Below are 205,989 nucleotides of genomic sequence, written 5' to 3'. Positions count from 1 at the left end.
ACAAAAAAAAGTTGGAAGAGAAAATAATGGAAAAAATAAATGTCTCGAGTTACAACAATATGTACAAGGATATACTAACAGAGAATGGAAATCAAGAATATTGGAGTGACTTAGAAGTAAAAAGTGTGGACAGAGACATGGGCGAAAGTGAGATGCGGAAATATAACACGTGCAGGAAAAAAAGGGATAAGCGATTGGAGTTGCAGGGTATGTAAAGAACAGGATGAAAGTATAGAGCATATCATGATGTGTGATGAAGTAAATAAAAGGTTAAGTAAAGAATGTAAAGGGCTGATGAATGAGTGGAATGTATACAAAGGCAATGAAAGCATTGTGAGAATAAAAATAATGGAGAAATTAAAAGGGAAAATTTGTAAAAATTTATGTAAATTAATAAAAGAAATAGAAAAAATACAAAGAGAGTGCGAGAAGGATAAGTGAAAAAAAAGTAGTGATAATAATGTTGTGAATTTAATTCAAGTAAAATAGCACGCATGCGTCTGAATGAGTATGATAAAGTATGAAAAATGAGAAGTGAATAAATAATTAAAAATAGTCTAAGTAAAAGCAATAGAAGTGAGAATAGAAAGTTAAGTGTATATTGGTAGCACAAATAAAACATAATTTAATTAATTATAGTCAACTACAATGTAAAGTAGTAATAGTGCAAACCAAAAATAAAATAAGAGAAAGAAATAGAATATAGAGAGTAAAATATTATTTATAAAAGATATATGTAAAAATATATATATAACTTTGTAAAACACAATAATTGTGATACAAATAAAACTTATTATTATTATAAATTAAAAACTTAAATATGAAAATTTAATGAAGTTCTGAAAGTTTTAGCTTCTATTAATAATTTATTTACTATAACTATCATTAATAAATTATGGAATAAACTATTCACTATAAAATAGTTCGCATCAAAAGGAAAGAAGCTTAGAAAGTCTAAACAACATATAAATTACTATATGTGTAAAAAACGTGAAAAAAAATAAAATAAATTGTTCCCTTCTCACTTTCGTGAAAAGTCGAGATGAAGATACGGAAATTCACATGTATATATTCTTAAAATTTTTCAAGTACTTTGATATACGAGAGCAAGCTGGCGATAGTGTATTATCTGTAGAATCAGAGTTACTTATTTTAGAATAATAAAAAATGATATACTTTCACACTGTATATTTTCATTTATCTTACTAAAAATCTTAAAATAGTTTCTGGAGCAAGAAGTACAAAGCTTTGATTTAAGATAATTATAATCTATATAACTTAATGCGGTAAAAATATAAAACTTCATTAACACTGCAACTGTGCGGTAAAATTTTAAGTATGCTGGGTAATAAAATATAGCAATATCTGTAGCTAAAATATTTTTATGTAGATGATTAATGATACTCCTTTACATTAAAAAGGAGAAATATTGCTGAACTAAGAAAATTATTTTAAACATTTTTATCGACTTGAATCATACAGCAAAAATCTTTAATTAAGTATTTTTCTTGGTTAGAAAAAAAAAAGAGATTTTCAAAACCGCTGTTAGTTATGAAAAACTACATAAATTTTGAGATACACTTGAGTTATTTTTTGAGCAAGAAGAAATTTTCTCGGTTCGAGAAAATTTTGATTTCATTCAAGAAATTGTTAATCTTTCTTAATTCTTTCTTGAGCCAAGGAAATTTATCCTCAAGTCAAGGATTTTTAACTTCCCGCTAAGAAAATTGAAAATTTTCAAAAATCGGGAAGTTATTGGTTTCACCCCGTTCTTCGAAAATCAAGTTTTCAACGGATGTTGACGTTTTGAGGTCCTATGAAGCTTCCCCGAATGTTTCCGCGATGATGTCCGTACGTCTGTATGTATGTATGTATGTGTGTGTGTGTGTGTGTGTGTGTGTGTGTGTGTGTGTGTGTGTGTGTGTGTGTGTGTGTGTGTGTGTGTGTGTGTGTGTGTGTGTGTGTGTGTGTGTGTGTACGGCCGTATGTAAACCTCTCATACCTTTTGAATGGCTTGACCGATTTCATCGCGGTTGGAACCATTCGAAAGGGCTTGACTAAACTTAGATTTTAACCATAATTGGGACCGATTCGAACCAGTAGATTTTGAGAAATCTCAAAAAAACTGCAAAAAAAAATTTTTTCAAATGTGGTTTTTTTGTAATAACTTTCAAATGGCTTAACCGATCGATTCCAAAAACTAATCAGCTCTTAAAATAAAAAAACACGTCGATTGCCGCCAGCCCGGTCCGAATAGGTTAATTCGTTCGTGAGTTATCGTTAACGAAAAAAATCGAAAAAATTGTTTTTTGGGAATTACTTTGAAATTTCTTGTTCGATCAATTTAAACTTAAAAGTTCTTTATGAGGCTTTAAAAACTGCGTTGAATGCCACCAACCACGTAAAAATCGGTTCATTCATTCAAAAGTTATTGCAGTTTAAAAATTCGAAAAATAGTGTTTTATTCAACTTCTAGCAGATTTTTGAGTTCGGAGAGCTCAAAATGATACGAAAATTATTTTTTTGAGCTCGAAGAGCTCAAAAACGTTATAAATGCAGTTTTGTGCGCTTAAGTATGAAATGAGCGGGAAGTTGCAGGGATGGCCTTTAGGGTCAACCGTTTTCCTAATTTTTAACTTCCCGCTAAGAAAATTGAAAATTTTCAAAAATCAGGAACTTATTGTTTTCACCCCGTTTTTCGAAAATCGAGTTTTCATCAGATCTCGACGTTTTGCGGTCCTAGAAAGCTTCCCTGACTATTCCCGCGATAGTGTCTGTATGTCTGTACGCGTGTGTGTGTGTGTGTGTGTGTGTGTGTGTGTGTGTGTATGTATACATGCATACATACGTATGTGACTCTCTTATAACTTTTGAACGGCTTGACCGATTTAATCGCGGTTGGTGCCATTCGAAAGGACTTGACCAAACTTAGATTTTGAATACTATTTGGACCGATTCGAACTAGTAGATTTTGAAAAATCTCAAAAAAACTGCAAAAAAAATTTTTTTGAAATGAGGTTTTTTTTGAATTACTTTTAAATGGCTTCACCGATCAATTTCAAAATCTAATCAGCTCTTAAGATCAAAAAATCACGTCGACCACCGCAAGCTCGGTCAAAATCAGTTGATTCGTTCGTGAGTTATCGTTGTCGAAAGAAAACCGAAAAAAGTGTTTTTTCGGAATTACTTCGAAATTCATTCCTCGATCGATTTAAACTTAAAAATTCTTTATGGGGATTCAAAAACTGCGTCGAATGCCGCCAACCGCGTGAAGATCGGTTCATTCATTCAAAAGTTATTGCCGTTTGAAAATTCAAAAAATTGTGTTTTATTAAACTGCTATTAGAGTTTTGAGCTCGAAGATTTGAGCGCTTAAGTACAAAATGAGCGGGAAGTTGCAGGGATGGCCTTTAGGGTCAACCGTCATCCTAATTTTTTTTTACTAAAATTCTGGAAGGATTTGTATAAAATAATTCTCAGTTTTAATTTGTCAAAACGATAAAATTGATATCCAAGCTCTATAACCAGCTACTACCTTTCAAGCGGGTTTAGCGTCGTTAGCATCGAAACATTATTCAGTGATAATATTTAGTTTCCTCTGTAACATTTATCATGTTATTTATAACTGTAAGTAATGATGCAAAAAAATGAATAAGTAAAACACAAAGTATACAAAACTGAATTAGTTTACATTATATAATTAGTACTGTACTTTACTTTTGATTAAAATTATTGTAATATTATTAGTAACCCTATCATTGTCGTGTGGGTATTGTTGGGTCTATGTATAAATAAATAAATAATAATGCTTTAACGGAAAAGCAAACTCGTCTAAATATTTTAAACAATATATACCATTTTCAAAAATTTTTTCTGTATTAGAAGCTATCACGGAAAAAAGAAAACTCGAAAAATTTAAGTATAAAATGTAAAATCGGTCCCGTCGTAATCAAAATTAGAAAAATAACATTTTTCTAAATTCAATTTTTCAGTTTAATATTCAGAGCTTTCAATGTAAATATTACATTCTATAATGTAATTCTTACAAAATCTGTAATAATTACAATCTGAAACTGTAATTTTTCCAGTTTTCATCACGAAGCGCCACGTTGCATTATATACTGTAATTTTTCGAGTTTTCTTTTTTCCGTGTAGTCTATGATAAAAATAGAAAAAAAAATAAGTTTAATGTTTCACTATATTAACTTCTATCTAGCGAATGTTCAATTGTTAAAAATGAAAAAGTTGAGTCAAATTTTCAACCCCGTACAATTTTATAGAATTTTTTCCTCACTGTATATCCCATTGCATTAGTCTTGTGAATCTTAAATAAAATATAAGCATAAATTCAGAAATATTATAAGTATATATAATCAATTTTCAACTCTAGAGCTCTACCCTTCGCAAGAATTGCTCTCCCTTTAACATTGAGCTTTAAGAAAACCATACCAGTGATTATATTCGAGCATGAATATACATCGACTAGTAGATGCATATGCAAAATAGAAGAAGGTGGGACATATTTTTTATGCTTTACACTAGAATAGGAAAGTACGCACGCGTACTGAAATCAAGTAATTTATTGATTTAACAAACAAGTTGTAATATTCTCCGCTAAAGAACAAGGTATATTGTTACCGAGTATTATATATTATATATATGTATATATAATATATACGCTAATCTGTATACTGTAAAACTTTATATTCAAAACTGCTAGTTTTCTTCATACATTGCTTTCTCCTGCGCTTACATTATGAAGGCGTGGTATATTACGTAGGCGTTATTCGCGTTTCATTTGAAATACAAGCTATCCTATTGGCCAGGTGTTCCCAGAGGTGGAGCTTTTATGTTACTTTAGCTATGCATGATTCAAACGAACTACGCAATCATCACACAATTCCAATTATTTTTATAAATAGCCACCGCTATATATTGCATATATTAGAATACGCTTTAGACTAATCCGTAACGATGTCAAAAATTGATAAGTCTTTACACCGTTAGAAATTAGAATTATGCTTTCTAATTCTAACTTAAGAGACCCATATGGAATATTTAATGAGTCAAGTAACAATAATTTTTTTAACCTAATTATAATCCCATTTCAATTGTGATAATGGTCATAAGAATTTTGTTTTGATTACATAAATTTTATCCTGTCATTATTATAACATATTAATTATTTACTTGGAGAGAATTTTGTGGTAGCGTCAACGATCTTTGTATTATCATTTTCACGATTTTTAATTATGGTAACTCTCACAATAATTTGATGATAAGACTTACCATTTTGATGATGATATTTACCATCTCATTATTCTAATAAGACCATCTAACATATACTGAGTCAAAATTTGAAATTAAAAAATTTTTACCAATGTATAGCCATAAAAAATATATTGTAGCAAAAAAATTCAAAGATTAAATTGTAAAGTAAGATACGATTTGGTTTCAATATTTTATACATACGTTATTCTATTGAAATTGCATAAATTTATACGATATTGTTAATGACAGAATATCGCAAAAATCATATGCATATAAACTTTTTATTTGTGAAAAGTAAAGTAAGCTTTTTAATTAATTTAGTAAGAAAAACATTAGAGCAATATAATTTAATTATTGAAATTGAATGACAATTAATTTAGAATAAGATTTGTTTAATAAGTGGGAGGAATTTTTATACTTTGGAAAAGTTTCAAAATTCTAACCATTAGAAACAATCAACGAAGTTCGTATACGAACTATAGTTAACTATTAATTTAAAAAAAATGCTTGAAGCAAGAACTATAAAAAACTCTTGCTTATAAATGTTATTCGAACCAATATTTGACTAATATGCACAATTCTATAAAATTTACACTGACTAAATTGTGCATAATTTAGAAATTTTATTCATTTTATTATCATTTTATTAAACTTTATTATCATTTTAAACTCATACATGATGTATCTGCATATATGCTAACAAGTATTTAACAGATCAATATGCAATAAGTAGTGAAATTCATCGAATTGAAAAGTAAATACAACATATGGATTTGAACTTTTGAATAGAACTAATTTCTCCATTCGCCGTTTTTCAATCAAAAACTTCAAGCTTTTTCTCGCCATCTATATCAACTGTTATGAAACTAGTTATTATAAATGCATCTACAAGATATAAAAAATGCTACGTTATTATTTTTTTTTACTCATGAGTATAAAATACAAAAATTTTACAATTTACGAAAGTAATGTACTATGACCAAGAATAAACATCCTGATATTTAATTTTGTTCGAGAAAAATCGTTATTAATATATAAATATAGTACTCATCGAACAAAAATCTTAGAACATCGAAAATATTTTTTTTAAAGTATGCTTACGTTGGTAATATTTTTTTATAACGTTTATATGACTTACAATTTTTATTTCTGAAATTATGCGTACACGGAAAATTTCTTGGCTCTGAAATAAATTTTGTTGACCCAAGAAGATATTTAAAGTAGAAAAATTAATCGTGGTGAAGATTTCTTGAACTAAAAAAAAAAATTTATTGTCTCAAGAAAATTTCATTTTGCTTCAAAACAACTTCCGTCTTTCTTATAGTTTTCTTGGTCCAAGTAAACTTCTTTTTCTGTGGAGTGAATTAAAATTTCTCAAAAATTTTGTTTATGAAAAAATAAATTTTTCTGCACAAATATTTACTTGAACTACTAGAAGTGGAAAACTCTAGGAGAAATAAGGTTGAAAAGTCAGACATATTCCCATCCCTGCTCATCAACTACATTGTAAATTTTTTCAATGATAATTTTTGTTTGTGTTAGTTATTATGTGATTATTAGTCATTAAAGTTATAATTATTTAATAGGAAACGATTAAAGAATCCTGTTCAGTGTAAATCTCAGGATACGGAAGAGTCACACGGAAGCAAAGATAACTGTTTTAAATAATTAATTTTTTTGGATCAAGTTTCCGGGTTTATTTGCTGATTGAGTGGATACAGGAAGATTGCCAATAACCGAACATGCACAATATAATAAAAAAAATAAAAATTGAAAAGTATAAGTAAACGGACATAAGTCGAAGGAAGTGAAAGACTGACTATTCGGAGCAACAGTATTTGAGAATATAAGTAACTTATGTATCATATGAAAATAAGGCAAAGCCGGAAAAGGGCGTTTGAAGTGCGTATGCGACGATCGACACGCAATATAACTGCTCTAATTTTAGATCTTGTCACTCTGACGCCAGTTGGTGCTCCTCCCCAACCATTATGTACGTTTACACACGTATTTATACGCACGATGAGACAGTCGTACTGTGGGTAGCCTCGCATTCACGACGAATACAATAACAACCAAAATATAATAGCTATTGGCAAGTTAAATTATTGTTGGTAAACGTAAAAAGCACACCCAACTACTATTATTACTCATAAAAAATTAATTTCTATATAATGCATATCCAGATCATATAACATACATTTGTATATAAAAATAATTTATTTATAAAAAAAATTTTTTTTAATTGTGTCTCCTACAATGATGAACTTTTAATTGATTTTGATCTTCAAATTTTACTTAGTTTATATAATTCACTTACAGATAATAATATTCATACCGTATTATTTTATGATAACATTGATATTGTAGTAAATGATATACATATCTTAAATTTAACATAAAAAATTATGCGGGATTTTTATGAGCTGTTTCGCATATTAAATGAACAGTTTGTTCAACATGTAGATCCGAATCTTTCACTCTTCCAGAATATATAAACTTTTTAATTGGGTAGTTGAGAAATCTAAGCGATGTGACTTGTTATTTTATGAAAAAGAAGCGGCGATACAGTACGTTGAACCAGAATATAACTATTTTACTTACTCTATGCAAATGTGCAAAGGAAGCCAGAGCAAAATGGCGATTCTAAGGAAATATTATTTAATTCTTACTTACTTACTTGTTCGATGGCTTTCTCATTATTTGCTTAACCGGAGAAAAAAAATATTTTCTTGGAATTGTATTTTTATTTTGTACGACCGATCTATTTGATTAAGATTAATTTACTATTCACTTAAATTTTAATTACATCGAAAAAAAAAATTTACTTGAATCTTGTAAATAATTTGAGGAATTTTATCGTCTTGAGTTAAATAGAAAAATTCTTAAACTGAAAGATTTTTTTTTATTTTAAGTAAATTTTACTTAAATCAACAATTTTTCGACTTGATTGAAAACAATGAAACTTTTTAAAATTATTTTCGTGGTTCAAGTTAATTTTTATTTCAATATAAGTTGGTCAGAAAAATTAATGTCGATTTCAGCTTTTTCTAAACTGAAAAAATATTTGATTAAAATAAAATATTTTCTTTAAAATTTAATTTTTTTAGGATATTCAGGTTTTTTTTCATGGCTCAAGAAATTAACTCACGAATCAATTAATAAAACTCTTGGATGAGAAGAAAGTTCTCCATTCAAACTTTTAGGGTATATCTTGTATCATTTAAACAGTCAGTCGTTATATAAATATTGTCATATTGTTCGCCCAACAACGAACATGTCTGTGATGGTGATGCAATGGGCAATGGGCCATCAAATATTCAATTTGCAAACATTGTATGGATAAATTTATATAGGGCACATACGAATAAAGAGCCTATTATTTTGGTGAAATTGCATGAAACCAATGTTTTCAAAGATTGTTATAATGTTTGAAATTTACTCCGTTTGCGTGTGTTATGATGACAGTGAATTCTTATGAAAATAAAAAAAAAGGAAGGGTTTGAATTATATTAAAAAGTTTAAACTGAATTGCACTTCGATATTTATAAAATAAAAGTATTCTAAGGAAAAGAGTATTGAGAAACAAGTTTTCTGAGCATGAATTACTAAAAGTGAAACACGTCATGTAAACCGCAATAATGCAGTTGGAGCTATACCTCTCATGTATCATCATCGGCATGCCTGTTGATTGTAAAAATACTCTATAACGTGATGATATTATTGTAAACTAGATTGACAAGATATTTTTAGAAAAATACTCTACTTTGTATGGTAATCGTAAACTGTTTATTTAAGTTGACTATGCGTTACTATATCCCTGGTCGATTAAAAGTTAGTATATAAGTACACAGAAAAAATAACTTGGTTCAAGAAAATATTTATCTTTAAAGTATCAGTTTTGTTTTAAAATATTTACATCACTTAATTAAAGAAAATGTTACACTTGAATAAATAAATTGTCAATCTTAAATGCTCAGAAAAAAATAAATACAGTTGCTGCAATGGGAAGCAATCCTGTAGAAGCAACAGGACAACATGTTGCAATCCCGCTTGGAAAAGGTTTATATGTTCCAAAATATATGATTAAATATATTAATATTATAATGTTATATATGGAACGATATATAAAATCATATCTATAATTTTGCCACAATAATATAAAAAAATATATTGTAAATAAATATATCATTCTCATGTATAAATCATATATTCATCAATATATTTGCTTCATGTATGCACGATCCATATGTGTATCGGTACAACTTTTTATATATTGATACCTTATACTTAAAATAATGTATCGATAAATATATGGTATCACATATATTCTTCATATACAGTACATGATATATTATATATGATTTTTATGTATTCGGTAATATAGCAGATGATATATACTAAGCGATGTATGGATCACCATATAATAATGAATATATTATTTAAAATACATGGTTCCATATATAGAATAAAATTATACTTTTCAATATAGACAATTTTGCCGCCATATATTCATCACTCATTTGCAATATATTGTATAATATATTTTGAACGATATATAGTATTTTCATGCGGGATGCTATGACAGCCTTGCAACAGACAGATAAGTTATCATTATTATTATTATGGATTAAAACACTTTTATCATCAATTAGTGATTAAATTGTTAGTATAACCTGAAACTCAAGTTTCATTATCTTTTCAAATTTTATTTTAATTTGAATGAGTGATTTTCTTAAATAGAAAATTGGATTTATTCAAATGGTCAATAAAAATCCATGTTTAACACGAAAAAAAATTTTTTTATTCAATGTTGTTTCTAGCGAATTGCAAGTACGTTTTCTATAACTATCGTAACAATAATAAAATAAATAAATTGTAGAACTTTCGTAATAAAACTACGTTAATACATAGAATATTACTTTACAGATGCCGTAAGGGCATATACCGGTAAAAGATGCAATTTAAAAGTCATAATTACGTATGAAAAAAAATTTTTTTAGGAATCGATATAATTTTTTATAAAAGAGCTTTTAAAACTTCCGACGGAGGGCGCATGCTCGTTAAATTATCTCTTTGCAAGAGTGTTAAGCTTGACGTGTTTTCTAAAATACAAATCACTTTTTTTTTTTTTTTTTTTACTAAATTTAATAATTCTAATTAGATTCTTTACACACTGTAAAAAAAAACCGGTGTGAGAACATGCGATGTACGGTGTTAAAAATTGCGGTGTTAAATTCAACACCGAAATCGGTGTAGCAGTAACACCGGTCGCGTTATTTTTATAATTTATTGTAACACAATTTTTATAATTAAACTTTTTATGTTAATCAAAAAAAGTTAATATTTAATTTAGAAAGTTTAAAATAATAAAATATTAAGTAGATAAAAATTTTTGATTAAAATAAATACACTGTAAAAAATTTCGATGTAAAAATGAATTCAGAGCACTTTACACGGCCGTGGAGTGTGAAATTCTTTCGGTGTAAATTTTAGATCCGTGTTACTTTAACACCATTATTAAAGGAAAATTTTAGGACATCATATAGATAATCGGAAACTCTAAAGTAGTGGATTTTAGTAATTATTTCATAACTTTTAAGAATTTTTTTTAAGATTTTCGGAATACTTCCAAGATAATTTTAGAATCAATGCAATTTATTTGTAGCAATTTAGTTGAAATTTTGTCCTTAAATCTTATGTGGAACCTTTTTTGAATAATCTTAAAACATTTTTTTAACTATTTGAGAACAAATTTTGAATACATTTGAGACATTTTTCGGATATTTTTGAGAAAATTTTGGAACACTTCTTGGACAGTTTTAGAGTGTTTTTACAACAAATTTGAAAGATCTTTAGAACAATTTTACGACAATTTTGAACGTTTTTTAAATGATTTTCATAGAGATACTTTATTTTTGCACAGCTGCAGATTTGTCATGTTTAAAACATCCATTATATTATGAGAAACATCATGGTTACGATAAAAATAATTATTATATTGTTCCTAACCATTTAATATTGTAAATATTATTTAACTTGTTGTATAACATTTATTAAATCGATTTCTACGTAATTTTATAAATTGAAAATTCTTAAATAAATATTACTTGTCTCATTTTGATAAATATTGAATATTAATTGTGTTTTATGGATAATGTAATATTCATACTCCGATACAGTGTAAATTTATTCTATTGTTACACTGGTATTACACTGGTTACACCAATATTACATCGGCTTAACACCACAAAAGAGCACCACTACACCGGTGTTAATACACAGGTGTTACATACACTGAGAAAACGGTTTGTTTGACTCAAATGCACAGATTTATTTGAAATGAATCAAAAATATTTATTTAATGTTAAAAAATTTCTTCTATTTAAATATATATTACTTTGAATCAAATACTACTTCGTTTTGGTTTATTTAATTGAATCGACTCATTCATTTCATTCAAATAAAGATTTGTTAACTATTAACAAATCTCGCTTCAAGTAAATTACGCTTGGTGTCGCTATTTTTGAATGTAAGAGTATTGTTTACATTTGACTTTTTTTGTGACCAACCACTATTTCTTTTATATTTATTTTATTATAATATTAATTTACCTATTGATCTTAAAAAAATTTTATTTTTTCCGGTTGTGACTTACTATTTTTTTTTTTTCATTAAAATGTTTTTTTATATTTCATGCAGTTATTGGAACGAAAAAAAAATTTCTTAACCTAAAATCCGTGTCGTTTAGTAATAATTTTTTTACAGAAAATTTTCAAATGTGTTATTAAATATAAAATTTGTATATTTTATAATAATATTACTTTATTTTCGTAAAAAAATATAGGGTAGAAGTACCGTTTGTGGCCACTGTACCATTTATTGTTCAAATAAACGATAAAAATGAATTAATATTAATAAACCATTAAAAACTCAATTTGTTTTAATATAATTTTTTGCTCGACGGGCCGAAAGCGTCAACTTTCGGCCCGCTGCGCTAAACGAAAGTGCCGCTTCCTGCCTTCGTCGAGCAAAAAAATAGTATACACTCAACGGGAAGTAAAGTAAGAAATGTCTCAGATCACATGTTTATTGACCTCGGCTTCGCCTCGGACAACAATTACATGTGATCTGAGACATTTCTTATTTTACTGCCCTAGATGTGTAATATACTATTGTTTTAATATAATTTTTTTTTGCTCGACGGGCAGAAAGCGTCAACTTTCGGCCCGCTGCGCTAAACGAAAGTGCCGCTTCCTGCCTTCGTCGAGCAAAAAAATAGTATACACTCAACGGGAAGTAAAGTAAGAAATGTCTCAGATCACATGTTTGTCAACCTCGGCTTCGCCTCGGCCGACAATTACATGTGATCTGAGACATTTCTTACTTTACTTCCCTTGGTGTGTAATATACTATTAAAACTCGACAAAAATATGGTTATAATATTATAATTTTTTATAAATTAATTCAAATGTTAACTGGCCAAAAACGGTACTTCTACCCTATTACTATTACTTATAATACTAATAAAAATACTATGATTACTATGATACTGAAGTTTAGCCGTCAGCTGTCAATTTTAAAAATTTTAATAACAATCAATTACAATAAAAAAATGCTTCTAAAAATTTTCACTTATAATTTTTATTAATTTTGACATGTGAAATTTTTTAATTAAAATTTTTTCATAATTTTATTGTTATAAAAGTCGAAAAAATTTACAGATGTTTGTTAATTTATAATAATAAAGTTAGCCGACATTTTTTATTTTTTTATTTTGCTTAATGTGTTAAATTAGAACTAAATAATATTTTTTTAATTTCACTTACAGTTTTTCGAATTTTTTACAAATGAAATTAAAAAAAAAATTTTTTTGTAAAATTTTTTTCAATAAAAAAAATTCTAAAAATTTTTAGATGTCGGCTAACTTTATTGTCATTGTTAATTTCAGTATAATTAATAATTCCAAAAGAAGTGCCCATTTTACCCCAAACGTTCGATATGACCACTTAAATATACCACTTAGATATGACCACTTAAAAATAATAAAAACTACTATTATATCTCCAAACAATATATATATGTAATATAAACAAAGTACTCTAAAAATAAAAAACCTTTTTTACTCTCCTTAGAAAAAGCTTGTCTATACAGAAAAAAAAATTTACTTGAATCAAGTAAATAATTTTGAAGAATTTTATCTTCTTGATTTGAGTAGAAAAATTATTTAACTCAGAAATTTTTCTTGGTTTAAGTAAATTTTACTTAATTAAAGAATTATTCGTCTTGATTCAAGACAATGAAACTTTTCAAAATTATTTTCTTGGTTCAAGAATTTTTCTCTTGAATAAAGTTAATTTTTTTTTCAGTGTAATATTAGTTTTTAGTTTAATTTTTATTAACTAATAAACCAATTTTTGATTAATACGACAATTAGATTGATGTACATATTTACAAAAACAATAAAAAATAAAAAAATTATAATGACTTATTTTTTATTCTTATATATTAGTCTGATTTGGCCATATATGATCAGATTGGGTAATATGAGATAATTTTTTCATATGAAGACTGCTTTGTGAGAGCAAAATTAACTAAACAACTTTGTTATAGCAGATATTTCTTATATTTTAATTTTATTAAATTATGTAGATGCATTGTTATAAAAAGTTGACATCTGTGGAAACTTTGAGCATATAATATAGAACATCATTAGTCGCAAGAAAAATATGGTTTAAATAAATGTGTGAATGGTTGACTAAAATAAAAAAAATAATTTTTTTACTTGGAACTCTGAGTTTCCTTCCAAATTCCTTTTATATTCCTCTTATAACATAAGAGCTAACTTTTTTCAATAGAATGTAAAATAAAACGTATAAAACTTTAAATAATTACGACTTATGAACGCAGCATTAATTACATCGCCTGAAAGGTCAATGTCAATTGCAATTATACTCAGAGGTTACCTTTTATCAAGCACATAACTATATAAACATGACAAAGTGATTTTAATAGAGTTAGAAATATTTAATGACAAACAACAAATGCATTGCGTGTTCTTAAATAAGAAGGCATTCATTTAATTATGTATCTGGAGAGAGAACCAATGGATACTGCTTTTTTAATAACAATTCGAAGTTTGTATTTTAATTATCTTACAATAAGGTCAAGATCGAACATCAGTAATTTAATTTAATAGTATGACTATGTATCAGAAAATATTCTTCAATGACTTGAAAATACAGAGTAAATAATTATTATTTATGAATTTTGATCCACTATACAAATTGGTAAAGTTAACATTATATATAGTTTTACTAATTCAACATTGCGACTTGGCGCCTTGTTAAAAAAAATTTGTAATGGTTTATCAGTTTTATTAAAAAAAAATTACCATAAAACATATTCTTTGAAAACCTCTTAAAATGACGACTGGCCCTAAAAGCCTAATTTTACCTATAGGTTAATATGTATTTATCGGAAGCAGAAGTCAGAAAAGCTTTTAAAAGAAATGAAAATTATATATGTTTTTACCATCTCCCAGTCAAACAAAGTCAGCCCTTACGTTCTCATAATTATTATGTACATGCATACTACCTTTGAACTTAATCTATCTCCAAATCTAGATTAAGATAGGTCACTATTGACCAGTATAACATCAGGTGTAGAACCTTGCATTAGCCGTCTATACATATTTAACGTAGGTAAACTGAAGGTTATCAATCCCTTTGAAACTTTGAGCAGTATAATATAACCGAAACTACCATTTAGGATTTCTAAACAATATCAAAAGTCAGCATCTAATCCTTCAATCTATTCCTTCAGTCTCAACGTAGTATACTATTCTTACGATCTTGTTAAGTTTAACAATCATACCAATTAACAACATATAATACAGAAAAAAAGGCTTACTTGAACCAAGTAAGTTTTTCGGAAGACCTCAAATCATTTTGGAACAAAAAGGAATTCTGTTGAGACAAGAAAATTTTCTTGACTTAATAAAATTTGATTTTAGCGATGAAAATTTTTGTTTTTCTAATTCAAGAGAAAAAAAATTTTGGAAAACGGTTGACCCTGCAGGCCATCGGTAGAACTTCCCACTATTATGTACGAGTTCAAAACGCTCGAGAAATTATCTACCCCGAAATTTTGAGTTCAAAAACACAACTTTCATTCTTTTTTGAGCTTTTCAAGCTTAAAAATTTAGTGGTTGTTGAAAGCATACTTTTTTTAAAATTTTGAATTGCAATATCTTCCGATTGGATCTATCGCTTTTGATAGAGTTTGCAGCATTTGACGCAGCAGTTTTTCAAACACAAAAAAATTATTTATTACCTGCCAAACGATTAGACGTACAATTTTGAAGTTGTGTTGAAAAAACACTTTTTTGGAATTGTTAAAAATTAAAAATCTCACGAACGAATTGACTGATTCTGCACTGAAAAAAAAGTTTAATGCTCCGCACGATACGAGATCGCTACTGTCACGATCTACACTTTACTATCTAGAGGAGAGTGAGGTTAGAAAAACTGTATACTACACAGTAAAAAATTTTGCGTCAATGCGTCAAAAAATGTTGTGTTAAAAATTTTTATGTTAAATATTAAACACTTTTTTGTGTTCATTTAACACTTTTCTGTGTTAATTTAACACAATAAATGTTAAATTTACACATAAAAGTGTTAAATATTTAACACAAAAATTTTTAATATAAAAGTTTTTGACGCAATGACACAAAATTTTTTACTGTGTACGATAGCAATACGTTTCGTAAATGGCACCGAATAGATCGTAACGGTCACGATTCAGACTGCTACTCGTAGCTGTACGGATTGTACCCGTAACGATACACTCGTTACCATACAGTAGATGGCGTCAAGCAGAAAACTTTTTTTTCAGTGTGATGAGACTGGCAGCATTCGACGCAGTTTTTTGAAACACTCATAGTTACTTTATTACATCAAAAATGATTCGAAAAAAAATTTCGAAGTTATCTAAAAAAGACACTTAGGAGAGAGTAGCCTAAAGCGGGTAGGTCGCCTAAAGCGGGTATACAGGCATTCGTATCCCACCGCATTGCGCGCTAGCGCCTATTTCTAACTATGCCGTGATTACCCGAATACTCACGAGTTTCAATCAGTCCCAGCGGAGCAGCGATAAAGCGACATGGTTTAAGAAGGGTTTACATTTTTTCTCTCTCTCGCCCTCTATTGGACAAACGAAAGTATCTCTGTCATACTTGTACACGAAATGGAATCTTAAAACGCATTTTATGCATAAATAAATGAAAATTTTCCAAAAAAGCGCTTCGCTCTTCGATAGATAATTTAATTATCTATCGAAGAGCGAAGCGTTTTTTTTCTAAATTTTATCACATACATGAGAAAAACACGTTTGAAAATCAACTATCAACCGCTCTTAACCAAGCATAACATAAAAAAATTAATAAGTTTATCAAAAAAACTCAAGGTATGTAACTTGTGGCTAGTCTGAAGCCGGCTTATTTTTTTTATTGTCAATATTATTACATTATTTTAACACTATTCACCTGTGAACTACGATGTTTAATACGAGTTTTTTTATTTTTTTTTTATTTAAGGTTATATAATTCTTCTAGTAAAAAATGTGTTTTTGGGCACATTTTTGTTCTAACTTTTCTGTATTTTTTTATAGATGATGAATAAATAAAAGAGAAAAACAGAACATGCGGCCGGATAGCTTAACCGGTAGAGCTTCAGCGCGTAACCGAATGGTCCGGGTTCGAGTCCCGGTCTTGGCTGTCCGAATTATTTTTCGATTACCGTAAAATTCCCACTGAGTGATGCCCCCCCCCCCCTTTCTCTTCATCCTTTCTTTCCCCAATTTCTAAATTTGTCTGTAATGGCAAATTTAGCTATGAATCATGGCTCTTTCATTACTTTATGTTCATCAACTACACTGAAAAAAAATTTAACTTGAATCAAGACGAAAATTCTTGAACCAAGAAAATAATTTTAAAGAATTTCATTGTCTTGAATCAAGTAAAATTTCTTATAATCAAGTATTATCTTAAAACGAGAAAAATTTTTTGGTTTAAAAAATTGTCTGCTTGATTTAAGACAATAATACTAAAAAGTTTTTCTCTTAAATTTTTGTTTTAAATTCATTTTATTTTAACTAATAAAATTTTCTTCTTTAAGTAAATTTAACTCAACTCAATATTTTTTCTACTCGATATTCGATTTTTCCATTTTTTCTTCAAATCACTTAATTTTTCCACCAGCGTATGCATACCTATAAGAAAAACAAAACTCCTCCAGACGTTTTTAATTACCTTGCATAAAATTTAAATGGTCATATGCACCTACTCAATCTTAATAAATAAGATTCATTATATAAAATAAAATAAAACAAATAAATACGTAATATTATGTACAAGAAGATTGAAAGGATAATAGAGGAATAAAAGATTTGCGTATATACGTCAGCTCGTTCATTAAACGAGCGTGGCGGTAAGAAAAAATGACTAACGAAAAAAAGGTTATAAAAAATGAGCAGCATGAAAAATAAGAAATGATGCACGCGTGAGTGGTTCTTGTGGTCGATCATACTTACCCAAGTCAGGGTGAATTTCGATTAGCCGTCTAGATGATCACGTATTTTCAGTAGGCGTCCACGAGGCCGTTCAATTGGCCGATCAGTTGATAATGGTTGGTGGGCGGGATAGATGCGCGATGAAAGTGCGCAACTTGATCATTATATTCTTCAGTTACTATACCAATCCATACACATATCCATGTATAGACACACACACATACGTAAATCTGTAATTTCCCTCTATCCACCTCGTTGGCACATTAACAATCCAGCAAACGGGGTACCCTTATTCCCTTCATCTCCTTGATTCCCTCTTCCCTCTTGACCGGTTCTTTCCGTCCACCTATCCACCTATACGGTATACGGTATTAAAGCTACTCCTCTTACCTCTTAACTGACGGAACAAGCTGAAGCTAAAGTCTGTAGGGTAATGTCATGTGCGACTCTGAGGTGCCTTAAATCTTGATCTCACCTCAACCGTAGGTGGGGATAAGGTAGAAGGTAGAAGGTAGTCTGGGCAAGCTTCGAGCCGCTGAACGGAAGCCAATCTGCTTGAATCCGGCAGAGTGCGAGCAGCCACAGTATACAGTCTAAGATATCGACCCGACTGCCTTAACGTGTCTCTTAATATAACAAACAGCTATACTTTCCTAAGAGGGGAATAATCTAAAGACAGACTAAGACTCACCAACTCTACTGTTGTTTAATTACCAAGGTGTAATATAATCCATTCATTTATTTAAATTATTTTTGTTAAATTTTTAGATTTTTTCGTTGCTTTTATCGGTAGAATTTCAACATTTATGCTATGAGTAAATATTTATTTTTTGTGCGGGCGTGACAGTGACTATGGAAGCGCGCCAAATGTGCTGTTTAACAGAAATTTATTACTGCGATTTTTTTTATTGCAAAAAACTTATTCAGTAGGTTTATAATTGTGGTAAATAAAAAATTATTTTATGATAATTTTTGATTGAAATTTGGAGCGAATTTATTTTAAAAAGAGTGGCTTAAATCGGTGATGATGATAGGCGGTAATGTTTCAACACCGCCGGGTACTACCAAACCGGTAACAGCTTCTGTTAATGAAATAATTATTGTTGATAATATAAGTAGTGCTGGTGGTGCTCACAGTGGTAGTGGAAGTGGCAGTGGGAGTCCAGTAACTACCGCGGTAACGCGAACAAACGATGATAGCGGAAGTTTTAATAATAATAATAATAATAATAATAATAATAATAATAATAATAATAATAATAACAATAGTATTCGGAGTAATAATAACAATAATAATGAAGATACTGTGACGGAAAATAATATTAGCAATGGCAATAGTAAATATTGCTGCCAGATTAATGAAACAACACCGGCTGATGTCGGTACGACTGTTACAAGGCCCTGGGAGCCGCCGTCACCGACTTTAGATCAATCCCGGTCACGATTGTTTCAAATTCATCAGAGTCATCATCATCATGCCAGTCATCACCATTCAGGGGTTTCAACAGTCTCAACTGCGCCGATTGTTGAGAGTAAATAATATTTATTTTCTTTTATTTTTATATTAGATGTTTAATATTGTTGATTATATATAAATTTCATTTTTTTTTGTTTGTTAGAATATTTTTTAGACGACTTAATTTTGTAATTAGAATTGTAATGCTTTAACTTGAGCGTGATTTATTTTTGAGAGTCATGTAAACAAAGTAATTGGATGGATACTTTAATATATTTAAGAGGACACCTGGAAGGTTGAGAAGCAGAGAATGCGTAACGTAATATTTTTTGGTCTTTATAATGTTGCTAAGTAATTGACTGGAATTCGAAGTGGAATTTGATTTTTTTTTTAATATTTTATACTGTTGTTTTTAGAAAAATTTGATTTTAATATTATGTGTTTTATAAAGCAAAATGAAAAGTTAGACAAAATGATATTTCTAATATATATTTCGTCCACTGAAAAAAAATTCTTGACTATAGTGTAAATTTTCTTGGGTTAAAAAAAATATTAAGGAAGGTTGAAAATTTCTTCAATGAAGTCAAAGTTTCTTGAGCCAAGAAAATTTTTTCTTGCTCCAAAATAACTTTCGTTTTCTTTAAAATTTTCTTGGCGCAAGAAATTTGTTTTGTGTGTGTTATATAACCAGAGTCGAAAAAATAAACTTAGATGAGCTTTAATCAATTGTTTTAGTATAGCAGTTAAGTTTATTTAAGTTAATTTTTTCAACTCAGAAACATTCACTGTCAAAAAATTTTTTTAAAAATGTTAGATCAGACGTTGAAGCTTTGATGTTATCATTTACTAAGAAAATTTTAGTCTTGATGAAAGAAATTTATATTCATAATAAAGCAGATTTGTCGTTTATTAAAACTATAAATATGAAGAAAATTTTTTATCAAAATCGGGAATTTATCTAAGATGTATAAATAAATTATAAAGACCGATTTATAAAAGTTGATGGGAAAATTTCCATATGTGAGCTTGTTTTGAGCGAAAACTGAATTTATTCAATTTAATAACATATGCATCTTTGAACCTATTCAAATTGAAGTGTTTTAAAATATAACGCATGCGTGAACAAATAGAAAAGTAATCTTGATTTAACGACAAAAATTTTGAATCCTCGATTCAAGATAAAATCAAATTCTTCACAATATTTTTTTTGTTTCAAGATTTTTTCTCTTAAATCAAGTTATTTTGACCAGTCTAAAATTTAAAAAGCAAAAAAGATTTAGTTCAGAGATATTTTTGGATAAAATAAATACTTGCTTCATGTAAAGTTCAAAAATTAAGTACAAAAAATTGAACAAAACTTCACCGAGAATGATATTTATCCAAAAAAAGTTATGATAAAAAGTATTCTAGTAAATTTATCAATTAATAAAATTGTCTTAGTTTTTTATAATTCAAGAAAACGAAACACATTAAATGAAAAATGATCGAAGATAATCATTTATGAATAAAAACGGTTATATTAATTGTGTAATTATGGCTTAATCTGTAAAATATATATGATAATGATATTAATTTCTTATTTTGGGAAAGAAGAAGATAATCAAATAAAGTGCATTGAATATATTAAAAGATAAATTAATTTGTAAAAGGAGTTTCATGATCGCCGATAAGATTATCTTAATCAAGAAAATATTCGCATGAATACATTGCCGGAGAAGGCAGGTATATAAATAAATATGTATGTATATACATGTTTTTAAGGGATAAAGACATAAAACACCAATATATATTTATAATATATTACAAATTTAACGTGACAGTAACAACGTAATTTTAATTACCGCATACAAAATGTTAATGGTTTATTTATACGTACATAAACGCATTATTTATTAAATTCAATCAAATGGATATTTATTGACACTTGCGATTAATAGTGTTTTATGATTCTAATAAAAATGTTTTGCGAATTAACATTTAATAATGCTCAATACTATAGATATTAATTGTTACAATGTATTAATTATTCTGATATCCTATTATACTAAAAAATTATTGAAGCATAAAAATTTATAATATTTCTATGCATAAATTTTTTTCTTTGTATGATTTTTTCTTATAAAAAAAAATTTGTTCAAACATAATTTGAAATTTCACTGTTTGATAATTTATGCAGCTATAAAATTGTTTTTATTATAATTCAATCCTGTGTACTGAACACTATCAAATGTATAAGATTTTATGTTCTTTCATTTGCTGTGCTTGCGTTTGAAGCGATGTTAAATTTTCTCAAAGATTTATTTATCTTCAGGAGCATAAAAATCACGCTAATAATGGAGTAATAAAAACAACAGTTTTGGATGGGCAGGATGCAGCCGTTCTGTCCTCAATAATACTTTGTAACTGATTCATGTTGAACATCACAATTTAAATTTCGAAAAAAGTAACTCGATTCCTGATCGTTTTAGCGAGAGAATGTTTACTTTTTTTTAGTCTACAATAAACATTTTAGTTAATCGTGTAATTTGAATCTATTCAAAATTTAATAAGATACATCATATACCTGTACACATAAGCAGAAAATTAACATTTTTATCGTGTATATAGTTGTTCCTGTGAAAGTGAATGTTCTTGGGACCTCGATTCCCGATTCTTATACATACGTCTCACGAGGTACCAAGACCAAACGCTTTCACGGAAGCATCTTCGATAAAATATTTTTAGCTCAAAATAAAACTGACCTGAGCGAATATTAGCTGATGGGTATCTTCTAACACCTTTAACTGGTTTTTATAGTAGATCTTTAAATTATTTTACATAGTCTCTCGATGATCATTTAACAGTAACCAATTTGACTAAATTAATCATTTACAGAAAAATAAATAACTTAGTTCAGAAAATATTTTTCATCACATCTCTTAATTAAAGAAAATTTTAAATGTTGGATAGAGATCCAAAAAATTTCCATTCAAGAATTTTATTTTTCGATTAAGTTTTTTATTATTTTCAAACGAGGTACATATATATTTGACCCAAGTATTTTTTTCTTTTGGTTTGAAGCCGATGAAATTGATTTAAGATAACGCTGACTTTTTTTGAGAATACATTTTTTCTATCAGGTTATTATTTTACTTGGTTCAAAAATATATTGAAATTTTTGTTGGTTATTAACTTATAAATTTATACAACACTTGTATGAGATTTTAATTATAAAATTCGATAGATATTTTTATTTATAAAAATTTTTATTTACAAATATTAGAAATTGTATGTAGTTACATTTCTACCACTGTTGTTTACTTTTCTTTCACAAAAATATATTTTTCATGATCATATTAGGATCATTTTTGTTTAATGAACAATTTTTCAATTGAAAGAAACTATTTATTGTTCGATATTTTCAATGTTTTATGATTAAATTATCAGCGATAGACACTAGGGGTTATCTAGTAAATTGTATTCTTTAATTACATACGTTCATTAGATGAATCTCTACACTGAGTAGTTATTAATTATATTGGATTTTGTTTCGATAAAAATTATATTTATTTAAACATTACCACAATAATTAAAAGTAAAGACGCTTTTCTGACGTAAAAAATGAAAATTCACAACTAAATAGTAAAAAATTATCAATTTCATCAGTAATACAGCTGTATAATTGTTTATTGACGCATCATCTGATAAATTCTTGAAATAAGAAATTTTTCTTGGTTCAAGTACATTTTACTTGATTCAAGAATTTTTCATAGTTCATACCCGTACTGAAAAAAAATATATGCCGCATATACGGGGACAAAAAAAAGTATGTGGCGTATATATTTTATATGTGCGACGTATATGTATTTTTGTCAGCATATATGCGCATATATATTTTTTCAGTGTGGGATAGCTTAGCATAAAGAAGAAATATAGAGAATTTGAACCAGTCAAGGCTATTTTTGGTCTTCTGTAAATAATCAATTCTTTCTATGACTTTCTTTTGGTAACAGATTAATTTCATCATGATATTGCGTTTTTATTCATTTAGATTTCACCGTTATAATATTGAATTAGCAAAACATTATAAATGATAAAACCTAACCATTCAACTATAGTCAAGAAAAAATTGATATTATGTCATTCCATTATGCACGCTGAAGACATTATTTTTAAGATAATTCAATGTGCATTATCAAGTAACTGAAGTAGGGTAAAGCTACCGGTTTTTGACCCGTCAAGTTGAATTTTAAACACTTGAATAACTTCAGTGAAGTAAAACTTTCTTCAGTGCGAAACAACCTATTGGATGTTTTCATGGAATTTAAGTGTCTGAATTTCTCTAACAAGAATAAAATGGAAAATCAAAATAAAATCTTTAAAACGCAGTTAAATAATTATTTGCAACAATTACTTATTTATAGAGTAGATTAGCCCAAAGTTGATAATAAAAAAAAAATTGATTAGTCGCTGAAAAAATTACTAAAGAAAGCATCTTCTGATAAGTCGAAAACTAGTACAACTATCGTATTGTTGTAACTAAAACAAGGTTAAAGAACCGGCGGTACTTTTTATATTTTCGAGCTTATAATTCATAAACTAAAAAACGAGCTTTTGAGAAAAATGGATAGATTTCCTCTCGTTCGAGGCGGTTTTATACTTATTTTTTATTATAATTTTAGAATAATAAATAATCATAAGAGAAAAACGGAACATACGTCCTAGAATAAGACTATAACACAAATCGCATGAGTAGGAAATCTCTCTTATTGTTAAAGACTAATTGAATGAGTTGGGAGTATTATTTTAATCAGTATAATTTAGGGATTATTTTTTTATGATATTTACATGGTAGTTTCGTCGTTAAAAATTTTATCGACTTCGATTCATGCCAAAAAAATTAAGTCTCTATTAAGAAAACAAAATATTTTGCTTCAAAAAATTCTGAAAAATATTTAATGATAACATTGATGAATTTTCTTCAATTTTCATAAAGCTACCAATATTTTTATTCACGTCCTTAGTGTTCTATATCGTTAATATCAATATTTGAAACGTAGCTATAGATATTATTTTGTATGTATACTACCAGAGTTTTTAACGAGTAAAAAAACTACAATGCAGACAGTTTGGACAACTATCAAAACATTGGAACATTAATAAATAATTCTAAAAAATGTGGATCAGATTAGATAATTGATTACGTATGAATCTTAATATTTAACGCGAAAAAAAATGTTACAACTTTTATAAACATAAAAATAAATCTTATTTGCTATAGTTGTTCGATTAATTTTTTAGGTCGTTTATTTATTTAAGTTGAGAACAATTAGCCAATTATTTAAAAACAAAGTAAAAAGTAGTAGTTCATACAGATGTGGCATACGTAATAATTGAAGAAAAAGAAGAAGAGGAAGGAGAATAAGAAGTAAAAGACAAAGAAGACGAAGAAGAAGAATATATAATAAACAATACCATAATGATCGATGAATTATTATTCTATTTTGGTTCTTGTTATTATTAAATAACAATAACAAAAAACGAGAACCGGCGAGATAGAAAACGGAGTCGCGACGTGACTATTTTAATTTAAAAAATGTATGGCTAAGGCGATACTCTATTGAATGGGTATACAAGGCGTGGCGACAAAATCGCTCAATGCCACTCGTAATTTTACTCAACGCATACCGAGAAACTGTAAGAATACATTCTCTTAAATTCGTTAGCATACATGAATTCTTGAACAAATAATGTGTTACTTATGCGTCTACCACATACAATGACAACAGGACAGGAAGAGTGACAATCATTTCAAGACATCCGTTGATTTTGTTTCGAAGACTCGACTAAAATACGCCTCAAGTAGTTTTAATGAGCATCCATTCATGTAACTCGCTAATATTTACCAACAATGCTACTGATTTTTTAAAACTGCGTCAATTCCAATACATCAATGCATCAATGATCTTTAATTATTTTCAACATTTTTATCATTTGTTTTATTGTTAAGTATGTAAAAGAAACAATGCTTTAATGGTTTATTGAACAATTATTTAAAGGTGTGAGCCTTCCCAATTGCGCCACTGGGGCATTCCCTGGTAACAGCAGTACAATCAGTGGAGCAACACGTCAACGACTTCTTGAATTGTCGCACGGGCTGGGTGCTCTTAGACATTACAACGATCTGGCAAACCATGTGTTGTCGTTGAATCAACAAGGAGCTGTTGTTACAAAACTTCTTGGTAAGTTATCTCTTTTACAGTCAACGCTCTCTGTATTTGACTCGCCCGTACAGGACCATTCTCTGTATTTGATTCGTCCTTGTCCATAAGAGCTTTGTAAAATCGTCAAATACAGAGGAAGAATGTGGTCAAATACAGAGAGGTCCAATACAAAGAGCGTCGACTGTAATACGAAAGAAAATTAATGCTTGTCATTTGAATATAAATGTAAAAGTCACTGGCAAGAAATAGAAATGAAAAATATGTACTCTAGTAATTTTTACATTGAAGATGATTTTGAACTTTAAATCAAAAATTCTTACTTTTTCGAAAGTCTTACTTAAAGATTTTCTTTTTTAAAAAACATTTAAAAAAAAAAATAGATATTTCGTATGGAGAACAGTTTTAAGGAATTAATTAAAATGATTTGGATATAATATAATAATTTTGATTAACACTTAAGAAAATTATTTTCTTCTGGTAAATTTATTGATTTGATATCGAAATTCTGGTGTTATTGTTGTCTTAAGAATTTAAAAAATTACTTTATAAAATAATACAGATGCTTATCAAGAAACACAATTTGGTTCCACTTTAGGCATAATATTAAAATTACCTTACTTTTATTGGCACGAATTAATTTATATAACGTTTGAATGAATTATCAACGATAAAATGAAACTTTTTAACTTTTGTAAAGTTGCCGGACATATAATTATATTGAATACTTTGACTAAATAACAAAAAATACATACTATTTACATTCTTTTACTTATCTTTAAAATAAGTATGTAAGTTGGTCATTAGTCGTTGCAAATATTTTTGTTCATTTTCGGGGAAAATTTTAACTAACAATACCTCTGTAAATTCACACGTCACTCTTGTACAGCGTATTTTAAATAAAATGTATTGCTTCAGAAATTTAGTACTTAGGCGACCTAATTGGATGCTTTAAAAGTTGAAAAAATGTTATTTTTGTGGTTTAAGACAAATTGAGTCCGAAGAGAGTTACATGTCAATTTGGGTAATAATATGTCCGTAGTATAATTTTACAACGAAAATGTTAGAATTACGTATACATGCTGAGAATTAGTTGATAATAATTATGGGGTATTGAAAACTGTTCAAAAATAATTAATAAATGACAAGAGCTTCGACCAAAAATAAGCCATTAAATTCCGCTGTAACTTCAAATGATATATTCTTGTCAATACCTTTTGACTCTCTTATCGATACATTTAAAGTAAAATAGACTGATAAATTAGATTCAAGATAAAAAATCTAGAATCGAGAACATAATTTTGAAGAGTTCGAGCAATTAAGAAGAAAAATTCTTGAATTAAGAAATTATTTTAATTCAAGTAAATTTTCCTCGATTCAAGAATTTTTCTCTTAATTCAAGATGATCAAACTCTTAAAAATCAAAGTCTTAATTTAAGATTTTTTTTTTCGAATCAAAATAATTAAATTATACACAAAAACTGACCAATAGTTCAAATCTAAATTAATGATCAGAAATATTTAACTTTAGTTTCTGCTGTAAATTTGTATATTCTAATATTTCGTTATTAATAGTGTCCTCAGTGACTAAAATAGTTAATCTACAAAATTTTAAGATTTCTAATATTTCTGAATAATTTATACATATTGATGTGTATACTTTTTGTCACTTAGTATACAAAAGAATTCTAATAATTATGTGAAGCATACATCTTTTGGGTTTTAAAGAATTACTTGGAATTTTTTTGTATTTCCGTTTCATTTTAGTCATTGTTCATAATTTTTTGTTAATAACTCGAGAATAACTCACATTTAATAAATTATTACAGTCTTATATTTTTAGAAATTGACGTTACAAGAGATGCGTTTTTAAAATTTTTAAAAATTTGTGTATGATGAAATATTAAAAATTTATTCACCCTGGAAGATCCAATTTACGGTAAAATATCGTAACTGCAGCAATTTATTAAGATAAAATACATCGATATAGGTCAAATTACCGCGAAATCGCGGTGATTTTACCATATAAGTCACTCCATTATGGTATTCCACCGTGAGCGCGATTTGGATCTGCTAGGGTAGTTTCGGTAATTTTTTTCTCAGTTCGCGACGTCAAATGCATAATTCATCAACTCCTTAATTGTTAGCTAAGTTTAATTATATTTCAGTCATTTCACCTATACCGAAGTTAACGCATATACGGTTACTTACTTAGCAAATCACTTACCGATTTTTCCTCTACCAAAGATAATTGCATGCAATTTATTTGCTTGCGTTAGAAAATGATTTTGTTATCTTACTTTGTTATCAAAATCACCCTTGTATAATTATAGCATAGACAATTACTTTCATACATTACTGCGTAATTAGAAATTTTTAACAAGCTGTATTAGCAAGTATTATCGATTTCAAGTGTGTATATAGCATTCATAATAGTATTTGATAAAAATAAATATTTTTATATAAGTCTCTAGTCAATAAAAAATATCAATGAAAGTAATCATATATTGAATTGAATCAGATTTTAAATACCTTTATTCAGAATTTTAAAAACGAAGTTAGTAAATATCATGAATGAGACATTAATAATAAGATATTTGGCTTCGAGGCCAGTACAAATTGAATGTATGATACGTATTAAGGTGGTGCTGGTGCTCAAAAATATTTTCACTGTAAATTTACAAAGGCCTACTAATACTCAGTTATATATGCACTTGGTATAATCGTTTGGTAATTAATGTACTTTCATGAAGGTAACATGGATCTTTTCCGAGTGAAAATTCTTAATTCATATCTTTTATTCAGATACTTTACAAACGGGTTATAAGATTATGTTGTTTGTAGAAAGTTATGAAATTGCTATTTTTATGCTAAATTATTGAAACTTCAACTATGATGTAACTAAAAGCTCAACATTGGTATTTGAAGAATGCAGTTTCGATCATTACTCTAGTAAAACATTAACTTGATTCTAGAAAAACGAAATTTTGGACCAAAAACATTTTGAAGAATTTGAATATCTTTAAAGAGAGTCTAGCGGCAGCAATATAGTATAATATAGGGAAACAACATGTAAAGTACAATTAAATTTAAAGTTAAAAAATTATGTAAAACTTTTAATAGTTATTATTATCTGTAAAAGTTTCCAGTGTTGTTTTCGGAGTTATTTTTATCAAATATTGATTTATTATATTGTCTATTTAGTAACATGTATAACTAAGCCAGTCCCATGGCTAAGTGGTACAACGCTTGTCATGCTTGCTTGGGACTGGTGAGGCGTGGGTTCGAATCCCGGTGTGAGCTGAAATTTAATTTTCAGTGAACATCGGTGCTCGTAACTCACGCCGGGCTTGTACAGGTTTGGGTTTTTCGATGGTTTCTCCAAGCCCTGTGCTACCGGTGGGGCACAGGCAAATGCGTGCAGTTTCCCCAAAGTCGGCCTATCGCCGCATTACTCTCCAGGCTGAAAAAGTATGTAATACCGCCAAACTTAATGTACCGATCAGCCTGGAGTCCCCCTCCGGTCTCGGCTGGGCCCCCATCGAGATGGAAGTCTGAAAAGCGGGGTTAAAAAAAAAAAAAAAACATGTTAAACTAACCTTTTTGTCTTTTCAAATTTAAAATTTAACGGAAATTGTTAGGAATAAGTTTAGCTTTTTTTTCTGAAACTTCATGAAATTGTTTAAGCTGTAATATTTTTATGACTATGTAAATTGTTACGTTAATGACAAGTTCACTAGAATTTTCTTAATTGAGATATTAGTCTACTTTACACGCTTAGAAAAAAAAACGCCATTTAAGCAGAGAACATCTTAATCTAAAAGATTTTTCCTAGTTTCACTAAACTTTACTTGGTTCAAGACAATAAAATTCTTCAAAATACACGGAAAAAAAAATATTGCTCTCAGAGCCATACTGTAATGCTACTATAGCTATCTCCACTTTACTAACTGTTAGATTCTTACTAGAGCCATCTAGTAGATCGCTCTGACAGGTATACGTTAGTTAGCTAAAATAGCTAAACCGTATTGCTGGGAGAGCCAAACGAGATTGCTGAGAGCAGTAAACGCCTTGTTGTAGTCCAGATTTCGCGCGCAGTCTTGTGTGTTGACATATTTCATAACCTCAAAAATATTTGTTAATCGTGAATTCACTGATGAATACCAAATAAAATATTATTTATGGATTGATGTAAATTTATTTATTATATCGAGTAATAAATTAATTTTATAGTAATGCATAACTAATAAATTAGTGCATAAATAGCTTATGTTTTTTTTTTTATTTTTAAACAAATTTAAACAGTTAAAATAAAAAAATTATACTGAAAGTTTTTTTTTCTAATTTTTAGACATTTTTTTTTAATTGTTATTTTCGTATATTTATTTATTATTTTTTTAAAATTGTCAAACTTCTGATTATAATTTTATTTAATGACGTTAAAGTTAACAGTCACTTGATAATTTTTTTAATTTTATTTAACAAATAAATTTTTTCTGAAAAATTATTTTTAAAAAATTACATTTATGATTTTTTAAAATTTCTACATGTCAATTTTTTTTTTTCATTTTTTTTACCATAATTATTTATTTAAAAAATTCTAAAAATTATTAAATATCTGCTAAATTAATTTTCAATTATATTTATTAGTGATAAATAATATGGAACCATGTTTTTATTTAAATTATAATTTATTATGATAATTATCAAAATTTTTTATTGACCTTTTTTATGTCTTTTAATTTAATTTTTTTATTCAATCAAAATTAAATAAATAATTTAAAATTCATCAATTAATAAATATAATTTTTGAAATTATTATTTATAAATATTATTATGTATTGAAATCATTATTTATAAATATTGTTATTCAGTTAATAGATATTGGTTCGTGTGTATGTGGTTATGTTAGACGGCGCCGTTGAAAATTGTAGTTAGCGATTCTAGCTAACTAAAGTATTCCTACCAGAGCCATACAGTATTGCTACTGTAGGAAAACGTTTTGCTGTCGTAGCGTTCTATGAGTAGCTCTCTAGTAGATGGCTCCAGTAGCAATATTTTTTTTTCCGTGTAAATTTTTTAATACAAAACGTTTTCTCTTAAATTAAATTAATCCTTCTATGAGTGTTCTATTTAATAAAATATGGATTTTTAAGAGGTAATGATGATGGCACACCCAGAAATGATGATTCAAAAAATTATCATACAACTTTGTAATGCAAATCAGGTGGGGAATCCCTGATAACTTTGACTCATCATAATTACATTTGTCAATTGTTTACAAAATCCAAAAATATCTTTAAAAAATTATTAATTACATAAACTTTTTTTTAATAAAACTTGTTTAATTTATAAAATCAATAAATAAATAAATTTTTAAGAAAATACATGCGTAGAGAATTTTAAAATGAATATAAATTTATACTAATACAACAATTTTGTTTTATTGTAAAAAAATGTATACAGTTTAGTTTTATTTCGTTCCGCTCCCTTATTTCATATCTATGTTATGTTATGTTAACTATTTTTTCCTTCAAGTTTTTTTGTCTGCATACATATTGTACTACCTACTAGATGAATGAAACACTTGCCCTCTAATCAGATAGTTCAGGTCTACTCCAAACTCCAGGGTACTATTACAGTTTAAGGCATAGAATTCTCTTTGTATAACCACACGAATCCTTAGCAAGATTTCATTGAGTGATGTGTGATGTGTGGTGTGTTTTTCAACAGAATTAGAATCAATTACAGCCAGGTACAAATAAGAATAACTTAAAAGTTAATTGCTTTAAAAAAAGCAATAATCAAATTAGTCTTAAAATAATAAGGCAAATATATTGAAATGACAGATTTGCTGTCATTAAATAATTACGAAAGGTGATTTATGCAGTTGCTCGAACATAAGTGTCAATAAGCAATTTATTAAACTCACAATGTGCTTTTATCAGTATCATTAATCTATCTGACATTCAAAAAACAAAAGTATAAACACACATAGGTATATAAATATATAAATATATATACATATATATATATAAGTTAAGTAAACTTGGTTTATAATATAAAAAAACAAGAGACAAAAATGAGTGCTGTGGCAAAGGAATTTGCTCGAGGCGTAGATACCTATTAGGTAGGTAACATCGTTTATACCTCAGCACGCACTTCTCCCGTGGGAGCGCACGCGATATATACCAACGCTTTATTTCTTTTTCACCATTATTATTATTGTTATTAATAATAACACGTAATGACCGATAATTGCTCAAGCCTGTCTGCGTCGCGGCTTCCATTAGCTTTTCAGAGTAGCATATCCATACAATATATAAAATAAGAGAATAAGCTCAGTATAGCCCCGAACATATATCCATGCCCATGCATGATGTGATGGTTCCATGATATGATGCGAATAAGAGTACAAGTACCAATTCTTACTTATTACTTAGCTTCGGGTATTCTGCTTCTGTTCGTGTCTCTACATACATGCATGCCTTCCGTTCAATTTTACTTGTGTCCCTCTATATCCAAGTTAATTTATTGAAACGTCGAAAATGTCCTTGTCAGACACTACGTCACATCAACAATGATGTGCGTGTTTCATCCAATCATCTGGCAACTGATACCTACCTATCTATCTGCCTACCTACCTACCTACCTACCTACCTAACTTCTCGAGAACGTTTCTGCACAAATGTATGCAAAAATAACCTTGACAATATTAATATGCCGTAGTACTTTAACCCGGACATATCTAATTAGATCTCAACATTCAAGGTGATTTTTATTGAAACAACATCAACATCATATTCAATGGACTTAACTCTCGTTTGCTTCATTAATTTTTTGTTTTTTAATCTATTTTACTACACTGATAGAAGGATTTAGTACGGAGTACTAAACTGATTTAGTAACAAAATTTTTATTCATTTATTTGGGAGAAACAAATATTTTGTACCCATCAATATTATTTGTTACAGTTTAATAAATGATTTCTTCATATGAACAAAGCCTTATTTATTTATTACAAGGAAATAAATATTTAGTTCCACCAAATAATATTTAGTAACAGGTACTAAACATTTCTTTGGCAAGTATTGTCGGTATATGGCTATGCTTTAATTCCAATGTTTGTGTGATACATAACTTATTCACTGACTTAGATTATTTTATTCAGCTTGATTTTGAGAGATTTATTAAACCTTTAAAAACACACATACTCCCAATAAATGTCTTCTATTTATGTCTTTTTTCAGTGGAGTTTAGTTTACATTTTTTAATTTGTCTGTTATTGATATGTCAAAAACTTGTTTTATTTTAAATTTTATAAATGTCTCAAATACAAAAATATAATTTAATGAAATTCTTTTCTTTATAATACCTCATATTTTTACTTAAAATTATTTATTTTAATTATTTTGATTTATTTTAAGTTAAAAAGTTAGGTTACACGCTAAAATTAGTTCAAAAATTAATTTCTTTGATACCAATAAACGATTTATTGAGTACCATGATTTATTGCAATAAATCACTTGTTAAATACTACTAAATATTTATTTGGTGGAACTAAATGGGCTTTAATAAATGATTTAGTACCTATTACTAAATATTTGGTAATGAAAGGTTTGTTACTAAATCATTTAGTATCTGTTACTAAATCTTATTGAATAGAACTAAATCCTTCTATCAGTGTAGTAATCTGTTAATACACTGATAGAGAAATTATTTTTATTTAAGGAAATCATCGTTGAACCAAGAAAATAATTTGATAATCTTGAATTGAGTAGAAGAATTCTTAAATAAAAGAATTTTTCTTGTTACAAATATGCCTCAAGAATTCTGCTTAATTCAAGGCAATTGAATTTGTTTAGATTTCTTCTCTGTCGATGATAAAATTCGATCCGGCCAAAATAACATTTTCGGTATGCAGTTTTTTAAGCGACGAAACTAAAATAATTGTATAGGTGTAAAGTGACTAGGCATCCGCTGTCCAAATATTTGCTTTTATTAACGTATGTTGACGATTGATTCATATCGAAAATATATATTGAAACAAGTTTAAAGATTCAAGGATTTTAAATCTATTTACCTTTTACAACTTACAACCATCTACTTCTTGTCGACAGTATTATTATTACTTTATTTGTTTCATAACAGTTGATCAATGTGCTCACAGGTTGTAATGCGACCATATTTCTTGGTTATCGATTCTCAGTGACATGAAGTGTATCTGATAATAATTGAAACTAGATTTACCATTACAGAAGTATTGAATTGATATAAGCTATGGTGGGATTTTTTCAAAGAAATCTTATTTTTTTATGATTATCGATTAATATTTTAATTGGAAATATAAATGGTAATATATTAACATATCTAATTCATATTATAATTTTAACGTAAACAAGAAATACTTTGTAGAATACAACAATGTATTTTTTAGTAATATTCATAAGCTTGTTATCAATGATTATTAGTTACATTTAACCTAAGAGCTCCGTTCAAAAGAATCAAGATTACAAATTTAAACATAAAATTTTTGTTCTGAAATAAACGAATAACTAATAAATTTTAATATTAATAAACAATATGAGTAAAGAAAATAATCCAGAGCTTATTTTTTGTACTCAGGAACTCTTCGACCCCCTGGCTTAATTGGCGGTAGTAAACCCAAAGTTGCTACTCCGGCAGTTGTTGCTAAAATTGAACAGTACAAACGAGAAAATCCGACAATCTTTGCCTGGGAAATAAGAGAACGATTGATTTCTGAAGGTAGGTTGAAAAAAAGATATTTTTTAAAATAATTTATCTCACATTTCTTCAAATGTTGATCACAAAAGACACTTTTTTTTTTTTTTTTAATTTATTGAATTGTAATGACTATAATATACATTGTCCTAAAAGAAGAATACAGATAACAAAAGTACAGTCTATTAGAGTCTAATCTGATTTTATATATAAGCAGCTATGTACAATTGAATATCGATCAATCATTTTAAATGTTATGATAATTGTTTTTATTAATTATTATCTTATTTTTTTTCTGTAATATTTTAATAGTGCACTAACAAAAAAAAATACGACTCAAGCAAAATATTTTTGAGCTACATTTAATACATTTTCGATCAAGAGTATATTATTTTCGTGAGATGCAATCAAATTCGTTATCGGAAAACGCTATTCTCGAAAACTGACAATAATTTCACTTTCCTTTAAAATTTTTATATTCTCAGTAAAAAAATAAGTTTCTTCATGTAAAATAGAAAAGTGAACTTAAAAAAAAAAGAAAGAGATTCTTATGAAATTTTGAAAAGCATGTTTTTCTTGAACCAAGTAGTTTTTTTTAGTGTGTAAGGTAAAAGACCCCATTAGTGGCACCTTCAACCCCTATCAGTGGCACTTTTTCTTTCAATGAAAAAATGTTTTACATGGAATAAAAATTAAAAATTTTTTTATGTAAAAGTCTTAAAGATTAGAAATAATATATTCATTATTGAAATTAATGATTTCATTAATTGAATAAATATACCAAAATCAAAGAAAGTGTCAGTAATGGGGTCCCCGCCACTAATGGGGTCTTTTACCCTACTTCGAAATTAAATATTTCTTTCAAATGGTAAATAAATGATTAATATATTACTTGAGATTAATATTATTAAACTTTTTGTAAAGAGCAAAAGTGTTTTATTTATTAAAAATCAAAAATAAAAACTGGAAAAGTATACTTCCTTGAATAAAAAAATTCGATTTAATTGTTGATAAAGTATATTCTGAGCCATTAATTTTAATCTACTTATCCTCTCGGATAAACGCTAATTGGCTTCTATTAGTAACAACTACACGGAAAAAAGTAAGCTGTAATATTCACTCGGATTCCGGTTAATTTTTATAGTTTCAAACAGTAAAGCGGACATCGGGGTAGCCAAAATATAAATATTACAGAACTTAATGTAGAAAGTATAAAAGCCACAATTTATAATTTAATATCCAAAATAAGTGATTAGTAGCTGTCACTATAGTAAATAACGACTCTTTCATCTTTAAAAATTACAATTTCAAACAGTAAAAATTGCCATTTCAATATATGGTCGATATTATGAGGAGAAGGGGAACTCAGATGAAAGAGAAGGGGGTCTCACTTTGGGAGAATTTAACGTTTGAAACAGTAAAAATTATACTTTTAAAATATACATTTTATCAGTCTGAACAAGTCAATAATTACAGTTTGATTTTTTGCGTTGCGTTTAAAATTTACCGTTTTACTTTGTAAATATTGACGTTGCTTGTATTAGAAATTTACTAACTTTATTTTATACTTTTTACATATCATAAGATCATTTTTTAGGTACGAAATGATAAATATCAAAGTCTGAATTCTTAATTATTATACTTTAACATTTTAGACATTCACATAGCGAATATTACTGTTTGAAATAGTATTTTCTTCCATGTAAAGAGTAAATTGTAACGTTTAAATGGTAAATATTATAAAGTGAATAGTAAAATCACGATTTTACTGTTTGAAATGGTAATTTTTAGCAGTTGATCATTACTTATTATAAATCGACTGTTATTTATTACAGTTTACTTTTTTCCGTGTAGGGATCTATAATATGCAATTCACTATATTTTATCATAGAGCTTTATATTTTAATTGAAAGAAACTTGATGCAATGAATACTTATAGAATAAAATCATGTAGACAATTATAATTTATTAATTATTTATAATTGTCAATTAATTGGTAAAAAAAGGTAGTAGTTAAGAACAAAACGAAACTTGTTGCAGGAGTATGCAGCAACGCAACAGCCCCGTCAGTAAGTAGCATAAACAGAATCTTAAGAAACCGGGCGGCAGAAAGAGCAGCAGCTGAATTTGCACGAGCCACTGGATACGGATTGTACGCTGCTGGACCTCATCCGTATTTCAATTCCGCTCACCATCATCCCACAACTCCTCATCACCTTCCGGCGACTTGGCCAGCACCTGGAGCTCCAGGACATCCGTGGATGATGCCACAATTAGCTACTGGAATAACTGGAGCCGCTTCATCGCTTCTTCTTCCAACATCTTTAAGTCCCGGAGCGACATCCGCTTCAGCGGCTGCTGCCAATTCAGAACATGCACTTCGTGCTGCTGATGTTATTGCACGAGGTTATATGCAAGGTTCGCATATTTTTATTATTATTGTCGTTACTACTAGTACTACTATTATCATTAATCAGTAACTATAAGTAACAGTTCGACTATACTCATAATATTGCTTACACAATACTTTTTAATAACAATCATTAAAAAAGCAGATGTTATATTTTTGTTTAAGCCATATATTGCTTAAAGATACTGAACAATCACGAATTACATGTTCTATTGAATGTGAAAAAATAAGCTTATTTATAATTTTTCTAAAAATGCAAAAATCGATTTAGTCATTTTGGTTTTTCAATGCAATCATTAAAAGTAACAAGTTTTGTAAAATTATATAAAATAAGCACACTATTCTAGAAAAAAGTTATTACCGAAATACATTGAAAAGAAATTATGGTTTGAAAAATTAAAAAATACGGTTTAATAGCCAACTAAACCACAAAGTATAAAATAATTTTGAATGATTTTCAATAAGCTTAAAATAAGAATCTAGTGATTGACGAAAAATTCTTTGCATTGTAAACAAATCGTGGGGTAAAGCTAAAAAAAGCGTGTTAATAAAAATAATTTGACTTATGAAAAAAAAAATTTGAACAAAGAAGATTATTTAGAAAAACATAAGTGTCATGAATCAACCATCAGTTAAGTTATTGAGCCATGTAAAATTTATTTTATCTAAGAAGAATTCCTTCAAGAACTTTTCTGCATTCAATATAATTTTTTATTCTTCAAAATGATCGTTTTGATTCAAAAATTTAGCTTTTGAATTTTTTTATCAATGTACACAGTAAAAAATTTTGCGTCATTGCGTCAAAAAATTTTGTGTTAAAAATTTTTGTGCTAAATATTTAACACTTTTATATGTAAATTTAACATTTATTGTGTTAAATTAACACAAAAAAGTGTTAAATTGACACAAAAAAGTGTTAAATATTTAACACCAAAATTTTTAACACAAAATTTTTTGACGCATTGACGCAAAATTTTTTACTGTGTAGAATTTTTTGTTAAGTAAATTTTACGGGAAATTTTTGACGTAATTAATTTTTGTAGACTGGCATAGTATCCCTACAGCTTAATTTAAGTAGCTAAATTTTACTTGTTACTGAAAATATAAATAAAACTGAAAAAAGTCTATAGTTTTGATTTATCGACTATACTAATTAATTGTATACGCTGAAAGTTCTGAAAAATGACAGTGGTAGTATACAGATTCTAGAATTATTCTTGAAAATGAAATTTCGTGAGTTAAAACGCGGATTCTTTATCCAAAAACAAAATTTGGAAATTAAAAAAAAAGCATACATCGTAAATATTATTATTTGTCATATTAAAAAGTTCTATCAAACCTAAATCAACTGATTGATATTGAGATTACAGTAATTCGAAAAAAAACTTACACCAAAAATTAATAAAAAACGTTGCTAAATATTTGGTATAGCTAAAATTAGCAGATATCAAATACACCATCCTAAAATAATATTTTTATCAAAAAGTTACAAACTTCTCGGAAAAACGAATTTATTTTTTCATAGCCTCCATTACATGCGATATATGTTCGTAGATTTTAATCCCAAGATTACCAAAGTAACCCGCAAAATTGTGTACCCGTAAAAAAAAAATATAATTACAAAACAGTGCTAGTTTTATAACGAAACGTATTTGTATGGATGATGAATTTTTTTTTATCACGAATACGATGATTATGCAAATCATCAGCGTACATGTACGTCTGTTATATGTAATTATACTTGTATATCTTTAAAAAGATAATTATTTATTGTGGCGTGTAAAGATTGCTTATGTACTGAGTCATTTAGGAATCGATCTTTTATATTGAATAATATAATGGATTGCGAGTATAGTCTCGTAAAACGAAACGAATTACAATAAGCTTTAATACGAAAAAGTACCGTGAAAATAAAAGGTTAGAATAATTTATTCAAGATCCGTACACTAATTTAAGATTTTTTAATTACTGTCTAATATTTATATTGAAAAATAATGTGAGTACTTGGAGTACAAAATGGCTGAACAATAAGAGAGCTCCGGTTTGAGGTGTGCACTTATATAATTAGTCGGTACAGTCAACGCTCTCTGTATTTGACTCGCCCGTACAGGACCATTCTCTGTATTTGACTCGTCCTTATCTATAAGAGCTGTGTAAAATCGTCAAATACAGAGGAAGAATGTGGTCAAATACAGAGAGCGGTCAAATACAGAGAGGTCCAATACAGAGAGCGTCGACTGTAAATGCTGAAGAGTACCGTTTGAAAAAACAGTTGTAGTATTAAAAAAATTAACGATATTTATAATTACAACGCCAAAAGAATTAAGACTCTTAATGAATTCTTTTGTGCTAAAATCTATTGTGCTTTTTTCCGTATTTTAAAGAAATTTATAAATTCATTACCTCGATTTTAGCATAAAAACTATATCGTTGATTGTAATGTATTAGAGTGGTTTATTGTTCTGAATTAAATTAAGGTTTTAACTTGTAACGGCAAATATTTTAAATTCGTGTCCATGCGAGGCACAATGCACCTCACTTGAATTGGGCATTGTATAACGGGTTACCATTTGTGCAGCTGTTAGTTGACAATAGATTACATTTAAATGTGAGTAATACCGGAAGTTGGTGTGATTATTTACTGCTACCAAATTGTGATAAACCATTTACAAATGTATTCATTGGCATTCAATAATGCAACAAATACTTATATTAATAATAATATCTGATCAAACATTACCAACCTCGAATTCCATCGTCAGTATGTAAACTGTGGAAGAGTTAACCAAAATTAGGACACGTGATAATTCATAGTACAACAATGCGTGTTATCTTCACTAATATTTACTTGGTTAGAGTTTCCACTCACTAAAGTTGAACGTAGCTCAATATAATTTTTATTTTGTTTACCTAACTGTTGCTTTTTAACTACACTGAACATACAATATAATTCTCTTTAGTGCTGCTGTTGTTATTCATATCTTTAGTTCAACGTTGTTAAATAATGAACTTGAATCACCTTCATAATATAAATTATTAGATATTCCGTTGTCTTTGTTCAAATACTCGAGTTTCATTTAGTCAGAAAAATAATAAAAATTGTCATTACTGACAATGGCTCGAAAATAAAATTTTTTTTATGGCATAAAAAAATTATTTAAGGTGAATCGGACATGACATATAGCTTGTGCTATTGCTCTCCTTTTTATTCGCTACGCTGAAAAAAAAACTAACTTGAATCAAGATAAAAATTCTTGAATCAAGTAAAATTCACTTAAACCAAAAAAAACTTCTTAGCTTAAAAATTTTTCTACTCAAATCAAGAAGATAAAATTCTTCAAAGTTATTTACTTGATTCAAGTAAATTTTCTTTTCTGTGTAGTTGCTGCCTTCTTTGCGGACTATCGCTAGCTCACTTTGATTTGTGATTATTTTGTGAATGAAAAGGTCTTTTATTAAAATATTAATATAATATTAACCTTGCGCCAGAATATTTTATTTTAATTTTATAATAATCTACAAAAAGTGATTTATATAAATAAAAGTTTTTCGTTTTCTTCTCTTTAGTAAGTTCGGTGAGATGTTATAAAATAAATGTTATTAGTTAACATTGACTATATACAGTGCATGTTATACACTGTAAAAAAAGCGGTGTTAAAATGGACTCATTTTAACACCGCTATGAAACACCTGTGTATTAACACCGGTGTAGCGGTGCTCTTTTTCGGTGTTAAAAATCCGGTGTTAAACCGGTGTAATATTGGTGTAACCGGTGTAATACCGGTGTAACAGTAGAATAAATTTACACCGTATCGGAGTATGAATATTAAATGATCCATAAAACACAATTAATATTCAATATTTATCAAAATGAGACAAGTAAAATTTATTTAAGAATTTTCGATTTATAAAATTACGCAGAAATCGATTTAATGAATGTTATACAACAAGTTAAATAATATTTACAATATTAAATGTTTGGGAACAATATAATAATTATTTTTATCGTAACCATGATGTTTCTCATAATATAATGGATGTTTTCAACATGATAAATTAATAATTTGATAACTTTGCTTTTTTTTTTCAGATATTTCATTTGTATATAAACTCATATTGTAACACATAATCTCCCATAGCTTACACAACAGCATTATATTATCATTATAAAAGAAAATTCTTTGAATTTCACCGTAAATGGGTAATTCGTAAATTCTTAAATTGTCCTAAAAACTTCCTGAAATTGTACAAAAAATTTTTCATCCATTGATTTCGGGACAAATATACAACTGTGCAAAAATAAATTATTTCTATGAAAATCATTTAAAAAACGTTCAAAATTGTCGTAAAATTGTTCTAAAAATTTTTCAAATTTGTTGTAAAAACACTCTATAACTGTCCAAGAAATGTTCCAAAATTATCTCAAAAATATCCGAAAAATGTCTCAAAAGTATTCAAAATTTGATCTCAAATAGTTAAGAAAATGTTTTAAGATTATTCAAAATAGGTTTCATATAAGATTTATGGAAAAATTTCAACTTTGAATTGCTTCAAATAAATTGCATTGATTCTAAAATTATCTTAGAAGTATTCCGAAAATCTTAAAAAAAATACTTAAAAGTTATGAAATAATTACTAAAATGCACTATTTTGGAGTTTACGATTATTTATATGATGTTCTAAAATTGTCCTTTAATAATGGTGTTAAAGTAACACGGATCGAAAATTTACATCGAGAGAATTTTACACCATTATTTCATTATTTATCGACTGAATATTTTATTATTTTAAACTTTCTAAATTAAATATTAATTTTTTTTGATTATTTATTTTTAATTATTAAACATAAAAATTTTAATTATAAAAATTGTGTTAGTTAAAATATTATCAACACCGGAAAATTTATAACACCGATTTAACACCGAAAAAAAATGTTTACACCGCGAACGGTGTTACTGCTACACCGATTTCGGTGTTGAATTTAACACCGGAATTTTTAACACCGTACACCGCATAGACTCACACCGGTTTTTTTTTTCTATAGTGTAAGGCTGATTATTATATTTTTATATTAAATATCGATTAACAACATATGAAGCATGTAAGTTTTCATCTACACATTGACTTTATGTCCGATCCAGCTTAAAAAAATAATTAAAATTCATTTGATGTAAAAAAAATTTTAAAGCACAACTTCAATCGCTTTCGCATTCTAAAGGGTGAAATACAAAAATAAGTATTTTTTTGTGTATAGTCGTACTTTAAAACTCACAATTTCAATGAAAAAATATTGAACTTCAAATCTTTCATATTTATATTAGTTATAAATATCCTTGAAACTTAAAGTTTAAAGTGTTTTGTACAATTAAGAGTTTGCAAAAAAATTATTTAAAAATGTAAAGGTTTGACAATTCAGTTCAAAGTTTTTGCATAATTTTATCTGTTATAAAATTTCGAATTCAGCGCATCAGAAATTATGTATATTATGTTTAAAAATATCGAAAAATTATTAAGCCAAAGTTCTTTTTATTTATAATTCATAATGGTCGGCAGTCACATATTGCTACATTGATAATAAAATTAATTTGATTCAAGAGAAAAAAATCTTGAACCAAGAATTTAATTTTGAAAAGTTTAATCATCTTGAATCCTAGAAATCTAGGAATTCAAGAATTTTTATACTTAAAAATTATGTTTTTGATTCCAAGTTTTTCCTCTTGAATCAAGTTAATTTTTTTTATTAGTATAGTAATTAATAAATACTTAGTAGCATTACTAAATATCGTTTTGTATGTATGATTGTCACAGATAATGACGATGACGGAAGCTTGGACGGTTCAGAGCAACCAAAATTCCGGCGGAACCGAACAACCTTCAGCCCGGAGCAGCTCGAGGAACTGGAGAAGGAATTTGAGAGATCGCATTATCCATGCGTGTCAACCCGAGAGAGATTGGCCTCGAAGACATCTTTATCAGAAGCACGAGTTCAGGTAAGCAAATCCACTTCCCTTAGAAGGGACACAACTATCCTCATTCACAGAAATGAATTCAACTGTCTTTTCTAATTGGTAAGTCACGAGCTTTCTAACGACTTAACTCGTGACTCTTAGGTTTGGTTTTCTAACAGACGGGCAAAATGGCGACGTCATCAGCGAATGAACCTCCTGAAACGTTCACCACCGCCGCCAACCCAGCCTCCGTCGGTATCGCAAACACCAACATCAGGATCTCCAGGTTCGCACGCGGTCTCTGGACCCGGATTGGATTCCTCCCACACAACAACTTCAATCGCTGGGATGGGTGGCAGGAACAGTGCATTTCACGCTGTTGTGACAACATCCTCGCCTATAATCGGAGACCGTGGCGACATTATCAATCCTCATTCCGTCCGGAAACCCAGCGCCTTCAGGATGATCAGTCAGCTCGTCGGCGAAGATTTGCCTTCGCGTAACTCAAACTCCAAAATAGAATCAAGGTCTAGGCACCATGAAACTGGTTCCGAGTCGGTTGACCTCAAGTCATCGAACGAAGATGAAGATGAAGAGATCGATGTGCAGGACTCTGATCAAGAATTCACATCGTCCTCACCAATTGTCTGGAAAGATCAGTGGATCGACCAGCAACCTCTCGAACTTACGAAGCATGGTCGTTAATGCTTATGCCCACATTTTATTATTATAATTTTTTTTTTATATTTTTAATTTATTTAAGTGATCTTGTATATATTTAGATAAATATAAATATAAATATGTGTTTGTTTTTTATATTAAATATATAAAAAAAAATATATTTTTAATTTATTTAAATTCATTTGTACAATAATAATTTCTACTCAAATATTTGACTGAATAAGATATGTAGTTAAATTTATTTTCAATTTTTATTATTATTATAATTATTGTATTAAATTTATTTATTATGTTCAAATTGATTATGAAGGGAAAGGGAAAAGGAAACATTTCAAATGATGTTACGTGTTCAGTCACAATAAATTTTTAAAAATATTTTCTTATTAGATTACATTAGTGTATTTTGGTTTAATATTAGTATTAATATTGAAATAAATGTTTAGTTAAAATGATCGCCGTGATAAATTTATGTGATAAAAGTCCGGGGCATAATAAACAATGAATTTTTAAATTGTTAAATCTAATTACTTGTTTGATAATTACAATAAATTATGGTTATCGTATAACGATCGAAAATGCAATAAAAATATTGGTTAATGTTTTTTATTTTTGCAGTATCTTTTTTTTTATTTCACCTGAAATTTTATTTTACAGGATAAGTGTTATTAGGCTAGAATTTTAATTTTACAAATATTGTCAGAAATTAAGAAAATTCTTAGTATATAATTTTTTATACAGAATTTTAGTAAAAAAATTTCATTAAAAAAAAAATTCTATCATTAAAAATATTTACAATTATTTTTTTGGAATAATATTTTTTTTGTATAAAAAAATTTATTTAGATTACAAAACTTTTAAATAAGATACATTAGCTTAATTATCCCATAAACCACTTAATCCAGTCCATTTATGACAAGTATAATGTTGTCGAATGTTTGTCGAAAACCGGTCTATATGTTGGAATCAAACCGTGAAAGTCTTATCAAAGTCCTGAAAAAGTTTCAACACGAAAAAAATTACCTGAATAATAACTCAAACTAGTGTCTCATAAAACATGCTAAATGTTTTTTTGTCGCCGGTTTGGCTGAACTTGTTGGTCTAATCTAAACATTCGACTCTCGAACAGAGATTCGCATATAAATAACACAGGTGAGAAAATAATTTAAGTCCTTAAAAAAATTTTTATTGATTTATTTAATCGGGTAAAAATCGTATCGTTGGACAAAAAAATTTTTGTTAACCAATTAAAAATATTAATGAGCAAAAACACTAAAAATAATTAACTAAAGATTTTAACGCTTATCTGATTTATAAAGTCTATCCGGTTGTTAAAGATGATTCGATTGGAGACAGTAAGTAATTTATTACTCAAAAAATTTGATCGGAAATAGTAGTTGTTATTTGGAAAAAAATCTTAAAATTAAGTTAAAAATCGGGTATTTTTTAGTGTGTTGCATAAATTCCTATCGGTGTTTGGTGTTCGGTGTAGTCAGTGGTGGATAGCAATAACCCGCGGATTGTGAATTAGTAACGTACTGACGGAGGGAGAAAAGGAGTGCCCGATGATTTCTCACCCAATTAGACTCGACCGGGCTATAAACTTTTCAGCGGATAAGATAGGACTATCCCAAGTCTTGTTTCTTATTTCAGTGTTGGTCTCTAGGTCGATGCAGTAGTGACTTTCCTGTATACCACTGCCAGCTTCAGCTTCAGCTTCTTATTATTTCTCTCCTCTTCTCTTAGATCTACAGAAGCCGAGTAAGCATATAACGACCACATCGAATATGGCAGCACCTTCTCGCAATAAAAACCCTCAATTCGTTGGTCAATGGAGATACCTGAGCATTCGGAGCCGGCTAATTGGCTCATCCACTGACCATCGACCTTTTTAACGATTTAATCCTTTTGATTGTACATTCGAAGGAACTGATTGCCACGAATATGTATATGTTCTTCGGACCGGACCACAACGATCAATTAACCGGAAAAAAGTCATGAGATAGCGTGACTATCACACTCTTCCTCTTATTTATCTCTCTTTTGACTGGACTTGACAACTCTAACTTTTCCTTTTTTATTTATACATATTCATTTTAGTATGTATGGTGTATGGGTGTTTCTATATTTATACATTTTATATTACTTGATTATATTATTTTTGTCACTTTATTTTGTCCTTCATGAAAACGAGATTCACATTTCCACGAGTCAACCAACTAATAATCCAAATTGCCTTAATTTTATGGCGATCTTTAGTTTCATTTTACGCACTTTGTTTCTGATAAATTTCAAATAAAATAAATTACGCTTTTAGATGACTTTCATTAAACATCAACCTTTTATTTTTGCTTTAAAGTTTTGTTTTAAAAAAAGATTGATATTTATTTTATTTTCTTCAGTTACTGATAAAATTATTAGCTTGTGATTTTGAATTGTTTTAGGAACTTATAGCATCAATTACTTATTTTAATTTGCATTTTTTCATTCAATGTAATTAAAAGAAATAATTTGTAAAATTAATTTCTTTTTAATTCAAACATTTCTACTGTAAAAAAATTAAAAAGGTGAAAAAATTAGTTTTTTTTGTTCACTTTTATTTAATAATATCATTAAAAAATTTTCTTTCAGTTTAAGAATATTGAAACTTGTAAATTATAAATTTTTTTAACAACATTTTATCTTTTTACTGATTCAAAAAATTTCTAATTTTTTAAGGAGGTCCTTTCGCCGCCAATGTAAAATAAAAAATATTAGATTATGAGTAAATTTAATTTTTTTCTAATAGTTAAGGTCCTTATTTATCTTATAGTGAGGTTTAAATTATACTTTACCGGACAAATTTTTGAAAAAATAAAATTTTTAAATGTTAGTATTTGTTCAGAGTCTTACGAGAAAATCAGACGTTTGCAGTATTTCTCGAATTATACTATCAGTCATGGATTAGATGAAGAAAAAAAAACTAAAAATCAGATTTTCGAAATATTCAGGTTTCTTTTTTTGCAATAAAATATATCAGTTACCGAGATATTTATTGAGAAATTAATATTTAAAAATCACAAAAAATTCTCAAGTTACCTACAATAAAATGGAGTCAAAAGATTTGGCAACGTTGCGTAACGCGCGAGCTTCAGACCATTCAATAAATTCAAACTAAACTTTAACGCGCTTATGTTTTCCATGCATACTTATTAGTTAATTTATTGTTAACAAATTTTCATAATTCATAATTGAAAAATAAAACAATAATTAAAAAATACTAGCATTCCTGCGTGAGACATTAGAATATTATGGTTTTGTGACTAAACATTTTTAATTAATTTATTTATTTACACTGACTGCAAAAAGTTAAACACGGTTAAAGTTATATTGTGCAAATAAAAATGTAAACAACCGAAATAAAGCGTTGCCAAATCACGGACAGGTTACTAACAGCGGATTTACAACAGTCAAATTAATTTTTGTATTTAACTATTTTTTTTTTAATTTTCAAAATTTCAACGATTAATGCCTCATATACTATTTATTTTTTAATTTTAGGAATTTTTATGGGTTTTGTATTTTAATTTATTGAAAGTTTACTACTACAGTTGTTATGACTCAACTGGAGCGAAAGGACTTCCTTAAATTTTTTAATAGTTTAAAAAAAAATTTCATTCCAAAATTCTATATTACGGCATTTGAAAGAAAAAAAACAGTTGATCTGAAAAACAGTAATCAAAATTATCTTTAATGAAAAAAAAAAAACTTTTTTGTTGTTATTTGAGTTTTTTCTAAATACAAAATATATATGTTAGTTGATAGTTAAATAAACCGCGGCAATTTTTTTCAATTCCGCATTCAAGAATTAAAAATCTTTCTGTGTTCAGTATATTTAATCGTATTTAATTAATTGTCACAGAATTAATGATCAATAGAACTCAAGTAATAAACTCATTTAGTACGTGACAGGTTACAGCTTGCATACTTAACACTTTTGAAAATTGCTTAAAAGTAATTTTTATCATCAACTTTGAGCGGAAGAGTTCCTTTTTACATGTGTAAAATTTAAAAAAAAAGTCGAATTTATTTATAATTATCTCCATGCATCTAAGCTATAGCTCAAATTAAAAACTTAAAAATGAATACAAAAATAATATTTTTATTCTTTCAATTTTTTGGAGCATTCATTCTAAATAAATTCAATACAACAATTTTTTGATGAAATTACGATGGTAAAATATTAAACTCTTTTGTAAACAGTCAATTTTTGTATAAAATATTGGAAAATTACCAGTAGTACAAATACAGTTATAAATTTATTTTTTCAGAGTATAAACCAATTAATTGATTTACGGCAATATTTTTTAATTATTTTTCTCAGTAAATCAATTTTTGGTGACACAATATCTATAAATTTTGTTTTTTTTGTTACTTTATTTCTGTCTTTTCACATATTAGAATACTGTCACTTTAGCAATAATAAAAATAATTTTATATTTTTTGAAAGTAAATTACAATCTCATTTAAGTATGCAGAATACTCTAAAGGTAGTGATTTATAGTAAAAAAATTCATTAATTTTTTAAAAATATTAGAGAATCCGTAGAATTAAAAACCTAAAATTATGATGTGTTTACTTAAAATAGGAATGATTAATAAAATTAGTTAAAGAATAATAAAGAAATAAAAAATAAAAAAATGATGATTAGTGAAAAGAACATGGTCACTAATGGGGACAACTACCTCGTGGATACAGATATAGAGACATAAGAAGCGAGAATTGATTTCGTGTGAAATAATAGTGTTTGAGCAGCTTTTATATGGTGCACTGAGTTGGCTGGTGGAAACAGTTCGACTAGAATGGCGTCGAAGTGATGTACAGCGACAGGGTCGATAACGTTACAAGAGCTACTAACCCGTCTCTTTTGCTTCTCCGCATGCCTTCGTCCTCGCACCCTTTTTCTTCTCACCTCTCAGTCTCAGTTTATACGGTACGTTCTTCTCACTTGTCGCGTTTCTTCTCTTACCTTCCTTGGATGCAACGATGTGTAAAACACGCTCAATCCAGCCCTACTCTTTCTTACTCACTCCTCCGACAAACTTTTTGTTGTTATTTTTTATTTTTCCTTTTATTTGTATTTCATTTTATCTTTCTTTTGTATATGTATTCCTTCTTTTCAGAGTGGCTTGTATGTATATTCACACGCCACCTTAATTCTCTACAAAGGAAAAAGCTATCGAACCACTAACTTATTATCACGAACCGCCATTAGCATGTTTATAGGAGTGACGGGTACATGCATGATCAACTAAGCGACCTCTTATGAAGTGATCACCATTCCAATATTTACGATTCATTTATATTATATTAAATATTTATCAATAATTCTATCAATAGTTTACACCATTTATCCTTTTATTTTCTTTCCTTTCCGTTACCTACCGTATCTATATTTGTACTCGGGTATTCAAAAGTCCAGTTTAATTAATTAATCCGCTTCATTTCGCAGATGCTCAATTCAATTAGTGTATCTGTGTATATGGAGAAAGTTTGTGTGTATTAATTAAAAATTGAGAATGATAATTAATTAAATATTTATGGGAGTAATTATAATATTAATACTATGTTTTATGGTAAGTATTTTTCATTATTCATTATCCCATGAAACTTTCCATTTTACAAATTTTTATCTATTAATTTTATAAACACAATTTTCTTGAAGCTATTCACGTAATAATTACCGTAACTCCTATTCTTTCCCGCTTCACAGCATTATTTATATTTGTAAAAATGCTTACCGTAAGATGGACGGTGTGGCTTAATGTATATAGAATAAGCGAAGGGAAATTTAGTCTAGACCGGATAGCTCAAATGGTAGAGTAGCCGACATGTCTTCGGAAGGTTCTGGGTTCGAATCCCAGTCCGAGCTATCTAATAATTTTTCTCGTATATTCTATAAACTCACATTAAGATGATCCTCTCCACATTCCTTTCTCAATCCTTTCCTACCTATATCCTGTTACATGAATGTGGAACGCTTCACGTAATAATTACCGTAACTCCTATTTTTTCCCGCTTCACAGCATTATTTATATTCGTACGTTTATTATCTATTACAATAGCAAAATATTTGCGATATTAAAAGCTGATAAATATTCTTTTGACAAAAAATTAATAAACTCAAAATTTTTATATTAATAAATTCTTGAACCAAGAAATTTTTTTTTAGACAGATATTTTTCTATCTCTCAGTAGGAAACGAATTTTCAGAACAAATAATATGAAATAAATGATTTTTTATCAAGTAAATTTATATTTACTTATAATTGTCATTTAGTGATGGAAATAACTCTTCACTCCCTATGACAGAGGAATTTTTTTTCAATCATGAAAATTTAAATAATTTTTTTACAGCAATATTTTTTATAATTGCAATAAAATAATAATGCAGAGAAATACATTTTTGAACAGACAATCATAAAATTATAAACATTTCAGTCACCGACACTAGTTGAGCTTCTGAATTTTCATGTGCGAAATGCACGAGAAAACGAAGAAACAATATCAGTCCTCTTTTTCGTACGAAATCAAAAAGAAGCACCCAATTTACTCTCAAAAAATTTTCTCCCGAAAAACCAGCTTCATTTTGGTTAAAAAAACAACTTTAATTTTAATTAAAAAAGATTCATTGATGAAAGGTCAAATAATGTATATTCTATATCCAATGAATTAAAATTTCTTCAATACTTCATTATTTTTTTAATATTTAATTTTTTTATCGAATTTTTACTAATGCTGTACAATATTTCCTTTAAAGTATTTTTCAATCAAAATACGACCGTTCTCACGTATCGGTTAAATAAAAAAAAAATGTCAATAATTTTTTAATAAAAATAAATTAATGAGTAAATTATATACATTTTTTTAAGGAAAAGTACCGGCGGAAGTATCGATAAACGCTACAAGCATTACATGTCGATTCCGTCAACAACCTAAACGTCCAGGAAACACTTATTTCCGGAGTCGGACCCAATCATTATCATACAACATCCTAATTATTTTCTTTAACTCATCTCGATCCCTATGATTAATTATTAATTCGAAATTTCCGAATCATTATTGAATTTACACTTCACATGTCGTTTATCGATCATTAATAACGGGACATTTCTTAAATTAAAGTGATAATGCATAATTTAAAAATAAATCGCGTGATTTATTTGATTAAAAAAAAAGGACGTAAATTTTGTTGATAAGAAAGTGAGAAAAAAAAATAAATCAAAAAAATATCGGCGATGATCGTTAAAGGATTAACGGGTCTGACTGATTCAGTTCAATTTTTTTAGAGTCAATTATTTTATATTTTATTTTGGCAGAGATTTCAGTTCTGTTCGAGTATCGATGATATGAATGAGATGGACCACCCCCGCTGTGTTCTTAATAAACCTACGTGCGGTTAAGATAATGGGTTACTATGACTTTGCAAGTATTTACCGCGAGTCTTTCTTGTATACCGTCATTATTCTCGCCCTTCCTCACGGCTCCGAACACGGTTTCTTTTACGCTCCGCACTACCATCTTACGCTTGTCAGAGGCTTCAAAGATTATCAATGTCTCCTGCTGATTTCGTGGTGAGCTTGAATCATGCCGCCTTTATTAATTAACTGTTGATAATAATAAATGCTGATTTTCATTTTACTACCAATAACTGTTGTAAATTTACGCTAGAAGAATTATTCCCAATAACAACGTTATATATCTAACAGTTTTTTTTTTCTTATCATTTACAATTAAATAATTAATTCCAATATTTACTGATCATAAGCAATATTTGTCAATTCATACACAGTAAAAAATTTTGCGTCATTGCGTTAAAAAATTTTATGTTAAAAATTTTTGTGTTAAATATTTAACACTTTTTTGTGTAAATTTAACATTTATTGTGTTAAATTAACACAGAAAAATGTTAAATTAACTCAAAAAAGTGTTAAATATTTAACATAAAAATTTTGAACACAAAATTTTTTGACGCAATGACGCAAAATTTTTTACTGTGATAATTTTTTTTAAACCAACAATTGTCAAATCGGAAATTCTTAGTATTATACACTATTTATGTACATAAAAAAAATGTCACAGTTTAATTTTTGTAAAAGCATTATCTAAATATTTTCACAATGTCCGATAGATGGCGGGAGGTAATTCAGAGTTCTCATACGCAAAACGGTAGATCGATTATTTAAATCTGATGTACAAGAACATTAACATCTCCAATATAACCACTTGTATTTGTATTAATTTACTTATTGAAATTTAAAATATTTAATTACACTAATTTTACTTACGTGACTAGATATTGAGTACTTTATCCTAATTTCATTTCATGCCATTTCCAATTCAAATAATAATCTTTTACATTCCACATGTACAAGAATAAATAATAAATGCGAGTCTTATTGAAAGTGAAGAGCGAGAATCCAAGTAATCTTGTCTGGTCAGTTACAAATATATCCATAGGAGTAATAATATTTTATACAACGAAACACAGGATCGTGCTTCTGAATTAACATATAATGAATAAATATTGTTTATACGAATCAAAATTAATATCATGCATCCCAAGATGTGTTATATGCTAAAATGTAGATAGTATATGTGCACAGTATATATATTTGTGACTAATCACGCAATATGTGCGATTCCGCTATTTCCTATATGTATTTATTTTAAAATAAATTCAGAATGGTTAATAATTGACGGCGGTTGCGGTATCATATGCATCCAATAAAAAAATACTAGTAGTAGTCACTTTGCGTGCAACAAATTACTTGGTAATAAGAATTGGCTCACGCAAACATTTACGAAGATGAAGGAAGCTGTCCGTTGGTTTCGACTTGCTTTTGGCTCTTGTTTTATTTATTTATCTTATTTTATTTATATATATTATATTATTATTTTTGTATTTTTACTCTCTATAGCATAGCCTCAGCTACTCTGTCTTGTCAAACTCAACATCATACCATCCACATGCAATGTGCATCTACTGATGTTGTTTGTGAATTGTCACCTGAAATTACTCCTCAAAATCGTTAATGTTGTGTCGATGTGAACAAATACGTAAATTAAGAAAACATTTATTTTCATTATTATTGTTATTATTAAAAAAATATATATTTTCTGTACTTTTTTTGCCACTCCTTCACATTGTTGGTGACCATCTACCGAACACGGCCGATTATTAAAACTGTCCTTCTCTTCGCTACCTTTCATGGATATTTGAATGCTTGAACGATTACAGTTTGCAAGTGAGAAAGGACCAATTCGAAGAAATAAAGGCCCTCAAGATTTAATACTTACACTCGAGAGACAAATTTAATATTTATAAAATTTATTACTATTTAATAAAACTGCCATGGAATTTGTCTTCAAATAAAAATTCGTTAATTATAAAAAAAGTTTGATTAAATATTAATAAAATTTTTTTCGATGTTTTTTTGTAAGCATAAATGTTTATTTAAATTTTTCTATTCGTGGGAAGTAAATTCAGCTTTCAACGTATGGTAGCGCTTATTTCTTTTTATAAACTTTATAAATAATTTTTATATACGATTGCTATGAGAACAAAATTATAGTAATTTACGGGTGTGTAATTTTCTTAATAAATTAAAACTGTCTGTGGTCCATTCAAACTCGTGAATATGATTCCTTTTATTTTCGGTTAGTAAATTTACAAAAGAAATTCAAACCGCAGAATTGTAGAACTAGTTTCAGATAATGAATTTTATTTTTTCATTACAAAAAAAAAATTACATCTGCAACGTAGAGATGTTTATTTACAAAAAATTTTTAATTATATATTACACTGAGAAAAAAAAATAGTTTTATTAAAAAAATTTTCTTAATACAAGAATTTATGTTCTTGAAAATTTTCAAGAATATATATTCTTAGCTCAAGAACTTGTTAAATTGATTGAAATAATTTTTACTTAATGTAAATAAAGCTATTCTCTTGTTTATTTATCATTCAAAGATAAATATTGATGCTCTTGTCTTCAGAAATTAATAATTTATAATAATAGAATATTTGATCGTTATCGAATTTTTTGAACCAAGAAATTGTTAATTGAGTAATAGTATTTTTTTTCTCAGTGTATAGTTTAAAAAATAAATTTTATTATAACACTTCCCAAATTTTAAAGAATTTACATCTTTTAGCAAGAAAAATAAAATAGAAGAAAAAAAACTACTTTATAATATGAAGAGCTACTTAAAAATATTTGTTATGGTCATCAGCCGTGATTATTGACACGGAGTATAACATTGCATAGTTGGTGATATATGCAAAATTGAAAAAATAAAAAATATTAGAACTAGACATCTGAGAAATATCACTATTCACCGACATCTTTCGAAGCAAATCTCCTGCTGTGTAAGTTATTTACCACTATCCAGTTTCATAGTTTTTACTCTAATTTGTAGTGACAGGGTTAAAAAGTTTGCGAGCCGTGTTACGCTTCACCTTTCTCTCTTATTCTTTCTATTCTTTCTGTCTCATTGTATCTGTTTTCTTATTCTCAAGCTTTTTTGTGTTTCGAAACTTATGTGTATTCATATATGGAGTTATAGGCCCATGAAATGAGACACTCGAACATTTTCAGGCTACTAGAAACAGAATATCTAGATCTGATAAGTTCAAAACTTTGTATTTTTGATCGGAAGAAAAACTGTCTTACACCATCATCAAAATTGTAAATTTTTATTTATCGATGAATATCGTCTGATTCTAAAAAATTGTAGCTCACATTCAAATAATTTTTGTTTTTATCAGTTACCTGAAAATTTCAACTATTGACAAAATCTCGTTTCAAAGAATTCTTAAATTATTAACAGTGGAGAATTATGAAAATAAATTACCTGAATTAGAGGATAAGAAATTATAATTGAGTGAATATAAATAAATTTAAAGCCACTTTATTTTTAATTGAGCTTGACAAGCCGAAAATAAGTTGCTGATTAAATGGAAGGACGACATTAGCGTTAAGATTATTTAATATTAATTCACTTTATCTTCAATACCATACACATACAGGGTAATTATTTAAATAAATTCATTTATTGCGATTAAATTATTATTTTCAGATTCTTAAATAATATCCCGTTTTACTTAAGACAAAATTATTAACAATCATTTACTTAAGCAACCTGTAGTCACTCTATGTGACTGCTGAGAATTACGAAATTCGTATGAATTATAAATGAAAAATTTTAAAAATAACATTGCTATGACAGAATTAATTACCAATAATTTATTTCATAGAAAACGTTAAAAATATATAAAATCATGAAAAGGTACAAATTCACATTAAAACCTTTTAGATGATACTAAATTTAAGTATAAAAATTTTCTTTTAAAGTTATCATATGCCCGTCACAAATTTTTCTTTTTTCTTATGATTATGTACATTAATGCTTGAAGTATATAATTATTTAGAAATTTACAAAATAAAATAAATAAATAAATGAGGCCTAGGATCAGATCTATTTATAATTACTCCAAAAACTATATACACCGTATAAATAATTTTTCCACATATTAAAAAAAAATTAAATTACAAAAGTTATGAATGAAAAAAATTTTGTACTCAAATAATTGGTTTTATCAATAAATACAGAAGATGAATTAAAAATATCTACCAAAAGATTGTGCAACATCAGGGGCCTTAAAGAAGGGTACAATAATAGGTTATCTTGTCGCCGACCTCAACCAATGTAGTAGCGAGTATATGATACATGATATATGATGAATTCATTAGTACGTTTAGTGTTGACTTATCCGCATGTAAAGTGACAATCATGAATCTTTGTAGTACTAATATTTACTTATTATTCACCTTTACTTTATTCATCAGATGTGCCGATTCTCTGTCTATTATAAAAGATAATACATTATACTCAAATGAACATCGATACACGCGTTCTATTGGTTTTCATGGTTATTACTACAATACTACTGATGAATCATTCTCGCTTGACAATTTATCGGGTCCGAAAGAAGAAGCTGCTATTATTGTAGTACCGAGTCGATATTCAAGGTGCAAGGCTGGACAACTTTTAGATAGACGAGGAAAATGTCGAACTCCATGGTGACTTTTAATAATAACAAATTCAAAAATTACAAGTGAGTATTTTTATAAAAACTTCTATATATTTAAGCTTATAATCTGTAATTTAACTTTAATTTAATGAATTTTCAATGGTGTATATATTAGAGTGTATCAAAAAAAGCACACTATTTTTTTTTTTTCGAAGTACATTGATAATTCTTCAGAGTATCCCTAATCAAAGACATTGTGAAAATCTCAGCCCTTAATCTTAATGTATAGAGGTGGCTGTAATTAATTTTTTATTTCCATTTAAATAACATAGAAAAAAATTTTTTTTAATTTTGAATTTTGCTAGTCAACAACGAAACATTTTATAGTTAGGATCGATACATATTCTTGTAGGAAATTTAACGATCTACACAAATTTTTTGAATGAAAATATGCGTACGGAGAACCATTTCGGAGTTATCAGGCCTCAAACATCGAACTGTTTAAAAAAGTGATAATATTTATTTATAAATACGAAAAATCAACTTAAATCACTTCCGTGTAAAAAAAATTTGTCCTAAAATTGTCATAAACTTAGGATCCTAAACGTGACACAATTTAGGACATTTTATGACAAATTTATGACACCAATCCGAAATGAAATTTAGATTTCAGTAAAATATTGTGGATATTACTCAGAAAAAAAATATTGTTAAAAATTACTTTTATGACAATTTTAGGATACTTTCCTGAAAATTTTAGGACACTATTATGAATTTTAGTATGATTTTATGACAATGTTAGGATACTCTTATGACATTTTTATAACAATTTTATGATCTTTTATGAAAATTTTATAAAAATTTTAGGATCCTTTTATGACAATTTTAGGACACTTTTAAGACAACTCTTTATGACAATTATAAAATTGACATGAAAGTGTTCTAAAATTGTCATAAAAGTATCCTAAAGTTGTCTTTAAGTTGTCATAAAATTGTCATGAAAGTGTCCTAAAATAGGCATAAAAGTATCGTAAATTGTCTTAAAAGTATCCTAAAATTTTCATTAAAGTATCCTAAAATTGATAAAATTGTCCTTAAATTGTCATAAAAGTATCCCAAAATTGTCATAAAAGTATCCTTAAATTCATAAAAGTGTCCCAAAAGTGTCAGAAAATTGTCATCAAAGTATACTAAAATTCATAAAAGTGTCCTAAAATTGTCAAAAAAGTTTCCCAAAATTGTCATAGAAGGGTCCTAAAATTTTTATAAAATTTTCATAAAAGATCATAAAATTGTTATAAAAATGTCATAAGAGTATCCTAACATTGTCATAAATCTGTCGTAAAATTCATAATAGTGTCCTAAAATTTTCAGGAAAGCATCCTAAAATTGTCATAAAAGTAATTTTTAACAATATTTTTTTTCTGAGTAATATCCACAATATTTTACTGAAATTTAAATTTTATTTCGGATTGGTGTCATAAATTTGTCATAAAATGTCCTAAATTGTGTCACGTTTAGGATCCTATGTTTATGACAATTTTAGGACAAATTTTTTTTACACGGAAGTGATTTAAATTGATTTTTCGTATTTATAAATAAATATTATCACTTTTTTAAACAGTTCGATGTTTGAGGCCTGATAACTCCGAAATGGTTCTCCGTACGCATATTTTTATTCAGACAATTTGTGTAGATCGTTAAATTTACTACAAGAATATGTATCGATCATAGCTATAAAATGTTTCGTTGTTGACTAGCAAAATTCAAAATTAAAAAAAAATTTTTTTCTATGTTATTTAAATGGAAATAAAAAATTAATTACAGCCACCTCTATACATTAATATTAAGGGCTGAGATTTTCACAATGTCTTTGATTAGGGATACTCTGAAGAATTATCAATATACTTCGAAAAAAAAAAAATAGTGTGTTTTTTTGAAACACTCTAGTATACATACATCTAATACAAAAAATTAGGAAAACGGTTGACCCTGAAGGCCATCCCTGCAACTTCCCGCTAATTCCATACTTAGGCGCTTAAAATTGCACCAATGACGTTTTTGAGCTCTTCGAGCTCAAAAATACAATTTATGGGTTATTTTGAGCTCTCCGAGCTCAAAGAGATTGCTTTCCTATGCTTTAAAGCTCTTCGAGCTCAAAAGTCTGATAGAGATTTGATAAGACACTATTTCTTGAATTTTTAAACCGCAATAACTTTTGAATGAATAAACCGATTTTTACGCGGTTAGAAGCATTCGACGCAGTTTTTCAAGCCTCGCAAAGAATCTTAAATTTTGAATTGATCACGCTAGGAATTTTGGAGTTATTCCGAAAAAGCACTTTTTTTGGTTTTCTTTCGTTCACGATATCTCTCGAACGAATCAACCGATTTTGACCGGACTGGTGGCGATCGACGTGGTTTTTTGAGGTTAAACACTGATTAGTTTTTGGAATTGAACCTTTAAGCCGTTTAAAAGTTATTCCAAAAAAATCACATTTAAAAAAAATTTTTTTTTCAGTTTTTTTAAGATTTCTCAAAATCTATTGATCTGAATCGGTCCAAATAGTTTTCAAAATCTAAGTTTGGTCAAGCCCTTTCGAATGGCACCAACCGCGATGAAATCGGTCAAGCCATTCAAAAGTTATAAGCGGTTCACATACTTTCACACACACACACACACACACACACACACACACACACACACACACACACACACACACACACACACACACACACACACACACACACACACACACACACATACACACACACACACACACATACAGACACCGTGACAACCTCGCGGGGATAGTCAGGGAAGCTTCCTGTGACCTTCAAACGTCGAGATCTGATGAAAACTCGGTTTTTGCAAAACGGGGTGAAAACAATAACTTCCCGATTTTTGAAAATCTTCGATTTTCGTAGCGGGAAGTTAAAAAAATGTTGTTTTCTTCTGATACAATTATTGGCAAAGAATACAAATGTAAATTTGTATTTTCAGAGTAGTAAAAATTGTTTAATGTTAATTTATATAATTAAGAGAATAAGGAAAATTTTGTCGCCGGTATTTTTTTAGGATAAACTGTTTTTTTTTTTTTTTTTATTTAGTATCTTTGGAAAGTTCTTCATCTGAAATAGAGCATTTTATATGGTTTTACTAGATTTAATGTACGCGCGCATGAATATAAGTATAGAATTATATATATTTTTATGCTGATGATATATTTGACCAATTACATTACGAATAAATTATTTTAATTTATTTATTTCTAAATTCATTTATTTTGGGAGTGAATGCGGAGTGAATTTTATTATTAATAAAAATTAACTCCTTCTCGGAGTAAATATCACTCTTGCTGGGAGTGAATCAATTAAAAATCATTCACCCTTCATTCACTCCGTGTTCACTCCGTGTTCACTCCGCAAATTTTTTACAGTGTAAGGTACACTGATAATAAAATTGACTTGACTCAAGAGCCAAACTCATGAACCAAGAATACCATTTTAAAGAAAATGATATTCTTGAGTCAAAAGAATAAATTCTTAAGCTAAGAAATTATTCTTGATCTAAGAAAGTTTTCTTGAGTCAAGAATTTATACTCTTTACTCAAGAAAATATTTTTCTTCAAAATGGAATTCTTGGTTCAAGAGTTTGGCTCTTGAGTCAAATAATTTTTTTTACCAGTGTAGTAATATATGGTTTTCAATGAGAATTAGAATCGAAAAGTTATTATGATAAAATAATATACTTATTGGCAGTGTTATTGGAAAAAATATTCAAGTTAATTAAAAAAATTCTAGATATAAATAATTTTAATGATTCGGGTAATGCTATCTCAATTAAGATAAGGCAAAAAAAAACCAGTTCGTGTTGCAACTTTTAAATGAAGCATCAATGTTAAAGACAGTCGGAAAGTGGTAGGTATATGTATATATGAGTATAAAGTTCATGAAAGAGTCTATATATAGACAAAAGACAGAATATAACCATGAGTAGAGCTCATAGAAGCCCAGACGATTCGATGCAAGATAATCGATTGTGGATATGAAGCTACAATGAAGATAAAAATAGTAGACATATGGCAGCTTTCAAAAACTATAAATTAAACATCAGTAAATTCAGTTTTAATTTAAAGTTTTATAAATAATTGCACTTCATTCTATTGAATAATTCATATGTGGTAAAAAAATGACCTCTTTCTATGTTTTGAAGGTTATAAAATCAAAACATTGCATTTATGGAACGTATAAATAAAGTCAAGAAGACGAAGTTTTGATATTCTTACGGATACATATATAATTTAACTTTAACTGTTACATATCTAAATGAAATTTTTCCTTTAATCTGAATGTCAATTGAGCTTTACTTAAAAAATTTTTAATCTATTATTCATTAAAATTTTTTATATTTTAAATTTAAAAAAAAATAAATAAGGAATGAAAATTTCTGTTTTTTGTCTTAAATGATTATAACATAGAGTAAGCCTATAAATTGAGATTTGGTCTTTACAATGACGATGGTATTGAGAAGATGGTTCCCATAAAAAATGTATGAAACAAATGCAAAAAATCTATATCAAAAATAGATTCAAAATGTGTTAATAATATTTGAAATAATATGAAATATTTTAATTTTCAATTTATTTCCCGGTAAAAAAACACTATAAAATTGTGTCCCATAAGGTTGAAAATTTCAACTGTGCATGAAACTGGCTACAAACAATAGTAATTTACATAAAAAATAATAAATGATGTTATATAAAAATAAAATAAAATAAGATAAATATAACAATCATATATAAGATAATAAGATTAACATTGAAGTTCATTAAAATTGCATCGTATTAAGAACAATATGTATAAAAATCATTTTTAATATAATTAAATTTATATTCGAAATATTGTAGTTTAAAAAAATAAATTTTCATATGTTTTTGATATAATTTTTAATATTTCAATATATATTTTGATAAAAATTCTTTTTATGAAGGAGAATTACGCGTAGAATAATTTTTATAATATACTTATACATTTTTTTAACATTAAAAAATTTTTATCCTCCACTATATTATTATTTAATTTATAATTATATATGTGATAAAAATTTTTATGAAAAAATAAAAATAATCTTATGAGGCCTGTAATCTTTATTTGAATTTTCCCAACGCTTTTTCAGAATCGATTTCAACAGCAACTTGTTCTAACAAATGAAAATGAAAAACGGATTATATTTTTGGATCTGAATTTTATTATTACATTAAAGAATCAAATTATTTTATTATCATTTATTTCAAATTGATAAATAAAATTATCTATTGATTCAACTAATTTACAGCAAATGAAAAACATTAGTTTATTGAGATCAAAATAAATTCTAAAGTGATGAGCTAAGATGACTTAGTTATATAACTAAAAAAAGGGGGATATTTTTCAACATAGATTCTTAATGGATCACTCATCTTACTATCATAATCATACAGTTTTCATTACTCGAAGATAAAAGTTCTCTCATTTGCTCTTTAATCTACGAACTTTATTTTACATAACCCGCAAAATGGCATTGTTTCGGCGATCACAACTAATAATTTTACTATGTTTTTTGTATGTTTGTCATATCAATGTGAAGGCTAGCGACTCGTCAGTTTCAAATGAAGAGTTATCATCATCATCATCACCAAAAACAACAGAATCTTCCGATAACTCTGGCAGTTCGGAGTCTTCAGAATCTGGCGAAACAGGTGTTAAAAATATTTCAAATAATACGAAAGTCGATTCATTGGATCTTAGTAATATTCCAGAAGAAGGACGAGAAGTCATTGGCTTGCCACGTCGTATGAAACACAGACAAGGATGCCCATCTGGAGAAGTTATGGATGAACACGGGCAGTGTCGAGAACTGATATGGTATATTGAACTAAATTTTTATCAAAAATCAATTCAAAAAAATATTAGAACTTTTTTTTTATTTTAATTTTCCGAAGTGAAAAAACAGTTAATTTTTTTTCAGATACGCCTAAGTAATTGTTTGAAGGATGTCAAGTTAGTAATGAAATGGATGGATATAGAGTCAGTTAAATCTTGCAAACTTTAAATTGTGACATTTAAACAATAAATAAAAATCAATGATTGCTACAGTAGTAATTTTGAATTATCATATTAAAAATGAATGTTGATTGGTGTAACGATTATTATGTTGTACCTATATCTGCAAATGGTCGTTGGTCATAAATTAATATCCGATACATTTACTCTTTCATTTATTTTTAAAATACTCAACAAGTTTATAAAGTAAACGTGAAGACATACGAGGGTATAAGTAATAAAAATATACTCCTTAGAGAATTTTTTTTTTTTTAATGAGTAACTTTTTTTTTGAGCTGAAAATTAATTTAAGTTGGAAAAATTTTGTTAATTTAACATTATTAGTTGATGTTTCCTTAATTTTTTTGTCGATTTTTTTATAGTTGAACTATATTTATTCTAAGTGATAATTTTTATAGTACACTGTCAAAAAATATCCATAAAAAAATATTGATTAAGACGTTATTGCTTGTTACTGTACATTCACTATAAATTCACTTATTAACAACTCTTATAATTATATCGAATTAGCCGGAGTAACAGTACTTGATCCAAGAACTACTTTTTTATCATATAATAAGACTTCTCAATAAATATAATTTCAAAATTGAAGGTATGTCTTAACTAAACTTAAAACTAAAATTTATTCGTTAATGATTTTACATTGTAAAATGGGTAATTTACACACTTTAGTATAAAAATTACAAAGTTATTCAAACGAATTAGTAAATCTCCTCTATTTAAAGCTGCTATAATCAGAAATGATAAAGCTCATCGAAAAAGTGACATATATGTAAATATTAATATAGAAGGGTCGTAAATGAAACATGATGGTAATGAATTGAATCCAATTTGTATGATAAAATTATTACTTCCTTCAAACCATTATTGAATAAATCTCTGGAGAATTTTTCAATTACACTATAAAAAATTATTCTTAACACCAGAATAAAGTACATTTTTGAATAAAATAACACGAAACACTGAAAAATAATTTTTTTTTCATAAAACCATTCACATATTCATTGATACTCTCATCATCTATTTGTACCTCGACAAAAATACGAATAATTCTCGTATCTACCTCAATGATAAAATCGCTCTGCTAGTGTATTGAAGTATATATATGCGCATTGCGACAAAAGATACCTAATGGAGGGGAACGACCGTATATGTGTTGACCAACTCTTTTCTTTAATTCAGTCAAGTGAATATAAGTCTCTTAGAATGTGTCACAGAATGCAAATAAATCATATTTTTATTTTTACTTTGTTATTATTTTTACTATCATTGGCAATGACTGATACGAATAATAACAATAATAATAGTTCTAATAATTCTAAAACTGAATTAGAGTTACCAACTGAAGTGTTGACTAAAAAATTTATACCTTTTAATGAACATATAGAGACTGTTGAAAGTACAATCATCAATGTGCCCGTTCGCTGTCCCCCTAGTATGGTAAAAGTTGGAAAACGGTGTCGAACTATTTTCTAAATAAGGTATGAATTAATCAAATTTATTGCAATGTTTTTTTATATGCTTATTTATGGGTCCTCGGTTGTTCAAAATTATTCATGCTCTTACAAGCATCTCAACAAAATAATAAACTATTATTTAAATCATAATTATAACTTTACAAAATTAACATAATGTTAACTGACATGAGTGGATTTTTTTATCAGATAATTTTTCATAGATTGAGAAATATTAATGTTACAATAATTAGGAAACTGTTTAAACATTATTAAAATAATTATATGTGTATTTTTGATTATTTTTTGTTTGGAATATGTAAATATTTCTTATGAAAACTGAAAAATTGCTCGATTTTTTGCTATTGCTAGGTTCTTAGACAAATAAGGAAGAAAAATAAAAATATTACTTTTTTCAAGTTTCATTGATGCGTTAAATAAATAGTTGTACGACAATCAATAGGTGGCGAGAGGTAGTGCAAAGTTTTCGTTTGTTAAACGGTATAGAAATTGATTAAGTATTATTTAAAAATTCATTGTGATATCGCTCCATTAAATGAAAAAAAAAAAGTGATTTTAATTTTATATAAGGTGATGTTAATTTCTGCTCAGTAGTAAAGTAAGAGTTGTGTATGATAAGTGTATGGGATGTAATACATTAGATACAAATAAACTTACAATGATTTTTTTCTCTGCGTATTGGTCAAATTTCCTCGGGTATAACTAATAATATTTGCAATAATTAGCTAATAATATTTGCAATATTCTTAAAGTAAACGATAACTTTTACAATTATCAAAGATATTTTTTTTTTTAAGTTACAGGCAAAATGAAGTGAAAAAATTTATATTCATGTTGATAAATGTATTTTTTATTCTCAGTGAAATTTAGAATAGAGCACGGTTCCAACTAATATTAATAATGGAAAGTAATTTCTCTAATTTTTCATTCTCTTGTAAACATTTTACAAGTCCTTGCATATTTTGCAAAATTTTGACATAGGGTAGAAGCACCGTTTGTGGACAGTATACCGTTTTTTAATATTTGATGTCCAATTTATTGTATAAATAATTCATAAACATAATAGCATCATAAATTCTGTTTATGTGAATGTAAGCGTTTAAAACTTCTATGAAAATTTTTTTTTAAGATTACAATTTTCTGCACAATCATTGAATTTCCAAGTGTCCAAAACTAGCACTAAGGTATCCAAAAACGGTGGTTCTACCCTATTTGACCTACTACAAAGATAGTTTTACATGCTTTCGTGAAAGTTTGTATAAATTATTTATTTTTTACATATGATGTATCATATCAAATTTTTAGATTCATTTTTTTCGATATGATATTCAGTTTTAACCGATTTCTAATTTATTTCAAGGAAGTCTAATAATTAATTCTACATAAAAAAAAAATAATTTTTCGATTTTCAACATTTATTCTTTCCTCACTCTCCCATTTTTATGATGAATAAAAAAATTCTATCTCTAGCATAATTTCATAAGGCATATTTAGATTTTTCGATATATGAAAGGATTTAATACAAAATTCAAGAAAAATTCAATCAAATTGTAACTTACCATTTCATGTACTAAAACTTAGTACATAATAAATTATAAATAAATAATTAAGTAAAATTGTAAGTCAAATGTCATTGAAGATAATAATTTTTCTTATTTATCAATAAAAATCAATATCAACATTTAACTTCCCTCATGATTGCACAAGTAAGAGCAACAGTATTTAATAAAAACATTAACATTAATTACAGCAAATATTGCTACTTGGTGATAAAATATGATACAAAAATTTTTAGATTCTTGGTTGTTATCAGCAGTGTCCTTTATGAGAGATAACACTCGTTCTAAGATAAACGATCAGACAGTACATCAAACAGTACGTGCGTGGAATCGATTTACTAATACACTGATATGTTATTATCATGCAGTACAGTCTGGATGATTTATATTTAAGATAAAATAAGTTAAGAATGCTACCATCGATGAATTGCATCACTTTTTTATGATAATCTCTTAAAAAATGCGATATTTATTAATATATTTTATTTACATTCAAAGATATTCCATAGTACACCATACTATACGGTTTGTCGCGTCAAAAGACAAATTTGAAATGCGTGATAATAAAGGAAAACCATGATGTAATGATACAAATGAGGGTAATTTTTCAAATTTTAAACTTGAAACCTATTTTTTTTTTAATTTTATACAGGTGAAAAACTTCAATGAATGCGTTAAATTTAATAGAATGCTTCAGCGGTTTTACATGCATGGATAATTTAAATTACTATTGACTTTTAACATGAATGGAAAGTATCTATTAACAAATGATACGATGTTGGTACTTGATTATCTACAGATGAGCTGATACTCAGCGACTGAGGCGGTGTTGAATATTCCATGTGGATAACAGTGATTTCTTTGTCGGCTATCGGTATTAATCTATAATTCCGATCTCATGATAATCTCGCAATTTATTTAATTTTTGTTAAAAAATAGTTAAAAAACAAATATTCGACAATAGAATTTTAATAAAATATTTTAGGAGAGTGCGATAAATGATAAAATTGATGATTAAATTTTACTATCGGTCATATCATTGATTGAGCACTGAGATTAGTGTTATTACCGGATGGCCATAAATCGGGAAATCCCAAGTCATTAAGTATTATTAAAGAGTTTTGAATAAAGAATTTAAATTTTTTGGCTATCAAATTTACCCTTAACAACTCCAAAATTAAAAATTTCGTTACTCTATAGATGATTGTTTGAAAAGTGTGTTTTTCTTAAAAAACAATTATTCATTTTTAAAAAATGTTATGATAGATTTTTATGAAAATTTTTCGTATTTAGAAAATTTTTATGTCTATTGTTGATTGAAAGTTACTTTCATATTATTTGAATTATTCGCCAAATAACATAAATAAATTTTAGGTAAATTTAACTAAATGAAGAGTTTCAATGGTATTCAAATTACGAGTGGTTATCACGGATCATTTATTCCGTTTCACCACTAAATTACACAGTAGAAATAAAAAGTTTTTGTCAAATAAACTTATTTGTCAGAGCAAAATATATGAGTTAATACTGATAATATTATTATTTTACTAAAGTAAATTATAATTAGGATAAAACCTCAAAGCTGAATTTTTTTTCTCAAAATTTAATGACCTGTAAGTATGCGAATTATTGAGTTTCGAAGTTACACGCCATCAACTTTTTTTAAGGAAATTTAATGCTCTATAAAAATATGCTAATAAAAACTTTATATCTTAAACGGTTTTAAAGTTATTGAAGTTTAAATAAAAAAAAAAAAATTTTTACATGTTATTTAAATGGGAAATTTTAAATGGCTAGCAACACCTTTTAAAATTGAGCTAAAATTTTTTCCAAGTGGAAACATTTTTTTCTATGTATATAGGTCCTTTCCAAGCCATAAATTCTATAAGTTATTTTTTTTGGCTCATCCCATTATGTAGTTGTGAAAGTAAAAACTTTTTTTTTGCCTATTTGTATGTCAGTGAAATTCAGATAACATTTCATTAATAATATCAAGCATCTTCTAGTAACTTTACTCGTCTTTTTTATGATTTCATGTCTTATTTGTAGTAAGTTAAATTTTCCAGTTAAATAGTAGTAATATATAGTTATAAAGAAAAAAACTTGTCTTGATGAAATGTTATCTATTTATCAAGATAAAATTATGAAAGATCTTGAAAATACTATTTAATATACATTTGGGGAAAAAAGGACAAAATGGATTACCCCGAAAATTTTGTAAAAAAATATTTGTGTTATAAGCTTCTTAATATATACGAACAATTGACAATTAAAAACTATCAATATTTATTCTGAAGATAATTTAAAAAAAAAATAGATTCATCGCATTTGACCTCCCAAAAATTTAGTATTTCCTTCAGTACCCCGATTCACCCCTCTTTCCTCTATATATAACGATTGTTGGTTATTATAATTACTTTGTTTGTGTTAAAAATATTTCAGTCTACGGTTTTGTTATTAATAAAGATATAACAATTAATTTAGAAAACTTTACGGATATTAAGCTTCTCATATGGAGCGAAATAATTTTTAGTATATACTAAGCACGAACTAATGCTCATTAAGTAATTTTCTCACCTGAAAAAAGATATTCTGGTTCGCTCTAACATTGGTGCTTAAAAAATTACTAAATTCATTATAAATCAAATATTCATTTTGATATTAATGAATTTTTTAATAAAATACACCTTCCAAGTTATTAAGTTTATAAATTACTTCATTTTATTAAATAAAATCTACTTCTATTTTCCTCTATAAAGATAAAAGAAGAATTTTTGAGTGGAAATAAATGTTTTGGGTTCAAGAGAAAAATTTTTGATATAGCAGCGGAACACATTGACGTTTTTTTTTGTATTATGAAAGTTTCTTAAATTTTGAATGTTGAGTCAAAAAATTTTCTTTCAAGTCAACATATTTTTGATATTCTTGAATTCATATAATATTCATTTGTAGTAAGATTGAAGTTTTTATTAAAAGTTGGTTTATTCAAAAAATCTGCTTGAATATTTAATCAGTTATAATAAAGTTTTATGAAAAAGTAGGTTTAAAAATTTTCTGATACGGCCGCCGGACATTAAAAAATCAAAAAATTTGATATGACCATATGTACACTCCAAAACCAAGTGTGTTATTTTAACACACATCAAGTGTGAATTATGCTTTGACGGCATAAGCAAACTATAGAATTTTAACACACCATAAAACGTGTAAAAAGTGACTACAAAAAAGTATAGTTCGTTTACGGCGTTAAATATGGAACACACATCATGTGTGTTAAAACAACATACTTAGGTTTTCCCATATAGGAAAGAACAACAGGCCCAGGCTTGGCCCAACTCTGTTAAACTCTGGCCCAAGCTTGTAAGCCAGAGTTGGCCCAGCATTGGTGGAAGTCTGGAATGATAACATGGGGCCACCGGTTGGTTTCCATGACTGGGCCGAGCTTGGTTGCCATGGCTGGGTCAAGCATAGTTGCCAGGGCTGAGCCATAGTTAATTTTCAAAAACTTTTAAAATTTTATTTCTGATGTAGAGCTAACGAAAATTCAGACCGCTTAAATATTAATAATTTAAACCTAATTTTCGCAAATTGTAGAAATAAAGTGAAATTCGCATCTGTCCTAACCAAGATTCGAACCCGAGCCGCGCGCTTGCTAGACCGATAACTAACCCCTACACAGTACGACCGATATGTTGAAATACATCTCATTATTCTCATAAACTAAATCTATAAGTTGACGAAGTGTGAAGGTTTATTATTTATGTAATTTATGATATTTAATATTGTGTTTTGATGAAAATTAACTATTTTTTACAAATGTTTATTAGGTAAAAAAATGCAAGAGTCAAGTTCTTATATTACTTTAGACTTTGTAAATCATTCTGTACATTTTTAATATCTTATTATTTATTATAAATTTTAATGTTTAAAATTATCAATATTAAACATTCAACCGTAAATTATTATATTTTAATTTTTTAAGACTATATCAATTTTGACGATATGCAATTATTTTGAATAAATAATAAGTTTTCAATTTTTTAGCGTTTGCTAACAAATATTCGTTAAACAAAAAATATTTACTGTTAAAAATTATATTACTTAATGATTATTTAACTTTGGATTTTCCATTGAATGGCTAAGACTACGTTACCCATCCTTTGCCCAAGTCTGGCGCACCATCAAATGGCCAGAGCTAGGTGAGCCAGTCTTGGCCCAAGCCTGGCGTGCCATTGGACGGCCGAGGCTAGTTAACCCAGCCTTGGCCCAAGTCTGGGACGCCAGGCCTGGCGTCCCAGTGTTGGCGCAAGCTTGGTCCCGTCGTTCAACTCTGGGGACTTCTACATGGGTTGCTGTGTAATTTTTCGACTAAAGATAGTATTGAAAATCTCTGACAGAGGGCGCATCGCATAGTTGGTAAGTCGTTTTTTGATAAGAAAGTTAAGCTTGAAAAAATAAAAAATTGAAAAATTATAATTAATTATTATTTTATTTGCATATATAGTCTAATATAGCTATAAATAATTAAACCAGGCTGTATATGGCCATATAAAAAATTTTTTTATAATACCAACCTCATGAAGTTGTCAATATTGAGAGATAAATATACAAACTGTATACAATAAAAATTTCAAGTCTATTGATCGCACCGTTTCTGAGTAATTAATTTTTGAAATCGCTTCTTATACACGTCGAGGTGTAAAGAGCCGATAAGGTTAGTATGATTTCTATTTTATCGTGCAAGCACTTCGAACGATTTCATACAACTTTATCGGCTTCCCATACTTCGACGTGTATAAAATGCAATCTCAAAAATTAATTACTTAAAAAGAGTACTAAATTAATTTGATATGTTGTTTTAAATCAAGAAAAATTTATTAGTTTAAGAATTTTTCTACTCAAATCAAGAAGAAGTTCTTTAAAATTATTTACTTGATTCAAGTTAATTTTTTTTTAAGTTAAAAAAAAGAATTATATAGCTTAATAAGTTTCTTCAGGAAACGACTATGGAACCTTTTTAAAATTTTTAAGTACTGATGTTAATTAGTTTAGTTGCAACAATTATTAACATGTATGATATATATATATTGAATAACTTTACAACAATAAAATTATTTCCGTGCAGCGTTATTGGATAAATAAGATCTTGGAAACTAGTACGTAGAACTATGCTCATTAAGTTTGAAATGTAATTGAATAATTTAGAACCGAGAAGCTATATATATATATATATATATATATATATACTGGTTGTTGAAGATATATATATACTGGTTGTTGAAGCTATATATATACTGGTTGTCTACTGCTTTACTTTGTTCCTTTGAATGTTCATATAGAGTAATGGTTTTGATATGCGATGAAGGTGAAATGTATTGATGTAGAAACTTTGATCTGTGACATCAATTTCTAATTAATCTCACGTCTCGACATTAATATGTGTTGAATATTATTGAAATACCATACTAGACCGAGATAAATTCTCTGTATTTGTCTACCTCTTTTGACTTGTTCTAAAAGCATTTACTCATTAATTAATGAGTGTTTAGTATTTGCACGCTATTTTAAATGGATTCTCGAAATTTCGAAGTATATTAACGTCAAGAATTATGAAAAAAATTCATTAAAACAAAAATCAACTAAAAGTTCGAAATCTCGAAATTAATTTTTGTAAAAATGTTTTTTTTACAATTCTTGCAATCTCGGTAAGAAATAACTCAATCCAAGTTAATTAAATTTCGTAGAGCCTGAGTGCGAGTGCCGACGTTGGATTCTATTTTTACAAGATTTAATTGGAGCGATACATGCATAAATTTCTCACATCTACAAGATTTCTGTAAGTTAACTAGTTTAACGCAATATTAAAGCGCGTAATTTTGATGATTGTGATGGAAAAATTAACTCTATTTTTCATTTCTATGAAATTAGTTATCTCATATGCTCATTTTTATCAGTTTAAAACATTTATAAATTCAATTTTTTTTGTGATTGCATTCGATTGTCAAAACACACTTTTGTGAATTCTTCCTAGTGTAATTACAACCAAATACATATAAATGAACATCATTGTAATCTAAATGTCGGCGTAAAAAGTATTATACCAAGTGAACATCCAATTTAATGAGTTTCTATTTTATGTGTTGAATAAAATAAAAATTATGGTATTATCCAACAGTAATTAGCTGAATATATTCATTGCTGGCGATAAGTCTCCTGAAGTAATCAATAGTTTACGTATTACTCCAGCAATTAGTTAATAGATTCCCATCCCTTATAATTTTTTTATTCTTTCGACAATTAAAGTCGAAAATAACTGATGAAATTATTTTCTAAATGCAGCGCATAGACTGAGCGAATGTCAAATCTCGTGTTTATTTAATCACCAGAACATTCAACACTTATGATACTCATTACTTTTTTAAATGTGAAAGAGGCGTCTATTTTTCCATCCGATTAAAATTTCATATTGACTATCGTATGGTGAATGCGAACCTTCCATTAAATATATTTAATATTTCACCCCGTCCGGGATACTTTGAATAATTAATGACAATAAATTTGACAGTGGAATCTACGAGAATAATTAAATTAAAAGATTATCTTTTGGAATGGTGTTAAGTGCTTTTCCTGCATTGCAATAGAATGATGCTTTTTCAGATAAACTGATAAATTATTCATCAGAGCTTATTTGGGTATGCAACAGTCTTAGACGGTAAAGATAACAGGATCCTAGGAATATTACACTTATAGACTTCTTGTCTGCTGTTGTAAAGCAAATTATTTCTTCTAACCGCATAAGCTGCTTTTGTGAACAATAAGTTTCATTAAATGCAATCAATTATTACAAGAGTCTCCAAATAGCACCAGTTTTACGTAATTGACTTTATTTTCAATTTATTGACGTTGACGTTACGATGACAACGGCTCTGAATATAGTTGATGACATTTAAAATCATTGACTTATCGGCTATTACACTTTGGAAGTGATCAATAAATGCTACTTATTAATGACAGAAGGCATGAAGAAAACTTCGTTCTTAAAAAAATAAAAGAAAGAATATTAATTATTTCATTTCCTTAAGATGTTTAATAAAACTAATAAATAATGCCGATCTTTTAAAGAAATAAGAATTTTAATTTAACACCTGAGAAAACGATTTTTTAAAAATATTTTTTTCCCCAAGCTACATTTCAGAACAAAAATAATATTTATTAATTTTGAATTATAAATTTTTAAAGTACATTATACAACCAATTTTTTTGAAATTAAAAAAAAATATTTCTATTCACTTAAATTCTCAAAAATTAGCAGAAAATATTTTACTTAATTTGATTAAAATTAAAATAAAGCTTCCTCTAAACTATTCTTGTATAAGATCGATTATATATTTCATAAAATATAAAAGATTGATCAGAATTTATAAGACTAACAACAATATTAATTTCTAACCAAAGATAATAAATAGACTATTAGTAATAATTGATATAATCTAATTTTTGAAGAAAAAATTTTTGGAAAAAAATTAAGATTCAAAAGAAAAAGTCTAGAACCAAAAAAAATATTTTGAAAAATTTTATCGTCTCGAATCAAGACGAAAAATTTTTGAAGCAAATAAAATTCACTCAAACTAAAAAAAAATTCTTTGCTTAAAAATGTTTTTGCTTAATTCAAGATTATTAAACTCTTCAGAATAATTTTCTTGGTTCATGAGTTTTTCTCTTGAATCAAGAAAAAGTTTTTTTTTAGTTTGCGATAAAAAGAAAGTCCAAAAATTTCTATGTAATGCAAATATATTTATTTATCTTTGCAGAATGAAAACAAAGAAGTTAATTTTCAACGTGAACATTGACCTCCAATAACATTGAATACTTTATTCAGTATAAAATTTCAATTGAAATGTAAAAACAGATCAACAAGTTCAAATCCAATCCGATCAGACGAAAAACATAAAATTTTTTCACCCGAAAATCGATCCGGAAATTACCGATATCTCTCTATCTATTCATAGCATCGAATCCGACGTACAGGAATATTATAAAAGTTTATTTCGTACTAGTGGCATACTTTAATTTAAGGCTTTTTATTCAGTAGCTTCCGAGATTATTAGATAACTTTTGTGGACAGATAAAACAATATTTTTATCATAATTTTTTCGTGCTAACGGATTTAAACCGCAGACATTATGTAAATCTGCTCAAGTTTACTTTAGTTCTGAAATATTTATTTTGTGGGTAACGGGTCTATAAAATTATAATTTTCATTACCAAACTGGTACTTTACGAGGAGTCTCATAACTCATAGCTCAATATATATTTACCAGACGGTTTTTTTCCCTCAACGATATTGAACTATAAAAAAAATTGCCTACAATTTAACGATTTTTTTTTCTTGATGCAATTAATGTTCGAACTTAGTGAATGAAAATGATTATTGAATTATTCTTTAATTTCTAAAATGTTTCTTAAGCCTCGGAAAAAGTGTAATTTTTTTTCTTTTTTTGTAAAAGCGAATTTGTCGAAAGATTTAGTGGGAAAATTCGTGAGAACTTTTTAAGCAAAGGTATTACGGTAAAAAATTTGCCGAGCGAATCGAAGAGGGTGAAAATGTTTAACTGGATAGGTTGGCATGAAATATCCCATACTACCATAGTAACAAAACTTCCCACTTTTCCGAGTCAATATCGCTTTAACAACAGATGCGTTTTTTCATCAGTTCATCACATATAAATACTGTTTTTTCCATAATACTGGTATTTATAGTACACGGGTTTAAAGCACAGTTTGATATCATATTCAATGGAATATTATTGCGTATGTCATCTGTCAAACCGATGGTTTCATAACAGTTTTATTCATTAAAAAAATCAGTTTATTGAAAAAGAAAAATACTAAACCAAAAAATTAATTTTGAAGAAATTGATCTTGAATCAAGAAGAACAGTTCTTGAATTAAGAAATTTTTCTTAGTCTAATAAAATTTTACTCGATTTAAAAATTTTTCTACTTGATTCAAGATGATCAAGCTCTTTGAAATGATCTTCTTGGTTCAATTTAAATATATTTTCCTTGAATTAAGTCAATTTTTTCATCAGATTTGTAAAAAAAAAAATACAAAACTTCTATTTCCTTAAACGAGTCAACTCGTAAAAAAACTTTCTGGAATGGTATTGTATGTCTTTATATGGTTACATAAGAAAATTCGATAAAAACATAAAACACCTAACCAAAATAGTCAGAAAAAAAACCTGTGAAGTATATAATCTGAAACTTTAAAAACCTGATATCGCAGAAAAATTCATTAATTATATCAATTTTTTTTTTTTTTTAATCTGTTTCGTTGATACACTGTAAAAAATCCGGAGTGAATCGGAAGTGAATTTCACTTCCATCACTCGGAGTTCCGGAGTGAAGTAATTAATCACTCCGCGTAGGAAGTGAATCGAGAGTTTTTATTTGCGGAGTGATTTCAGAGTGATTTCGAATTTCACTCCGAAAAACATCCGCGTTCGGAGTTTTTAAAATAAATAAAATAAGGATGAATTTTCGTTCTACAAAAAAAATCTCAAAATTAATCTTTATATATATATTTCTTCTGTGCGTGTGTTTGTCACTGAACTCCTCCTAAACGGCTGGACCGATTTTAATGAAATTTTTTGTGTGTCTTCCGGTGAATTCCAGAATGGTTTAGATTCACAACTCAGTCCACGAGAAAATGTTTATTTAATAGATTTTTTATTTATAAATTGTTGTTGACCTTGACTACCCACATGCACTTTTCATATTTTTTATAAATATCATATATATAAGATATATGAAAAAATTCATGTGGGTACTCAAATGAAAGGTCTCGATGAGTATAAAATCATAATGGACTTATATTTATGAAAATGTTCATAATTAACGAATGATAATGTATTTTGTTAACTAATGATGTTTTTAACGATATAAGCTCATTCCGATGTTACACTCATCAAGAGCTTTCATTTGAGTACCCACATGCATTTTTGATATATTTTTCATATATATATATAAACTATATGAAAAATTGATGTGGGTACTCAAATGAAAGGTCTTGATGAGTATAACATCGGGATGAGCTTATATCTTTAAAAATATCATTAGTTGACAAGATACAATGTCATTTCTTAATTATTGAAGTTTTGAAAGATATAAGTTCATACCGATGTTATACTCATCGAGTTCTTTCATTTGAGTACCTACATAACATTTTATATATATATGGTATTTGTGAAATATATAAATATATAAAATATATCAAAAATGCATGTGGGTACTCAAATGAAAGCTCTTGATGATTATAAAATCAGAATGGGCTTATATTTACGAAAATGTTAATTATTGAAGAATGCCCATTGCATATTGTTAACTAATGATGTTTTTAACTATACAAGCTCATTCCTAAAATTTCTAAATTTAAGACGTGTGTACATGACGTCTATCGGGTCCGCTAGTATATATATATCTACATATTTTTTTTTGACAATTTTTAATTATAGTTAATTTATAAAAAAAAATAAATAAAAACATTATAATAAGAATTAAAATGAAATATTATTAAAAATAATAAATTAAATTTTTAATAATTAAATATAAAAAAGGTTTATAAAAATATTTTCTTTACAAAAATTTATTTATTTCTAAATTCATTTATTTTGGGAGTGAATGCGGAGTGAATTTTATTATTAATAAAAATTAACTCCTTCTCGGAGTAAATATCACTCCCGCTGGGAGTGAATCAATTAAAAATCATTCACTCTTCATTCACTCCGCGTTCACTCCGCAAATTTTTTACAATGTAGAGTGAAGTCTTTTGAAAATGTCTAGTATAATTTAATGTCGTTCAATTATAACTAAAAAAAATTAGGAAAACGGTTGACCCTGAAGGCCATCCCTGCAACTTCCCGCCAATTCTATACCTAAACGATTGAAATTGCACTTATGACGTTTTTGAGCTCTTCGAGTTCATAAATACAATTTGTGTGTTGTTTTGAGCTCTCCGAGCTCAAAAAGATAGCTTTTCTATGCTTTTGAGCTCTTCGAGCTCAAAAGTTTGATAAAACACTATTTTTTGAATTTTCAAATCGCAATAACTTTTGAATGAATGAACCGATTTTCACGCGGTTGGTGGCATTCGACGCAGTTTTTTAAGCTTCATGAAGAATCTTCAAATCAAAATTGATAGAACGAAAAATTTCGGAGTAATTCTAAAAAAACACCCTTTTCGGTTTTCTTTCGTCAACGATAATTCACGAACGAATCAACCGATTTTGACAGACTGGCGGCGATGGACGTGGTTTTTTAATGTTAAGAGCTAATTAGTTTTTGGAATTGATCGGTGAAGCCGTTTAAAAGTTATTCCAAGAAAACCCCATTTGAAAAATTTTTTTTTGCGATTTCTCAAAATCTACCGGTTCGAATCGTTCCAAAGTATATTCAAAATCTAAGTTCAGTCAAGCCCTTTCGAATGGCACCAACCGCGATCAAATCGGTCAAGCCGTTCAAAAGTTATGAGAGGTTTACATACATCCACACACACACACACACACACACACACACACACACACACACACACACACACACACACACACACACACACACACACACACACACGCACACGCACGCACACACACACACATACATACATACATACATACATACATACATACATACATACATACATACATACATACATACATACATACATACACCATCGCGGGAACAGTCAGGAAAGCTTCCTAGGACCTCGAAACGTCGAGATTCGATGAAATTTCGATTTTCGTAAAACGGGGTGAAAACAAAAACTCCCCGATTTTTGAAAATCGTCGATTTTCTTAGCGGGAAGTTAAAAAAGTGTTATTCGGCAGCCGAAATGGAAGTAGATTTTCTACTTAAATAAAATCACAACACTAATAATACAAATACTTCAATTTTATTGATGGAATCCCTTCTTCTTAAGTTGAAACGAATCGACAGTCTAATTAGCAATTTTTCTAACTCCTTATTTTTTAGAGGGTGATTTTTTAACATTTTGATGTATTCATAATCGAATTATAAATTATTTAAATGATTCAAACCTAAATATTATATATCTATTAGATAATAATGATATTAAATGGTTTTTTAAAGTGATAGTAAATTTTGAACTAATTGTTTTTTTCGTACAAATAGAAGATTCTCTAAAATGGAGTAAGACAATTTGCTAATTAGAACGTCGGAATGCAATAGTAAGATTTCTATGAAATCTCCTTAAAAGGTCATTATTTTCGTTTGGATACTTATTTTGAAAACCATCAACGAGATTTTATAATAGAATAAGAAGTTATTATAAAGCTATGTATTGTAAAGTTTTCTTTTGTACTTTTATTCATCATCGTATCATCTTTATTTTAACCAATAATTTTAATTGCTTTTTTTATACTTAAATACGTAGCTCCAATATGAAAACAATTAGTCCCACTTGAGGGTTAACAGTTCCGTTTAATATTTCAGTTTGAGAAATAATTCTTGTAATAAATACGATATCGATAGTATTAAATGAAACAAATGAATCATAAGAACTCTCTGAAATACGTATAACTTTCCTAATCAATCGATAAAAACATTTTAAATGATAGCACACTTCTTGATTACAAAAAATAAAATAATAATAATATATTGAATTACACAATCCGATTGTAGCTGTAGTGAAGATTGAATTTATTATTAAACTTTGAATAAATTTTATTTAATCCTTAAAGTACTAACTAGCAATAGGAAACCACTGTCAAACCTTTCAATTTCTTGAAACATTGTTGGAGAATTCCTAACCACCCAGAAGCCATGTTTAGGCAGCTCTAGATATGCAGATTTTTGGGGTCGAAGTGACTTTAACTGGCAGGATAAATACCTCGAGCTATTCTAGATATTTTCCGATCCTCCTGACCCGAACGAATGTTGAAATGCCCGATTTAATAGCTGAAACACTGGAGGCTGTTTTTATACATGTATAAATAGATCAACGATCAAAAATCGCGGTTGTAAGAGACATTTTCATAAGAAAGGAAAAATTTCTAAGAAACATTTAATTGATCATACGAAAAATCTTTCAAAATTTTGCTTCTAAAATATTTTTTATGAACTCCCGTGACAAAATTTTCTGATATGGCCATATCAGATTATTTATTAGAAAAATTAAATAATTTTTCAATTTTTCTAAAAATGTGTTCGACAGTTAATATTTCGTACTAAACATAAATTGATTTTGTAATAGATTAAACTAATAGCCAATGTCAGGTATGCTATTTAGGGAAGTAACGAAGATTTTTATTTAAAAACTTAACATCTCAAATTTAACTCTCTGGTAAAGAAACAATCAGTGATCACGCGCCCTCCGTCGGAGATTTTTAACACTACCTTTGCACGAAAAATTATTTATAGATTTGTCAAGTCATATTGAAACATATTAAGTTTGATATGTCCATACATGAGCAGTTATACCAGGAAATATCAAATATTATGTATGGACATATCAGGCTATATATGAAGACATCAAAAAAATTTTTAATGGGATAATTATTTTTTCTGTGTTGACGGCTATTTTTTGCAACTTTAACACCCACGAATATTTTATGCCACGGCCATTATACCCGCGGATATTTTTTCCGGTTATTTTGTTACGGAAGTTGTTTTGAATCGCTTAAAATCAATAAAAAAACACATTTACGTTAAATTTACAATATCTCTGAATTATCAACTAAAACAACTTCGATAACGATCTAAAGTGTCAGAATACATTACGATTTATCAAATATCCAAAACTGACATCTGAAAAGTCACATAAGTGCTCCATGAAACTAATGGCGATAAAAAAGACATGAAATTAAAAAATTACAACTTTTTCCCGGTAAATATACAATGAATAATAAAGCCTATTTTTTCGGCTTTAAGTCTCTTATCGAGTGTACAGAGCAATAATAATAGTAACGACAACGACTAATGGGTTTTTTCATCGATTGTCAATTCAAACATAGAAGTAGCTTCAAAAGCACATATTGCATCATCATCATCATGATTATCATCATCCAGGATACGAAATCTAAATCGCTTGAAATAGTTCCGTAAATAAAACTGAAGCATTGACTGGCTTTATAAAGGTCTAAATGTTGATGTTCAGAAAAAGCAGACACTGTTCGCTATAAATTTCTGAAAATTTTTTTCAACAAAAAAAAGTACTTTACATATCTAGTGATACAAATACTTGACAAAATGTATTATTCAATGCATACTTTTTAAGAGCTCAGAGAGCTCTATAAATTTTTTAATCAGAATAAAATGCATAAATCCCATTTGTTATCCAGTCTAATGAAAAAGTCGCGTTTTTTTTTTTTTTTTTTTTTTTTTTTTAATTTAAGAGATACTTTTTAACTGTATTAATATCAAAGCCGAAATTTAATGCACTAAAAATTTGTCCTTTATTATTTTTGTTTCATTTTTTTTTCTTTTGATTGCAAAACATTCCATGACAGTATCTCAGTGATACAATAGTCGACAAAACGAGCTTTTTCCCATGAATCGACAGATGAGACAAAACGAACAAGTTTTACTTTGTCGTCACAGAATTATATACGATCTCATATTTCGAACAATTATAAGCTTGAACAAAAAATCTGATACTCTACAAACGAATTTTGCTCAAAAAATTACTCCATCAGTACAGACATAAATCATTATTATTATAATGATAAAATGAGAGCTATGAGCATACAGTCGAGAAGAAAGGACACAGTACAAAGGAAGAATTTCCCGATTCCATTTAATTTAATGATCTGCATCAGTATTAGCATATATAAGGTAAAATAAACTCAAGACCCTTAAAAATAAGCCGATTGGATTGATTGGAAGCTAAAAGTCGTTGAATGCGATCCTAATCAACGCATTTGCAAATTGAAATTAAATCATCATGCAAAATGTAAGTGAAAAAAAAAGTAAACAGAGATTAGATAGAGCTGTGAGATAAAATTCTATTGACGTTGGTTGTAGCGGCGTCGACGAACTGGAGCGCATTTAGGTAGAATGCTGCTTTGAAAATCGATAGTAGCGCGTACGCGTACGGCCAATCGCTACGACCTTTCGCCACGTCCACCTACGAACCCTGGACCTCATACAGGTGCGAATCTCCAGACCATTTCCTAGCAGTAATCTGTCTATCTTTTAATCTCCTTTTTGCAACCAAACGCTTTCCGTATTTTGTTCCAGTCGCTTATGGATTATTCTCCCTTTGATAAGTTGCGAACATGAATTAATGGTTTAGTTTGCATTATAAACATTGAATTTGAAATCGGATTAAAGTTTGCTAGAAGCATCCTCAATAATACGCCGGTGGATGATGGTAAAAATATTTAAAAGCAAAGCCAACTAATGAATGAATTTTTTTTTTTTTTAACAATACAGAATTCTGATTGGGATTGGAATTTATATTTATATTTATATTTATATTTATATGTATATTTGTATTAGCTGAAGGATAAAACGCAAGCGCAGATGACATACGCGCGAAAGAATCTCTTGAAAGTAGAATCCTGATCTCATCCTCCTTATACTCTCTACAAATACAGACGTACTGTATACATATATGTATGTATGTATGTATATATAGTTATAAAGAAAAGTTGTCGATGTCGGGGGTGCTTTTTGCGAGAGTAAAGTTAAAGAGAGGAATATAAGGATAAGGATAAGGATAAAAATAAGGATAGAGCGACCACACGGGGTAGGAAAATGCTGGGAAGAAAGAGAGGATTGACACACCAGTAACTGCAATAGGTATAGTAGCATCCAGGTGAAGAAATGACGAGGATAGCAGTGGATAAACCTGGAACAGCGACAGAGAAAAAAGAAATATAGAGAGAGCACTCCAGCCGAGCACGCGCAGATCCAGCGGGATCCCGAATAGACTTTACTCATAGAGCAGTCGCTCCTTTGCTGCACCTTCGTGTTTCATCTACCCAAATTATTTTATTGCCAAGTCAAAGGGCACTGTGCACTCGACACTGTAACAATTTATTTAGTGAATGCAGTACACAGTTGATTGGGTTTCTTAAATTTAAGTTCGGTGGTGAGCTTGTTTGTTGAATAACAAACGCTTAATAAACATTCCTCGGTGGCTCAGTTGTGCTTTTCGGCGTTCATCGTCGCCGTGTTAGGTCAGTACGATTTAAAACAAAAATCTATAGGTCGAACAACCCTTTTGCTGCTGAGGTGTCGCTACTTTGTGTTGCTAAAATATCCGGATAATTGTTGTATGCTTTTCGTTTTGTTTTATTAAACGCATGTTTTGTGATTTTTGTTTAGATTTTTTTTTAATGTAATTTATTTTTTATTTACTCGATTAATTTTGTTATTGCAGTATAAATAGTTGATGTTTTGCTGGTTAATTTTATTTACTTTTTATTTTATTTTGTTTTCCTTCCACTTGAATTACTGTATAAGCCTCTCGAGTTTATTGCCACTTATTGATTTCCTCAGGTTACGCATTTCTAACGAAAATTTTCACCTGTTTACCGAGCTCATCGATTTTTTTTTACCGAAACTTTTTTACTATCCTAATAATGTAATCATGTAACATTTAAACAAAAATTTTTTTGAAGTAAGCTAATTTATTTGTATAAATAATAATGAAATGTTGTCACTGTTATATTATGAAAAACGAAAATCAATTTCTTTATTGGCAAAAAGTATAAATCAGTATCGTTCGGATGAGATTGTTACAAAGTAGCTGCGCCCAGAGATTCATTTTCTTTATCCCTCTGTTTCATCTCCTTTTTTCTTATCAGCTTTCTTTATCTTACTTACTTACCTAGTCCTCACACTTACCTCTATGTACGTGGATGGTATTCTCCAGTCATTGTCCCACCAATTGAGTGCCCTCACTACACTATATACACATATACAGGCATAATAATGTATATCTACTGAATTGTGAAAGCGTAACTTGAGGGATCAAATCGATCGATCGACATAAGCCTCCTTGAGTTTTCCTAACCTAAGAATACATTGGCTCAAGTATCCATAGATATAGATGAGATGAGAGCTCAGTATCTTTATAGGTATAGACACACACACATATATATGCTTTGCCGAGTAGATAAAAGCAACCTACCACCTTGTAATTCTAATATATCTAACCTCCTTTCTGACCATCATCTTCTTTCCACACTCTACTATCTTCTCTCAATAAAATAATAAACACTATTATTCACATAACACTATAAAAATTCTTGAACCAAGAATATAATTTTGAAGAGGGTAATTGTCTCGAATCAAGACGAAAAATTCTTAAATCAAGTAAAATTTCCTTAAATCAAGAAAAATTTCCTTATATCCAGAATTTTTCTACTCAAATCAAGAATATTATGTTCTTCAAAATTATATACTTGATTCAAGAACATTTTTTTTTCTGTGTAATTCAATATTGATTGAATTATAAAGAACCAGGATCACGATTTTATTCATGTTTATGGGTTACTTATATTAATATCTGGAATCTGTCGTTAAAAATTCTTAATAAGCTAATGTATATATTTTTTTTTCTCTAAAATTTGGAGTTTTTAAAAATATTAATAGTATTTGTATTTTTTTTTTTTTTTTAAGTTAACATTAAATTAATAAATACTTAATAGGAATAAAATTTAAATTATTTAGAACTTTTTAGATAGTTTTGTTGATTATTCATGATATTTATGAAAGTAGAATCAATTTTCACTTAGTAGGTATTTGAAAAAAAAATATTTTGCATGAGAAGCTTGTTTCATCGTAAAATTCAATTAATTTATCAATTAAAATTAATGAAGAGCTTGAATTTAAAAGAGAGCATTTACATACTGTAGAATACGATGTTAAAAGATAAATTATTGTTGATAGAACGTAATCTATTAAAATTTTTAAAAGTAAATATTATTTATTTTTTAACTAGCAACAAAAATATACAATCAGTTTCTTGAAGTCTTTTAAAAGAAAAAATTTTGATGATTTATGAAGTTTTCTTTTGATTCAAAGCTTTTCAAATGTCAGTGAGGTGACAAATTTGTGAGATCTTTGTCCTCAAAAATAGATTTCTAAGTCATCTACTTCTCGTTCAGCGAGCTTTTTTTTTCAAATGATTGGTTTAAAGTCAATTTATCTTCGACACCCTTACAGTAAGTTAAATTTCATTTTATCCTTCTGTATCAAAGCTGCAACAACAATTAAAAGAAGTTGAAAGTCGGAATTGATGTGTAGATCTTGTTTTCTTTGGATTCTTAGATTCTGAGACTTAGAATTAAACTTTTAAATCTTGAAATATATATTTATTTAATATTAATTGAATTAAACTCATAAATTTAAAAACTTATAATCTAAATTTTACGACTAAAGTTGAAAAAAAAATATTTTGATAATAATTTTTCAAGTTAATATACACTATCATATACAAAACTATAATCCTTAATTTTTATACAATATATTTTCTGTAGACTGGTTTTTATAATACTATAAATCTGAATTTTTTTATTGGCTGTCCAGTCTATTGCACGAATTTTTTTAACTAAATATTTATCTAATAATTTATAATATCGTTCGCCCGTATTCCCTACAGGCATAAACGATTTTAAAATTCGTATATAAATTTGTCATTAAAGGTAAATTTGACTGAAAAAATAATTCGGACGGCCCAGACCAGAAATCAAACCTGGATCTTTTGGTTATAAATATAAATATAAATATAAATAATGCTGTGAAGCGGGAAAGAATAGGAGTTACGGTAATTATTACGTGAAGCGTTCCACATTCACGTAACAGGATATTGGTAGGAAAGGATTGAGAAAGGAATGTGGAGAGGATCATCTTAATGTGAGTTTATAGAATATGCGAGAAAAAAATTATTAGATAGCTCGGACTGGGATTCGAACCCAGAACCTTCCGAAGACATGTCGGCTACTCTACCATTTGAGCTATCCGGTTTATACTAAACTTCCTTCCGCTTATTCTATATACATTAATCCACACCGTCCATCTTACGGCAAGCATTTTTTACAAATATAAATAATGCTGTGAAGCGGGAAAGAATAGGAGTTACGGTAATTTACCTTTAATGACAAATTTATATACGAATTTTAAAATCGTTTATGCCTGTAGGGAATACAGGCGAACGATATTATAAATTATTAGATAAATAATTAGTTAAAAAAATTCGTGCAATAGACTGGACAGCCAATAAAAAAATTCAGATTTATAATCCTTAATATTTCATCCCTTTTTTTTTTGTAAAAATTTGATGATTACAATTTGAAACTGAATCGAATAATTTAAAGCTATTAAATTGTCAGATTTGATCTCTATTGACTCACCTCATTTGAAAATTGATTCTGTTGTAAATATGCAGAGTGGCTAAATATACAGTGTAAAACATTTTGAAATGAAAATTCTTCTGTGATATTTTACACAAACTGCCAAAGATTGATTAGACTATTTAAAATATAGAACAAATAAAATTTTTAAAAAAGTCAAATACACAGTAAAAATTTTCTGTTATTGCATAAAAAAAATCTGGGTACAATAAATTAAACATTTTATTAAAAAATCGACTTTTTTATGAATTTTTTCTTTAAAGCGTAAGTTAAAAAAAAAAAGACAATTTCATAAATTAATATATGCACACAATCATGTCAAATTGAACTATCAACTAAAAGCTTTATAAGGATCCTTGAACATAAAAAATAAAGAATGTGTAACATAATTCAATTTTAATGTCTCTATACAACAAAGGATTTTTTATTCGCCGTCGCGTCTATTAATACCAACCATTATTAAAGACAATATTATCTCTCATAACTTGATTAATGCTCAATATTTTCTCTTAGCAAACTAATTGGGCTTTTACTCTCAATAATACCCGATAATTGATTTATTCTGAAAAGAGATAATGGAGTACAAACACTCGGCACTCGAGGAATAAGATTATGAGTTCTTGAAAAAACGTTATTAGTTTTATTATCTCTTTCACAATATGTCGATCGATAATTTAATTGCATGCATTGTAGCATATAGTCTATCCATTATTCACCTTAATTAGCTCTAAACTGATGAACTGAACATTATAGTTGTAATTATAATTAGAATAGTAATTATTGTGTCGGCAGAGAAAAGCATCTTCGCGAGACAAGTAGTTAATTTAACTGACCTCGTAAGGTCACGCTTGAAACTTGACACTTGTATGTTCTTTAAGCTCTTTGAAAGAGTTATGAAGTAAAAAGTCATTTTTATAAATGCACTTTGATCTTTAACTCGTCACGTACATACGAACTGAACTGCCAGGTTAAATATTCATAATTTGTTTATTTTAGTTAGTGAGCTTTAACTGCACGAGATTTTGATTACGTTGAACTATGAAATAAAATTTTATGTAATTTGTATGAATATTTACGTTAAACGTTAAACATTACAAATGGATATAATTATAAAGTTTAACTATTTGGTTTTTTATATTTTAATCACAGGAGAACCAGAAATCATGTTTAATTAATAAAATTATCACTCGGGATGGCCCCCTACAGCTCCGTGTACTTGGGCATCTGGGGAGTTTTTATATTTGTTCTGATAAAAGGTGAGTTTCATGTTTAAATATTGTTTATTCAGTATTATTCTCATTATTTCTTTTACCTTTTTCTCCTTATCTTTATTCATGACGCTCAGGTAATTGACCATATATAATCACAGCTATAAATAATATTGTTACGTTCAATGAGTTGTTTTATAGAAAATTATTTATAAAACGACAAAAATACTTTATAATACCAGAGAGAAATATACACTGAAAAATAATGTAACTTGATTCAAGAAAAATTTTGTCTTCAAAATTTCACTTTTGTTTTGAGAAATAAACTCTTGAATCAAGGAAATAAAATTTTTTGAAACAAAAAAAAAGTTCTTTGCTTAATAAATCTTTTCTAGTGGATTAAAATAGACAATAACGTTGATTCAAAATTTTACCGACTTTTTTGAGGATTACCAAAAATGCTCAGATTTCTTTTACTTCTCATCCCATATAAAATACGGTACAGAATAGGTTCAAACTAATTTTTTTTTTTTAACTTTTTTTTAATGAAGAAATTTTTTCTTGAACTCAGAATATAAAATTCTTAAAGGGAAACGGAATTATTCTTCGTTGCAGGAAATTGGATTTCTTGAAGATGAATATCATCTTGATTAAAGATGTAATATTTTTTTTGTTAAAAAAACCGGTTTTAAGGCAAGAAATCTTCAAAATAAGACGTAAGGTTCCGTGCAAAACAACTTTCTTGGATCAAGAATATTTCTCTTGAATTAAGTAGATTTTTTTTTTTTCAGTACAGAAATTTTCATTGAAAAATACGAATCAGCATTAGTGTTATCAGAATATATATTTGTCTCAATAATATATCTCATTTGGCTCGTCCGTATAAAAACCTACACTGAGAAAACGGTTTGTTTGACTCAAATGCACAGATTTATTTGAAATGAATCAAAAATATTTATTTAATGTTAAAAAATTTCTTTTATTTAAATATATATTACTTTGAATCAAATTAACTATTAACAAATCTCGCTTCAAGTAAATTACGCTTGGTGTCGCTATTTTTGAATGTAAGAGTATTGTTTACATTTGACTTTTTTTGTGACCAACCACTATTTCTTTTATATTTATTTTAATATAATATTAATTTACCTATTGATCTTAAAAAAATTTTATTTTTTCCGGTTGTGACTTACTATTTTTTTTTTTCATTAAAATGTTTTTTTATATTTCATGCAGTTATTGGAAGTACCGTTATTGGAAGTACCGTAGTAATTGGTAGAAGTACCGTTTGTGGCCACTGTATCATTTATTGTTCAAATAAACGATAAAAATGAATTAATATTAATAAACCATTACAAACTCAATTTGTTTTAATATAATTTTTTTTTTGCTCGACGGGCAGAAAGCGTCAACTTTCGGCCCGCTGCGCTAAACGAAAGTGCCGCTTCCTGCCTTCGTCGAGCAAAACAATAGTATACACTCCACGGGAAGTAAAGTAAGAAATGTCTCAGATCACATGTTTGTCAACCTCGGCTTCGCTGTATTACATGTTATCTGAGACAATTCTTACTTTACTTCCCTAGGTGTGTAATATACTATTAAAACTCAACAAAAATATGGTTATAATATTATAATTTTTTATAAATTAATTCAAATGTTAACTGGCCAAAAACGGTGCTAAGGTGGCCAAAAACGGTACTTCTACCCTACTACTATTTACTTATAATACTAATAAAAATACTATGATTACTATGATACTGAAGTTTAGCCGTCAGCTGTCAATTTTAAAAATTTTAATAACAATCAATTACAATAAAAAAATGCTTTTAAAAATTTTCACTCACAATTTTTATTAATTTTAACATGTGAAATTTTTTAATTAAAATTTTTTCATAATAATTTTATTGCTATAAAAGTCGAAAAAATTTACAGATGTCTGTTAATTTATAATAATAAAGTTAGCCGACATTTTTTATTTTTTTATTTTGCTTAATGTGTTAAATTAGAACTAAATAATATTTTTTTTTAATTGCACTTACAGTTTTTCGAATTTTTTACAAATGAAATTAAAAAAAAAATTTTTTTGTAAAATTTTTTTCAATAAAATTAATTCTAAAAATTTTTAGATGTCGGATAACTTTATTGTCATTGTTAATTTCAGTATAATTAATAATTCCAAAAGAAGTGCCCATTTTACCCCAAACGTTCGATATGACCACTTTTACAACTTTCCTAACCTAAAACTAAAAATCATTGCTTTGAGTATATTCAAACATACCATTTATTTATAGTTAACAAATCTGATTTGGTTGAAATATACGATTGTTAGCACCAAAGAAATATTTGTTAACTATAAACAAATCCGGATTTCATTCAAATATACTATAACTTTGTCTCAGATAAATAAATTTATTTGTATCAAACAAATATTTCTGGTGATATTTAAATAAGAAATTTATTTATAGTTAACGAGCCTCATTTCATTTAAATGAATTGTTTTCATCCGATACGTACTTCATCCGATTGTGAATGCTTCATAAACTTAAGCTCGTACCTCAAATTCAAGCGCACCAAAATCTCTCACATTACTCACAACGTATCGAACAAAAATTTTTTTAATTTCAACTACGAAAGTATAACTTGAGAAAAGTAACAGTTTTTTTTACAGTGTAGATTTTGGCGTCCCTTAGGAAGAAATGTCAAAAACTTATTATTTTAGTATTTTAAAGATCTGTGTAAAAAATGTAGAGAGGGAACATAGAAAATAGAAAGAAAAAAGACTATTTAGGTACTTTTGCAGGAAAAGTATTCAAAGTATTATTTGTCAAAAAAAAAGTAAAGCCAGACTTCCGTGGTTGGAATGACAAAAATAAATTTGTATTAAAGATTAGGATAAAGCAATAGTGTTAACTTAAATATAAATTATAACAAAGGTTAAAGCGTGTTTGAATTAAACTAAAAGTTTTTATTTAATATTTTCAAAATAATAGGTTTGTTATTCACTTTATCATTTATAGTAGGGAAATTATTCAACGAATGACCATATTTTTTTTTCATTTTTTGGAAATAAAAAATTATTAGTTATTGATCATACAAATCAACAAACATTGAACAATTTAGTGTTTCTTGGAATAACTTTATTATTGATTATAAATTTTAGATGGATTAAACCAATTTGCTTCTTCTCTCATTGTTATAAATTCATAAATACTTAAGGCTAATTTATCATGTTATCTTAGAATAATTTTATGCGGAGAAGAAATAAGAAATCATGAGCATTATACTCTTCTAAAGTTAAGGATATTCTCTTCTTCAGTCTTAACGGTATTAAAATTGATTACTTTAGATTATAGGATCTACTACGATAATATTCAAGGGTAATTCCTGCGCTTATAGGATCAAGTTGAAAAATACATATGGGAAATTTCTTGTGGATTTCTCTTATATTTATTAAGCTTCATACATTTTCAGAGCTTTACCCACATATAAATAGACTTTTGCGCAATTTATGAAAATTATTATTAGTAAATATTTACTATTAAAAACGTTATTTTAACGTCATATTTTTCATAAATCTTTTCCTCTCTACAGAAAAAGGTGATCATATTAAAAACGATTCATTTCCATAATATTGCAAAAATCAAATTAAAAATATTGCAGTGAGTGAGAATATTTGAATATAAATTTAAATAATAAAAGGTAAAAAACAAATTATTTCTTCCCTTATTATTTCAACATACCGGTACATTGAATCACATTAAGCTTTGATTTTACGGTGAAAATAAAATTATAACGCGCTTAAATGTGTCTTAATAAACTATTCATTTTTATTCGGTGTCTTACGGTAAAAATTTTTTTCCAAAAAGCTATGAATATCTTTAACAGTATTGCACCAATTCTCAAGATCTTGTTGAAGCTATTACTATGTTAAATAGCAACTGTTTCTATTCCACAGTATTACAGAAGCCATTTCAATATTGCTAAGGCACAGCATCCATAATCCATATATAATAACGAAAGTAACAAGAATAAGTATAAATATTGTTATTGATGAGCATTTTGAGGATATTTTTTCTATGCATTACGGGGATTTCCATAAAATTTTGTTTCTGTATTTTTTGTCGACTAAAACATTTCAGTTCGTAATAAAATTTTTCCGTGATTTCGTTGAATAAAATATTCAATTAAAAGTTTTCTCTTTAATATTCAATATTCTCGCCTATGTGCATACTTATCAATAAAACATCGTCTAAAAAAAGTATTTCAATGTGTTGATTTGAATCTCACCAGTAAAAATAATTCAAAGCATTAACTTCTTTTTCTATTAATTGAAAAGAGAATTATTCAAAGACTTAAACACCATTAAGAATAATAAAAAAATCTAAGTACCTACAAAGTTATATTAATTAGAAATTAACCGTCTTGAGGTTTTAATTTCAGTATTTAATTTAACTGGTAACTGCTACTGTTGATTTTTTATTTCTGAGAATTATAGCTCTCGTAATTATTGTAATAATAGTAATAAAAAACAAAAAATAATAATAACAATTTTTTATAAAAGAATAATTAGAACTATGATCAAACCTTACTCGTAGTAAATATGTTTTTACAACGATTTTCGATGTTTATTGAAGTAATATTCTACAGTAAAAAATTTCTTGAATAATCCGACTGCTAATAATCGTATTTGAAAGGAGGATTTACTTGAAAAAAATGGTAACAAAAATCTCGAATCGGCTTATTTAATAAAAAAAGCAGCATGTTCTTTATTTTTTTTATGAATTTCAATATTTCATGCATAAATCGATGAATCCAAATGTTTTTCTAAGTCATTTAATATCTCTGACTTACACAGAATGTTCTCTGGTGTCTCATCGATTTATATTAAGAACCTGATCGTGATCGGAAAATGTTACAGGTGATGCCAATAACACTTTTTAAAAGCTCCAGTTTCTATCTTTACATCGGAAAAGTCAATGTAGTAAATATATTTTCAATAAAACTTAAATCGTTGGAAAGCATATCTTCCATGAAATAAAATATACTACAAACTAATGTACGTCCGGAAATCTTTGATATCTATTTAATGGTTTTCCCGTTCAACTTCATGTTTTATTAATATTCAAAGATATAAAACTTAAATTTGAATGTCAGTAGTCTACTTGATTCACTTTTTTAAATATTAAAGAGTAAAGTGAAGGGTAAAAGATAATGTTCAAAAAGCCATGTAAGATGAGTTTATTTTTTCTTCATTTTTGTTTGAGGGCAATAAAACTTAGTTTCCCTGGACGAAGGAAAAGTTTTTCTCAAAAAAATTTTTAAGCTTTTTTTTTAAGTAAAGATAAAATTTTTGTAAAAAATTATTCATGATTAAAATAAAATTTTGTTTAAAAAAAGATCACAAAAAAAATTTTTTTTATTGATGATAGTGATACTAAACTAGGCTATTTTTTAATTCTTCAACTACATGCAAAAATAATTTATAACTGGTGTTCAGTTCTACTAATCGATATTAGATGAGGCTAAGAAAAGAATAATATAAAATTAATATAGAATATTTATATATTTTAAATAATAAATCTTTTTTAAATTATGAAATTAATTATAATACTCGCTGCTATATTTACAATTGTGATATTTTCGTGTTCTCAAAATAAATACCAGGAAGAAAAGGTCCATGATTAAATATTTCAGTACAAAAATACAATAATGAAATTCTAATTTAAGGATCTTGCAATAAATAAGAAACGTGCTGTACGTTATTTTAAAAGTTTCGATCGACCGCAAAATTAATTTTTTTATCGAGTGTCTGGAGAAATATTATGATTTTAAAAAATTACAATAATTTTAGTCAAAACTTATAAACTTAAAATTTGTATTCGTCTTGAAAGTTCAAGACACTTTTTAATCTTTCTTTTCAACAACTATAACTGTATCAATGACCAAAAAGTTTCTCTAATTGCCTGCACTAATTAGAGGAATTACTACACAAAAATAAAATTATTCTATAAGATTCAGCGAGATTAAGAAGTGGTTTTAATAGAAAGAACCAGGATGCAAACTCTCTAATATATACAAAAGTTTATTTTCAAAATTAGATAAAAACGATGTTTTTTCTTCTTACAATGTAAAATGATTTATTCATAATATTACATTCTACGTAATATTATAATTAAATAATTAGACGTGACGTATAATTATATAGTTTATCATTAATATTTAAGAGAATGAAATGAAAAATAATCTACAGAGTAAAAAATTTTTCGTCAAAATCACCATTGTACATGTTCATAGAAATTTATTGAAAAACGGATCGATTGAACAACACAAACGCTTGTGTTAAATTAACTCACTAAAATGTTAAATATTCGACACTCAAATTTTTAAACTTTCACGAAAAAATAGTTTTATTTTTTAATGCAGCCGCTATTGGCTGGGTTATCTCCTCTATTGGTCGAGTCATTGTATAAAAAAAACTACAATAATAAGAAAAAAATAAAGATATATTTAAAAATTTTCATAATAATAATTATTTTAGTGTATCGCGCTTTTTGACGTTAACCCTTTGATGGAGTCTATTCAAGTGCAGAGATTTCTCAAAATTGAAAAATAAACATAAAAAAACAACATAAAAATATTTTAGATAAGCATTTTCAAACTAAGTTCACTACGAAGTAAAAAATTTTACATATTACTGAATTTCTAACAAATATTTTTGAATTAATTTTTTTTAATTATTAAGTTGAATATATGAAGTTTATGACTGTACCACTAATTTATTTATAAATTGGTTACTTTTATTAAAAATACTCTAGATAAAAAAAACTCTTAACTGACCGATATAGAGGGTGAATTACGTGATGAGAACGAATATATTATTATAACTTTCCAATATTACTTTTCTATAAAAAATGTATATATTAATTAGTATTACATGTTAAAAAAAAAAAAAACGAAGAAAAAAACCGATTTAGTAGTGGATTAAACTAAAAACCGATGCTAGATATATTTCTTATAAGGTCAGAAAAATGAGTAATATTTTGAAACTTAACTTTCTTGTAAAAAGACTATCAGACCTAGAGAAGCATATCAAATTATATTAGGACTTCCCGGGAAAAAATGATCAGACCTGATCATGCCTGTTCATGTATGATCAGACCTGAAATTAGACCTGATCATACCTGTTCATGTATGATCAGGCCTGAAATTAGACATGGTCATGCCTGTCCATGCATGTTCATGCCTGCTCATGTCTGAAGCGTCATATACGCTTAGGCCTGAACAGGCCTGTTCATGTCTGAAGGGTTAAATACGCTCATGCCTGTTCATGTCTGATCAGACCTGTCCATGCCTGTTCATGTTTGAAGCATTAAATATGCTCAGGCCTGTTCATGCCTGTCCATGCCTAGAAAAGTTAATTAAATTTACCCTACGGTAGGTTTTTAATGATAATCAAAATACTTTTATTTATTGAATAATAAAATATACCATTTATTGATAATTTACAAATTTATTAATCGAAATTAATGTACATACACTGAACATACCCGGGAAAAAATGATCAAACCTGATCAGACATGAACAGGCATGATCAGGTCTAATTTCAGGCCTGATCATTTTTTCTCGGGTATTCAAAAATTTTTTCTTAGCATATTTGGTCCTTAGCATGAATAGGCATGGACAGGTATGATCGGACCTGAGCGTATTTAACGCTTGAGACATGAGCAGACATGGACAGTATGATCAGGCCTGAGCGTAATTAACACTTCAGACATGAACAAGCATGGACAGGCATGACCATGTATAATTTCAGGCCTGATCATACATGAACAGACATGAGCAGGTCTAATTTCAGGCCTGATCATACATGAACAGGCATGGTTAGGACTGATCATTTTTTCCGGGTAGATCTGATCAGACTTGCATAGTCAGAGATGTGATAAAAATTTTTTCTTTGATGAAAAAAATTTTTTTCGTCATCACAAAATGTGCAAAATTATTTTTATCATTACGTTTAAATAATTTTGAAATAAAAAATTTGTTACATTTCCTATGGGATGTTTTGGTCTGCTCTGCTCCTGCCTAATATTAAAATCATTACTTATTTTATTATTTAAATAAATGTAATGTTATAATGAGATTCGGTTAAATAAATAAATCAGGACTATCAAAATATATTATAAAATCAATTTTTATATTATATTTATGATAAACTTATTCGATACGTTATGTACTTCATAGAATTGTTGTCACATAAGATAGCAGCACAGCAGGCGGGAACTTCAAGTATAGATTTTATGTGATGTTTTTTTTATGATTCTAATTTTTTCATCACTTACACAAAAAATGATATTAACTAATCAAAATTAGCAATAATACAAATAGAATCAATAGTAATCATAATAAAAATAGTAAATAGCCGTAAGTAGATCCAAGCGCGGAGCCAAACAGCCATAAGTAAAAGAATAAAAAGGTGTGTTTTTAAGTTATATTTACAACCTAAAAAAAATGTATATATGTATATATTAATGTATCTTCCTTTGTCGCAAATAAACTTCTTTTAAAAAAAAAAAAAAGCGGGAACTTCAAGGCGCACGGATATCACCAAAATTAAACAGCATTGAGCGTGGTTAGTAGTTGGATGGGTGATTGCTGGTGTTACAGCCGTACAATTATATGTTATCATTTTTTTTTTTATTTTAATCCATTATAGAGAATTGCGTATGACTCTATCAAGTACTATATCCATAAAATTAAGCAAAATAATTAATTAAAAGTAACAATGGGCTTTCAGACCTGACCATGTCTGATCAGGCCTGATCAGGTCAATTCATGCCTGATCAGGCATGGTCATTTTTCATGTCTGATGACTCATGCCTGTTCATGTCTGATCAGGTCTGATCATTTTTCCCGGGTTATTAAAAATTATTTATAGAAATATCAGACTATATATGTCCATTTATAGGCACGTCCTAGAAATAAAAAAATCAAAAAGATTTTTGGATATTTAAAAAAAAAATGAAATATGTAAAGTATGAAAATATAAATTAACGTTTAGCGAATCGACCTACTGGTTATAAAATACCTAATCGAATATTCATATAATATAAGTAACTAAAATAACGGACCAAACTATGCATAAAACAGGGTTTTTCGGATATTTTAACACAGACATAGATTTTGTCACGAATATTATGCTCGCGGATTAAATCTACGACTGATATTCTCACTCAATTGATAGGTTTAAATTATTAACACCATCACTGGTTGCTAATCGAAGGTAATTAGCCAGCAAACATTAACTAATAACTATCCGGTTCTAGTTTGAAAAATCCACTTGAAATAAATTCAGTTTCAATCCGAGTGTCGTTAATTAAAATGTTATTTTTTTTTAATCAACAAAGTATGATGTTTATTAACTTACAAAGCGCATTGCTTTTGTAATCAATAAATGTTTTAAGTACTTACTTTCATTTAAAATTTAATTAAATATCTCTCTTTAACCGTGCATCCATATTTAACCTGTCATTAATAATTTAATTGAAATTCTCTACAAATCGTTGGGCCGCTACTATGCATTATTATTGAGTGAATTAAACATAAATTCGGAAAATTGAAGGCATATAGTGGCTTCGGTTTTATTAGTATTGATATCATATGTATGGGCGTACTCAAATAAATTAAATAATGAATTAATTAATTAAAATTTTTGAGGTTTCCTTTTCAGATTTACTTTGTCGAATTAATACTTTATTCCAGGCTAATAAAATCCTTTGTTATCTTATGAAAATCGAAAAATTGGTTCGTCATTTCTATATTACCTCAGATTGACACTAAAAATATATTTGAAAATGGCGTTTTTTATGTTAAAAAGTCAGAAATTTTATTCATGTTGACGAAATTTTTTTACTATATTAACAATGAATTTTTCGAGTAGCAAGATAAGAATAATTGAAAATAAATAAGTTCTTGTGTAAAGTAAAATTTATTCAAATTAATAAAAATTGTTAATTGTTCAAATGTTGAGCTCTATACTTGCTTTCGGCTATAAAAAAATTGAAAAATTGAGTAATCGAAGAATTTTCTTTTATATCATTTTATTGTTCTTCATGATGGATTTATGAATCATTTATTAAAAGTTCTATGTATCTTTTTTGTTTCGCAGTTTGAGGATAAAAAAAAATTACTATAGCTATGCCTAAAAATGTTTTCCATAATTTTTTATTTAAAATTAATTATATTCATAAATTTTCCGAAATGAAAACAAAAATTTAATAGAAAAAGAGATAATTGCCTGCAGATACGATAACAATTGACATCATTAATCCATTACTGTTGTTATTTTATATTTCAGAATCAAGACCAGTCAGTTGGGAAGAATGGTGGACGTATGATGGAATTTCCGGTGAGTTGAATAGTTAGTAATTTAAATAAAAAGATAATTAAAAGTAAATTAATCGATTGAATGAGTGACTGGAATAAAATGTAAATATAAAATAATTGAATTACTAAATAATGACTTTTAACTTTTTTTGTTATATTCAGGGCCGGCGTTTTGGGGTTTAATTAACCCAGAATGGTCACTTTGTAATAAAGGACGTAGACAATCTCCGGTAGATCTCGAACCTAAGAGACTACTTTTCGATCGCAATCTTCAACCGCTTCATTTAGACAAACACGCGATACGAGGAATTCTCGCAAATACTGGCCACGGAGTAGTTTTCTCCGTAGACAATGGTACACAACATCCCGTCAATATATCAGGCGGGCCGCTGAGCTATCGCTATCAGTTTCATGAAATTCACTTGCATTACGGGATGAGTGATCATCTGGGAAGCGAACATACTGTAGATGGCTATGCATTTCCCGCTGAGGTATACTTTAGTGTCTATTATAATAACTCTTTATCTCTAATTAATATCACTATTGTTTCCATTCTATCCGAATTATATCATAATATATACATCGATTTAAATACATTTTACAAAAGGATTTTAATTAATAATTTGAATATTTTACTGCTTAACCATAAAATTTTATCAATTCTATCACTTTAAAAGTTTTCAATCTTTCGTTTATGTATCGACGATATTTTATCAATTATTTTCATACTTCTATCACACTAATTGATGACTAAAATGTACATTTTAGGGTGAAAATATAAGACAATAGCAAATGTTATTTAAATAAATTGCAGGATTATTCGAAATGTATCGTTTGGCACCAAAAGCTATCGTTTTCTTTCGAGTAACTGATACCTCATAAAAGGGATGAGAAATATTTCAAATGTTCTTCAGCTGTAGTCTTGCGTCTGTATTAATAACAAGGTCCCTATTGTGTGCCCGAATTTACTGATTTTCAGAGACCCTGCGTGAAAAATATTTTTTTTGGAATCGGAGTAATTATGTTTGAAAAATACAATATTCCTAAAAAATGTATTTCTTAAGAATTAAAATTTTTTTTTAAAGTTTTAAAAATTCGAATTTTTTTTATACTGATGAAAAAATAAAATTGGCTAAGTAAAGTTGTTTCCGCTAATTAAAAATTAATTTTAATCTGAAAACTCCGTACTTGGATGTACTTTGGTTTTAAACTTACATTCGCTCCACAATCACTTGGCATAAAAAATAACTCCAGAATCACTTTATACACGGAGTATTTCATTTCTTAACTCCGGTCCACCAAACGATGAGTATGAAAATTCACTCCGGATTCACTTTCGATACTTTTTACAGTGGATGTATTCATTTAAATCCATCCGTCTGATTAAAGATTGAGTAATTTGTACTTTTTAGTTACATGCGAATTTTTTCCATAAAACATCGAAATTTCTTCTATAATATATCATAAGTAGTTTTTCCGGTGTTAACACTGGGATTTTCTTTATGGCAACATGGAAACAACTCCAGTATTAACACAGAACAAAACTATTTCTTTTGTATAAGAAAAATTCTATGTTGACATAGTAAAAATACTTATATAATTATAAAAACTTTAACTAAGTTAACATAGAAATTTTTCCTATGTTACCATAACATAAGAAAATTTTTTTTATAAACATAGAAGAAATACCTATAATATATAGGCAAAATTTCTATTAATTAAAGGTATTTTCACTATTTTGTCACACAAAAAAAAAATTTACTTGAATTAAGTAAATAATTTTTAAAAATTTCATCTTGATTTGAGTAGAAAAATTCTTAAACTAAGAAATTTTTCTTGGTTTAAGAAAATTTTACTTAATTCAAGAATTTTTCTTGATTGAAGTTATTTTTTTTTTCAATGCATGACAATTAACATCTCAACATAGAAATTTTTCCTATGCAAAAACGGAAAAAACTCATTTTTTCTTCCTACAGGAAGACCTAACGGGTGTAATTATTACACTCGCTTCTACGTATACTACATTCACATGAGTGCTCGTGTAAATAACAGTACTTGCCTCACAGCTCGTGTATTATTCACACTCGTACTCATGTAAACGCGCCGTAAGCTATTAGCTTATGCAGCAGCTACATTCATACCGTCATCTAATCTATAATAACAATAATTACTGTTATAAATGATAAATGAAATGAAATTCCTGTAAAAATTTCATTCAAATTAAATCTCTAATTTAACTGCTCATTTTTTTATCTATCATAAAAAATTGGAAATAAGCGAGGCAATAAAATCCGAAAATTTTCAAAGTAAAACTAAATGTAATTTAAGAAGTAATTGTACACTATGAACGCAGGTTTTTCAACACTAAAAGTATTTTTATTTTCTTCTTTGCAATAATGTCTCATTTTATCCAGAATTCTGATAAATTTTATGGCATCTTATGTTCCTCGGGTTTCTCCAGTATAAATTTTCCGGAAGAAACTTTTCAAACGATAACTCTAATAAATTTAATTTACGGTAGAAAAGATGGCATTACTACGTTTCTACTTGAAATTTTATTTCCGGAAAACAAAACTACTTGAACGTACAATCTGTGATTCTGATATTTACAAAAAAATTTCTTACTTCAATTATTTTTTATAGTTAAAAATTTTGCGTTACTGTGTAATAAAATTATAAAATAAACTGAGTTAAGAGTTCATGTTTTTATTAAAAGTTGAGTTACTAAGAAGTATAACGTTATATTGCCAATTTTAATAAATTATCAAAGTACTTGGCCAATCAAAATTAAAATGTTTATTAATTTAAGATTTTGCAAATAATTATAGCTATAGTTAGTTATATCTGAGATCAATATTTTATTTCATTTTGCTATATTGAACTTAAATCGTCGGATGTAAAAGCACAACGAGGTCATATTTATTTGATATAATATAAATAGCCAAAAATTGAACTTCTCAAATATTTTAAACTAAAATCCGTTGACCTTAAATAAAGCTAATTAAAATTATACAATTTATCAATTATTGAAGAATAATTATAATTTTTTTTTCTCTTTTTTTTTTTTAATAAAAAAAGTTATCGAGTGTAATATTAAAGTTCGTATTCGAAATGTGTACTCCATTTATAAATGATATGTTTTTTTTTTTTGTAAAAAAGTAATATAGAATAAAGACTCGAAGTTATAGTTCAAATAAAATAAATGCCGCGAATTCGGTGATATAGAAAAATGATGGATTTTGTTTCGCAAACATACATATTGTTCGATGTCAATAAGTTCGTGGAATTTAATTTATTTCTACTTCACTTTCAATTTGTCTTCACAACGTGATATCACTTTTTTGTCATAAAAAATAAACGTTTGTAAATAAAATTCAGGTTGCACTCAAACAAAATAAAAATTATTTTTTAATAATTAACTAAACAAAAACAGTAATTTCTCTTAATTACTTTTTCATGTAAATTTAGGATTGATTTCAATCGGGCACACACACGCATACTTGACATTGTATCGCACATTCTCAGAATAGTTTCCTCGGAACTGAGAATGTCGACATCTAATAAAATCTAGTTTGTAAAATCAGATTGTCAATAATAACTTGATCATTTTTAAAGAGTATTCAATTTTATTGGTGAAGAAGAAAATTGTAAAAATAAATTAAATCAGAGCAGCTGAAAAGCGGCGCTTAACAATAGAGTAAAAAATAAATAAAAATAAATGTAACGTCACTCCAATTTTAATTTTGCTTTACAAGCCGAAAATAAGTCGCTGATTAAATGGAGTTGTGATTGAGTGACTATAACATTTATATTATTTAACAATAAATCCCTTTATTCACATTTTATAATAAGGCACTGATGAAATTATTTTACAGATTCAAATATTTGGATTTAATTCTCAACTCTACAGTAATTTTTCCGATGCTCTTCATCGGCCTCAAGGAATTGTTGCAGTTTCGTTGTTACTTCAGGTAAGAAGATTCATTTACTTAAAAAATCAACCGGGAAATTATTAATCATAGTAATAAAATTTACTTAAAAAAAATAATAATAACGATAATAAATCATTAAATTTATCGTAAATAGTTTAGAAATATTTTTTAATTTTTTTCTTTAAACAAAATCTAAAATCTTTTTTTCGCTTATCAAAAATCCTAAACGAAACTATTCTTAGTAAAATAAAATACTACTACTTTAGAACAAAAATATTTTTTGAATTCTAAAGCAGTATTTCGTTTTACCCAGGGTTCACATGTATTTTAAACTTTCAATTAATTCTATGAATATTTGAAATAATTTATTTTAGCTGGGAGACCTCTCGAATCCCGAGCTAAGACAGTTCACAGATAAATTGAACGAAATTAAATTTGGAGGTGAGTTATTATTCAAATTAACATTAAAAATGAACAGCTGGGAATGTTTGATCGATTTTTTTTTAGATATTACAATGTATGTATGTATATATAGATACTTATATATATATATATGTAATATGATATGGATGAATGCATGTAAATTAGCAAGGAAAGTTTAAATTATAACGTTATCGATCAATACAAAAATTACACAGGAGAGGTCACGGAAATTACTCGCTTCGCTGTACGAGATCTTTTACCGGACACGAATCACTACATGACGTACGAGGGCTCCATTACTATGCCAGCCTGTCATGAAACCACAACATGGATTATTCTCAATAAACCAATATATATTACTAAGCAGCAGGTGAGAATTACAATCAACTACTTTGTTATTATTCTTGCGGCATAAGCGATAAATTTTGTTCATAAAACACTTTTCCGTTCAAAAATATTGATAATGAGGGTTACGTTTTTCAATACCATAAATTTTGAGGTAGAAATAATTTAATTTTAGTTAGAGAAAACATAGATTTTTAATTAATATTCCAACTTTACACTAATGTGGAGTATTTACAGAGAGTGAAGTTTAATTAAATTAAATTTTAATATTTTACAACCACCAAAGTTTTATATTTGATTTTATCAAACTTATATACAACATAAAAATAAATAGCAAAAGGTTTCCTTTGTAACTTTGAAATGTAATTTATCAAATTAAATGTAAATAATTTATTCAAGTTATTTAAATGGAAGTTTCCTAAATAATTCTTTTAAATTGTAATACGGAAGGAGGAGGAGGGTGAAATGTAGATGCCAGAGAAATAATGAACTTTGTAAACTTAAATACATTGAATCGTTATTCTACCTTTATTTGAAATAACGAATGGAAACAAATTTTCTATTGCCATGAAAAAAAGTACATTATTTACCTGAATAACTAGACTTTTTGACATCAAAGGTAAAAATACTCATGAACTCGTGATCAACGTAAATTATTTAACTATTTAAATAATTTACATTTCAGTATTTATATTATTACTAATAGAGATCTACGAATCTTGTTCAAATCGAATCACATCGAACAGTCAGATTCGATTCAATAGTTGAATCAAATATCAAATAATTCAAAAGGTTTGAAGGTTCGAACTATTCGATTTTTTCGAATATTCAATACGATTTTCGAATTGAGTTATTCGCACACCTCTACCCTGTGAAAAATTTCGGTGTAAAAATGGACCCGGAGCACTTTACACGGCCGAGTAGTGTGAAATAACGGTGTAAAATTCTCTCGGTGTAAATTTTCCATCTATATAATTTTAAGACGGTGTAATCTATTTTTTTTTTTTTTTTTTTACAATATTGCGTATTATTCGATATATTTTTGTTCAATGAGCTACAATTGATCATTGAATATTTTCAAGTACTTAATTTTTATCCTGAATTAATAACTACATCAATATTATCTATAAATAGAGTTTGTGAAACGCTTTAATATTTTTACAATTATTTATCTCGATTATACATCACTGTAAGTAATTTAACAATATACACGCTGAGAAGTTTAGGGTAACGATTACCATCATTCATTTTTAGTGATTACAATTCCCGATGATAAAGATAGCTTTTATCTTTGAAAATGTCAATAATTAACTAACATTGTATCTCGTCCACTAATGATATTTTTATCTAAGATATAAGATATAAGCTCATCTCGATGTTACACTCATTGAGACCTTTTATTTGAGTACTCACATAAATTTTTTATGTATCGACACTGCCATTCTAATACGTCGTATCCCACATTTAGAAAATTTTACAGCAGACGGTAAAAATGGTTCATTTTTAACATAGATTAAATGGGATTCAACGAATTAAAATATTTATTTAAAAATAGTTATTAAATTAATTGACCTTTAAATTTTAAATATGGTTTGCAAAATATTGTTATGATTTTATTTTTCAAAAAAAATTAATTTATCAAATTTTGTGGGACACGAAGTATTAGAATGGCAGTATCGATATTTTATATATTTCACAAATATTATATATATATTTATGACTAACGTATTTACGTATCAATAAAATAAAAAAAAATTTATTTTAATAATTTCGCGCGTTTTAATTATTTCTTCTTAAGAACCGCAAAAAAGTGAAGCACATTATTGCAAATACAATGGCTTCGCCCATACAATTTGACAATTGGAGATTACCATACATTTTTTAGCGTAGAGTCAATATTTAATTTCTGAACGAAAAATTATCGTGAATTGTACTTTTCAAGGGTTGACGGTGTAATGATATTAAATTCATATCCCTTAAATTTAACACAGTATTTGGTGTAATTTTCACATGAAAATTTTTACACCAACTCATTTACACTACACCGGGTCCAAAAAATTTTTTACAAGATAATATTGCTCTAGGCAGCATGGAATATTATTTTTAGGTGCCTCATACGTTAAAAAAATTCACAAAAAATAATAAAGACCTGTATAGATACATCGTTCAATCATTCATTGGTCTATCGTTTCATTCTCTTCTCTTCGATTGCATACTAGAACATTTGCTACACCTCCTTAATCAATTGAGTACTACAGTCTCTATAACCATTAATGGTAAAGAAGTATGTATTTTACTAAGAAAAAAGGCAAGTCCATATCAATTATTTTTGTAAAGAAAATGATTTACGTAGTAGCGTATGAATAATAATTATCACGCATACTTATTTTTTATTGAAAAATGTACAATTTTTATCTGAACACTATATAAATTTGACACCGTCATTTTATACTAACACGGTTGTGTAAAGTTCTCGAAGACTATTTTTACATCCAAATTTTTTACAGTATATTGCTGAATTTATCTATACAGGGTAAAATTTAAACGAAAAGTTTCACAATGATGTTAATTAACAAATAACTATACCTCGTACCCGTTTAGTTATTTTTATGTTTCTTCATTTGCTTCTATAAATATTTATTTTGCGCTGATGGAAACGAATGATATGGTCTTTTTTTTTTTTATCGAAGAAGCACAGTAATATTGAATTGTTTGATTTCATTCAATCAAGATATTTGATTGACTAAAAGTCAATAGTATAAATGTAGAACATGAAAAGGTGAATTTTTGTTAAAATAAAATTCACAGTAAAAATAAAAAAAAAACCATGCCATCGAATACTATAACTCTAACAGTGTTATAATATTAATGATATAATACAAGTACGAGATTAATCTAGTAAATATAATAATAACATCATAGATATTTTTTATTCTTTTTTAAAACGACGTTGAAATAATTAAATTTTTGTAAAGGTGCTAGAAGACCTTTTTAGAAAAAATGTAATTAGCTACTGAATTTTATATGTAAATACAGATGTTAATCAAATAAATTAGCATTAGTTTACTTAAAACTCTTATTTTTTACAAAACTGAAATTCTAGCGTGAAATAAAAAAAATTTATGCCCAGCAAAAAAATTAAATGTATTTTTAGTTTTGACTAATTTAAAATTCTCTGTGACTTTGAGTAATCTGTCATAGATGAAAATATTTCACAACTAACTTCGTTAAATCTCTCAAATAGACTAACAGTTTTACTTTATAACAGGTTTAAACTCAAGAGAACTTATCTTTCTATCCTTTAAAAACAGTTGAGTACGAAAATCTGCTGTCAATTTATAATAAGCGTCTCAGAGTCTCATTGTACCAGAATAATATGATAATTTTCTTAAAATATTCTCAATGCATAGATGAACATATATAATATCAAAACTAAAATATGTGAGCTTGATGTAAATCAAGAAAATTTTCTTGGTTTGAAAACTATTTCAAAATGTTTTGCAAAATGATCTTGGTAGAAGATTTTTTTTCTTTTGATTTGAAATAGTTTTTTTATAATACTGAAAGGGTTGCAATTAAACAGTAAATTGATTAATTCTAATACGCCATAATCATGAATTTTGCTTAATTTGATTTTTCATTAATAAATTTAAGATCTGTAAAGCAACATGTCTTATAAACTTTATAAATTCTGTACAAACATTTTTCATGAATTTTTAGGATGAGGATTTTCCGTAAATTGTTTCATCAAGCCAAATTGCTTAATATAAATTTATAACTTGATGGAAGATTAGTACATAACTCAACACAAATAGTTTTAGAAAATTTAATAGCAATCAACATTAAATTATATTCAAATCCGGTGGTAATAGACTTATTACATTTGTCCTCGGTGTATCCTCCGACTAGTTGATAAAACTTTTAAATGACAGACATCCATGAAGAAATTAGGTGAAATAATTTATGAGTATCTATCAGGCCATGACATTTATTATACAGCCCTGTTAAATTTCATAAAACAATTCCTGCAAAACTATCATCGACTGAGCATAAATTTATATTAAACACTATGAATATATTGACCTATATAAAAGTTTTCAAAGACCTGCGTCAAATTTCTGGAGCGATTCGCAGAAACTTTTTATCCGCGGATTTATTATAACGCCCAGTCGTAGCCCATAATTTACTTCCAGCTTACATATTGTAAAGTTATTTGAATTTTTCACGTTTATCATAAACATTTTAATTATTTATACTATGAAGAATAATTGACGCTGTCTACGAATTTGCTTTTTATTACTATTATATTTTTATTGTTGTACTTGGGCGGAAATAAAACTTGAAGGATTGAGGATCTTTAACTTCCTGCTAAGAAAAATTGAAAATTTTAAAAAATTCGGAAAGTTATTGGTTTTACTTGCTGGAATAAACGGCGTTTCAAAGAGTTCAATTGTCATTAAATTTCCTGAGAATTTAAACCAATTCGGTTCGCTAGATTTTGAGAAATCTCAAAAAAAAAATTTTCGAAAAATCGTTTTTTTGGAATAACTTCTAAATGGCTTTATCGATCAATCCCAAAAACTAATCAGCTCTTAACCTTGAAAAACCACGTCGATTGCCGCCAGACCGGTCAAAATCGGTTGATTCATTATACTCAAATATAAAAATATGACTATTTGCTTCTATTAGATTATAAATAAAATTTTATTTCAGCTCATCGCTCTAAGAACTCTGATGCAAGGTGAGAAGCGACACTCAAAAGCACCATTGGGGAATAATTTCAGACCACCACAAGTACTGCACCATCGTCCTGTACGAACGAATATCGATTTTAGTGTGCAGGTAACGTAAAAAATGATTTTATTTATTTCTGTAGAGCTTACTAAAATTTTCTAATTCAATACTAATTTTTTTCTTAAAATTTTAGGGAGTAAAAAATTGCCCGACTATGTATCGAGATATATATTACAAAGGTAAAAAATTTTTATCAATCATTATATATTGACTTTTATTTTAATTTTCTGACGTTATAATTGAAGACGTGATTTACTGAAAGATTTACGACGTGAAATTGAAATTTTATAAAACTTTCAATGAAATTTGAAGTTTTTAGTTAAAATTTTTTAAATTACGAAAACTAATAAAAAAATTAATTTCCTGTGTTTTTAAAAATTTTAATTGATGAAAAGTTCAAAAATTGTTGTTCAGTTGAAATAATCTTCTCTTAGTTTTTTGTAAATTCATACTTAGAAACTTCGAAATAAGTACAATAAATTTCTAATGAAGATATAACATTAAAAAAAAAGCGCATTTTAAATAAAAATTCTCCAAGATTTTTCTACGACTATTTATTCGAAAGTCTTTACGAAAAATTTTCTGAGAATTAAAAAGCTCTAACTTTTAAACTCATCAAAAACTATAATTTTTTAAACAGTTTTTAATTATGATATAAAAGTTCTACTCAGATCCATATTTACACCAAATATGTAACATAACTCTATCAATTCATGTCTTCAATTACTTTAACTTTCACAACTAGCTTAATTAATGAGTATTCCCTAATGAAATGTATTTATTTTCCAGCAAATAGTTGGGAACTATCCGACTAAATGAGATATTATTAAATGAAGTGCTGCTGTACATGCTTTTTCAAGAGTTATAAACTTTATTGTATAAAAAAAATTCAACATATCAATGCGCGTAAAACCACGTGGCACGATTTTGTGCATATACTATATATGAGTAAGTCAACAAAATGAAGAAATAAAGAAGATATTAATTGAACGATAACTGCGCCAATATAACATCAAAAATGCTTTGTTGCAATACTTATTAGACCTCATTTGCCAATTATGTTTTGAGTGAACAAAAATAAAATAAACACGATACAATAATCTAAATAGATGATTAGAACAGTAAAAGTAACGTAAAAAATATAAATATATGAAATATATATATATATATATATATATATATATATATATATATATATATATATATATATATATATATATATATATATACATATATAAGTAATTACATATAAATCCATCAACGCATGTATTTACTTATATAAATGTGCATATATAATATCTGAAAACGATGAAAGCTATAATTATTGTGGCCTGCGTGAATGTAACTATAATGTAACTATATGCAAAAACAGAATCATACACTTTACATCTTATATATACATTTACATATACATATGAATTATACATATCACACATACAAACATCTTGACACTCATACATTCATTATTTATATGCGCGTATCTATGTGTATGAATGATTATTGATTGCAGATTTATACTATATTCTTGTAATAAAAATGTGAAAAAAAAGAAATTTAAAAATGTTATTATACTGTCATCTTCCGAAACAAAATGATCTAACCAATTTATTAAGCGACAAATATAATTAAGCAAATTTAAAAATATTGTATTTTTTATCTTTTTTAGACGATACTGTATTAATTTTTAAATATCGATTATTTATTTAAGTTATTACTGTTATTAATTATATATTTTTACTTCTATTATTGTATTTATTTAATTTTTTATTATTATTATTTATTTGTTTGTATGTTTGACTATTTAAGCTGTTAGCAATATTAAATATTCTTTGAAGAAAATGGAAAATATTAATTTTGTTTATTTACACTTGAGTTAATAAAAAAAATAGTGTCTTCAAGAGAAACGTCATTATTTTTTCAAATTAGTAATTTTAAAATTATACAATGAAATAAAAAGCATAAGACTATTTTTAAACTCACAAGCGGCTAAAAATTAGTGCTTCATTCAGAATTTTCAATTGTTATTACATGAGATTCACTCTGAAACAACAACAGACGATTTTAAATTCAAATCTTATTAAGTATTTATGTTGAACTGACCTACTCACTAATTCCTTAAGTTTTATTAGGATGAAATAATAGTCACCGCCCACAGAATAAAATGCGGGTTCTATTTTTTCACGACAAGTACTCTATTTAATTGATAAGATCGTGATCTTTTACGGCGGTCATATATAGAGTTTAAAGTGATCAATACAAGTGCGTCAAACGTTTCTTATATATGAATGTAAGTTATATTTGTTTTGCTCTTACAGAAATTAAAAATTTAATATTTAAGAAAATAGACAAATATTTTCGAGAAATACCAGAAAATTTTAAAATGCTAATTAGTTATTCTAGAAGATACTAATTTTGAGGCAAAATATTTCTTCATTTTAAAAAATTGTTATTGACGGTTTTTTTTCATTTTTTTTTTAATCTTTTGCATGCAAAATAAAATACCTATAAATTATTGAAATAATTTTTTATTCTAAAATTACACAGTAAAAAATTTTTCGTAATTGTAAAAATTTAACAGACAGGTCTTAAAATTAGTTTAAACATTTAAATTATGAAAAATTTTCCATGTGGATTGAAGAATAATCCAAAAATAAAGCTATTGATAAACTTCAAAGAAAACATTTTCGAACTTAGTAAATCGAAATTAGGAAATTCGACTTAGGAAATCATATTAGGTTCAAAAACTCATTTCAATAGTTATTTAATAAATATTTAGTGTATATTTATTTCATAAATTCTTAATTTATTTCTTCTTTCGACATTTAAAAATTTCTTGTCTTCATGAATAGCTTCTAATAATTATTTATCAAATCTTAATTTATTTTTTATCTACCCGAATTACCTGCAAAAAATTAATCGTCAAATATTTATAAAAGAATTTTCAAAAACAGTTTTCTAAATGTGCGAAATAATATTTTAAATTTTATTGGCTGCCAGTATCACTGCATTGATTAACATTTATTCGGCTAATTTGGAGAACAGAAAATAATTAAAAACTTGTGGATCTGAAAAAAAAAGTATGTTTTCTAATTTTTAAACGCAAATCAAAAACTTAAAAAAATTATACACTTTAAAATTTTAAAGTTGCAATTTTTCTTTCTAAAAATTATTTTTCATTGCAATGAAACCTCTTTTCTCTTATTTAATAAAGTTAAATACATTGAAGAACTTAAAATATATTTATCAACAATAACAATAGTAATTTGAAACCCAAATATTTACTCATAAAAATAATATATTTACCTCAATAATATATAATAAACAATAATAGTTTAAACTAACAATAATGACAGTAGTTTAAATAATAAAACAATTTTTAATTATTTATTTAACTTGGACAAATAGTGTAGACAATAACATCAATATTAATTTTATTATCTGGAGTAATCTGATTAAATCCCTTTGTTCTGGAATAGTGACAGGGATGATTTGCGACAGAACAAACTCGAGGTGGTAATTCCGTGCCCTGTACATACACCGAGGGTTTAGTAATCAATTACTCAACCTATATACACTGTATACTCTAAACTATCGCCAGCAGCAACGTCTGATTAATAAATTCTTTATCACTTGATACCATATACAATCCATTTGCTAATCTCTTCAATTACTCGGATTAATAATTACAATTACAATCGTAATTTCATGACCATTTAAAAATTAATTTCTAGCTAAAATCCTCAAATAAAAATTCATCATTTAAAAGTCAATTTTATTTAAAAATAAATGATTTTTTTTAATAAAACTAATTTCGAAGTGCAGTAAAAAATAATAGCAAGAATAACAGTTGAAAAAAAGATGAAAGAAAATTTTTAACGGCATTCCAGCAATAAAATACCAACAAAAACGATTACAGTGTAAGTATTAAGTGCCTTTGACGTATGCAAAAAAAGTTGAATGTTTGTAGATGCATAAAGGGTTGATGAGGGTAAAATGTACAATGCAACTTTCGCGTGTACAATCGTAGCGGTGTAACCATCCTAATAGTGGTATTAGTAGTAGTATGTATCAATATGCACGGAAACAAGCGACTCGGCACTAAGTATATAGATACAGCTTTCATTGAACGAAGCAAAGCTCTGGAATTTACCAGTGCTGCCACTGTGGCGGTATATCGCCAAGAGAGAGGTAGTTAGAAGTAAACGAACATAGAACCCTGAAGACACAAGAGGAGGAGAGGGTAAATCACCAATCTGTGGTTGTATCTTCGCTGCGGCAAATCTGCGTATTGCACTGTCACGTTGAACTCGAGCAACAAATAAAATTATAATATATTCGTAGATTTGGTAGCAGTTGACTCGCTTTTCATCTCATTAATATATATATATATACATTCCTCTATATATATAAATACAATAATGTGAGATCTAAGTTTATAAAAGAGCACTCGACGACATGGAACACTGCACCCGGCCTGGATTAGGGTGTCAGTCGCGTCCTCCGATCAATCGGGCTTGTATGTTTCACTATCTACACACATTTAAAACTCACCAGTGAAAGTGTAAGTGGAATTTTGATAAATTATCATAATTAATATTTACATTTACATTTATATTAATATTTTAACTGAAGAATATATATTATAGTAATTTAGAATTTTATGTACATTGTAAATTTTACATGCAGGTATTTTTATACGAGATTATGTTTCTCAACATCAGAGTGACCAACTACAGCCATAATTGATTAAACCTCAAAGTGAGTTTATAAATATAAATTTTTTATTGTTATTTGTAGATTTATTATTTTTTATATTTAATTTGAAAACATAAAATTTTAGTTATGGAAAAATTAATGTTAATTGTAGACAAGCTTGATGAAAGAGAGGAAAAAAATAAAATAATGATAGTGACATTTTAAAACTTAAACTAAAATCAGTTTAATTTAAAAGTTATGGACAATAAATACAATGAAGCTTTGTTAGAGCTATAAAGTAGACTATTATGTATTCAACACTTGTTGAAAGACAGGAAAAGAAGTTTTGCCTTTTGTCTATTCGTAGATGAATTTAAAAAAAGCTCCGACAAAACTTCAACTTCCAACAGATAAACTTTAATTTTTGTTAATAAAAAAAAAATTAAATATAATTATTTTAATTAAAAAAAAATTTATTCAGGTTTGAGGTCTTGGATAAAATGAAATTTGAATAGCTTCCAGTGGAATGATTATGAAGTAATTGATAAAAGCTCGTATCGGTAATCGAGGTTAAGATATAAGGTATAAAGTATAATATGAAAGAGGAAACATGAGAGTTATAAAAAAGGTCGAGTGTAATGGTGGTGTCGAGTTGTAACATTAAAAAAAAATCGATATATAACCAATGGGTATTAATTCATTGGGTATGATTATGTACAAAAAATAAAGTTCCGCGCATCCGAAAGCTCGATCGCACGCTGCCACTGATATTGTGCTCATGATCAATGCACGGTATACAATATAACTCTTGAGAGGGATAGAGATAGTCGGTGTACCACTGCGCATTATGAATGAGGCACGTTGAAGGAGAAGAAGAACTAAACAGAAAAAAGAAAGAGGAAAATGAGAATGAGATGGAGAGGAAAAAAAGTGTTACGTCGAATCGTATAGTTTAGACATTTAAATTCGTGTCAACAAGCCTCTTGTAATGTCCTCCATGTACCACTTAATAGGACGTAGCACCCTTTTATATTATATATTATCCACGCTTCAATCACTTCCCTGTATTCTTATCCGTGGACATGCGCGTCTATCAGGCCAACTACCACGACACATTCTAACTGAGTCATCACATTTTGCCTTTCTTCAGATTCTATCAAATATTTATTGCCTCGAAACTCCGAATTCATTTATGCTTATTATACTTTTTCCTGCTTCGAGTATCAACAATCTGCTTCATTTTATGTTTGTTAATATTTTATTTCTTCCTTTTTTTTTTCGTTATTTTAGTCGGAAATTGCATTTCAAATATTTAATATTCAACTCAGAAATTAATTTATTAATATTCATAATTAGACTAATTAGAAACCATCTGGGTAAAGTCGTAAACGAAATACTTGAAATGGAGATAAATGGAGTACCTAAAAATATTTTCTTTTTTTTTTATTTATGAATTTATCATTTAGATTTTTTAATAAGTTTTGTGAGGAGCTAAAATTACTTTCGCAGAGTTTCGAGGGTCATTTTTTTCACAATTTTAATATTTCATTATTATAAATTTTAATTCTTTTATATTCCTTAAAATTTTTTATAACGTCACTTTAAAATATTTAATTTTAATTTGTGGTGCAAAATTATATAAATTTTTTAATTTTCTTTTTATACATGTATAAATTCATTTAAAAATTCATTCACAATTTTTCACAGTCATCATTTATTTATTAAATTATATTAATCATTTTTCATTGAAATTACACGAACAAAATAATAATTACAAAAAAACATCATCATTACGATTAATCTATGACTCACTAAACTGTTTAGAATTGTTATTATTCAAAATCAATTAATTAACGGTTCAAAACTTTAATACTATCTGAAGCCTACAATCGAGTAAATTAATTTGTAAGCACGATGATATTTGATATTTCCGACTGATTTGAACTTGTTAGTAGCTCTGAAGGGTTTCCTTTCAATACTTTAATAAAATTTTTAACAATGCATGACTGCAAAGACAATTCTAGAGCCAATAACCTTATTACGGCAAATAATACTGTTAAGTATTATTATTAATAAACAATGATTATATATTCTTACTCTTTAAAATTAATCAATAAATATCCGCTATTTTATCACAATAAATAATTTTGGCAGTATACTTATCATTTCAAACAAGCGAATTATCAAGTAATAGATCATTGATTCAATTTTGAAGATTATATTATTTTACTGCTTGTACTAAGTATTATTTTATAGTTTCATAATACTATCCGACGATATTATTATTGTATACATGCATGTCTATTGGTTTGTAAAACTATTGGAACTTTCAAAGTTTAAACAACTTAATCGATTGAAGTATCTTTGTAGTAAGATATGATATTGAGTTGATAATTTATCGCATTCGTCTCATCACTGACCAATAATGATAATAATATATTATGTAATATTATCTTCAAAGTTCTAATAATTATGTTGCATTTTTATAAGTATCTAAAAATTATATTTCATTGTATTCATATAACTTTGAAAAAAAAATTAGGAAAACGGTTGACCCTGAAGGCCATCCCTGCAACTTCCCGCTAATTCCATACCTGGGCGCTTAAAATTGCATTTACGACGTTTTTGAGCTCGTCGAGCTCAAAAATACAATTTATATGTTGTTTTAAGCTCTTCGAGCTCAAAAAGATAACTTTTCTATGCTTTTGAGCTTTTCAAGCTCAAAAGTTTGATAGAAGGTTGATAAAACACTATTTTTTGAGTTTTTAAACCGCAATAACTTTTGAATGAATCAACCGATTTTCACGCGGTTGGCGGCATTCGACGTAGTTTTTTAAGCCTTATGAAAAATTTTTAAGTTTATATTGATCAAACTAGAAATTTCGGAGTAATTCCGAAAAATCACTTTTTTGGGTTTTCTTTCCTGCACGATACCTCCGATTTTGACCGGATTAGCGGCGATTGACGTGGTTTTTCAAGGTTAAAAGCTGATTAGTTTTTGGAGTTGATCGATAAAGCCGTTCGAAAGTTATTCCAAAAAAACCACTTTTGAAAAAATTTTTTTTTTTCAGTTTTTTTTAGATTTTTCGAAATCTATCGGTCCGAATCGATCCAAATTGTATCCAAAATCTAAGTTTGGACAAGCCCTTTTGAATGGCGCCAACCGCGATCGAATCGGTGGAGCCATTCAATAGTTATGAGAGGTTTACATACTTACATACATACATACACACACACACACACAGACACAGACATAGTGACACCCTCACGGGGATAGTCAGGGAAGCTTCCTGTGACCCTCAAACGTCGAGATCTGATGAAACTCGATTTTTGTAAAACGGGGTAAAACCAATAACTTCCCGATTTTTGAAAATCTGAGATTTTCTTAGCGGGAAGTTAAAAATCTCTTGTCAAGTTTTTCTTTGAGGAATCATTTTTTTTTAATCAAATCTTCGATTTCTTTGAAAGGTCGCATAAAAACGGAGAAAATTGGCTCTTTTATATAGAAATTAATTAATGGAACATAAAATCTTTAACACTTATTATTGGTTTTTATTAAATTAATATCGAAAATTAAAAAAAAAAAGAATATTAATTTTTTAAAACTAATAATTATATCAAATTTTTTACAAAAGTAAAGTATTTCCAGAGAAAAAAAAACATTAATAGGTCAAGCTGTGAAAAAATATAATAAGTAGATTTATACGTGGAAAGCGGCGAATCGAAAAGATTTTATGGTATCATTGATATATCTGTTTTGTTGAATATATATTTTATAATATAAAAAAAATGTTCTCTCTTGAATTTAATATCGTTCATCTATGTACACGATCTATAGTTTTTATAATTTTTCTTATCTGAGCGTTTCTGATAAAACAAGAAAAATTTTATTTTTAAATTTTATATTCCGTATGAAGATGAGCAAGAATAATTTTAAAGTATAGATGACATTAAAATAATGAAGAACTAATATTTTTATAATTTACATAAATACAGATGGACTTGTTTTTGGTAAATTAAACACGTATTATTGGAAGTTGAAAAAAAATCAATTGAACGAATTTTTTATCGAATGTTGATGCTTAAATTGAAAATATTCGGTTCGTTTAACATCAAATATGCTTTATATTTGCATTCTTACACATTTTATATACAAGTTTAATATCTAAGATACTTTATTGAAGTAATATCACCGTAGAATTTTTCTTGCTTACATAATAAAATACGTCAAAGGTCTTTTGATGACTGGCATCTCTATTGTTGGGCCGAATTCCATAAATTTTTGTTATTTCTTCATATTCCATAATTAAATTTATATTACATTACTCGTAAAATCTTTTTGTAATATACTAGTAGTTTTTTATTACTCTTATTTTTTAAAATTATTTTTCACGTTTTTTTAATACGCAAAACACACCACTATTAAAATATAAGGTTAACCGGGTATTCAAATCTTAAATCTCTACCGGTTGAGTACTGCATTGACATGTATATCCCAGAAAGAATATTTATAATATTGAATTTCTTAAATATTAACAAAAAAATTTTATTTTTAAACTATTGTGCTTACTATCATGTGGAAAAATCCAATAAATAATCTTGTTGTTGATATCAGTTAACTGAAGCTTAAATAAAGACATGATATTTCACGGAAGACTCAATGAATTGACCTGATTCTTTCTAAATCATTTTTCAATGAATGGAAAATGAAACATTATTAATTATTTCTTTTTCTTCTATCCTTCTCATTTTCTTGTAATAAATTTATGTCGAAAAAAGGAAATAACTTTGTATAAAAATGAACAGCTTAACATTAGATGTGTTTAGCAGAATATTTAAGTACTCGGTAAACTTAATTCTACTTTCTATGATGTCATTGACATATTTCCATGCAAAATGAACTTTGGAAAGAAGTTAACTTTTAAAATTTGAACTTTGGTTATAGAAGCTATGATAAAAAAAACTACACTCTTCCTTATTATCTTCTTAATTTTTCGCGAAAAAAATTTAAGTTTTTTTTTTTAATTGGGAAATTATTGATATTTTAAAAATTAAAGAGCCCAATAACTCACAAATGGGTATCAAATCGCTTGAGATTAGTGGAAATTTAATCATTTTTCAGACTATTAACGATAACGATTATAAAAGAGAATAAAATAGCGAAATCTAATATTTTTATATAAAATATCTAATTTCATAAAAAATTTTCACCTTGAATTTTTGATAGCTTAGTAAAAATAAAAGTTTTTCAATTATTTTCCATTCTTTTTTTTTTATTTTTCATGACCACTGAAAGCATTTATTAAAAAAATTTTTTAACTTTTTTATGAGTGAATCTAACTCTACATTTAAATGTATGACTTTTTTATCTTCTAGTGATAATAAGTAATGTCATTAAAGTAATTTTATATAATTTATTACTTGTCGAAGGAACATGACAAGACCAATTAACTACTAAGTGCATTATTATTATTATGCGAATACAAATAAATAGTGACAAAATGAAAGAAGGAACATCCCAGGTTGTTATAACTATATAATTTTTGCAATTAAAAAAATCATTCATCAGGAAATATTATCTATTTTATCACTGAAATTATCGATTAAAGAACTCAATAAATTATACAAAACTTTTTCATCTCAAAGTTTATATTGCTTTCAAATTTATGGTTTTTTTTCAAGCTCTTAATACCTTGAAAATAATTTTAAAGTTCAATGACGGAGATTTTTTCATCAAAGTTGAGTCAAGTATATGAATATTTTATATGAAAATTAAGATTTCAAACTAACAATATTTTTTTTATTCTTTATAATATTCTTTTATGAAAAAAACTATTTTTTTAACACAAGTAGCGCCATTTTCTAGTCTATTTACATCAACGGTACATTATTTTCGTCACTGTTCCAAACTTAAAATAATATAGAACGTAATTGACTGTCTAGTAAAATAATTAAATTGATTTAAAAGAAAAAATCTTAAATCATTTTTAATCAAACAGAAAAATTCTTAAACAAATAAATTGTTCTTGGTTAAAGTGAATTTAATTTTATTCAAGATTTTTTTTTGCTTGATTCAAGATGATCAAACTCTTCAAAATAATATTCTTAAATCAAATTAATTTATTATTACTGCTCAAAAAACGAAATTTTTTTAATATTTCATTAATTAATTCAAAAAAAAATTTTTTACGATTTTACTAATCATTTTTCTTCAACAATAAGTTAAATTATCCTTACTTCTTCTAATAGAGCTTTTTACAGTACAAATACTGAAGAAAAACTTTTCTTTTTTGCATTATAGCATGGATACTTAAACTTGAGTAAGTTTTAACGGCATTATTGATTTCAGATTTGAAGACATGCTGAATCGCGAAGTATGGAATGAGGAAAAAGTTGAGATCAAACAATATGTCGAAGGTTCTTGAATAATGAAGTCAATCCAGTGGAGGAAATAAAAAAATGAACTATTATATGCTTGTCACCGATATGATGATTGCATTTATTAGTAAGCGATGGAAAATAGCTCCAGTACTGCAAACACTATTAATAAAGGAATACGAAACAATCGAGTAAGTTAATTCATTATAAAATAATAATTGAAAATTTTTTAACACCTCAAGCTATTTATTGTAACCCCTTGTCGTTACATGCAGGTTACTTTTGTTCCAATTAACAACGTACACACACTAATTGAATATTTTATTAAAGTTCACCTAGATCGTATCTGTCACAATTTTTTTTTATTTTTATCAATTCAGTATTTTTCTTTGTCAACGTGCGATCGTAAATCATTTTAATGCAATTTGTTATTTCACAACGTTCAGTCATGCATTTCACGTAATAGGGCTTATAACATTTATTTCTCTATTGTACACAATATAAAAAATAGAAATAATAATTGCGCCCTGAATATTTTATAAAAAAAAAATTTTAACAAAAAACACTTTTTTAACCCTTCGTAGGTAGCGTGTCTTTTCCGAACTAAGTCGGTCGCATGGTGAGCGCTCCGCCGCCGTGTTAAAACGTACGCGCTGTTGCCAAATGTAAACTAATACTATTTCCTTGTGAGATAAAGTATTTTTTCAATGTTTTATGATTAAATATAATTTTACTTTTATATTTTATCATAAATTTAATTGAATAACAAAATTTTTTTTTTTATTTTTATCACATGTGATTAAATTTAACATCTAAGACCAGATTATAAAATTATAATATGACATTAAATCTAGCTGTCACTTAAAAATTTTTTAATTTTTTTTAACAAACAAATTTTTTCAAAAAAATTATTTTTAACAAATTGCATCTTTAATTTTTTAAAACGTCTGAATGTCAATTTTTTTTATAATTATTTTTTGTCATAATTTATTTGCTACAAAAATTCTTAAAATTATCAAATATCCGCTAAATTAATTATCATTAAGACTAGCCGACACAATCTTTGTAGAGGGGTGTGCTATTCCTTAAAGTAGCACTGTAAAATACCTTGGGGTGACTATAGATAGTACTCTCTCATGGGAGAATCAAGTAACAAATGTGTGCAATCGCGCTATGAGTATTCTAGCACAACTAAAAATAAACAATGAAATATTTAGTGAAAGTTTACGTATTAAGCTAGTATCTACTTTAATAATTCCTCTCTTTGATTATTGTTGTGCGGCGTATACGAATATGTCAAACAAATTATTATTAAAGATGCAGCGTGAATTGAATTCATGTGTTAGATTTATCTATAAAGTACCAAAATATGAACATGTTACTCCATATTTCAAAAAGTTAGGTTGGCTAAAGCTTGCAGCGAGAAGAGATTATTTCATTGCTTGTCTGTTTTATAAGGAAATTCGACTAAATTATCGGCAGCTATTCGGCTCAAAACTAGACTTTTTGCCTGTAGCACTGCGTAGAGGTGATGTCCGACAAGACTATCTTCGTATACCGCAGGCTAATTGTGTCATGTATGATAATTCATTCTTAATTCATGGCATACGTATCTGGAATGCAGTGCCAGCTGAGACTGTGGCTGTAGATAATTTGGTTGAATTTAAAATGCTTGCTTCAATCACTTTTTTGAACATGACAATTAACAATTGCAATCTTTATTTTGGATCTTATTTAAATATTTTTTCTTGTAGAATTATTATGACTTTAAATTAAGTTATTTGTTTGTATTAAATAATCTATTTGGATTTTATAACATTTGAAATTAAATCTAATTGCAAACCTTTAATTAGTTAAGTAATCTTGTAACCTATGTAAACCAATGTAATTTAAATATTGATGGCTTTGAGGGAGCTTAGGTTCCAGAGCCAAATAAATTTTTTATCTATCTATCTATCTATCTATCATAATTAGAATTAAATTCAATCAAAAAAAATAATTTGAAAAATTGGCATCCATTGTTATTTTTTTTTTTTTTTAATTCGTTCACCTGAAATTTTTTTGTTTTTTCATTATTTAAATAATTAGTAATATATAAAGCCAGACATCTGTTAATTTTAGTATGATGTATTATAAAATAATTTATTTACCAATTGTATTATTATTACTATTTTTATATAAATAATATTTAATATGAGTGTAATTATTACAGTATTTTGAACAAATCACAAGTTATAGTGTAAACAGTAAAATTAACCTCAAACATTACTTTATTTTTGTACCTCACATGCGGTAAAACAGATTGAAATAGTGGCGGTAACGACATTTGGCAACAGCGCAGTTAGAAAATCTCCCGGAGGCTCACTCGCACCGGGCGGCATAGCGCCGCCCGGTTCCGAAAATTGATTTTTTAAGTTACTTCGTAAATATTTTTATGCTTTTTGATAACGTCACAATTTTTAGAAAGGTTAAAAGAATGCACTTAATTTTTTTCAAAATTATCAATGAACTCAATTTCGAGAAAAAAAAAAAAATGCCGAAAAGGCGGCGCCGCGCTCATTATGCGACCTACGAAGGGTTAATTACTCACTCATAATATGAATTTTAATAAATTAGGAAAACGGTTGACCCTGAAGGCCATCCCTGCAACTTCCCGCCAATTCCATACCTAAACGCTTGAAATTGCACTTATGACGTTTCTGAGCTCTTCGAGTTCAAAAATACAATTTGTGTGTTATTTTGAGCTCTCCGAGCTCAAATAAATAGCTTTTGTATGCTTTTGAACTCTTCGAGCCCAAAAGTCTGATAGAAGTTAGATAAAACACTATTTTTAAAATTTTCAAACCGCAATAACTTTTAAATGAATGAACCAATTTTTACGTGGTGTGCAGAATTCGACGCAGTTTTTCAAGCCTCACAAAGAATCTTCAAGTTTCAATTGATCGAGCGAGGAATTTCCGAGTTATTCCGAAAAAACTCTTTTTTCGGTTTTTTTTCGTTCATGATATCTCTCGAACGAATCAACCGATTTTGACCGGACTGGTAGTGATCGACGTGGTTTTTTGAGGTTAAGAGCTGATAAGTTTTTGGAGTTAATCCATCGAGCCGTTTTAAAGTTATTCCAAAAAAAACCACATTTGAAAAAAAAATTTTTTTTAGTTTTTTGAAGATTTCTCAAAATCTATCGATTTGAATCGGTCCAAATAGTTTTCGAAATCTAAGTTTGGTCAAGCCCTTTCGAATGGCACCAACCGCGATGAAATCGATCAAGCCGTTCAAAAGTTATAAGCGGTTCACATACTTTCACACACACACACACACACACACACACACACACACACACACACACACACACACACACACACACACACACACACACACACACACACACACACACACACACACACACACACACACACACACACACACACACACACACACACACACAGATAGACAGACAGACAGACAGACTTACATACAGACATAGTGACAACCTCGCGGGGATAGTCAGGGAAGCTTCCTATGACCTTCAAACGTCGAGATCTGATGAAAACTCGTTTTTTGCAAAACGGGGTAAAACTAATATCTTCCCAATTTTTGAAAATCTTCGATTTTCTTAGCGGAAAGTTAAAATATTTTTCAAGCCTAGATTCAAAATATTTTTTCCACTCTGAGTTTATTAAAGATAATCATATTAAATGTCATAATTTAATAAATTAAGCTAGTAGATCGGAACGTTAAATTTCAGTAATTACATTTTTTTACTTTTGAAATAATTTTGTTTCATAATTGATGAAAGAAAATTTTTATAAAAGTATATAGATCAATTATTAATTAAAAGCTTTTGACCTATATAAATGTATGGAAATTCTGAAACATGAATTTATTGATTTAAGTCAATCAAAAACACTTAAAGGCTTATTTTTGAAAAGAAAAGATTTTATTACACACTTTTTAATCATATATCAGTTATCTAATTACTTTGTATTTATGTTGCAGATTTCAAAATTAAAATCATTAAAAATCATTACTGATAAAAAAGAATTAATTGAACGATGCCTTATGAAATAGTAAAGTAATTAAAGTTTATAAATGGGAATCATAAAAAAGTACGAAAGAAAATGGAAGAACCGCTGTAAATGAAACGTTACAAAACAGTGTTATGTTAGAAACAGTAAAGCACCCTCTTCGAGGGCGTACAATTTTATCACTTTTGATAATAAACAGTACATACGTACTGTTACTCCACGCAGCGGCATTTCCCGATTGGACAGACTGTCCGGTTGTTTGCAGTTGCAAATGGACATCAGGAAAAAAGTCTGCATTTTGTCAGAATGCCGGATTGAGTTCTCTGCCAGCGTCACTGGATCAAGAGATGCAGGTACTTGATTTGTCGGGTAACAACATACCAGAATTGCAAGATCAAATTTTCAAACGAAACGGGCTTGTTAATTTGCAAAAAGTATTTCTCCGGAATGCCGGAATCCACGAAATCCACGCGGATGCCTTCAAAGACATGGGGATACTAATCGAAGTAGACTTGTCCGACAATCACGTGGCGAGTTTAGAGATAAATACCTTCAACGGGAATGAAAGGCTTAGAGTGTTAATTCTAACAGGTAATCCGCTGGTGACTCTTGTAAGCCATCAATTCCCGACACTTAAACACCTCAAGACTCTTGAGCTTCAAAGATGCGGGTTAACTAAAGTACACAGTCTGACATTTGCCAATTTGCCTAATCTAGAATCATTGAAACTCGATAATAACCAATTAACTTACTTAGATGCTACGACAATCTCGTCATTACCAAACTTGAAAACACTTACCCTGGAGGCCAACAAGTGGTCTTGTGACTGCCGATTGAAGAGTTTTCGTAATTGGCTGATACCTGACACACCCAAAAAAATCTACTCAGTACCGCAAATATGCAACGGACCATCAAGACTCGAGGGCCGTCGTTGGGAGGACGTAAAGCCCTCAGATTTCGCTTGTGCTCCGCAAGTAAAAGTCTACGCCAGCCCGATGCAAGAAGAAGTAAACGGGAACTTGAGTTTGTCTTGCCTGATTTCAGGGGATCCAGTGCCCGAATTTTGGTGGCAGCTTAACGGGGGATTTCTAAACCTAAGTCGCAGCACAGAATCAAGCCCCTATGCGCCATTAGTTTCATACATCGTGACTTTCACATCATCTGCAGAGTTTAATCACTACCATGCTGATGGTAAACTTCCAGAGAGGTGGAACAATATAACTATTTACAATGCTAGTGATAGTGATGCCGGTGAATACACATGTCAGGCAAGAAATATTGCCGGTGCTGCTAAGGACACCATTAACATTGTGGTACCACGTGTTTTTACAGCACCAACTTTGTCACAAACAGACAATTGGCTGCTCTGGGTGACGCTCGCTGGTGGTGGAACCGCAGCATTGTTTGCCTCGATATCTGCTGTACTGATGGTCCTGTGTCTTTGTGGAGGATCCCGGAGGCGCACCAGACACGAAAAAGTAAAACTTCAAGGCAGCACGAGTTTTGGCGATCAAGAGAAAAAACTTTTGGATTTATCAGTAACAACAACTGGTACCAGCGGATGCAATACTAATGAACGTATTAGTGGCCAGGGTAGCTTAGCAGATACATGTAGTCCTGGTGATTTGGAGCTTGCTGAACGTGCTTCCATTTGCGACGCCACAACAGTAACTGTCGAGAGACTTAGACCCGATTGTGGTGGGACTAATTCAACGGGGTTACGTAATAATAATATTACAGCGTGTTCAACAACTGGATTTCCTCCACCGCCACCAGAATTCACCGGTGGTGTTTTACCCTCTGGTATATACGGAAATATATTTATTTCAGTAGCATTACCACAAGATGTTGAACGTTGTTATCCAGATTTACTTGATATTCCAGTTCATGCACCAACGATAACTGATAAAAGTAATTTTCCAACTCCTTTACCAGCAACGTCAATGATATCCAGTTTTGCAACCCTGCCTCGCAGACCACTACGCACTGATCTTGGGTCACAGTACGACAACATGGGGCCTCGTGTTACTGCCACTGGAAGCTCGACATTTTCATTAACTGATGATCTACGGCTTTCACCACCTCCTCCTCCGGTTATTAAACCGCCGATTGAGTTTGTTTCCCTATGAAATGAATTATAAATTTTAATTAATAATTTATTAATATTATAAATTAACTATAATATAATGATAAAAATTATTTATAAGATAGTATTAAAGTATCTGATCTTGTATGTTTCGTTGTTTGTCTGTCTGTCCACTAGTCGTATGAAAAAAAAAAAAATAATGGTTGAGTATCACTTTAGTATACTACTGTCTGATTGTAAAAATGTTATGAGTGTTATCAATGTGCATTTGGAAATGATATGTTTATTATTATGATAATAGATGCTAAAATATATATATATATATATATATATATATATATATATATATATATGATATATAATTAATGTTACGATGATAAATTCATAATGTAAATACATATTTCATGGTATATAATACTTTCTTATTTCAACTATCATGTAAGTTATCATAACTAATTTATTAAAATATATTAAAAATAATAATAATAATAATAAATAAAATGAATAAAAGACGAAATATAAAACATAAAATATATGAATGATTTTAGATACCGGATCAATTACTTTTAAAAATCGTTTATCTAATGAAGAACAAGGGTTCTGTATCACTAGTATGTTAATTCCACCTGTGTATATATTTGTTACGTCATCTAACCCATAAATAATTATTATTAGTACTCAAACAATCCTGCGTGCCGCTAAGTACGTTTATTATTAATAAATAAATAAATTAATAATAATAATAATGATAATAATTATATCGTCAACATCGATATTAATTATAAACGCTTTGTCAATTAATAAAATGACTAAATTTAAATTATTATTACTATTATCAATGTTTTTGTACATTTATTTACTCTCCACATATTGAAGAATATTATTAACTTGCGGAAGAAATAAAAATAATTCATAAGTGTATTATTTATTTAACACTCGAGCTTCAGTTAGAACAGTACACATATAGATAAACTTTAAAATACATAATTTTTCATTTAATATACATTGCTATGAATAACAATAATAGTTTAACTTATAAAAATTGATTAAAATACATTGTCAATTTATATTTTCTCTGATCTGATGTAATTAAATTAGTTGCCAATTATTTTCAGCTTTGAGGTTTATTTGCGCAGAATTGTGAAGAATTGAAATTAATCAATGGAAGCTTTGGATTTAGTTTATTTTTATAAATTTATCTTCCATTGGGAAATCAAAATGCGTATTCTTTAAGATTTAAGGATATCCGATCAAGCATGATTCATTTCTCTCGTGATTTTCGATCCATCTTGAGAAGATTGTTGCTGCGGCTCTGAATCTGAAAAATCTAAAGCAATAACAAAAGATCAGATATCTGGAAATAATTTATTCATAAACATTACTTTGTGTGTCAATAAATTTATATAAACCTTGCAGTTGAACTGGCAAGGCAATCCAGTTTTCATCAGTGTCACCCTCGCTGCGGTACAATCTCAAATGTTTTTGTTCTGTTCTTGTTTCACGTCTTGGTTTAATGCCGGCCCATAGAACACCTTTTGTTAAAATGTCGATTGGTTTCCATGTTTTTTCATCGCTGTCGAGACGTTCTAAAAAGTAATGAAACTAACAAATTACCCAAAAAACAAATATTTTTCATTATTAATTTGAAGTTTAAAAAGTGACAATTCAGTTTATTAAAAAAATTATGAATTAGATTAGATAAAATTATGATTTTTACACTGAAAAAAAAGTATTCTTTTCAAAATTTTCCCTCTTATTTCGAGATATTCAGAACTCTTAATTGCATTGATTAAAAAAGCGAATTAAATAGTATTGGGAATAACGAAATTTTAATTCTTTTCAATACTTTTGAATTTCTTCTCTTATGGAAGATTAACATTGTTGCTTATTTTTAATTCTTTTTTTTTAGTCAGGGTGAAGACATTCGCTCTTGAAGCAAGAACATAAAACTCTTGAATGACAATCAGATATAATATATTTTACTTAAAAATTTCTTTCTTTTAAATTAAGATAAGTGGTAATCATTGATTCAAAATATTATCGACTTGTTTGAAGAATACCAAAAATTCTCACACTTCTCTTATTTTCTATACTTTTAAAAATAATTTTCCACCGTTTGAGAATAAGTTCAAATAAAATATTTTTTTTGTTCTTATTTGTTAAGTATTTTTTAATATTTTGAATGAAGAAAATTTTTCTTATAAACGAAATATTTAAGGAAAATGAAATTATTCTTAGTTGAAGAGAAAGTGTTTTTTGATAAATAATTTTACTATATCTCACAAATATAATATATTTTTTATCAGATTCGTAAAATTTTTCTTTGCTAAGAAAGCGAGTTTTATGATAAGAAATTCTTGAATCAAGACGTAAAGTTTTCTTCAAAATAATTTTTCTTGGATCAACAATACGGGTGCCTAATTTCAAAACACATTAACTGACAATTTTAAGACTTTTAAAAATTTTTTTTATTAAAAAAAAGTTTGCGCGCCAAGTTGATTAAAAACTTGATTTATGAATAGAAAATACTTGAATATAAATATTTCTAATAAAAAATATTGAAATTAAGGTTTAAAAGTTATAAGAAATGCAGCAATACACGGAAAAAAGTAAACTGTAATAATCACTCGGATTCCGGTTAATTTTTATAGTTTCAAACAATAAAGCGGACATCGGGGTGGCAAAAATATAAATATTACAGAACTTAATGTAGAAAGTATAAAAGCCACAGTTTATAATTTAATATCCAAAATAAGTGATTAGTAGCTGTCACTATAGTAAATAACGACTCTTTCATCTTAAAAAATTACAGTTTCAAACAGTAAAAATTGCCATTTCAATATATAGTCCATATTATGAGGAGAAAGGGAACTCAGATGAAAGAGAAGGGGGTCACACTCTAGGAGAATTTAACATTTGAAACAGTAAAAATTATACTTTTAAAATATACATTTTACCAGCCCAAGCAAGTCAATAATTACAGTTTGATTTTTAGCGTTGCGTTTAAAATTTACCATTTTACTTTGTAAATATTGACGTTGCTTATATTAGAAATTTACTAACTTTATTTTATACTTTTTACATATCATAAGATCATTTTTTAGGTACGAAATGATAAATATCAAAGTCTGAATTCTTAATTATTATACTTTAATATTTTAGACATTTACATAGCGAATATTACTGTTTGAAATAGTATTTTTTTCCATGTAAAGAGTAAATTGAAACGTTTAAATGGTAAATATTATAAAGTGAATAGTTAAATCACGATTTTACTGTTTGAAATGGTAATTTTTACCAGTTGATCATTACTTATTATAAATCGACTGTTATTTATTACAGTTTACTTTTTTCCGTGTACTAAAAAAAATCAGGTATAAAAATTTTGCAGTTACTGTGTTTTTAAATTGGGCAGCCGAATGATATCAATTAGTTTTTTATTTTAGAATATTTTACAGACATTTTAAATTCAAAAATGACCTACCTTGATAATCGAGATCCATTGAAACATCAGAATTGAAGTTATGAGATTGTTCTCGTGGATCAAGGTTCAATTTAATAGGATTTACTTGATTCAAGTTGATATAAGAGGAAGAGTGACCTGATCGGCCAACTCGAGGATATGAAACCAAACCTGCAGGACCATCAGACCTAATAAGACTTGTTCCTCCCATCGTTCTTCCCACTCTTGGTTGTGCCAAAATACCTGCTGCTCTTCGTTCATTGAACTTTGTTATCATATTACTTATTCTTTCGCCACCTACAAAATAAATTAACGACTTAATTAAATTCAAAAGCTCAAAAATTAATTTTTAATATTTAAATTATAAAGTTATTTAATAAAATTAAAATTTTGAATTCTGAAATAATAACTATGAACTTTTACATAAATAGTGAGTATAATTTTAAAATACCGTTTGTTACTTATTACGCCCACACAAAAACATTTTAGACAAATAAAAATGAGAATGACTCGGAATTAGAAAAGACTAATTAAGAGTTATATGTCTGACATTAATAATTAAAGGCCGAGCGCACTGATATATAACTCCAGTAATTATTAAAAGAATAATTTTTGATCACTATAGAGATGTTATACTAATGACGAGTGATTCAATTAAAAAATATAAATTATTAAAGTTATTACTTTTACCATGGAATTTTCTTGCTAAAGCCGAGTGTAGAAGATACGTTCGCGAAATACCTCTGATTTCTTCAGCTGCTAATATTTAAATTATTTTTATTGAATATTATTCAAAGTTCAGAAGAATTTATTTATGGACACATAAGAAATTAAATAAGCGATTTTTTGATACTGATTTATCAAAGCATGATAATAAACAAAACAAAGAAGCGACTACAATGTTATTTTGTTACATGCTAAAATTGTGGTTTTAGTTTATAAACCCACCCCACTGACTAAAGTTATAATTATAATTAAAATTCATCTTTTATGGTGATATTGCACTAACCAGGACATTATTATCATTAATATTAAATAATGTCCCTACACTGTAAAAATTTTGAAAAAGTAATGAATTAAAGATCATCGTACATGAGGGCATTATTTTTTAAGGGTTTTTTAAAATTACGAAAATTCGTAATGACAAAATGACAAAATTACTCGATCAATAAAGCTGAGGTAAAAAATTAAGTGATATTTTTTTTTCTAATGATTCTCTTCGTAATTATAGTTAATATTTCTAGGAAATTTTTTAAAACAAAAGTTAAATGTAACAGATATCTAAACTAATAGTTATAAAATTTATTAATTTGTTTCAAATGAACTAACAGGAATCGTACTCATACTTGATTAATCAAATAATTAATTGGATATTTGAGTTATTTAGTTTTTCGCGTATTTGTTTGTCTTTATAAGAGTTAAAGCTTATGTAATTGATACTCTAAGCTATAACATACTCGTTAGTTGAATGTTAAAATCGACACAACTTTATTATTTATCACAAGTAAATCAGTTATTCAAAGTTATTGAAATATTCAAATATTTTCACCACATAAATTTGAAAAATGAAAATATTTGATTTTTTCTTATCCCATTCTTTTTTTCGGGTAATTTATGTGGGAAGAAATAAAATTTAGCCGTGTCTAGCGAGTTTTTTGACCATAATGTGCAAAAAAACTCTTCATTATAGTATTATTTGCGAATTTATTATTATTTTTTAAAGAACTTTAGAAAGAAAATTGCTTATTTCTTCATTCTATTTTCTGTAAAAATTATTTGAAAAAAATTTAACATGTCTGTTTCTCAATTTTGTATAGTTAAAAGTTGAATGAACTCTTTTATATAATTACCATGTTTTTATGCAAAGTGTCAGAGTTATATTAATTAAAATTTTTGAATAGAACAACTAGAAATATAATTGCAATGTTCCAAAATAGAACAAAGTAAGAGATCGAAGATATTATTTTTTATCAAGTATTTCAGTATTAAATTTGCTCAGAAAATTAAAAAATATAAGAATTTTTAATTAGATTTATTTTAATCGAAAGCTATTAATGTTTATAAGTTTAAAAATTTTGATAAATAAATGAATAAATAAAATATTCTATTATATACATTGATTAAAAATATTAAAAATAAAAAAAGCATGTTAAAAAAAAATATTAAATTTCATTTTTTGACTTATAATATGAAATTCATTCATTCATTTGTATGAATATGTTCATTTATATGACATCCATGCGGCAGTTGGATTAAAATGGCCACTAAATAGTTAAGGTTTAAAATTAAACAACATATTACTAATTATAATACTCAAAAACACCGAGCAATCAATCGGATAAATATCTAGATAGGAAGTAATTAATCATCGGTCATGAAATAGCACAGCAGGCAATTAAATGTAAGCTAATTATACTATTAGCAATTGTGATGCTTGTATAAATTATGCAAGCAATTAATACCTCTGCTGTAAAACATTTTCGACAATTATAAAATCTTTTTCTAAAATATAAAAAAATATTTCTATGCTTTTATTTTGAAACTTGAAAATAATTTTTTATATACTTCTTACTTTCGATCTACCTTTGTATTATCCAATAATTTATTGCAATCCAAAAAAAATTGCTTCTCTAAAATTTTATTCGAAAAATCAAAATAAAAGTGTAAAATTTTTAATAATTTAAAAACAAATTATATTTTTTTCAATACATAAAACTCAAAAAATTGTTCACCACAAATGAAAAACAAAATTTTTTTAACAAATTAATTTGGTATTTTGTTTTAATGGAGCCCGATAAAAATTGTACATTTACCACTTAAATAAAAGTACTGCTTACAAATAAAACAAAATTATTTTACAACACTTACTGATAACAGATGATGTATAAACTATTGAGAATAACACAATTAAAATAGAGTGAATTTTCATTTCAAATTTATAAATTTACAAGGATAACTATTAATATATTTAGAAATGAAATTTAAAATATACGACAGTAGCTTAGAAAAACTTATTTGATTCACTGTATAACTTTAATCAGTAGTGATGACTGTGATACTGGATACCAAAAGCTTACCGCCAACTGATTTTATACCTGGGAAGGATGCTGAAGATTGCGCACCCTCCTTTGGCCATCTCTCTTTTCTAATTTTCCCCTTTCTCTTATGTTTTTAGTTCTATTTTCTGTACACAGGATATAGCATATTTTATCTACTTTTCACTCTAAGAAAATCATATATTTTTATGGATGTATACCTCTTGATATTTTACTGCTTCACTTGATTAAATAACAAAAAATTGAATATGAAGATTCGATCCAGTCTTCATAAAATTAGTATCGTCAATTTTCGTACTTATTATTTATACATTTACATACTAAACACTGCGTCACTGTATTTATTTTTTTGTAAATTAATATTTTATCAAATTTTTCTAAGTTCAAGAAAAATTTTTTAAAAAGGTAGAATTGAAGAATTTTTTGTTGAAAAAAAAAACAATGGCGAAAATTTTTTTATTTAAATTTATCGTGTTTTATTATTTTTAGAACCATTCAAAGTAAATTCCTTACCAGTAAAAATATCTCAATTTCAAATCAAAATATTGATTAAAGAACAATATTATTTTTAATAAACAATGAAGAATAATTGTTAAACTTTCATTAAATAAATTAAATTTTCATCTTTATAGTAAAAATTTATTAAAAATAACTGGAAAATTAAACACAATAACGAAACTGGTTTTAATGAAAATAAAAATTAAAAAAAATATTTCAAAAATTCAAAAAAAGTAGTAATTGTGAAAATTTTTTGATTGATCCAATCTTTAAAGTTTCTTAGACTGATAGAAAAAATTTCTAATAAAAAAAATAAGCAATTTTGTAATAAGAAATTAATTTGTTGAAAATTTTTAACAAATTAATTTCTTGTCACAATGCCCATTTTTTTTTTTTAATTTTTCTCTAAGTGTAGAAGATCAAAGTTTTAAAAATGTTCCAAGTTGAATTTATTAAAAAAAAAAAAAAAAAAACAATAAATTTATTCTGAAAGTTAAATGTTCTTTATAAAAAATATTTTATTACTATGTAGACATAAACATGTATGATTTAATAATAATCAAGGCCAATTACACGAATGGTTTATGTGATTAGAACTTTTGAACTACGTGTCATATTCATAAATTAATTAGTTATATAAATAAGCACTAATATCTTGTAATTCTATGAATTGAGTCATTGGAATGAATTATATACATAAGTATCGTTCAATTTACTTAATGTGAATTTTGGCATGTAAGTTTTATTGTAATACAAAATTTACTTCGCAGCGTAGTATCGTGAAGATAATAAAAATTCGCTCATTTTTTCATTTTTCGCTCGATTTTTGTTTGCAAAAATTAATTTAGATAGATTTTTATTGCATTAATTAAAATTAAAGTACATCTAATTTAACAAAGAAGTTTGTTTTATGATATAAATATTATAATAAAAAAGCAAAAAATAAAAAAAGCATAAATTCATTTCTTAATTTAAATTATTTTTAGTTTTATAAATTTCTCTTAGCTTACAAAGTTGCTCAATATAAAATAATATTTTGTTTAATTGACTTGGTCTGTGTATTTTACATATTTCCACCACTTTTAGCTCATACATCGGTATATTTAGATTATTTGCAAATTTAACCCTTTCTTCATAATATAAGACGCATTCAGTTATGAAATGCTCCAAATTGTCATTTGTTCCTTCTTGGTATGTAGGGCAAGGTCCAAAAAAGTTAAATTTGTTTCTCACCTCCGGGCGGAAAGCGTCAATTTTCCTCCCGCTGCGCTAAACGAAAATGCCGCTTTCCGCCTCCGTCGAGGAGAAAAATAGTATACACACCACGGGCAGTAAATAAGAAAGCCTCAGATCACATATTTATTGACCTCGGCTTCGCCTCGGACAACAATTACATGTGATCTGAGACATTTCTTATTTTACTGCCCTATATGTGTAATATACTATATTTTGTTATTTTCATAGCAAAAAAATAATTTAATAATGTATAGTGTAGCAAAATAAAAAAATTGACTCTTGAAAAAATAATTAAAATATTGTAATTAGTGATTGAATATGCCAAAGAAAGTAAATCAATTAGTTCATCACACAATCACGTGGTTTTGCAATATTTAATCTAAAGATGAAAGCTAAATTTATAATCCACCATCAAATATCTCTATTTTAGTTATATTTGCACGCCTATCATAATTACTCAAACAAAGTTACGTATATCCCATAATATAAATACAAGCTCCAGTCAGAACTTTCAATATTGCTTTTAGAATAACAACTCACTAAAATTATGTTTTATTGTCTGAAAAAATATTGCTTTTTCAACTGTTTATTTGATTTAAGGTAATAGAAAATGAAAATGAAGTTATCGCGAAGTTAAACTGCCGGGTAAAAGTTAGTCGTGAGAATTTTAGTGGTGGAAATATTGATGTTGATAAAAATATATATATTTATTAATTTATTATTTAATTAACTCAAATGAGTTATTGAAAAAAGCGAAACTTTAGTCTCAATAAAATTTTACTGACCAAAATCGATGAAATCCTTACGTCTACGGTGACACAACAAAATTTCTGGTGACAGAAGAATCATTTTTCCGAGAAAAAAGATAAATTGTGTCTATTATTTCATAATCAATTTCTTTTTAATATTAAAGGAAGGATTATTTTCTATTGATATTTTTTGTCGAAGGAATTTAAACATTTTACACACGAAAAAATTATCATCATTATGATAATAATTTATAATTTTAACAAGACTTTTATTTATCAAGAAAAATAATTAATGACAATGCAACTCAGAAACTACTGTAAGACTCTTGATAGATTTTAAAAATAACATTCATTAATTCTATAAAGCTATATAGTGAAAGGGACGTTATTATCACGTTACGCAGCTTAATTTAACTGAATTGAAGTAATTTGCATACATCTTTAACGCCTAAAGACTGTTTATTTGAATATAAAATACATGTGAAACACAAGTAAGCCCTATAAATAAAAAAAAAAAAAAAAAAAAAAACTACTATCTACTAAAATCTCATTACAACACTATTTTTTAACTATAATTTATATGCAGCGGACATTATTTGTTCGATGACACTACTTTATTTTGGATCGCTTAATTATCCGGTCTATACTAAATTTCCTTTCGCTTATTCTATATACATTAAGCCACACCGTCCATCTTACGGCAAGCATTTTTACAAATATAAATAATGCTGTGAAGCGGGAAAGAATAGGAGTTACGGTAATTATTACGTGAAGCCTTTATTTTGGATCGTATTTAAATATTTTTTCTTGTAGAATTATTATGACTTTAAATTAAGTTATTTGTTTGTATTAAATAATCTATTTGGATTTTATAACATTTGAAATTAAATCTAATTGTAAACCTTTAATTAGTTAAGTATTCTTGTAACCTGTGTAAACCAATGTAATTTAAATATTGATGGCTTTGAGGGAGCTTAGGTTCCAGAGCCAAATAAATTTTTTATCTATCTGTCTATCTACTTTTTTAATATTACATGTAGAGTTAAAAAAATTATACTAAAATCCCAGTACGTAAGTATACTAGGTTCAATTTTTAATAATTTACTTATTTATACTTACTGCAGTAAGTTATGTGAAAACCAACAAGTTTTCATATGAAACTATAAAAATAATTGAGATTCATTCACAACGTTTAAATTTTGTTATAACTTCTCAGCACTTTGAACGAGATCATGAGTGGAAAAATATATTCTTCGATTCTTTGTTTAGATCAAGATCGTTGTTTTTTTTTTTTTTTTTTTTTTTTAAATTTAAAATAAACAATAAATATTTATAAATACTCAAAATAAACGAAATCAATATAACTAACAAAAGAACAGATAGGACAATATTTTTTCCAAGTAATCAAGCTTTAAAATTATAAAACTTCCAGTTCTGTAAATTTTGATCTACTGATAAAAAATGCAAAAATTAAAAAATTAGTTGTTACCTAAATTTTTAATTTAAAATATTTTTAATTTACACTTACAACAATTCTGATGAAAGTTTGCTTTCACTTTCTAAGTATAGATCATAAAATATATTTTTAAAAATCACTTACCTGTTATTAATTTAAAATTTCTATGAGATAACTCGAAATTGAAAAATTCTGTAAAACTCAAATAAATATTTCATGAAACAAAAAATTAATCCACCCTCAAACCAACTAATAACTTATTTAGAATAAATGAGTCATTGGAATCTCCCCTTGCACAATTATGATTTAAATGTTGCGGAGTACACCAGTTTTGGAGTTTCTAATTATTTCGATGAAATAAATCATCTCATACTACGCAAGTGAAATATGACATTTATATAATTTCATTTTGATGTAATAATCCAATTAAAAGATTCTCAAACAGTTGATTATTTATTATTAACAAATGATAAAAAAAAAACCTTTTGTATTTTAATATTTTTTTAATAATATTATTTTTTTGTTTAATTAATTATATTCTTAATAGATAATTTTATCACAATTATCTAAAATTATAAAATAAGATGACATTGATGAGAATAAATATTTCACAATACATTTAAAATAACTCACAAGATAATGAATTTAAATTTAAATTGAGAAAACTTACCTGAGCATTTCGTCCCAACCGTAATTAGATAATCTCAGGTTCGATTTATCAAATAAGACCTTACATAATGTATATTTATAAAATCTTATAAATAAATAAACTAACAAAATTTTCCTTTACATCTAATGTAAAAAACTTATTACTACTCCATTAGTCTATTAGTCTGTGCAATAATTTTTTATCTTTATATTTTTTTTCTAAGTTCATGCATAAAAATGATGCTATCTAATCATCTAATTATTTAATCTTGCAAAAACTTTATATATATGTAGCCGATCGGCGTTTATTCTATAAGGTAACGGCGGGTAATAAGGCCTAGCTAAGAAAGATTTTGAAAAAAATCGAAAATATTGCATTTAATTATTGAAATGTAACATTAATTTTTATATTAATATATTAGCCATAAAATATAATGGAATAATGGTAATTTTCACCATAAACAAACACAAAATTAAATTTTTTCAAAAACCTTGCGAATAGGCCTTATTTTACTACGGTAGGGTAATAAAGCCTGCGGGTTAAACATACTGGAAATAATTATACTATACTTAATAAAATTGGTATTAGAAGTCAATCATCACTTAAATTTAGCAACAATACTTTTTAAGATGTTGATAAAAATTAGAACAATGATGTTAAATTATTAAATATAAAATTATAAAATATCTATACTAATAAATGGAGAGTCGGTTTTTTTGTCCGGTTATACTGCGAAAACTACTGAACCGATCGGAATAATACTTATGCCATAAGATGCAGCGTGTTTCGGAGAAGGTTTTAGTATATGATATGGTGATAATTACTTATCCGGAACCTATACTTGTTTGACTTAGAAATAATTAATTTTTATTGTAACTAAATTTATTCTATTCGATTGTCATTTGTTTAAAATAAATTTTTTAATTCTATTGGTTATGATAATACACTAAACAGATTTCTTCACTTATGAAACCTGCAATTTCTTTAACTGAAACTTTCAATGCTCATTACAATTTTTTTTTTTTCATATCAATTATTATTAATTTTTGTAAGAAAGATACGGGAATGTTATAATAATTGCACATTGAAAGTTACAATTAATATTAACTAGAATAATCACATGGATAAAAGGTCCATGCCAATTCGATAGAATTGGGAATCTGTACAAGTCAAAACAATACTCTAATTAAATTTCAAGTCTAGATCTAAAAATGAAATTCTATAAAGCGCCCAGCAGAGCGGGCGAATAACAGCTAGTGCTTACTATTTGCTCAAACCGTTTTTTAGGAATTCTTCTGTGCTACTGTAGCATATGACGGATGATAAAATATAAAAGACAGGGAACATTGTATTGGGACTCTATAAGCTTGTCGCGACATTTCTATGCTAGATGCTTCTACTAGAGAAGTCATTAGCGGAAGCGGTTATTTTAAATATCATTTCTATCACTTAGAAATGATAAATAAATAAAAAAAAAAAAAAAAAAAAATGAAAGACAATAAAATTTTAAATAATTATTTATTTAATTCGACAACCCATTAGTTTTTGGAGACATTAAATTTTTAACCAAATTGTTGTACAAATCAGCGTTGATTTTGATTAATCGTTTGTTCTCAGAAATAGATTCCATCAATTTAGTCTTAGCGTCGTCATCCCTATCAACAGATTTATTACTTTTTAGGTAACACTCAGGATTCAGAAGTTCAGACCCAGAAAATTCAGTTAAAATTTCTAAAACGCTATCACCCTTATGACTGCCAGTCGTATTTTGGAATGAACGTACAAGTATTCTAGGTTTCAATTTATCAACATGAAAATTAGGATACGCTGGAGTAAGCATCGCAGTAACGACTGGTCCCTTCAAAGTAAATGTCCTCGTGATTTGTTGGCTCGGTATATCCCACAAATTGACATTTCCATCAGCACTTGCAGACACAAGTGTAATACAATTAGCAGAAACCGATAGTTTTGTCACACTTCCAGTGTGTCCTTTGAACACAATGCCATTTTTCTGCTCCGACACATGGTACTCTAAATTCCTAGGTGGGTTGCGCATTTCAAACTGTCGAATATTTCCATCAACGCATCCGACAAATAAATTACACTCAATTACATTCATGCAAACTGAAGTGAGTGGAGCGTCAAAAATTAGTGTTAGCAGCAGAGTTCCAACACAGGTGTCGTAAATTCTTGCCGTCCTGTCTAAGGACACTGTTACGAGACGTGCTCGCTGTCCAAAATTTCCCAGATAAAGGTCCTTGACTGGACCCGTATGATGTGTAAATTTATGAATATGAGTAGCATGTTTTTTATCATCCATCACACTCGTCAGTCCCCATAGGAACACCAGACTGTCTTCACCACCACTGCAGAAACGCGAGCTGTCAGAGCTAAAAGTCAAACAAGTTACTGCTTGGTAATGACTCGAAAATGTTCTCAGTAATTTTCCAGTTGACGTTTGCCAAACGTGTATATTTTCGTTAGTCGCTGCGATGACATAATGTCCGTTTGGAGCACAAGCCAGCGCTGAAACTTTACCTGGTGTCGATGATGATAGACTGGAAATAGGAATCTGGCTGTTTAATGCCCAAAAATACAAACGTGATTTTTCGACATCTGCTGCTAACATATAACTCTCGCCGAGAATATCAACGCAATGATGTTTTATCACAGAAGGATTCCTGTATGTCATCAACAGCGAACCGGTTGACGGGTCCCAAACTGATGCGCTCCATACATCACCGGAATTGTCACTTGTCACTAATACTTCTCTAGATGTTCGGATCATGTTTTATGATTTTCTGATGTATTGCTGTAATAAAGTTATGGGGATAAATATTTATTTGAAATTATAGGTTATGGTTGGTGGAATCCACGTGCAATCAACTCCAACTTACCTTAAATTTTATAGTTGGGTATAGCAATATTTACTTTGTCATTTATGAACTTAATTATAATAAAAATAAATTTTTACAAAAATAAAAAATGTATTTATTATTTAATATATAAATGAGTGTTGATTTAATTGATGATTTGTTTATCAACAAGTAAACACTTTGGTATTTGTGAGCATGCGTGAAATATCTATGAATAATAAAGGCGCAAAATTATAAATGTGAAGTTAGCTGACATTAGATAATTAAAAATAATTTTTAGAATCGATAACTTTTAGAAAATATCGATTATCGCAGCTGTCAAAGTGATAGTGGCGCGAATTTGAATTATTTTGATGAACGTTTTCTCAAATATTTATTTCTTAAGCTATAATTTTTTGAATAAAATTTCATTTGAAAACATTAGAATTATATATCAAAACAAATTCAATTCTGGTACTAGGTATTACATTGCTCGCTTAATTTTCACGAGTATTTTTTTTTATTTCACTCCAAAAATTATTATGTTCCTCGTTAAGTTATAAAAACCGAAAAAACGTCTCCAATAGAAAAAAAATGTTCTATTTTAATTAATAAGATTCAACAAGAACATTTTTTTATGTTAATTTTGTAAATTTAAAATATAAATAATAATTTTTATGATAATAAAATCAGCAGGCCTCTGACAATTTTTGAAATTTTTATAACAAATCAATTATAAAAAAAAAAAAATATTTTTGAAAATTCGCACTTATAATTTTTTTTAATTTCTACAAGTGGAACTTTTTTGCTAAATTTTTTTATTGCAATTTAATTGTTATAAATATCTAAAAAATTAGATGTTTGTTAAATTCAGTATCATAAATAATAATTTATTTTTATTTGACAAATTTAGATTTTCATGTGTAAGCATGCAAATATACAATTATTAAAAAAAAAAACACATGGCTTTTGTGTCTTTTTTGAAAATTTAAACGAGCATTGTGATAAAAACTAAACTTTTGTAAAAAACAAAAAATTGAAAATTATATTAAGGTAGTTGTAGCGTGATAGGCATTTCAACAGAAAATTATGAAATTTTTTTTATTGAAAGATAAATATATTAATAATTCACTACCAAAATTTCAGATCAATTGACCGCACCGTTTTTGAGTAATTAATTTTTGAAATTGCATCTTTTACACGTAGCGGTATAGAGAGATGATAAAGTTAGTATGAAATCTTCCGTACCACTCGAGTGGGCCAAAGATTTCATACTAACTTTATCATCTCTCTATACCGCTACGTGTAAAAGATGCAATTTCAAAAATTAATTACTCAAAAACGGTGCGGTCAATTGATCTGAAATTTTGGTAGTGAATTATTAATATATTTATCTTTCAATAAAAAAAATTTCATAATTTTCTGTTGAAAAGCCTATCACGCTACAACTACCTTAAGCAGTTAAAAGAATTTTTGCTCCAAAAAGTATTTCTTAAATTTAATAATTTTTCATTAAATAAATAAAATACTTTTTCAATTGTTGTAATATTCAAATAGACAACTATAGTGTTACACAAATTTTTTCATCACTATTGATAAACAGTTCTTTTTAATGAAAATTACATAATTCTTTGCTAATCAAAGAATATTTTTACTATTTGAATAAACGGCGACAAAACAAGTTCGAGAAGCGGCTATCAAGGTGGCGTGTTAAGTCTTCAAACCGCCAACATGGCGAATGCAAGCTCATATTTTTTAATGGCGGATGATAGTTGAGTATGTGTAAAGTGATATATAAGTTAACTAAAAATTTTCATTTGTTAATCTTAATATAATGGTATAATTCTGTTACTACAATGTAAGAATCTATTTTGTTTACATATTATATTTATAACTGCTAAAAAAACATAATACTACATTATTTGACACAAATAATCGGAGTACTTAAGAAATTTTTAGCGTCAGTTATCCAATGGACGCACTAGCGTCACTCGATACTCAATTAAAACCGCACTTTTGTTGCCAAGTAATCTTGTTAAACTAATTTTAAATACTTTCTACTCTAATTATATTTAATTATTCACTCACAATTTTTTTTCAGTGATTTCAATATTGTACTGAATAATTTTGTAAAATTATCGGTGTTCACACATGAGTACCGGTACGAGTACATAAAATTATTCGAATTATTACAGACTTTATTTTTCACATATTTTTCAATATGAAATTTCAAATATCGTGAACATAAAAATTTGTGTAACCATCTTTTTTATTTTTTCGATTATTAATGTGTAGAAAAATTAATGAGTAAGTTATTCAACTTAACCCCACCCTTTTTGATTTAATGAGTGATTTTACTGAAACAAATATTAATTACTTAACGTTCTTAACTCAAAATAAAATTAGTATTTATTCATTAATTTATTAATTTATTCTCTTTATAATATTCAACAATCTTCTACAGTTTATGTTTATTAATACTCTAACTTAACATTTGAACTCCAAGTCAAAGAATAATTTTTTTTTAGTGAAATGTAAATGTAATTAATGATTAATTAATCTTATCAAATGAAATATATTTCAATTTCTAGTCAACTGCAGAGCAATCTGTGAAAACATAGTTAATCATGGCATTACCTGCCAATTACAAACAAGTAGCTCTGTCTACACCCCCTATGGTTACTCCAAACCGTAAGTATTCAATTAAATTATTATTTTTATTGCTTTACTATTTGTACATTAAACTTTGTTTATTTTCGCAGAACGTTTGAGAGCTTCTGGTGGGGGTGGCGGTGGATCTGGTTCAAATGTAAGTACTGTGTCACAAAAACTCAATCAATTTTTATTTATATGCTTATAATTGTTTTACATACTTATAGAAAGATTCATCAAGTCCTTTTATTCAAACTCCACATGGACATCCAGGGTTCACTCCACAGAAAGTTGGAAAAAATACTCCAGTGAGTTTTATTATTTTGAATTGATGGTTTGTTAGAAATAAAAATTTTAATTTGCGTTATATGAATTTTAGGCTGATTCGCGTTTACCAAAACCACCGAAACCACCAGAGAAACCGCTGATGCCATACATGAGGTACAGCCGAAAAGTATGGGACCAAGTGAAAGCACAAAACCCTGAGTTAAAATTGTGGGAAATTGGAAAAATAATTGGGCAGATGTGGAGAGATTTGCCAGAAGAAGAAAAGACAGAATTTATAGAAGAATATGAAACTGAAAAAGTAAGTAATTTATATTATCAATTATCAATTGATTTAAGATGAAAGATATAATATTAAATTAATATTTTTTTTATAGGTCGAGTATGAAAAAAGTTTGAAAACGTATCATAATTCTCCTGCATACTTAGCGTATATTGCTGCTAAAAATCGTGGGAAATCCGGTAAGTTAATAAATTTAATGTTAATACTAATAACCAAAATTTAATTTATTTATTTTTCAAATCTACGTGTTTAGTGAATGTGATTATTCGTTTGAAAATGGTTGTTAGTTTTTAAACTAGATTGTAACGTTATGGACTTGTATTTTTTATATCAGCATTATGTGTAGCACAACAAAGCAGTGATGATCGTGAGACTCATGAACGTTCCTCCAGTGGTGGTAAAGGTCAAGCAGCACAGGACAGACGAATAGACATTCTTCCCGCCGAAGATGAAGACGGTATTTTATTTTAATTGATTATATTTATATCGCTTAGTACAAAGAGTGACAATTAAAATAAATTATTTATATTATTTTAAGATCAAGATGATGGTTATTCTGTAAAACACGTTGCTTATTCACGTTACACTCGCAATCATCGTTTGATAAATGAAATATTTAGTGACACTGTTGTTCCTGATGTTCGTTCTGTCGTAACAACTCAACGGATGCAAGTACTGAGACGTCAAGTTCAATCGCTTACTATGCATCAGGTAGTGATGAATTTTATTTTTATTATGATTAATGGGGTATGGCTATGTTACTAAAATTTCGTTTATTTTTGTAGAAAAAACTAGAAGCTGAGTTACAACAGATAGAAGAAAAATTTGACGCTAAAAAACGTAAATTCATTGAAACAAGCGAAATATTTCAAGAAGAATTGAAAAAGGTTATTATTTTATCCGTTGTAAATAAAAATTGCTATTTAATTTAAAAATTAACTTTTGATTCGTCAATTATTTTTTAGCATTGTAAACCAGCAGTTGATGAGGATACATTTAACAAGATGGTAGAACGGCAATACGAGATATTACGTCGTGAAAGAATCAGAGGCAGTGATGAAACTCGTTCTGATGGACCGGCATCTAGTGACTCAACACCCACCTCTACTCCTACACCAACACCAGCAACCATGAATGAAGATAATGCTACGGAGGTAAATTAATCAATTTTATCACATTTACAATTTAAGCCATTACTTAATTAAAATCTAATTTATTTTATTTAATTCCATTTAGGCTGAGAATGACAGTTCTGAGAAAAAATTCCAGGAATCCGAGAAAGTGATGGATATAAAAAAAGGCAGTCCATCTCCTCCGTTTATGGAAGGAAAATTAGACTCTCCTGTGCAAGTGAATGCCAATGCTGTAACTCCAGGCAATACAATGAGTTATCCAGGACCTGTTAGTCCAGCTCATCATCAACCACTTTCACAGCAACAACAACATCAACAGCCACCTACTTTGATTCCACAACAACCGCAATCACAGCAAATACCACAACAGTCTCAAGTGTCACAACCGCCTCACCTTGCACCTCAACATCCGACAATTATTCCACCCCAACATCAACAACAACAACCACAACCACAGCAGCAGCCACAGCAACAACAACCAACACCACCACCACCAGCTGCAGCTGCAGCTGCTCAGCATCAACAGCCGCAACCTCCGAACCACTCTCAGCCTCCTTCTCTACAGCCTCAAGCACCGGCTCCACAGCATCAACAACCACCTGCGTCTCAACACCAGCCACTTCAACCTACTTTGCAACATCAGGCGCCTCCACCGTCACCACACCAACACTCTCCTCCAGCTCCTCATCAACAGCCGCCAGCTTCACACCATCTTCCTACACCTCAACACCAAGGAATGTCTCCACAGCATCAAGCTCCGTCTACTCAACATCAAGGTCCACCTTCTCAACATCAAGGGCCACCTTTACAACATCAAGGACCTCCTCCTTCTCAACATCAAGGACCTCCGTCTCAACACCAAGGTCCTCCGTCTCAACACCAAGGTCCTCTGTCTCAGCATCAAGGACCCCAACCTCAGCATCAAGGACCACCATCTCAACATCAAGGACCTCAACCTCAGCATCAAGGGCCTCCATCTCAACATCAAGGGCCTCCATCTCAACACCAAGGGCCTCCGTCTCAACATCAAGGACCTCCATCTCAACACCCAGGACCTAATGCTCAACACCAAGGACCTCCACCCCAACACCAAGGGCCTCCTCAACATCAGAGTTTGGCTTCTCAACATCAAGGACCTAATCCTAATGCTCAACATCAAGGACCGCCGTCGCAGCATCAAGGACCGCCGTCGCAGCATCAAGGTCCGCCCTCGCAACACCAACAACCTATGCCCCATCAACCTCCACCTATGCAGCATCAACAATCACCACCGCCACCACCTCAACATCAACAACAACCGGCTCCCCACCATCAGCCACCACCACCGCAAGCACCTCCACATCAGCAACAATCTCAACTTCCCGCTGCCTCAACACCGGGAATGCCAAATCCACCATCAACACCTCCATCATCGTCTCCAGTTCCACCTTTGCAACATAATCCTCATCAGCCACCAAATATGATGCCTAATCATTCAATGCCATCACAAGTAATGACTCCTCAGGGCCCGGGTAATCCTCATGGTCCTCCTCCCATGATTCCGCCTGGACAAGGTTACTCTCAACAATATCAACCACCTAGTGGACAACCACAAGCACAAAATGTTCCGCTCGCACCAAGACCACCGCATCCATCGTACGGTTACGGCCAACAACCTTACCACCAACCTTACCCCCAGTATACTCATTCTTACTACCATCAACCATACTCTCAATATTCTCCGCATCCGATGGGAAGACCTCATCCCCATGGACCTCATAGTCCACACAGCCCTCACAGCCCTTACCATCCACAGTCACCTCATACTGTCGGAGATACTAATCCAAGTGGTAATGCTGTAGCTGGACCGGGTGCTGGCCCCAATGCTGAAGGAGGTAATTCTTCATACTCACCTGCTCCTAATCACGGTGAACCGGAACGACAAGGTCCACCGGATAATCAAGGTGATGGACAAGGAGATGCTAAATAAGCATCTATATAATAATAACTTATCATATTAATAATTATAATAATAATATAATAATTTTTAATTGTAAAAATAATAATTTGATAATTGTTAGTTGACATTTTTTTTATTGATTTAATGTCTTTTTTTTTTTTTTTGACAAATGTACTTTTTACTGTTTCTGATTTATTAAATTCGATACTATCTTATAATAAAAAAAAATTAGCTTTTAAATATACATCATTATTACGGGCTTTGAAAATGCAAATATATTGTTTTTATCCACATTAAAAATTTAGTTTAGTTTAAATGCAATTAAAAAATTTATTCTGTATTTCTAGTAGGTAAAATATCTATATAAAGTAAAAAAAGTTGTATGATATAAAGTTGATGATTTCATTTATACAAATAAAAAATTACAACCAATATTCAATGGCAATAATTAATGACAAGGTTGTCCAATTTTTCACATTAATCGTGATATAAATTAGTGTATAAATAAGACCTTAATTATCTTTTTTTTTTTATTACTTGACGGGTTTCATCTGCCACAAACCATCGTTTAGATAATGACAATTTTCAACACCAACACCTTTGTTTATTTTCGCTCTGAAAAAAATTTCAAAAATTTAATTGCTTATATAATAGTTACTTATTCAAAGTTATTATAACTTACATGTCTTCAGTTGATAGTGTAGTCACACCTACGGCTAAAGCATGTTGCTTTCCTTCCGCCATAACAGCCTTCATTTATTTATTAAGAAAAATAGTATTTTATTAAATAAAAAATATATTTTATAAAAGTTATCAGATAAAAAAGGATACAACAACAGTTCCCTTTGACACTTGAGTCATTTTTGCTCCCTTTGATGTCAGACCAGGACACATAATATTAGCTCCACTGAGAACAAATTTTATTGCGCCTTTGTCAACTTGCTCTACTGGCAAGAAAAATGGATCTAGAAATTGAAAAATATTATTTACAAATTAAAAATAAAAAATTTTTTTGATATTATATCATTTATATTGAAAAAATCAAAAAACTAATTGTACAATACTTATTTTTGGAGTATAATTTAAAATACTTGCATTTGTGAAGAAGTTTTAATGTAGGCATCCACGGTCCTTCTCGTTGGCGAAAAAATAACAGTTCCCCAGAACCATTTACCATAATTTCAATATGATCGTGACTAAAATTATAAAAAAAAAAAAAAAAAAAAAAAAAACAAGAATGAAATAACACCATTATCATAACAATTATTGATAACTGATAAAAAAAAATCACGTGTTACCATTTGACGAGCCGGAAAGAATCTTTTTTTGGTATTATTTGATCAATATGACTTTCAAGATGCGGATATAATTCTAATAATTTAGACCGGATACTTTTCTGGACCGAAGATTTCAATTGTTGGACCCCAGAAACACTATCTTTCTCATCAAATCTGTAAATAATAGTTATGATTGGTTATACATTTACATACTCCATAACTCTATTTTAATAAATGTAAGTACAACAAATAAATAATAATTAACAATATTAATTACTCTTACTTTTTGAACATCTTATCTTATTTATTCTTACGCCTTCTTTATAAATTCAATAAATTTATAAATTTAAACTACACGTACACAGCAAATAAACAAAAAATAATAAACCACATGAATTTATTATTTTAAATATGGCACCACTGTCACCATGTCAGTCTTTTTAAAAAGTTGGTACATTTGAAACGCGATCTACGCAGTCACCAGAAAGTAAAGCACGCAAAAAGCAATTCCTTCGTAAAAATAAACATTCTTATAAACTTTACTTGTTTTTCAATATTGGTAAATTAAAATTAACAAAATTCTTCAGTCAAACAGCAAGATAAATTTTTAAAAAAATTCCTCACTGAATCAATTAATTATTTTTCTTGAGTGATGAGAATAAAAAAAAAAAGTCATGAGAGGTGTATCTAGTTGCATTAACATTATCTTAGGTCAGTCTACAAGTACATTTGGTATAGTATAACGCATTCACAGATATAAGTTTTATATGTAATACGTATTTTGTAAGTAGAGCCATTTTGCGAGTCGTATAAAGCAGCTGTGTGGTATTTTCACGTCCTTTACATTTAGAAATGTCAAATAATAATAATAATAATAATAATATTAATTTTTGATTGACAAAATAAATAGTTAATAACGTGTTGAGAGAGTATTCCCTCGTAATACATTTATTATATCACGTATGTACCAATAAATGAATTATTTAAATTAATGATATAAGAATACAATAATATTTTACGGAACAAAGAACAATCTCTTAATAACTTCATTAACCTTGGTGTCATCGTCATACTACTTACCAACTTGTGTATTTCACCCTCATAAGTATTTTGTAGTTAAAAATAGTCATTTTTTTTATAAATGTCTCTGTGCAAGGCTAAATTTTACTTCCATTTAACAATCATACTTCCTTTCTTTCACTCCATTTGTGCTTGTCATTGCCCTAAATTAATAAAAACGTTTTTTGTCTTAATTTTTTTATCAATTAATCTACTTTTATAGACTAATGCCAAATTTATTTATTGTCTAGATTATTTATTTCCTTTTACCTTATTTTTTGTTTTCACACAAACATCTAAGCTTGTAGTTATTTTTAAATTATTCATTGTGTTACATTAGTTTACAATTTTTTGTGAATAAATGTAGTGTCTTGATAATTTGATGAATAAAAAAAAAAAAACAGACATTTAAAAATTTTAAACAAACAAACTTAGTATCAATAAACAAATTTTTATGTTTATATCTTTCAATATGTAACTTTTTTGTAATAATATAAAAATTGTCTTATGTATGCTATTTTTATTATCGCTAGATAAAGATAAACTATTCAATACATAAGTACAGTACTATGCTACTGTAAATTCAACTGATTTCAACATTGTATACGTGATAATTATTGATTATAAATAAATTTTTTTTAAAATTATACATAAATTAATTAATTGAAAACATTATTTTAATATTTTTAGTTATTATGGTCCATATGTTGGATTGAAAAATTTTATCGATGTGAAATTTTTAGTTAACAGCAAATTTCTTTTAATTTCTAGATTATTTTTATTTATTAAATAACAGGTATTAAATAATCGACTGATTAATTGACAAAAGATGCAATCGTTGATAAAAAATAATCCCTGTGATTTAATAAATAAAATTTTTTAAAGCAATTATGATAACAGCTATTTATTTATTTTTTTATTAATTACTAATAATTGTTATTTGAATTTCCAGTTGAAGCCTTCGTGGCTGCAGTAAATCATCAAAAATGAGTAACGACAATGCATCACTACCGGTAAATGAAAACGAAGATATGGATGACGTTGAACTTTCACCAGTTTTACCAGTATTTCGTAACTCGAATAGACCATGTGTAAACGTATGGATGGACAAAATGTCAAAAGGAATATTAACATCAACACACTTCAAAGAGCACTGGCGAATTTGGGTTCCTAAAATTTACAGTCCGGAATTAAATGGGAATTGCCTGACATGGAGCTTCAATGAAAGCTCAGCACAAAACATGTTATACAACACACTAGAAGAGTTCATCTGCAACGGAGACCCACGTGAGGTGTTAGACCAGCTTCGTAAGATGGACAAACCACCGTCAGTGTGCGGTAAATTTTTTAAAGTTGGTGAGCCAACTTATATTTGCCGTGAGTGCGGAATGGATTCTACTTGCGTTCTTTGTGTCGCGTGTTTCAAAGAATCAGCCCATCAGAATCATAAATATAAAATAGGTACGTCTCATGGTGGCGGATGCTGCGATTGCGGTGATACGGAAGCCTGGAAAAAAGATCCGTTTTGTAACATACATCTCGCTGGTTTGAAATACAAAGAATCATCCGAGAACAAATTACCTGAAGATATTGTCGAAAGAGCGACAGCGACATTTGAAGCTGTACTGAAATATTGTTACGAATTACTGTCACTGGATCATAATCCAAATTTACCAGCCGATTTAAGTGTAAAAGAAACTGACGAAGATCCGCTCTCTTTACTCAACACCAATGGTAATTACTGTACGGTGTTATTTAATGACGAAACGCACACATTCGAGCAGGTAATAAGTACTCTCGTTCGAGTTTTAAAATGTTCACAAAAAGAGGCCATAGAATTCGTAACAAATATCGACAGAAATGGACGCGCAGTGGTTAAGTGCTCTGATTTTCAACATTGCAGCGAATTAAAATCTGAAATTGAACGATTCACATTAAGACTCAACAGCCAACCATTAAAAGTTCACGTTGTTCATGCACACGTTATTGCCCATCAGATATTCGCAATGAAACTGCTCGATTGGCTGCAACAGTTTATGAACCACTGTGAAGGTTTCAGAATTATTTTCAGCGACGTAGCATTAAATACAAAATTACCAGACGTATCTATTGTCCAGGGAATATTAAACCGCGATTCACAACTATGGAAAGCCGCAAGAACTGCCTGGCATCGTCTATTTATTTCTGGAATGTTAATGGAATACGAAAGTAAAAAAGCACTTGCTATAATATTTACTAAAAATTATGGTGATGTTTTGAAAGAATTTATTCGCGATGATCATGATCATTCGTTTTCAATTTCATCAATGTCTGTACAATTATTTACAGTACCGACTTTAGCTCATCTGCTTATTGCACATCATGACGCGCTTTTCATCCTCATAAATACATTTATGTCAGAAAGTTCACGGCGCTGTAATCCTGCTGGTAAACTTGAATTTGAAAGAAATGTACCAAACACATCATTTAAAAGAGCAATATTCATTTTAGCTGATCTTTTATATCTATTGAGCTCAAAACCAGACACGTGGACTGATGAATTACGTAAAGGTTTCATTCACGGTGTATCCTTTTTACTAAAGTTATTGTGGAGTATGCAGCTTATGAATCCTGTATTGAGACAAGTAAGCCAACACATGGAGTACGAACCAGAATGGGAATCAGCGTTCAATCTTCAAGTTAAACTCTCACCTGTGATAAGTCTTACTCTTGATTGGTGTGGATCTGACAGGACGGTATTGATAAAAACTTTCCGACAAGTTCTAAAAAAGCTGGCCGAGCGATCTGAAAATGAAACATCGCCACCAAGAATTATACGTGAGCTAGCTGAACATTCGGCCTCGTGTATACAATACGACGTATCATCAGAATCAGTGTCAATTCACTTGCCTATATCACGATTTCTCGCAGGCCTTTTCCTTTATTTAGAAAAATATGATTTAAATTTCAATAGTAGCGAAATAACAATTCCGAATCGTCTAACAATGGAACAAATAATAGAGCCCGTATTGAGGACTCAAGCGATGATTGCACAAGTACATGCTGGAATGTGGCGTAGGAATGGTTATAGTTTATTAAACCAATTATACTTTTATCACAATGTACGTTGTCGCTCTGAAATGTTGGAGCGTGACATTAATCTGCTACAAGTAGCGGCATCATTAATTGATAGCGATGAATTTTTAATTCATATTATCAACAAATTTAACCTTATAAATTGGGCAGATCCAGACTTTGAAACAAATACGTTAAAAAATCCTGAAGAAGATAGTATAAGACAAACGATAAATCTCGTTGAAGAGCTCCTTGGGTTATTAATAATAATAATAGGTGAACGACATGTGCCAGGTGTAGGTCGTGTAACCGCTGATGATCGATTGAAGAAAGAAATAATACAACAGCTTTGTATTAAACCAATGTCACATTCAGAGTTGAGTAAAACATTACCCGAAGGTGCTCTGTATGAATCAGGTTTGGAACGAGTTATCAATGACGTAGCAGACTTCAACAAACCAGCACAAAATTCAGCTGGTAAGAGATTGTATGAATTAAAATCTCATTTATATTCTGAGTACAATGTATTCTTTTATCACTACACGAAAGAAGAATTGAGCAAGTCTGAGGAAGCACAGCGTAAACGTAGAAAGGCAATGGGTGAATTGGAGTGTTGTCCGCCACCACAATTACCGAGACTCACTGAATCCTTCAGTTTGGTTGCTAATTTACTGCAGTGTGATGTGATGCTTCACATAATGCAGACAGTTCTTGAACGAGCGCGGAATTTACGAGCTCGAAGTTTCTCAGAGCCGCAAATCCACAAAATAATCCACCTGATTGGTTATGCCCTGCAAGAACAAATGACTGGCTATTATCCGTTCCTTAATTTTACAGAACGTGCTGCTAAAAAGAATATTTTCAATTTACTTGAAGAACTTTTAACCAGCCCACGTATCGATGCGCATAAAGACTTATTAACCTGGGCACTTGAAAAGTATCGCGAAGCAACGGGTAGTACGATTCCTCAATCCGAAATATCTGCCGACAGTAGTCAAGCTTCCAACCCATCAGCGTCTGATAAGGATCCAGCCAAAAATAGTAAAGAATGGAGAACTCAAATGGCTGCCCAAAAACGTACCAAAGTAATGGCTCTGATGGCAGCAATGCAGAAAAATTTCATGAAAAAGAACGCTAAATTATTTGAAAATACCGTTTTAGACGTTAACAACAAAAGTAATGAGCACGGATCCTCAATGGACTTGTCTGAATCTCTCGAGCAGTCTCCCGTGGCTATGGGACCCAAACAAACTCCCAGACTTGCCGAAGAAAAAACTTACACATGTATTCTGTGCCAGGAAGATCAAACTGTGAGTATCACCGGCGACGCGATGGTTCTCGCGGCTTTCGTTCAGCAATCTACAGTACTGTGTCAAGATCGTGACGACATTAACGAAACAAACCCCTTGTATTTGTCATCAAAACTCGGCGCTTCGCCACACACAAGTACTTGCGGTCATGTAATGCATGCGTACTGTTGGCAAACATACTTCGACAACGTTTTAGCAAAGGAAAATCGACGACCGTATCGACTACGACAGCCAGCAAGCTTCGACGTCGAGAAACAAGAGTATCTCTGTCCACTTTGCGAGTGTCTTAGCAATACTGTACTACCGTTATTACCGTCCTTAGCAACTCTACACCCGACAAAGGCCAATAGGATAAATATCGACTTTGAAACTTGGCTAGATGCATTGAGAGTGACCCTTAATTGTCGGGAAAAAACAAACATCACCGAAATAACAGACCTGGCGATGGAAAATAATCACGAGTCGATTTGTCGTTACTGTAAAAATTCAAACTTCCAGCATTCAACAGACGACAGTTCATCGAAAGTAGACACTATTGCTTGTCCTATCCGTAAAATATACAAAGAAATGGGCAAAGAAGTCGCAGCGGCGTTTGAGTTAAAAAGCCCTGAACCAGAGATCCGCTTATCTGATCATTTAATATCAATGATCCACTTATTCGCTCAAACTACTTACACTAAAGGACTAGGCGTTGAACCTCATGAAGAAGATTCACGTGTACCCCTACTCGCTTTCAAATCTACTGCATACACGGTCCACGCGATTGAATTTATGCTACGAGACTCAGAGAAACCACTGTTAGGTTCATTGCCGTCAAGACTAAGAGACAGTCTCGATTGTCTTGCCCGGACATCTGCCATCCTCGGACACACGTGGTCACCCTACGGCGACTATGCAAGACGAAGGGATTTCGGTACTCACGCTCTTACTCTGCTCTCATTGCTGATAGAAAATTCACACAATGACAGTTGTTTCACCGAGTGGGATCCCTTTGGTATTCTCGTGCCGCTGTTGGTAACATTTCCCAGTCTCTTTGCCATAAATCCCGACCGATCGCCTCCGATAATAACTGGTGATAATCACGAGTCACATTTATTGAAGCTAGTTTTCTTGGCACTTGTTACAAAAATAATTGCGACAAGTGATTTTGAGAGTAACGAAGCAATGGATGTTGATTTTTCAGAGGAAACTATTGAAGAAAACAATGATGATGAAAATTGTGATGCTTTGCTGGCATTAATGGATGCTATTAATATAAAAACAGGCAGTTGGACTTTAAATCAAATTTGGAAGAAAATAAAGGAAGCAAGTTTACCATTTTTACGATGCTGTACGCTCTACATTCATTATATAACAGATGTACCTGCTCCTCTAGAGCTTACAAATAAAGGCGGTGATAATTATGAGAATATTTGCGCTTACCTCGGCTTACCAACGACTTGTGATGGGTTATTGAATTCAGAAAGTGTACGTACACTTGCTAAAAAATGGATGGAACATCCACGAGCTAGACTACCAGTTAAAGTTAAGGAACCACTAAAAGTAAATAGTCTTGTTGAATTACCTGAGGATTACAGTGAGCTTATTAATTTGGTATCACTATTTACATGCCCAACTAGTGATCGCGAAGACTCACGTAATCCAACAATGTGTCTTGTTTGCGGTGAAATGCTCTGCTCACAAAGTTACTGCTGTCAGTCGGAATTAAATAAAACAACTGTGGGGGCATGTAATTATCATTCGAGCGTTTGCGGAGCTGGAATTGGTATATTTTTACGTGTACGGGAATGTGAGATACTATTTTTACGTAGCCCCAGTAGAGGTGCATTCACATGCCCACCTTATATTGATGAGTACGGTGAAACTGATCAAGGACTTAAACGTTGTAATCCACTTAGTTTGTGCAAGAAGAAATACAAACAATTAAATCAAATGTGGCTGGGTCACGGGCTTCATGAAGCTATTGCTAGATCACTTGAATCTTCAAGTAATCTTATATCTAATCAATGGCAACATTTATAACCATTTAAGAATTATTAATTATTATATATTATAAATAATCGTCGATTGTTTAAAAATAACCCTGATTAATTAAAAGAAAAAAAAAATAAAAATTAACGGAGTGTGAATGAAAATTTGCATGAAAACAACAATAAAATGTTACACATGCAAGTAGTCTGATTATATTAGTTAATCATGCTAAATCGTAAAGTAGTATGAAGAAAAAAATTATTATGTTAATATAAGGTATTTTTATTTAAAATTTTTTGTGTTTTATTTTACATTTTAAAGGTTTTCAAAACGTTTAGATATTTATTATATTTTCTGTCATCCGTTTGATCTCTCTGTAATAAATTTATATAATTATTATATAATAAATTTACCGATTTAAACGTTACATCGTTAATTAATATAAAAATAACATATAGAGATCGTTTGGATTAAAGATAATTTAAGTAATCTAGACCGATTTGTAAATGATTAAATATTATATACGTTTTAATTAACCCCTTGAATCATTAATTTATTTTCCATTATTGATTTACTAAAATTTTTTTAGTAATTTTTATTTTTATTTCTTTATTATACTTATATTTATACGTATAGTTTTGTTAAAAAAATATTAAGAAAAGTTTTTATATGAATACAAATAATTGATCATGATAATCAGAACACACAAAAAAATTTTTGAAATTATTTATATTTTGAAAATATAAAAAACCAGCTATCAATGAGTCAAAGGGTTAAGTAAAACTTAATTATATTAATATAATTGTATTTAATAAACAAAAAATAATAATCTCGATATTATATCTTACATAATTATTATTATTTTTTAACTTATTCTAATTTGATAAATTTGCAATACTTGTCAACGGCAAAATCAATTATAGAAAATTACTTATTAAAGTAAATGAATAAACAATTCACTAATAAAATTAATGTAGTTTTTTATCTTCTGTTTTAAGGAATAAATATTTTTTAATTAGTAAAAATATTACACAATAACAACAATAAAATAAACAAAAGATATTTTTGTTGAATTCAAATTATAAGCTCATTAAAATTTATTTTATTAGATTTGTCTTAAAAAATTAAGCCTATGGGGGCTTTCTATAATACATATTAATAGAAACAATCAATTATTGTTGCGTTATAAAATTGTCAAAATTGTTTTATAGAATAGGTAAGATTAATATAATTATATTATATTGATTAATTAATTAAATAAATTTGATTGAATTCTCATTAATAGTAACATACTTAGAATGATATATAAATTGAAATTACAATAATTAACAAATAAAATTAGCTTGTTTTTACTTTATCTGTGATTCTTCGCTATATAACATCTCGTTTACCCAGACATTAACTTTATAACATACAAATAAATTTAATAACAAGCGTACAACTAACGAATTTTTATTTCATTTTCGTATTAACAATTAATATTATTTTCATTGATAATAACTTGGAGGTTTTTAAAATAATAATTGAACTATCTGTTAAATTATATTAATTTTTGTGTTGTAAATTTCTTCAATAAAAAGCATAAAAAAAATTAGTCTCTAATTATTTTATTTTGTTTTATAGATTTATTATTCTTTATATCAGTTAAAAACTTGTCAAAGTTGATTGTGAAAATTTATTATGTTAAATTTAGTAAAAATTGTAACAAATAAAATTGAAATATTTATTTCATTCATTCCAGCAGAAAAAAAAAATTGTTTTCATAATTATATAAAAATATAAACTTGAAACAACAATAAATTCAATTTATTAAAAAAAAAATTTAACATTGAAATTAATTTTCAATTTATTGATTTTTTTTTGCTCAAATAAATTATAAAAAAATTGTACATATAAATTAAAAAATTTTTCATCAGTGCATTTTTTTTTTTTTTTGAAGAATTCACTCAAAAAAAAAAAATTACCAGATGTCTCGTTCCTATTTTCAGTGTCATGAAACCGTTTGAATGAACTGATAAAATAGTGATATGCGATAGCATTCAAAGTTGGCGCTACCGGATAATTCAGTGTGTGATATAAAATATGGTGGTTGAAAAGTGTTGATTTAGATCTTTCCCCTTACGTCTTTCGCGTCTGACGTCGTGGTCTTTTGGAACCGCCACCTCGCCAAAAAAATGCTGCTGCTCCATCCTGCGTCTTCCTTCTATATGTATACCATCCGTATCATCCATCCGTATTGTGGGTACCTTTAGTTTCATTTGGAAGGTTATAGATTCATGCTCTTATTTGGGGTGTGGCATCTTATTTCGATAAATAATAATTAATAAATTTATGTTGTCTAAATTAACCATCACGTGACTTGTGATTTTATTTATTAACACCGTACACAGTCTCACATGATCTATTGTATCAAAGTTTCATTGTCCAAATTTCAAGGTTTAAGTGTTGTCATCAGTGTTGACTATATATCTATGTACATTTGCTAATTATTTTATTGTTATTAATATAATAATTATCACCATAATCTGAGTGGTAGAAAAAATTAAATCCAGCACAATTTAACAAGCTAATTATCAAAACCTGTAAAAGTATATTGTTGATAATAATTACAAGTGATATCACCAAGTGTTATAGGTTAAATATAATTTGCATTCATCAAGTACTACTAAAATGATTCATATAAATAAATCAGTTTCTATTGTGAGGAGTCTGCAGCAACACCATCAGCTATTGTCGGGCTCATATTTAAAGATTTTAAATTAAAAGTTCATGAAACCGCGAGTTATATTTAAGCTGTGGGATGTTGAATACCGTCTGTTCCCCACAGCCTCCAGAATACACCGAGATGTCTCGGTTAGCAGATTATTTTGTGGTCGTTGGTTACGATCACGGTAAAGAAAGTAAGTTTAACATAACAATAACACCTTGTTGTTTTTATAAATAATTAATAATTATTTATTTTATATCAAAGGAGCTGGAACAAGCAATGGGATTATTGTCCAAAGATTTCCTGAAAAAGACTGGCCCGATACTCCATTTATTGAAGGTATCGAGTGGGTAAGTAATTTTTAAGAAGTATATTTACCAAATTTAATGTCAATAAATCATATAATTTATTTATTTATTTACTAGTTTTGCCAGCCACAAGGATGGGCACTTTCAACAGAAAGACAGGAGCCACGTTTTTTCGTTTCAATCCTCACAGATATAGATGCAAACCGTCATTACTGTGCGTGTATGTGTTTCAATGAAACTGTATCAATCGTTCCGAGTAAACCGGTTGATGAAGAGGAAGAACCTGTTGATGGAGTTAATCGTACATTAGTTAGAGCTATTCCAGCAATTACACATCATAGTATTATGTATGCGCCAAAATGCCTGGTATTAGTTTCAAGATTGGATTACATCGAAACCTTTCGGGTACTGATTAGCTTACTTTTATTTTTAGCTCTGATAAAAGACCCAGTTATTGACACTGGCCTAGTTGTTTGACACTTGCAATTTTATTCTAATTAAAAAAATTAAATGTTCTCAAAAAACCAATTTTCTTAAAATTTATGATTCATAAATTATATTTATTAATTTGTTTTTTTTTTAATTAAAATAAAATTGCAAGTGTCAATAACTGAGTCTTTTACCTTAGATAAATCATTTTATAATTGCGAATAAATTTATTGCTAAACTAGATTCCAAATATTTACAAATTTTTTTTTTTAGAACTGTTTGGGTATTATTTACACGGTGTACGTTGAAAATCATGAAATTCCGCTGGAAACATTGGTTGGAAATATACTGGGATGTATCCAAGTACCGCCAGCAGGTGGTCCGCAAGTTCGTTTTAGTATAGGTGCTGGTGATCGGCAGGCTTTACAGCCCCCGATAAGCCCATCTCTTCCAATTACTCATACTAGTGTTAATTTATTATTCCAACAATTAGGTAAGTAATTTTTTTATTTAATATGATATAGCAATTTAATAGACATTTTTTTTTAATTAATCGTTATTACTTTCAGGAATCCGCAATGTATTAGTATTATTTTGTGCGGTAATGACCGAACACAAAATTTTGTTTCATTCTGCTAGTTATTCTAGACTTACCGAAAGTTGTCGAGCGCTTACTGCATTAATGTATCCATTTCGATATACTCACGTATACATTCCATTATTACCTGCTGCTCTTGTTGAAATTCTCAGCACGCCAACACCGTTTATTATGGGTGTACATAGTTCTTTAAAGCACGAGACAGCTGAACTTGTAAGTAATATTATAAACTACTATATTATGTATTGAATAATATAGATAAAAATAATTGATACAATATTTGTATGTTAATTTCAGATGGACGTCATAGTAGCTGACTTAGATGGTGGTTCAATTATGGTACCCGATGGATTATCTCTAGCTCTTCTTCCTGAGCCACTGTTATCACAGACACAAGACGCTTTATCACTTGTTCTTCAGCCACAGCTCACTTCCGCGGATCACGCATTTCCTCCTGCGGTTGTCACAGCTACAGATCCCCCAATGTTAGATAAAGAATTAAGAGCGGTATTTATGAGAACTTTTGCACAATTATTACAAGGATATCGTAGTTGTCTTACATTGATTCGAATTCATCCTAAACCAGTTATTACATTTCACAAGGTTTGTTTTTTATTTCAATATTTTAACCGATTAATAATATAAATAAAAAAATAATAATTATTATTTTTTGTTACTTAGGCGGCATTTGTTGGTGAACGAGGTCTTACTGATTGTGATTTCACTATTAGAGTATTAGATTGCATGTTCTTTACTTCTTTCATCGCTGAACGTGGTCCACCATGGCGACCTTGTGATATTTGGGACGAATTGTATAGTAATATTAGTGATCAGCTCAAACAAGAATCTCAGGATCATGGTAAGTTTTTTAACAAATTAATTATTTATTATTTAATTTATTTAACTTGTTATATCAATAATAATATCAATAATAATTATTTAAATTAATTTAGGATTGGTATTGACCCATATACAAGAATTAGCTAAACAATTAGACAAAAATGAAAATCCCAATCCACAAATGTATGTACAAAAAATCTTAAAGCCACCAGAAGGTGCTTTTGCAAGAATACATCAGCCACAGTTTCCACATATTAATTCGGAGCAAGTTCAAGCAATTATTGACGAAGGTTTAACGAAAAATAATTTAAAAGTACGTTTATCAACACTTCAACCGAGAATTGTGCCATCAGGTCCTCACATATCGATGGTCCATGACACTCGACATTTAGTTAGTAACTCAGCCCGTAGATTAGAAGTACTTCGTAGTTGTGTTAATTGTATTTTTGAAAATAAAATATCAGATGCTCGTAAAACATTTCCAGCAGTATTACGCGCATTAAAGAGCAAAACTGCTCGTTTAGCGTTATGTATGGAACTATCTCAACATGTTATCGGCAATAAAGCAATGCTCGAACATCAGCAATTTGATTTGGTTGTGCGTTTAATGAATTGCGCGTTACAAGATGACTCAGCTATGGATGAACATGGTGTAACTGCAGCTTTACTCCCCCTAGCAACGGCATTTTGCCGGAAATTGTGCACCGGAGTGATACAATTTGCATATACCTGCATTCAGGAGCATGCTGTATGGCAAAATCAACAATTCTGGGAAGATGCTTTTTATCAAGACGTACAGAAAGACATCAAACGTTTGTATTTACCGGCTGATAACTTAATGAGGCTGGGAAACGAGGGACTGATTAGTCCAATCAGCCCAAGAGAATATAAAGAATTTTCATTACGTGATCGTACTTCAATGTACCGGAGTCAGGAGCCATCAGCGTTAGAAATAGCCGCTGAACAAATGAGAATATGGCATACTATTGATCCGGATAAACAAAAAGAGCTTGTTGCAAGTGAAGAAAGCACGATGTACAGTCAAGCTATTCATTATGCTAATAGAATGGTCTATTTACTGGTCCCACCAGACATCAGTGCTAAAACACATCGACAAGATCACGTTTATGATGATGAAAGAACAAGTAATAGCGTCACTAATAGGTAAATTATTATCATTTTATTGTGATTATTTCAATGTTTTAAATTAAATATCATTTTACATATATCAGTTTTGATATTTATATATTGAATTATAATTTTAAAATAGCGTACCAAGCGATAGTGGCGATGCGGAATCAGGTTTCGAGGAAACTGATCCCGGCGAGACAGGCATCGCTGTGATAAGAATGGTATCACGATTCGTCGATCGTGTTTGCACAGAAGGTGGTGTCAGTGCTGATCATGTTCGATGCCTTCATCAAATGGTTCCGGGTGTCGTTCACATGCACATTGAGACTCTTGAAGCGGTTTACCGTGAGAGTAAAACATTACCACCAATTCAAAAGGTATTTGAATGTCAACAATTATTATTTGCATAACTTAATCATGGGAATTTGGACAATAAATTAAGATATTAAATTATAAGAATTGCAATGTTTCGCTGATTTATTTCAGCTTTATCAAGCAAACTAAAAATCAAAAAATAATTTTTAGTTAATACAAACATTTGACATATAAAACAAAAATAAATGATGCTGAAGTAAATTAGCAAAACGTTGCAACTCTTATCATTTAATATCTTGATTTATTGTCCAAATTCCCAAGAATAAGTTATTTAAATATTTTAAATATGGACGAGAACTTAAATATTATTATTTGCATTAATAATAAATTAAATTAAATTTATTTTTATATTATTATTATTATTATTATTATTATTATTATTATTATTATTATTATTATTATTATTATTATTATTATTATTATAGCCGAAAATACTCACACCGAACATGTTACCTGGTGAGGAAGTTATAATGGATGGTTTGAGAGTTTATCTTCTTCCGGATGGACGAGAAGAAAGCGTAGTAGGTCTTCCTAGAACACCACCACTCTTACCTGCCGAAGGTGCTATATTCCTCACTAATTATCGGATAGTATTTAAGGGTACACCTTGTGATCCATTTGGTAAGTTAAAATTTTTTTGATCTAATAAAGACAGTTATATTTAGTTCAGTAAAATTAATTTTAATAAATTATTTAATTTAATAGCTTGTGAGCAAATGGTTGTACGAGCTTTTCCAGTTACCTCTTTGACAAAAGAAAAGCGCTGTGCAGTTCAACATCTAGTTCATCTGGATCAATGCCTTCAAGAAGGTTTACAATTACGCTCATGCACTTTCCAACTTATTAAATTAGCCTTTGATGAGGAAGTTACGCCAGAAAATATTGACACGCTAAGAAAACTTGTTAATAAAGCACGGTATCCACCTCATATATTCCATCATTTTGCATTTAATGGGCAAGTTCTTGTTGCGCCAACATCGCATCAAAAAGGAAAAGAAAAAAATGCAACATTAAAGTTAGTTCCGTAATTAATTAACTACATTAATTATTTAAAATATTCACTTATTTGTGTAAAAAAAAAAACATTTATAAAAAAAATGCTTCAATTTTAAGTAATAATTTTTATTTCAGGGGTTTTGCTAAAAAAACTTTGCTTAAAACAGCGAGAAAGGCTGGTTTTAAGCCTAAACAATCATCGAAAAGACAAAAGTATGTACTACCTAATATGAATCTCACTAGTGGAAATAAATATATGACTTCGCCAGGTAGAATGAGTCTTCCTGTGACTGACAATAATGATTTAAGTCATGACGACGATCTTAGCAGTAAGTTAATTAATAATTGTATATTTATTTGAATTTTAATAATTATTTAAATTATAATAATACTAAATTAATAAATTTTCAGTTGACGAATTTGAAGTTACTGGTTTTATAACAGCTCCACCAACCGACGCTAAGACTTTAGAACGATTATCAGAACGTAGTTACGTTAGAGATTGGTATAGATTAGGTCTAAGCCCAAATAATTTACACAATAATCGCCGAAATGAACCATTTCGATTGACCTCCGTGAACTGCGTATACATGATGTGTCGTAGTTATCCAGCATTGCTTGTTGTACCAAATTTAATAACCGATGAAAGTATCAGAAGATTTTGTCGCTTGTACAGACATAGTCGCATGCCAGTTGTAACGTGGCGACATCCACGAACAAAAGCTTTGTTAATACGCGGAGCTGGTTACCACGGAAAAGGAGTTATAGGAATGTTGAAAGCACATCCATCAACAGCGACCAATCTTAAAACAACTTCATCCGAAACAACATCTACCCTAGAGCAAGAAAAATATTTAATGGCATTAGTTGCTGCTACTCCGGCTGCTGTTTTACGCCAAGGCTCTGCATGGGGAATGTCCGACAGTTCTCTGAGTATCGACTCTTTATTGATTGCTGCAGAAGACAGGAACAATCATACTCCTGAACAATCAAGAAGAAATCCATTTAATAAAGCAATTGGTACTTTGAGTTCATCTGCCGGAAAAGGTCCCAAGAATTTCGGTCGCTGGGGTTCCTTGAAAGACAAACGACATAATTCCCAAGCTTCTCTGACATCTGTAAATCAACGTGGTACTGTCAGACATTCAGCAGACTCTGACAGTGGTACTGAGTGTGTACATACTTTCCAAAGAGCAGCTCTCTACATTCTCGGTGAAAAAGCCCATATGAGAGGAGTTAAAGCCGAGTCATCACCAAAAATAGACTTTATACCCGTGGAATATTGTGATTTAAGACACACTAAAACGGCGTTTAAAAAATTAATGCGAGCATGTATACCCAGTTCGTCTAATGTTGAACCAGATCAAAGTTTTTACAAGCTTATTGAGAGCTCTGAATGGTTACAACAGCTACAGAATCTGATGCAACTTTCTGGTGCTGTAATTGATCTTATGGATGTTCAGGGATCATCAGTGGCTATTTGCTTGGAAGACGGATGGGATACTACAACAACAGTGTGTTCTGTTGCTCAAATATGTCTCGATCCTCACTACCGTACCATTGAAGGCTTTAGAACTCTAATTGAAAAAGAATGGCTCGGCTTTGGACACAGATTTGGCCATCGCAGTAACTTGGCTGCCAATTCACAAACCGCTAATTTTACTCCGACGTTCCTGCAATTTCTCGATATCGTTCATCAAATTCAGAAGCAGTTCCCTCTAGCTTTTGAATTTAACGATTACTATCTTAGATTTTTGGCTTATCATTCAGTATCCTGTCGTTTCCGTACCTTTTTATTGGATTGTGAGTTCGATCGAGTCGAGTGCGGTATAACAGCTGTTGAAGACAAGCGTGGATCGCTTACGAGCCACCACAAAGGCGTAGATACTGGCAGCGATGACGAAATTGTTTATCCAGGTGGCAGGCTAGCCGGCACAAATATCGGTTGTAATCTTGGTCTGAGTATTTTTGATTACATTGAAAAACAGCACGCAAGATGCCCGCTATTTTTCAATTTTATGTACACACCAAATTCAGAACATCCTGTACTGAGACCTGTTTCACATTTACCAAGCTTAGACATCTGGCAGTATTACTTCGAAGAGGAATTAGCTCACGGCCCGGCGTATGATCTTGAAATACTTCAGCAAGATTCACAGCAAGAGGAAGAATCTGAAGCTGCTGACGGTACCGCTAAAAGTAGTCGTAAAATAGTTACTTTAGGATACGACAATGTAAATAGTATGGTACCTGATCAATTCACGCATCTGCTTGAAGAGATCCATAAATTAGAAACAGAGCTAGGTCATCTGCCTCAAAAGTGGAAAATTCTTTGGGATAAATTAGAATTACCTAATACAGATTCACTTGCACGTCATGCGTCTTTCAGTACAGCGTTGGTTAGATATCATGGTAGATTAATTCACAAGCGTTCGACATTAGAATTGTTATTGCGAGGCAAGTTGGCTGGTGGTAATACGACAGGAAATGAGAGCTCTGTTTACGCACATCCTCATAGATTTGAGAGACTAGATACCGCGACACCGACGCACTGTGATGCTTGCTCTGGTGTTTTGTGGGGACCAGTCAAAGCCGGGTTAAGATGTGTTGACTGCGGTCATATATGTCATGACAAGTGTGCTGACAGTGTACCCAAAAATTGTACCAAATACAAAACTGCTGCTGATAACTTGCAATCTCATACTCTTACACGAAGTGGAAATGATACTGGAAGTGTCAACTCAAGTGTTGCTACTATTCAAACATCTTCCCAACAATACTATGAACAGTTTTCAAGTAATGTTGCTGAAAACCGCACCCATGAAGGCTACTTGTATAAACGTGGGGCGCTATTAAAAGGTTGGAAGCAACGATGGTTTGTTCTTGATTGTATTAAACATCAGTTGAGATATTATGATGCAATGGAAGACTCTCATTGTAAAGGTTACATAGGTAGATATTTGCTTTTCAAAATTATCTATAATTTACAGACAGAAAAAATTATATTATGTCAATTTATTTTTTATACAGATCTAGCTGAAGTAGTTTCAGTTAATCCAGCAGCACCAACACCGGGACCACCGAAGAAAACCGATGATAAGTCATTTTTTGATGTGAGTATTGATTCACTGATAGAAAGATTTATTTGTATTAAAAAATATTTGTTAATAGTTAAAAAATCATTTATTAGAGACCACTTTTTAGTATTAAACAAATATTTCTTAGTATTTAAAATGATTTGTTTGTATTAAATAAATCTGATATTCATTTATTAAATATTAATAAATCTTTTTAAATACTAAGAAATATTTGTTAAGGACTAAAAAGTGGTCTCTAATAAATGATTTGTTAAATATTAATAAATATTTTTAACTATAAACAAATTCTTCTATCAGTGTTGAAAAAGAAAAAATTATTTCTGCATCATTTTTATGATTATCAATATTTTATTTATTTCTCAACTGAGCAAAATTTTATCTAATAATTTTATTTTTAGCTCCGTACAAATAGGCGTACATATAACTTTTGTGCGGGAGATGCTGCTACAGCGCAAGAATGGATAGAAAAAGTTCAAGCGTGCTTGCAGTAATTTTACCTGATGATAATAATAATAATACTCTTTTAGTTTAGTATCAAATGTCTCAAAATCATAACATGCAAGTGACTGATAACGTAATTTAAGATTATCTTAATTTTGTTACATATTTTTTGTATAGCCTAATAGTGTACGATATATCATTATTATATTATATTAAGAAAAAAAAATTTTTTTTTGTTTTTTTTGTTTTTTTTTTTTTTTTTTCAAAAAGACAATTGCTATATTAAATTATGACAATGACGATGTATTGAATGAGGTTCGATGTATGTGAAAATTTAATGCATTACTCAACGCCTACATAACAATCAAATAAGATATTCATATATTACAACTATGCTGAATTCGACTTATATATAACATAAAAAAAAAAAAAAAAAATTTATCAAAGAAAATATAATTTCATTAATTGTTGGCTATTTAATTTTATCATAGCTACTGACTCTAAAATAATTTTTTATAATTTTTGCCATGTATTATTTAAAATATAAAAATTAATACTATAAAACAAAATTTAAAATACAAGAGCGTGATAATGCTGATAAATATAAAATGTTTATATAGGCTATTATTTTAAACTGTTTAAATATTTATTCTAGTTAACTATTATTTTGTCTATCAAAGTTATTTTTAAATTTAATTATTAATTATTTCTAACTTGTAAAATATTTGTTAGCAAGAAGTAAATTTTTTAACAATTAATGTATCACAATAAATTGCAATTGTGTATGTAAGTTTATTTTTTTAATTTGAATTTACCAGAAAAATAAAATCCCTAAACCTTTAGTTACTTTTTTTGGCGCTGTTGGTGCCAGTAAGTGTAGTGATTCAATGGATATATTTCCTTTTACCTTATAACGCCAAGAACACAACACGTGTCGTGTTATAATTTCCAATATTTGAGTGAATTACTCAGGAAAGAAGTTAGTATTTATATTAAATGTTATTATTTAAATTCCGCAATTTATTTTACTTTGTTTTTCATCATTACTTTTCGTAAAATACATTGGTTCTGCGGCTAAATAAATGCACGCGTACTCACATGTCCATATTTTTTTTCCTATATTTTAATTGTTAAATAATTAATATTTATGCAAATTTATGTAGTTATTTTTAATAATTGCATTAAAATAACTATTATTATAACAATCATCATATAAAAAGTTAGTGAATAATTTTATTTAGAACATTTAATGTCTCATAACCTAAAAAGTTCTAGTGAGCTCAATTGTTGTACATCGACAGTCGTATATTTTTTTCATCTGCTAGCCGAAAGTATGACTTAGTGTTAATTCGTTAAAATTCACATATAAAAAATTTTAAGAACCAATGAGTATTAATAATATTTACATTTGAGTTTTCGGAGCTGGAATTAGCTCATATTTTACAATTGTCATTTATTTATTTTTTTTTATGTGTATTAATCATGATTTGTTGATTGCAGAATGCCGCTTGCTGTAGATTATCTGCACCCATCTCCTCAAGAGGAAAAGAGAAAGCACAAGTTGAAAAGGTTGGTTCAAAAGCCCAACAGCTACTTTATGGATGTCAAATGTCCAGGATGCTACGCCATCAAGACTATTTTTTCACACGCCCAACGACCAGTTGAATGTGATGGCTGCCGCACAATTTTGTGCACACCCACCGGTGGAAAAGCTCGTTTAACCGAAGGATGCTCCTTCAGAAGAAAAGTACAGTGTTAAATACAGTGTTGTGCTAAATTTCTTACATCTCTTTTCAATGGTAAAATACATTTTAACAACATCTTCAGATAAATTAACAATCAATAATAATGTACAACTTCAATTCTTGTATCTGTTTCGCTCGATTATTGAGAATAAATCTTGAAAAGAGTTAAGTCTTTTTCAAATAATATTTTGAATTTTATTTATTCATTCCTGTCATATTTTTTAGCTGTAATTTTAATTTTTAATTGACTTAATTCAGAGCAATTGGCAATAAGTTTTTTAATTTTTAGATTTTTTTTTCTTGTTTTGTTTTTAATTAAAATTTTTTTTCAGAGTTCATTTATATTTTTGAATAAAAATGAGCTTAGAAAAAATGTTGTAATTGAAGTAATTTTTAAAAATAATAATTACGCAATAAGATGAAATTTTTCATGTGTAAAGCATTTTGTCTTTGTTTCTATGAAAATTAATACTAAGTTTTATATATTTTATAAAAAAATTAAGTAAATGTCACTATTAGAGTAACTTTTAATCTAAATGTTTTCAAAAACATGTTATTCAAATTTTTATTGTAATATTACTCATTTTTATACTGTAATATTTATAACTACAAACAATTTATAATTGAAAAAACCATTTAATTGATTCAACTTCAATTAAATCTCGCTCAAAATTTTAAATTATAATATTTGTCCAACTTAAAACTTTTTAGATTAAATATTGATAATAAGATAATTATTTATAATAGTAAAGTTAGCCGACATTGTTAATTTTTTGAGTTTTTTTTTTTTAATTATTAAATTAGAATTAAATAATATTTTTTAAAAAATTACACATAGTTTTTAAAGTTTTTTAAAATTGAATTTTTTAAAAAATTTTTTTGTAATAATTTTTTTAATAAAAAAAATTCTAAAAAATTTTAGATGTAGGCTAACTTAATTTTTATTAATTATTTATATTCCGGTTATCGTTGCACAATAAAATGAAACTTGTACTTATCTAACGACATAGTAAAATTATCATTTTTTTAATATTCGTCATATTTTCAATTTTTTTGTCTCAACGAAAAAAACTGAAACAAGTCATTACACCAAAGTTTAAAATTTTTTAATTTATTTACAAAATTATGAATAAGTGTACCAAATTACAAAATATTAAGAAATAATTTAGGGACTGAAATGAAAAATTAATTAATCTAAATTGACATTAAATATTTTAGTAAGAATAAGCGTTTTATCTCGAAATTTCCGATACTCAAAGGCCTTCGGTTCTTTGATTTCGCTTTCGGAGTTGGTTGAAACCTCAGTGAACTTGATGATCAATTCATCGGTGTCTTTTTCAACCGTCAAGTACCATATATTGTCAAAGTACAAAGGGTAAGGAGTACTTTGTAAACTGGTACCGGTTATTGAAGCGCAAAGAAGTACTTGACATTTTTTAACTCTGGAACAGGCGTTTACAGAGTCATGCAAAACAGCGCATAGTTTAGCTATATGCATATCTTCAAGTTCAGTGTTTTGCACACCTTTGATGTAAGTATCGAGATTATCAACTAAAATTAGCGACGGAAGTTTTGAAAAAGTATGTAAGTCTACCAGTTGTTCTGCTAATACATCATAAGTTTCAAGATATCTGTAAGTACAAAGATGAATAATTAAGAGTAAAAATACATAGATTTATCAATAAATCAATAAAACTTGTTTGTAATTCATAGAAATACGTACAGAAATTTGATCATGTCATATATTGCGGGCGGTACATCCTTTCGGTCATGATACTGAGCGGGAAAAGATTTCAATGGACTTGGAGTAATAAAGAAAACTAAATTTCCTTTTTCTGCCCAGTGCATAGCAGCCTAATAGATAATAATTAATAGTATATTGTGTGATTAGGGTTGAAATCGTGTTTCACATTATATTTTTCATATAATCGGTATTAAAAGCGAGTTTTAATGTCTAGATTCAACCAGAATTAGAGAATTTTAGACTAATAATAAGTAAAAATGTCAATTTTAATAAATGAGATTAAAATTGAGAGACATCTGATAATTTTTATTATTTTTTTAACAAATAAATTGTAGCAAGAAATATTTAAAAAAAAAATCCCATCTTTAGAAGCTCATGAAAATAAATTTAGCAGATATTTAATAATTTTTTTTTTTAAATAAATTATGGCAAAAAAAAATTAGAAAAAAAAAGTTGACATGTAGAAACTTTAAAAAATAAAAAATGCAATTTTTTAAAAATAATTTTTTGGAACAAATTTGTTTGTTAAAAAAATTAAAAAATTCTCTAGTGACTGCTAACTTTAATATCATTAGAAGCTCTAAAAAATTATAGATTTTTTAAAAATTATTTTCAATACCTAGTTCGTTATTTAAGAAAAATAAAAAAATTGACAAACATTGTTTACTACCCCCGCGAAGAAAACGATCGTATTCTGTCCGGCAACAATCGAATTTGTCTGAAATTGGCTAGTTTTGTTTTACACAATCAGCATTTAAACTCGCAGATTATAAGAAAAGAAAATTAAAACAAAATTACAATTATTAATTACTATTGTCACTAAATTATCTTACTTCAAATAAGAATGATTTAGCAGTGATCGGTGGTCCAAGTAACAGCGTTGAATTTGAAGTATTTTTTAAAGTAAACATACTCAAGTATTAATTAATTATAAACTTCAAAATTAACCAACTTTTTATTGTGATTATGAAACTTTTTAAGGTTAAAAATTAAAAAAAAATTCTAGTCGTTGAACCAATCAAATCAAATAGTTTTGGACCCTACTTCTTCTTCAGGGTCCGGTAGTATGCGTGTATGTATATTATATCGAAATATTCCATATTTCTTTGAATTTGATGAATAATGATTCGTATTAGGAATTATAAGTTTTCATGTTATACTTTAATTATTTTAATTTCATTTAATTTATAAGGATTGAAACGAATTTTATGTGAAATTAGAAATGGAGAAATAATAGTAGAAAGTTTTTACTGAAAATAATGTTTAATATACATAAGAAATCGAGAATCATAATACATTACATCTTAATTACGTAAACAGTCTAATAATTTAAACATATTAATATAACTATAAACTACAATTAATGCAATAAATAATCACAGTATAAATCATGGCAACAGTATTTATATTCACATGTAGTAAGTACGTTGCGCATGGACAAAAATTTGGTACAAAAATTTATAACACTTTTTTTTTTTCTATCAACGAAAACAGTGAAAGCAATTACAAATAATAGCCGGTTCCATACAAGGCACTTTTTAAGGCAAAGTACGGTAAAATGTTAAAAAATTGAACAAAATAACTATTTAATTATTTTGTACCTTTTATACTTATATCTAAAAATTTATAATGTTTTAAAACTATAAATATTTATGATTTGTGAGGTTTGTGTAAAAATCATATCAATCGAAGATTATTTTACATTTTTTAAAATTTGTTTCTTCAATTTTTTTAAAAAAATCTTTACACGAATTTAAATCTACTAGATTTAAACAAAAATTTTTGTATTCACTGGGTATTGACCAATATCGTCGACTTTTAAATAAAGTATAAAAATATAATATTAAATTATCAAATGATTTTTATATAATTAAATTATATCATACTCTTCGTATTAATTAAAAAGAAATTTTACACAAAAATACTACTTATAAATCAAATTTTTAAGCATAATTATTAATTTTTCAAAACTATAAATTCGAATTTTTATAAAATATTGATTAAGTAATAATACTCTTCATAATTGACGTAACTACTAAATTAAATTTATTCTTGTGTTAGAATAAAATGAGATTCATAGCTCACTAAATGACAAATTTACTTCAGATCCTGAAATTAAATAAAACATTAATAAAAAAATAATAAAAACTTAACGTAATTTTAAAACAATAATAGGATGTATATAGTATAACTGGCGTAATTTATTACTACACATTATTGTCAACGTTACTGCTAATTAAAGCTACTCGAAGCCATTATTAAGATTCAAAAATAAATATTCATTTCAATTGCTTTTTTCATTGATGATGTCTAATAATTATACCGACCTTTTTACCTTTTTTAAGTGTAAAAATTTGTTAAATCTTTAAGACGATCACCTAAAATCAAACCGACTTTTATAAAATTATCCAAACAAATATAAAAATTAATGTTGATAATAAATTCATCTTACCAAAAGTTTTTTTTTTAGACAAAAACTTCTTGGATTGTGAATTTGTTTCGGCAGATTTTCGATATTCCGCAACTCTTTGGATGAATAATTTAATATTATAGTAGTCGTGGACTGTGGTACCTTCGATGTGGGCAATATAATCCGTCACGAATGTATTAAACATTGTAGTTTCTACAAACCACTCGAGGAAATATCTGTAAGTTTTACTAGGGGATGCTTTAACAAATGATTCTTTCTGTAAACCCATAAAAAATATAAATTATTATTACTATTATATAAAAAAGTATGTGATGATATTAATAATAAAAGAATAAAAATTACCTGAAAAATAATTTTACCATCTTGCTGTGTAACTAAATGTTTATCAAAGTGTATACAAGTTTCAACAAACACCCGAAGAAATGCTTCAGAAACAAGAAAATTTCTGATTCCATCAGCTGGCCTGACATTGCTCGATACCAATTGCAATGCACACCGGATTCCTTTTTGCAGTCGTGACGGCAAAATAGTTGACTCATCTCCCACTGCACAAAGGACTTTCGACGTATCGAGATCAATAACAATTCCATTTTGTACAGAGTCCACTTGAATATTTGCTCCATTTTTGGACTTCAAAATACCAATAACAAACGGCAGCGGTGCTTGTAAAATTTCAGATAGCTCTGGAATATCGGGTAGAACGGGGATGAATGTATGCGGCCAATTGAATGGATAAAGTAAACTTTGCAGCGCTTCAACACACGATGACAGTTTGCTTAGTTTTTCACAAACGAGAACGACACGGCGTTCCAATAATAAAGTACCAAATAAAAATATAAGTACTTTATTGCTTACGGCGTCAAATAATTGACTCATGTCTTTTTCTTCTAATCTAGGATCACCTGAACGTACAATTATTTTCTCTGGCGAGCCAGGTTCTACTTTAACGGATCTATGTTCATTATTTAATATGACATCATTTGTACCATTCGTTTCACTATCAGTTGAACAAATGTCATTGTCATTGCTCATAAAATTATTGTTATGGCTACTAACGGTTAATATTTCTATTTTATCAGTTGTTAATTTAATACAATTGCCTGGCTTTGGCATTGGACTATTATACAAATCTTCAATAAATTTTCTACGTCTTTTATCAGGTAATCCGTGTCGCGATTCAAGTTCTAATAAAACTTTGTGATAAAATCCACTGGCTCGAAATTTAGTAATCATACAGTAAGCCAGTGGTAGTATCGGTCCACCTTCTGGTTTAACTCGGCAACAATAACCGTACCTGCAGTCACCTTTATCGTCCATCAAAAATAGAGAATAAAATTGATTTTGATTTGAGTCTGATGATGGCCAATCTTGAGCGTCAGGAAAACAAAAATTTTCAATCCATGCTGGCGCTTTTGCCTATGAAAAAAAAATCAATAATTAAGATCATTTATAGATTATGTATTGAATTGTTTCAAACAAATACATACATTTTTTTTAATTGCTCAGAATAAACGTCAAATAAAATTTTCAATAAAATAAATCTTAAGAATTTCAATATTAAAAAATTTTGTTTGCAAATATGTAGTAAAAAAAATAAGCCTTTCTGTATTATCAACTTAATATAAAAATATATTTTGTACTTACATATATAGGATATTTATCTTTGATGTACGGTTCTCTAGTACATAAATTGAGCTCGACAAGCAAACAGACATCAAACAGTTTATCACGTCGGTCTCGAAGGCTAGTCTCATGTTTTTCCGAATATTTTATAGAAACATGCCTAACATAAAGTTTCCTTTTTTCAGTAAGACTACGATGCAATTCTTCTTTATTTGTTTTACTGGTGCTGTTTTCTCGGTGCTTAAACAATCGTAATTTTTCATTGAAGCTTGACAGTTCGTCGTTGGCTGATGAGGGTGTAGAGGCTATAGAGTCTGTGTCCGAAGAAGTGTTTGAGTCAGTCGATATCTCCACTCCAGCCATCGTACTCTGTCCGAATGCTTGATTCAATAGCTGCTCCACCTTTTTATCAATAAAGAGTTTTTGTGTATTAAATCAATTTTTAGAAATATTTTTTTATTTAAAAAAACACAAGCACACTAGGATGTATCTACTTTTATGACGTTACATTGAATCATCGTAATTGATACATTATATGTTTTCTTTACGTCATCAATAAAAAAGTTTTATTAGTGATGGGCGTCGTTATGATATATACATCTATTAATAAGGACTTCAATTTAGTAAATGCGCGCGAATAAATAAAAATCTATCTTTATTTATTTCTGATATTGAAGTATATTGTGTTGTATATAGATTTTTTATTGGATATCAATTTTATAAATTTTATGAATACAAAAATCAGAGTTTATAACTTGCGGTTTATTCTAACGTCAGTACAAATGAAAACAAAGATCACTCTGAATATAATTCATGAGTCATAACGTATCTTGTGCAGCTTCTTTTACGTTCTCTCATCACTTCTATTCATTAATAGAAATTTAACACGTTTCAGATGTCATTAAGGCGTATTTTATAGAAGATACTATTGAAAATTGTGAAGTTGTAGAAAAAGTTTTTTTAAATTAATTAATAAAAAAAAAAATTATTTGTTCATTCTTATTAATATTTTTACATAGTTAAAAATTAATATTTTTGTACCTTAATTTGACTTGGCCCATCCAAAAATGATCTAGACAATGAATTTGATTTATTGAGAAATGTATGAAAATTAATATCTTGTGATAATTTGTCCAACTCCTTAGTTTTTGATGTGTTATTGTTATTTTCCAAAAGAAGTGGATCTATTGGTGTACACTGATAAAAAAAAGATAATTATTATTTATCTGGATTTATATATAGATACAGCACAATATAAGTAATTATATTAGGTAATTAATTGATGCCTATGGGGAAAATTTCAAGTCAATACAATCTACCATCCTATCATCAGATCTCTTCATTTTTTGGGTCAATTAGATGACTATAATTATTGTGATAATTAAAAAATAAAACACATTCTAAGATAATTGCTGCGGAATTTAGAGCATTAAAACTTTGTACTAAACAATAAAATTACGAATTTTCTCATGATATTTTAACAGAGTGAGAATTTTATACTAAAAATTTATTATCTGTTCTAGATTATTTAACTATTAAAAAACGAGAAGTGACTGATAGCTTTGTGATAAAAAATAATATTTTAAATTATACGAAAATAATACAATAAGTAGAAATAATATTATTCAAATAAAAAAATATATAATTTAATACCATTAGTTATCACATTACTATTAATATATTTATTGAACGACTGTGGGAATATTTGATTATATGGTTACTTTATAATTAACGGGATCGTGTGAACTAGTGCTTTATTTATTCGCTGAAAAATAGTGAAAAAAAAATAAATAAAAGAATTATTAATTTGAGTATATACCATATAATGCAACTCGGGTTCTCTCTTCTTTTCTTTCGGCGGAAAGGATAGCGATTCATCAGAAGTATTTTGCCGCTTTTGATTACTAATAAATCCATTGTCACACTGATGCCAATTATGGGACAAATAATTGTGCTCTTCCGGTGATAATTTACTTAACTCCATAATATCTGTACCGCTTTTTTGATCAAATGAAAATGGCTCTGCATAAATACGCTCTTCATTTTTAGCTGATGAATTACTTTGTCGCCGTTTACCGTCAAGAAATGTCGTTAATTCTGTTGATAATCTTTTAGCAGCTGGACTCAATTGCTGATCGTAAAAATCATTACTACTCGATAAAATATTTGAAATTGAATTGTTTAAAACGTCATCAGATTTAGACTTCAATCCATTTAATGACACCGAGGATGATTCTGTAAAATATGTTTTAAAATTCGGCTGTTCATACATCATTGGACTCGCACAATTTAAATATGGCAAACAATCAAACGTCGAGTGCTTACGTGTTTTTGACTCTGAATTCTTACTTTCATTATTTCCTTTTTTAGGATCATCTAATGTACGAGATAACCTGTTGAAAAATTTATTTTTATCCGTATTTTCAATATTGTCCAAATAATTTTGATTTTTCTTATTATTAATGCTGATATTATTATTAAAATGCATGTCTAATTCGAATTTTTCTTTTCTAGGTACTATAACTTTTGGTCCCAGGGCTTTTTGATGTTGAATTAACACAGTTTCAAGTTTTTCCAACATTTTCTTCGAGTCACGAACGGTGCGACATTTAACGGAACTCGTTGATGCCGTGGGAGAATGTTCTTTAATGTCATTTAATGCTGAACTATTTTTACTGGGCAATGCACTATTTAAATTTTGTACATTGTGTGCTGAGCTTAGTCCAGTTTCTTTCTCTCCTATTCTTACCCGGTCTTTTGAAGACCCAGAAACAACATCATCATCATCATCATCATCATCATTATCATCATCGTTATCATTGCCATTATCTGCTTCACTACTATCTTCATCACCAGGAATAACTTCATAATTCCTTACAAATTTTGACGATCCAGTTACATCGAGTCCGATATTTTTTCCACAAGAATTTAGTCTATCACGGGTCCACAAAGATTTAACATTTTCTTCAGCATCTAAATTATATCTTCGACTTACCGGGCAGTGAGCAAAAGTCCTGGGAGGTTTTTTTGGTGGAGGACCAGATGGCAGTGGAGCTTTTAATGCTGCTTTCAGTCTGTCGGTTAATTCATCAGTTGATTCATCATCAGACTTTGAAGAAGCAGCTGGGATAATTATAGTTGCTTCACACGAATTATTATTATACTTATCTTTCTCAAGCTTCGTTGATTTTCGTCGTGATAATTCCTCTCTAATGTCTATCATGGTATTATCTCCGTCATTATCTTGAGTAAACTCATTAGATTTTATACTTTTATCATTAACACCCTTTGATTTTATTACTTTTGTATACTCAGCACCATTCATTATAAATTTGTCAAATTGAGTTGGATTTTTTTTTTGTAAGTTATTAAATGAAACAAGATGATCATTAGTAGTATTAAGACATTTTGATGCTTGACCAAAATCATAATCTAAATTATAAATAGGTGATATATTTTTCTGTCGTGAGATCACAGTTGTTTTAACAGAATTTTCACAAGTTATCTTCTTCTCTTTGGTCAACGGTGGCCGATTACTGTTCTTAATACTTTTATACTCGTACTTATTTTTATCACCATAATCTACAACATCAAAATCTTTATCTTGTGCATCAACATCATCTTCTATAGATTTTTTTTTGACCTTACCTAGCTTACCGTACTCTGGTTTCTCTTCGAATATTTTAACATTTTGATTAACTATGGAAAATACTTTTTCCTTGGACGGCGAATGCAAGTTTCTTATCTTTGTAAGCTTGTCTCCCCTGAAAGCCGGCGTTCGTTTAATATTTTTACCAGGATTCGATAACTGTCTCGTGACATTTAGCTTCAAGTTTTTTTTTATTTTAACTGGAGAAGCACTTAGTGATCTGCGTAATTGTTCTCTCTGGTCATTATCCTCATTGTCATGATTATCTTTAGTGTTGTTTTCAATTGAAGTTTTAGTAGACAAGTTTTGCTCAAACTTTTGCTTTATCATATTAACCATCGTGCCATTTTCAGACGTCAAGTAAGACATCTTTTAGCCTTTAACTTTCACTTTATTCACGCTCAATTAAACATCGGTATTTTTACATCAATCAAACTGAATCCTGGATTTTAAATCACCTGAAATTGTAAAAAATTTTATTTAGAAAATTTTAACAATTAACTGTCTCATATGTAAAATAAATGATACTGAATTTCAAAGATTTTCTAATACTTGTTTTATTTAAAATTAAAAAATTAAATATTGAATTTTTTACTTTTTAATAACTTAATTAAATACCATAAAAAATTTTATAAAAGTAAAATTAAATTCTTTTTGATATTCAATATTTTTTAGAAAAACAACAAACACCTAATAATAAATTTTTAAATCAAAAAAATTTCTGTGAATGATAAAATTATTTAACACCTGTTGTTTTAAACTTTATTTTATATTTTTACACATTAATCAATTTATTTATTTAAAAACTAATAAAAACTGTCAGATACTTTTTGTTTTCTGTACCATAAATTTACTATACAGCAAATAATTTAACAACACCATTATTATTGAACAATAAAAAAAAAAGAAATTAAACACCTGTTGCATTGTTTAGTAAAAAGTTAGGTTATTTTGGAGTGACAGTTATAAATATTTATAATTACACACATTGAATATTAAATTACAGTAACTGTAAACTATTTAGTAAACAATTGAAATATTTACAATAAAAACAAATATTTAAAGTAAAAATATCTATTAATACCGGAGCAAAGTAGTTATCAACGTAAAATAGTTATTAATTAATCACTTGTTAAATAAATAACTTGTTTTTTTTATATAATAAACACATGAGTATATTATTAAAAAAATAAAAAGTAAACAAAAAATATTTACTCTAAAAACTTTCGCTTGTAGATTCGAATAATTGTCGTCTTTACATTTAGTATACACAATTACATTCACCTTAAGTTTAAAAAATAAATTAAAATACAAAACCGTCACGACAACAAGTTAAGTCATGCTATATTTTATTTAATAGCTTGATAATATACATATACATAAACTTTAATCCTGATAATAATAATTGAAAATAACTTTTGTGTCAACGATAAAATGCGTGTTAAATTGCGCACTGAAAGAATAGAAAGATAAAACAGAATTAGAATATATGATACGTTGTGTATATTTATATTATATGCTGTAAGTATTACTTGAAGCTACTGACTGCTGAACAGCGTGTATGTACGACGGTATATGCATGTAGAGTGATTATAGAGTTGGCTGAAGGATAGAATTGGACGTTTTAGAACGAGTGTTGTACTCGTTATTTAAATTAAGTTCAACGGTGCTCTATAAATATTTTTTTTTGTTACCATAATTCATCGTTATATAGAATATAATTGTATGACCTTTTTTGTAATTTACAGAATTATGTATACAGCTCACTACAATACAATATAATTATAATTTCATATTACATTTATTTTATTTAGTACAACTTGTAATTAAAAAGGATAGATTATTTTCATAAATTTTTTAATTAAATTTTTAAGTAAATATTTTCATTATTTTTTGATTTGGAATTCAGATTATTGTCGCTTCAAATTTCAATGGAATGCGACGCTTATAAATAGAATCATAAGAGTAAAAAAAGTGACAAATTATAAGAGGAAATGCAAAGTTTTTTTTTTTTTTAAACATTTATTTTTAAAGTATTTTACAGTTATAAAAAAACAATTATAAATTTATGTAAAATAAAAAGAATGTTATATACAGTTGTTACAACAAAGATTTTAACCGTCTGAAAATAAATATTTACTGACGTTTAAGCCAATAATATAAATAAATATTCATTTTGATATCGTGTATTAATTAATCACTGATATATCAAATAATCAGTAACTTTTACGATAAAATCATCGAGCTTTCACATACAATTTCAAGGTAATATTATTATGAAACAGGATATTTAGTTTGATTATGATTATATTTTATGCACAAAAGGCTTTCCTTCTTCAATTTGTGACTCTGCAGTCAATTGATTGTCTTTCATCTGTGAATTTAAGTTAATTATTATTTATTATTATAAATACGAAAAATTAATGTCAGTACTTTCAATTAATGATAGTAAGATTTACCGATATCTTGTAATTTTTTTTTTTATAATTATAAAGTTAGCCGACATTTTTTTTTTGATTTTGTTTAATTTATTAAATTAGAACTAAAAAAAATTTTTTTTAATTACACTTAGTTTTTCAAATTTTTCACAAATGAAATTAAAAAAAAAATTTTTTTGTAATGATTTTTTCAATAACAAAAATTCTAAAAATTTTTAAATGTCGACTAACTTTATTGTCATTTTTTTCAAGTTTTTATAAATACATTAGTTAGTTAATTATTACTTTCATGGTCGCTTGTTTCTGGCCATGAAAAATTTCAGCCAATATTTTTGTGACTTTTCTTGAACTTTAAAAAAAAATATTATTTTTACTTCGACTACTGAACTAAATAAAAAAAGTTTAAGAATTAGTCATAAAAAATAAGATGACCATGAAAGTAATAAATTATTATTGCTTGCATAAGATCTCGGTAATCTTGGATGACTATTTTTTTATCTCTTTATATTCTTGCCAACAGAATATTTAAAAATCAGATTTATTGCATTAAATAAATAAATGTGAATTTGGATAAATTCTAAGAACTTACTTCTAGTTAAAGAAATAATAAATACTCAACTAATTTATGAATTGTTTGTTTAAACTTGCCTTCACATGAGTATAAGAAATAATTCCTCCCAAAGTTAATGTAATTCCAATAGCTTGATTTAACGCTAGAGATTCTTTAAATACAATTGAACCACCTAATAATAATAAACAAAATTTACAATGTCCAACCATATTGTATCTATATTAGTGAACATTAAGGAAAAAATATTGGTTAAGATTAATTGTGTTTAATTAGGATATGTTTATTAACACGTAAAAAATTCCTGATAAATGTTGGGCCATCACATGCACGCGGCGTGGATTTATCAGGATTTTTTTACGTATGAATAATAACTTCTACACAGAAAAAAAATGTTCTTGAATCAAGTATATAATTTTGAAGAACTTAATCTTCTTGATTTGAGTAGAAAAATTCTTAAACTAAGAAATTTTTCTTGATTTAAGGAAACTTTACTTGATTCAAGAATTTGTCGTCTTGATTCAAACAAATTATCCTCTTCAAAATTATTTTCTTGGGTCAAGAATTTTTTTTTCGAATCAAGTTAATTTTTTTTTCTGTGTATCTAGTTGATTATAAATAACTAATAACAAGGATACGTTAAGGGCGATGTTTTTCCAATGATCCAATAAGACGTAAGATTAACAAAAAATGCTACGACACTAGAAAACAGAACCATGACCTAGAACAAAAAATCAAGTACTTTAATTAAATAAAAAATATTAATTTAAAAATATAAAACTTACGATATCAAAAATAGACCAATTGTGGCTCAAGGTACTACCAATAGGTTCAACAATAGGTACAATAAATAAGAGCATAAAAGCAGATAAAGGAGCTTGATAATACAAAAGTTGCATAGGGTCCATTTGTAGTTCTTTTTGTTTTTGATTGATCCACTGTAAGAAACAAAATAAAATATTTAAATAAATAACTTATTTTTTAGAAAGATAAAAATTAATTTAGTAGATAATTTTAAAAATTTTTGTAACAAATAAATTATGGCAAAAAAAATTAACATGTAGAAATTTTTAAAAATCAAAAATAAAATTTTTTAAAGCTAATTTTTCGGAACAAATTTGATTGTTAAGAATTGTAAAATTAAAAAATTGTCTAATGACTTTAATGATGAAAATTAAGTTAGCCGACATTTAAAAATTTTTAGAATTTTTTTTATTGAAAAAATTATCATAAAAAAATTTTCATTTGTAAAAAATTTAAAAAACCATAAGTGCAATTTTTTCAAAATATTTTTTAGTTCTAATTAAATAAATGAAAAAGAATTAAAAAATTAAAAACATCGGCTAACTTTAGTATTATACTTTAATGTCATTTTTGCGAGAAGAATGTAAAGAATAATATAAATTACCACTTGATAAAGCGATGTCACAAGTACTCCAAGAGTCGCATAAATAGTTCCTAGAATATTAAATTGTATATCGTAATAAAAATTAATAATTACTCCCAATACAATTGGAATAAGTGTTAATTTAACTGGGAGACCAAAGTGTTTGTTATAAAATGACATTTGTATGATAATGACACATGGAGTTGTCAACATTTTAGCAATCTGATAAGTCCCAACTGTATTGTGGGCCAAACTCAAATTTGTCAGCACGACGAAACCGCAAAAGGTCATCGCAATAAATAACATTTCTTTAACAGCAACATCTTTTATACAAAATACATCAAATTTTTCACATATTATCAACCCAATAAATGTCACTATAAAGTGTATCATTGACAGAGTTATGTTTGGAAAACCAATGTTATAGTACACCCATTTGTTTAACAAGACTATTAGTATCGAAAAAAATACATTAAGTACTAGATATAATACCGTAGTTTGTTTGTTCATTTTTATAATTAATTTTGTCTTTTTAATTAAAATTATTTACAAGTTTCTATCAACCGGCATGTCTCTATTGTTATTTACATTCCTTTTATTATGGTGAACATAATATAGTAAATATATTTAGGTACAGTTTCAACGCTAGAATTATTCCGAACTGATATGCGAAATGAGTAGGAACTTCAATTTCAATAATAATTATATTTAAAATATCAGTATTTGATGATTATTTCTAATGATATTTATACTCTAAGATTAAACTAACTGTAATTATAAAAATAATCTACTTTTTTTTGTTTGTTAATTTTATATTTTCAATATCTTAAAATAATTTTGTATACAAAAGGAAAGAGTATAAAAAATAATTTAATTAACTTCAGTGACAGAATTATAATTTCAAAATTCCATCAACTCAACCGCTGCAATATTTTCCTTAGTTCTCGCAAGTTCTAATTTCCGTAAAAATTCATTAAATACATGCAAAGGCTTATTCAAACTTGTTTTCTTGTAATCTTTTATCCTTTTGGCCTGACTGGAATCACCTTCAACAGTTTTGTCTAAATTATCATAAGCATTGATTTCTTCAATAACTTTGTGTATGGTGGGAACTGTTATCGGATCGAACTTATCAACAGCTTTTGGATTAAATGGAACTGATATTTTACCAGTTTTAGGATGAACGCAAAACGGTGATTTTAGTAAATGGTTCAAGCCTTTAGTTACATTTATATCCAGTCGAGGATAACAATATTCAATCATTATTTCATCAATGAAATTCTTGTGTTGTCTCCACTTAGTACCTTTCTATAACGAAAATAATTAACGGTAAATAAAAATAAAATTTCCAATTATTAACTCAAACAATATTTAATGAAAATAAAGTTAGCCGATATCTAAAATTTTTTAGAATTTTTTCCTTTAAAAAATTATTATAAAAAAATAAAAAATTTGATTTTTAAAAAACTTGAAAAACTGTAAGTGCAATTTTAAAAAAATATTTTTAAGTTCTAATTTTATTGATGAAAATAAATCAAAAACGTCGGCTAACTTTAGTATTATAATATTTAAGTATGCTTACTCCCTTGGTTTGTTCATGATAACTCAAGAATGCATTCCATCGGTCTAAACTGGTCGTATATCTGTCAAATAAGCTTTTAACTTCTTTCCTCGTGTCATCATCAGGCAAAAGTATTAAAAATTTGTTGATATTTTTTTCCGTACCTAGCATATTTTGCTCTTCGACACACATTGGCACAAAAATAGGAGAAATAATGTTTAGTGCTCGTCTAACTGATGGGTGAATTTTGTATAAATTGACTTTTCTTTTAGAATAAGCACCTCCAAAAATCAATTGAAAGTACTCAGCAATAGCTCCTCTCTGTGAAGAATCTAATGAACGAGCTACTGAGTCACAGATCCATGCATGAATACCACGTCGACCAGAAAATACCCACAATATATGTTCAAAACCATAGTCATCTGTATTTTATGTAATTAAAAAAAATACATTAATTATACATCAGTAAAAATTATACATAAATACATGAAAATTAAGTTAGCCGACATCAGAAAACTTTAAGATTTTTTTTTCATTAAAAAAATTATTACAAAGAAATTAAAAAAAAAATTTCATTTGTAAAAAACTCGAAAAACTGCAAGTGCAATTTTTAAAAAATATTTTTTTGTTCTAATTTAATAATAGAAAAAAAATTAAAAAATTAAAAATGTCGACTAACTTTAGTATTATTATAAATACAATTTATTAAATAATTACTACCTCGAAGAGCAACGTCAAGTATTTTACAAGCAATTGACATGTATTTCCAGCATTTGTTGCAGATATTTGCTTCTGAACAGCAGGTTCTCACTTCATCATAATCTGTTAAATCAATATCAAAAACAAGTTCTCTTTCCATAGCTTCTAATTTTTTAGATCCTGATTTTTCTCCTGGGCTGCAAGTAAAATTACAATTAAATTTGAATAAATAGAATTGCTTAAATTATATAAATATATGTGTGTTAAAAGTTACAAAATATTAAAGACTGCGCCAATATCAATTTTCACTGGAAACATTGATACTAATGCTTTTCCTAAATCATTCTGATCATTAAAGGCTTGATATCGGATATATATGTCGCCTTCAAGGGTAAATGAAAATTCTCTGAGCTTGAATAGATCCGCTGAAATCATAAGTTTTTATTATAACCTTCGAAATTTAAGTTTGACACAATACAATACAATACATTACCATCTCCGTAGCTGAGCCATTTGTAATATTCATCAAGAGGAAATAATCTTGAGTAGTAAACTTTGAGAAGATCTGTAATATTATCCATTTTTATTTTTTTAATTTTTAAAATATCATAAAGTAATTCAACAAGTAATTCACGAAAGTAAGATTTTTTGGTTAAAGATTTGGCGGCAAGTATTGTAAACATCAACAACAGACAATTAGGTGAGTTTTGAAATGCGCTATGAACACGACTGGTGGAGAAAATTGAAAATTAATTTTTTTCCAACTTGTTAGTGTACAGTAATGCAGAAATTTTCTTTATTACCGAGAATTTCCCTGGAGATATGAGACCTAAGATTTATACTTTAAGTTTTCGCGGGTATGTATTATATAAACACAAATATTAGAATTTATTACGCATTAATCATTATAAATTAAACATATTAAATTTTATCTAATTAAACATAATAATATTAAGCAAATTAAACTTAAAAATACATAATACTAAAGTTAGCTGACGTTTTTAATTTTTTGATTTTCGTTTAATTATTAAATTATAACTAAAAAATATTTTTAAAAAATTTCACGCATTATTTTTCCGGTTCTTTACAATTGAAAATTAAAAGAATTTTTTTTTTTAATCATTTTTTAGGTAAAAAAAAATTCTAAAAATTTTTAAATGTCGGCTAACTTAATTTTCATTAAAAATATTATGTAATTACGTTTACTGTCATTCGAATTCTAATAGAATGAGTTTGAGACTGAGTAAGTATTAAGTCGTTCTTAGCAAATTTTATCTAATACTAGGTAACGTTGTGAACCTCAGACTTACGAGTTCTGAAACGTCAAAGCTTTTTGTAGATAATCTTTGAATAAACACCATTTCTTTGCCGTGGAAATTAAAAAATTTTCATTGTCAAATTGAAAAAATTTATTAAAATTTTGATGAAAATAAAATTAGCAGACATCTGACAATTTTCAGGATTTAAAAAAAAAATCAAAAGAAAAATTTAACACGTAGAAAATTTGAAAAATTACTAGTGCAATTAGAAAAAAATATTTTTTAGTTCTAATTTAATTCATTAAAAAAATCTGCTGATTTCAGTGTCATAAATTTTGGCTTTGTTTTTATTTTGTCGTAATTTGTATACGTTTGTAGTAGAATTTGTATAAATTTACATTAAATAAATAATACATACACTCATTGATTCAAATTTTAGTATAATTCAATTATCTTTATTTTTATTTTGTAAAACATTAAATTTTGAAAGTACATAATTATCCAACAAATCTTTATCAAACATAAATCTTGACAGAGTTTTATCTCCAATACCAGAAAGAACGGTTATAAATTTCTCAAATTCATTAACACTTTTCATTTGATTTTCCAAATAGCCAGTGACAATAAAATCACTTGCACTTAAGTCTTTGTGCCTTTCAGCAGTTTCATTTGCAGTTACTAGTTTATTTGTTACAGCAATTTCTAGTTTTAAAGCTTCCTAAAGTTATAGAAATTATCATTAATATTCAGTAAATATATTATATTATATAATTGACAGTATTATTTAGTTATATGATGTATTAAATCTAAATAATTTATTATTTTTTCAGTACTTTGAATGCATAAAGTGGACAATTCCAGTTTTGCACATTGGGAGGTGGGATACCGAATAGATTCACTGATCCTCCTCTCATGTTTACATAGCTTAAAAATTGCAATGCATGTTCAAACTCCTCCATGTACATTTGAGTAAAAAATGATTGACATCCGGGCATTGCTACATCTGCTCGGCCAAAAAATGCCGCCTTATTCCACAAAAAATTAAGATTACATTCATAGAGTATTTTAAATATTTAGTGATGTAAAAATAATATATAAGTATTATTTCTATTTATACCATAGATAAATAATTGTAAAAAGCTTTAAATTCGGTACCGATCTGTTGATTAAAAGCTGTTTCTGTTTCAGGATGAAAATTAAATTGAAGCCTCTTTTCTGAAGGCCATTTTTGAATTTGTCCATCACAATCATTTGGAATTTTTGATGAATAAATTTCCCCATTCGATTCATTTCTATCTTTTATGTAATAAGTACGTTTTGGAATAACAGTAAGCAATTTTGGAAAAAGTATCTTTTGAATTATTGACATTATTTTTAAAAATTTAAAAAAAATTTAGTACTAAAATTTTGACATTGATTATGAGGTTACCAATATTATTTTTAATGAAGTAAAACCAGAGACAATTGACAGTTGTAAAAAAATTTGTATAAATATATTTAATATATAATTCCATCAATATTATTGAATTTATTTTCTTAGATTTGAATTGCTAATATTATTTTTGTTTTTCTTTCAATTTTAATTCAACAATTAACATATTCATAATAACTTCAATTAACGCTTTATAAATTTAATTATACAGCAACATACTACTTGTAATGCGCGCCACGTAATACAATGATAAGATTTAAGCACCAATCAGTTTACTTATAATAATTTTCGTTTTTAAAATACATACCGCTCCATTAACAATAAAAATATTAGAATTTTTAATTTACTGACGATGAGAATTGACCATTATTCCTAATTTTTAAGAATTATGGTACACATATTTCCATATCATTTTTTGGACTGTTAAAGCGTTTATTATGAAAATGATTTTATTTTAGCATTCAGTCTTTATTGCTTCTAGTTTCTTAAATTATTTTCAAAGATGATCTTCGCTTCCAATAAGTAAAAAATTGTCTTGAAAAATAAAAAAATTTTACCGAGATTGAAATAATATCTTGGTTCTATTAAAATATTACTTCTCTCTGAGTATCGAAGATAATTATGACAGAACTAATAAGTTGTTTAAATAATAAGGACTAAAAGCCAAAATTAAATCATTTTCATAATTATTCCAAATACAACTACACGGAAAAAATGAAACCCGACTGGTTCGTTTTCGGCACCAGACTCAGTTGTGTGCAAGAAAAAATGGAAGAAAAATTAGTTTACACCAGACTGAGTCGTGTGCGCACCCGAATGAGTCTGCACCATGGTGTAAACTAATTTTTCTTCCATTCTTGCTGACACACGGTGCTGGTACTTCTTCAATCGAAATTTCGATATTCCTATATAATTACATTCGCAAGTAAAAAATAAACTTATTACGATAAATAATTAAAAAAAATTATTCTTTCAGTGATTTATCAAACATGAATACTCCTAAACCTTCTCCGACTCTTTCAAGATTTGTGACATGATCAGCGATTTCTTTTATAGCGTCAACTTGTTCTTGTAAATATTCACTTTCCAAAAAGTCCAGTAAATTTGCATCATTGTGAGTTGAAGCCAGATCATGAAGTTCAAGCAGGCTCTGAAATGTTAAAATTTATAAGTTGATGAAAATAATTGCAGGGATTGTAAACGAAATTAATAAATAACTATTTTCGCGCTTCATTTGAATTACACAAGTGTTTTTTATTTTTACAGACAACAAAATTAACGCTAACTTTTCCATCCTTGAAACTCTGATAACGACGCATATGCGTTATCATTACGTTTAGAAATAATAATATTTAACTTTAACTACGCAGTGTTAATAAAAAAAAATAATAGATCTTGTTGGTTCTAAAAATACTGTAATTTGATCGTAACTATCGACTGGAAAATCATAAGAAGATATAAATACTTTACCGAGTTGACTTTCTTCTCGAGCTCCAAAGCTGCTGTCATAGCATCTTTAGCACTACCCCATTCCACTTTTTCCGGCGACTTGATATCAGTCAAAACAATAGAACCTCCTCGTTTATTCTGATATGTCATAAATTTCATAGCATGTTCACGTTCCTCATCAGAGGCCTGTTTAAAATACTGATGCAATCCTTGCAAAGCTACATCATTCTTGTCAAAATAGAAAGCCTGGATCAGAAAATATGTCATTATTATTTAAAATCGTAAAATTCATTTGAAAAAACATTGTACTTAAAATAATCAATATTTTAGCCTTTACCATTGACAAGTAGACATAACTTGCGTGCAATTCCATATTGATTTGTTTGTTAAGTGCATTTTCACAGTCGGCATTAAAATTTTGCCTTACGAGACTCATTGTGTATTTTTAAATCACACTCTTAAATTTTAATCACACTCTTAAATTTTTTATAGCTCCAATTATTTTATCTTTTGCCGCAAGCTATTTGTTGAAATTCCACTACCGATCCACGTAAGTCTTTGATTTATTTTACACTGACACGATATTCATTCTTTTACTTATATATACAATGAAAGTAAGATCTTGCGCATGTACGTGCAACAATGATATATGTCTTCAGTTGAAATATCATTTACTTATTTATTAAAATAAACAATTAATAAATTTTATAATTTTCTGGACTTATGTTTAAAAATAAATAAATTGATCAATTAATTTTTTCAAATTATTTTTTTATTTATTTATGTATTTATTTTTTAATATTCCAAAACTTTATGAATTTATTTTTTATCATCAATCTCAGTTATTATAAAATAATATAAAAATACGCTAATAATTTTTTTTTTATAAGCTCTTTGGTGATACTCGATTACTGTACAATGATATTAAAATTTATGCTGTCGTCGCACTGTCGACACTTTTGAATAATTAAGATTACTTTTTTTTTTTATTGCAATTATCTGTTGGTAAATTTAACTAAAACTTATATTTAATCCTTCTTATGGATTTTTGTATTTTCTAATGGAATAAAATTCAAAATTAATTGTTTTGAGTCTTTAAACCCCATACGGAAAAAAGTAAACTGTAGTAATATTCACTCGGATTCCGGTTAATTTTTATAGTTTCAAACAGTAAAGCGGACATCGGAGTGGCAAAAATATAAATATTACAGAACTTAATGTAGAAATGTATAAAAGCCACAATTTATAATTTAATATCCAAAATAAGTGATTAGTAGCTGTCACTATAGTAAATAACGACTCTTTCATCTTAAAAAATTACAGTTTCAAACAGTAAAAATTGCCATTTCAATATATAGTCCATATTATGAGGAGAAAGGGAACTCAGATGAAAGAGAAGGGGGTCACACTCTGGGAGAATTTAAAATTTGAAACAGTAAAAATTCTACTTTTAAAATATACATTTTACCAGCCCAAGCAAGTAAATAATTACAGTTTGATTTTTAGCGTTGCGTTTAAAATTTACCATTTTACTTTGTAAATATTGACGTTGCTTGTATTAGAAATTTACTAACTTTATTTTATACTTTTTACATATCATAAGATCATTTTTTAGGTACGAAATGATAAATATCAAAGTCTGAATTCTTAATTATTATACTTTAACATTTTAGACATTTACATAGTGAATATTACTGTTGGAAATAGTATTTTCTTCTATGTAAAGAGTAAATTGTAACGTTTAAATGGTAAATATTCCCCGAGTCGAAATTTAAGTCGTAGATTCAACGTTTTAAACGTTCAAATCGTAAATTCGACGCATTGAACGTTGAAAACGTAAGTTCAACGTATTGGACGTTGAAATCGTAATTTGAACGTATTGAACGTTGAAATCGTAATTTGAACGTATTGAACGTAAAAAATATAGATTCAACTGTTTTAAAAAAAATATATGATCCAATTATATTTTTTTTAAAACAGTTGAATCTATATTTTTTACGTTCAATACGTTCAAATTACGATTTCAACGTCCAATACGTTGAACTTACGTTTTCAACGTTCAATACGTCGAATTTACGATTTGAACGTTTAAAACGTTGAATCTACGACTTAAATTTCGACTCGGGTTATAAAGTGAATAGTAAAATCACGATTTTACTGTTTGAAATGGTAATTTTTAGCAGTTGATCATTACTTATTATAAATCGACTGTTATTTATTACAGTTTACTTTTTTCCGTGCAATAGTGAAAAATCACTATTTACTTTAAATTTCAAATTTTTAATAATTGAAAAACAAGTTCATTTTTCAACGATTGAATCATATTTTATCATTTTCTTATCAATTTTTATGAATCATACCGGTTTAACAGGTAGACACCGACGATTACCCCCAAGCGCTATGAAATAATAAATATTAAATGTGTCACAAGTTTTCATAAAAATTTTTCTCTATAATTTAATATTCTTAGAGGAAATTATTTGTAATTTTTAATTTTTAAATGTAGTAAAAATTATTGTATTTTTTAAATATATTAATTTAAAGTCACGATAAGTATAAATTAGATTTGAAAAAATTTTTTTACATTTATTATTATAAATTTTGATAATTAAATTGAAACTAAATGTCTTTTAAAAGCGCACTTTTTTTAAATGGCCAATCTGATGGCCAAATGTTCCCACGTGGTCTGTTACAGAATAGTTCCATTGGTTACGTAACAGCCAATGAAAAAGAAACAGGTAAAAGATAAAAGTATAGTTATCTCGCTCTCGAGACACTGTTGAAATTGAAGAGAGTAAAAGATAGAAAAGCGTATATTTATGTACGTGTAGTAACCTCAAATATCGAACTATACAGTTGTTCGTCTCAACACTTGAATAAAATAAAATAGTTCAGTAGTCCTGATCAAATTATTTGTTTTCGCGCGACTTTACGTCTTAGCAAAGTTTCGCAATTTATGAAAATGAGACGAATTAATAAGAAATCAGTGAAAACATAGAATGAAATTTAGGTTTAATTCACTGGAAAAAAGATACCAAATTATTGATGTAAAATAATAATAATAATAATCAGTATTATTGTTTTAGAAAAACTTATTTTATTGAAATAAAGAAAAGTGAAATTATGATGGTCAAATTAAAATCGTTCAGAATTTTTTTTATGTTATTTCAAGCAATTATTGGTATATCTGGTACGACTCACTGGGTTGTCACTGAAAATGGAAAAATCCAACCACAGGTATAATAATGTTATTTTTTATAATTATTTTTGACAGTGAGAATTATAAAACAAAAAATTTAATTTAATGCTTTATTTTTGATTAGCCGAAAAATGATAAATTGCTTCTGACAACACATTAAAGACCTGATAAGATATGACTAATTACATGTAGAAAAATGTAAACTTTATGTAGCACTAGTTGATAGAGATTTTATGTTTGATACATTTATCATAACAACATCTCACATATATCATTTAATATTAAATTGCCGTAAAATTGATGATAAAACTTTAATCAGATTGGCTTAAGGATTTCATCAATTGGTTTAAATAATTTATATGTGATAAAATCGGATTTGAATTGCTATACTTGAATTTCATTGATAATGGATGAGATCCCGCTTATTTTATTCATCTAATACTCTGATATTATTTCAATATTTCTGATGATTACTTAAATTGATATTATCTTTTATAGTTGGACTCGGCATTTCAAATGAAACGACCGAATGATCTTCCTGCACTTCTTGAACAAGAAAAACGAATGAACATTGTTCAATCACTGCACAAAAAAATAATGGCAAGAAAAATGGTTCTTGATAGTCAAATAGCTGTTCTCAATTCCATCGGAGATTTGGAGTCTTGGTTGCAATCGTCGAATCCAGAATGTATATCTAATCGGAAATTATTGGAGGATTTTGATTTTTATGCTAGTGTCGCTACTGATGGTAGCTACCGAAAGGGTGTAACGTAAGTTGTATAATTTATAACGACGTTCTAATTAGCAAATTGTCTAACTCCATTTTAGAGAATCTTCCATTTGTACGAAAAAACAATTAGTTCAAAATTTATTATAATTTTAAAAAACAATTTGATATCTAATAGAGGTATAAAATTTTGGTTGCAAGAACAAAATTACCGAGTTAATTACCCCGTTGTTAATTTTTGCATGAGAAATTTTTTATGAGAAATTGTTGTCGGATTAATTTTGGTAAAAATTAATTATGATGTTGATAAATATTTACCTGATAATTTATTACTGAGAAATTATGACCTAAGAAATTTTGTCTTGATAAATAAGCGACCGTTACCGAGTTCATCATTATTTGGTGCATTACATAGTTTGTCTTAAATATATTTACTTTTTACAGACAAAAAGATTATTTACTCGACGGAATACCAGATGATGGCAAACGAGCTATTCCAGATTGCAAAAAAACTTTTCCTTTAGATTTTAGCATGTACACTTTTGAACATCTCAGTGTAAGTAAATTGATAAAAAATTTACATTAACTGTATAATCAATAATTTTATATTTCTAAAAAACAGGCAATGCGCAATAGGAAAAATTTATCGCAGCACCAAGAAAAAGGCTTGATAAAGTATTTACCACCAGGAACGGATTTAAATAAATTCGGTCATCAAATAGCGCATGGATTGAAAAGAAACAGCACTTCATGGTTGCATTTAAATCTTGCTGCTATTTATTGGCGAGTAAAAGGAGATGCTTTTAATGCTCTTGAATGTGCTAGGCGGGCTATCGTTACAGCTCCTAGGTAGATAAAAAGCTTTTTATTATATAACTATAAAGAAAAATAAATTTTAATAATATATTGAAAGTAAAGTAATGAATAAATAATTTTAAAGGCAATATCGTGACATACCATTATTAACAACGGGCGGAATTTTACATGCTGCTAAATATTCAGCAGAAGCAGCCATTGTTCTCCATGCGGCAATAGATTATGCGCCAACACAAAGTCATCAACATCTTGCTTTAGGGCATGTTTATGCAATTTTAGGTGATTACAATCGATCATTAGCGTGCTATGACAATTCTTTGAGGCTTACGCCTTCAATGGAACAGGCAAAGCAAGCTAAATTTGTTATATTATGCTGTCAAAGTTTAACTGAAGCTCTCACTGCTTTACACAAGTAAATACACCCGTTTTTTTTTTTTTCAAATTTTTTTCTATCAATAGTTACAAGTTGATTGGAAAAGCACATGGGTTTTATTTGTTATTTAGGAGATTGGATGATATAGTGACGGAGTTACACGCACAACAAAAAGATTATACAGAATGGTTAAAGCTTGAAGAAAAAATATTGTGTGAGCGAATGAAAACGCCTTTTGCGGCATTTCGTGCTCATCGTTTGGGGCCTATTTTATCAAATAGAGGACAATCTTGTATGCAACGTGACGGCGACGATGCAATGCTATCATGTCAAGTTGCTAATGACAATCAAATGTTTGCCCATAATCTTCTTGTTGATATTGGCGTTAGTTTGCAGCAATTAAAAAATGTTGAGAATCAAGTTGAAAAAATTAACGACAGAATGTCAACAGCCAAAGTTCTACCTTGTAAGTTATTAAAATTTTTATCTTTAAGCAAATATTAGAATTTTTATGTTTATTATTTTATTAGATTAATTCATTATTATTATTTCAATTTTTAATTAGCTAAAAATGAGCACTTTAGTCCAATACCAAAAAATTCTAATGACCGGAGTACGGAATTCTTTACAGTTTTTATGGAACCGACTAGTAAACCAAAGTACTATAATTTTGAAATAAAGAAAAGTAATCGAGAGTTTGAAAACAAAAATTGGCCAGATCAGAGCGAGTGTGAAAAACCATCGCTACTTATTGACACCAAACAATACATACCTATTTATTTATCACCAGAGAACAAAGGCTACATGTAGGTATTACATGATTATCAAGGAAAAAAAAATTACTAACGATAATTTTATTTACTTAAAAATTTTTTTTTCTCAGAGTTAATATTTTTGTTAATGAATTGATTGGAATGGATTCAGGCAAAGAGCATGCATTACCCTGGTATCCACCGATTTGTCAGACACCAAATTCTTTTGACTCAAAATTTATTTCTCCGTTATTGTTAAAAGCAACTATGGGAATTAGTTCTCCTGAAAGCAGTTTGACATCATTTTTAACAAGCTTGGCTAAAAATTCAGAATTAGCTGAAATCGGACAAAGAATTTTGACTGCTACAAAATCAGTGACGTATAAATTTATCTAATAAGAGTATTAATTTGATGCAGAAAATGACTAAATTATAATGAATTTGTTAAATAGGAAGTTGCTGCGCCATGGGTTTTGTCTATGCTGGCTTCTTTGCACTGGCGAGTCGCCGGAAAATTCAGAAATGCTCTGGATTGCCTTCAATCTGCTTTAAATACTGTTCCAAATGGATTCAAAGATGTACCTTTAGTAAGTATCGCTTCAATCAGCCAAAAATTTGGATTGATTGATGATGCTTTGAGAACTACCAAAGAAGCTCTTCGGATAAACTCTATTGAGGTAATCTATCTACGTCTACACTATATTATACATATAAATTTTTAGAACCTGCATGTTTATCTTACACCTTAGATCAAGATTTTTATATGCGTTAAAAATATACTGCAGATTAAATTGTAGACTGATCTTTAGAACGACTTTCTTTCATAATATATATTTTGATATAAAAAATTACACTAACTTATTAATTAAATTAAAGTGAAAAAAAAAAAAATCGATTATATACTTTAAATTTACATGTTATAAATAAGCCTAACCACATACATAAATCTTGTGATCAATTTGTTGCATAATAATATAATATAAATACTCAATAAATTAAGCATTGCGAGTTTTATATTAATTTACTATCCTAAATAAAAAATAAATCTAATAAAGTGTTGTATTTTTTTTTCAATTTTATTTAGCCATTAACAAATTATTTATATGGATCATTGCTTTTTGCAAAAAAAAATTACACTGGTGCGGTGTATCATGTGAAACAAAGCTTAAGAGTTGATCCAGAATTAATAGATGGCAAAGCTTTAATGTTATTGAGGACAGTTATTTGTCATAAACGTTCAAACAGCCGACGTATAGGTAATGCTTTAATTTTTTAATATTTTTTTTTCTATATATTGACATTTTTTTAAAGTTAAAACTGCAAACTTACTTTTTCAGTTTAAATTAAAAATAATTTTTATAAATAGATTACACCATTTATTTGACATTCAAAAAATTGATTTAATATTTTATGTTTTTACTAAAGTTCATTTAAGAATCAGCGATAATTAAATTATTAAAAATAAATTTTGACCTAGATAAAGAATTAAAAACTTTTATCAAAATTAAAAATTTTTTTTTTACTTTTACAGGAAACGGAGGAAATGAAATAGAAAGCTGTGGAATGACGTATTCATCACCTGAGAGAATAGCTAAACATGATTTAAATGAAGGAGAAACAGTGCTCTGTTTTGGAGACGGTAGAGATTGTAAACCTATACAATGTTTTGCTATGAAAATGCACAATGATGAAGTAAAAGGTCCATAATTAAACTGACAATGAGATAGTATGAATTGTTGGCTACAATTATAACTAAAAAGCGTACAAATATTGATCGATCGATCAGTAATCAAAATAAAGTGATTATATGACATCATAGAGTCTCGTTTCAAGGAATCTCCGAAGGATTTATTAAAAATAAAACTAAGAATTGCATATCGACTGAATTTAAACATTCCGTATCCACAAATATATTTTCTTACTTTAAAAATGTGAGAATCTAGCAATCTCAGTTACTACTAAAGCACAGGTTTGAATTTAATGATAAAATGTATCTGTTTTATATTGACTCTTGATGATCTGTTTGTGTGGTGTGTTTTAAATTTTAAAGCAGGATATTATAAATTATATATTAAATGAATGTATATAAAGTTATTTTGTATAATAGTGTTTCATTGAAGTGGTATTTAAATATAAAAATGATGTTAAACTATATGAATTGTATTTATTTGAAAACATTTTTTCAATCAAACTGCTGCTCAAAGTTAATTTAAAAAAATTTTAACTTACCTTGAGGATATTAGACCCTATTATTAAGCTTTTAACTCAAGTAATTTAATAAACTTTATTATATTAATGAATCCTTTTTACAGTGTATTTATACAAAATTGTAAGTAAATTTAATCAAATATCTATACTTTTTACTAGTAATAAAATAACAATTAGCTACATGATTTTATTAATCTCAATATCTGGTGTAAAGTAACATCTCAATGAGAATAATCTTGACAGACAGTAAATGATGTCCGCAATCAGTTTTCCTTCTCTTGGATCACCTCTTCGTTGCAGATTTTTTTTTATGACTGTACAAAAAACATTGATATTATTTCATCGCAATATATAATCATACTCATTAGCATAACAATAAAAATATTATTGTGCTTTAAACTAAAAAATAAAGTAGTCAATAATAATTGCAATAAATTATTTAAATATCAACAATATAATAAATGATTTAAAAACATTTTTTTACTCTATTTTAAAGCAATTACAAATAAAACTTAAAAATATTTTTACTGCTCGTTAATAGTTTTCAAAAAATATGAACAATAATTCTTTTTAATGAAAATAAAAACCTTAAAAACTAAATTTTAATATTTAAAAATATGTTTTTATTTAATATGTGCCAATTGGTATTTTACATACATAAATATTAATCATAAAAATTAAAAAGTTTATACTTATAAAAATGATAAGTAATTCGTAAGTCAATTACAAAGAAAGAAGAAAGAGATCATCCAAAGAAAATTTTTTCTTTACAAATTCTTTTCATAAATATTAATTTAATTATTCATATGTTACTTAGATTGTTTCTTCAATCCACTCTCGATAATACCAATCGAAACATAAATAATTAATGATACCTAAAAAATAAAAATTAAGTTGATTATGTATACAAGTATCAAAATATCAAGTTTCTAAATTCGATACTTGACGTGTAAACCCGTAGGTCTTCCCCCTTTTATATCCAGTAACTATTGATGAAAGTTTTGTTCATACGTTTTTTACCAGCACAAGTACTGTAAAGTACATACGAGTGTATATTACATACGTGTAAATTTCTTTATATTGACTGGAATATATTATTAAGCTGTTGTATGAAAGAAGCCCCATCATAGCCGCTGTCACACGCACAAGAGTCATATGTCTAATCTTGTGCAGTGGCCAGCAGCTGCATTAAGGCCCAATTTATCTTCATTTATCGATAATTATATACAATATATCTCACACCTCTTTTAATTAATTAATTTAATTAACATACGTTAATAGAGTTAATCATTGATGATTGAATTAATAAATTTGAGGTCACTCAGTTAGAGTTACTTATTAAAAAATAATAAACTATATTTTTAGTTAAGATATCTGACATACTGGTATAGTATATCCACCTATAAGGCATTAAATAAGATCGGTGTCACAGTAGCAAACATATTCAGTGTAATATTTAGTATTATAGCCGTATAGTAGGTGAATCGCCGGGAATAAACATCTTTAGGTGCTATAGAATTGACCGGCTAGTTCAAGCATTAATACAAAATTCATTGAGTTCGATTTTAGAATGCGAAAGTAATACGAGTTCTTAAACACTGTCCTCGTTTCGAAATTTATAATTCAATATAATTTTAACATTTTTTTTTAACTTAGTGTTCAAATTAATCAGTAATTTAAAATTACACTCGCGGTAATAATACCGAAAATAGTGTAAGCATTACAATTTTTGAAATTGTCAATTTAGTTAATATTATGTTTAAAGAAACAATTACTTCCGAATATATTTTTTTTTTTTTTATATTTTATTCATTTATTAAAAACCAAACTATTTTTGGACTCCCGCTATTATTTATCCGCAAGTTACCGATTTTATTAAAAATATTCTATTGAAGGACAAAATGCACTAGTTATTCATATTTGATATTTTAATTAATTAAAAATGTATAATTTAATTGAAAAATAAGTTTCAAACAATCACTGCACTGACAAACAAAATGAATACTGAAGAAAATAAAAAACACTCATAACATTAACAAGTTTCTTAAAGAACTGCAAGTAGTTTCATCCCTTACCTCGTGTTTTATACTACAACCCCACGTGGTAACTTAATCCATCGACCAATTGCGCAACAGCTTTTAACAGTACCGGCCAATCGGTTGAAAGTATTAGTCATAGAAAACACGTGTATCTTTGGAAATAAGGGCACACAAGTTATGCAAGTCGCAGACATTACCCTTTTACATACATAAATCAAAGATGTTTTTTAGATTTTTAATAAATCTTGTAAATAAATAAACGAAATAAATACTTGCCACAAATATAAATTAAATATATATTCATACATATTTTTTTTACATATTAAAATTATATTTATTTAATATTTACTGAATACATCAGATTTTATTTTTTTTTTATCATTTTTAAAGATTGAGGATTGAATTAAAAAATTTTTTGTAGGTTTAAATAAAAGTATGACCTTTTTTTTTGTTCAACTTATCTTAATGTTTTTTTTTTTTTTTTTTTTTTTTTTTTATTATTTCTAGGCTCATTTTATAGAGGATTAAATTTTTTTTAATATATTTACAAAATTTAAATTTAAGTTTAAATTATTATTAAAAACACTCCAGAGGCAATCTTTAAGAAAAATTTTTTATAGCTTGAATAATTCAAATAATTAAGAACTAAGTTTTTGAAATAATTTTCAGAAAAAGTTAGCGGATAGTAATGTATAAAAAAAAAAAAAAAGAAAAGTTTAATATTGACAAATGCTTGATAACAAAATAGCATAAAGTATATTAAGTAGGTTAAGAATTATAAAAGTAGTTTAATGAGGTTTATAAAATGAAATTGGTGTAATGTTATTTTGTACATTCTATACATTAATGATTTAATTATTGAGGTGAGTTACGAATGATGTGAATCCTTAAGAGTGTGAGGACGTATTTATTAGAAGAACAACAACAAGATCTAGTTTTAGAATTTACTAATTATGCTTATAAATACTTATACACATTCAGACAATTATAACTATGATTCTATGCGGTGTAATAGGATTTAGCAGTGTTTCCTTGAGACTAACTTGACCTATTTTATATTTGTAAGTACTTAGTTCCGAATATGCAAAACGAAAGGTTCGAAGAAATCTATGTTAAATAAAATAGTATTCAAATTGTATTAATTATCATAATTGTCATGAACTATTTTTAATTTATTTTAGCGTAAGTAATTTTCATGCAAACTAAAAATTACGATTTTCGTCTTATAAAGTTTAAAAATTATTTCACTAAATTTTCTTGTCTAAAAATTAATATTTTTGGTACAGCTAATAATGCTAAAAAGTTCTACTTTAGATTCACAAAATGATATGAAATTAATGGTATTAATTATATTTAATTTTAATGAAAGAAATAATCATAATATTGATTATTAATTATTAATTAAGAAAATTTCTCCTATTGAAAGTTACGTCACCGAAAACGCAACAGAATATAGGATAAATTTTTTTTCTTTTTTGATTGAAAGGTAAAGATCTAATTAAAATAAAAAGTTAATTACAGAATTCATTTTTATAATATTGTAATTGCAGAAAAACACATTTTAAATTCAGTTATTAAATTACTAAATATTATTGTAATTATTAATGATAAATAATAATGACTTATGGTCGAAAAAAGCTGCACTCTAAGACCAAATATTAAAATAAATTATACATATTAATTTGTTGTGACCAGTCAAAATAAATTTTCTAATAAATTATTATTAGTATTGAGAATTAATAAGACGAATAAATTTAATAAATAGGTCAATTATAAATAATGTCAGGCGTATATTTTAAATAAAATAACAAGATTTTGCAAAGTGCATCATGGAGTTAGAATAAAAAAAGTTTAGATTTTTATGTGCAGTTGCGGTAAAATGGTATAGACCCGTTAAGTATAGATATAAGTATCGAATCTAATAGGGGTGGAATGCGAGCAGTTGCGAGAAAGATGCCTGATATCCTCGTGTCCCCTACACCGACTGCCAGAGTACAGTATAAGTAACGTTAGCCGACTAAGCTCTACAACACTTTTCAGGATTCGGCTTAGCACCCCGCGTCGGCTTCGTCTTTATATTTCTTTTATTTACCATCCTTACTACCCATTACCTTTTACCTTTAACCTGCTATTACCTGTTAATTATTATTATTATTATTATTATATATGTATATTGTCATTGTTATTTACTCTTAATTGAACTATGCCTGACTAGACATTGAATTTCACTACTGAAAATAAATCTCACCTTATATTATGCAATGAAGATATAAAGATAAATTTACCAACCAAAACTTATTACCTTGGAATGTTTTCAGGAGTTTTGAATCCAGAACTTATTCCAGCAACCAGTTTACGAGGCAGGATAGCTTCAGGATGATTATATAGGGAACCACCTTAAGTTTATGTCATATTTCATATCTCAATTGTACAATGAAATAAGACAGAAACATAAGACGGCTTGCCTATTTTTATGATAACTTGATAGAATACGCCTACTTTCGTTCCATTGGCTTCTTTTATTATGAAAAATTTCTTCTTTTATGATATTCTGAAGAAATATGTTGGTCTTCATCTAATTAGAAAATATACTTTATTATAATTAACATATGTTTGGTTTTATAAAAAGTTTTTAGTCTTCAATTAAGTATCAAATTTTAAGGATGATATTTGTCTAATTGTTTTGAATTATTCAAATTTAAAGACACAATAAAAAATTTTGTATTAAAAATTTTTGTGTTAAATATTTAACACTTATTCTCTTAAATCAACAAAAAACGTGTTAAATATTTTACTTAAAATTTTTTAACACAAAATTTTTTACCGTGTAGGAAAATTTCTAGAGAAAACTGATCTTAAGCATTGTAGATAAAATAATTAGAAAATTGATGAAATTGTTTAAACAATTTCAAAGAATGTTTTTTTGTTTGAACACGTTTTGATAATATTAAATTAAATAACGAATTTAATACTGAGAAAATTTCATTGTAAATTTACATCGAGTTGAGTGCGGCGAATTTTCGAAGGCTATTTTCCACACCTCAAATTTTTTATAGTTTTTGTAATTACCGACGCGCTAGAATGCGTTAAATTTAAATTGCGCTGTATTATTCACATGAAATAGCAGGTGACATTTGTAATTAGTTTTCATGCAACCTCAGTTAATTTATTCTCATCAAAGTTTGCACATGTAACCGTCTAAATTTTTACAAATATTTGAGTGAATAATCAAATCGTTGGTTGTAGTTTTAAGCGTTTTTTTATAATGAAATTTTATAGCAATTAACAGAAAATTTTATTTTATAATTTTAAAAGAAACAAAAGCTGATAATTCTGTGAAATTCATTCAACAAAAAATTTATAACTAGATACATTTTTTATAATGTATTTAAAGCATGCTAAAGTGTGAAAGTGTAAAAGTTATGGCTATAAAGTTAAATCACAATTATGAAAATTATGTGCAAATTATTCAGATGTTACAACAATGCAACAATAGCGAAAATTATAATTATAACATTAACTATACATAAATGAAAAATTATTGCAATCAAGTGCATGTACACTGAAAGAGAAATGCATTCACGTTATGAGTTTAAAAAAATAAAAAATACGTTTTAGTTGCAAACTTAACTAAAGAATAGAAAATAATTTTGAAAAGTTCTATTGTCTTGAATTAGGACGAAAAATTCTTGAATCAACTGAAATTACTTCTTATTGAATCAAGACGAAAACTCTCTTCAAAATTATTTTCTTAGTTTAAGAATTTTTCTATTGAATTAAGTTAATTTTTTTTCAGTGCATATATATAAAAATTAATGTTATTGTAAAAAAATTATAGAGTGCTTCATATCAATTATTGTAAATATTTTATTGATAAATATTTGTAAAAGTTGAATTATTATTATTGTAATATTTATATTCCGAGATGAAAATTTTATGCACTAAAAATGAATTTTGAAAATTTCAAATAAAGTTCTAGGTAAAATACTAAACGTATAAAAAAATTAGAAGAATTTTTTTTGTAGAAATAAATTGAAAAGATTTCAGTTGATTTTATGATTACGACAAAATTTTAATCAAAAGTCAATAATTACAAATCCAATGCTCTATACAATAAAATTTCTGATTACTTCATTACGTATTCAATATTAACACTGTAGCAATTTACTCATCATGATGAAAAAGAGCCATTTTTCACACAGCCAACTAATAAAGCAAAAAATTCAATAATAGGCATTTGTTCTATCAAAGAATTTGTATTAATCAGTAATAATTAAATAAATACGGGCACCCAAAATCAAATAATAGTATTATTTTATTTATATTTAAATTTACAGATAAAACATTTCTAAAATAAAATATAGTACACACGAGGAAGGTTTAAAAACATTACAAACCAAATACACCGTATAGAATTGCATAAGAAGCCGTTTAAATCTTCTAACGGTAAAATGGATTAATAGCAACCCTCGGAGAAGCCTTGCAGGTCTCATAGGCGTAGCCTTTTTTCATACCGTGATTTTTTTTATTATATTTTAATATTTTATCGATTAGTAACTTAAAATTGAATCGAAAGTTTAAACATTTCTTTCAGCATTTATCATGTTATGCATATTTCGACTCACTTCTTTTATTCTTACTAATCAAAAGTTTTCAACATCCAAATGAATATGATTGTCGTCAAAAAGTCTGTAATTTTAAATAATTTTCAGTGTGATATGAATCATAAATATAAAAATATACTTTTGTACAAAAAAGGTCAGCGAAAACAAGAGCATATAAAATATGATACGGCTCACTTAATAATGCAGTTATTGAAAGAATTTTTTACCTGCTGGCGCAAGTTACAAGTTACCTTCACCCTCTTATGCTGATAGTAAATTCTACTATACCTTCATATTCGCATATTCACCTTTAGCTTTAGCTCACGTTTTTACCGGTGGACTTATGCGGGTTTATAAACTATAGTTTTCCTCATGTGTCACTTTTATCGACTGTTAATTTATTTATTAAATTTTATTTTAAAAGTCCATTTATTATGGATTGTTACTTACAACTAAAACTTATAACGTTGATATTAAAAATAAATAAAGTCTGAGAATGAAAAGTCAAAATGTTTTAAAAAATAAATGTTTGTATTATGGAACAATATTAATCAGTAAAGTTTAACTTTCGAGAAAGTTTTATTTGATAATAAAATTGAAATTAAAATTTTCTTATTGACATATTTTATGGTAGACATAGATTGCTCGAATAGTATTATTTATTTATTTGATGCAAAACGTGGAAGGAATTGATATAATATTGATAAGTTTCTCGGAGGGATGCGTACAGGGGTGGTTCAATGAAGCTTTAGTCCATCCAGTGACGTCAGAAGATAACAGAAATACGCTTGCGCTTTGCTGGGCCAGTGAACTTTCCTATATCATATGCTGAGAGTTTATAGAGACTGCAACTGCGAACTGCAGGAGGTCAATGGCTCTATTTCTATCTCTTTGGCACTTGACGCAACCTTTTTTTTTATATATTTTTAACGTACTTTTTAGATATAAGACATGGAACGAATAATATGTACCGTATGTGTCTTAATATAATGAATTATCGATATTGATTTAGATATTTGTTTTTCTGTTTCCCGGAAAAATATCGTTTTAATCAATTTCAAACTCTAATTTTATTTTAAATGTTTGTTGAATAAAAAATTAAGGAAATTTTAAGGAATATTAATTAAGACTTTGATTAATTGAGTTAAATTTGATAAAATGTATTTTTTTTGGACGTAATAAATGTGCAAAATTACTATTTAGAGCATGGAAGTGTAATGTACGGATAAACCAAGGGCAGGTCATTATTGAATTTTAAATTTACCAGGTATATAGAGTTACTCTGCTTTATGTTAAGGCCAATGAAATTATTTTTATATGTACTGTGATTTTATTAATTTTTCAACTTGTTCTGAATGAGCTATTATTAGTTTATCGGTCATGTATCATGAACTTCGAGAAAAAAACCCACTTTTATCCATATTATTTTCAGGAGTTTTTTATTAACTTTTGTACACAGAAAAAAAAATTAATTTGATTCAAGAGAAAAATTCTTCAACTAAGAATATAATTTTGAAGAGGGTAATTGTATTGAATCAAGATGAAAAATTCTTGAATCAAGGAAAATTTCTTTTAATCAAGCAAAAATTTCCTTAAATCAAGAATTTTTCTACTCAAATCAAGAATATTAAGTTCTTCAAAACTATATACTTGATTCAAGAACATTTTTTTTTCTGTGTAATTACCGTTCATTTTAAAATATATTATGCTTATATAAACAGAACTAAGAATTTTTATAGAGTATATAAGCATACATAGAATAATTTATCTGTTATTTCATTCGAGCATTTAACAATTTCATTTTATAGTTTTATAGTATTTTATTTACTTAAACAATATTAAGAATTTTTATAGAGTATTTAAGTATATATATGGATTAATTTATCTGTTATTTCCTTCGAGCATTTAACAGTTTCATTTTATAGTATTTTATAAGAAAATTAGAATAATTTTGTGTCAGAATTCATTACAAAGCAATATTTTTGTTTAAAAATCTTCATTTTATATTTATTTTCCAGGTTAAAAAATTGAAAGAAATATTTAATAAAAAATTTATAAACTCGTTGTATTTTGTGTTAAATTTATTGAGCTTCACTAAAAATTAATTATAATTATTATGATAAATGCGTAAAATTTAACTTCTTCTTCAATGCTTTTCTCAATTGAGAATTTTTCTTATGGATTAGAATTTTCACCGATGTAAATTCTCCATCGAATGAATTATATATTACTTTTCCAGTGCATGCTACTATATATTCACGTATCGTAAATAAATGAGGGGTATTCCATGCCAAACTTCAGAACTTTAATATATTATTTATCGATGAGTAGGAAAAAAATGAGTAGTACATGACTATTTATGATCATACATAAATTTTGACCATAGCTGAGCATTGACAAAACTATCAAATTTATTTCTATCTATCATTGCTTTTTAGATCTAATTACAAATATCTAGATTAGCAGTAAATATTACAAATTAACAATATTGACATATCAAAAATAATTATAGTTCCGAGCTCCAAGCAATTAGCAGCGTCTACCTAATAGTGCATCTAGCCAATAATTATCTGAACAATGTTATATTAATTTGTAAAGTTTTTACTTTTAATTTTTCAAATTTTCTAAAACTCTACGTATTTTTACTAAAAAAATTTTAGGTTTAAATAAAAATTATTAAAAAAAAAAAAATATTGACACATCATCATATCAATACTAAAAATTATTAAGTACAAATTATTTATTATAAAAAACCATTGCAATAGTTTGATTTTATTTTTCCTCAAGCTTAATTCATAAAGAAGAAAATTCTCTTACATTCAAATTAGATATCGGTTAAATCAAATGTAGTGAGTTTTGATACTATTTAAAATTATTAGAACAAAATTTAAATTGATTTAGATTAGATTGTGTACTCAGCAAAGTAACATCATATTAAATTGTTTTCCGATGAAAACAATTTAAATTTGTGAAAGTTGATGTACTCAATGTGGGGCAAAAAAATTTTAGAATAGTTATAGAAATAATAGCATTCATTACTATTTACACTATTGATTCGACTTGTAATAGTTCAAAAACATTATAACTAAAAGCATTTGCGTTTCGTTAATTACGAAGGAAGAATAACATTGAAAATAAAAGTTCTGGGATAAATAATGAGTGTTTATTTTCACATTATTGCACGGCTGTTCATTGATCGAAGCAGAAAATAAACAAGTATAAAATATATTTAGAAAACTCGATGTGTATTTCTCTGAATTATATATAATTTGATGTGTCGAGTAAATGACGTAGAAAGAAGCTTGGCTGTTATGTAGCGATGCGAGGAATTTATAGTCAGACGTAGAGATCTCAAAGGTCGACCTAATTTTATTTCTATGAGCAAGCTTCCCATTGACCCAAAGTTGCCTGGCAACCAAGCACCACCATAACCTCGGGGTTCTACTCTGGGACAACCAGGATTCATTGAGTTGTGAAGTATTATTTTTCGTATCAATCAGTTTTATTTTTTTATACTGCAGAAGTAGTTAGTTCGAAATTTTTAATAGAAAAATTTGAAATTTGAGATTCCCATTCCACAAAATACAATTTTAATAGTAAACTTTACAGATTTCAAATTTACTTTTAGTTTGAAATTATTATTTTACTTTTAAAGTTTCACTCTTTTAAGTTTATTTGGTAGTTGCTGAATTTCGCGGTCCATAATATATTAACTCAAAAATAATATTTATAATTTTCTTTAAATACTCACATATTTTTTTTTCTTAAATGATTAAAACAAAAAATTAGAAAAATATCAATTTTTCAATAAAATGATTTTTTTTTAATTATAAAAAAATTGACATTTAAAAATTGTTTACTTCTACACGTAGAGTACAGGAAAAAAATACTTGAAATTGCTGGACTTAATGGACACATTTTATGAACGGTCTTTGGGCGACATAAAATTTTTTTTAACCCCCAAAGCTTTAAAACTAAATGAAAAATTTATTTTTACAAATTTTTATTATTATCGTCGTAAATTCGTGATAAAATAGAATCCTTAAAAAATAAAAATTTTTCCATTTTTTATGCTTCGAAAAGAACCAGGTGACCGTAAAACTAAACCAATTATCGTTTATTTAAATAATTTTTATTTTATAAAATTTCTAAAAAAAGAAAACAATGAATTTTTTTTTTTTCAATAATTTCATGATCTAATTTTTGATTGCTCACCAATATTCGGCGATGTACTAATTGATCAATTCCATTTTTATGCAGAATAGAGTCAAGGTAACATGTTAAAAAAAAAGTCCATGAAGATAAAATTGTATTGGTGAAATTTTGCAAAGTTAAGTTTAAAAAATACAATTTCGAATGCTCTTCACTGATTTGTTGTTGAATGTATTTATAAATAGAGTTGAATTATTTGCGTAGTGAATTTAGTTAATTCATAGGAAAGTTTGAATAAAACAAAAAGTTGAATCAAGATCTGAATCAATCGGGCATATATTTTTGGGATGAATGTATGCGTGTATGTGCCCTTGTTAAGGGAGTGTACCAGTGCACCGGAGCACCCGAGGGAAAGAGTGGGATTGTGAATGACGCGAATGCAGGTCACTGGGTTGCGTTACTCCATCCTCCATCGGCGTCATCCTCAATGGGCCTTTATTTATGGACCTTCTCTGCGACATTCTTTACTCATAAAAATTCAAGATGTAACGCGCACGACATTGAATTTATAACTATTCAATTACTATTCATCCTTGTAACAAACAATTTTACACTTTTTCCCACTATTCTTCTGATAATCAGTTTTTTTTCAGCTCTCAATTTATCAGGGAATCAACAATTAAAAATACCGAGGAATTTTGAATAATAATTATAAGGTAAGTACGGTGAGACTTTTAATTTCATGTACGTCAGCATAAGGGGATGGTACAGATTTATATGATTCATTAAATTTGAACTTGATAGATTGTTTGATTTTTTAAAAAATGTCATTAGAAATTGAAACGCGTTGTTTAAACTGAACACTCAATCTCATGGAAAAATTTTTTTGTTGAAAAAAAAAAAAAATTATTTAATGATTCATTCTTAGTAAAAAATTTAAATCTCAAAGTTAATAAATTTTTTTTTATAAAATTTCTTTGAATTTTATTAGAGAAATTATAAAATAGTAAAATTACACATAAAAATATTCAAAAATTTTAATTGGTATAAATAAACTGAAACATTAAATGTTCCTTTTCTTATTTTTATCATTAATTATTCGTAAATAGAATTATTTGAAAAAATTTATATCTCACGTTTGAGAGTATAAACATTCACTATCAGTGTTTCTTTTAAAATCATAATACTCTAAAAATATTTTAATTTTTGGAGTTTAAATAAAATAAAACTACTTATGTAGAATTCAAAGTTTCATTAAATGTTTAAATTTAACATCATTTGATTTATATTTAATACAATTGCGTCTTGAAATAGAAAAAAGAAAATAAATAAAATAAAGTAAAAAATTAATTAGAAAAAATATTTTTTTAAATCTTTTAATTATTAAAATTATCACTTGTATAATTAATTAACTATTCAACAAACCAATGACTGATAAATCACTTTATAGGGTCAATTATTGAATATGATAATGAAAAATTTTATTGGCAAATAAAATACAAATAGTTAAACAAATATGTTTTTAAAAAAAATGTAAACTAAAAAGGTTGTTTAATAAGTATGATTGCTATTAGCAAAAATTAATTTTACAAAAATAAATGAATGAAAAAAAAAATTACGGGAAATTGAATGGCGATATACCTCAGGCGAAAATGGACGGTGAACTACGCGGATGAGGTAGCCTTGGAAAACTAGAGCTTTGAACCAATTTGAACCTCGATGTACTCTCTTACCGATTGTATGTATATATATTCGAACTTGCAATACACAGAACTATGCTGTACGTTCTGTTTTCTACCCGAGAAGGAAACGGCGTTACAAAACGGGGAAGCGCGAGCGAGAAAGATCTGAACGGTCGTGACGTCAGAGCCCGACTGGCCAATCGCGAGTTCGCATTCAGCTGACGTCACCACCTCCCCTGACATGACGTGCATTCCAGGGGGCTAAATGGGGTTTTTAAACCGAGGAAGGATTCGCGAGCTATATTTTGACCTAATTAACAAAACTAAATAGTCGTCACGAAAAGTATCTAACTCTTCTCAACTAAAATTAGTCTCTATTAGTATTTTTAGATTTTTATTATTTTATCTTTTTAATTATCAGTATTATTTTCATAAAAATAGAAATCTCACATATTAATAAGTGTTCGAATATTTAAAATAACTTTAAAAATTATAATACTAATCATATTATTACAATTTTGGGCTGTCTAAACATGTACGATCTTATGAAGACTAAAAAATTCTAAATTATATTTTTAGAAAAATTAGTCATTGTAACCATTCAATTAAAATCATTATTACTTAAGTTTTCAAGTCTGTATAAATAAAATTTACGAAAAAACTCAAAAAAATTTTTTTGATCAATATAAAACTCACTTGAGATAACATATCGAGAGTTTTCTAACGCAACCACGTATCTCGATTTTTGAAGATGAAAGGGTTCAACTGAAAAACTAATAATTAATTATAAACGCGTTACTGAAAAAAAAATATTAACTAGATTAATAATAAATACAATAGTATTTTTAAAAAATACAATTGACAAATATTGTTCTTAGATGAATATTCATTTTTTATAAGCTATTTTTCACCTCATTTCTAAAATTTTCATTTTTGAGATACAAGGTTGCGTTAGAAAACTATCGATATGGCCATTAATATGTACAAAGAACAATGAAACGTGAATGGAAAAATTAAGCAATGTAAAACATGAAAATTGACAATTTAGTCTGTTATGATTTAAATTGAATCGTTAGACTATTTTATTTATTTTTATTCATTTCTTTAGCTCTAAATGCATTTGACAAAATTTATAATTTCTAAATTAAGAATATAAACTTCTAAGTATAAAAATCAATCATTGCATGAATAATTAATTAAACTCATGCATAATATTTTTTACGTTGTTTTCAAATGATCTTTGACAACACCCTAATTAATTTAATGATTGATATTTAATAATGCTTGGTGTTCATACTATCATATGTGTCAATGCCTGATAATTTATTACATATGTTCCAGTATTGAAAAAATTTGAGGCGTTATTTTTATTTAGAAATTAAATTTAACAAAAGTTTTAATGGAATCTCGTTGCTTTAATTACTTGAATTGAAATTTGAAAAATGATTTTGACTCTGGGAGA

General features: G+C 28.0%; 18 protein-coding genes across 34 annotated transcripts; 9 read left to right on the top strand and 9 right to left on the bottom strand.

The window, feature by feature from the left end:
• The first annotated feature begins 18,300 nt into the window (after positions 1 to 18,300).
• On the top strand, positions 18,301 to 43,887 carry LOC123260884 (paired box protein Pax-6-like). Of its 2 annotated transcripts, none has more exons than XM_044722249.1 (6): positions 18,301 to 19,376; positions 25,339 to 25,521; positions 34,126 to 34,266; positions 36,283 to 36,660; positions 42,461 to 42,642; positions 42,780 to 43,235. In XM_044722249.1, exons 1-6 carry the CDS (start codon positions 18,869 to 18,871, stop codon positions 43,101 to 43,103), a joined length of 1,716 nt encoding a protein of 571 aa, XP_044578184.1. In that variant the 5' UTR covers positions 18,301 to 18,868; the 3' UTR covers positions 43,104 to 43,235. The 2 variants fall into 2 exon arrangements, with proteins under 2 accessions (XP_044578184.1, XP_044578183.1); XM_044722248.1 differs by having other exon boundaries at positions 18,304 to 19,376; positions 42,763 to 43,887.
• A 16,912-nt stretch (positions 43,888 to 60,799) lies between these two features.
• LOC123260921 lies at positions 60,800 to 61,523 on the top strand. Its single transcript, XM_044722309.1, has 2 exons — positions 60,800 to 61,260; positions 61,364 to 61,523. Coding segments are annotated over exons 1-2 (351 nt in total). The 5' UTR covers positions 60,800 to 60,910; the 3' UTR covers positions 61,365 to 61,523.
• A 1,113-nt stretch (positions 61,524 to 62,636) lies between these two features.
• LOC123260906 (carbonic anhydrase-related protein 10) lies at positions 62,637 to 106,020 on the top strand. 3 transcript variants are annotated; one of them, XM_044722283.1, is made up of 10 exons: positions 62,637 to 62,939; positions 85,020 to 85,126; positions 95,433 to 95,483; positions 95,624 to 95,952; positions 99,337 to 99,432; positions 99,768 to 99,834; positions 100,032 to 100,186; positions 104,875 to 105,003; positions 105,089 to 105,134; positions 105,745 to 106,020. In XM_044722283.1, the coding sequence occupies exons 2-10, from the start codon at positions 85,063 to 85,065 to the stop codon at positions 105,768 to 105,770; spliced, it is 963 nt and encodes a 320-aa protein (XP_044578218.1). In that variant the 5' UTR covers positions 62,637 to 62,939; positions 85,020 to 85,062; the 3' UTR covers positions 105,771 to 106,020. The 3 variants fall into 3 exon arrangements, with proteins under 3 accessions (XP_044578218.1, XP_044578219.1, XP_044578216.1); XM_044722284.1 differs by lacking the exon at positions 62,637 to 62,939 and adding an exon at positions 68,771 to 68,908; XM_044722281.1 differs by lacking the exon at positions 62,637 to 62,939 and adding an exon at positions 80,443 to 80,690.
• A 3,134-nt stretch (positions 106,021 to 109,154) lies between these two features.
• LOC123260883 (leucine-rich repeat, immunoglobulin-like domain and transmembrane domain-containing protein 3) lies at positions 109,155 to 122,444 on the top strand. Of its 2 annotated transcripts, XM_044722247.1 has the most exons (5): positions 109,155 to 109,516; positions 109,642 to 109,713; positions 116,000 to 116,219; positions 120,028 to 121,859; positions 121,941 to 122,444. In XM_044722247.1, exons 4-5 carry the CDS (start codon positions 120,191 to 120,193, stop codon positions 122,183 to 122,185), a joined length of 1,914 nt encoding a protein of 637 aa, XP_044578182.1. In that variant the 5' UTR covers positions 109,155 to 109,516; positions 109,642 to 109,713; positions 116,000 to 116,219; positions 120,028 to 120,190; the 3' UTR covers positions 122,186 to 122,444. The 2 variants fall into 2 exon arrangements, with proteins under 2 accessions (XP_044578182.1, XP_044578181.1); XM_044722246.1 differs by having other exon boundaries at positions 120,028 to 122,444.
• A 643-nt stretch (positions 122,445 to 123,087) lies between these two features.
• On the bottom strand, positions 123,088 to 128,673 carry LOC123260912 (CAPA peptides-like). 3 transcript variants are annotated; one of them, XM_044722295.1, is made up of 5 exons: positions 128,474 to 128,673; positions 126,290 to 126,364; positions 125,627 to 125,902; positions 123,552 to 123,728; positions 123,088 to 123,469 (listed from the first exon to the last, which is right to left on the bottom strand). In XM_044722295.1, exons 1-5 carry the CDS (start codon positions 128,532 to 128,534, stop codon positions 123,393 to 123,395), a joined length of 666 nt encoding a protein of 221 aa, XP_044578230.1. In that variant the 5' UTR covers positions 128,535 to 128,673; the 3' UTR covers positions 123,088 to 123,392. The 3 variants fall into 3 exon arrangements, with proteins under 3 accessions (XP_044578230.1, XP_044578231.1, XP_044578232.1); XM_044722296.1 differs by having other exon boundaries at positions 123,090 to 123,469; positions 126,296 to 126,364; XM_044722297.1 differs by lacking the exon at positions 126,290 to 126,364 and having other exon boundaries at positions 123,093 to 123,469; positions 128,474 to 128,672.
• A 6,075-nt stretch (positions 128,674 to 134,748) lies between these two features.
• On the bottom strand, positions 134,749 to 136,314 carry LOC123260894 (WD repeat-containing protein 18). 2 transcript variants are annotated; one of them, XM_044722263.1, is made up of 2 exons: positions 136,147 to 136,314; positions 134,749 to 136,061 (listed from the first exon to the last, which is right to left on the bottom strand). In XM_044722263.1, exon 2 carries the CDS (start codon positions 136,035 to 136,037, stop codon positions 134,772 to 134,774), a length of 1,266 nt encoding a protein of 421 aa, XP_044578198.1. In that variant the 5' UTR covers positions 136,038 to 136,061; positions 136,147 to 136,314; the 3' UTR covers positions 134,749 to 134,771. The 2 variants fall into 2 exon arrangements, with proteins under 2 accessions (XP_044578198.1, XP_044578199.1); XM_044722264.1 differs by having other exon boundaries at positions 134,749 to 136,058.
• A 1,503-nt stretch (positions 136,315 to 137,817) lies between these two features.
• Positions 137,818 to 142,457, top strand: LOC123260875 (extensin). Of its 2 annotated transcripts, none has more exons than XM_044722225.1 (11): positions 137,818 to 137,962; positions 138,696 to 138,795; positions 138,867 to 138,913; positions 138,984 to 139,064; positions 139,136 to 139,342; positions 139,419 to 139,503; positions 139,671 to 139,781; positions 139,863 to 140,035; positions 140,110 to 140,211; positions 140,290 to 140,478; positions 140,561 to 142,457. In XM_044722225.1, exons 2-11 carry the CDS (start codon positions 138,732 to 138,734, stop codon positions 142,424 to 142,426), a joined length of 2,925 nt encoding a protein of 974 aa, XP_044578160.1. In that variant the 5' UTR covers positions 137,818 to 137,962; positions 138,696 to 138,731; the 3' UTR covers positions 142,427 to 142,457. The 2 variants fall into 2 exon arrangements, with proteins under 2 accessions (XP_044578160.1, XP_044578159.1); XM_044722224.1 differs by having other exon boundaries at positions 139,659 to 139,781.
• Positions 142,458 to 142,784: 327 nt separating this feature from the next.
• On the bottom strand, positions 142,785 to 144,097 carry LOC123260916 (malignant T-cell-amplified sequence 1 homolog). The gene is made up of 6 exons (XM_044722303.1): positions 143,957 to 144,097; positions 143,695 to 143,847; positions 143,492 to 143,592; positions 143,228 to 143,361; positions 143,079 to 143,146; positions 142,785 to 143,011 (listed from the first exon to the last, which is right to left on the bottom strand). The coding sequence occupies exons 1-6, from the start codon at positions 143,965 to 143,967 to the stop codon at positions 142,930 to 142,932; spliced, it is 549 nt and encodes a 182-aa protein (XP_044578238.1). The 5' UTR covers positions 143,968 to 144,097; the 3' UTR covers positions 142,785 to 142,929.
• Positions 144,098 to 144,215: 118 nt separating this feature from the next.
• On the top strand, positions 144,216 to 151,317 carry LOC123260869 (E3 ubiquitin-protein ligase UBR2). 2 transcript variants are annotated; one of them, XM_044722213.1, is made up of 2 exons: positions 144,216 to 144,384; positions 145,685 to 151,317. In XM_044722213.1, the coding sequence occupies exon 2, from the start codon at positions 145,719 to 145,721 to the stop codon at positions 151,116 to 151,118; it is 5,400 nt and encodes a 1,799-aa protein (XP_044578148.1). In that variant the 5' UTR covers positions 144,216 to 144,384; positions 145,685 to 145,718; the 3' UTR covers positions 151,119 to 151,317. The 2 variants fall into 2 exon arrangements, with proteins under 2 accessions (XP_044578148.1, XP_044578147.1); XM_044722212.1 differs by lacking the exon at positions 144,216 to 144,384 and adding an exon at positions 144,462 to 144,633.
• Positions 151,318 to 153,127: 1,810 nt separating this feature from the next.
• On the top strand, positions 153,128 to 162,450 carry LOC123260868 (myotubularin-related protein 13). The gene is made up of 15 exons (XM_044722211.1): positions 153,128 to 153,967; positions 154,039 to 154,124; positions 154,200 to 154,487; positions 154,785 to 155,004; positions 155,081 to 155,322; positions 155,407 to 155,712; positions 155,791 to 155,968; positions 156,063 to 157,113; positions 157,220 to 157,457; positions 157,881 to 158,076; positions 158,161 to 158,470; positions 158,587 to 158,780; positions 158,863 to 161,403; positions 161,482 to 161,564; positions 161,948 to 162,450. The coding sequence occupies exons 1-15, from the start codon at positions 153,868 to 153,870 to the stop codon at positions 162,038 to 162,040; spliced, it is 6,126 nt and encodes a 2,041-aa protein (XP_044578146.1). The 5' UTR covers positions 153,128 to 153,867; the 3' UTR covers positions 162,041 to 162,450.
• Positions 162,451 to 163,490: 1,040 nt separating this feature from the next.
• On the top strand, positions 163,491 to 163,919 carry LOC123260922 (40S ribosomal protein S27-like). The gene has a single exon (XM_044722310.1). It carries the CDS (start codon positions 163,492 to 163,494, stop codon positions 163,747 to 163,749), a length of 258 nt encoding a protein of 85 aa, XP_044578245.1. The 5' UTR covers position 163,491; the 3' UTR covers positions 163,750 to 163,919.
• A 970-nt stretch (positions 163,920 to 164,889) lies between these two features.
• LOC123260913 lies at positions 164,890 to 166,480 on the bottom strand. Its single transcript, XM_044722298.1, has 3 exons — positions 166,313 to 166,480; positions 165,459 to 165,589; positions 164,890 to 165,366 (listed from the first exon to the last, which is right to left on the bottom strand). The coding sequence occupies exons 1-3, from the start codon at positions 166,388 to 166,390 to the stop codon at positions 164,925 to 164,927; spliced, it is 651 nt and encodes a 216-aa protein (XP_044578233.1). The 5' UTR covers positions 166,391 to 166,480; the 3' UTR covers positions 164,890 to 164,924.
• Positions 166,481 to 167,778: 1,298 nt separating this feature from the next.
• LOC123260872 (DENN domain-containing protein 2B-like) lies at positions 167,779 to 174,913 on the bottom strand. Of its 6 annotated transcripts, none has more exons than XM_044722220.1 (8): positions 174,398 to 174,913; positions 171,859 to 173,640; positions 171,353 to 171,768; positions 170,575 to 170,730; positions 169,555 to 169,935; positions 168,253 to 169,326; positions 167,932 to 168,166; positions 167,779 to 167,857 (listed from the first exon to the last, which is right to left on the bottom strand). In XM_044722220.1, the coding sequence occupies exons 2-8, from the start codon at positions 173,549 to 173,551 to the stop codon at positions 167,820 to 167,822; spliced, it is 3,993 nt and encodes a 1,330-aa protein (XP_044578155.1). In that variant the 5' UTR covers positions 173,552 to 173,640; positions 174,398 to 174,913; the 3' UTR covers positions 167,779 to 167,819. The 6 variants fall into 6 exon arrangements, with proteins under 6 accessions (XP_044578155.1, XP_044578153.1, XP_044578154.1 ...); XM_044722218.1 differs by having other exon boundaries at positions 171,353 to 173,130; positions 173,182 to 173,640; XM_044722219.1 differs by having other exon boundaries at positions 171,353 to 173,115; positions 173,182 to 173,640.
• Positions 174,914 to 175,305: 392 nt separating this feature from the next.
• LOC123260907 (solute carrier family 35 member E3-like) lies at positions 175,306 to 178,267 on the bottom strand. Of its 2 annotated transcripts, none has more exons than XM_044722285.1 (5): positions 177,597 to 178,267; positions 176,974 to 177,126; positions 176,827 to 176,909; positions 176,269 to 176,407; positions 175,306 to 175,556 (listed from the first exon to the last, which is right to left on the bottom strand). In XM_044722285.1, exons 1-5 carry the CDS (start codon positions 178,083 to 178,085, stop codon positions 175,488 to 175,490), a joined length of 933 nt encoding a protein of 310 aa, XP_044578220.1. In that variant the 5' UTR covers positions 178,086 to 178,267; the 3' UTR covers positions 175,306 to 175,487. The 2 variants fall into 2 exon arrangements, with proteins under 2 accessions (XP_044578220.1, XP_044578221.1); XM_044722286.1 differs by having other exon boundaries at positions 176,240 to 176,407; positions 177,597 to 178,265.
• Positions 178,268 to 178,416: 149 nt separating this feature from the next.
• On the bottom strand, positions 178,417 to 180,627 carry LOC123260892 (DNA primase small subunit). The gene is made up of 5 exons (XM_044722260.1): positions 180,329 to 180,627; positions 180,110 to 180,260; positions 179,857 to 180,032; positions 179,158 to 179,558; positions 178,417 to 178,883 (listed from the first exon to the last, which is right to left on the bottom strand). Exons 1-5 carry the CDS (start codon positions 180,516 to 180,518, stop codon positions 178,476 to 178,478), a joined length of 1,326 nt encoding a protein of 441 aa, XP_044578195.1. The 5' UTR covers positions 180,519 to 180,627; the 3' UTR covers positions 178,417 to 178,475.
• A 906-nt stretch (positions 180,628 to 181,533) lies between these two features.
• On the bottom strand, positions 181,534 to 182,463 carry LOC123260924 (soma ferritin-like). The gene is made up of 3 exons (XM_044722312.1): positions 182,212 to 182,463; positions 181,928 to 182,119; positions 181,534 to 181,812 (listed from the first exon to the last, which is right to left on the bottom strand). The coding sequence occupies exons 1-3, from the start codon at positions 182,461 to 182,463 to the stop codon at positions 181,540 to 181,542; spliced, it is 717 nt and encodes a 238-aa protein (XP_044578247.1). The 3' UTR covers positions 181,534 to 181,539.
• A 19-nt stretch (positions 182,464 to 182,482) lies between these two features.
• Positions 182,483 to 184,600, bottom strand: LOC123260918 (soma ferritin-like). The gene is made up of 4 exons (XM_044722305.1): positions 184,313 to 184,600; positions 183,997 to 184,221; positions 183,485 to 183,676; positions 182,483 to 182,977 (listed from the first exon to the last, which is right to left on the bottom strand). The coding sequence occupies exons 1-3, from the start codon at positions 184,409 to 184,411 to the stop codon at positions 183,491 to 183,493; spliced, it is 510 nt and encodes a 169-aa protein (XP_044578240.1). The 5' UTR covers positions 184,412 to 184,600; the 3' UTR covers positions 182,483 to 182,977; positions 183,485 to 183,490.
• A 2,177-nt stretch (positions 184,601 to 186,777) lies between these two features.
• LOC123260880 (tetratricopeptide repeat protein 17) lies at positions 186,778 to 191,994 on the top strand. Of its 2 annotated transcripts, none has more exons than XM_044722244.1 (11): positions 186,778 to 187,212; positions 187,673 to 187,944; positions 188,346 to 188,457; positions 188,524 to 188,750; positions 188,842 to 189,129; positions 189,222 to 189,556; positions 189,722 to 189,896; positions 189,974 to 190,217; positions 190,295 to 190,519; positions 190,927 to 191,098; positions 191,374 to 191,994. In XM_044722244.1, the coding sequence occupies exons 1-11, from the start codon at positions 187,099 to 187,101 to the stop codon at positions 191,547 to 191,549; spliced, it is 2,340 nt and encodes a 779-aa protein (XP_044578179.1). In that variant the 5' UTR covers positions 186,778 to 187,098; the 3' UTR covers positions 191,550 to 191,994. The 2 variants fall into 2 exon arrangements, with proteins under 2 accessions (XP_044578179.1, XP_044578178.1); XM_044722243.1 differs by having other exon boundaries at positions 186,780 to 187,212; positions 189,656 to 189,896.
• The last annotated feature ends 13,995 nt before the right edge of the window (positions 191,995 to 205,989 follow it).

This window comes from Cotesia glomerata, linkage group LG3, assembly GCF_020080835.1.
Source record: "Cotesia glomerata isolate CgM1 linkage group LG3, MPM_Cglom_v2.3, whole genome shotgun sequence".
In the NCBI taxonomy this organism is placed as follows: Eukaryota; Metazoa; Arthropoda; class Insecta; order Hymenoptera; family Braconidae; genus Cotesia; species Cotesia glomerata.
The sequence above is the reverse complement of the archived record's forward strand: the minus strand, read 5'-3'. Positions and strand labels throughout refer to the sequence as shown.

Bases quoted from the DNA above. Each gene is read 5' to 3' on its own strand.
- LOC123260918 (XM_044722305.1), bottom strand. From the start codon at position 184,411: ATGAGTCTCGTAAGGCAAAATTTTAATGCCGACTGTGAAAATGCACTT. The intron at 184,222-184,312 runs GTAAAGGCTAAA...TTTCTGATCCAG, and splicing joins GTTATGTCTACTTGTCAATG to GCTTTCTATTTTGACAAGAA. The intron at 183,677-183,996 runs GTAAAGTATTTA...TTAACATTTCAG, and splicing joins TCGAGAAGAAAGTCAACTCG to AGCCTGCTTGAACTTCATGA.
- LOC123260913 (XM_044722298.1), bottom strand. From the start codon at position 166,390: ATGTTTACTTTAAAAAATACTTCAAATTCAACGCTGTTACTTGGACCA. The intron at 165,590-166,312 runs GTAAGATAATTT...ATTATCTATTAG, and splicing joins CTAAATCATTCTTATTTGAA to GCTGCTATGCACTGGGCAGA. The intron at 165,367-165,458 runs GTACGTATTTCT...TTGTACTTACAG, and splicing joins TATGACATGATCAAATTTCT to ATATCTTGAAACTTATGATG.
- LOC123260880 (XM_044722243.1), top strand. From the start codon at position 187,099: ATGATGGTCAAATTAAAATCGTTCAGAATTTTTTTTATGTTATTTCAA. The intron at 187,945-188,345 runs GTAAGTTGTATA...TACTTTTTACAG, and splicing joins AGCTACCGAAAGGGTGTAAC to ACAAAAAGATTATTTACTCG. The intron at 190,218-190,294 runs GTGACGTATAAA...TTTGTTAAATAG, and splicing joins TTTTGACTGCTACAAAATCA to GAAGTTGCTGCGCCATGGGT.
- LOC123260883 (XM_044722246.1), top strand. From the start codon at position 120,191: ATGTTAGAAACAGTAAAGCACCCTCTTCGAGGGCGTACAATTTTATCA.
- LOC123260912 (XM_044722295.1), bottom strand. From the start codon at position 128,534: ATGAAAATTCACTCTATTTTAATTGTGTTATTCTCAATAGTTTATACA. The intron at 125,903-126,289 runs GTAATAACTTTA...TTTATTTTGTAG, and splicing joins AAGAAAATTCCATGGTAAAA to GTGGCGAAAGAATAAGTAAT. The intron at 123,470-123,551 runs GTTTATATAAAT...TTATTGCTTTAG, and splicing joins CTTGCCAGTTCAACTGCAAG to ATTTTTCAGATTCAGAGCCG.
- LOC123260869 (XM_044722213.1), top strand. From the start codon at position 145,719: ATGAGTAACGACAATGCATCACTACCGGTAAATGAAAACGAAGATATG.
- LOC123260922 (XM_044722310.1), top strand. From the start codon at position 163,492: ATGCCGCTTGCTGTAGATTATCTGCACCCATCTCCTCAAGAGGAAAAG.
- LOC123260872 (XM_044722216.1), bottom strand. From the start codon at position 173,551: ATGTCTTACTTGACGTCTGAAAATGGCACGATGGTTAATATGATAAAG. The intron at 168,167-168,252 runs GTAATTTTTATT...ATGGGTTTACAG, and splicing joins ATGGTAAAATTATTTTTCAG to AAAGAATCATTTGTTAAAGC. The intron at 167,858-167,931 runs GTAAGATGAATT...GTTTGATTTTAG, and splicing joins GTCTAAAAAAAAAACTTTTG to GTGATCGTCTTAAAGATTTA.
- LOC123260884 (XM_044722248.1), top strand. From the start codon at position 18,869: ATGATGATAGGCGGTAATGTTTCAACACCGCCGGGTACTACCAAACCG. The intron at 25,522-34,125 runs GTAAGTTATCTC...TTTTGTACTCAG, and splicing joins TGTTGTTACAAAACTTCTTG to GAACTCTTCGACCCCCTGGC. The intron at 34,267-36,282 runs GTAGGTTGAAAA...AACTTGTTGCAG, and splicing joins AGAACGATTGATTTCTGAAG to GAGTATGCAGCAACGCAACA.
- LOC123260916 (XM_044722303.1), bottom strand. The intron at 143,362-143,491 runs GCAAGTATTTTA...TTCAATTTCTAG, and splicing joins ATTAAAACTTCTTCACAAAT to ATCCATTTTTCTTGCCAGTA. The intron at 143,012-143,078 runs GTAAGTTATAAT...AATTTTTTTCAG, and splicing joins ACACTATCAACTGAAGACAT to AGCGAAAATAAACAAAGGTG.
- LOC123260868 (XM_044722211.1), top strand. From the start codon at position 153,868: ATGTTGAATACCGTCTGTTCCCCACAGCCTCCAGAATACACCGAGATG. The intron at 154,125-154,199 runs GTAAGTAATTTT...TTTATTTACTAG, and splicing joins TTATTGAAGGTATCGAGTGG to TTTTGCCAGCCACAAGGATG. The intron at 154,488-154,784 runs GTACTGATTAGC...TTTTTTTTTTAG, and splicing joins ATTACATCGAAACCTTTCGG to AACTGTTTGGGTATTATTTA.
- LOC123260921 (XM_044722309.1), top strand. From the start codon at position 60,911: ATGGCATTGTTTCGGCGATCACAACTAATAATTTTACTATGTTTTTTG.
- LOC123260906 (XM_044722283.1), top strand. From the start codon at position 85,063: ATGGCCCCCTACAGCTCCGTGTACTTGGGCATCTGGGGAGTTTTTATA. The intron at 85,127-95,432 runs GTGAGTTTCATG...TTTATATTTCAG, and splicing joins TATATTTGTTCTGATAAAAG to AATCAAGACCAGTCAGTTGG. The intron at 99,835-100,031 runs GTGAGTTATTAT...AAAATTACACAG, and splicing joins GAACGAAATTAAATTTGGAG to GAGAGGTCACGGAAATTACT.
- LOC123260907 (XM_044722285.1), bottom strand. From the start codon at position 178,085: ATGAACAAACAAACTACGGTATTATATCTAGTACTTAATGTATTTTTT. The intron at 177,127-177,596 runs GTAATTTATATT...TGTTTCTTACAG, and splicing joins TGACATCGCTTTATCAAGTG to TGGATCAATCAAAAACAAAA. The intron at 176,910-176,973 runs GTAAGTTTTATA...TTTTTGTTCTAG, and splicing joins ATTGGTCTATTTTTGATATC to GTCATGGTTCTGTTTTCTAG.
- LOC123260894 (XM_044722263.1), bottom strand. From the start codon at position 136,037: ATGATCCGAACATCTAGAGAAGTATTAGTGACAAGTGACAATTCCGGT.
- LOC123260875 (XM_044722224.1), top strand. From the start codon at position 138,732: ATGGCATTACCTGCCAATTACAAACAAGTAGCTCTGTCTACACCCCCT. The intron at 139,065-139,135 runs GTGAGTTTTATT...TATGAATTTTAG, and splicing joins AAGTTGGAAAAAATACTCCA to GCTGATTCGCGTTTACCAAA. The intron at 140,479-140,560 runs GTAAATTAATCA...AATTCCATTTAG, and splicing joins ATGAAGATAATGCTACGGAG to GCTGAGAATGACAGTTCTGA.
- LOC123260924 (XM_044722312.1), bottom strand. From the start codon at position 182,463: ATGTCAATAATTCAAAAGATACTTTTTCCAAAATTGCTTACTGTTATT. The intron at 182,120-182,211 runs GTATAAATAGAA...TTGTGGAATAAG, and splicing joins TTTACAATTATTTATCTATG to GCGGCATTTTTTGGCCGAGC. The intron at 181,813-181,927 runs GTACTGAAAAAA...CTATAACTTTAG, and splicing joins GTCCACTTTATGCATTCAAA to GAAGCTTTAAAACTAGAAAT.
- LOC123260892 (XM_044722260.1), bottom strand. From the start codon at position 180,518: ATGTTTACAATACTTGCCGCCAAATCTTTAACCAAAAAATCTTACTTT. The intron at 179,559-179,856 runs GTAGTAATTATT...CATAAAATACAG, and splicing joins ACTTGACGTTGCTCTTCGAG to ATGACTATGGTTTTGAACAT. The intron at 178,884-179,157 runs GTAAGCATACTT...TTTTCGTTATAG, and splicing joins ATCATGAACAAACCAAGGGA to AAAGGTACTAAGTGGAGACA.